We start from the raw sequence: 288,358 nt of genomic DNA on the forward strand, positions 1-288,358 counted from the left end.
GACTCTTATCTTGTTTAGACAAGGTCATAGTCAAAGTGGAGGTTCTCTCCTCCCTTCAGAGAAAGGTACCTCCTTCTTTGAAGACCTGTTCTTTCCACTGGGATCTCACTCGCAGAGATCTTTTTGCCAGAATGTCTTGGCTTTCCATGCCTGAAATACTCTCATGGGCTTTTCAGCCAGCTCCGAATGCCTTTAGGGCTGATTCTGAGGCCAGAGTGCTATTTAGGACATCTGCCATTCTATGAGTCTGCTGAGTATCTCACTTCCCATGTTGGATCACTCTCCCCTTTATTTATTATATTGGTTAGTGTTAGCAGGTACTAGACTTGTTTATGTGCTCCCTTTGACTCTTAGTCCTTTCATTATGATCAATTGTGAACTGAAATTGATCACTTGGAATAGTGAGATGGCATTGGTACATGCCATCTTGATGGGATTGAATTGGAATCCCCTGGTATGTTTCTAACTCTACCATTTGGGGCAAGTCAGCTTGAGCATGTCCCGAATTGCACATCTCTTCCCTCTCTTATTCCCACTCTTATGTTTAACAGGGATTACATTTCAGTTAATTTTTAACCCTTAAGAATAACTGTGTATTAATTACAGAATTAAACCAGTCATATTAAGTAGAACAGACAAAAAAACTACTAAGAGGGATAATGTATTAAGTTGTTCATTAACAGTCAGGGCTATGCTGATCAAGTCACCGTTTCCCATAGTGTCCATTTCACTTCAGGAGGTTTCCTTTTTGGTGTTCAGTCAGTTGTCACCGATCAGGGAGAACATATGGTATTTGTCCCTTTGGGACTGGCTTATTTCACTCAGCATGATGTGTTCCAGATTCCTCCATTTTGTTGCAAATGACTGGATTTCGTTGTTTCTTACTGCGGTATAGTATTCAAAAGAGTACATATCCCATAATGTCTTTATCCAGTCTACCGTTGATGGGCATTTAGGTTGGTTCCAGGTCTTAGCTATTGTGAATTGAGCTGCAATAAACATTAGGGTGCAGACCGCTTTTTTGTTTGCCAATTTAAATTCCTTTGGGTAAATTCCAAGGAGTGGGATGGCTGGGTCGAACGGTAGGGTTATCTTCAGGTTTCTGAGGAATCTCCAGACTGACTTCCATAGTGGCTTGACCAGTTTGCATTCCCACCAACAGTGGGTTAGTGTCCCTTTTTCCCCACATCCTCGCCAGCATCTGTTGTTGGTAGATTTCTGCATGTGAGCCATTCTAACTGGGGTGAGGTGAAACCTCATTGTAGTTTTGATTTGCATTTCCCTGATTGCTAATGACCTTGAACATTTTTTCATGTGCCTGTTGGCCATTTGGATTTCCTCTTTTGAAAAATGTCTATTGAGGTCCTTGGCCCATCTCTTAAGTGGGTTGTTGGTTTTGTGGAGTTTCTTGATCTCTTTGTAGATTCTGGTTATTAACCCTTTATCTGTTGCCTAGTTTGCAAATATTTTTCCCATTCTGTCGGTTGTCTCTTCACTCTCCTGACTGTTTCTTTTGCAGTACAGAAACTTCTCAATTTGATGCAATCCCAATAGTTGATTTTGGTTTGACTGCCTGTGCCTCCCAGGTCTTTTCCAGAAATTCTTTGCCTGTGCCAATATCTTGAAGGGTTTCTCCAATGTTCTCTAGTAACTTGATGGTGTCAGGTCATAGATTTAGGTCTTTAATCCATGTTGAGTGGATTTTTGTGTAAGGTGTAAGGTAGGGGTCTTGCTTCATGATTCTGAACGTGGAAATCCAGTTTTCCCAGCACCATTTATTGAATAGACTGTCCTTGCTCCAGGAATTAGTTTTAGATCCTTGATCAAATATAAGTTGGCTGTAGATGTTTGGGTTGATTTCTGGTGTTTCAATTCTGTTCCATTGGTCTATCCATCTGTTTCTGTACCAGTACCATGCTGTTTTGATTACAACTGCCCTGTAGTATGTCCTAAAATCTGGTATTGTGATGCCTCCGGCTTTGTTTTTGTTGTACAAGATTGCTTTAGCTATTCGAGGTCTCTTGTGCCTCCATATAAATATCAGGACCATTTTTTCCAGATCTGAGAAGAAGGTCTTCGGTATCTTGATTGGTATTGCATTGAATCTATAAATTGCTTTTGGGAGAATGGACATTTTGATGATATTGATTCTTCTAATCCATGAGCATGGAAGATTTTTCCATTTCTTGGTATCCTCTTCTATTTCTTTCTTTAAGGTTTTGTAATTTTCATCGTAGAGATCTTTAACGTCCTTGGTTAAGTTCTTCCTCAGCCATGGCATTGTCTGTGTATACAAAGGCTGTTGATTTTTGTGCATTGATTTTATACCCTGCTACTTTGCCAAACTCTTCTATGAGTTCCAATAGTCTCTTAGTAGAGTTCTTTGGGTCCCCTAAATACAGAATCATGTCATCTGCAAAGAGGGATAGTTTGAGTTCTTCCTTCCCAATTCGTATCCCTTTAATTTCTTCTTCTCAGACCATAAAGGAATGAAGTTGGAAATTAGCAACTCAGGAATCCCTACAGCATACGCAAACACATGGAGATTGAACAACATGCTCCTGAATGAACAATGAGTCATAGAAGAAATCTAAAGAGAAATCAAAAATTTTCTGGAAGTAAATGAGGATAACAGCACAACATACCAAAACTTATGGGACGCAGCAAAAGCAGTGTTAAGAGGAAAGTTTATATCAATAGGTGCCTACATCAAGAAATTGGAAAGGCACCAAATAGATGAGCTTTCAATTCACCTCAAGGATTTAGAAAACCTACAGCAAACCAGACCCAAATCTAGTAGGAGAAGAGAAATAATTAAAATCAGAGAAGAAATCAACAGGATTGAATCAAGAAAAACATTACAAAAAATCAGCCAAACGAGGAGCTGGTTTTTTGAAAAAATAAACAAAATTGACACCCCATTGGCCCAACTAACTAAAAAAAGAAGAGAAAAGACCCAAATCAATAAAATCAGAGATGAAAAAGGAAATGTAACAACAGACACCACAGAAATAAAAAGAATCATCAGAAATTACTACAAGGACTTGTATGCCAGCAAACAGGGAAACCTATCAGAAATGCGTAGATTCCTGGACACATGCAACCTCTTCTATTTCTTTCTTTAAGGTTTTGTAATTTTCATCGTAGAGATCTTTAACGTCCTTGGTTAAGTTTATTCCAAGGTATTTGATTGTTTTTGTAGCTATTGTGAATGGGATTGATCTTAGAAGTTCTTCCTCAGCCATGGCATTGTCTGTGTATACAAAGGCTGTTGATTTTTGTGCATTGATTTTATACCCTGCTACTTTGCCAAACTCTTCTATGAGTTCCAATAGTCTCTTAGTAGAGTTCTTTGGGTCCCCTAAATACAGAATCATGTCATCTGCAAAGAGGGATAGTTTGAGTTCTTCCTTCCCAATTTGTATCCCTTTAATTTCTTTTTCTTGCCTAATAGCTCTGGCTAGAACCTCCAGAACTATATTGAATAGCAGTGGTGAGAGTGGACATCCCTGTCTGGTCCCAGATCTCAGTGGAAATGCTTCCAACTTTTCCCCATTCAATAGGATGTTGGCTGTGGGTTTTTCATAGATTGCTTTGATTGTAATGAGGAATGTTCCTTCCAAACCCAGTTTGCTTAGAGTTTTCATCATGAACGGGTGTTGTATTTTATCAAATGCTTTCTCGGCATCTATTGAGAGAATCATATGGTTTTTCTTCTGCAGTCTGTTAATGTGGTGTATCACATTGATTGTCTTGCGCACATTAAACCATCCCTGCATACCAGGGATAAATCCCACTTGGTCTGGGTGGATGATCTTTCTGATGTGTTGTTGCATTCTATTGGCGAGAATTTTATTGAGGGTTTTTGCATCTATGTTCATCAGGGATATTGGTCTGTAATTCTCTTTCAGTGCTGCATCTTTTTCCGGCTTAGGAATTAAGGTGATGCTGGCTTCATAGAAAGAATTTGGGAGGATTCCCTCTTCTTCGATTGTTCTGAATAGTTTGAGAAGAATTGGAGTTAGTTCTTCTTTAAATGTCTGGTAGAATTCAGCAGTGAATCCATCTTAATATCAGACAACATAAACTTTACCACAAAAACTGTTAAGAGAGACAAAGAGGGGCACTATATAATGATTAAGGGTTCAATTCAACAGGAAGATATAACAATTATCAATGTATATGCAGCTAACTACAGGGCACCAGTTTATCTAAAAGATTTATTAATGGACTTAAAGGGAGACTTAGACCCCAATACAATAGTACTGGGGGACTTCAATACTCCACTCTCAGAAATAGACAGATCAATAGGACAGAAGATCAACAAGGATACAGTAGATTTAAACGACACTATAGCCCAAATGGATCTAACAGATATATACAGAACTTTCAATCCTACAGCTAAAGATTTTACATTCTTCTCAGCAGTACATGGAACCTTCTCTCGGATTGACCACATACTAGGCCATAAAGCAAGTCTCAGCAAATTCAAAAGAATTAGAATCATACCATGCAGCTTCTCAGACCATAAAGGAATGAAGTTGGAAATTAGCAACTCAGGAATCCCTACAGCATACGCAAACACATGGAGATTGAACAACATGCTCCTGAATGAACAATGGGTCATAGAAGAAATCTAAAGAGAAATCAAAAACTTTCGGGAAGTAAATGAGGATAACAGCACAACATACCAAAACTTATGGGACGCAGCAAAAGCAGTGTTAAGAGGAAAGTTTATATCAATAGGTGCCTATATCAAGAAATTGGAAAGGTACCAAATAGATGAGCTTTCAATTCACCTCAAGGATTTAGAAAACCTACAGCAAACCAGACCCAAATCTAGTAGGAGAAGAGAAATAATTAAAATCAGAGAAGAAATCAACAGGATTGAATCAAGAAAAACATTACAAAAAATCAGCCAAACGAGGAGCTGGTTTTTTGAAAAAATAAACAAAATTGACACCCCATTGGCCCAACTAACTAAAAAAAGAAGAGAAAAGACCCAAATCAATAAAATCAGAGATGAAAAAGGAAATGTAACAACAGACACCACAGAAATAAAAAGAATCATCAGAAATTACTACAAGGACTTGTATGCCAGCAAACAGGGAAACCTATCAGAAATGGATGGATTCCTGGACACATGCAACCTACCTAAATTGAACCAGGAAGACATCAAAAACCTAAACAGACCCATAACTGAGACAGAAATTGCAACAGTAATAAAGGCCCTCCCAACAAAGAAAAGCCCAGGACCAGATGGATTCACTGCTGAATTCTACCAGACATTTAAATTCTTAATAATTTTTTAATCTTCCCATTTCCCACATTTCTATCTGGGTTTAGGCTATCACATTATTCCTGACTTGTTTTACTATATTTGCCTACAAATTAGCCTTATTTTAAAGATTTTATTTATTTATTTGAGAGGTAGAGTTACAGACAGCGAGAGGGACAGACAGAGAGAAAGGTCTTCCTTCTGTTCACTCTCCAGATGACCACAATGTCTCCAGCTGCGCCGATCAGAAGCCATGAGACAGGTGCTTCTTCCTGGTCTACCTTACAGGTGCAGGGGCTCAAGCACTTGGGCCATCTTCTGGTTTCTGAGGCCATAGCAGAGAGCTGAATCAGAAGAGGAGCAGCTGGTACTAGAACCAGTGTCCATATGGGATGCTGGCACTGCAGGTGGAGGATTAACTTACTGCACCATGGAGCCAGTCCCCAAATGAATACCTTCTTAAAGAAGAAACGTTGAAGTCATTTCCTCATGATTCAGGCAAAGTAATTTTTTTTTCCATTTATGTGATCATGTTTTTACATCAATTCTAGCCATCAGTCTGTCTCCATCATATTCCAGATAGCTATAACTCTTTAAAATAATAATACTGTGTCAGTGCTTCTTCTCAACTGGGGTGAGTATCCTTCTTCTTGAATGTTTCTGGAAAATAGGGTTATTTTGGGTGTCATAATATCTAGGCTATATGTTGACATTTAGTGTTATCAGTAGAGGGTGTTTATAGGCTCGAAAACAGTGCTTAAATATTCTAATTTCTCCACCTCCTTGTTAAAACTTCGTATTTTATTTTATTCTATTTTACCTTATTTGTTAATAGCCATGCTAACAGGTGTAGGATGATATTTCAGTTTGGTTTTTATGTGTATTTCCAGAGTAATTAGTGATAATATCTTTTAACGTATTTTTTGGCTATTTGCATGTTTTTTGACAAATATGAGTTTAAGTCCTTTGTCCAATACTTACTCAGGTTTTTATATCTGTGTTTTTTTTTTCCATTTACTGGTAGGAGTTTCTTAAATATTTCATTACTTAGACACTTATAAGATACATTTGCAACAATTTTTCAAATTCTGTGTGCCGCCTCCATATTCAGTTGATTGTTTCTTTTGCTGTGCAGAAGGTTCTTAGTTTGATATAATCATGTGTTTTCTACTTTTGCTTTTGTTTTCTGTGCTTTTAGATACATCTTTTATGGAAGCAGTATGGAAGTTTCCACCAAATTAAAAACAGAATTACCGTATTATCCAACAGTGCCATTATTACAAATGAAGAGAAATCAGGATCTTGAAAATGATATTTGTAACACTCCAACAATTGTAGGATAAGAAAGAGAAAATCCTGTCATATGCTACAACATAGGTGAATTTTGAGTACATTATGTTTTGTGAAATAAGCCAGTCGTGAGAAATGTGTTGCAAGATTCCACTTACATGAGTTATCCAGTGGAAACTGAGAGGAGAATGGTGTTTGCCAAGGACTATAGGCAAAGAGAATGGTAAGTTGCTGTAAGACAAGCATAGAGTTTCAGTCATTCAAGATTAAAAATTTCTCATAGATCTGCTCGCTCTACAACATTGTGCACATGGTTAATTATATTTGGACTTTTAAAATTTTATGATAAATCTCATGCTATGTGTTTTTTCACACAAGAAAGAAATATATCAATTGTGTTAAATATGTGGGACAGGCAGATGTAATAAATAAGAGTCTGTCTGAAATGCCAATAGTGTCAAAACTGGGCAACGTTGTGCAGTGGCAGAAAAATAACAAACAGCATAGATGAGAATTTATGTATAATCTTTAGGGCAGATTAGTGGGATGTGGTGAAGTAAATCAAAGTTGAGTTCAAGGTTTTACATGCTAGGTTACTGACACTGGCACAATATTTATAAAATATAAATTTGTTCATTATTATTATCACTAATTTTATATTTAAGTGACTTATAGATCTTTAAAGGTGGGAAATTATTGATTAACAAAGGAGAGACTAGAGGAATTTAAAACTACTACATGTGTACATTTAGAATTGCTTCTGCTCCATGAATATTAAATGTCCATGAAAAAGATTAGTAATGGAGAAGAGATGAAGATATATTCCAGCATTGAAAGAACCACTGTAACGACTATAGGAAGATTAAAACATTGGACATCAAAGCAAAAATAGAAGAAACTGAGATAAGAACATTAACCCTAATGTTTTGGCAAGTCCAAGAATCTATGTGTTCAATTTACAGGGTCATTCATGATGTGAGCGTTTAGCCTAGTGCCTATCCCTTATCAGAGTACCTACATCTGATTCTCAGTCTGGCTCCTGCCTCCAGCTTCCTGGCAATGCAGACCCTGGTAGGCAGCCGCTAATAAGTCAACTAATTGGGTCCCTGTTACCCACATGGGAGACCTGGATTGAGTTCCTGTCTCCCAGCTTCAACCCTCAGCCATTTCTAGTTATTGCAATCATTTGAAGCGTGAACCAGAAGAAGGAAACTCGATTTTCTTGTGTGTTTCTGTCTCATAAATAAATAAATATATAAAATTTGAAGGATCATTGTAGCAAATGCAGTGTTCATAAATTTGCTTCAGAAAAATATTTAAGAAATGTCTATTTCAGTTATTTAAAAGTATCGTTTTTGATGTTGATTTGTATGGGTGCTTTATATATTTTGGATATCAGTCCCTTATCAAAAAACATGATTTACAAATATTTTCGTCCATTCTGTGTGTTTTCTAGTCATTTTTCCTTTGTTATCCAGATACCTTTTAGTTTGAAACATTCCCACTTGTTTAATTTTACATTTCTTGCCTATACTTTTAATGCTAAATCCAAAAAGTTTAATTTATTGATTATAAAATATTTCGAACATAGTAAATATTCAAAAAATGTCATCAACTTGAGTTTCATTGGTGAGGCTACGGAAGACAATTTTATGACAATAAAATGTTCAGTACGAAGTTAGAGAATTAAGCCAAAAACTCATTTCAGAAATTTGGGGATAGTAACAATTTGAGTTTTGATTCCCTTCTGTTCAGGATTATGTCATCAAATAGTAATAATTTGATCTCATTTCTTATTTGTATGACTTGTTTCATTTTCTTGCCCAAGACTTGCAGAACTGTGTTGAATAAGTGTGGCTAGAGTGCACATCCTTATCTGGTTCCAGATCTTAGGGGAACTGCCTCTAGCTTTTTCCCTTTCAATATAATGATGGCTGAGGGACTGTCATAATTAGCTGTGTTGTATTGAAGTGTGTTCCTCTCATACCTAATTTGTTCATGTTTTTAAATTAATACATATTGTACCTTATCAAGTAGTTTCTCTGCACCTATGAGATGATCTCATGATGCTTATCCTTCCTTTCATTGATATGAGGTGTCACATTACTAATTTGCATATACTATATATGCAAATCATATATTATATTATATATATTATATATATATTCCCTGAATCTTTAGGATAAATTATACTTGGTCAGAGTGAATGATATTTTTGATGTGTTGCTGGATTTTATTGGTAGCATTTTTGGAGAGTTTTTGCATCTATGTTCATTGGAATATTGATCTATATTTTTCTGGCTAATGAGTCATCAATTTTGTTTATATTTTCAAAAAAGCAGCTCTTCATTTAATTAATACTTTATTTTTTTAAAAAAGGTTTATTTCCTTATTTGAAAGTCAGATTTACACAGAGAGGGGAAGACACACACACACTTACACACTCTGGAAGAGAGAGTGATACCTTCCATCTACTGGTCTACTACCCAAATGGCCACAACAGCCAGGGCTGGGCCAGGCTGAAGCCAAGAGCCCGGAGCTGCTTCTGGATCTCACATGTAGGTGCAGGAATCCATACACTTGGACCATTTTCCCATGCTTTCCCAGGTGCATTAGCAGAAAACTGGATTGGAAGTGGTGCAGCCAGGCCTCTAACTGGCACCCAGCACTGCAGGTGGTGGCTTTACCCACTATGCCACAATGCTAGACCACTATTTTGTATTTTTTAAACTTTTTTTTTTAAAATTTTTTCAAAATTTTATTTATTCATGTGAAAGTCAGAGTTACACACAGAGAGAGGGAGAGGCAGAGAGAGAGAGGTCTTCCATACGCTGGTTTATTCCTCAATTGGCTGTAATGGCCGGAGCTGTGCCAATCTGAAGCCAAGAGCCTGGAGTGAGGAACTTCTTCTGGGTCTCCCACGTGGGTGCAAGGGCCCAAGCAGTTGGGCCATCTTCTATTGCTTTACAAGGCCATAGGAGAGAGCTGGATCGAAAGTGGAGCAGCCAGGTCTTGAACCAGCACCCATATGGGATGCTGGCACTGCAGGTGGCAGTTTTACTGGCTGCACCATAATGCCAGCCCCCTTCTATTAATTTTCAATTTTTGTTTTATGGCATTTGAAATGCTTTGTTAGGTCATTTATTCAACACTTTTCTATTTTTTTAATGTCAGCACTTAATTGCTATGGAATTTCCTGTAAGAGTGTTTTTGCTGTATCCCATAAGTTTTGATATGTTGTGGTCCCATTTTATGAGTTTCAGGGTATTTCAAGGTATTGAATTTCTAGTTTTTTTATTCAGTCATCATTTTTTTTTTCATTCAAGAGCATATTTTAGGTCTCCATGAATCTGTACAATTTCTTTTATGTTAATTTACATCTTTATTCCATTGTGGATAGAAAAGACATATGATATATTTTCAACTTTTATTAATTTATTGAGAGTTGTTTTGTGGCCTATTGTATGGTATATCCTAGAGAATGTTCCATATGCTGATTAAAAGAAGATACATTCAGCAGCTGTGGGATGGGATAGTTTGTAAATGTTTATTAGGTCCATTTGGCCTATAGTTCAGATTACCAATAGTTTCTTTGTTGATTTCTTGTCTAGTTGATCTGTCCATTGATGAAAATGGGATGTTAAAGAGGAAATTCAAATGATCTACAGACTCATGAAAAAATGCTCAGGTTCACTTGCCATCAGGGAAATGCAAATCAAAACTACATTGAAGTTTCACCTCACCCCCGTTAAAATTGCCCTCATACAGAAATCAGCAAACTACAAATGCTGGTGAGGATGTGTGGAGAGGGTACTTGAATCCACTGTTGATGGAATGTAAACTGGTATAGCCGCTGTGGAAGACAGTATGGAGATACCTCAGAAAGTTGAACATAGACCTGCTCTATGACCCAGTCATCCCACTCCTGAGAATTTACCCAAAGGAAATGATATTAGCATATGAAAGAGTGAGCTATACTCCCATGTTCATCTCAGCTCGATTTACAATAGCTAAGATATGGAATCAACCCAGATGTCCATCAACTGAAGACTGGATAAAGAAGTTATGGTACATACAAACTATGGAAAAATACACAGTAGTAAAAAAAATGAAATCCTTTCATTTGCAAGAAAATGGATGCAACTGGAAACCATTCTACTTAGTGAAATAAACCAGTCACAAGAAGACAATACCATATGGTCCCTCTGATCTGTAGTACCAAATAGAGTACATAAATATAATCATAGAGGCAAAACCCACACTTCGAGATACAATGATTTTGAACAGCCCTTGCCTTGACTGGAAAAACAACATTTTTTGTTTATTTGTTTTGTTTTGCTTTTTTCTTTATACTAATTGGTGAACTCTCTACTTAGTTTAGGGTTAATTTTATAAGTATGAAACTTAACTGAAAAATTGATCTCTGTGAAAGAGTGGGAAAGGAAGAGGGAGGAGCAAGAAAGGTGGGAGTATGGGTGGGAGTGAGGTAGGGTGAGAAGAATCATCATGTTCCCAAATCTGTACATATTAAATGCATGAAGTTGTATTCTTTAAGCCAAAAAAGTTCCATATATAATTGTTTTGGACTTTATGTCCTCCTTTACATTTACTAAAATTGTTTTTATTTAAAGAGATGCTCCAACATTAGATGAATTTGCCTTTATGATGGTTGTATCTTTTTATTGATTGATCCACTGATCAGTACAGAAACACATTGTTTCTTTGAACAGTTTTAGCTTTAAAATCTATTTTGTCAGACATCATTATTATATCCATGCTTGCTTTTGATTTATATTTGCAAGGAACATCTTTTTTTATTCTTGTATTTTCAGTCTCTCTGTATCTTTTCTAGTGAAGTGTGTTTCTTGTAGGTAGCTTATTGCTATATTTTGTTTTGTTATCCATTCAGCCAGTTTGTATCTTTTAATTGGGGATATTGGTTCATTTATATTCAAGATTATTATTGATTAGTCATGACTAAGTCTCGCCAGTTTTCTTCTTAAAATTTAACTCGTTTCTTTTTAATATCCTCTGTTCTTTTTATAGTAGGTTTCATACATTCATACTCTTTCATGATGAAGGTTTTTTTGTTTATTTCTGTGTATGGTTATTTTGTCTGTTATTGTTTTAGTGGATGTTTTTTATGTATTTAAGGAGGTTCCCTGAAAAGGCACCTTTGTGTATTAGTTTTGTAGACTGCTTTGGCAGTTATAAATCTCTAATCGATAAACATTAAGAAAGGATCTCCTGGAAACAGACCCTTTTAGGGCTCTTTGTCAAAGGTACACTTGCAATGGAGAGGAGCAAGCACATCATTAGGAACACATTCAAAGCCGTGCAAAATTGCAAAATTAATCTTTCAAATCCAGAAGGCATCATGGTCAAAACTAACTGCTGTAGCTCTATGAATGTTACAGCACTTTTGACTGTCTAATGTGCTCCCCAAAAAGTTCACCTGCCTTCCAGCAACAGTGTTGCCAGGACTGATAGAGAAGAAAAATATATTGCCTTTTTAATGTCCTGTGTTTTGTCAATTATTCCTCACTCCCCATTGTCTTATAATGCATGTCATGATTTTAGACTGAGTGATTTATCTCTTAGAGGATAAGCAGTTATTTTTCTATAAAAATAAATTTCTGGTTTCCATGTTCATACCTCTCATTGTATTCATTTATTGAGGTTTTTATATGTCATTGCTCTATGAGCTGCTCTGTGAAGCATACCTATTAAACAAGTGTAGATGATATAATGAAACACTAACCATCTGTTTAGTTAATAAATATTATTTAACAATACTTTATTAGCTGTTTCATACCCTATGCTAGGTATTATGGTTACAATGACAGAAAGAAAGAACCAGATTTGGCCCCAGTGTTATGTAGCTTGCAGATTAATCACTCAAAGCTCATGAAACATCAAAATTTTCTTCATGAAGATTTACTAAATCTTATTCATAGAGAAAATCTTATTATTTGTAGCCCTTCCTGTGTCTAAATTGAAATGTTCAATAATTTGACTTGCTGTTGATATAGCATAACACAGCAGTTATGCTACATAATTGGTGCATCATTGGTTGGCCTTCTCTGCACATACTATGCATATGATGACTGTAATTTGAAATTCAGTGAAATTCATGTTTTCGTTGTATGAAATAAATGTAATTTCTTTGTAAACCACTGAGATTAGTATGCTTTTCAAAAATATTATCAACACTAATAAAAGCAGGAGAATTGTAGTTCAAAGTTCTTTCCATATTATAACTTTAATTAAAAATAAGAAACAAAGTTCCTAAAAACACTCTTATATGACAGCGTGTTAATTTTAAACGAGCAGAATATTGGACTTAGGTAGCATTGGTTGTTAGCGCAAATTCCCTAAAACTTGAAGAGAGTTCTGTGTGAGTAATGCATATCGAAGAGTCTGACTCATTTATAATGGTAAGTTTCACACATTAGACAGTGACTATCAAACAACATATTTTTCCTGTTGGGCAATATGATAGAATGTCACCAGTTCCAATTCACAGCCCTTCCCAGGCAGGAAGGACATCTTCTTAATAATTCATCTCTGTTCTGCAAAGTTGTCTGGGAATAAGTTTATGTATTGGGTTCTAGGAAAATATACAGTGCCAAGAAGTTGAAATGATCATTTTATCAATTGTTCTTATGCAGCATTTTCATATACAACATGGTCACCAGGATTTAGGGTTATTCTGATTATTGAAATACAATAGATTGTTACATGTAGTTCTCCCTATTACCTCAGTGCTGCCAGAACCTTAAAAAATGGAGAATAGGGCAACAGGTTGCAATAACTCCACATTATAAAATGAAACAAGGGGAATCATCCCATCCATTTAGGACATGTTAAGAATGTGAAAAAAAAAAACTGGTTCCACTTGGATTTACTAATTATTACTTCCAGTTTACATAAAAGGTTGAAAACACCAGGAGAGTTTTCTTTGGAGAGGATTGTTAATGTGCTAGATTCTTCTCTCTTAAAAGGCAAGACAATGATGCTTCCAGTTCTCTTTTTTTCAGGAGGTCCTTCAGAGGAAACAATCATAAAGCTTGACAAGTATACCCTGGAGCTTGAGGAACAGAGAGCTTTATGTTTGACTCAAGTATTAAGGATTAAACAGTCATAAGCTGTGGTTAGACATATCTCCCCCTGCAGGGAGAGTCTATGGAAATGCCCACTAGAAGTCTTTCTTTTCACAAGGCAAGCTGCACATCTCCAGGTGCTGTCCCTGAAGATACAAGGCAAAGACAGCAGTGCCTCATCTTAAAAGGATGTCATCCATGGGGGTGAGCAGATGCTTCCCATGTAAAGGTAGGTGGCTGCAGGCCCAGAGGCTGAGGGAAGGGTCTCAAAGTGGCTAGATTGGCAGGTAAAGCAAATACACACAGGCATTTTCTATTGGGATAGCAGAAGGACCTCCAAAAGTGACCCATGAAGTGGGGTACACCAATCATATATGAACACACAGATCTGGTCGTCTGGCTGCAGATTCCTTCCCCAGTTCCATTGCAATCCAGGATTCAGCTAGAAGCAACCTTCAGGAACAGGCATTGTGTATAGTGGTTAAGATACCACTTGGCATGTTTGTGTCCCATTTTACAGTGCTTGGATGTCATTCTCTGCTCTTTTTGGGATTCTAGCTTCCTGCTAATGTGAACCCTAGGAGGGAGTAGCTGAGGCTCAAGTACTTGGATCCTTGTCACCCACAAAGGAGAGCTGGATTGGATACTCAGCTGTTGGGTTTAACTTGACACGGCCCTAGCTGTTGGCAGGCATTTGGGGAATGAACCATCTCCGTCTACCAGTCTGTTTTTCTCTGTTCCTCTGCCTATCAAATAAATGTAAATAAATAAATATTTTTTTAAAAAAGCATTAAGTGAGTGAGGGATTAAGTGCAATTTGAAGAAACAAGTGCCCAGCTAAACTCTCCTTATCATGCTTTCCCAGGCAGGTATTATAGCTGTGTCAAGAAGAAAACTTTAAATTGGAAAAGAGTTGGAAGTTGTGATAGCATTCAGAATTCTCTTGATTACTCCCATATGATTATTTATATGACTTGAAAAGGCTGGAAGGGCTATGGAGACAGTCTGACATTTAATCCAGTGGCAGGGAATAAGGACTCCAGAGAGAGGACCTAAATGGCCCATGTCAGGAAATGTGAAAAGGGAAGTTGTATTTTCACCCAACTGAGCACAACTGACTTAAAAAAGAAACTAGGAAGCCAAAAGTGATCACTTTTTCAGATTCCATTCCCAATCATTACTGGAATGTTAGTATTGCTAATTATATAGACATTATTTTACTTCCTCAATATTTTGCATGGAGCCTTAAGATCAAAACAAAATACAGTCATGCATTTGATATTTTTTTTTTTACTAATGTGCGTACTTTACAAAACTACTTATGCTGAAAAGGGCATGAGTTTAACTCAACTTAGGTTCATTTCTTTGATCTGTTTGAAAAATACAGAAATTTAACAAACAGTAAGATTTATTGAATCCATGTTAAGTTATAATCTACTGAAAATGTCTTTCAATATATTACAATGTGGAAAAATCACACATGTGTAATACATTGTTAAACAGAAAATCTGGAAACTAGTGGTATTAGTGAACATTCAGGGACATAAATACTCAGTAATCGAAATAAAAAAAAAAACACTTCAATATAGAGAGCTTTTAAGTAGCAAGAAGGGATTTATTGCAAGGAGCTGTTAAGAATAAAGAAAAAGAACAACAGCCACTATTTGCATGGCTGGGACAGGCCCCCAAAGGAAGGAATAAATCCAGAAGATCTCCTCACTGTGGTCAACCAGGACTCACTGCAAAGAGCACTACTCCAGCTCTGGGAGGCAGAAAATCTTCCTGAGCCGTCACAGGCCAAAGCACCTGCCTAACTATGAAACTGTTGGAACGTGCAGCAGTGCGTGCCACTGGCTGCCTCACATCATGCAGCTGCGACATCATGGAAAAAAAGAAAACGGAAGCTCTCCAGTCAGGAAGTCCCTTTCTCGGCCAATGTCCTGCCGGCGCCATCTACTGGCAAGGTTTCAACATCTTGTCAGCTGGCACAAGAGTTCACAAGCAATGAAAAATGTTTTTAGAACTGAGCTGCAATAAAGTGCTAACTGACATGTCCAAATTAGGGTAGAAATGTGTAATGTATGGCACTATTACAGATGGAAGGATGGGTAGACAGGCATATAAATATAAATATTTTGGCAATAGAAAGCAAAAATGTATTACCTCATGCTATAAATTATGTATTACATATTATGTGAAGTAAGGACAGTATAAAATACTGTTGTCTTTAACAATTGAAAAAGAAGTGGAAAACAAAGGGGACTAACATCATCAGTGATATTTTCTGTGAGATAAAATGAGTTTTCAATCTATTAAGATATACCTCATTGATACAAATGTGAATGGAATCCATGCACAGAATTTTTCATATTTTCCAATTTATACACAGATTCCAATTTTTTGGCATCAAAATACGCCTTTTAATCCTACTTTCCATGAGTGCTTTTAAGCACTATCATGCAATGGAATATTTAAGGACTTCTTTAAAGGTTTTTTTTTTTTTTTTTTATTTGAGAAGCAGTTACAGACAGAGAGAGGGAGAGACAGAGAGAGAGAGAGGTCTTCCATCTGTTGGTTCGCTCCCCAGATGGCCTCAATGGCAGATCTGAAGCCAGGAGTCTAGAGTTCCCAAGTGGCTGCAGGGGCCCAAGCACTTGGGTCACCTTCCATTATGTCCCTAGGCCATTAGCAGAGAGCTGGATTGGAAGATGAGCAACCAAGACACGAACCAGCTCTACTATGGGATACTGACATCATGAGTGGCGACTTAACCTGCTGTTTAATGCTGTCCCCACTAGAACATAATTTTGACATGTAAAATATGATTCTTTCAGTTTGTCTGACTATGTTAGTCTCACTAATTAATGAAGTTATCATAGGCACACTATTATTTTCTCTACTGCAATTATTTTCTTTGAAAGACTGTGCCTGAAAACTAAAATGTATAATTAATTTTGTAAAACTGTATCTCTTGCAAAGATGTTGTTAAATCCCATAGTTTCTTGGATTGTGAGTATTGGTGCTGGCATTGTGGCGCAGTGTGTAAAACTGCCGCCTGCAATGCCAGCATCCCATGTGGGTGTGGGTTCATGCCCCAGTTGCCTCATTTCTGATCCCAGTCCTTGCTATTGGCCTGGAAACAGTAGCAGAAGGTCGCCCAATTGTTTGGGCCCCTGCTACCCACATGGGAGACCCTGATGAAGCTCCTGGCTCCTGGCTTTGGCCTGGCCCAGTCCTGGCCATTGTGACCATCTGCAGAGTGACCCAGCAGATGGAAGGTCTCTCTGTGTCCTTCTTTCTATAACTCTGAGTTTCAAACAAATAAATATATCTAAAGGGGAAAAAAAAAAGAATGTTAGGGTCTAGTTTCTCGGCCTAGATGGACTCAATTGAAGCAAGTGTAACCCAAATGTGTTCCAGGGATGGCTACAGCACTGTCATTGACAATATTTTAGAAAACAAGTTCATCAGCATTACCTAAGACCTGTTAAATGAGAATGTTTGAGCTCTGGGCCTGTAATAATCTGTGTTTCAAGGAGTTTCAAGGTAATCGTGATCCATACTAATGTGTAAGGACCTCTGAGGAGTGTTCCTCTCCAAAGTTTTCCAAAAATTCCTTGAACTCTGTGGAATATTTAATAAATATCTTATTTTTAAAGTCTATGTTAATTTAACTTGTTCTGAAACGGTTCTGGTGTAGTTTCCTATTCATTTATGTCCTGTCCATTGAAAAAATAGATTGCAAATATTTTTATTTTCTGTAAGTTATAAAAAAGCAGCTAATTGACTTGAGTTTAAACATTAAGTAAATAGACTAAATTCTATTACTTAAAGCTTAACAATAAAATCATTAAAAACCTTATTCTGGTGCAAAAACACATATTTTAACTTTTTGATATTTTACGAATCAGTGTTTCAAGTAATATGCACGATATATGTGAAACATACATGTGATTTTGTGTTCACTCACTGCTATGGTTTGAATATTAGTTTGGGTGTCCCCCAAAGACCTATGTGTTAAAAAAGCCCCAAGTTTTTATATTGATGGTAAAATGATTAATGGTAGAAACTTAATCCAACTATCATGTCTGAATGTAGGGGCCATGAAAAGAGATTAGATTAGATAAATGTAAGCTGCTGAGTAGAGCTACTGTGATTGAATAGCGTATATTGTAATTGAATAATGGTATATATAGGCAGATTTGTATGCTCCATGTCTCTCTGATTGTTTGTTTGTCATGTTATCCATTCTCCATGGGTTCTAAGTCATTGCCAAACTCTGGCTGCATCAGATACTAAATCAGTGGGGTCCACTTAATGGTGGATTGTGGATCTCCAAAGCCACAAACCAAAATAAACCTCCTTATTTCTTAAGTAACTTGTCCTAGATATTACATTATGGTAAAAGTAAGCTGACAAATATACACAACATATGCACACACACACAGACACTGCTTTATCTTCAATAGAAATATTCCGCTTCATATGTCAGACAGTCTAAAGATTTTGCACATTTTCCAGTTAGAGCGTTGAAGCAAATACCAGGATGAAACAATCCAACTGTGATGTGTTAAAATTGAGCATTTTTATTTATTATCATTAACATATTGGAGCATTTATTTACATTTAAAGAACAGCTTAATGAGCATCCACAATCTAATTTTTAAGTTTGCCACATTTACGTGACCTTGTTTATGTTTTTTTCTGAAATATTTTAAGTAAAATTTTTGTGGCTACATGAATATTGTATTTTTTAAATGTTTTTATTGTAGTATTGATATAAGGACAACAGACTTAATGGAGTGAAACTTTAGTGTGTGAATTCAATTTTTTGTTTGTTCTGCTGGAAAAATCTTCCTTGTCACATTAAAAGATTTCTCTATGTCCTATAAATGTCTTCCTATTGAGTAGAATTGATTTTTAATTGATAATCAGATAGGTATAGAATTCTATGGGGTAATGGCTGCAAGATTCTTAAGGTGATATTCCTGGAACCAATTCAATGATCTGCATGGCTTTCCTTTTTTTTTTTTTTTTTTCATTCTTTTCTTCATCACCAATGATATATTCTATTTAGAACTTTCAGATGGTATTTCTAGGAGACAGCAACCTTCTATGTAACTTTGTTATTCATTCAGATTGAACTCACCCTGCTAAGTTATTCAAGAATCTTTGTATCTGTACAATATCTCATTACAAACAAACTTATTCTCTCTAGGCCTATTTTATCCTGATGTTTGCCATTGTGGGCAGGAGAGAAGACCAAGCTGACCCCCTCCTCTGAGCTGACATATCTATTTTGGTGCTACTTCACAAGGCTCAGATTCTGTGCTGGGCAGTTGCCATACCTCCCCAGGCATCCAGTTGCAATCTGTCTAGTGTCAGTTTTTCAGAGTCTAGATTCAAGTCTGGTGTGCATTGAGGTTTCACCTACAGCATTGAGGCTAAGTCTAGCTGCCATCTATTAACAGAGCTACAAACAGCATATTTCGTTTGTCATTCTTATTTTGTTTTTGATATTACTTAAAGCAAAAGGGAGTGTATTTATTCATGATATTTGCTTCACTGAGAATGCTAGAGAGCCCCATCCGTTTCTAATGAATTGAATCTTTAAAATTTCCACAGTGAAAAGACATTTTCCTTTTTGTCTACCAGATTTAAAGAACGAGATTGTCTTTAGATTTTCATTCCATTTTTACTGCTATTTTTATTCTATCCATTAAGGTTTTGTATTATGAAAAGAATTCAGGCACCAAGGCCACAAATACAGATTTCCATGGTGAACTTGCTGTTCTGCTATTTTTAAAGCATTTATAGCAATAGTGGTCTTTGTATAATACTGGTCCTAAAAGAATGTGTCAGGGACTTACAGGGTGACAGTGTTGAACCTATACATATAACTTATCTGCAGACATTAAAAGGCTACAAGAATTCACCAAGAATGTGCCTGCTAGCAAGGTACATTCTCTGTCTTCTTAGCACAGCACTGGATATTTTTTCCTTCAACTAGTTCTCATGTCAACATCTCAATTCCAAAATTCTATCATTTTAAAAGTTTCTTCATTTCTGCAGTCATTGCAGAATGCACTTTCCATTTGTGTTCATAGATGCCCAAACTACAAAGCCATCCTGTGTTTTGAGTACACAAAGCCAGAAAAGTCACATTTGTCCAGAAATTAAGATTGTCCTGACAGGTGGCAGAAATAGAATCACTGGTCAACTGTTGTCACAAAATTTCTCCCCTAAAATGTTTCCATATCAGAGCTGGAGTTGTATGTGATGTAAGCATACCCACTGTTAAAATTTATGATATTTTCTTTTGTGCCTTTGTTATCCCAGTCTTCAATTACCATTTTATCTTTTTTCTCACTTGTCATGGCTGACATGGCTGGCTGGCAGTTTCTTGGGTTTTGCAATATTTTCAATGTTTTGCTGATTTCTCCCAACCTTCATGTCTATTTCCCTCACACTTCATTTTGAGAAAACATATCCAAGTTACACTTCTATTTGAAACAGGCAAAAATGTACAAATTGACTTGTAGAATAATGCCATATGCACAAAGCAGATTCCATATAAAGGATATGACAATCTCTATTATTTTCAACACAATTTAACAGCAGTTGTTACCTGCTGGGATTACAGCAACACTGATAGGGAAGAGGTTTTGGAGAAAGATCTTTTTATTTATTTATTTATTTTTGGTTATTTGACACACAAAAAAAATTTAGACATGTAAAATAAAATTTAAAAAATATCTAATGAAAGAAAGTATTTCCAATAAAAGTTCATTCACTTTGGTAAGTCTGTACAAAGAAAATGACTAAAAGATTTTTTGCAGTTCTCTGTATGGCTACTCTTTCTGGGAGCATAGTCTGACCCCTCCTACAAAAGAGGGATTCTAAGAAGGACTGTGGTAAATAGGAAATTTTCTTTTTGCCTACATTATGTTAATTTTCTCCCCAGTAGGTGGGGAGAAATTCTCCCAGTCTGTCTTGTCTTTGTGTCTCTTTCCATATAAAAGTGAACTTACGTGAAATTAAGATGTTTGTTTTGGTGCAAATGTTTTGAAATCCATGCTTTTATTTCATAATGCAGATTTACTATGAACCTTTTGGAGATCCCTGTATGTATGTGTGTCTCAGAATTATGAATTGAATGTTTAATAGTATGAAAATATTCTGCTTTCTCTGTTTAATACTTCCTGACCTAAAATTCACTCTGTTTGATATTCAAATTTACAATCCTCACCCTTCTTTTGAACAATTTTACTTTTAAGTGTAACACATAAAAAGGAAAGTACTGAAAACTCGAAAGTGCACCTGGGTATATTTTCGCATAGTGAACATACCCATGTTACTCCCATGCTTACCAAGTTACAGAGCGCTGTTGGGACCTAAGAAAACTTCTCTGTGCATTCAATAGGCTGTATTAATATTTTACTTGATTAGAAGGTTTTCTCTAGTATTATATATAATTTAATGGTGAATCTGAAGGTTATGAACTAATGCTTCTTTTTTTTTTTTTTTTTGCTGTAATGTATGTCTGTTAATATAAAGTGATTTTGTTTGGCATCATGAGTCCATGTATTAAACTCCCTTTAGGCCCTTTGGTAGTGTCGTTGGCTTAGGTCTTAAGCATGAAAGGAAATACTATGTCTAGAACATGTGTATTTTCATGACAAAGTATTTGTTTCTCTTTTTAGTATACCAGAACTCCAGTGTAATCAATTTACTACCAATTATCCAAATTGATTCTCCATGGGTGGTGAGGTATTGGGTTTAGCATTGATTTTTGTTGTTGGCAAATAAGACATTTGGTTGCAACAATTCAGAAACACTGTAAGTGATCCTTTGAATCACCTCTATCCATGTCATCATGTTTATTACTTCATTCATGTATATATTATGTCACCTTGTGGTCACTGAAGTCTATTGGCCGAGCAGTGTTGCCTGAAGGTTGTATATCAGTTCTATGATGAAAATCACCACACATTGTTTTATTCCCACAGGTTCAATTCTTGCCTCAAATTCAGTCCTCTATTATCAAAATCTTTTATTCTTCTTCCTTCTGGATCATCACTTAAGTGAACAAAAATTCACTACACTGTCACTCAGAAGTTTATATCCTAAGCCTCAACCAGTCCTCTTCCCATTCAAAGTTGATATTCAGGTACACTGTACTAATCTCTGCTCTCGGTGAATAGAATGCTTCAGCAGTATCTCTACTGGGTACATCTCAGGGGGCTGTAGTGCAGTCATAACCCACATACTGAGCTGATTATTCGTGAGAAATTTAGAGATTCCTCCTCTGTTATCTGTCCATTAGTGATGTTCCCAAGAATCCACAAGAGGGCACTGAATGGGAACCTTCTATGCAATATTTTCCAGTGTCAATGATATCCAGGCTAGTTACTCACGTGGCTTGCTTGTGTTCTCCAGTCCTGTTACTGTTGGATTCTGGATGCACATTTCCACATCATGATGTAGCTCTTCTGGTCTTCCTCAATGTCATGGCCTAATGAGTTAGAAAACCAAGTTCAATAAGTAGTAATTCCCATATTACCCGTTGTATTCCATGTCAAGAGTGCTATTTCAATGAGTCTCCATTAACATGCTAAGAAGTGCTTTTTAAATACTTGTATAATTAAACATTGCAGATATCATGCCATTGTCAAGAAATCTAATCTCTGTATTTTAATTCTATTTACTATTTCTACCACTTGTCTAAAATGTACCAGCCAATACCTTTCTTTCCAAGAATGTAACATCCTAGTACATATTGGTGAACATTCTGAAAGTCATTCCAATGTCTTATGCCGGAAATTATCTGTAACTCTTCTAACACAGGTGATGGGATTCCCATTGCCAACTGGAGGGTGGACAATGCACATAAAATCCAATATTAACATCTGCTCTTTTTCATTACTACTTTCTAGCTACATTTGCCAAAATTGGAATCTGTCTTGGAGTAGATGATGAAAAAGAGGATTTCATTTTGATACATATAGGAGAGGAATGACAGAAGCAGGTTTGGGCAGGAAAAAAGAGTTAGTGGACAGTCCAAAGGAAGGGCATACGTTGCTGGATGAAGACTGCTGAAGCTTTGAGATGCTTTCACATCTTCCCTGAGTTGGGACATAAAGGTGGTGCCTCTATATTCGTAATTTGAATAGTAATGGAGTGTAGGCTCTTCTGCAACAGCTATGACTTTGAGCAATTTAGTTATTTTTTGACTGAGGCAATTTCCAAAGGGGTTCACAGATAAAGGATATTTCCTGACAATGACAGCACTTCCTGTAGAAATGACTCCTTCATTCATCAAGGAAGTCTTGGTAGGGTCATTACAGTGTATCTTTTACATGTATTTTGTGTTTCTTTTGTCTGTAATAATATATACAACTGCACACATGCACCCAGCATAGCAACTTCTCTGATAATTTTTTCTTCAGGAGGAAATTCATCTTCCTAACACTTTACATCCTTTTCCTTGTACTCTTAAGTTTTTGCAGGTACTGTGTTAGTTCTTTCCTTCTTTATTTCCAAAGGAAGAATTTGTTTTCTCTGATCCTGTGTTTACTAGATCCTCTTGCTGTTAAGGATTGATAAATTAACTGTTTTTGGATAGTCTGTTTTTACAATGGCAATTGTTTTTTCTTATTTTCAGTAACCACAAACACACACTGCTTTCTGAAAATCTGGCTTATTTGTATGGCTTTTAGAATAATCTTCCACTGGGTAGAAAGGGCTCCTGCCAACATTCTCTGCCAATGACCTGCTCACTTTATACTTTCTTATACCTTGCTTCTCTTTTTGCCCTTAGGTCATGTTTCCTCCTCAGATATTGTAATTTGTGATATATATGCTCCATCTGGAATCTGTTCTCAATTTCTCTCCAATTTCTTGTAAACATATTTTGAATGCATGCTATTGCTCTTGGCTCTCCATAATAAAGTATAGTTTTATCAAAAAATAAGTTGAATTTTTATGGTTCCTATCTTTATATATTTTGAGAATAATTTCTAGGAAGAAAGGGGGAAATGTTCAGTTTTCCAACCTATATAAATTCTGGAAGTTGAATAATATGATATATATTAAAATAAGCTGCCTAAACTCTTTCTCCAGGTGTAATTAGAGTTCTATTCTAAATTAGGCTGAGAAAAACTGGCAGTCTTACAATACTAAGTAGTTGAAGCCATTAGCCTGGCATTTATACTAGCATTTCTTTATAATCTTTAAAGAATCATATTATCTCAGTGTGTATTTTATTGTATATTCTGCTTTCTATTATATTTTCTAAGTGTTTATTGTAGATACATAGCTATACTATCGATTTTTGTTAGTTATATGTGTATCTGGCAATCGTGTTGAACTCTTATATGTTAATGATTACTGTTGATACTTTTGTTTTTTATAAGATGTTTGATTTCCTTCAGAATCTCACTTTCACTTCTTTATTTCCTCCAAGATTATATGGGACCATTATAGTTTTTCTTGGTCTTGCTACACAAGAGTAGGCATCCCAGTGCTATTCCTATATTTATGATGCTGGCAACTATATCAGGTCCTACTTACTACCAATTCTGAACATTATTAAAATTTCGGAGATGATGGAACCTATCAACCGTTTTTAACATTAATATAGAATGTATTCTTAATTCATTCATGATAAGTTGACAAAATTCCTTTTGTTAAAATTTTTTAATACATGCGGCAGAAACTCTGTCATTATGATGGATGCACTTTAAAAATAGAGAGAGAAGGGTGGGCATTGTGGCACTGTGAGTTTAGCTGCCTCACAGAACACCAGTATGCCATTTTTAAATGTCTGGAAATGAGTCCTGACTCTGCTTATGATTTAGCTTCCTGATAATATACCTAGGATGCAACCGATGATGGTGCAAGAATTTGTGTTCCTGCGGCCTGTGTGGGAGACCAAGATGGAGTTTCTGTCTACTGGTTTTGGCCTCTGCCAGACCTGGCTCTTGCTGCTGTTTGAGGAGTTAACCAGTGGATGGACAATCTCTCTGTCTTTCTCACTCTCTTTCTGCCTTTCAAATAAATAAATAAAATCTTAAAATTATTCAAAGACGGATTAAAATTGATAATATAATAATTTAGAATTATTGGATTAGTGATCACAAGAGAATAGATTTTCTTTATCATATAATTCTAATGTATTTTTTAAAATATTTATTTATTTGAAATTCAGAGTTACACGAAGAGAGGGGGAGGGGTGAGAGAGAAAGCACCTGCGCTTCTATTTACTAGTTTACTTACAAATGGCCTCAAATTAAATTAAGATTTTATTTTTAAAAACTTTTATTTATTTATTTGAAAGGCAGAGTATGACAGAGGGAGAGGCAGAGGCAGAGGCAGAGGTGAAGAAAGAGAGAGAAAGAGAGAGAGAGAGAGAGAGAGAGAGATATCTCATTTGCTGATTTATTCCCCAAATATCAACAATGGCCTGGGTTGGGCCAGACTGAAGCCAGGTGCCAGGAATTTCATCTGGGTCTCCTACATGGGTGCCAAGGCCCATGTACCTGTATAATCTTCCACTGCTTTCCGAGGTACATTAGCAGAAAGCTGGAAATGGAAGATATGGAAGTGGAGTATCCAGGACTCGAACTGGCACCATGTGGGATGTCAGCATTGCAGGCTTCAGATTTTCTGACTATGCTACTGTGCTGACCCTAGGGAAAGCTCTTTTGCAACAAGAACCAACTTCATATGAATATTTGGCTATTGGTTACTCCAAAGACACAAAACTGCGTTTTTCTTCAACAGTCTTAAAACTCTGTAAGTATCTGATTTGATGGAAATAAAGCAAACTTTAATGTTTCTAGATGAATTTAGACTTTTGAATCGTGTGTTTGTGCACCCGCGTATGTGTGTGTGTAAGTTCCAGTCCGAGATATTGCCTTGTCACCCATGAACACTGCTTTGGCACAAAGAGTAATCACAGTTGTTAAGTGTAATAGAAAATTAAAGCAAAAATCCATTCAGCTTCAGTTTTTAAAAATCATGAATAAACTTTAAAACATATGGAGAAGTTTAGATGGTGATTGTTCATCTGCAATCCTAGGGATTTTTATCTATTTGTCCCCTTTTCCATGAAACAGAGTAAAAATATTCATCTACCAAAAAAAGACCACCCTAATAAAACTGTGTTAATGAGTATAAATACCATAATTAAATGTACTTCATGGCTGTGGTGGGATGAGGTTATATTTTTTACTACTTTCCCCCTTCAAATTAAGCATATGAGGAAAGTATTTCCTTGAATTGAGAAGCAGAAAAAATATTGAGCAATTTTATGCACATTTTAAATGCCAGGGTCCATTAACAATCAATGAGCCATTTGGGAGCATTTAGAATGTTTAGCAGAGTGTTTGAGCGATAAGTTTTTTGAAGTTATATTTAGTTGACAGCTGTAACATTAGAGAAGTAAGATGGTCCAAGACTGAATTCTTAGAACAGAACTTCTGGGTATTCCAAAATGTCTTCTATTCTGGGGATAATGGGTTAATATTATATATATCTCAATATAGTGAACTATATTGATCTATATATCAGCATCAGTTTTGGAAGGGTCATTTTTAATAAAAGAGAGATGTTTCACGCCAGCAGTTGGGATACCAGGTGCTCAGACATTATGTCTTGAATATCCCAATGATCCCACCATATAAATTCATAACAAAAACCTGAGATAAGTGAATTTAACCTTTTTAAACAGATTTATTTGTTTATTTAAAAGGCAGAATTACAGAGAGGCAGAAGGAGAGGGGGAGAGTGAGAGAGAGAGAGAGAGAGAGAGAGAGACAGAGGTCTTCTATCCACTGGTTTACTCCCAAATGACTCCAACAGCCAGAGTTGAGCTGATCTGAAGCCAGAAGACAGGAGCTTCTTCCAGGTCTCCCATGTGGGTGCAGAAACCCAAGCATTTGGACCATCTACTAATTTCGCAGGCTGTAGCAGGGTGCTGGATCAGAAGTGAAGCAGCCGGAACTTGAACCGGCATCCATATGGCATGCTGGCACTGCAGTCGGTGGCTTTGCCTGCTATGCCACAGCACTGTCCCTAAAATTTAACCTTCAATATCCAATCATTTTAGGAGTTGTATCCCTTCACATGGGGAGAATAATATGACACATGGTCATTGCAATCGCTTGGCAAAGCAGTAAGCAATGTATAATTATTTCATATGACAAGTAGCTGTATTACTCCATTGAACTTTCCTGATCGATGATAGGATGTTATATTACTGGATTGTGCTTTTCCTTCATGCTGTCACACTCAAAAGCATCACCTCAATAAAACTGTTAATGAGAGCGTTGATATTAGTTTTTTTTACTAAACTAGTTTATTCTATGATGTCATTTTTCTAGGCTTGTCCCCATTTATAGGAGTTTGATTCAGTGAGGGAGGTCATTGCAAGCTGGGTATATTATTCCTGAGAATGTTGACTTTTTCTTTGATGAGGTTATATTTTTCCTTTAGATTCCATGAATAGGATGAGTCATTGTCCAAAAAGTAAGCATATATTAGCAACACTTTGAAATTTTCAAGTCAAAAGCCCAAGGATACCTGAAATCAGAAAAAAAAATCATCATTATTGAATACACTAATTCACTTTAATAATGGACACTAATAGATTTTAGTTTATTGCATAAGAAACATATATGTGGAGAAAATACAGAGCTTGTTTCTTCTTTATTGAATTATTCCTAAGATTTCCTGTTGCAGAGGATTGCACTCAAATTGGTCTGATTACTTGGAAAATCAAAGAATTATTCAAAGTCCAGGTGTTGATTATGTTGTTGCTAATATCCAAATATGACAATTGATTTTGGAGCCTCATTTGTTATGGCAATGGATGCACATGTAGCCAGTGATTTTTATTTAAGCATCAGTGAAATTCTCTATAGGCAAGATAATCACGTGTTTAATGAGAATAATTTGATCAGAGATTCTATCCTAGTTCACAGCCTGCCCATATTTTCTCCTCAATTGTGACTAAATAGCACTTCATATAGGATGAGTATTTTCTTTTATATAACACGCTCTCATATCACTAATATAAATAAATATTTGGAAATTTGAAGTTCTATTATAGTATAATTTATCATATAATATAATACATACCATATATAATAGATTACTGTCGCTCCCCCTCTTCGCGGAGGAACGACACAGGACCCTGCGCTGTCCTTTTGTCTGCTCGGCCCTTCCCGGGTTTGCTGCTGGTTCTTCCCGGGTTGGCTACTGACCCTTCCACCTCCGTGGAAGGGCGGTTCCCCCTGCCACTTTCCCCACTTCCGCGGGGGAGCGGCACACCGCCGGCCGGCTCTCTCGGGGGCTGCACAGGTGTTCCTTCAGATAGATGTTCCTGGTGCATGCTGTCTCTCTCCTCCTTTATAGTCCTCTTCCACCAATCCCAACTCTGCTTCCCACACACCGAATACGCTGCTCTCCTCCAATCAGGAGCAGGATCAGCTCCTGCAGGTCATCACTCAAGTTGGTGAGAGGCAGCTGGGTAGAAGCTGTTTACTCCTCTCCCAGCGCCATATTGTGGGAGAGCAGATGCATAGAATAAGTCTTAATTCCAGTAACAGTCTAGTTCGAGTTGCTCCCCACAGATTACCATGGAATAGAAATATCTACATATCAGTATAGTTCAGGTATATTGCATTCCATATTAAGCTAAAACAGCCTAGTATTTAACATCCTTATTGTGACACACAGAAAATAAATATATAGCACCGTCTACTTTTAATAGTGACTATGATATGACCATTTGTAGTAGACAGTGCTATATGCTTAGCCACAATTAAAATATCTGGCACTTTGAATGCAGTAAAGTTTAACTCTTGGTTTGTACCACAACAAGCAGAATGACTTTTTTCATTAGCAGGGCAGTTATGTTATATGGAAAATAAGCTAGCATAGTGCCTTGGTTTCACTAAGTTTAGATTGACAAAGTGATTTCTTAGTATATATATTTTAGTTGCACAATCCTGGAAGGCTTTGATGGTATAGTGATTTTAGAATAGTGTAAAATATACCATAATAGTAGTGAATAGTGGTGGTTACATCAACACACCTATCACGTACATTAGCATGGTAACAATTGGAGTTGAGTAAGCCTGATTATCGATAAAACTTTTGCTGGCCGGCACCGTGGCTCAATAGGCTAATCCTCTGCCTGCGGCCCCCGCACACAGGGTTCTAGTTCTGGTCAGGGCTCAGGATTCTGCCCCGGTTGCCCCTCTTCCAGTCCAGCTCTCTGCTGTGGCCCAGGAGTGCAGTGGAGGATGGCCCAAGTCCTTGGGCCCTGCACCCTCATGGGAGATCAGGAGGAAGCACCTGGCTCCTGGCTTTGGATCAGTGTGGTGCGCCAGTTGCAGCTGCCATTATGGGGTGAACCAACAGAAAAAGGAAGACCTTCCTCCCTGTCTCTCTCTCTCTCACTGTCGGCTCTTCCTGTCAAAAAAAAAAAAAAAACAAAAAACAAAACAAACAAACAAAAAAACACCTTGCAATTTAAGAACTAGTAATAATTTTCAAAAATATTTTAATGTATATTACCTAAGTGTATCATCAATGGATTATGCTGATCATTGTGTATCTCAATGTGGAAATTTGTTTATTTTTGTACCCCTAATATCCAAAGATAACTTGAGAATCAAATAATCCATTTCTTGTAACTGAGGAGTTTCCAAGGATATGGCACTTATGTGCCAAGCTAAAAAACTCACATAAAAATGTAGACAAGTTCCTTGCACCAGATTACACAACTGGCATAATCCATGGCTGACACACTTAGGTCATTTTGGATCTGGTGTCTATAATATATTCCCACAAATTTTCAAGCACATTTGGACTTTTGAGCAACTACAGGCTCCACTTATGATTTTTGTTGTACTTTTGAATCCAAGGCAATATAAATAAAGAGAACGTCAAGGGGGCAAATGGGTATATGTGTCTTAGAATATTGCAGGGATTTTCTGAGTAGCCTCTTTCTGAAGCTCTAAAATGTGACGAATGAAAACAGATTCTTTGGGAGGCTTGAGAGACTTGAGCAACAGTTAGTGGGTATGGAAATGAGCATCTTTTATGTCAAGAGCCACAGCTTTCCTAAAACACTCAAAAACACATAAAGCACAAATTAACTATACAGTCTGTTCTTACAGCTTCTTTCAACCTGATATTTTGGTAGTAACTCTTCCTTTTCACAGCTACTCCTACATTTATTCTTGCAGACTTCCACTAATAGCATCTGGTAGCCAAGAGTTTAAAGCAAGAAGTTAGACACCAGGAAAATATTTACCTGCTACTAGAGGAAAACAGGGAAAACACTGCAAGACATTGGCAGTCAAAGACTGCTTGGGTAAGACCCCAGAAGCACAAGAAATAAAGACAAAAATAGACTAATAGGATTACATCAAGCTAAGTAACTCCTGCGCAGCAAAGGAGACAAAGTGAATAGGTAACTGACAGAATGGCAGAAAATATTTGCAAGTTCACATCTGATAAAGGACTAATATCCAGAATATATAAAAGGCTGAACAAACTCAAAAGCAACAAAACTAACAATCCATTTAAGAAATGAACTAAGGGTGTGGACATGCATCTTTCAAGGAATGAAATACAAATGATAAATAGATCCATGAAAAGATATTCAGTATAACTAGCCCTCAGGGAAATGTGAATGAAAACACAGTGAGATTTCACCTCACCCCAGTTAGAATGAATATCATCCTTAAATCAAAAAATAACAACTGCTGGTGAGTATGTGTAGAAAAAGATATTCTAATACACTATTGGTGAATATGTAAACCAGTACAACCATTATGGAATACAGAATGGAGGTTCCTCAAAAATTTGAAATAGATCTACCATATGATCTAGTTCTCCCACTCCTGGGAATGTACCAAAAGAAAATGATATCGACATATGAAAGAGTTATCCGTACCCTCATGTTTATAGCAGCTCAATTCACAACAAATAAGATGTGGAATAAACACAAATGTCTATCAACTGATGACTAGATAAGGAAATTGTGGTATACTAATGGAATACTACTCAAGTGTAAAAAAGAATGAAATTCTGTCTTTCACAACAAAATGTATGCAATTGGAGACTGTTAAGCTTAGTGAAATAAGCCATTCTCCAAAAGACAAATACAATATGTTTACTCTGGTTTGCAGTAACTAATATACAGAATACAAAAATGTATTGTATATGAGTGAAATTAACATTTTGAGATTTTGATTATTGTTTATAGACCTTGTCTATACTCTTGAAAAACAATGGTCTTTCCACTTACTGATTGTTGAAATCTTTATTTAATGGAGGATTAGGCTTGTGATTATAAAGTAAATTAAAAATATGTCATTGCAAAAATTAAAAGAAAATGAATAAAGAAGTAGGAAGAGTGTGAACAAGGAAGGGAGGAAAGGTAGGGTGGGAAGTATTATTATAATCTTAAAAGTGTATATATTAAATACATGAAATATTTCCCTTTATATAAATATTTTAAAATTACCTGTTACAAATCAACCCCACAGTAATGGTCATATGAAGAGACATTAAACAGGAAAAAGATTTTTATCTTATTATATCATCTTCATTGATACAACTATTTGGGTTGCATCTCTACTTAATTAGACTTTGTGAATTATAAAATCTCATAAATTTGCTAACTAACAATGTCATTCAAATTAATAGTAGGATGAATATAAATGAATACAAAGTTAATATATTCTTACCAAATAAATCAAAATCATATTTTAAAACCTAAAACATATAAATAGTATAGAAAATGCAGATTATACAGATAAGAAACATAAATCATAATTTCCTCAGGAAAGTTCACCTGTGTTAGCATTTAGTTTTTTATTTATGAATCATCATATTTAACATATACTTTCAGAGTTTTACTTCAATATTAAATTTTAAACTTTTTTATGTTATTAACTATTCTTATACAAAAATATTTTAAATAACTATACAGGAATTGGTTTTCATTTTCTAGATGTATCCTAAATTTCAAAACATTTCACACTCCTGGGTTAGGGATACATTTAAAGTTTATTACTATGATAAAGAGTCCTGCAAATAAAACATTCAAAAATTTCATAGTAACTTTTGCCTTATATTTTACATATAAATTAGAAAAATTATGCAAAAATGTTTGTGATTTTGCTAGATTATTATTCAAACATATTGTACCAAATTATCATTCCAAAATATTGTGCAAGATTGTCACAATATAAATAATTATTAATTCGGTGTAATTCCTTCAAGCTTTACTTTTTATTCTTAAGTTAAAATTAAAAAAAATTAGGAATATCATATAGTTATCTTGTTAGTGTATTCAGACTATTTTAATGCAATCACAAACCATAATCATACTTTTGGTTTCTCTAAAGTTTGAATTTAGTTTTATTATTATTATTTAGTTTTATTCTTATAAATATTTGGAATTTAATGGATAAATGAACCATTAATGTTTCCAAAAGTACAGCCAGTTTTACATCATGACTCATCATATATAACTTAAGTGTTATAGAAATGATAATACTATCCTAAAATTGCATATGTGACAGGTTGATTTATCTTGATATTCTTTGTGGTTTGATGCACGGATTTTTTAAGAGCATTCATTCTTAATTTGACAGGACATACCTCCTACATATGAAACTGTAGTGGTGCTAGGATATATATATATATATATACATATATATATATAAATTAAAATACACACTCTGCCCTCAAGGAGGTCAAAAATGGTAGGGTGAGACATGAAAATAAATCGCTATGATGCAGGATGAAATCCAAAGTGCTCTAGAGAGATGAAAGCAGACCCCTGGTGAATACTGATAGATGCAATAGCTTCCATCATTGGAAATGTGCTAGTTATGCTGCTTGGGACATTAGATAATGAGTGGAGTTTTACTCTTCTTCAAAAATGTCATTCCTTTTGTAGTCCTAAAAATAATCAATGGTAATAAATAAAAAGGAATGTCATATTTCATTGAAGGTTAAGTAACACTGAAATAACAAAGATTTCTTAAAATATCAGTGATGTAAAATATGTCAAATATCATCTAATGCTATGTATTATAAATGTGAATAAATTACTTTGGAAATTAAGGCATGCTTATGATTAACCCTTGGGAAACCATCACCTTGCAATAATTTTATAAGAGCTCTCCCCTTGTGAATGCATTTATCTGCTTCCTCCATTGTCCTGGCAGAAGTTTGGCCCTACACAAGTCATTATGAGTGAAATTTTTAGTGAAAGTAGTTGAGGTTGTTTAAATGGCTTAAACAAGGGAAAATATGAATTGATATTTACATTAAATGGATCTGCCAGAGAATCCCAACATTCGTGATCACATTACCTTCTATAGGTATAATTAATACTTAAATCAAAAAAACTTTTTGAAATGGATGTTTTTATTGGGGAATATTTTCAAATGTGAATCAGGAAACTGTGGTTTAGTTTTTGTTATTTCAACGATTAGTTGTATGACTTTGCAAAACACCTTTGACTTTTCTTGACATGGATCTCATTGCTTGAAATTAGATCTAACCCTATGTGTTTTCTAAATCCCTTTCAACTGTGTCAAATTTTTTCTTTCTTTTATTTCATTGTCAAATTCAAAACAAGCTACATAGTTTAAATTTATTTTGCGAGATAGAAAGGGCATAGAATTGGCTGTTGGAAATTCTCCTGCTCAGTTGTCATAGCACCAACCATTAATTGCCCACTCAATGCACGGTTTTCTAAGAACCTTTCTTCCTCTCTGCCAGGGATAGCTACATTCTACAAGTTAAGTTTTTGTCTTCAACTTCTATTTAATGCATTGTTAAAATTCAAATCCAAATTCAAATGTTAGTGCAAATTATTTTTAAAGTAATAATTATATGCTCTATTTGTCTTTTAAATACAACTAAATAACTGCTGAAGAGACTTATGCAGGTGTTGAATGCAGGTGGGATGAAATATAAAATGTACCTTTTCTGAATAGAGAAAAAGAAATGTGCAAATTACTTCTATAATTACTAGGTGGAGGTATTTTTTTCCAGTCACTGTATGCATTCATCATATTTTGAGTAGTAAATCATAGTGTAATTTTTTTTTTTAAAAAGCTGTCACCTTAATTTTCTGATAGCTTGATTGGTTGAATAATTTTACACACTTCTGCTCTCACATGGATTGGCTACTTTGAAGGTTATTTTCTAGGAAATGTTGATGTTTCTTGTTGTGTTTTTTATCATTTTAATCCATGACATGTTATTCTCACATTGTTGACTCAAAGTTGAAATCTTGTTTGGAACATTAGAAATGGATCATTGTGTCTGCAGGACTAGTTTTTACGTAAGTCTTTCACTTTCTTAGCGATTAAATCTTCAGATGTCACTGAAGCAACTGCTCCTGGCAGTGTGTATTACACCAGAGGCCCACCACTGATGTAGCCACAGGGTTTATCAACAATACTCATACAGCACATGGTGCCAAGAGCATTTAAGATTGACCAGTCTGAGGCAGGTATTGTGGTACAGTGGGTAAAGCTACCACTTGGTAGGCACAAATCATATGTTTGCCAGGGATTAAGTACTGCTTCCACTTCCAATCCAGCTTTCTACTAATGCACCTGGAAGGCAGCACAGGATGGCCAAGTACTTGGGTTCCTGACACTCATGTAGAATACACAAATGGAGTTCCTGGATCCTAGCTACAGCCTGGCCCAATGCCTGCTACTTCACACATTTGGGGAGTGAACCAGTGGGTAGAAGATATCTCTCTCTCTCCCTGCCATGTCACTCTCCCTTTCAAAATTAATTAATTAAAAAGATTGACCAGGGCCGGCACCGCGGCTCAATAGACTAATCTTTCCCCTGCGGCGCCAGCACACCGGGTTCTAGTCCCGGTCGGGGTGCCGGATTCTGTCCTGGTTGACCCTCTTCCAGTCCAGCTCTCTGCTGTGGCCCAGGAGTGCAGTGGAGGATGGCCCAAGTCCTTGGGCCCTGCACCTGCATGGGAGACCAGGAGAAAGCATCTGGCTCCTGACTTCGGATCAGCACGGTGCACCATCCGCAGTGCGCTGCCAGAGCGGCCATTTGGGGGGTGAACCAACGGAAAAGGAAGACCTTTCTCTCTGTCTCTCTCTCTCACTATCCACTCTGCTTGTCAAAAAAAAAAAAAAAATTGACCAACTTATCCCCTCTAGAATTTATAGATTCTTGCCAATTCTTATGACACTAGGACCTTACTGAAAAGTGACCTCTCTGCATTTTCTTTACAGTCTATTCCAGTAGCTCTATTTAATTTTGAAATATTTTCAGCATTCCCCAACCCCATTTTGGTTCTGAGTCCATTTTTGGAGGTTTATTAGTTTCTTTTGGTTGTACCACATTTATTTTTCTTCATTCTGTGTCCTTCCATTGAAATTTGTGTATTTGATGGGAAAGCCATCTCTTCTGAACTTTGTAGATATCTGGCTGTGATAAATTCTTACAATGTAAACTAGCCTGGGCTTGTGAATGAGCCAGCTAATAGTGATCTTAGCCAGACATTGGAGCTGAATTCCTTAATTGAATGTATTCCTGCCTGTGATCTGCTGATTGTACTCTGTAGTCCAAAGAGAGTATTGGATGGTCTCTGTGATCAGCCCTGGTTTGCCAGGATTGCAAGTTGTCTTCGATGTGTGTTGGATATGGTTGAATGCTAGGCTATGAGAATTGGAGAAATCCATGCAGATGTTTTCTAGTGATGTGGAGTGGAAGGGGACAGATATGCATGGTATGTACTTGACCTTGTCTCCCAACCTAGGGTAGAATTAAGTGAACATCAATGCATGGTAAATCATCACTCAGCAGCCAGGGTTGCATGGGGCCAGCTATTATCTCCACAGTTAACCTCTGACCTGCAGTTGCCTTATGCCCTGTGTAAAGCTTAATGATAGAACTGGGGTTTAGTTGGTTCCCATCTTGGCCCCTGGAGTTGGTTAGAGACAGATATTTCCCTCACAAGTAATTGCTGACCTGAAGTTGCCTCCTGGCCATGGGGAGAAGTAACCAAGCCTTAGTGTTTTCTGAGGAAGTTGGATAGGAGTTCAAGACTAGTGGTCTTGTAGATGATGTTTCCTGAAAAATAATGCAATTGGCTATTCTTTCTGTTGTGACACTTCCATTGTCTAGAATACAGAGCAATAGCCAAGATCTGTGTGCTGGTAGTTGTGAACTCTGCTTCTTTGTCTCCAACTTACCCCATATAACTAGCCCTTCCAGTACTCCAAATGTTGCCCCTCCCCCCCATGCAGAGTTAGACAGTGAGAAAGAGAGAGATAGAGAGAAAGGTCTTCCTTCTGTTTGTTCAGCCCTCAAATCGCCGCTATGGCCGGCGCACTGCGCCGATCCGGATCCGAAGCCAGGAGCCAGGTGCTTCCTCCTGGTCTCCCATGCAGATGTAGGGCCCAAGCACTTGGGCCATCCTCCACTGCACTCCTGGGCCCCAGCAGAGAGCTGGACTGGAAGAGGAGCAACCAGGACAGAACCAGCGCCCCAACCTGGACTAGAACCCAGTGTGCCAGCGCCACAGGCAGAGGATTAGCCTAGTGAGCCTCAGTGCTGGCCTCCAAATGTTTTTTTTAACATAAGAATGAACCCCCTGAAAAGGATGTCAGAATAATGGGGAAGCTGATCATCTACTTTCCACTCATTTTAACATGGGGGAGGAAGAATGTATTGCTATTTACATAGCATGATTCAGTGAAGCAATATTTATTTCTAAATACCAAATTACATGATATGCACAATTTTTTTTTTTTTTTGGACAGGCAGAGTGGACAGTGAGAGAGACAGACAGAGAGAAAAGTCTTCCTTTGCCGTTGGTTCACCCTCCAATGGCCGCCGTGGCCAGCGCGCTGCGGCCAGCGCACCACGCTGATCCGATGGCAGGAGCCAGGTGCTTATCATGGTCTCCCATGGGGTGCAGGGCCCAAGGACTTGGGCCATCCTCCACTGCACTCCCTGGCCACAGCAGAGAGCTGGCCTGGTAGAGGAGCAACTGGGACAGAATCCGGCGCCCCAGACGGGACTAGAACCCCGTGTGCCGGCGCCGCAAGGCAGAGGATTAGCCTATTGAGCCGCGGCGCCGGCCAATATCCACAAAATTTTCATAATATGTATATTGACTTTCACATATAAGAGAAAACATGTGATTTTCTCTTTCTGGATCAGATTTATTTCATTTAACATAATGATTTCCAGTTCCATCCATTTTTGATGCAAATGTCAGGATTCCTTTATTTTTTTATGGCTAATTAATACCCCATCATAACATATATCACATTTTCTTTGATCATCTATTGATGTAAATATGAGTTGATTTAATATTTTTGCTATTTTGAATTAAGCTGATTATGAACATGGAAGTAGAGTTATTTCTTTTATATGGTTATTTCATTTTCTTTGGATATATTCTCAGAAGTGGGATAGCTGGCATATATTATAGATATATTTTTCATTTTCTGAGCAATCTCCATTCAGTCTTCTATGACTGTTGTAGCAATTTTCATTCATACCAACAGTTTATTAGGGTACCTTTTCTCTACAACATCACGAGCATTTGTTATTTTTTGGATAATAGCCATTCTAATTGGAGTGAGGTGATTTCTTATTTTGCTTTTGATTTGCATTTCCTTGATGGCTAGTGATCCTGATCATTTTTCTGTGTGTCTGTTGGCTGTCTGTATTTCATCGTTTGAAAAAATTTCTGTTCATTTCCTTACTACTCTGAATGTGTCTGGTTTTGTCTGAAAGCAGTCTTTCCTATGGATAACTCCTAGCTGGATTTCTGATAGTTGGGAGGAGAGCCACAGAATTCTGCCATCTTGATAATGTCATTCCTATTGTGTTTGAGATTCGTGTTTCTTTTTGCCTTAAGTTGCTATGCATACATTTGAAGAAATAAAGGCTGATCTGTTCATCCCAGAATGATTTTTCCTGGGAAAGCCCGTCTCCAGTCAACCCACCTAGAGATTCTGAATAGGCCACCTTGTGTGGTCTATTGGTAGCCTTGCTGTTGAAGCCCTCTGCCAGCTAGCTTGCTGTCTGCTGGGTGAGATGTAGGTGGACCAGGCAACTGTGTCTCTATAGGTGTGTCTCTAGCCTGTATTCACTTGAGTGGACTTGTTGATTGGGTGTGAAAGGACAGGCCTGGAACTTGAATCCATGAGTGTGGGCTAGAAGCTTAGGTACACAGGAATAGACCTGACACTGGAGTAAACCTTTAACTTTTGCTGCTGGAGTGAGCCAGTTCCAGGATGGGCCCAGAGTCCGAGTCCATGAGGTAATTGTAAATCTGATATTAACTGTGGAGATAATAATATCTGGCCCCATCCATTCCTGGCTGCTGAGTGATGACTCTACAATGTCTTAATGCTCTGTTTAAACCTATCATAGGATTGCCTGGTACTTGGTTGGGCCTGGAAACTGAATCTCTGGAGCCAGTTCTTGAAACTGTGACTGCATTGGTAGTCCTACATTATCCATGGAAGTCATCCTGACAAGATGAATGACTGGTACAAGCCAAAATGTTGAATATTCAATACAAACCTGGATCTTGATCCACTGGATCTTGGGGGCAATAGAGACTGTCCTAGAACGTGAGACAAGCCCGGTAGCCTGCAGTAAGGATGATGTATAGGTCTATGGGGGTAGGTCTGGATCCTGAGGCCACTGATGATGGTCTACTTTCTGAAGCAATGGGGCTGTCCTATAGTCTGGGACTTTGGGACCTAGTTTGGAACCTGGGCCTGTTGGACCATTGGAGTCTGTGTGTAAGGTCCTGCCCTTCATTCTGGGTCCAGGGGCTTGGCTCAGAGGTAGGATTTATATGGGTAACTCTGGACCTTGGGTCTGCTGGAGTGTGGGGCTTCACTTTATGGGTGGGAATTCTTGGGGTATCCGGGCACAGGACACTCCAGAAATTGTGTTCATGGTTCCTATCTTTGTGTCTTACTAAAGTTTCAGTCCAGGCACTGAGTTCAGCCTGAGCTTGGGTCAGTTTCCGAGGTTGTCTGAATATTCAACAAGGCCTGGAGATTAAGTCTACAGGGACAAGTTGGTGCTGAGCAGGCCTGGACTCTATGTCTACAGAGGTGAACCTGAAGGCTGGGTCATACTAAGGCTATGTGCCTGAGGACTAGGATTTCAAGTGTTGGCTCAGTGCTGGGACCCAAGGGTGATCCAATCCCCACTTTCCTTTGCTTGCGCTCAAAAAGAGGTTATCTCTCCATTTTTTACTGCCTGTGGTTGGGGAAGCAGTGATGTGTGTAACATAAAACAGTCTTCCTCCACATCAATTTATCTTTTCATACAGGTGCTATCATCCAGGTGCTGTAATCTCTCATTGGGTTTCCTTAGCTCTTGTGAAGGTATTTTTTAGTGTGGCTAGTTATGCAAATTGATATTTCTGCAGGAAGGATGTGTTCTGGGAGGCCTTATTCCACCATCTTTCTGCTGTTCATCTCACTTGATATTTCTTAAATAGTGTAAGATATGGGTAGTTCAAGTATTCTGTTTCTCTTGCTTTCTTCTACAAGGTTTTATTATAATTAGAGTTTTACTTAGAATTTTATTGCATGTTTTTCTCCCTGAGTGCTCTTTTTAAGCTCTGTCATGAATATAATTGGTGTATATTAAGTAATGGAAATATGTCCAATTTTTATATGTTTTATAGACAGACATGTAGCTTGCTTCTATCAGTAATCAGCAAAATAAGGAAACAACATATAATTTAAATTTAGATTTACAATTGAAAAATTTTCAGAAAGGGTCAATACCCTGAGGCAAAAAAGTACCTTTCAGTTAACTACATTTCTATTCAATATGGACGGGTATTTGGCCTAATGGTTGAGACTCCTGCATCCCATATTGGAATGCTTTGGTTTGATTCCCAGTTCAGGGTCCTGATTCCAGCTTCCTGACAATGCAGACCCTGGGGGACAGTAGTGATGGATCCAGTGGTTGAGTCCCTGCTACCCATGGGGGTGATCTTGATTGAGTTTTTATTTTCTGGCTTTGGCAAGCCCAGTCCTGGCTGTTGAGGGCTTTTAAGCAATGACATGGCAGATGGGAGCTTTCACTGCATCTCTCACTTGTGCGCTCTCTCTCTCTCTCTCTCTCTCCTTTCTTTTGCATCTTTGATTAAAAAACATTATACAAGGAGATGGATACTTCTTACATGTTAGGTGACCATAGACACACCATTTTTTATTACTAACCTGACAAGATGGATAAACAAAAATTTAAAAATTATTTTTCTATAATGTATTTTATTAGTTTTTCATTTTGATAGAAAGTACTTATAGTCCATGACTGAGACTCTAAAACCAGTGCTACCATTCTAACTTAAATGTTTGACTCATTGTTATTGATTCCATACAATTTTTTTTTTATTTTATTGGTTTTCTTTTGTTTGTTTTTGTAAGCTACTCTAGGAGGTCAAATCTGACAAGTCTTTTTGCAAGCTAGTGCTATATAAAGCTTTGGAAGAGTTTGGCTATGTGATTTGTGTAGAACGTCAGGAAGTAAACTTTTAGCTTTCACATAGTAGATCTTCTTACTTTTGTCTATAATTGGTACCACAGTTACTTTCAAATTACCAAGGAGGCATATGCTATCTGGTGTGTGTATATAAAATATGATTATGACTTATGTGATTTTTCCTATATTGCATATTAAGGAGAAAAATGTAAATATAAATGAAAATCACTGAAATAAAAACACTGAAATTTTGATTGTTTAATGGTAAGTAGTTAGTCATTGGTATATTATTTATTTAACTTCTTTAATAATATAATAAACAACTGCTTCCTATCAGATTTTAGTTTGTTTCTAAATCATGGAAACATATCATCTAATAAGTAAACAAATAAATAGCCTTCCTAACATCTTACCAAAAATGTTTGAATAATATTCACTAATTATCTTTCAGTTTGGTAATATTTACGTTCAGAAATAATTGTACAAAATTTTTAAACATTCAGATTAGTTATTAAATGGCCTAGAAAATCTTATCAACTAATAATTCTTAAAACTTACAATACTCTTGAATGATTATTAAAATATAGATACTATTCATTTTTGTATTTTGACATTTTAAAGATTATAACACCCAGAAGCATCAAAGGCTAATTCAATAAGATAATTATAGATACAATGTGCTTAATTGAGATTCAGGGATATTGGGAAAACTTGGCTAATTATAGTGATCTCACACTGAAGAATGAGTTTATTCAGTTGAAAATGTGGTCTTCGTAATGTAAAATACACACTGTTCTGTCGTTTTAATCTAGAATTAATTTGTGCGACTAGTTCCATTAGCTGTAATTTTCCATGTTATCAATTCTTCAGGAAATTAACAATGCTTCATTTTTGTGTGTAATTATTAGTGGTTAATGTTGACATTCATCATATTTAAAGTTGTTATTAATATAAACATCTCATTAGAAATGTCAGACTTAACATCTTGAATTAATTAAGGTTCATGCATGCATCTTTCCAACATATAATGATCAAGACATAGCTTTTAGAGGAGATATGTCTGAGCTACTATGCTACTTTGTGTAGTTAGTTTAGTTTAGTTGTAGACTGAATTCAAAATTTGACTCTTCATTTGACAGATTGTCCAGCAGTTTCACACATTGGTAACTAGGGACACAATTTATCTACAACATGCTGAAAAATTTCACTAATTAGTTGTCAGAGACGTTTATCACTTTTCAACATCATAAAGTAGTATTGAATTACTGTTACTGGCTGCACTTCCAGACATAATGGGGTAATTGTGCTAGGTTTATTTTTATGATATAGAACTGCACTGAGCAGACCACAACAGAGGACATTTCCAGGCTTTGTGAGGTTCTTGAGAAAAAGGGAAGGCAGAAGCCTGTCCTTTCATCTCAAAGCTGAGTGGAGAACAGTTCTCTTAGTGAGCTAAGCAGAGATCAAAATTTCAGGATTCTAAATTGGCTAGAATTTGTGGAGTTTTATACTGGAAATGTGAGCTGCAGAGGAACAAAACACTAACCTCTCTGTGTTGTTCTTAAAGATTTGCTGTGAGCAGTACTGTGCATGACCAAAGTGAGATACCATGAAACTTTGAAAAATAGCTGTTGCTACAGGGTTATGTGCTAAATAAACATCTATGGATTGTTCTACTGGAGATTCCAGACTTCCAAACTAAACAGAGTAGAGATAACTCTTTGAGATGCTATGCATTCAATTCAGAAAGTAAAGGTTTTCATTTTAGGGGTAAAGACTGTGCCCTAAATGACAGTTGATAGAATTTTTTTTATTTTATAAAGGGGCAAGTTTTTATAAAGGGACAAGTAATAAATATTACTACTCAACTTTGCAATCCTAGTGTAAAAGAAGTCGCACACATTACATAAACAAATAGGTATAGGTATTTGCAAAAGGCAAAACCCAGAAGACCTTGAAAACAAAATAAAATAAACTCAAAGCAGTCCATTTGGCTTGTAGTTTTATTTTGCTAGCTCCTGTCCAACAGTCTTTGCCAAATTTTGGGAGTAAAAAAAAAAAAAGCCAAAATATGTTTGTCCTAGCAAAGCAGAAAATGAACTTTGAAATTAACTGTAGGATCGCCAGTGCCGCGGCTCAATAAGCTAATTCTCCGCCTTGCGGCCCCGGCAAACCGGGTTCTAGTCCCGGTCGGGGTGCCAGATTCTGTCCCGGTTGCTCCTCTACCAGGCCAGCTCTCTGCTGTGGCCAGGGAGTGCAGTGGAGGATGGCCCAAGTGCTTGGGCCATGCACCCCATGGGAGACCAGGATAAGTACCTGGATGCTGCCATCGGATCAGCGTGGTGTGCCGGCTGCAGCGGTCATTGGAGGGTGAACCAATGGCAAAGGAAGACCTTTCTCTCTGTCTCTCTCTCTCACTGTCCACTCTGCCTGTCAAAAAAAAAAAAAAAAAAGAAAAAGAAAAAGAAAAAAAGAAATTAACTGTAGGATCATCGACTAGTGAAACTGTCTCCTAAATCAAATGCAATGCTCTTTAAAGTAAGAAAATGTAATTATAGTGTATACTGCAAAATAACAAGCATGGAATTAACAAAAAAATATTATATGTGCAAAGTATCAGGGACTATGACATTTAATAAAAGAACGCATTATAAATTGACCCTGCAGTGACCCAGGTATTGGCTTAGAAGACAAGAAATTAAAACTACAAAGAACTATGTATTTAGCGTTTTAAAAAGCAGAATGTATATTGTCAGTTAAGAGCTGTATGAGGGGTCTTTGAAAAGTCCATGAAATATGGATATTATGAAATCTGCATGGATTTCCTTTTTTTGTACCAAAATAAACTTATTTTAAAATATTTTTTAACTTTTATTTAATGAATATAAATTTCCAAAGTACAGCTTATGGATTACAATGGCTTCCCCCCATAACGTCCCTCCCACCCGCAACCCTCCCCTTTCCCACTCCCTCTCCCCTTCCATTCACATCAAGATTCATTTTCGTTTCTCTTTATATACAGAAGATCAGTTTAGCATACATTAAGTAAAGATTTCAACAGTTTGCTCCCACACAGACACATAAAGTGAAAAATACTGTTTGAGTACTAGTTATAGCATTAAATCTCAATGTACAGCACACTAAGGACAAAGATCCTACATGAGGAGTAAGTGCACAGTGACTCCTGTTGTTGACTTAACAAATTGACACTCTTGTTTATGGCCTCAGTAATCACCCTAGGCTCTTGTCATGAGCTGCCAAGGCTATGGAAGCCCCCTGAGTTCACTGACTCTGATCATATTTAGACAAGGCCATGGTCAAAATGGAAGTTCTCTCCTCCCTTCAGAGAAAGGTACCTCCTTCTTTGATGACCCATTCTTTCCACTGGGATCTCACTTGCAGAGATCTTTCATTTAGGGTTTTTTTTTTTTTTTTTTTTTCCCAGAGTGTCTTGGCTTTCCATGCCCGAATTAGTCTCATGGGCTTTTCAGCCGAATCCGCATGCCTTAAGGGCTGATTCTGAGGCCAGAGTGCTGTTTAGGACATCTGCCATTCTATGGGTCTGCTTTGTATCTCACATTCCCATGTTGGATCATTCTCTCCCTTTTTTATTCTATCAGCTAGTATTTGCAGACACTAGTCTTGTTTTTGTGATCCCTTTGGTTCTTAATCCTATCATTATGATCAGTTGTGAACTAAAATTGATCACTGGGACTAGTGAGATGGCATTGGTACCTGCCACCTTGATGAGATTGAATTGGAATCCCCTGGTATGTTTCTAACTCTACTGGTTGAGGTAAGTCAGCTTGAGCATGTCCCAAATTGCACATCTCTTCCCTCTCTTATTCCCACTCTTATATTTAACAGCGATCACTTTTCAGTTAAGATTCAGCACTTAAGAATAATTGTGTATTGATTACAGTATTCAACCAGAAGTATTAAATAGAACAAACCAAAAAAAAAAATACTAAGAAGGATAAAGTGTTTGGTGCTCAGTTAGTTGTCACCTATCAGGGAGAACAATTTATTTATTTATTTGAGAGACAGAGTTATAGACAGAGAGGGCCAGACAGAGAGAGAGGTTTTTCCATCTACTGATCACTCCCCAAAAGTCCGCAAGGGTCAGGGCCAGGGCAGGCCAGAGCCAGGAGCTTCTTCTGGGTCTCACACATGGGTGCAGGATCACAAACACTTGGGCTGTCCTTCTCTGCTAGCCCAGGCACATCATCAGGGAGCTGGATCAGAAGCAAAGCAGCTGGGGCTCGAACTGGCACCCACTTGGGATGCTGGCTTTGCAGGCGAAGGCTTAACTTACTACACCACAGCACTGACCCCAGTAAACCTGTCTTTATGCAATTTTCCCATGTCTTTTGAAATGCCCCTTGAAAATATTAACTAAAACAAGGAGAGGATGTATCAAAATAATACAGGGATTATTCCTGAAAACAAAACTGCTGGGGGCAGGCACTGTGGTGTAGTAGGCCTAGCCTCCCCACCTTAGCATCCACCAGCATCCCATCTGGGCACCTTTTTGTGTCCCGGCTGCTCCTCTTCATATCAAAGCTCTCTGCTAATGGCCTGGGGAAGCAATAGAAGATGGCCCAAGAACCTGGGCCCCTGCTCTTCCATGGGAGAACTGGAGGAAGCTCCTGGCTCCTGGCTTTGGATTGCCTGAGCTCTTGCTTTTGTGGTAATTTGAGAAGCGAACCAGTGGACAGAAGACCTTTCTCTCTGTCTCTTCCTCTCTCTGTTTATAATTCTATCTCTCAAATAAATAAAATTAAAAACAAAGCTATTGGTGAAATATTAAGCCATGTTACTGTAATATAATTTTAAATATCTTATCTCAAAGCCAAAAAAGGAATGGGAGAAAGAAAGAGTTTGGGAAGGGGAGAGGAGGCTGGAGGGATGCAGGGAGGAAGGGGATATCATTATGTTCTTAGAATTGTATCTACAAATCACACTGAATCTAAAAATATCAATTAAAATTTAAAAACAGAAAACTACAATATTTGAAGCAAAAGAATCAAAAAACCCTGAGTGTGCTAACAGCATATCAGACACTACGAAAGAAGATACAGTATCAAGGAACTGAAAGACACAAAAAGAATTTTCAAATTGATGAACAGAATGGATCTGTATATCCATGCAAGTATCTAGTAGCTTAACATATAGGTAAGTTTTGTCCCATAAGGAAAAAGAAAGCATGATCAGAAAAAATATATTTGAAGAAATAATTATCAAAGTTTCTCCATATATTAACGAAAGATCATTGCACAGCACTAAGAAATATTATGTAAAACCTGAAATGAGATGAAAACAGAGAAACAAAACCTAAACAAATTATAATCAAATTTCAGGAAACAAATTATTATGAGAAAATCTGAACAACAAACTGATCAATATGATCTAATTAACAATTTGAAGACCCAGCACTGTAGTAAAATGTGTATTTCCTTGAAGTGCTCATGGGATGTTCATTAATATGTTTCATGTCTTTGGCCATAAATTGTTTAAATCAATTCCTAAAGAATAATATATTTCAGAGAATGTTCTGTAGCCACATTAGACTTAATCAGAATTTTAATTTGGTAATTAAAATGAGAATTATGGGTAATTAAAGTACCAAGGAAATAATTTAGAATTTAAACAGCATAGTTCTAAATAAGTTTTTGAGTCAAGGAATAAATAGAAACTATAAATTTAAATATTACAAAGTATTTTGGAATGGGAATACACAACATATTAAAACTTAGGTTATAGGTAAAGCAATAATTAGTAATATCTAGAGTACAGTTAAATGCTCATGTTAGAGAGGTACAGAAGGCCAGGCCATCACTTAGGTCGCCCACATCCCATATCAGAGTGATTAGGATTGAGTCTTGCCTCTGTTTCCAATTTATTTTCTGTTGATGAACTCTAGGAGGTAGCAGAAAATGGCTTTAGCACTTGAGTTCCTGCCACTCATATGGGGAACCTGGCTGAAATTCCTGACTCCTAGGTCCACCATTGGGCAACCCAGGCTGTTTTGAGAGTTGGGGGAGTAACAGAAGATTTCTTTAATCTCTCCTCTCCTCTCCTCTCCTCTCCTCTCCTCTCCTCTCCTCTCCTCTCCTCTCCTCTCCTCTCCTCTCCTCTCCTCTCCTCTCCTCTCCCTCTTTCAAATAAATAAAAATAAATAAACTCTAAATGCTTGATAGGAAGGAAGAAAGGTTAAAATAAAAAATTCTGAGTTTCAGGGTAGTGCCGTAGCATGGCAGATTAAGCTTTCTCTTGCAATGCTGGCACCCCATATTGGAGTGCCGGTTCAAGTACTGCCTGCTCTACTTCTGATCCAGCTCCCTACTAATGTGCCTGGGAAAGCAGTAGAAGATGGCCAAAGTATTTGGACTTCCATCACCCCACAGGAAAACCAGGATAAAGTTTCTGGCTCCTGATTTTTGCCTAGGCAGCTCTGGTTGTTGCAATCCTTTAAGGGTGAACCAGCAAAATTAAGATTCTCCCTCTCGGCATGTACCAATGCCATCTCACTAGTCCCAGAGATCAATTTCTGTTCACAATTGATCATAATGATAGGACTAAGAACCAAAGGGATCACATAAACAAGACTAGTGTCTGCAAATACTAGCTGATAGAATGAAAAAGGGAGAGAACAATCCAACATGGGAAGTGAGATACACAGCAGACTCATAGAATGGCAGATGTCCTAAACAGCACTCTGGCCTCAGAATCAGCCCTTAAGGCATGCGGATTCGGCTGAAAAGCCCATGAGACTAATTCGGGCATGGAAAGCCAAGACACTCTGGGAAAAAAAAAAAAAAAAAAAAACCCTAAATGAAAGATCTCTGCAAGTGAGATCCCAGTGGAAAGAATGGGTCATCAAAGAAGGAGGTACCTTTCTCTGAAGGGAGGAGAGAACTTCCATTTTGACCATGGCCTTGTCTAAATATGATCAGAGTCAGTGAACTCAGGGGGCTTCCATAGCCTTGGCAGCTCATGACAAGAGCCTAGGGTGATTACTGAGGCCATAAACAAGAGTGTCAATTTGTTAAGTCAACAACAGGAGTCACTGTGCACTTACTCCTCATGTAGGATCTTTGTCCTTAGTGTGCTGTACATTGAGATTTAATGCTATTACTAGTACTCAAACAGTATTTTTCACTTTATGTGTCTGTGTGGGAGCAAACTGTTGAAATCTTTACTTAATGTATGCTAAACTGATCTTCTGTATATAAAGAGAAACGAAAATGAATCTTGATGTGAATGGAAGGGGAGAGGGAGTGGGAAAGGGGAGGGTTGCGGGTGGAAGGGACGTTATGGGGGGAAGCCATTGTAATCCATAAGCTGTACTTTGGAAATTTATATTCATTAAATAAAAGTTTGAAAGCAAAAAAAAAAAAAAAAGATTCTCCCTCTCTGTACCTTTTCCTCTCTCTCTGTCACTCAGCCTTTCAAATAAACAAAATAAATCTTAAAAAATTGAGTTTTCACATTAACAAATAAAAAAGGAAATCTAACAAATCCCAAAGTAGCTATAAGAAAGAAAATTATATCATTGAGAACAGAATTTATGCAGATAGAATAAAGAGAAAATTTAAAAGATTCCTAGTTTGTTCTCTAGAAATATTACTAGAACAATGTTCATATGAACACTAACTGACCTTGGTCATAACTGGTCTCAGAATTATGGTAATGCCACATGTGGCAATGATGATCATCAAAAAGTTGACCTCAACATTGTCTATATATAGTTGCAGAAGTGGTGACCCTATTATTAGAAAGGATTTTGTGAGCTAAGTGCTTTCTATTATTTATACATACACTTCTCAGGTAAGAAAATCAAGACTCAAAGGTGTGAAAAAGAAAAATTGTCATTAGCCTGGAAATAAGAACTCGCCCTATTCTGCTTGATGCTAGATCATTTATGTATCTTTGCCTCAAGATTGATCAATATCTATCTATCTATCTATCAATCCAAGGGCATGGTGAGGTTTCCTCATTATTTTATCTTCCAGTGAGTACACTGGGCTGAAGGCAGGATTGAGTATGGTCTTTAATGTGTCTAAGTTTAAATATTGCTCAATAATTTCTCAAGTGTTGACACAGGTAAACTCAAACAATGAGCTTCTTCAGTAAACCAAAATAATGACTATGATTGTTATGTCCTGTTTTTTTAGGACTGAATTTTGCTTGCCCTTGACACTACAGTGATTTTTAACATGTGTTAAATCTGGGGAGGGGGTGCAAACTGCAGCCCTAGGTTCAAATCTGTCTGACTACATGTGTTTGTAAATAAACATTCACTTACTAGTGCTTTTTTCCTACTGCTGCTTTCATGCTACAACTGCAAAATTGACTAGTGGTGACCAAGATCTTATGGCTCACAGAATTTCAAATATCCCTTATCCCATCCCATAGAAAAAAATATTACTCGTCATTTCTCAAGTTCAAAACATCACAGTATTTTGAATAGAGCACTTGAACAAACTTTCTCAAAAGTAGAAAGTTCTTCATCTTGAGACAGAGGAAGGTATAACTATGAAGGTTCTCAGATGCATTGGGTTGGTTGCAAGATTATTCAGGAAGTAGAATCTTTTGTTGACTCAAATGTGTGTGTCCCTGAAAAAAAAAGTCAAAGGGCCAGGAGAAAGACTATGGAGATATATATATATATATATATATATATATATAACTTCTATACACATCAAGATAATAGGACTCAGATGATGGTAACTAATTAGGATGCTCATTGACATACTGAAAGTTTTTTGTACTGAACTAGAGGAAGCTTAGTGTGGCTCTTTAATTGTGAAAAAGATACTAATGAGATGTTGAAAGGGAGAATGGAGTGAGGCATATATGGGAATGCTTTGTATTACTATCTTTTTTTTAACTTTTATTTAATGAATATAGATTTCCAAAGTACAGCTTATGGACTAGAATGGCTTCCCCCCACCCCCCGATGACTTCCCTCCCACCCACAACCCTCCCCTTTCCCGTTCTCTCTCCCCTTCCATTCATATCACGATTCATTTTCAATTTTCTATATATACAGAAGATCAGTTTAGTATACATTAAGTAAAGATTTCAACAGTTTGCACCCGCATAGAAACACAAAGTGAAAAATACTGTTTTGTATTACTATCTCATAATTTTTGTTTTATAAATTTAAATAAAATGTTAAAAATACATTTTACTACACAAAAGGCATATATTAATTTTCTGCAGTGATTTTCATGGGTAATGGAATGCTAGGAGGAGTCCCTTCTGCACAGAAACACTTTCCTTAGTGCATTCCGCGGCAACGTTAGGCGACATTAAGGAGTCACTTGGCTAAGTGTACAGACATCAACCTAGAGCAGGAGGCCACACAGTGCAAATCCCTGCGCAGTTACATATCAGCAGTTTCCTCAGAACCCACCTCAGAGCCCAGAAAAGGGGCTCACAGCTGTCCTTATAGGATGGAGCCAGCTGGGATCTGAGAAGCCAAACTGCATGCTGTGCTATAGTTCTTTCATCCTTAGGGCCTGAACAATTATTCAACAAAGACACAATTTATAGATCTAATTCTTCATTTAAGGGAATGTTTTCGTACACGATGGTTTCTAGATTCCACAAGGAATCTAATTCATTCTCTGGGAGGCAACACATTTATCAAAGAGAAACAGCAAATAAAGGCCAGACTTTCTGGTTGCTTTCTCCTCCCAACAATCTCAAACCACCTGGTGATTATGAGGCTTCCCGTGTCTTCATAAGCACCTTGGACAATAATTGTCTGGCTGGACATCGCCTGGCACTTACTCCATTATAGAGTCAAATATGTAAATATGTGAGAGAAAGTCCAAAAGTTAATGCAAAATGAAATTAAGAGATGTGTTTATTTTGGTGTATAAAAAATTCTTTTAATTCCATGCAGTTTTCACATACTGCCGATTTTCCTTTAACTGTGTGAAGAATTCTTGTGTGCATGGATTTCAAAATTGTTTGCACCAAAATAAACTTATTTCTGAATTCCATTTACATAAACTTTAAAATATACTTCTAAAGTTATTTGCAAGTCAGAGACAGAATGAGAGACAAAGAGAGGTAGCACTCCCAATGCTGATTCACTACTCAGATGACCTGGATGGCTGAGGCTGGGTCAAGGTTGAAGCCAGGAGTCAGGGACTCATTCCAGGCCTATATGTATCATCAGGAACATGATTATTCGAGGAAGGTAGAATCTGGAGCTGGATGCACTTGTCAGAGTACATGGGATGCAGGCTTTTTAATTGTAAAATATTAACTGCTAGACCAAATATCCATTACTCTATGAACTTTTTGAAGTCCCTTTAAAATTAAGGTACTTAGATATGCATTCAAGTATATATATATATATATATATATATTCACAAGTACATATATACACACATGGTCACATATATATGTGCATCTACATATGCATTTATGTAGCAGTATATCAGTTGTACAACTTTGTTGTCTTTTTTTATTATTTGATATAATTTTGATTATGAGTACTATTTGACCTCCCAACTGGAAACAAGACTTAAAAATCCAGTATTCTTGGGAAAGGGAACACAAAGTCATGTTCTAGCTGAAATAAAAACACTGACAATGGAGCATATCTTCAGGCCAGATTTTGATAGCTGTTCAAGCTCCAGGTAGAAGCTGTGGATTCAAATGAGGAGGTGACTAAAAGCTGTATTTCTTTTCTTTCATTGTATTGCTTAAGGCCAGCCTGAGAACACCATAGTTTGGCATGCAGTTTCTGTCTCTCAGCATCTTGGAGTTAGCTGGAGGACACTAGTAAATATTAAATAATAAAAATGTGTCCAACTTCATATTAACACAAGGAACACTGAAATATGGATGGGGGAAATTACAACGCTGGGCTTGGTGTCCTTGCCAACTCTACCAGCATTGCCAGGTTCCCAAGGCTTAATTTCCGTGTGTAGATTTTACACCTGCTAGCTAAATGTTACCTAGGTGGCTGTTACAAATTTAGATCAAGTTTCAGCAGAAGCAATTGTTAGCACTGGAAGAATAGCTGCAGAGAAATCCTTTGTGAGCTGAGTAGCTCCATGTGGAAATCATATTTTGTGAGATAATATTAAAATATGCAGTAAAATTCACAGTGAATCCTAAAGGGGGAAGGAAAACAAAACTGTTAAAGCAAGTCCTTGAAAAATGTGCATTCTCCCTCATTTCCCACATCCTTTCTGTGTTGTCTTGTCAACATGATTTTGCTCCTGTGACTGACCACATAGGAGGAATTCAGTAAAACACGAATATGAACTGAACCATACATGCATGCAGAATATTATGGCAATTAGAATTCCCGAACAGGAGCAGGGTCTTAGACTCCTATGTGCTTTAATGACGACAGTTAGGGAAATGGATAAACAGTGAAAATATAGTGGAACTCTAGGTAGCCATCTCCACCCACTCAGCTCACATCTTTGAGATTTGTTTTTGTCTAATGGAAAATACATAATGTTTCATCATATAACTGCAACTTGAACTGTTTTTTTTTTCACTCCTAAGAAAAGAGGAAAGAAATAATTCAGTACCTCCTCTGTTCAAACACTTCACTAATATTTTCCAATCCAGAAAACTCTAATACCTTTAAATTTTTCTCATACATCTTCTCATTTGAATCCTCTATTCAGTTGCCTATTCCTTCGCTAAAGGGTCTCTGAATGGCACATAAAATGACATGTATGCATGAACTGTGTTGACATATGTACATGTAGATGTACTTTCTGCTGATCAGCAGCTGGTGAGGCCATAGCCACACAGGAACTAGATCTGGGTCACTCAGGCTGTGCTGACATTGGGAGTACCTGTCACAAAGTGAGTGCATAGGAAGGGAGGGCTTGCTTTCCAAAGAGGGAAGATGGAACCCAAACAGACAAAAGGCAGCTAGGAGAGCCCTCCCAGCAATTAATTTTGCGAAAACTTTGTGTTAAATGCCACAACCACTTAGGCTTCGTTTAGTTATCTTGTTGGGCCCTTGTCATTAGGAAATATTCAGGTCCTAAAATCATGTATTTCCTGAGTCATAAACTGACCAAACAGGGTTATCAATGACAGTTTCTCTTCCTTTTTTGAAAAGATGATTACCAGTAATAAACTTATTCTTCTTATTTATGCCTTGGTTTTAACTGCTGTATAGCACTCTATAATAGTTCATATATATATGAAGCTTACTATGTATTATAAGCTAAAAACCCAGGACATCTCCAAACACTGTCAATTACTTGTTTAATTTCTTTTCATTGTGACTGCAAAACAATTTCTGATCTAGGAGACTAAAATTAGGAATTTTGGCTCCATTATATCAGGTTGCTCTCCAGAAAGTTTGCAAAAATAAAAATTTTTCTTAGTAGAAAATAAGGATTCCAATATCATCATACCTGGTCAATAGTTGATAGTATACAGCCATATATATATATATATATATAAAATTGTTTTATATGAATATATATATATGTATGAACACGATATATATATAAAACCATTCATTTTGTAGTTTTGATTGAAATTTATTTTTTTAAAAGCATTTATTTATTCATTGTGGAAGTCAAGGTTGTGGAGAGGGGAGAATCTTCTATCTGCTTGTTTATTTCCTAGATGGCTTCAATGGCCAGCACTGGGCCAGGCTGAGGCCAAGATCCAAGAGCCTCCTCCTAGTCTCTCCCACGGGTGGCAGGGGTGAAACATGTAGTCATCTTCTGCTGGGTTTCCCAGACCATTAGCAGGGAGCTGCATCGGAAGCTGAACAGCTGAGACACAAACTGGCACCTGTATGGATGTGGGCATCACAGTTGGTGTCTTTACCTGCTGCCCTACAACGTTGGCCTCTTGCTTTAAATTTGTGACTGCTAATGAGTTTGAATTTCTCTCCCCATGACTGTTAGTCTTTGAATTCCCAAGGCTTGTTCTTCTCTATGTCCTGTGCTCATGTGTAATTACTGTGCCTGTTACAGCTTTACAGAAGATTCTAATATGTTTGAGATATTTAATTTAGATGTTGCAATTATTGTCTTTCATTTTGTCATGTACATATGTCAACACAGTTCATGCATGCATGTCATTTTATGTGCCATTCAGAGACCCTTTAGCGAAGGAATAGGCAACTGAATAGAGGATTCAAATGAGAAGATGTATGAGAAAAATTTAAAGGTATTAGAGTTTTCTGGATTGGAAAATATTAGTGAAGTGTTTGAACAGAGGAGGTACCGAATTACTTCTTTCCTCTTTTCTTAGGAGTGAAGAAAAAAATTCCTTAATTTTGAAGTGATCAAATCCATCATTGTATTTACTTCTTTAGTTTGAAGTCTCGTGAGTTCCTTTCATATCTCTACATTATGAAGATATTCTCTTTGTATATATTGCAAATATTTGTGTTGTTTTCTGGTCAAGTATATTCTGTCTTGTAATAATACCACACTGTTTTTACATTCATTTTATAGAATTATAATACAACACTTAAAATTGCAAATAATATGCATATGTATGTGTTTAATAGCTACATGTCAAGCAAATATGGCAAAATATTAAAAATTGATGAAACTGTATGCTCATTAAAATCTTCTTTATACTCTCCTGTATTATTTGAAATATTTTAAAATAAAAAGACAAAAACATTGATTATATTCACCTTCCACTGCTTCCTCAATAATCATTATTTTTAATAAAATGATGTTCAACATTTTAGATTTTATTAACTTCATAAATATTTCATGAGATTTAAAAAATCTCTTCCTTGTGAGTTCAGCATTTTCTCTTAGAAAAATGAATTTTTCTAGAGACCTCTACAGACAGAGGTTAAAGTATCTCAGTTGAAGTTCCATTATTAATTCATGAACTGATAATAATTTAAAAAAGAGAAGTCGAGCTACATTCTCCCTTTAAATTCCCCATTAGTAATTTCATATCTTGCTTGTCTACATTTCTCAAAACTTAAATAAGTGGCGAATGCTTGGTGTTTAGGACACCCGCTTCTCCAGGAGGAATGGGCGCCTGATTCGTGTCCCAGCTCTGTTTCTGAGTTAACTTCCTGCTTCTATGCACTCTGGAAGGCAGCAGGTGATGGCTCGGATATTTAGGAGCCTACCCTCTGGAGGCCTGAATTGAGTTCTGGGCTCCTGGCTTTGGCCTGGTCTGGTCCTGGAAGTTGGGGGCAGTAAGCAAGTAGATGAAAGATTTCTCTCTGCTTCTTTTTCTCTTTGTCTTTCTGCTTTTCAAATAAAATAAAAGTTAATATATAAAAATTTTTAAAAACTGACTAAATTTGTGTTAAAACAACAGTAATGATATAGTTCTGTTAATAATATACTTTACCAACTTTTAAGGATCATTTTCTTGAAATACAGCTGTCTGAAACAAATTTAACTAATCTCTCTAAGTGACATTGGATGACTCAATAAATCCTTCACTTTTCAGATAGAGGAGGAACTGGAGACCTTCAGGAGCAATGGTAGCGCATCTGACTCCAGATCAAATAGAGGAACTGGACTCAGTGTTAGCAACAAGAGTAACAATAACAGTTCGCTCAAATCTTTGAATCTAGAACAATATTTTTTCTACTTCTCAATTATCATGTTAGAAATGGAATTAAATAATAACATTATTCTGCTAACTATGAAATAATAATAAATCTTTAAAAATGTATTTACTTTTTTATTTGAAAGGCAGAGATACAGAGAGAGAAGGAGAGAGAGAGTGATAAAAGATCTCCCATCCCCTGGTTTACTTTCCAAATGAACTCAGTGCCTGGGGCTAGGCCAGGCCAAAGCCAGGAGCCAGGAATTTCTTAGGTGAGTGCAAGGGCCCAAGGGCCCATCTTTCACTGCCTTCCCAGATGCATTAGCAGGGAGCTGGACTGCAAGTGGAACAGTCAGGATTTGAACTGGTACCCATGAAGCATGCTGGGACTGCATGAGGAGGTTTAAACTTCTACATCACAGTGCCAGCTCCAATAATAATAAATATTAACATCTTGTATAACTTAGGAAGTTACCATTCATATAACATTATCATAGATTAGGATCTGGCTTGAATATATTTTTTCCGAGTTACTCAATTCTCTTGAATAATAAATGTGATTGTGCCTTAGATTTTTATTTCTTTTCATTTCTGCTAGTTTATGAAGCTGGAGAAACTTTCATGAAATAACTACAAAAATGCACTGTTAAAGATATAGGGAGTGTGATATCCAAAAGTAAAAGAAATATATCATGACTGAAGAAAATTTTGAAATATGCTTATTGGCCTTAAACTATAATCCAGGATAATTCTCTTATTTAAAGACTCTTAACATAATCATACCTGCAAAGTCCTTTTTACCATGCAAGGTAAAAATATTCTCAGCTTCAAGTGCTTATGACCTGGATATCTCCAGGGTGCCATTATTTAGCTTCCCAGAGATTATATAATGTGGACAGCATTGGTGATCTAGAAAGAGACTACAATGGACTCCTGTGGAGGAAAAATTACTTTGTTTCAGATAGAAGGAGAAGGGGATAAGAAAGGTAACTACTGACTGTAAAAAATACCTTTGAATATTTTTGCTGAAAAGGAACAGCAAAAATATGAGCACTAATGGGTTAAAGCACATTGACTTTTTCTCCTTCTTTATTTTAAAATATGAAACCAATAGCAGATTTTTCTGATGTCCTTGAGGGCATATAGTGAAAATGCTGATGTATGTATTAAAAAAATAGGAAGGAGTTCCTGGAATGGTTCTTTTAATAAGTCAATTGGAATGGGACCATGGATAAAATCATGAGTCAATTTATGGAAATGGAAAGGAAGGTTGGAATGTGAAGATTAGATGGTGGTGGTGGGCATGTATTAGGTACACATTTAAGGAAGTCCTCTTGCTCAGTGAAACAGGATCTGAGTGTAGCTGAGGGTTGAGGTGGCAGGTGAAATGTTTAAGGAGAAGATATGAAATATTTTTCTAGACTGCTAGAATAGTTGACAACCTAGGATAGTGTATTCTCATTTCCCAGCCATACTCAATTTCCCTTGAATTTCATGGCCATACGTGTAAATGTTGTGCATTTGTGCTGGTAGGTTTCCCTCGCTTTAATTAAATTTGTTATTTTTCACCATGGTTGTGACCTGAGGAGCCAATAATTAAGACATTAGAAAAGACAGAATGAAGGTTGTGTTATGATGTATAGGTGTAAGGACTGAGTATGAAATTATGGTTGGGAGTGTGGAGAAAGAGCGACAAGATAGAAAGAGAATGAAAAGTTGATGGTGTCCATGGAATGTTGATACCATTTAGTTGGGAGATGGTTGGAAGAGGTAATCAAGAAGAATTGAACGTTAGCTTAAAGATTTACATGTCGATTAAGACACCCGTGTCCCACATCACAATAACTGTATTGAACTCCTAGCTCTGATTGTTGATTCAAGCTTCCTGTTAATACAGATACCGGGAAGTAGTTGGGTGTCTTAATTAATTCAGTTTGTGCCACCCATGTGGGAGCCCTAGATTTAGTTTCCTGTACCCAGTTTCAGCCTGAAGAACAAAGTTGATGGGGTGTACAGATTAATTTTGTTGTATTCATGATCTGGAACTCTGCTCCCTAATAATATTGGTCTTCATTTTCCAATGTGTGTAAAACACAAAAAAAATTTACAGAAAAATAGACTTAAATAGTAAAAGCAAAAACATACTATGCCTGGAAGAATGTTGGTTCTTAACATTTCTGACTTTGGAAAATCACGTAAAAATGACACACTATTACTTCATTTGTAAAATAGTAAGAGTGATACCTAATGTATAGAGTTTCTGTGACAATGTATTATGATAATATGTTAACACAATTATCACATACCTGTATTTAACTCAACCATAAACTGGGTACTATACTCAGTTAGTTGATCCCTGTTATCATTATGAGTTTTTGAAAGTGTACATCATAAAGTTATTACCAACAACCTTTTCAACAGCAAAGCTTGGTATGGAGATTGAATATAAAAATTCATAGCACTACTTAGTATAGGATTACTAGTAACTGTCATTAAAATGTATAAACTTATTAAAAATTTATCAAACCTTCAAATTATTTGATTATAGATATTTATATCCTTTTAAAACTATGTTAACTGATAAATTGCTTATAACTTGAAAAATGATTCAGCAAATGGTTCTCAAAAACACCCCTGTGACTTTTAATAATTTGAAGCAAACAGCAAAATGAAGTAACCACACAAAGTTAGGCAAAGGCCATGTGAACTTTAATAATGCATAGAAATACCTGTGAAAAATGTTCTCATAAGTGTGTTGGTAGATGTCATTCAAAATATTACAAGAAGGCTCAATTTTAAAATCTTATATCACATTTCAGAGAATGTCTATGGTCAACATACTATCACAATTTCCAGATTTTGCTAAAAAAAATTATGAACAAAAAATACCTAGATACCCAGAAACTTTTGAGTGTGTGTGTGTGTATTGGAAGATATTAATGATACGTTTTGCTGTGAAGGAATGCTTAGTAAATGTAATCCCATTTATTTCTTTTCTAGCTTTTTTCATTCACTCTGCAAGCAGCTGCAATAGTTGGGACTGGTTAGGAGCCAGGAACTCATTCCAGATTACCCACGTGGGTAGCAGGGGCCCAATTACCCGGGCCATCTTGTGCTACTTTTCCAGGTGCATTAGTAAAGAACTGGATGGGAATTAGAGCACATGATACTCAAACAGCTGCTCCAAAATTGGACCCAGCATTCCAAATGGCAGCTAAACCTGCTTGTCCCTGATTTTTGTCTTTCATTCTGTTGACATGGTATATCATGTAAACAGATTTGAGTATGTTGAGCTCTCCTAACACTAGGATACATTCCACTTGATCATGGTGAAAGATTTTGTAATGTGCTATTGGATTTGGCTTTGCTTTTCTTGTCAAGCATATTTGTGTGGGTTTAGTGATAGGGTGATGCTTGCTTGTATCTGAAAGTATTCTCTGTTGTACTTTAAATGCTGTAGCAGTTAGCAATGAACTCATCATGGCCTGGGCTTTTTTTGATGGGAGACTTTGAATTAATGATTCAAATTCTGCTCATTTCTAGAAAAAAATTCTAAGGTACTAATTCGCAGTAAGTGGAAAATGTAAATAGAATACAGCTAGTTGTGAAACTTTTATTAGTTGTGATGATGAAAACCATAAAACATAAATCGTACAACTCCTGCCCTCTTACCAATAAATAAGACATGAAGAAATCTATGTTGTGCTTGTTAGAAAAGAAAAATAATATGTATTTCTGTATATACAGAAGAATTGAACCATAGTGGATATTAATAAAATATTTATATAAACTCATTTATTTTTTCATTTTATAAGAAAGTAACAAATAAATATCCTAAATATTATTTTTACTTTAAATAAATATGCATATCTTTATGTGACAGATATGTGAAATATATTACACTATCATTGGAATAAGAAACTTCAATGGCTCTCAACAGTCATGAAGTAGGCTACATAATAGAATTTCGGGCAGAAACTCATGAAATACTGAAATACTCTCTATAAGGGTCTAAAACACAGCCTACTTTATGACTCTTTAAGCCATGTATTGAGACATTTTTGCTGTGATTTTAATCATTTTTTTATAAAAAGAGAGAGAAATGGTATGAGTCTACTGAATAATGCTTTTACTTGTCCCACATGAAATCTAAACATGCTATGTACAAAACAGTAAGCAATGCCTTCTGTTAAATGAAATAATGGCATAAAGCATCCAAAACACACCATGAGCCAAAAATATTTATTTTCATTGCTCTATGACAAAATATTTCAAGTGAAAATGAGACTTAAGGGAAGCCTGAGCACCTTGTCCATCTTCTGTCAGAAATATGCACTTCATGTAACAAAAATTAAAAATAGAAGCTACTGAACAGTAATATCAATAAAGTTCCATTGATTGATTTTCAATGGTGAACTAAATGCAATGATGTTTGAATGGAGTTAAATAATGACATTTTCAGATTTTAAATTTTAACCAAAGACCTTTAGAAACATTCCATTGATGAAGAATTGCTCAGATTTCTTTTCCTATTAAATAGTGAAATATGTGAGTGTTCATTAATATTTTGTCAACTCTAAAATGTTTTAAAATAAACACAATGGAAAAGAACCAGTGTGGGTATTAATAAAATACTAAAGCTCATGTATGTTTATCATTTTGCTTTATAAGGAAGCAGTGAATAAATATCCTATTAAAATAAAATTTTTATTTAAATAATTTTCAAGTTAATTGTGACACTGCCATTGTTGTTTTTAAGGGACATAGAGGAATTATCTTTTTTTGGGTAGTTTAGATTTATTTATCCAATCAGGAAACTACTAGAAACTGCATAGCTCTTTGTGACTTGGGAAAGTCTACTCATTCACAACCAACTTTTGTCTTGGACAGATTAACCTATGCCTCATTTTCTTAATTAACAAGTATGAAAACATACTTGTTATTTTGATGATTAATTAAGCAAATATTCAGATGGACACTTGGTACTGCAGTGTAAATGCAACTTGTGACCTCCCCCTACTAAACCAGAGGGCCAGGTTTCAATTCCCGCTCCACTGCTGATTCAAGCTCCCTGTTGATGCACACTATGGGAGACAGCAGGTGATGGCCCATGTATCTGGGATGCTGCCACCCACGTGGGAGGCCTAGACAGAGTTTCCAGTTTCTGGTTCTGCCTTGGCCTAGCACCAGCTGTTCAGGCATTTAAGGGGTGAACCTAGAGATGGGAGATCTCTGTCTCTCTGCTTTTCTAATAAAAAATTATAAAATACAATTAAAAACAAATAAGCAATTGTTTATTAAACACTTAAAACAGCACTTGACGTATTAAAATCCCTCAACAAATGATACCTTTTCAATGTACTGCTCTGCATCTTTTTCTTGACACATCTCCCACTGTCACCGAGTAGAAAGATAGATCACAAAGAGGGCAGGGGAGTGCACACTCCACAGGATGTGAAGTTCTAGGGATCTAGAGCTTCAATTACAGAAATCAGACAGAACAGCTGTTCCAAGGGTGTTAGATAATTAGCAGCTGGCAGCATTCGTGGAGCATACTGTCAGAGATTTATTAAAGAGTACTGCTGATAAAAACATGTTACTCAACACAAAGTTTAATTACTACAAATTGATTTTGAGAGTACCTAAGTATAGAAATCAGGACACTGATTTATAACAGTAACAGGAAAGGAGGAAAAATTTGAGAAGCATGGGTATATAGTAAAATATCAGAACTTTGCAAATTGTAAGGAAGAAAAAAAGTAGAACAGGCACTTTTATACACAAATATGCATGTGCGCATATACACATATATATTACATATTACAATATATGTTTATGTATAAATAACTCATGGCATGTTTCTATATTTTTTGCAAATCTCATTAATTCTTTAGTCAACAATTTATATGACTCTTAAGCAACATAAATGTTTTGATAGTTTTGATGGAATTTTCTGCTGTCTGCATGCAATACTTCTAATTAATTAGTATATTTTATAAAATATGGTCTTAAAGATAATATATTTTTCACATAGAGACTGATAAAGGTACTATTATAAACAAAAATCATGAATAAAATTATCAAAAATTTTGTGATCTCTTTAAATAAAATTTCACTCCAAAGATCAATTATTTAAAGGCAGCATAAAATGAACCTTTTACTAACCCACTATATTTTTTATCACACTGATTAGTTGAAAATGTTCATTAGTGTTCTTTAATGAGGCAGATATCTGTTAAATTTCAATTCTATGTTTTCATTCATAATGTAAGAAGGAATATCAGGATTTTGTGCAAAAATAGTAGAGTTTCTGATCTCAGGAATCTGAGATCATTATTTCTCAAATAATTAAGAACTAAAAATCATCAGGGACATTTCTCAAAAGGTCAGACTCCAATCTTATCTTTTCTGAATATATTAATGTAAAACATTACTAATGGACTCCCTGGCTGACAGAGCAACTGTTGGGTATATTATTGGACAGATGTCTTAGTCCCTGCAAGTTGTATCTGTATCCTGTAAACTTAACAATGAGCAATGCAATTTTCTGATCTCCAAGGCCCATAGGTAATTAGTTGTTCTCCCTGTTCACAACCTATTTACTACTTTGCAAGGTTAGAACTACCTGACCACAAATGGAATACTATCTGCACTTCCCTTCTGCTTTATCAATATTCAAATACTCTTCGTGACTAAGAGCATCAGCCAGTTCTTCTGGCTTCATTCCTTTACATCTGTTCACCGTTTGTTTCCTGTGGAATGTGTTTGTTGCATGTTTTTCACCTCAGGATTTATAAAATAGGGTTTTGTAAACAGCATGATGATAGTATAAAGACATTGGAATAAATCAGTAAAGGGAGAATGACAAGTTTAAGGGAGAAAGGTTTGTGCCTTTTGGTATCTGGAAGCCGAATTGTAGTTCCTCATTGTGAATCCAGAATTCTAGGATATCTTATGGATGAGAATGTGGAAAATAAGCTAGATAATTAGAGCAAGAAAGAGTACAGAATCATCTACATTATTTATCTTCTCCTAATTTTGTTATCATAGACCCTTTACAGTGTCTTCACAGCTTCAACTGCACTTAGCTATGTAACAAAAGCTTGTTCCTTTGTTTGTCATGCCTTTCCTCTTCATTAAGGAACTCTGTTTGAGAAGAAGAGACGCTTCTCTTTCAAGTCTGAACAGGCCTGCAGGCTTCCTCTGGACTAGCACCCCCATATTCTTCTTCTAAGATTTCTCTTCCTGCTTCCTAATAGGTACCACACTTCTCATGCCTGCCTGTTGCAGGATGCTTTAATGGCCTCAACTCTCCAGTTAAAAGACACAGACTAGCTGAATGGATTAAGGAACAAAACCCATCTATTTGCTGCCTACAAACTAAGAGTGTACCAAAGTTCCTCTTTAGTTACTCTCCAATCACTACTGCTCCAGAGGTAATCAGTATTCTAACCTATGGTTCCATCAGTTATCCCATTTTTGTATTTGATAAAGATAGTCATACTAATAATGCAGTATTTTGTGTTCAGACATATTTCAGCATTTCACCATCAGATTCATCCACAAAACTATGATTGCAGGTTATTCATTCTCAATGCTGTATGAGAGGGATCTTCAAAGAGTAAATACAAAAATGCATATTATGTAAAGTGCAAAGAACAGATTTTAATATTTTTGTACCAAATAAACTTACTACCTTGTAACCTGTCTGAATAGAATCTAGTTTGAGGCACTAAGAATGATAAAATATCACTTTAAAATTAGTCTTTATCATAGCAAAATGAATTTTGTAAAAGTGGAAATGTGACAAACATCAAATTTACTATGAAGTTTGGGTGAAAGAATAGTGAACTAACTGAAGCTTTACAAAAAGTTTACAGAGATCCTGTCCCAGAGAAATCATAGGTCACAATATTTGTTTGTTCAATACTTTGGCCTTATTCTTTCAAATAATGTTGACAAATTTTTCTTGATGACATTTTTTTTTAATTTTGTTTTTTGACAGGCAGAGTGGACAGTGAGAGAGAGAGACAGAGAGAAAGGTCTTCCTTTGCCGTTGGTTCACCCTCCAATGGCCGCCGCGGCCAGCGCGCTGCGGCTGGCGCACCGCGCTGATCCGATGGCAGGATCCAGGAGCCAGGTGCTTTTCCTGGTCTCCCATGGGGTGCAGGGCCCAAGCACCTGGGCCATCCTTCACTGCACTCCCTGGCCACAGCAGAGAGCTGGCCTGGAAGAGGGGCAACCGGGACAGAATCCGGCGCCCCGACCGGGACTAGAACCCGGTGTGCCGGCGCCGCTAGGCGGAGGATTAGCCTAGTGAGCCGCGGCGCCGGCCCTCTTGATGACATTTCAATTGTGATGATGTTAGATCTGATATCTTTATTAAGTTCAATTCTTCAAGCCTGAATCAGTTTGTAACCCACCTTTTGTTTATGTTTAGTCCTTTTTTAAAAATTGTAAGTGGTATGTATGTTGAAAGTCAGAATGACAAAGAGAAATAGGCAGAGAAAGACAGGAATGCCCATACTAGATAGTCCCCCTACACAGCCAGGACCCCTCAATACAGACGGACAGCCTCTCCTACCACTGGCTTTACAAGCCAAGATTTATTTGATTCCTAACTCCTAATTGCCTTCTGTCTAAGAATATATTTTGTTTCTATAAAACATCCTTTTGGAAATTCTTAAACTTGGTTGAAGTGTAATTAAATGCAAAATGCATATAAATGCATATATCCATGATACCATCACCATAATCAGGTGATGTGGGCCCTGGGAAAAACTAGTAAGGAGATCTCCATTTACACTTCCTAGCCCTTTCACCCTTAATAAAGCAATCATGATCCTCTGTATTCTTCTGAATTTCTAAATAAATTCTAAACCTTACCATTATCAATGTCTTGTTTGAGCCTGTACTTAGAATTCTTCTCTAAGTAAAGTCAAGAGCCAAAAATAATAATTTTGGTTTAACCTAGACTATAACAGTCCCACTTATTTATTTATTTTTTTGACAGGCAGAGTGGACAGTGAGAGAGAGACAGAGAGAAAGGTATTCCTTTGCCATTGGTTCACCCTCCAATGGCCGCCATGGCTGGTACACTGCAGCTGGCTCACTGCGCTGATCCGATGGCAGGGGCCAGGTACTTCTCCTGGTCTCCCATGGGGTGCAGGGCCCAAGCACTTGGGCCATCCTCCACTGCACTCCCTGGCCACAGCAGAGAGCTGGCCTGGAAGAGGGGCAACCGGGACAGAATCCAGCGCCCCAACTGGGACTAGAACCCAGTGTGCCGGCACGGCAAGGCGGAGGATTAGCCTAGTGAGCCGCAGTGCCGGCTTACAGTCCCACTTATTTTTGCTTTTATTGCTTGTGTGTTTATTGTCAAATCAGAGAAATCACTATCCAGATCAATGTCATTGAACTCTATGTTTTCTTTCTGGACATTTTAAAGATTCAGATCTTGTGTTTAAGTCTTTAATTCTGCTTGAGTTTATTTTTGTGTAAAGTTCAAGTTGTACCTAGTTTCATTTTTTTTTTTTTAGATTTCCTTATTTATTTGAAAGTCAGAGTTACATAGAGGCAGAAGCAGAGAGAGGGAAAGAGAGAGGTTGGGAGGGAGTGAGGGTTGCGAGAGAGAGAGAGAGAGAGAGAGAGAGAGAATATTTTATCTGTTGGTTGACTTCCCAGACGGCCTCAAAAGCCAAGACTGAGCCAAGCTGAAATTAGGAGCCAGGAGCTTCATCTGAATCTCCCATGTGGTTGCCAGGGGCCCAAATACTTGGACTATTTTCTACTTTTCCCAGGCCATTAACAGGGAGCTGGATTGGAAGAGAGCAGAAAGGACACAATATGAACCAGAAATGTTCCCCATATGGGAAGACGTAGTCCCAGGCAACCTCTTTACCTGATATACCACAACAATGGCCCAATTCTTGTTTTTTAATTAACTAATTAATTTGAAAGGAAGAATTACAAAGAGAGAAGGACACACACACACACACACACATACATAAATATGCACAGATCTTCCATCTGTCCGTTCATTGTCCAAATGGCCACAGTGGCTGGGGCTGGGCCAGGTGGAGGCCAGGAGCCTGGAACTCCACCTGATTCTCCCACATAGGTCTAGAGGACCAAGTACTCAAGCCATCTTCTACTGCTTTGCAAGACCCATTATCAGGGACGTGGATCAGAAGAGGCTCAAAGGTGGTGACATAACCCACTGCATCACAATGCAGGCTCTTTGTTTTATTATTTTGCATATCCAGTTTTAGCAATATCAGTTGTTTGAAAAGTAAAATCTTCCCCATTATATGTCTTTGACGTTCTTTTTGAAGATCAGGAAATGCAGGCATTTATGATTTGTGATATTATAAAGCAAATTTTGTTTTCTAAATGCAAATAAACATAATATATTCTCTAATTTTGCTGGCTATTACCTGTGACACCCATGTTAACTGTCTGCTGTAGGAATATTTTAACTGATGATGCAGACATTTTTTTAAAGATGTATTTATTTATTTGATAGAGCTACAGGGAGAAAGCTAGAGAAAGAGAGACCTTCCATCTGCTGGTTTACTGCTCAAATGGCCACATCCACCAGGGCTGGGTCAAGCTGAAACCAGGAGTCTGGAACAACATCCCGGTCTCCTAGATGGGTGGCAGTGGGCCACATTCTTTCCCAGGGGTCTAGATGGGAATCAAGCAGCCAGACCTGAACTGGTGCTCCTATGGGATGCTGGCATCACAGGCATTAGCTTACTCTGCTACATCACAATGCCAGTCCCAGATGTGGACACTTATTAGGCAAATTAATATTAATTATTCTATTACCTCCAATTTATTGAAAATATTTTCTCTGTGCTGGTTTCATTCAGCCACACTGAAAACAAAGCTTATTTTAAAACTTTCTAGCATAAACTCTTAAGCTCTCAATAGAATACTCATATTTTACATGGGAAAAAACAAAGGTGCATTAGATTTATTTGGAGTGAACATTTTGTTATAATAACTGTGCACTGTCCTTTTTCAGCTATTTTAAAAAATTTGTTTACTTGAAAAGCAGAAATATAGAGAGATGAGAAAGAGAGAGAATCTTTTATCTTCTGGTTCACTCCTCAAATGTCCGTAATGGCCAGGAGCTTCTTCTAGGTATCCCACATGGGTGTAGGGGCACAAGTACTTGGGCCCTTTTTCACTGCTTTCCCTGGATAATTAGCAGAGAGCTGATTCACGAGTGGAGCAGCTGGGACTAGAACAAGTGCCAATATGAATGCCAGCTCTTCAGACAGATACTTAACCTTCCAAGTCACAGTACCAGCCCCCTATTCCATCTTAATCAAATTATTATCTCTGTGTATGTTGTTTATAAGTCCGCTTGGAATTGTAAATTTCTTCTAAATTATTTGACAAAAAGGAGATAAAGGAGAATCTGACAGATTGTCTTGACCAAGGAAAAAATCAACCCATAATGGAGATGGAGTGAAAAAGAGGAAGCATGTTGGAGGGGGTACTTTAGAGTAACCATGGTGTTGCACCAAACATCATGTCAATGACACAGAGCACAATGATCCGCCCAGAAGTGACTCAAGGACTGGGCTTTGAAAGATGAGAAATTTTCAACAAATGGGTTATTTCTGACTGTTCTCTATTGCATCTGGATCCTTTTCTTTTCGAGATCCCCCTATCATGCTATCACGGGCTGTTTCTGCACTCACAGTGATTTAAATACTGCTCTAACAGCTTCGGCCGGCATTATTCTGCAGAAAAGAAAAATCACTAATCTGAAAGCCACTTTGTTTAGTTGGTTCACTTCAGAATGTGTTTAGCTTCTATCTAGTCTCAGAGTGGCAGAGGAAGAAGTCCATTATTTTTAGAGACGTTCAATGACTACTTCTGTCACTTATGTCCTTGATTTATTTAGATAAACTTCAGCTCACTGACTCTTTTCTTAGATTTGAGAGTTCATTCTAAAGTCTAATGAGTAAGGAAACTAATAAATTAAGAAGAATGTGGACATGGGAAAGCAAAATTGTTCTGGTATTAAATAAAGACCTTAAATTATGGAAATGACAGAAATTTTGCGCTACTTCTATAGGCCAGTATTATTATGGGCACAGAGAATTTTTTTCTTGACTGGGGTTTTCATATGACAAATTGGTAACTGATTTACACTTTTCATCCTCTGTGACCTGGCAACAAAAGCAGTTTGGAAGATTTGTAAAACGGAACATAGAAGGGTAAAAGGATGCCCATATTGCATAGCCACTCAAAAAGTTTTAAAAAGATAGACTAAATGGGGGAAATATGGATTTTAAATGCTGATGTAGGTGCCGGCGCCGTGGCTCACTTGGTTAATCTCCACCTGCGGCGCCAGCATCCCATATGGGCGCCAGGTTCTAGTCCCGGTTGCTCCTCTTCCACTCCAGCTCTCTGCTGTGGCCCAGGAGGGCAGGAGGGCCCATATGACCCAAGTGCTTGGGCCCTGCACCCGCATGGGAGACCAGGAAGCAGCACCTGGCTCCTGGTTTCAGGCTGGCAAAGCTCCTGCCGTAACAGCCATTTGAGGGGTGAACTAACGGAAGGAAGACCTTTCTCTCTGTCTCTCTCTCACTGTCTGTAACTCTACCTGTCTTAATGTGCTGTACATTGTGATTTAATGCTATAACTAGTACTCAAACAGTATTTTTCACTTTGTGATTCTGTGTCAGTGCAAACTGTTGAAAGCTTTACTTAATATATGCTAAATTGATCTTCCGTATATAAAGATAATTGGAAATGAATCTTGATGTGAATGGAAGGGGAGAGAGAGCCGGAGAGGGGAGGCTTGAGGGTGAGAGGGACGTTATGGGGGGGGAAGCCATTGTAATCCATAAGCTGTACTTTGAAATTTATATTCATTAAATAAAAGTTAAAAAAATAAAAATAAAAAAAATAAAAAAATGCTGATGTATTAAAAATAATACAGCTTTTGATGCAAAATAAAATTGTTGCAATCTTCTATCATAACACAGATTACCTGAATGATGTATTAGTATTTGTTCTTCTAACTTCGGGACTCTTACTCATTTTTCTTTCATGGTCATTCTGAGCATACATCTCGGATCCAGATTGATAATACATTTTTTCCCACTGGTTGATTACCCTAGTATAGTTCAATGTCATAATTGAATTCAATATGTAGTTATTAAAATACAGATGTTGATAGAGCCTACATCACACTTTCATTTTACTGTTCCCCCCTTATGAATTTATCATTGGAATTTAGTCATTTTTTTATGTTAGAGTGATTATTTAACTTCTGCCCAAATATATAGACCTATGTCATGAAGACTCAAAATACAGATTTAAGGAACTCTGCAAGGCTACTGGATATATATCACCTGTAATTTTCAAAGATAGACTTTTAGGCAATAATTTGAATTTATTATTACTTGAAATTTCAGTTCAGCCCTCTATTTCTGGTATATATTTATTATTAAGAAATACATGCATGTATTTATTATCAGGAAAATTTCATCACTTACAATCTTAATTTATTAAACTTAGCCATGCAGGAAGAAAGTTACAGGAATAGAATGAAAGAGGGGATGGATTCATTTCTATTATAATGTTGTCAAAGTGGAAGTTTGTTTTTGTTTTATAACAGTATTTATTTTTAGAGTGGTAATAGATATATATAAACACTAAGTTCCTATATACAAGAATCCCTAGTATATAAAGCATGGATTTCTCTATTATTTTTTAAAGATTTATTTTATTTATTTGAAAGAACAGTTACAGAGAGAGGTAAAGACAGAGAGAGAGGTCTTCCATTTGCTGGTTCACTCCCCAGATGGCCGCAACGGCTGGAGCTGTGCTTATCCGAAGCTAGGAGCCAGGTCTCTTCCGAGTCTCTCACGTGGGAGTGGGGGCCCAAGGACTTGGGCCATCTTCTACTGCTTTTCCAGGCCATAGCAGGGAGCTGGATCAGAAGAGGAGCAGCCCATATGGGATCCCATATGGGATGCCGGTGCTTCAGGCCAGGGCTTTAACCCACTGCACCACAACACCAGCCCCAGTTTCCTCTATTATTTACATCTTACAATGAATGGTATATTTGTCACAATTAATTAACCAACATTGATATATAGTAGTTAGTATTATTAGCATACATTCACGTTTTATTCTGATTACCTTAAGTTTTATTTGACATCTTCTAAGATATAAGTATCTATATATGTAAGTATTTGCTTATTTTTAGCATTTTGTGTCTTAGTATTACAAGATATTCCATTCCCATGCTGTGTATTTCCCACTGAAGTCCTGGATCATCCTTTCTCCAAAATGCCCTGGTTTGTTTAGTTCACAAATCGCTTTGTGAAAAATCAGAATCTGGCTGTAGGTGAGCTCATTGCTATTTGAGCCCTCCTAGCTCACAGGACAAAGATATATTCATATGTGTACATATGTTAAACTGTGTATTTACATATATACAAATATGTAGCCATCTGAAATTATTAAACTAACCATGAGTTTAATTTAATGTCTGCAAATCCAACTCATTAATATATTGTTATTCTAGCCCCTTCCATTGCTTCTCTGCATAGTTCCACTCCAACAGTGAGGCACCTGGCTCCCATTGTCCAATATCCATTTACCTAATTGTTCTTAATGGTATTTTAAGTAAGTATAACATTCTCTGGTGATTTTAATTCTTCTTCAATCACATAACTCTTTTTCCACTTATGTGTTCCATCACTTAATATTTTCAACTCTATATTCTGGTCTTCAACTCCTGTCTGTTAACTCCAGGACTCAGCCTCACTAGTGCATGCTGTTCGAGTCACTCTCTTTATGAGATGATTTTTCAGAATACTATGTGTAAATATTGAACAAGATCAGGTGATCTCTTAAAAAATGTATCAATTCACAGAATGTGGATCAAGATGCTCCACAGAAGTTGGAGCATTTAAAAATTATTAAAGTACCTCATTTTTGTTGTATGTACATATGTGTGGGAGTGTGCTGGTTTTTGTTGTGTTTGTATCTTGTTTTCATTTGGAAAACCCCTGATTATATTATAAACTTCATTAAATATGAGTCATGTGAAATTCAAAAGAAACTTTGTCAAATATCTAGTACAAGTTCCTTTAACATGCTTTTATACGAAATATATCAAGAGATAATTAGCATATTTTTCTTTGGGAAAATTTGATTTTATTGCAAATTTTATGACATATTGTGAAGAATAAATTATATTGAAAAATAGATTGTACATTTAGTGAGTAGGCAATACCATAACTATGTGATATATTTTGTACATGTTGGATAAATTTTTGAACTTTTTTTTATTTGAAAGTCAGACTGACAGAGAGGGAAGAAGAGTGAGAGAATCTTCTTACACTTGTTCACTCCCCAAATGCTTGTGAAAGTCAGGGCTGGCCCAGGCCAAAACCAGGAGCTAAGAACTCCACCTCTTTCTCCCACATGTGAGGCAAGCACTCAAACACTTGTGTGTCATCATCTACTGCCTTCCAAACACATTAGTAGAAAATTGAATTGGGGCTGGCACCGTGGCTCACTAGGCTAATCCTCCATCTTGTGGCGCTGGCACACCGTGTTCTAGTCCTGGTCGGGGCGCCGGATTCTGTCCTGGTTGCCCCTCTTCCAGGCCAGCTCTCTGCTGTGGCCAGGGAGTGCAGTGGAGGATGGCCCAAGTGCTTGGGCCCTGCACCCCATGGGAGACCAGGAGAAGTACCTGGCTCCTGCCATCGGATCAGCACGGTGCGCCGGCTGCAGCGCGCCGGCCACAGCGGCCATTGGAGGGTGAACCAACAGCAAAGGAAGACCTTTCTCTCTGTCTCTCTCTCTCTCACCGTCCACTCTGCCTGTCAAAAAAAAAAAAAAAAATGAATTGGAAGCATGGTAACCAGGACTCATACTAGCAGTCTAATGAGAGCCGCAGGCAGCCCAAGCAGCGGTTTAACCCACTGTGCTACAATGACTTCTTAAGTAAGGATGACACATGTGATCAATGTTTATAAAGTATAACACTATTCTTTGTTCCTAATAGTAGGAAGGGCTTCTTTTACTTTCACTCACACTTCATTGACCAAAAATGGGCAGTGCACGGGGGATATTGATAAAGATGCTTTGCATGACCAAACTTGAGTCAAGGTCCTGATTTTTTTTTTTATGAACACCAATGCACTACTCTGTAAAATGCCATTTAAACAAACCCCCCCGCCCCTTAGTTTAGCCAAAGTCCCAGGTTCCTCAACTTCTACCATTCCTGTTAATCCTGGCCTAGGCTCAACAAAACTTCCATTAGCTTGGATTAACTAGAATTCCCAAACTTCTAATCTTACCCCTTAGTCATTCCTATCCACCGGCAGTCACCACCCCCAGTTCCTTGGCTCTATCCACCAGCAGCCACCACCCCCACTAGTTCCTTGGCTACACATTTCCAACTGTCCATGCTGTATGTAGAGCTGAGCCCAACCTTTCCCTGACTGCCATGGTCCCTGCACCCATCACAGTAGTCCTGACTTAAGCCTGCTCTACTATGGTGTAACAGGTGTCATCTGAGTTTCCCACATGGAAGCAGGGGCCCAAGCACTTAGACTTGGGTCATCTTCTGTTGCTTTCCCAGGCACATTAGCAGGAAGCTGGATCAGAAGTGGAGCAGTAGAGACACAAACTGGTGCTCTTAAGGGATGCCAGCATCGCAGGTGGTGGCTTCACACATTATTTCACTAAATCAGCCCCAGCCCTGTCATCACAGACTTCCTAGATCTTTGGAATCATCAAATCCACTCCCCTAACTCCAATATTGAATTATATATTTCAATTGTGGATAGTTTTATGCTTTATCATTTCTGCACAGTTTGAATTTTAAGGCTTCTTTTTTTCTGAGATTACTTTAATACTATTTGATAAAAATGTTTCCTAGTATAGATGAGATTAATTTAATTCAAATGCCCCATACCTATTATATTTTTTCTCACTGGTATTCATTATAATTGCCATGTTTTCTACAGCCGTTCATCATGGAATCACCCTGTTATCATTTGCAGTCTAAATTGTTTGGTCAGTAGATGATAATAGAAACTGTTTCTTTGAGGGTAGAATCCTGTGTTGGGTTTCTACAAAATCTTTTTGAATAAGTTAATTACATCTAAAAGTTATGAGTGATGTTTTCTGCTACTGATTTAACTACTATGCACAGATTAACATAGTTGAGTTACGAAAAATTCTGAATTTGATTCTGTAATAATTTAGGTACAGATGCTGAACCATAGAAAGTGTTAATACTGCTTTACAATCACTGAGCTAGAAAGTTAAATGAAATTTGATCTTGTTGGGCTAGATAGGAATCCTTTATTTAATCACTGTGCTTGCTTTCTTATCTGAAATGTGACACCTATACTTTAATTTTCATTTTCTTCAAAGGATAATGAAAACTGATACTATGAAGTAGTAAGAACAGATAAAACTACAGTTCTAGCATTATTTTCTGCAGTGGATAAAGTTGTAATGTCAGGATCAATTTCACAGAAAAATTTAGTGATGGCATCTTTATAAAATAACCCAGTTTGCAGAACAATAATGCTCTTTATGTTCAGAAAATATGTACTGGTTAAATAGATCATGGAAGCAACAAAATGAATATAAGTTGGAGGATGTTTTGTGCCTAATACAACTTAGTTTTCATAAACTTCAGTGGTGGGAAAAAGAGGACATACTTTCACAGCTGTGAGTTCTCCTGTTGTAGGCCTCAGGGAATGCATTTTGTGTGGAAATAAGCAATAATCTAAATAGAAAACTGAGAAATATTTGGATAAGAGAACTTGACCTGACTGTATGTATTATGCTGTATCTTGTCCCCAACCAAGTGTTGCTTTCCTTTTGCTTTATTTTTAATAATTTTTTTGACAGGCAGAGTGGACAGTGAGAGAGAGAGACAGAGAGAAAGGTCTTCCTTTGACATTGGTTCACCCTCCAATGGCCGCTGCAGCCGGCGCACCGCACTGATCCGATGGCAGGAGCCAGGTGCTTCTCCTGGTCTCCGATGAGGTGCAGGGCCCAAGTACTTGGGCCATCCTCCACTGCACTCCCTGGCCACAGCAGAGAGCTGGCCTGGAAGAGGGGCAACAGGGACAGAATCCGGCACCCCGACCGGGACTAGAACCCGGTGTGCCAGCGCCGCAAGGCAGAGGATTAGCCTATTGTGGCGTGGCGCCGGCCTAAACTTTTTTTTTTTTTTAATTTTGGGATTATTTGATGCTTATAAAAGTTTCCAAGATAGTACAGAGAGCTCCTCTATGCAATCATAAGCTAATAAAAGTTTTGTTGAGCCCAGGCTGAGATTATCATTAATGGTGGAAGCTGAAGAACCTGGAGCTTTTGCTAAATTGACTAAGGAAGGTTGTGTTTAAATGATGTTTTAAAGAATAGTGGATAGGTGTTCACAGTAAAAATTCAGAGTTCTCTATGCTCTCTATGCTATTGTTTATCAAAATATCTTTTTTTTTTTTTTTGACAGGCAGAGTGGACAGTGAGAGAGAGAGACAGAGAGAAAGGTCTTCCTTTTCCGTTGGTTCACCCCCAAAATGGCCGCTATGGCCGGCGATGCGCCGATCCGAAGCCAGGAGCCAGGTGCTTCCTCCTGGTCTCCCATGTGGGTGCAGGGCCCAAGGACATGGGCCATCCTCCACTGCACTCCCAGGCCAGAGCAGAAAGCTGGATTGGAAGAGGGGCAACCAGGTCAGAATCCAGTGCCCCGACCAGGACTAGAACCTGGGGTGCTGGCGCCACAGGCAGAGGATTAGCCTATTGAGCCACGGTGCCGTCCCAAAATATCCTTTAAAAACTCAAGTCAATTAAGTTTAAGCCATCGTGTTAGAAGGATTTAATCATGTGTTGTATTGGTTTCTCAGTTCAGTTATCTGAATAGAAAATATCATTATGAGAATTAATGCTTTTTTAACTATGCTGTACTAGTTAAGATGTCAAACTGTTATGACACAATCGCCATTTAGCATTTTCCTTGTAATTTATGTTGAGTCATGGGTGGTAAAAAAAATTTGGTGATCAGATAATAATGGAACATATAAGATAGTTTACTTAAAATATGAATGAGTGGACAGACACTTGTGTACACATAACATTAGAATTAAAGTTTGTGGGGTCAGTGTTATGTTTAGAGGGTTGAATCATTTCTTGCCATGCTGGCATTCTTCTATGGAGCACTGGTTCAAGACCCAGCTGTTCTGCTTCCAGCCAGCACCCTGATACTATGCCTGAGAAAGCAGGAGGAGATGGCGCAAGAACTTGAGCCTCTGCCATCCGTGTAGGGAACAAGGTTGGGGTTCCAGCCTCCTGAGTTTGGCCTGGTACAGCCCTAGCCATTGCAACCATTTGGGGAGTGAATCAACAGATGGAAGATCTGTTTTTTTGTCTCTCTGCATTTCAAATAAATACATTGTTAAACACAAAATAAAGAAAACATCATAATACTCTGTTCTATATCACTCAATCTTCTTTAAACACTGCATAGAGTTTTCTTTTGGGGGAATATTTAAGCTCTATATTAGAAATAGGCCCGCCGGCGCCGCAGCTCACTAGGCTAATCCTTGCCTTGCGGCGCCGGTACACCGGGTTCTAGTCCCGGTCAGGGCGCCGGATTCTGTCCTGGTTGCCCCTCTTCCAGGCCAGCTCTCTGCTGTGGCCAGGGAGTGCAGTGGAGGATGGCCCAAGTACTTGGGCCCTGCACCCCATGGGAGACCAGGATAAGTACCTGGCTCCTGCCATCAGATCAGTGCGGTGCGCTGGCCGCAGCACACCAGCAGCGGCGGCCATTGGAGGGTGAACCAACGGCAAAGGAAGACCTTTCTCTCTGTCTCTCTCTCTCACTGTCCACTCTGCCTGTCAAAAAAAAAAAAAAAAAAAAAAGGCCCATAACTTAAAATAATAACAATGAAACAACTGTCTCCAAAATCACTAATACAAGCTCATTAATGTATTTCTGGTATAGAGTACCTTAGATGTAGGGCTTTTCATTTAATTAATTATTTATTTATTTTTGACAGGCAGAGCTAGACAGTGAGAGAGAAAGAGAGAGACAAAGTTCTTCCCTCCGTTGGCTCACTCCTCAAATGGCCACTACGGCTGGCGCGCTGCACCAATCTTAAGCAAGGAGCCAGGTGCCTCCTCCTGGTCTCCCATGCAGGTGCAGGGCCCAAGCACTTGGGCAGTCCTCCACTGCCCTCCCAGGCCACAGCAGAGAGCTGGATTGAAAGAGGAGCAACCGGGACAGAACCGGCGCCCCAACCGGGACTAGAACCCAGGGTGCCGGTGCCGTAGGCGGAGGACCAGCCAAGTAAGCCGTGGCGTTGGCCAGATGTAGGTTTTTTTTTTTTTTTTATCTTTTATTTAATGAATATAAATTTCCAAAGTACGACTCATGGGTTACAATGGCTTCCCCCCCCATACCGTCCCTCCCACCAACAACCCTCCCCTTTCCCACTCCCTCTCCCCTTCCATTCACATCAAGATTCATTTTCGATTATCTTAATATACAGAAGATCAGCTTAGTATACCTTAAGTAAGTATTTCAACAGTTTGCTCCCACACAGAAACATAAAGTGAAAAATAATAGATGATTTTTTTAAAATGATGATGAAATCAGATCAGACCTATTGTCATGTTTAATCCCAGTGAGAGTCAAGTTGGGAATTGAAAATTTCTTTCTTTTTTTTTTTTTTTTTTTTTTTTTTTTTTTTTTTTTTACAGAAGATCAGTTTAGTGTACATTAAGTAAAGATTTCAGTCGTTTGCACCCCCATAGAAACACAAAGTGAAATATACTGTTTGAGTACTCGTTATAGCATTAAGCCTCAGTGTACAGCACGTTAAGGACTGAGATCCTACATGAGGAGTAAGTGCACAGTGACTCCTGTTGTTGACTTTACCAATTGACACTCCTGTTTATGGCATCAGTAATCTCCCTATGCACCAGTTATGAGTTTCCAAGGCTATGGAAGCCCCCTGAGTTCTCCGACTCTTATCTTGTTTAGACACGGTCATAGTCAAAGTGGAGGTTCTCTCCTCCCTTCAGAGAAAGGCACCTCCTTCTTTGAAGACCTGTTCTTTCCACTGGGATCTCACCCACAGAGATCTTTTTGCCAGAGTGTCTTGGCTTTCCATGCCTGAAATACTCTCATGGGCTTCTCAGCCAGACCCGAGTGCCTTTAGGGCTGATTCTGAGGCCAGAGTGCTATCTAGGACATCCGCCATTCCATGAGTCTGCTGAGTATCTCACTTCCCATGTTGGATCACTCTCCCCTTTATTTATTCTATCGGTTGGTGTTAACAGGTACTAGACTTGTTTATGTGCTCCCTTTGACTCTTAGTCCTTTCATTATGATCAATTGTGAACTGAAATTGATCACTTGGAGTAGCGAGATGGCATTGGCACATGCCACCTTGATGGGATTGAATTGGAATCCCCTGGTATGTTTCCAACTCTACCAATTGGGGCAAGTCAGCCCGAGCATGTCCCAAATTATACATCTCTTCCCTCTCTTATTCCCACTCTCATGTTCAACAGGGATCACATTTCGGTCAATTTTCAACACCCAAGAATAACTGTGTGATAATTACAGAATTAAACCAGTCATATTAAGTAGAACAGACAAAAAAAAATACTATGAGGGATAATGTATTAAGTTGTCCATTAGCAGTCAGAGCTATGCTGATCAAGTCACCATTTCTCATAGTGTCCATTTCACTTCAGGAGGTTTCCTTTTTGGTGTTGAGTCAGTTGTCACCGATCAGGGAGAACATATGGTATTTGTCCCTTTGGGACTGGCTTACTTCACTCAGCATGATGTGTTCCAGATTCCTCCATTTTGTTGCAAATGACTGGATTTCGGTGTTTCTTACTGCGGTATAGTACTCTAAAGAATACATATCCCACAATTTCTTTATCCAGTCTACCGTTGATGGGCATTTAGGTTGGTTCCAGGTCTTGGCTATTGTGAATTGTGCTGCAATAAACATTAGGGTGCAGACCGCTTTTTTGTTTATCAATTTAAACTCCTTTGGGTAAATTCCAAGGAGTGGGATGGCTGGGTCGAATGGTAGGGTTATATTCAGGTTTCTGAGGAATCTCCAGACTGATTTCCATAGTGGCTTGACCAGTTTGCATTCCCACCAACAGTGGGTTAGTGTCCTTTTTTCCCCACATCCTCGCCAGCATCTGTTGTTGGTAGATTTCTGTATGTGAGCCATTCTAACCGGGGTGAGGTGAAACCTCATTGTGGTTTTGATTTGCATTTCCCTGATTGCTAGTGACCTTGAACATTTTTTCATGTGCCTGTTGGCCATTTGGATTTCCTCTTTTGAAAAATGTCTATTGAAGTCCTTGGCCCATCTCTTAAGTGGGTTGTTGGTTTTGTTTTTGTGGAGTTTCTTGATCTCTTTGTAGATTCTGGTTATTAACCCTTTATCTGTTGCATAGTGTGCAAATATTTTTTCCCATTCTGTCGGTTGTCTCTTCACTCTCCTGACTGTTTCTTTTGCAGTACAGAAACTTCTCAATTTGATGCAATCCCAATAGTTGATTTTGGCTTTGACTGTCTGTGCCTCCCGGGTCTTTTCCAGAAATTCTTTGCCTGTGCCAATATCTTGAAGGGTTTCTCCAATGTTCTCTAATAACTTAATGGTGTCAGGACGAAGATTTAGGTCTTTAATCCACGTTGAGTGGATTTTTGTGTAAGGTGTAAGGTAGGGGTCTTGCTTCATGATTCTGCAAGTGGAAATCCAGTTTTCCCAGCACCATTTATTGAATAGACTGTCCTTGCTCCAGGAATTAGTTTTAGATCCTTGATCAAATATAAGTTGGCTGTAGATGTTTGGGTTGATTTCTGGTGTTTCAATTCTGTTCCATTGGTCTATCCATCTGTTTCTGTACCAGTACCATGCTGTTTTGATTACAACTGCCCTGTAGTATGTCCTGAAGTCTGGTATTGTGATGCCTCCGGCTTTGTTTTTGTTGTACAAGATTGCTTTAGCTATTCGAGGTCTCTTGTGCCTCCATATGAATTTCAGCATCATTTTTTCTAGATAGCGAAGAATGTCTTTGGTATCTTGATTGGGATTGCATTGAATCTATAAATTGCTTTTGGGAGAATGGACATTTTGATGATGTTGATTCTTCCAATCCATGAGCATGGAAGATTTTTCCATTTCTTGGTATCCTCTTCTATTTCTTTCTTTAAGGTTTTGTAATTTTCATCGTAGAGATCTTTAACGTCCTTGGTTAAGTTTATTCCAAGGTATTTGATTGTTTTTGTAGCTATTGTGAATGGGATTGACCTTAGCAGCTCTTTCTCAGTCATGGCATTGCTTGTGTATACAAAGGCTGTTGATTTTTGTGCATTGATTTTATATCCTGCCACTTTGCCAAACTCCTCTATGAGTTCCAATAGTCTCTTAGTAGAGTTCTTTGGATCCTCTAAGTACAGAATCATATCGTCTGCAAAGAGGGATAGTTTGACTTCTTCCTTCTTGATTTGTATTCCTTTGATTTCTTTTTCTTGTCTGATGGCTCTGGCTAAAACTTCCAGAACTATGTTAAATAGCAGTGGTGAGAGTGGGCATCCCTGCCTGGTGCCAGATTTCAGTGGAAATGCTTCCAACTTTTCCCCATTCAATAGGATGCTGGCTGTGGGTTTTTTATAAATTGCTTTGATTATATTGAGGAATGTTCCTTCTATACCCAATTTGCTTAGAGTTTTCATCATGAAAGGGTGTTGAATTTTATCAAATGCTTTCTCTGCATCAATTGAGATAATCATATGGTTTTTCTTCTGCAGTCTGTTAATGTGGTGAATCACATTGATTGATTTGCGAATGTTGAACCATCCCTGCATACCAGGGATGAATCCCACTTGGTCTGGGTGGATGATTTTCCTGATGTGTTGTTGTATTCTATTGGCCAGAATTTTATTGAGGATTTTTGCGTCTATGTTCATCAGGGATATTGGTCTGTAATTTTCTTTCAGTGCTGCATCTTTCTCTGGCTTAGGGATTAAGGTGATGCTGGCTTCATAGAAAGAATTTGGGAGGATTCCCTCTTTTTCGATTGTTCTGAATAGTTTGAGAAGAAATGGGATTAGTTCTTCTTTAAATGTCTGGTAGAATTCAGCGGTGAATCCATCTGGTCCTGGGCTTTTCTTTGTTGGGAGGGCCTTTATTACTGTTGCAATTTCTGTTTCAGTTATGGGTCTATTTAGGTTTTCGATGTCTTCATGGTTCAATTTAGGTAGGTTGCATGTGTCCAGGAATCTATCCATTTCTGATAGGTTTTCCTGTTTGCTGGCGTACAGGTCCTTGTAGTAATTTCTGATGATTCTTTTTATTTCTGTGGTGTCTGTTGTTACGTTTCCTTTTTCATCTCTGATTTTATTGATTTGGGTCTTTTCTCTTCTTTTTTTAGTTAGTTGGGCCAATGGGGTGTCAATTTTGTTTATTTTTTCAAAAAACCAGCTTCTCGCTTGGCTGATTTTTTGTAATGTTTTTTTGGATTCAATCCTATTAATTTCTTCTCTGGTTTTAATTATTTCTCTTCTCCTACTAGATTTGGGTTTGGTTTGCTGCAGTTTTTCTAGGTCCTTGAGGTGCGCTGAAAGCTCATTTATTTGGTACCTTTCCAATTTCTTGGTATAGGCACCTATTGCTATAAATTTGCCTCTCAATACTGCTTTTGCTGTATCCCATAAGTTTTGATATGTTGTGTTGTTGTCTTCATTTACTTCCAGAAAGTTTTTGATTTCTCTTTTGATTTCTTGAATGACCCAGTGTTCATTCAGGAGCATGTTGTTCAGTCTCCATGTGTTTGCATACTTTCTGGGGTTTCCTGAGTTGCTAATTTCCAGCTTCATCCCGCTGTGGTCTGAGAAGCTGCATGGTATGATTCTAATTCTTTTAAATTTGCTGAGACTTGCTTTATGGCCTAGTATGTGGTGAATCCTAGAGAAGGTTCCATGCGCTGCTGAGAAGAATGTGAAGTCTGTAGATGTAGGGTTGAAAGTTCTGTATATATCTGTTAGATCCATTTGGGCTATAGTGTCATTTAAATCTGCTGTTTCCTTGTTGATCTTCTGTCCGGATGATCTGTCTATTTCTGAGAGTGGAGTATTGAAGTCCCCCAGTACTATTGTATTGGAATCTAAATCTCCCTTTAAGTCCCTTAACATATCTTTTAAATAGACCGGTGCCCTGTAATTAGGTGCATATACATTTATAATAGTTACATCTTCCTGTTGAATTGAACCCTTAATCATTATATAGTGTCCCTCTTTGTCTCTCTTAACAGTTTTTGTATTAAAGTTTATTTTGTCTGATATTAATATGGCTACACCTGCTTTTTTTTGGTTTCTGTTGGCATGGAATATCTTTTTCCAACCTTTCACTTTCAGTCTGCATGCCTCTTTGTTAGAGAGATGTGTTTCTTGTAGGCAACAAATAGTTGGGTTGTGTTCTGTGAGCCAGTCAGCTAAACGGTGTCTTTTAACTGAAGAATTCAGACCATTAATGTTCAATGTGACTATTGATACGTAGTGACTTTGCCCTGCCATTTTCCCGGAAATATTTTCTAGTATATGCTTTGAGCTTCCCATGCTCTTTTACTGGTAGGTGTTCTTCCCTTCCCTTCTTTCATATTGATGGCCGTGTTTCTGTGTTTCTGAGTGTAGCACATCTTTAAGTATCTTTTGCAGGGCCGGACGAGTGGCCACAAAGTCTTTCAATTTCTGTTTGCTATGAAAGGTCTTTATTTCACCTTCATTCACAAATGAGAGCTTGGCAGGATATAATATTCTGGGCTGGCAATTTTTCTCTCTTAGCACCTGTGCTATGTCTCACCATTCCCTCCTAGCTTGTAGGGTTTCTGATGAGAAGTCAGCTGTGAGTCTGATTGGAGATCCTCTGAGAGTAATCTGACGTTTCTCTCTTGCACATTTTAGGATCTTTTCTTTATGTTTCACTGTGGTAAGTTTAATTACCACGTGTCGTGGTGAGGATTTCTTTTGGTCATGTTTATTGGGGGTTCTATGAGCTTCCTGTACTAGGATATCTCTGTCCTTCTCCAAACCTGGAAAGTTCTCTGCTAGTATCTCACTAAAAAGGCCTTCCAATCCTTTCTCTCTCTCCATGCCTTCAGGAACTCCTAGAACTCGAATGTTGGTTTTTTTGATAGTATCCTGTAGATTCCCAACAATATTTTTTAGGTTTCTAATTTCCTCTTCTTTTCTTTGGTTTGACTGTATGTTTTCCTGTGCTCTATCTTCTAAGTCCGATATTCTCTCTTCTGCTTCACCCATTCTGTTTTTAAGGCTTTCTAATGTGTTTGTCATTTGATCTATTGAGCTCTTCATTTCATTTTGATTTCTCTTCACTATAACACTTTCCTGTTCTACTAGTTTCTGAGTTTCATTTTGACTCTTCCTTAAAATTTCGTTTTCACGAGAGAGATTTTCAATCTTGTCCATTAAGGATTTCTGTAGTTCAAGGATTTGCTTTTGAAAACTTCTAAATGTTCTTATCATAAATTTTTTGAAATCCGTATCTTGCATTTCTTCTATCTCATCATCTTCATACTCTTGGCTTGGGGTGTTTTGCTTATTTGGAGGCATCATAGTGTCATCGTTGATCTTGCTCCCTCTATTTCTGTGTTTGTTACTCGGCATAGTTAATTCTTCTTGTGTTTTTTTTTTTTTATTTATACTGTGTCTGTGTTAAGTGGACTGCCTGCTGTTGGAGGAGCCTTGGAGGCTTGAGATGGGTGCGGCCTGAGAGCTCTGCCTGGTTCTTCCAGGTTAAGGGTGTGCAAAGGTGACACCCTCAGGTTATGCGTGGTAAATCTCTCTCTTTTTATTTATTTATTTATTTTATTTATTCAGGGGGTAAGTAACACCGCAGGGCACGGCTGTGCAGAATTGATGGTATTTAGCTTCCAGTCTTTGGCTCCTCTGGACTCCCACTGGGTTGCCTAGGCTATTGAATTGTAGTGACTCAGTTCCTTAGCTCTCCCCCATTGATATGTAAATCCAGAGCGCAGGCCTGCTCTTTGTCTCTTGGGAATTCTAGCCTTCCAGCCTTGTAACCTTTGCAAGGTTAGGGGGAAGAGAAACCCCGAAGCTTTTTTTTTTCCTTCTTTCCGGTAGTGAGTTTGCTGCACTTTCCGGCCCCCCTCTAGATTCTGACCCCCGTTTCCCCACCAATGTCTCGGGTTATTGAGCTCACCTCCCCTTCCAGCGCCGATGTGTGGAGCGTCCCAAGTCTCCCCGCTGTTGTCTGTGTGGCATGCACTCCCCTTGGAGCACTGGGGCTTCTGCGGCTCCGTCCCGCGACTTGGCTTCCGCGTGGTGGGCGACCTTGTTCTCCCAGTAGGTCCTCCGATTCACGATTCCCGTGCAATTTTTTCCTGGTTCTTTTTTCTGCGGCTACCGTAACTCCCCTTTTATTAAACTAAATTTTCCTGGACTATCGGTGCGCGCCCTCACTATTCCGCCATCTTGGCTCCGCCCCCCAGATGTAGGGTTTTAAGAAATGATTACAAATAGCTATAATTAACTGTCATAAGTCATTCAAATTTCACCCCCCTAGTTCTGCTTTGCACTTTTAAAATATAACCATTTATGTTTTGTAGTTTTGTTACATAGTTGGAGCCGGTGCAACTTTTTTTTTTATATTTTATTTTATTTATTTGAAAAGCAGAGTTACAGAGAGAGGGAGGGACACACAGGAGCTTATCTTCCATCATCTGATTCACTCCCCAAATGGCTGCAAATGCTGGGGCTGAGCCAGGCCAAAACCAGGAGGCACAAGTATCTTCCAGGTCTCCTACATGGGTGCAGGGGGTCAAGTGCTTAGGCCATCCCCTACTGCTTTCCCAGGCCATTAGCAGAGAGCTGGATTGGAACTGGAGCAACTGGGACTCGAACTGGCACCCATGTGTGATGCCGGTGCTGCAGGCTGTGGCTTTAACCAGTTATGGTGCTACACTGGCCCCACAACTTTCTACCTTGTTCAGTACTTAGGAGAATATTTATGGAAGTGAAAATCAGTAATGTTCTTATGAAGAATCCCTTTTATCTTCTTTACTGGATGTATTTAGAATGAATAAAAATATGCCTCAAAGTTTCAGTATTAGTTGTACAGTAAGAGTTTTGAAACTTGATAAAGGTAAAGACAAAATACTTGTATCAATCTAATTCTCCTGCATGGATCATTTCTGATTATATTGTCTTCCAAAATATCAGCTGTTAAAATATTTATAAATAGAACTTGAAGTAATGAAGATTAGACTACAACATCTTAGAAAATTATTAATTTCAAATTTATTTTGGAATGTACAGTTTTCTCATTCTAGCATTTAAGTGAAAAGATTGATTCAAGCTATTTACTCAAAATGACCTTAACTAACATTTTACCTAATCCTCTCATTTTGAAAGTAAGGCATACACTCAGAAATGTGGAATTAATCGCCTTAGTTCACCTAAGCTCAGTTCACAAAATGAAGTTATATCAGTAGAATTTTAGCTTGGTTTGACTCCTAAATTTAACTCTGCAATGGTCTCCATTTGTCAGCCCTAACATGTGAAACATCTAGGTAAGGTGTAGACTGACTGTACAAGCAGTTTTACAGAGTATTTTATTTGATGAGTCATGGAGCTACTGAAACAGTCAAGAATTATAAGACTGCTGCTAAGTTGAGAGAATCAATAAGGAAAGAGAAAAAAAAAGGAAGCAAAGCAATGTGAAGTAAACAGAAGAGATATGTGTGGCATTCTTAAGAGCTTCTGCTTCTATATATTTTGCTGGTGAGGGAAATATTAAGTTAGGTTCAGATGTAGTATGACATATGTTAAAATAGAAACTGAGACTCTAACAGGCATCCGTTACTTACATTCACAGTCATCACATTTTTATTTTTCATTTTAAGGGTGATCTAGCAAAATGTCTTCAACTAACCCCCACTACCAACACAGAACTTTTTTTTTCTATCAAATTTTTATTTAATGAATATAAATTTCCAAAGTACAGCTTATGGATTACAATGGCTTCCCCCCCATAACGTCCCTCCCACCGGCAACCCTCCCCTTTCCCACTTGCTCTCCCCTTCCATTCACATCAAGATTCATTTTCGTTTCTCTTTATATACAGAAGATCAGTTTAGCATACATTAAGTAAAGATTTCAACAGTTTGCTCCCACACAGAAACATAAAGTGAAAAATACTGTTTGAGTACTAGTTATAGCATTAAATCTCAATGTACAGCACACTAAGGACAAAGATCCTACATGAGGAGTAAGTGCGCAGTGACTCCTGTTGTTGACTTAACCAATTGACACTCTTATTTATGGCCTCAGTAATCACCCTAGGCTCTTGTCATGAGCTGCCAAGGCTATAGAAGCCCCCTGAGTTCACTGACTCATAATTTTTAGACAAGCCATGGTCAAAGTGGAAGTTCTCTCCTCCCTTCAGAGAAAGGTACCTCCTTCTTTGATGACCCGTTCTTTTCTTTCCACTGGGATCTCACTCACAGAGATCTTTCATTTAGGTGTTTTTTTTTTTTTTTTTTTTTTTTTTCCCCTGAGTGTCTTGGCTTTCCATGCCTGAAATACTCTCATGGGCTTTTCAGCTGGATCCGCATGCCTTAAGGGCTGATTCTGAGGCCAGAGTGTTGTTTAGGACATCTGCCATTCTATGGGTCTGCAACACAGAACTTTTAAACACTGGAAACTACTAATCTGTATGTAGGTGTTTATTTTCTTGGACTGGGAAGTTTTTCTCCCAATGAAGAGTGTTGCTTCTTTTGTGCTCCTATCTTTTAGAAATGATAAATTTAAAATTACTTTTATAATCATCCTTATTTTCACTTTACTTGCTAATAATAATGATAATAACAATTAAGGTGGAGAGTGTAATTACTATAATTTTATCAAGACAGAGTGTATACAAGTCACTTTTTTTTAAAAAAATTTATTTTATTTATTTGAAAGGCAGAACTACAGAGAGAGGTAGAGACAGAAAAAGGTCTTCCATCTGCTGGTTCATTCCCCAAATAGCCAAAATGACCGGAGCTTAGTGGATCTGAAGCCAGGAACCAGGAGCTTCTTCCAGATCTCCCACACAGGTGTAGGGTCCCAAAGACTTGGGTCATTTTCCACTGCTTTCCCAGGCACATTAGGAGGGAACTAGGTCAGAACTAGAGCAGCCAGGACTAGAACCGATGCTCATATGGGATGCCAGCGTTGAAGGTCGGTGCTTTAACCCATTGCTCCACAGCACCAGCTCCAAGACATAGTGTATACATGTCTTCAAATATCACATTGTACATCATAAATATGTATAATCATTACATATTTATCATAAAAGTATGAAATATCTGTGAAATGTAAAAAAAAGTAAAATTGAAGATTTAAACTTAGTAATTTGGAAATAAGTACAATAGAAGACCAGGAAGCTAGAGTAAATTACCAATAGTGTGCACCTGATGTGCTACATCACATTTGAGAAGTAAAGGATTCTATCATATCAGATCATCTGAAAACTACTGGAAATATATTTTGAGATAAGTTTAACTTTGTTATTTTTGATTGAATGGTCATAGACCCTTCATTCCAACATCCCAAATAATCAAACATCTAATATTACCTCTTAACGCCTGACATATAACATCATTCAAGTGGACCTTAAATTACAATTTGCCTACTGGTGGGGCCGGTGCCGTGGCTCACTTGGCTAATACTCTACCTGTGGTGCCAGCATCCTATATGGGCGCCGGGTTCTAGTCCTGGTTGCTCCTCTTCCAGTCCAGCTCTCTGCTGTGGCCCAGGAGGGCAGTGGAGGATGGCCCAGGTGCTTGGGCCCCTGCACCCACACAGGAGACCAGGAAGAAGCACCTGGCTTCTGGCTTCCCATTAGTGCAGCGCTGGCGGTAGTGGCCATTTGGGAAGTGAACCAACAGAAGGAAGACCTTTCTCTCCGTCTCTCTCTCACTGTCTATAACTCTACCTGTCAAATAAATTAAAAAAAAAAAAAACCAATTTACCTACTGGTGGGCATTGTGGTACAGCCCGTTAAGCCACTGCTTGGGATGCCAGCATCCCATGTCAGAGTGCCTGTTCATGTCTTGGCTACTCTGTGCTTCCAATCCAATTTCCTGCTGATATACTGGGAAAGGCAGTGGCAGTAGATGATGGCCTAAGTTCTTGGGTTCCTGCAATCTATGTGGGAGACTCAGATGGAGTTTCTGGCTCCTGCCTTCAGCTTAGCACAGCCCCTACAATTGCAAGCATTTGTGGAGTGAACTAGTGGATGAAAGATAATCTCTCTCCCATTCTCTGTCACTCTGTCTTATGAATAAATTAATGCATCTTTATAAAAACATTTGTATTTTGCCTAATCCTTTCATTTTGTGTATCTGAAAGTATGTTATAGCTGGTTCACCTTTATATAAAATATTTAATAACTTACCTATTAAATATAAAATTTTATGTGACTAACCATAGTTCATTATGATTATTTTCAATATCTTGGTGAATTCTCACGTATATTGTAGGAGCACAGTAGAATTTAAGTGTTCACAAGGAAGTTGTGCCTGTTGGTAGCATTGCTGTGGCTAAAGAGCGTTACACTGCCATGGGAACTAAATGTCACAGCAGCACTGTTATCGTCAGAGCCTTTCACTTTGCATCTCCTAGTTTTAAGGTCTTTTCCCTCCATTAAGATTTGGAATATAATTTTAAAACTTCATTTTAATTTTGTAAAGAGTTTGGAAGGTTCATTTGTGTGTGTATATACGAGTGTGTGCAGTTCAAAGGTACCTGAAGAATTGCACAGGGCATCATTTCTGAAGTGTATGTTCATGTGAATGATTGGATAACTGTTTCATAATTTTGACTGTTTTTTTTTTAAATAAAAGACTTATATGAAATTAACATGATTATAAATTTAAAATCTATCAAAGCAAAACATATAAAGTACAATTCTTACTAAGATACAATGATTTTTTTAAAGTCTGTACGATAGTCAAAGACAGATTTTCTCATTTCCTTCATTCACATTAGGGAGGAATACGTGCTGTTCAGCAAAACCTTGGATTTGGCTGGACTCACAGACCATATGTCAAACTAATTAATGTAAATGATACTGCCTTTTAGAAATATATTCCACTTTACATCTTTTAAGCATCTGAATAAATGTGTGCACAGCACACACACACACAAGTGAACACGACACGCATAAAATAATCAGCAAGTATACAATGATTCCTAAGTAAGTAATCTCATCCTCAAACAGCTTTTACTCCCAATATGTGAGTAAGCAGATGGAGGTGGCAGAGTGCCTTAAAAGTCAAGACACTCAGACTTGGTGGAATTGATGGGGTGGAAGGGGAATACAAGAACTGTCCTGAGAAAACACTTTTTTTCATATTTCTTATCCAGTGATGACCTGCAACTGTCAACAGAAAATTTCCAACTAAATCTATCTTTTATCATGATATATGATGATAAAAAGCACCAAATCATAGATTACATATGGGATTGTATTGTTGATTCAACATCTGCAGCACTTATTTTCTTAAATTTGCAAACTTTATACACAGTCAACATAATGGTTTAAAAATAGTTTTGTCATGGTGAAAAATAAAGAAAAATAAGAAAAGAAGGAGGAATGGTTACAGGGAAGGAGAATAGGGTGGCAAATATTATTATGCTTTTTAAACTATATATATGAAATCCCCAAATGATAGAGTTAGAAACATACCAGGGGATTCCAATTCAATCCCATCAAGGTGGCATGTACCAATGCCATCTCACTAGTCCAAGTGATCAATTTCTGTTCACAATTGATCATAATGATAGGACTAAGAGTCAAAGGGATCACATAAACAAGACTAGTGTCTGCTAATACTAAATGATAGAATAAAAAGGGGAGAGAACGATCCAACATGGTAAGCAGGATACACAGCAGACTCATATAATGGCAGATGTCCCAAGCAGCACTCTGGCCTCAGAGTCAACCCTTAAGGCACTCGGATCCGGCTGAAAAGCCCATGAGGGTATTTCAGGCATAGAAAGCCAAGACACTCTGGAAAAAAAAAAAAAAACAAAAAAACAAAAACAAAAAAAAAAAAAAAAACACCTAAATGAAAGATCTCCGCGAGTGAGATCCCAGTGGAAAGAACAGGGCCATCAAAGAAGGAGGTACCTTTCTCTGAAGGGAGAAGAGAACTTCCACTCTGACTATCATCTTGTCTAAATAAGATCAGAGTTGGCAAACTCAAAAGGCTTCCATAGCCTTGGCAGCTCATGACAAGAGCCTAGGGTGATTACTGACGCCAAAAACAAGAGTATCAATTTGTTAAGCCAACAACAGGAGTCACTGTGCACTTACTCCTCATGTAGGATCTCTGTCCTTAATGTGCTGTACATTATGATTTAATGCTATAACTAGTACTCAAACAGTATTTTACACTTTGTGTTTCTGTGTGGGTGCAAACTGATGAAATCTTTACTTAATATATATTAAATCAATCTTCTGTATATAAAGATAATTGAAAATGAATCTTGATGTGAATGGAAGGGGCGAGGGAACGGGAGAGGGGAGGGTTGAGGGTGGGAGGAAAGTTATGGGGGGGAAGCCATTGCAATCCATAAGCTGTACTTTGGAAATTTATATTAATTAAATAAAAGTAAAAAAAATAAAACTGTATATATGAAATGCAAGAAATTTGTTCCTTTATCATAGTCAGAGGAATTATTAAAATAGGTTTGTGAAATAAGTTTTACTGGTGTTTAGCAGTATGAAGAATAAGGTATCATAAATAAAATACTAGAGATATTTATTTTATCTTTTAACATGAAGAAAGCATATATGTAAATATTAAAAATGATCCCTCCCTCTGAGGTTGACTTTTGTGTTAGGATTTCATGTTCTTGGATACTGAATTAAAGCACAAATGGTGAGGGGGCTGTTGTTTTGGGAACATAAATACATGTATGGCTTTTTAGAAAATCTGCTTTGATCTCTCTTTATGATTCTTTCTGCTGCACACTGACTAGGAGTGAAGCAGCTGGTGAGTAAAGCCCGATGATAGTTATAGAAAATACAGAGGAGGGGATTGTGGCGCAGCAGGTTAGACCTTTGCTTGGATGTCCACATCCCGGGTTTTGGCGATGACTTGGGCCTCAGATACCCTGTGCTTCTGACCCAGGCTCTGGCTAATGTGCCCAGAGAACAGCAGACGGTGGTTCAAGTGCTTGGGATAGCACTGCTTACGTGGATGACCTGGATGTTGGTCTTGGCTCCTTGCTTCAGGTTGGCCTTGCCCCAGCTGTTTAGGCCTTTGTAGAGTGAACCATAGGACGGAAGATCTGCCTCTCTCTTCTCCCTCTTTCTGTCACTCTGCCTTTAAAACAAATGAATATATATGTATATATACATATATATGTATGTATATATGTATACATATATATACATACATACAAATTAATATATGTGTGTGTATATATAAATCATATATATATATGATTTATTTATTCGAAAGGCAGAGATGGGGGAGAGAAAGAGAGAGAGAGAAACGAGAGAGAGAGAGAGAGAATCCTGTATCCATTTGTTCATTAACTGAATGGCAGCAGTACCAAGGCTGGGTCACCCTGAAGCCAGGATCCTGTAGCTTCCTCCATATCTCCCACAAGTTCTTGGGCCACCTTCCACTGGTTTTCCAGGCACATTACCAGGGAACTGGGTGGGAAGCGGAGTACCCAGGACTCGAATTTGCGCCAATATGAGATGCTGACACTGCAGGCAGAGGCTTCATCTTCTAAACCACAATGCTGGCCCCTACATACATATTTTTAAAAGAAAAATACATTTTAAGATAAAGCATGTAGACAATGGGATTTTTAAGAAAATCTGAACTATTTGGTTTAAAAAATGCTGTTGTCAAATCACCCATTTCACTCAAGTATCAGAAAAGGATTTTTATGAACACTAAGTAATCACCATTCCTTTTTGTCAATCTTCATACACAGGCCTAGGGCCTGACAATAGTATGAGAAAATAGAAATGAAAAAAGGATTACGGGCCTGAAAACTTTGGTTTGGCTAACCTTCTCTGAACTGATGATTTATAACTGACTGCATTCTGAGAGTCAGTCATGCACAAATCTAAGAATATAAGCTGTGTTAATTTGAAATTACTTTCTCTTTCAGCGTGTACGTCCTCAATCAATGAAGGGTTGCAAGTATGATGCCAGTGCGTGTTACTGTACTTGAGAAACACTTACCAGTAGTCTTCAGCCTGCCTTGCCTGGCAGAGGTGGGGGTAGGAGGAGAGTCTCAATACAGGTTTTATTTTGTTTCTGTAAGTCTTAGAAAGGTTTGATGCAATGTGCTGAGAGAGTCACAGTTCTCCAGACCTGAAGGATATATTATCTAGCAGAGCTGAATAGCTTTTTCTAATGATTTTTCACAGTAAAGGTCACTTAAAAATCTGTGACCAGGTTTAAATTTCCACAGCACTGTCTGCCCCATTTCCTGTCCCTTATCACCATAGTTTGGCTTTGGAAGTCCACTTTCTATCTGTCTATGCAATTCCAAGGGTGAAAGGTTTTCCCTCACTGCTCAAGAACCTTGAAAACCATCTCTACTTTTTTCTACTATTTTTAAATATCTATTTCTTTCATGTACTTAATTTCTATTTACTTTGCTCTCCTCGCTTCAAAACAAGACTCTGTGAATAAAAAAGACAGCACAATCAAAAAAGTGCTACATGGTAGGGACAACGGGCGGTTCCTGAATTGGCGACAGTAACACATGTTGATATCACCTGATCACCGTTTTACATGGCTTTGTTCCTGATTCTGTGCCATGAGTCACTTCATCGTACAGGAGGTAGATTGATGCGATGCTGACACTAAGAGCAAAGAAGCCAGAAATACCAAATGGAGAAATGAGCGTAGAGAAAGTCACGGTGGAGGAAGTGACTGTGTTAAAACAGAAATGTGAAAAATAATCTCAGGAAGAAGGTAGAGGGCAGCCACAGGTGAGAGCAGCAGAGTGAATGGCTTCCGTTGGTGAGTGGCTTCTGGAGACAGTCAGGATAGTAAGGAAACATTACAAGCTGACAGGATACTAGAGTTTCTGAAAATAAAATGGTAAAAAGGAATTGAGTGGGACCTGACACTGTGGCACAGAAGGCTAAGCATCCCATATGGGCACCAGCTCATGTACTGGTTGCTCCTTTTCCAATCCAACTCCCTGCTGATGGCCTGTGAAAGTAGTAGAAGATGGCAGAAATGCTTGGGCTCCTGCACCTGTGTGGGAGACCCAGAAGGAGCTCTGGACTTCTGGCTTTGGATCGGCTCAGCTCCAGCTATTGCAGCCATTTGGAAAGTGAACCACTAGGTGGAAGACCTTTCTCTCTCCATCTCTCTGTAAGTCTACCTTTCAGATTAAATAAATAAATAAATAAATATTGGGCATTTTGTATTGATTGTAAGATGGTTTGATTTTTTCACAAATACGAAAACTTGTAGGTTTTCACAAGGAAATACACAGAACACAACTCATTCTTTAAAGAAAACAGAGTGAAGCAATAGTCTGAAGACCTCAATTTAACCGGAATGATTTCATAAGAAATTGATAAGTGTTATCATCATCACCATCATCTATTGGTCTATATTTTGTGAAGTGCAAACAAAGTCACTGACACTTCTCCAGCCTTGTCTTCTTTCCTTCAACTTCCTTGATGTCAGCACAGAGGATTCTGATGAGCATGGTTCAGAAATCTCTGATCTATTTTAAAAATTTAGCTTCAAATACAATGGTATTTCAAAAAGTTTGTGGAAAAGGGAATTCAAAGATACCTTTAATTTGGAACAAACATTTTTGAAATCCATGAAGAGTTTTTCATGAGTGTTTGAAGCCCCTTTATATACACTAATGTACTTAAATTCCATTTCCATGAAACTTAATGAATTTATTACTCAGCTTGTTTTATTTTGTATTTTAGTAGCCTTATGGAGACTCCCTTGCCCTTTTCTAATTTTTTTTCAGTTTTTGACACAACATATTTTAAATTTACATTACACTAATAAAGCTTCATACTTCACCACATAAATTTAACAAGTAAAAAGCGAAAAGGTCCTAGTTTAGTGGGAATATACACAACAATATAAACAACAATTGAATGGAAAAATGCCCATTTCACACATATACAGTAAATTTTAAAATAATCACAGATCATTCAAACTATGTACTATAACATTCTTTTTTTTTTTTTAAAGATTTATTGATTTTTTGAAAGGTAGAGTTATACAGAGAGAAGGAGAGGCAGAGAAAGTGAGAGAGGGGTCTTCCGTCTGCTGGCTCACTCCCCAGTTGGCCCCAATGGCCAGAGCTGTGCTGATCTGAAGCCAGGAGCCAGGACCTTCTTCCAGGTCTCCCATGTGAATGAAGGGATCCAAGGACTTGGGCCATGCTGTTCTGCTTTCCCAGACCATAGCAGAGAGCTAGATCAGAAGTGGAGCAGCCAGGACTCATATGCTACAGGAGAGTGCCAGCCCCTGCAGTATAACATTCTTAACCATTGGTTCCAACAACGTATAAAACTAATTTTTACAAAACTCTAGTTGAGCAATACTGATACAGACATTTCTTCTTCATTTTATGTTTGTTTTTGAATTTTAGTTCCCATGGATAAGACAGAGCTTGTGGTATTTGTCATTTCTGTGAAATTTTGAAGTACTCTTATGAAGTATGAGATTTTCTGTGAATTTTGATTAAACATCTTTCTAATATAGACACTGTATATAGAAGTCAAATTCTTACAAAAATGATTAAAATGACTTTTTTTAAAAAAAAACAAAGTGTTTTTTTCTTGAGTGTCTTTAGCTTTTTCTAGACTATGGATATTAATCCTTTATCACTTGGATAGTTTGCAAATATTTTTTTTCCCATTCTGTCAGTTGCCTCTTCACTTTGCTTAACATTTCCTTTGCAGTGCAGAAGCTTCTCAGGTCATTGGTAGTCTCATTTGTCTATTTTGGCTTCGGTTGCCTGTGCTTCTGGAATCTTTCCAAGAACAACAAAGAAAACAATCCAGTTTGAAATTGGCAAAGGAATTGGGAAGACAGTTTTCAAAAAAAAAAAAAAAAAGAAAATTCAAATGGCCAACAGACACATAAATAACATTCAGGATCACTAGTTTTTGGGGAAATGCAAATCAAAATGAACATGAAGTTTCAACTCACCCCAGATAGAATGACTCTCACATAGAATGAATAAACAATAGATGCTGGTGAGGATGTGGGAAAAAAGGAATACAGTGGAGGATGGCCCAAGTGCTTGGGCCCTGCACCCACATGAGAAATCAGGAGGAAGCACCTGGCTCCTGATTTCAGATTGGTGTAACTCCGGCCATAGCTGCCATTTGGGGGTAAACCAATGGAAGGAATACCTTTCTCTCTGTCTCTCTCTCTCTCACTGTCTAACTCTGTCAAATAAATAAAAATAAAAAAGTACCCTAATCTACCAGTGGTGGTAATGTAAACTGTTGCAGCTACTGTGGAAGACATTATGGAGATACCTCAGAAAGCAGAAAATAGATATACCATAGGACCCAACAGTCCTGCTCCTGTGAATTTACCCCAAATAAGTGAAATCAGCAGATGAAAGTTATCTTTACTCCATATTTATTGCAAATAAATTCATAATAGTTCATTTATAGACTTATTCCAGATGTCTATTAAATGATGGCTGGATAAAGAAATTTGTGGCATATATATATATATATATATATATATAATGGAATGCTACTCAACCATAAAAGAATCCTGTCTTTTGTAACAAAATAGATGCAACTGGAAACCATTATACTTAGTGAAATAAGCCAGTCCCAAAAAGTCAAATACAATTTGTTTTCCCTCATCACGGCTAACTAAAAGAGTACCAAAAATGTAATGTATGGAAGTGAAACTGACATTTTGAAATGTGATGATTGTTTATAACCTTGTCTCTACTGTTGAAGAGCAGTGTTTTTTTCTTCTTACTATTTGTTGAACTCCTTATTTAGTGTAGAGGTAATCTTACAAGTATAAAGTAAATTGAAAATAAGTCATGGTAAAAATTAAGAAAGAGCTATAATGACTTAACAGAATTATTAATAGGGATAAATTCAAAAGAAAGGAATATTTTTGCATATATTGAGATATTAACTGTCATCAACATTCTTTTTACTTTTCTTTTATAATTTTACTACTCTCTGTAGAAGGTTTCCTGTATTGTTCCTGATAGTTCAAGCTGAATTAAAATTGATTGTTTTAGTTTTCTTCAATTTAAGTGCATTTTCTGTTGGGGTTAGCATTTATTAAATGTGCTTTACTATTCTGCATTGGGATACTTAACAACAGATTCTTTAAAATCTTTAATTCTTTAAAATCTTTAAACTTTAAAAAAATTCTTTAAAATCTGTGAATGTGGATACATTCTTTATAATTAGATCTAAGAAATTTTGAATAGTAGGTTGAGGAGATTCAGTATGGTTGCTTTCCTCAGTGGTACTTTTTGTTCTATCCCCTCTAGCTCTTTCCTTTGCTGTAGTCCTCCACTTGTTTTTATATTCCTGGTTTTCATCTTTTCTGTATCCAAGAAAGGAAAATTGTGAATATTTCATCTGTGCCTTCAGCACATTTTTTCTTGTTTCACACACTGTTAGCTACAGGCTAAAATTTTGTAAGGGCAGGGGCACACAGCTTCCTACATACTGTCTTTCAGGTAGTCATTCCTATATAACCCCAGCAGGGGTTTCTTTATTTTCCAGTACTTTTAGGTAGTCACTTCTGTATTTTACTACAGTTTTGTGGTTGTTTTTCTGCAGAGAGTACTCCAATATGATTATATTCCATATTCACCAGAGGTAGAAGTTACATGAATTCTTTTTTATTATATCTGAATTTTGTTAGCTAATAAAATGTAAAACATTATCTCAGCTACATCAATCACCAGGTATCGACAATCAGCTAGTGATTATTCTCTTAGGAAAAAAAATCTTCTAAGTGTCCAAAGTTAGAGAAACAACTTAGGCAAGCTAAATCAGGATAATAGCAAAAATGCAGGGATATTTTCAGATGGAACTTCAATGTTTATTGGAGACTGTGACAAAAGCCATGGTAGAAATTAGTGCTTCTAGATGATTTTGAATATAGACATATGGAGTTGTTTGTAGCCAGGTGGTTGGTTTGATTATGGAATAATCGTATAGCTTCGGAAAGAATGATGACTATAGAGGCAGTAACAGTATAGGTAGGGAAGCTGTGGTGCTAATGAATGTGTATTATTGGTATTGGGGCTTGTCATGCAGGTACAACAGTAATGATAAGGGCTGTAATGATAACGATGTAAAACCTGGAAGAAATTATTTGGAGAACAGATTAGATAAGATGGTCTAAAAGGGGCTGAAAATTTCAATTTTTCTACCATTGGGAAGGGCATGCTCTAGACATCAAATATAAAATACCTTGAACTCAAATTATTTATCCTTAACACGAAGTTGAGCCTCAGTTTACACATTTGTCATGTTCTCGAAAACACTGTTAGTTGAACCATGTTACTCATTATAATTATAGTATCGGCAATCTTTCCCTTTCTGTGCTCCAATAATGAATAGAGTATAACAGATTTATTATTTTTATGAATTACTTAAGATTAAGGACCATGCTTTTTCATCTTTTATATTATCTTTTGATGGTTCTGGTAGTTTGGTGATGTAGACAAGGTATATAATTTTAACCAGTATTTCGAGTGTGAATAAATATTAGATTTTTATCAAATAAAATTAATTTCACTTTGAGCTTCCCTAGTACTAAATTGGCTAGAAATATAATATGAATTTTGTTTAAAGATTTATTTTATTTATTTGAAAGGCAGAGTTACACAGAGAGAGAGACAGAAAGATACACACCCACACGCACACACACACACACACACAGAGAGAGAGAGAGAGAGAGAGAGAGATAGAGAGAAATCTTCCATCCACTGGTTCATTCCCTACATGGTCAGGGTTGGGCCAGATTGAAGCCGGGAGACAGGAGCTTCTTTTGGGTCTCCCACATAAGCACTTGGGAGATCCTCTGCTGCTTTTCCAGGCACATTACTGGGACGGCTGGATGGTAAGTGGAGTGTTTTCTCCCTATCTGCACCTACCCAACCTTATTTGATAATCTACATATCTTCCCCTCTGGAGTTTTTCAAATGAGGAGACAGGACAAGGAGCGTCCATTCTAAGAGTGTGGCTCTGGATAGCTATGGGCTCCCACTTTTATTTAGAAGGTACCAGCAAGTCTACAAGCCAGCTGGCATGTAGGCAAGGTTATACATCAACTTAAAAATTTGGGAAAAGGAATTCAGTCTGGTGGTTTAAGATAGGGATTGGAGCTGTGTTGTAAATCTTCATAGACAGGCCTATTTAGATACTCATGCAAATGTATAAATTCCTGAAAATACTCCAGGTACCAATTCATGTCTATTAGTGCCCTGCTGCTCCAGCTGCCACACTCCTTTGGGGTGGGTGTGCCCATCCCTGGTCTGTTTCCTCATGAGCAGAAACTGTGGCTTTCCCTGTAATTTCAGGGAGATGCCTCCCCCACCCCTGGAGAGGCACTTATGTAGCATCTCTACTTTCCCCCAATCTCCAAACAAAACTAAACAAAATAGAGACTGATGCTCCAACTTTGGTCTGTATCAGTTGTCTACGAATTTTGTGGCATTAGCATGCATGAACCACTGAAGCTTTTAGACCTTTGTTTCCTGTGATGTTGACATGGGAAACATGACATTCAAGGAGCATCTACTAAGAACATCACTGAGTCATTCCTCTCCCCTTGCCACCACATCTACTGTAGATAGGCATGAAAGGCTGATTACTGTAGGGCTTATGGGCGACTTTTCCTTTCTGAAATGATGATGCCTTCTCCTGTTTACTTTTTGTCTTCTCATTCACTCCTTCTGTTTTAGAAAATGCCACTCCAGAATCTCTAATTTTTTAATTTTTTAAATTTATTTTTTATTTTTTGACAGGCAGAGTTAGAGAGAGAGAGAGAGAAAGTTCTTCCTTTTTCCATTGGTTCATCCCCCAATGGCCGCTATGGCCAGCGCTTTGTGGCCAGCGCGCTGCGTGATCCAAGGCCAGAAGCCAGGTGCTTCCTCCTGGTCTCTCATGCAGGTGCAGGGCCCAGGGACCTGGGCCGTCCTGCACTGCACTCTCGGGCCACAGCAGAGTGCTGGACTGGAAGAGGAGTAACCGGGACAGAATCCGACGTCCTGACCGGGACTAGAACCAAGGGTGCTGGCACTGCAGGTGGAGGATTAGCCTAGTGAGCCGTGGTGCTGGCCTACTTCAGAATCTCAGAACTAATCGTAACAGATGTCCCAGAAGGAAATTGTTGTTATGCGTGTTCATTTGTTCTCTGTATCCTATCTTCTTTTCACTGGGTCTGTACAAAATTCAGATAGCTGCTTTAAATAGAATAATATTTAGGAAGTACAGTAACAAATTACTAATAACTCCTTAATCACTAGGATGAATGAATATTTGTTAAATCAATCGATGATAATAAAATTAGTTTATAGATAGAAAAATTCTAATTTCATTTTTTAGTTTGGTGAGATTGAAGAACAAATCGTAGCAGTTTCAATAGTTCACATAGTATACAAGTTGCAAACCATGTTTTACTTTTGTTAAATGTTACAGGATCACTTATTAGTCTTTAAAAACAAAACTGAATTTTTCACAGTTGGAAGATAGGAGATGGCATGATTGGGAGTCCAGTGGATCTCTTCATAGCTCATGGGCAAACACACATTTACAAGATTAAACCATCCTTGAGCTGGTGAGAAACAAGACACACAAGTACAAAAAAGCACACACACACACACACACACTAAGAAGGGTTCAGCCTAGGCTGAACTGAAACTCCCTGAGGCTCGAACAACTTTCCAGATCAAATGTTGATCTCATTCCATATTTCATAGTTCACCACCCACTCACTCCTTGCTTCAGTCAAATTTGTGTGTGTTCTTTGTTGCAACCCACAAGCCAATGTACTATTTTATGGAAATATTAGTTTATTAAACTAAGTTTTTAAGCAAAACAAAACAGTTTCTCTAGCTCTTATCTTATTCTGAAGAAAAGAACATTATTTCAACTCAGCCAGTTTTAAAGAAAATACTAAAAGTTTTCCCATTAGTTCTGTCCCCTTTTCTCCTGATAGCATCCAAAATAAATTAAATCCATGTGCTGATCTGAGCATACATCAAACTCCTTGCTTTGCAGGATTTAAATAACTTCAAATATGTCCCTAGGGTTCATCCAATTGAATTAATAGCAAGGTCCCCACAAAATAATCTCTTGAAAGGCAGCACAATCTCCCCTTGTGAAATGGTTTCTCTGAGAAATTTCTGCCTGAAGGACTGCTACTCAAATTTAGTGTGCATATAAGGCACATCGAGATCTGAATAAAACACACATTTTAGGCCCAGATCCAGAAACTTCTGATTCAGTGTGGTTGGAGCGGGACCTGCCTAGTACTCTGCGTTTTTAATTAGCCCTCAAGTAAGACTGAGACAAATTATTTTCCAACTCTACTATCTCAGTAATAAATGATCCAGAGACTGAGGAAGAATAGCGGCTTCAGTTACGGAAGCTTCCCTATGAAATACTTGCTAGGCACTCCTATTGGATGTTAGGATCATATTATCTAGTGTATTACATATAGAGTGCTTTCTGATTATCAATAGAATCAGGTTTATTTTACTTGTAAACATCAAATGAAAATTCTTTAGAATGATGTTTAGCTTAAGAAAATATGTTGAAGCTGTCATAAATTAATTTCATTAAGTGCCCCTGACAATGATGGATGGATAAAGATTTCAACATGTGGAATTGTTTTAATGAAGCACAATATATAAATGTCAAATTATTTAGTGAATAGTGTAGTGCCTCGTGAAAGATGGTTTAGAATAAGATTGCAGTATAGCATGGTAACCTGACATATCATTGTGTTTTCAGATTATCACTTTTGCTACTTCCTGATGGTTTCTCAACCAATAAGTGATCACAAGCGTGAATGGTAGCTGACTGTGTTTCAAGCTGGATTATTCTTTCACATTATTTCTGTGTAAAAATATTCCTGGTTTATCTACGTGGAATATAACATGTTTTGAATTTCCGTTTGTATTATATATATTTAAGGTAAAATTGGATAGAACTTAAACTAAAAGTGATTAAAATGCAGACATCAATGTACAATCTATATGGTAAGTACTGTGCAAATTTTTCAGTTAGGATCATCAAATTATTTGAAGTATTATATGGTTCAAAGCTTTCATTAATGAGATATAATCCAATGATACAGACACTAAGATGCAATATATTACTAGAATCAGCAGATCATTTCATTGGCACATTAATACATATTTGATATTCATAGCATGAGTGAATAAAGAGTCTTAAGATTTATGAAAGGAAATAATTAATGTACTGTGAGTTTTTATCAATTCTTTTTTGAATGAATGATATGTCAATATAGATATATTTGATTAATTATAAAATACTTTCATGTTCTTCTTTTTCTTCTTTACCTCCTCTTTTTCTAATGAAATTGAACTTGATGACAAAATAATCCATTAAGAAAGGAGCATTCATGTATTTTTTTGGGCATAATAGTCAATAGCACTAAAAAGTTTTAGAAGGAGTGAATGAAAATATGTCATTTGTTACACTCTGGAGAAAAGTCATGCTTACCTTACCTATATTATATAGAAATTTAAATTTTAGAATTGAAAATACTGCTTTGGCATATAAGATAGTGCTCTAATATATAGGTTAACCAATTAAATTTCTCAAGTCAGTTTGGCAACTATTTACCTCCCTCACTTCACTTTATCCAAACTGGACTCCTTTCTCTCACCTCAGAGTTTTTTTGGGAGTCTTGGTTTATTTAAACAGAAAAGGATTTCCACTGGTCTAAAAGCATCCCTGTCCCTCCTTTGAGAAATAAGCTATCAATTTACATATATATACATACACTATATATATATACATGTATATATGTATGTATATGTATATATGTGTATATGTGTATATATATACATATATATGTATATATATATACAGGATATTAAAAAAATACTCCTCTATTTCAGATCATCCTGAACCACTTTAAGTGTTTAAAGTACAAATCATTACTTTGGTAGATTTGTATTTGTTTAATATCTGTGTTACTCCTCTACTATGTGAGTTCTACAGGGTGAAAAGCTTTTCTTTGGCTTGTTGTCATTTCTACTGAACTTGGCTTCTGAATTTGTGTATGGCTTTAAGCCACAAAGTTCTAAATTCATGGTGCTAAGAAAGTAGAAACATAATTCATTGATGGTATTTAGGAGTCAGGCATACTGGTGGCACCTTAGCCATGGAAAATATTTTCTCATGTGCGGTTTGGTTAAAAATACTTGAGTTAGGTCAAGCCTCTCTCTGCTTCCTGGCTGGCCATTGATCCTTCCCATGCACACTTCCCCCTTTGCCAATTCGAATGCCAGCACCAGATGCCAGACTAATGGGTGCACCTAATCTTGCACTGTAAACTCCTAAACTAGGAGCCAAAATCAACCTCTGTCTTTTCTAAGTAACTTCCCTCTGGTATCTTGTTGTAGTAATAAAAAGCTAACTAATAAACTATTATTACCCAGTGCCTAAAATGATGTCAATCCCATAGTAAAAATAATTTTAAATTAGAACTCTGTAGAGCTCATAACTAAGCCTTTGACTTGATTCATGCTGTTAGGGTACTATCAGTACAATTTTACTGTGGAAATATTGAATGAATGTGTATGTGTTGACCTCAAGTTTCATTTGAGCAATATAGTAGTTCATTTAAATGCTTTGTTTTCTATCTTGTTTTAGGGTATTTTTATATTACTTTAAATAAGAAAAAACAGTTAATCTAATATGTAAATTATAGTGATTATTAGATCATTTTAAAACATTTTAATATTTTATGTCTCTAGTAACACAGAAAACACAAAAATTGTCATATTCCATTAAGGGTAAGGTATCATTTTTTCTGCTAAGGCGCATTTGGATTATTATAAAAACTTTCCTTGGTCACACAAAATCAGCATAAAATTAGCCTACTATAGATTCACTGAATTTTGTGCCCTGCCTGCGATTGCCTTGGCAGGCCCACGCCAAATGACTCTGTGGGCTGTATAAGGCCTGTAGGCTAGACATTCCCCAGCACTGTCTAAGCTTGTAACTTTAACATAGTTTTTAGAATACTTAAATTGCATCTATTTAGGGTTCTTCCTGCAATTATTACACTGGTTCTTAAGTGAAAGATTCCTGTCAACCTCTTTCTATTGTTAACAAATTCAGTTTGGGAAGTTGCTAAGTCTCATACGTGATGCAAAATAGATATGAAAACTCAATGAGGAAAATTTCAAGATGGCAGAATAGGGCTGGCACCGTGGCTCACTTGGCTAATCCTCCACCTGCAGCGCCGGCACACCAGGTTCTAGTCCCGGTTGGGGTGCCGGATTCTGTCCCAGTTGCTCCTCTTCCAGTCCAGCTCTCTACTGTGGCTCGGGAAGACAGAGGAGGATGGCCCAAGTGCTTGGGCCCTGCACCTGCAAGGGAGACCAAGAGGAGCTGCCTGGCTCCTGGCCTTTGATTAGCACAGTGCGCTGGCCGCAGCGGCCATTTGGAGGGTGAACCAATGGAAAGGAAGACCTTTGTCCTTTGTATCTCTCTTTCACTGTCTAACTCTACCTGTCAAAAAGAAAAAAAAAAAAAAAAAGATGGCAGAATAGGGTGGGAGCTTACTGTTCCAGTCTAGGGGAAGAAAGTTAAAAAAAAAAAAAAAAGGTGAAGAGAGTGCAATCTCAGGGAAGCATTAAGGAAAAAAGAAAAACTGCAGAGGAAACTCCATGCAAATTAGAGGGACACTGTAGATCTGTGGATCTATGTGGAGGGTGTGGACACATACATACAACTCAGGACCCCAGTAGCTGAGTGCCTTAGCACCAACTTTGAATAGTAAGGTAAGACCAGACTGCAGCATCCCAAGCCACGGCTGATAAAGCTGCAGGAAGAGCCTGACGTGAGCCCAGCTTGGATCCAGTGAAGGGCAGTATACTTGCCAACCTAGAGAAAAAAAAAAAAAAAGAGGGGCACATTTCTCTCTCCCCAACCACCCAGCACTGGAGTCCTGTAACTAGCTAAGAGAGGGCTGGTGCCATTTTGGACATAGGTAACAGCTGTGCCAGCTTGTGTCCATGAGCTCAGCAACCAGCTGAGATGAGATGCCTGTGTCTGGCTGGGAGCATTGACAGGGGGCTGGGCACTTGTGACTGTGTGAGCCTTGGACACTGGGATGGACTCTGAAAATACTGTGGTTGCATGGGAGAGTGCCTGGTGTGGCTGGGTCTCTGAGCAGTCACTATGGGCAGCTCCACATGCTAAGGGCTCCCGCATTGCCTAGTGAGACTCATCACTGTAGCGTTCATGCTCATACTGAGGCCTGCATGGATCCTCTGTGTGGTTCTTCTGGCAGCATGGATGAACGTTGTGCCCACTGGGGCTAGCACCTGGGCATTGGTCTCCTGGGAGGAGAGGGGGTGAGAATGAAACTATACCACCAGAGCTGATCAAACCATCCCTTCTGATAAAAAAGGAGATTTACCATGCCCAACTTGGGTGTTACTATGGACACTTCCCTCACACCAGAGCACTGAAAAGAGCTCCCAGGCCACTCTAAGCACACACCTCTGGATAGTCACTGAAAGACCAGATGCTCTGTTAAGCCACAGAGGCATAGTCCAAGATAAAAGCCATCAAAGATAAAAAACTAAGAAGAATACACCTTCTTCTTGCCAATGCATGGAACTTACTCTAGGATAGAACACATGCTTGGCCATAAAGCAAGTCTCAACATATTTTAAAAGATCAACATCATACCATGCATCTTCTATGACCACAATGAAATGACACTGAAAATAAACAACTCGAGTATTTAGAACATATGCAAACACATGGAGACTGAACAGTATGCTCCTGAATGAACAGTGGATCATAGAAGAAATCAAAAGAGAAATAAAAAAAATTCTGTAAATGAATGAAGATGACAATACAACATTTCAAAACTTATGGATAACAGTAAAAGCTATGTTAAGAGGAACATTTCTAGCAACTGGTGCCTACATCAAGAAATTAGAAGGTACCAAATAAATGAGCTAAAATACCCTCAAGGACCTAGAAAAACAACAACAAACTAAACCCAAAACTGGTAGAAGAAAATAAAAATTAAAATTAGAGAATAAACAAAATTGAAACCAAATAAACAATAAAAAAGATCAGTGAAATGAAGTGCTGTTTGTTTGAAAAAATAAACAAAATTGACACACCATTGGCCCAACTAATAAAAAAAGAGGATGAAGACCCAAAGCAATAAAATTGAGATGAAAAATGAAATGTAATGACAGATCTACAGGAATTAAAAGAAACATCAGAAATTAGTACAAAGAGCTGCATGCCAACAAATCAGGAAACCTAGAAGAAATGGATAGATTCCTGGACACATATGACCTACCTAAATTGAATCATATAAACATAGAAAATCTTACCAGACCAATAACTAAAACATAAAATAATAATTAATAAATAATGAAGACCATCGTGACAAAGAAAATTGCAGGACTGACTGGACAGCTTCACTGCTGAATTCTACCAGACATTTAAAGGAGAATTAACTCCAATTTTTCTCAAGCTATTCAAAACAATTGAAAGAGAGGAAATTCTTCCAAATTATTTCCATGAAGCCAGCATCACCTTAATTCCTAAATTAATTAATTCCTTAATTTCCAAAACTGAAAAAGATACAACAGAGAAAGAGTACTAGAGACCAATTTCCCTCATGAACTTAGACACAAAAATTTTCAACAAAATGCTAGCCTATTGAATCCAACAACACATCAGAGAGATCATTCACCTGGACCTAGTGGGATTTATCCCTGGTCTGCATGGATGTTTCAACATTCACAAATCAATCAATGTGATACATCACTTTAACAAACTTAAGAACAAAAACTATGTGATTATCTCAATACATGCAGAGAAAGCATTTGAGCAGATACAAAATCTTTCATGATGAAAACTTTAAGCAAATTGGGTAAAGAAGGAACATTCCTCAACACAATCAAGGAAATCTATAACAAGCCCATAGCCAGCATTATATTGAATGTGGAAAAGTAGGATGCATTCCCACAAAGGTCCAGAATCAGACAAGGATGTCCACTCTCACCATTGATATTCAATATAATCCTGAAAGTTTTATCCAGAGTTATTGGGCAAGAAAAATGAATCAAAGGGATATAAATCAGAAGGAGGAAATCAAAATATCCCTATTTTCGGATTATATAGTGAACCCAAAGTCTCCACTAAGAGGCCAATGAAACTCATAAAAGAGTTTAGTAAAGTGTCAGGATATAAAATCAACACACAAAAATACACAGACAATGCCATGGCTGAGAAAGAACTTCTAAGATCCATCTCATTCACAATAGCTACAAAAAATTCAATACCTTCGAATAAATTAAAAAGGACATCAAAGATCTATACAACGAGAACTACAAAACATTAAATAAAAAAATAGAAGGGGCCAGCGCCGCGGCTCACTAGGCTAATCTTCCACCTTGTGGCACCAGCACACCAGGTTCTAGTCCCGGTCGGGGTGCCAGATTCTGTCCCAGTTGCCCCTCTTCCAGGCAAGCTCTCTGCTGTGGCCAGGGAGTGCAGTGGAGGATGGCCCAAGTGCTTGGGCCCTGCACCCTATGGGAGACCAGGAGAAGCACCTGGCTACTGCCTTCGGATCAGCGCGGTGCGCCGGGCGCAGCGCACCAGCTGTGGTGGTCATTGGAGGGTGAACCAACGGCAAAGGAAAACCTTTCTCTCTGTCTCTCTCTCACTGTGCACTCTGCCTGTCAAAAAAAAAAAAAAAAAGATTACACAAAGAAATAGAAAAGTCTTCCATGTTCATGTATTTGAAGAATCAATATCATCAATATGTCTATATTATTGACAGCAATTTACAGATTCAGTGCAATCCCAATCAAAATGTCAAGAACATTCTTCTCAGACGCAGAAAAAAAAAAAAAAAAAAAAACAATGCTGACATTTATATGGAAACACAGGAGACCCCAAATAGCTAAAACAATTTTATAAAGCAAAAATAAAAACAGAGGCATCACAATATCAGATTTCAAGACATACTACATAGGCTGGCGCCGTGGCTCAATAGGCTAATCCTCCACCTTGCAGTGCCGGCACACCGGGTTCTAGTCCCGGTCGGGGCGCCGGATTCTGTCCCGGTTGCCCCTCTTCCAGTCCGGCTCTCTGCTGTGGCCAGGGAGTGCAGTGGAGGATGGCCCAGGTGCTTGGGCCCTGCACCCACATGGGAGACCAGGAGAAGCACCTGGCTCCCAGCTTCGGATCAGCAGGGTGCGCCGGCTGCAGCGGCCATTGGAGGGTGAACCAACGGCAAAGGAAGACCTTTCTCTTTGTCTCTCTCACTGTCCACTCTGCCTGACAAAAAAATAAATAAAAAAATTTAAAAAAAGACATACTACATGACAGTTATGAACAAAACAGCCTGGTACTGGCACAAAAACAGACATGTAGACCATTGGAACAGATTAGAAACTCCAGAAATCAGCCCACAAATCTACAACCAACTTTTCTTGGGCAGAGGAGCTAAAATCAATCCCTGGGACAAGGACAGTCTCTTCAACAAATGGTACTGGAAAGACTGGATCTCCATATGCAAAAGTATGAAGTAGACCTTATACCTTACACAAAAATCTGCTCAAAATAGATCAAAGACCTAATCTATGAACCAATACCATCAAATTATTAGAGAACATTGGGGAAGCCATGGAAGACATTGGCATAGGCAATAAGTTCTTGGAAAAGACCCTAGGGGACTGGTGCTGTGGCTCACTTGGCTAATCGTTTGTCTGAGGCACCGGAATCTCATATGGGCATAGGACTTAAACAGGATTTTTTTAAAGGAGAAAATCCAATTGTCCAACAGACACACAAAAAAATGCTCAGAATCACTTACAATTAGGGAAATGCAAATTGAGACCACAATGAGGTTTCACCTTACCCCTGTTAGAATGGTTTTCAAACAGAAATCAAACAAGAATTTATCCTGTTGATGGGAATGTCAGTGGTATAGCCACTGTGGAAGAGAGCATAGAGATACCTCAGAAATCTGAATATAGACCTACAATATGACCCAGCCATCCCATCCTGGGAAATCTGTACAAAAGAAATGAAATCAGCATATGAAAGAGTTATGTACCCACATGATTATAGTAGCACAATTCACAATGGCTGAGATATGAAATTAACCCCAACATCTGTCAGCTTAAGATTGGATAAATAGTGAGATGGCATTGGTACATGCCACCTTGATGGGATTGAATTGGAATCCTCTGGTATGTTTCTAACTCTACCATTTGGGGCAAGTCAGCTTGAGCATGTCCCAAATTATACATCTCTTCCCTCTCTTATTCCCACTCTTATGTTTAACAGGGATCACATTTCAGTTAATTTTTAACACTTAAGAATAACTGTGTATTAATTACAGAATTAAACCAGTCATATTAACAATGCCATCTCACTATTCCAAGTGATCAATTTCAGTTCACAATTGATCATAATGAAAGGACTAAGAGTCAAAGGGAGCACATAAACAAGTCTAGTACCTGCTAACACTAACCGATGGAATAAATAAAGGGCAGAGTGATCCAACATGGGAAGTGAGATACTCAGCAGACTCATAGAATGGCAGATGTCCTAAATAGCACTCTGGCCTCAGAATCAGCCCTAAAGGCATTCGGAGCTGGCTGAAAAGCCCATGAGAGTATTTCAGGCATGGAAAGCCAAGACACTCTGGCAAAAGATCTCTGCGAGTGAGATCCCAGTGGAAAGAACAGGTCTTCAAAGAAGGAGGTACCTTTCTCTGAAGGGAGGAGAGAACCTCCACTTTGACTATGACCTTGTCTAAACAAGATAAGAATCGGAGAACTCAGAGGGCTTCCATAGCCTTGGAAACTCATGACTGGAGCATAGGGAGACTACTGATGCCATAGACAGGAGTGTCAATTTGTAAAGTCAACAACAGGAGTCACTGTGCACTTACTCCTCATGTAGGATCTCTGTCCTTAATGTGCTGTGTATTGAGATTTAATGCTATAACGAGTACTCAAACAATATATTTCACTTTGTGTTTTCATGGGGGTGCAAACTGTTGAAATCTTTACTTAATGTATACTAAACTGATCCTCTGTAAAAAAAAAAAAAAAAAAAAGAAATTATCAACTCCCAACTTGACTCTCACTGGGATTAAACATGACAATAGGTCTGATCTGATTTCATCATCACTTAAAAAAATCATCTGTTATTTTTCACTTTATGTTTCTGTGTGAGAGCAAACTGTTGAAATCCTTACTTAATGTATACTAAGCTGATCTTCTGTATATTAAGATAATCGAAAATGAATCTTGATGTGAATGGAAGGGGAGAGGGAGTGGGAAAGGGGAGGGTAGTGGGTGGGAGGGACGGTATGTGGGGGAAGCCATTGTAATCCATAAATCGTACTTTGGAAATTTATATTCATTAAAAAAATATTCATTGACCAATAAAAAAAAAAGATTGGATAAATAAATTATGGAACAAAACGGAAAACTATATGGTGTTAAAAAAATGAAATCCTGTCATTTTCAGCAAATTGGATAAAAACTGGAAAACATTATACTTACTGAAATACCCAGTCCAAAAATGACAAATATCACATGTTCTCTCTGATCTGTGGTAACTCATAAAACACCTAAAAGATAATCTATAGAAGTGAAATTGAGAGTTTGAGATGTGATGACTTTGAACAGTCCTTATCTCAACTGTTGAGGAATTTTTTATATTATTTTTTGAACTCTTCAGTTAGTATAGAGTTAATCTTATGTGTATAAAGTTAATTGAAAATAGATGTTAGTAAAAAATAAAAATAGAAACAGGAGAGGTGGGAGGAAGAAAGGAAGGAGTGTGGGTAGGAGGACAGATAGGGTGGGAAGAATCACTCTGTTCCCAAAGTTGTAATTATTAGATGCACGAAGATTTTGTACCTTAAATAAAGGGTCTAATGGAAAAAAAAAGTTAAGTCGTTGTAAAATATATAAGATAATTTAATGGACAGTTGATGCCTCATGTTTCAATCCTGAAATAAAATGTAAGTAGGTCCTCAAAAAACCATCCAAGTTAGGTTTACCTATTATTCCTGAAAAATATGTAGTTTTTAAATATTTATTTATTTATTTACAGACACAGACACACACACACACACACACACAGAGAGAGAGAGAGAGAGAGAAAGAGAGAGAGAGAGATGGATTTTCTATCCACTGGTTCACTCCCCAATGGCTGCAATGGCTGGAGCTAGGAGCCAGGAGCTTTTTCTAGGTCTTCTAGGTTGTAGGAGCCCAAGAACTTGTGCCATCTTCTGATGGTTTCCCAAGCCTTAACAGAGAGCTGGATTGGAGAAGGAGTTGCCAGGACTCAAACCTGCACCCATATGGGATGCTGGCACTGCAGGTGGTGAACAGTGCAGGCCCCAAAATATGTAGTTTTAACATCTCTGTCTAGCATGCTTAATTTATACAGTAATAGAACATTTTTGTCAATTTCTTTAGGAATAAAATGTTTCTATCATAATTGAAGCCTAATTTTAAAATGAATGCTATTCTTTTAAAATTCACCACAGCAATGCTTTCCCGTTTTATTTAATTTTGTTCTTTACTCCAGGAGGCTTTATTCAGCTGTTTTTGACATTATAAACATAATGAATATTATCTACTTTTGACATTTATTTTTGTTTGTTTTGCTTAGTTCCCTCTCTACATATTAGGCTATAAGTTAAATTCACCCAAATATATGCATCTCAAATGTAGTCTCAATATCTATCTATATTTATATCTTAGGAAAATGTCATACAGATATACACATACTCAAATAATTTCCATAACTTCATCCAACTCCTTACTGTCTCTATACAGTTGATAACCTCCACTTAATGATAATCAGTTATGAAATTTATTATCAATATTTGAAATTGATATAAATGGAAATAATAAGTGTGTATGCTCTTTTTTTAAAGGGCTTATTTATTTATTTGAAAGGCAGAGTTACGGAGAGGCAGAGGCAGAGAGAGAGAAAGGTCCTCTATCTGCTGGTTCACTCCCCAAATGGCTATAATGGCTGGAGCTTCGAATCTGAACCAGTAGCCAGGAGCTTCCACTGGGTCTCCCACGTGGGTGCTGGGGCCCAAGGACTTGGGCCATCTTCCACTGCTTTCCCAGGCCATAGCAGAGAGCTGGGTCAGAAGAGGAGCAGCCAGGACTTGAACCGGCACCCATATGGGATGCCTGAACTGCAGGCAGCGGCTTTACCCACTACACAACAGCTCCAGCCCCTGCATGTATGCTCTTTAATTTGGAGTTTTTTTTTACTTAACATTTTGAAATTTATCTATACTGTTCTACATAGCAGTTAATCATTGGTTTTCTTTTCTTTTAGATTTTAAATTTTTTAACATTTGAAATATCTGTTTTATATGTAAAGAATATATATGTGTATTATTTTTGAAAGCAAGGATGCATGACTATCCTGTAAGTCTCATGACAAAGTATTCATCTATATTGAAAGGAAGTATATAAAAATCATTCAATTCTATTGATATATTTGCATTTTTTTCCATTTTGGGGCAAGTATTAATAATGCTCCTATGAACATTCATGTTTTGTGAATATAAAGCATTTATATCTGTTCATAAATTGATACTTTATGGGGGAACAAAAATGTTGAACTTTAGTTAATGTATATAAGTACATTTTGAAGTGGTTATATTAATTTTGTTTTCACCAGAGTTGTATGAGAATTCCAATCATTACATCTTTGCCTATCATTTGTATTGTCAGTAATTTTATTTTATCTACTCTGAAGGGGCTATGCATATATAGTAGTTTTAATTTAGATTTTTAGAATGAATAACAGAATGAATGAATAATTATGTTGAAAAATTTTACATATTTATGCCAATTAGTCATTTATTTATATATCCACTTTAGTGCACTGCCCATTTTGAAAAATCTTATTTTAAAATTTTGCTTCTTAGCTATTTTCTAGAATACTTTATACATGCTCTAAATAGCTTGACTATTGAATGTACATATTTCTCACTATTTGAGGCTTTCTTATACAATTTCTTAATGTCATATGTATATGAACAAGAGTTTTAGTTTTATATTAAAATATTTGTTCTGTTTATTTGAAAGGCAGAGTGACAAGGAACATGGCATTAACATTTCATGTATGTCTCACCATTAGTGAACCACAACCAGGTTGCCCTATTTTATTCATACAAGAACTTTGTGCCCTCCCCAACGCTCTCAGACTCCAGTAATCTACGTTCTGTGTTCAGAGTGAGTTTTAGTTTCTAGAGTCCTCATAGAAGGGAAAGCATGTTGATTGTGTCTTTCTATATCTGGCTAATTTCACTTAACTTAATTTTCTCCAGTTCTATCCATTTTGCTGAAGATCATAGGATTCCATTCTTTCATATGACTAAGTAGTATCTGTTGTGCATATGTACTACATTTTCTTCATCCATCCATCCATCCTATGATGGTCACCTTGGTTGAGTACATAGGTTTTCTGTTATTAACAGTATTGTAACATACATAGGGCAGTATGTATCTCTTTGATACAGTGGTTTTATGTTTTTGAAATACACTCATGGGGCCGGCACTGTGGTGAAGCGGGTTAACACCCTGGCCTGAAGCAATGTCTTCCCATATGGGTGCCAGTTCGAGACCTGGCTGCTCCACTTCCAATCCAGCTCTCTGAGGTGTTTGCAGTTCTTGTCACTTCTTAACTAAAATTTCCCTCAGTCTGCCTCCTGGAAACTTAGTTCAATTCTGTTGAATTTTTCTGTGACTGATGTCAATGAAGATATTCTCCTTAAAGCTACTTTATCTCATAGAATTTTGATTTTCATTGAAAATAAAAACTTCATATTTTGTTGAGGTTGACTTTTAATGAGTTATTCATCATACTTCTACTAAATAATCTTTTTTTGTTTTATTTGCTCTTTCATCAGTTTATTCAACAAATAACTAAGAAATGTTTATGTGTCCTGGACTCTGTGCTAATCCCTAGACATTCTGCAGTGAGCAACTCAGTCCTAGTCAGTCTAGTAGACCAGATCATCTCCAGTGGAGAAACATTTTCTTTTGGTTATTGATTTTCTAAGACTCTGTTAGTCTCATTGCAAGATTGGTAGGAGTGTGGAGCATGGAGGGAGTTTTTCTGCAACTTTGCTATTAGTATAGGAAGTTTATATTTTTGTTTGCGTTTTTTAAAAGGCACTCAGTTTACTTTCTCAGTTGTTTCTCCTTATTGTACTACACGGAAACTCTTAAACAATGGGATGTGGAAGCTGGAACACTATAATTTCAAAGAAATTCATAGGTGTTTTTCACTGTATTAGGACTCCCTTGGGAACAAGTCTCAGCCCATTCCTGATTACAGCTTAGCATTGAGCGTGCACTTCGTGAGGCACTGGATATTGACTCTGGTGGTGGACACTCTGCACCTTTGTTGGCACCAAGATTGAGTTCCTGGCTCCCAGATTAGATCTGTTCAAATTTCACTGCTGTGGGCATTTGGGGAGTGAGCCAAGAGATAAGAGATTTCTGTCGTTTTGTCTCTGATTTTCTATATTTCTAATAAAATAAATTAATAATTTTATAATATTCAAAAGTAATGATAGAATAAATATTTAACATTACATAAAAAAGAGAGAAACACAGAGGACAGAAAGTTACTCAGTTGCCTCGTGAGTGAGGCCTCCCATCGTCTCATAGTTTCCTTAGGGTATTGGAAAATTTCTAACATGTCTGATTAGCACATGCTCCATACTCTTATTATACATAGTTACGAGATCTGGGTGATTTACACCCTATGCATAACTTGACTCCTATATATAAAATAAAGGACATGCACATACCAAATTATTGTTATGAAATTGAATAAGCCAATGTAGATGAGATCTACAATATTGATACTTTCAAGTGACTCAAAAGTTACTGACTCCCTCATTTCTAAGACTGTACCTGGGAAGAATGCTCCCCTAACATAGGGTTAGATAACTCAGAGGCAGTTTGCTTTGAGAATGATTTGAGAAGTTGATAGGCAATCATTAATTCATTTCTTTGTCAATTCTTCCTCAATAAATGTGGTTGATAATATGAACAGTAGCACCCTTTAGAGGTTTTTCTTATGTTGGCAACACCATATTATGATATTTCATTTGTTTTCCTCTTTTCTTTAATCTTTCCCTCAGTGTTTTCCATATGTCTCTTATATTACAATATATTTCACTTTTTTTCTATTTCTTTAAACATTGAAATATATGAAATCATGAGAAAAAACTCCAATAACAGCAATATTCCTTTCTCTATAAAGGTAGTGATTGATATAAACTATCTCATCACATAGAAAATCATTATGTAAGCTCACTTATGTGCATAAAAATTGAGATACAGAAAGAGGCTTATCTTCAGTATAGATCTTTACATCGATTTATAAAAATGAATTTTAATAATTTTTATGTTAATGCATATCCTTGTGAAAAATTTTTTTCTTTTGGATAGGCACAGTGGACAGTGAGAGAGAAAGACAGAGAGAAAGGTCTTCCTTTGCTGTTGGTTCACTCTCCAATGGCCGCTGCGGCCAGCGCACTGCGCTGATCCGAAGCCAGGAGCCAGGTGCTTCTCCTGGTCTCCCATGTGGGTGCAGGACCCAAGCACTTGGGCCATCCTCCACTGCACTCCCGGGCCACAGTAGAGAGCTGGACTGGAAGAGGAGCAACCAGGACAGAATCCAGCGTCCCGACTGGGACTAAATCCCGGGGTGCCGGCGCCACAAGGCGGAAGATTAGCTTATTGAGCCACGGCGCTGGCCTCTTTTGTTTTTTAATATGATTTTTTTTGTTTTGGAATAATGGTGCATATTTAAACCATTATTTTTTATTTTGGGGTAATTATGTTACTTTAAGAGTAGAATTTTGTTCTTTCCCTAATTTTCAGAAAAAAAAATGGCATTTAAAAATATAATGACAGAGTGATGGTGCTGAAATACAATAGATAGAGATGATGGATGGACACAAAAAGGTTCTTCCATTGATTTCATTGAACATAAAATATTTAACTGCCTCTTCTTTGCCCATGATCTAAATCATCATTGATAAATTGGTATACTTTCTATGGGCACATATATTTTTGATACATTTTAAATATTTTATACAAAGAATGTCCTTATATATTATATTTGTGATGCACCCTACAAATGTGAGGAATCAGCATGCTGAGCTCAGAGAAACTCTGACCTGGAGTCACTTTACTTATTATTATGCATTGCCTTCAAATTTGGGCCCTTCGCCAGTATGGTTACAACACTAATAATCCTGTTTCTCATTTATATATAAACACACACACACACACACACACATATATAGCTGATACACAAATATGCACACATTTATTGTAATGCTCACTGCCTGAAATTTTTTGCAAAGAAGAGCCAAAAAAAAACTTGACTATCCATGAAAAATATATATACTTTACATATCACCCAATATACTTATATATTACTATCTAGTGTATACAATGTGTTTACTACATGTCATGAATTACTTATGATTTTATAAATATTAATACATTCACTGACTACAATAGTCATATGATATACTTATTATGCAGATTTTGTAAATGAGGAAGTGGAGAAATGGGAGATTTCCATGGCACATATCTTGTAAATGCAAAATGGGGTTTTTACTCAGAAACTGAACTTCTCAACCATTTTTTTCACTGCATCTCATATGATAAAATTTCTAGATTTTATACTCATATGTTTTCTCCTAGAATGTGTTTTTAAGGAATATTTTTTTTAACTTTTATTTAATGAATATAAATTTCCAAAGTACGACTTATGGATTACAATGGCTTCCCCCCCATACCGTCCCTCCCACCCACAACCCTCCCCTTTCCCACTCCCTCTCCCCTTCCATTCACGTCAAGATTCATTTTCGATTATCTTAATATACAGAAGATCAGCTTAGCATACATTAAGTAAGGATTTCAACAGTTTGCTCCCACACAGAAACATAAAGTGAAAAATAATAGATGATTTTTTTTAAATGATGATGAAATCAGATCAGACCTATAAAGAATTTCAAAGAAAAAATGTATAATGAGAAAAGTAAAAACATTTGTAATTGTATTTACCAAACTGACTGAACTAGCTACACAAAAACACATGCAGAAAAAATTAGTAAAATGTTGATTAATTATTTTATAATGATAGTATGGATTTGCATTAGAATGAATTGTCCTCAATACTACACTTTTTCTTTCTGTACTAAGTTATGACATTGTGAATCTTCTTCAATTCAGAAATCTAGAATTTTGTTGTGTGATGAAGAATGTGTTTTAATGTACCCCCTGAATCACTGTAATGAGTATCCTGAACATCATAGCTGTTGATTATGTTTCCTAAATGCATTCGTACTTCAACCTCTGTATCAGCTCAATATTTAATCTCCTTTTTTTGACTAAATTTGTACAATACTTCTTCTATGCAACTTATTTATTCATGATATACCGTTTTTTCTGATTTCAAACTCCTATGAGGATTAGAGGGAATGATCAAGAGTACAGTTCCGAGAAACATATTTATATAGAACAGTACATTTACTGATTGCTTTAAAGGATAATTTGAAAGTGTGGTAAATTAAATTATTTGATTTAATATAATTAAGAAAGGTCACAGGCTCATAATATATGTATTGTGCTTATACTTAAGGTTTCAGGAATAAAATGTAAATGGTGATTAATGAAGGGATTTTTAATTACTCACAAATTTAATTTTATATGCTGTACTACCCTAAGGCTTATTTAAATTAATGCTCAAAAATACTGAACAGTAGATGGTATTACTTCAATGTTATATATAGAAACTTGAGATCTCACAAGTAATTTGGTCCTGCTATAAAATGGTTTACCAGGTATTTAAATTCATCTACATTCATGCTATTTATGAGGAATACTTTATTCCTATCTTCTCTCTCCTCAGTTACTCTGGAGCCTTGCAACTTCTTCCTCTCCATTTCATCATCTGCTCACATTTGATTTATTTATCACCTAGTTGATTGTGGGAATGTCCTTTCTATTAAAAACAGAGTGCAATGCCTAGTAACATTTTTTAAAATACACCCATGAATTCTTAGAAGACAGAAAGAACAAGCAACTAAGCCAAAAAAAAAAATTCCAAGTTCTAGAAGTATACAAAGAATTCTCAATATGACTATGTGATTTGGGCTTATTTTTGCAATATCTACATCTGGGAACTCTCAGAACATGGCTGCTCACTCACTCTTGTTCACTGGGTTATAGATAACTGTCTCTTCATGTTCAAAAATCCTGTAGGTTCTTAGTGATTTTGTTTAGAGGTCACCTCTTTCATATCTTGTTTTTTTTCATTCTTCTTCCCTTCCCTCCAGGCTAGATTAACTGTTACTTTTTATAGTTATCATACATCTGGTATATTTTTAATCTTAGTGCTTACTTCTGAATGCATTATATTGTGCTTACTAGTCTCTCTCCTCTGCAAGGCTGTGAACTTTTCGTAAGAATAGACTCTGTATTTCATAACCCTCTTCCTTTCTTCTAATAAAACAGTGAGTACTTTAAAATGCTACGTGTGAAGCTTAAACAATGTATCAAACACAGAAAAGTTATTGAGGGCTTAGGAAATTGCAATAAATTTAATATCTTGATCACACTTTTTAGAATTTAATGTCATTTCTGGATAAGATTCAACACTATTAGGAACATGTTAAGCATGCATGTGTGACCTTTACACAGTTTGTAGTTCATGAAACATTAAGTATGTGTCAAGTGATTATGAAATAAAATCACTTTTCTGGCTCCATAACTGCAATGTAATTAGGCACCCCTCTAATAAGTTCCTTCAAAGCACACTATTTCATTTCATTTCATAATATATTTTAATTCATTTCAACATTTTTGCAGGCATTTATTTGCAGTTAATATTAATTAGAAAAATTGGAAAATATGTGGAATAGGTTTGGTTGTTGTTCATATATTTTTATCTATTTTTTTAAATATTTATTTTCCCTGCTATTTGAAATTCAAGGAGACAGAGAGAGACATAGAGACAGGCAGAAAGATGCCTTCTATTTGATGTTTCACTTCCAAATGCCTGTGAAACTCAGGACTGTGCCAGGCTAAAGGCAGGAGGCTGTGACATAATCTGAGTCTTCTATGTGGATGGCAGGGACTCAAGTACTTGAATCATCACTGTTGCATCTCGAGAAATCAATAGGAGGCTGGGACCTGAATCAGGAAATCCCCGATATGAATGAGGGCATCTTGAGCAGCATCTTTACGGCAGTACCAAATCTGACCCCTCTAATTTATTAATATTAAAACAAAGTATCTTTTATTCACATTTAATCCTGACAATATTTTTAAGAGAGCAAGTCATTTTTTACTTAATGATATTATTTTTAGAAATATAAATATAGATAAGTCCAACTCTTTTTTTTTAAGCTTTTATTTAATGAATATAAATTTCCAAAGTACAGCTTATGGATTACAATGGCTTCCCCCCCATAACGTCCCTCCCACCCGCAACCCTCCCCTTATCCACTCCCTCTCCCCTTCCATTCACATCAAGATTCATTTTCGTTTCTCTTTATATACAGAAGATCAGTTTAGCACACATTAAGTAAAGATTTCAACAGTTTGCTCCCACACAGAAACATAAAGTGAAAAATACTGTTTGAGTACTAGTTATAGCATTAAATCTCAATGTACAGCACACTAAGGACAAAGATCCTACATGAGGAGTAAGTGCACAGTGACTCCTGTTGTTGACTTTACAAATTGACACTCTTGTTTATGGCATCAGTAATCACCCTAGGCTCTTGTCATGAGCTGCCAAGGCTATGGAAGCCCCCTGAGTTCACTGACTCTGATCATATTTAGACAAGGCCATGGTCAAAGTGGAAGTTCTTCCCTCCCTTCAGAGAAAGGTACCTCCTTCTTTGATGACCCATTCTTTCCATTGGGATCTCAATCACGGAGATCTTTCATTTAGGTGTGTGTGTTTTTTTTTTTTTCTTTTTTTTTTCCCCAGAGTGTCTTGGCTTTCCATGCCTGAAATACTCTCATGGGCTTTTCAGCCGGATCCACATGCCTTAAGGGCTGATTCTGAGGCTAGAGTGCTGTTTAGGACATCTGCCATTCTATGGGTCTGCTGTGTATCTCACTTCCCATGTTGGATCATTCTCTCCATTTTTTATTCTATCAGCTAGTATTTGCAGACACTATTCTTGTTTATGTGATCCCTTTGGTTCTTAGTCCTATCATTATGATCAATTGTGAACAGAAATTGATCATTTGGACTAGTGAGATGGCATTGGTACCTGCCACCTTGATGGGATTGAATTGGAATCCCCTGGTATGTTTCTAACTCCACCGTTTGAGGTAAGTCAGCTTGAGCATGTCCTGAGTTGCACATCTCTTCCCTCTCTTATTCCCACTCTTACATTTAACAGTGATCACTTTTCAGTTAAGTTTCAGCATTAAGAATAATTGCGTATTGATTACAGTATTCAACCAAAAGTATTAAGTAGAACAAACAAAAAAAAAATACCAAGAGGGATAACATATCAAGTTGTTCATCAACAGTCAAGGTGAGGGCTGATCAAGTCACCGTTTCTCATAGTGTTCATTTCACTTTAACTGGTTTCCTTTTTGGTGCTCAGTTAGTTGTCACCTATCAAGGAGAACAAGTGGTATTTGTCCCTTTGGGATTGGCTTATTTCAGTCAGCATAATGTTTTCCAAATTCCTAACAGGGATCACTTTTCAGTTAAAATTTAAACACCTAAGAATAATTGTGTGCTAATTACAGAGTTCAACCAATAGTACTAGTACAAAAAAATACTAAAATGGATAAAGTATTACATTGTACATCAACCGTGAGGACAAGAGCTGATCAAGTCACTGTTTCTCATAGTGTCCATTTCATTTCAGCAAGTTTCCACTTTGGTGCTCAGTTAGTTGTTGCCGATCAGGGAGAAGTCCAACTCTTAAACAGTGCTTACTGCTTTTCCCATCTTTTCTTTCAATTTGTTATTTTGGATCTTTTTGTACATTTCTTTGATTTTCTTCATCATGAATAGTTGCAAAATATAATTTATCTAACAATTGCTATTGGTATGGTGTCAGGATTGTTTTAGTTGTCATAATCTGCCAAGAATTTCTCTTACTAGGGGATCACTTCAAAAAGTTCATGTAGTGATGGAATTAGAAGTACAGTTAATTTGGGTACAAAAATGTATGAAATATATGCATGGTTTCATACAACATATATTTTACACATATTATGAAAATAAAATTCTGAAAATATTTATTTTTGTCTGCTTGAAAGACAAGGTTACATAGGGACACGGGGAGAGACAGAAAGACAGAAAGCGATCTTCCATCTGCTTATTCACTTCCCAAATGCCCACAATAGCAAGAAGCCTGGAGCCCCATCCACATGGGATTCCACATAAATTAAGGAGACCCAACCGTTTGAACCATGATCCATTGAAATTCAGGATACATTACCAGGAATTTGGATTTGTACAGGCACTCTTATAAGGGTTGCAAGTCCCAAAAGCTGTGATTTCATTAGCTTTGCACAAGGCTTGACATGAAAAGAAACTTTGGCACTGAAAACTTGAGTCATTAAATAGAGACAGTAGTTGATTTAAGCAAGAAAGTAGAGATTGAGAATCTTAAGGTCAGAAACACAGTAAAGACTCATGTAAAAATCTGACAATGACCACAACATTTTGCAAAATAATTTTTGTTTAAGATTTATTTTATTGAGTCTGGCGCTGTGATGTGGTGGGTGAAGCAGCCGACTGCAGTGCCGGCATCCCATATGGGCGCCATTTCAAGTCTTGGCTGCTCCACTTCTGATCCAGCTCTCTGCTATGGCCTGGGAAAGCTGTGGAAGATGGCCCAAGTCCTTGGGGCCCTGTACCCATGTGGGAAACCCGGAAGAGCCTCCTGGCTCCTGGCTTTGGATCAGCTCAGCTCTGGCACTTGCAGCCACCTGTGGAGTGAATCAACGGATTAAAGACCTCTCTTTCTCCCCCTCACCACTCTGTAACTGTGCCTGAAGGAGAGGTCTTCCATCCACTGGTTAACTCCCCAGATGGTGGCAAGGGCCAGAGCTGAGCTGATCCAAAGCCAGGAGCCAGGAGCTTCTTCCGGGTCTCCCATGTGGGTGGAAAGCAATAGAAGATAGCCAAAGTGCTTGGTGTCTCTCTCTCTCTCCCTCTGTCTATCTGTAATTCTCTCAAATAAATAAATAAATCTTTGGGAAAAAAAGACCACTTTCATATTTAAAGAAAACTCACCAACCATTGAACATTAAAAAAATTAAAACAAAAATTTTGTAATGTATTTTACTGCTAATAATTACCAGTAATTTATAATTATGATTGATTAAAAATAAAGTAAAATAAAGACATACTTGGGATATCTAATATTTCTACCACAAATTAATGTCTCAAAAATAATGCTGTTATTAAAACATTGTATAAAGTCTTTCATTCTGCACACTGAGTTGCATTAGGTAACCATTGGAATAAATGGACTATGCATGAGTGGCAAAATTTTGCTGCTCACTACAATTTAAATATCATTTAATTTAACATTTGTCTAATCCAATATATTTGGGATTATATATTTTATCATAGTGTAAATATCCTCAAAAGAAAAATGTTTCTGTAAAAATACTAAAGATAAGTAATCAGACTATAAATTCCTAGTCTCTGATAAATTGTATTTGATGAACATGCTTCAAAGAAGAAAAATAATCTCCTCCTTCGCTTATTCCCACTCTTATATTTAACAGGGATCACTTTTCCGTTAAAATTTAAACACCTAAGAATAATTGTGTGTTAATTACAGAGTTCAAGCAATAGTACTAGCACAAAAAATACTAAAATGGATAAAGTATTACATTGTACATCAACAGTCAGGACAAGAGCTGATCAAGTCACTGTTTCTCATAGTGTCCATTTCACTTCAAGAGGTTTCCACTTTGGTGCCCAGTTAGTTGTCGCTGATCAGGGAGAACATATGATATTTGTCCCTTTGGGACTGGCTTAATTTACTCAGCATGTTGTTTTTCAGATTCCTCCATCTTGATGCAAATGACCGGGTTTCATTGTTTTGAGTGCTGTATAGTATTCTATAGAGTACATGTCCCATAATTTCTTTATCCAGTCTACTGTTGATGGGCATTTGGGTTGGTTCCAGATCTTAGCTATTGTGAATTGAGCTGCAATAAACATTAAGGTGCATACAGCTTGTTTGTTTGCCAATTTAATTTCCTTTGGGTAAATTCCAAGTAGTGGGATAGCTGGGTTGAATGGTAGGGATATATTCAGGTTTCTGAGGAATCTCCAAACTGACTTCCACAGTGGATTAACCAGTTTGCATTCCCACCAACAGTGGGTTAGTGTCCCTTTTTCCCCACATCCTCTCCAGCATCTATTGTTGGTAGATTTCTGAATGTGAGCCATTCTAACCGGGGTGAGGTGAAACCTCATTGTGGTTTTGACTTGCATTTCCCTGATTGCTAGTGATCTTGAACATTTTTTCATGTGCCTGTTGGCCATTTGGATTTCCTCTTTTGAAAAATGTCTATTGAGGTCCTTGGCCCATCTCTTAAGTGGGTTGTTGGTTTTGTTTTTGTGGAGTTTCTTGATTTCTTTGTAGATTCTGGTTATCAGCCCTTTATCTGTTGCATAGTTTGCAAATATTTTTTTCCCATTCTGTCGGTTGCCTCTTCACTTTCCTGACTGTTTCTTTCACAGTACAGAAACTTCACAATTTGATGCAATCCCAAATGTTAATTTTGGCTTTGACTGCCTGTGCTTCTGGGGTCTTATCCAAGAAGTCTTTGCCAGTACATATATCTTGCAGGGTTTCTCCAATGCTCTCTAATAATTTGATGGTGTCGGGTCATAGATTTAAGTCTTTAATCCATGTTGAGTGAATTTTTGTGTAAGGTGAAAGGTAGGGGTCTTGCTTCATGATTCTCCATGTGGCCATGCTCAATCGGACTTGCCCCAAATGGTGGAGTTAGAAACGTGCCAGGGGATTCCAATACAATCCCATCAAGGTGGCATTTACCAATGCCATCTCACTAGTCCAAGTGATCAATTTCTGTTCACAATTGATCGTAATGATAGGACTAAGAACCAAAGGGATCACATAAACAAGAATAGTGTCTGCAAATACTAGCTGATAGAATCAAAAAGGGAGAGAACGATCCATCATGGGAAGCAGGATACACAGCAGACTCATAGAATGGCAGATGTCCTAAATAGCACTCTAGCCTCAGAATCAGCCCTTAAGGCATTCAGATCTGGCTGAAGAGCCCATGAGAGTATTTCAGGCATGGAAAGCCAGGACACTCTGGGAAAAAAAAAAAAAAAAAAACAAAAAACACCTAAATGAAAGATCTCTGTGATTGAGATCCCAGTGGATCGCCAGGGCCATCAAAGAAGGAGGTACCTTTCTCTGAAGGGAGGAGAGAACTTCCACTCTGACTATGACCTTGTCTAAATAAGATCGAAGTCTGCGAACTCAAAAGGCTTCCGTAGCCTTGAAAACTCATGACTAGAGCCTAGGGAGATTTGTGACGCCATAAACAAGAGTGTCAAATTGTTAAGTCAACAACAGGAGTCACTGTGTACTTACTCCTCATGTGGGATCTGTCCTTAATTTGTTGTCCAATGTGAAGTAATGCTATAACTACTACTGAAACAGTATTTTACACTTTGTGTTTGTGTGTGGGTACAAACTGATGAAATCTTTACTTAATATATACTAAATCGGTCTTCTCTATATAAAGATAATTTAAAAAGAATCTTGATGTGAATGGAATGGGAGAGGGAGTGGCAGATGGGAGGGGTGCAAGTGGGAGGGAAATTATGGGAGGGGAGAAAGCCATTGTAATCCATAAACTGTACTTTGGATATTTATATTTACTAATTAAAAAAAGATAAAAAATAAATCTGAAGCATTCATTACGTTTTGTTTTCATTAACAAAACAAATTTGGTGAGATCAAATTTTTGCAACCTAATAAAAGTTGTGATGATTAAATGAGATGATGTGCAAAAATATTTTATTGATAGGTGATCAAAGCCACTGAGAAGTGTGAATGTAAAATAAAAATTGTATAGCTTTATTTGAATAATTTTCTTAGCATACACAATTTAAAGCAATCTTGGCTTTAAAAATAATGCTTGGAATCTTTCATATAAGCCTTACATTGCTAACTTAACTTTTATATTAACTCTAGGATTTTTTAATATGTATAGGACATGTTTAATCACAGATTTGAAAGGGAAGGTAAGATTAGATTACTGGGCCCCTACATGTTTCCTAAACTTGTACATTTAAATGAACTGAGATGACTATGTTTAAGATATTTTATTAAAATAATAAACTTTATGTGCAATACATTCACCTATTTTTCATCTATATTCTGCATTTAGGATTATATTGAAATATTAGTCTGAAATTTTTCTATAATATGGGCATTTGTAGTTCACTTTAGGAAAGTTCATTCAAAAATTTCAAGGAAAATGTGTATTATGAAAAGCTATGCATGGCTTATAGAATTTCTGGATATTAACTAACTTTTTCTTTGATTTCATTATTACACAAACTTTTTGAATACCTTTGTATTGCTTTACCTGTGTGGGTACTCAGATTGCAACTAAATATTCATACATTTAAATGCCAGTTATTTCTATGCATTGTTTTATTTGATATTTCTTCTTAATGAAAGCTCTATAAATAAATGTCCTTACTTCTGTTTTGTATATTTACAACTTACTAACACAACGTGATTCCTTCCTAAAATAATCAGTACCGACCTTTGGCAGTACAAGTGTTTATGTATGTACAATGTAATGATCCACCTGGGCAATGCCAAGTAAATCCTGTTGTGGTCAGATTTACAGGGGACGAGTGAACCAGGAAATAAGTCAGGGAGTAGACTACTGCTTAAGATGGAGAAGAATGTCTTCATGTTTTCTTGTCTTTTGCTGTCAATAGGAAAACTGTTGGTAAACTGCATGTAACTTTGACTGCATTAAAACCCATCATTAACTATATCTCTAAGCAGTGAAACTGATTATCTTAAGCTTGGGAATCAATATGTTCCAAGAATAAAAATATAATGGAAAATGAACAATTATCAGTTTTTTTGAAAACTATTTCAGTGATAAGATTACAGTAGCACAGATATTAGGATACTTCAAAAATTCATGGAAAAGTATAATGAAAAGATAAGCATATATTGATAAGTTTTTAATCTACATTTTTAAAAAGATTTATTTATTTATTTGGAAGTCAGAGTTACGCAGAAAGAGGAGATGCAAAGAGAGAGAGAGAGAGGCCTTCCATCCACTGGTTCATTCCCCAGTTGGCCACAACGGCCTGCTGATCCAAAGACAGGAGCCAGGAGCTTCTTCCAGGTCTCCCACGTGGGTACGGGGGGCCAAAAGGTTGGGCCATCTTCCACTGCTTTCTCAGACCATAGCAGAGAGATGGACCAGAAGTGGAGCAGCTGGGACTCAAACTGGCGCCTATGTGGATGCCAGTGCTTCAGGTTAGGGTGTTAACCCATTGCTCTACAGCACGGACCACTAATCTACATTTTTATAGCACATATTTTCTATGAACTTTCTGAAGATCTGTCATATATCTGGAATTCAAACCAAAATAAATTTATCTTTTAATTCCATTCTTCCACAACATTGTTGATGTTTCCTCCTACATACCTACTTGGTGCCTTTACTTTGTAACTTTCTTTTTAAGGTCCTATTACTGTTTACTATTCTAACCCTTGTCAAATGTCTATAGAGACAAACAGATAGGTGATAAACTAATAATCAATATGCAAGTTTCAAATCAATAAAATCAGACTAAATGGTAACACAAACAGCCCAGATCTTTAACCTAAACTTTTCTAAAGGTTATTATCTCATTTATCATATCTACATATCAAATATTCTCAATAACTATATTTATATGACTGTGCATCAGGAACTCGCATTTTGTTCCCTTTATGATTTCATCAACATAATCACAACATTAAGAAAAGTATTTTAAATAGAAATCACAATTCCAAAAGTACTACTATATTAACAAAACAAATTTGCACCTTCACTATTTCCTACAAATACATCTAATTATCACAATTAACATTTTCGGCATTATGACATTGAGAAAACCATAAGGGATTAAGAATAGTACATGGTGAATATTTAATACATAATCATAAATATAAAATATTTCATATATAAAGTAGTTATGTCTTTAGTGATAAGAGTCTAATTTAATTCAAATTTATACAGCACATCTAATACAGTATAGGTAAGGTATCTGTGTACAAAATCCTCATCTAAATTAGTAAATTAAAAGATAATTAATCTTGCAAGTACCATTTTCTGTTATAACTCTACATTGCTTTTGGATTAACTTAATTCAACAAAAATATTTTTGATAAATAGCATAATGCTTCATTTAAAATGTTTTACACTATTAATTTTATGATTTTTTACATTCTACAAAATTTTTATAAGTTTTTAAATAAGTAATAAATTTACATTCATGTTGGATGTAGTGTACTCTTTCAAGGTAATTATACAACATGTATAAATCAAATCATGGTAATTAGCATTTTTAAATTTGAAACATTTCCTTTGTTGTACATATGTGAATTTTTTTTATTGTACTAAGAACATTTCACATGGAAAATGCTCTCTTAATAACATTTATATATACTATACAGTATTGGAACTATGGAAAAGCATTGTGCAGCAGATCTCCAAGGCTTCTTAATCTTGCACTGTGGGGATTTTTATGAGTTTTGATTGATGTGCCAATGTTGTTTTCCAATGGAATATATCCATTTATATATCAAATTGTCTCTACATTTTCCTTAAACTCTTACAATCTGTTACTCTAAATTATGTGCTTAAATATTGAGTGCAATTTCTTTGCTCTAATTATTATTTCTTTTCTTTTTTTTCAAAGATTTATTTATTTATTTGAAAGGTATAGTTACAGAGAGAGAGGGAAAGACAGAGAGAGAGGAAAAGAGAGAGAGATCTTTCATCTTCTAGTTCACTCTCCAAATAGCCACAGTGGCTGGAGCTAGGCTAGTCCAAAGTCAATAGCCAGGAGCTTCAACTGGGTGTCCATGTGGGTGCATGGGCTCAAGAACTTGGACCACCTTCCACTGCATTCCAAGGTGCACTAACAGAGTGCTGGATCACAAGTGGAGCTTCTGGGACTCGAACAGGCTCCCATATTGGATGTCGGTGTTGCAGGTGGTAGCTTTACTCATAATTCTGCAACACCTAACCCTCTAATTTATATTTTTTATTAGTGTCAAGAATATTTTTTATATATTTGTTCACTATTTTTGTTATGAGGTGAAATTTTCATACTTTTACCATTTGAGTTCTTAGTATTTTCTTATAAATTTAAATGAAATTGTTCTAGATATCATAAAATAACTAAAAAGATGTTGCAAAATTTCACGTAGTTTTATCTTGTATATGGATATTCCATGATTAATTAAAGTTTTATGACTCATACAGTAGAATCTTACAAACATTTTGTGATAATGCATTGCATTGCTACCAATTTGCATTTTGAGGACAGTTCTAATATTTATTCAATTTTCTGATACCTTATTAAATTTTAGTTTTATTATACATTTTAAGTTTTTTGTGCTTTCTCTCTGCCTATGAAGACATTGAATTATTTCTTTCTGAAAGACAACTAGATTTGGATACTTTTACAATAATATCACCTATAATTAGTTGGCAATATGTATCAAAAATTTTTTAATATTTATTTATTATTTGAAAGGTAAAGTTAGAGAGAGAGAGAGAGAGAGAGAGAGATCTATCTGCCATCCACTGATTCATTTCCTAAATTGCCGCCAATCCCAAACTGGGGCCTATCCCAAGTCAAGAGCCTCTTCCAGGTCTCACACGTGGGTGCAGGGGCCCAAGCACTTGAGCCATCTTCCCTGACTTTGCCAGGTACATTAGTAGGGAGCTGGATCAGAAGTGGGGCAACTGTAGAAGACATGAGCAAAGAACAGTTATCATCTGCTGTGGAATTACCTTGTGGATTGACACGTGTTGGTAACACTTGTTTCATGAATGCTACGGTTCAGTGTATTTGTACTATACCTGAACTCAAAGATGCCTTTAAAGGTATGCAGATGCCTTGAGAGCTTCAGGGAAAATGAATTCAGCACGGTATATTACTGCAACCCTTAGAGATTGTTTGATTACATGGATAAAACTTCCTCTAATACTGAACCTATTATTCTACTGCAATTTTCGGCTTTCTCCCTGCTTGCTGAGAAGGGTGAACAAAGACAGTGTCTTCAACAGGATGACAGGGAATGTTGGATCCCAATGATGTGAGTATTACAACAAAAATTGGAAGCCATAGAGGATGATTCTGTTAAAGAGACACATTCATCTACAGCAGCAGTGATGCCTTCTTAAAAGGAAGTTTAACTGATCAGTTCTTTGTTGCTGAGTTTGAAAATACAAATGTACAAAATCTGAAGAAAAAGAACTCACCAAAGGAAAGGAAAATTAGCTTCAGCTTAGCTGTTTCATCAATCAGAAAGGAGGTGAAGTGGTTTCAGAAGACTTAAATGGCAACTTCAGGAAGAAATCACTAAACATTCTCCAATACTGTAAAGAAACACTTTGTATATCAACTCTCCCAAGATCAACTGGCCATCTGCTTACTTGACTATTCAGAGGGCTCAATTTTCTTTTTTATAAAGAGAAGGAATCTGTGAATGCCAAAGTTCTTAAAGATGTCAAATTTCCTCTGATGTTGGATGTGCATGAAATATCTCGCCAAACATCAAGGAAAAATGGTCTTTTTATTCACAATCCAAGGATCTGGAAGATAAGAAAGTGATTCAGTAGCCAAATACAAGTGACAAGAAGAGTAACCCCCTGAAAGAAGTTAGGTTGAACCCTTTTCACTTGCTGATGATATTGGATCCAATAATTGTGGACGCTCTGACTTAAAGCAATGCTGACACACCAGGAAGGTGCAGTTCTTCAGGTCATTATGTATCATGGGTCACAGGAAACACGAAGAGCAGATTAAGTTTGATGATGATCAGGTCAGCATCGTCACACCAGAAGATATCTTGAGGCATTCTAATGGTAGAGATTGTCCTATGGCTATTGTTTACTCTCCAGCCATAGCAGAGTTGAAAGAATGGAAGAGAGGCCGGCCCTGTGGCTCACTAGGGTAATCCTCCGCCTGCAGCGCCGGTACCTGGGGTTCTAGTCCTGGTTGGCGCACTGGATTCTGTCCCAGTCGCTTCTCTTCCAGTCCAGCTCTCTGCTGTGGCCCGGGAAGGCAGTGGAGGATGGCCCAAGTGCTTGGGCCCTGCACCTATATGGGAGACCAGGAGGAAGCACCTGGCTTCTGGCTTCAGATCAGTGCAGCGCCGGCCGTGGCAGCCATTTGGGGAGTGAACCTATGGAAGGAAGACCTTTCTCTCTGTTTCTCTCTGTCTAAGTCTGCCTGTCCAAAAAAAAAAAAAAAAAAAAAAAGAAAGAAATAATGGAAGAGGAAAATGATCAGTAATCTTCATGTAGCTATTTATGCTTAGGTGTGAAGTATTATTCTTGGGTCATTTTTATAACCCAGGGCTTTAGAGAAGTAGATTTAAATGGTTCTATCTGTTTCCTCTCGTGTGGAACAAGAAGAAGACTCACTCCAAATTTCAAACTAAAAAATGACAAAAAGAGAAAATTCCTTTGGATTGTGCTGCCGTGTATAAAGGTGAGTAGAAGACATTTTTATAAAGCTGCCCATCCATCGCCTTATCTAGCAAAGTTTTTTTCAGGAAGGAGGAAAGTGCCTTGTTGCTCTCCTTGTGTAGTGCTGCTTTCTGTATCCCATGCAAACATGGATACAATCAAGTTTGTGTCCAGCCTGAATCTTGCTGTATTTACATGACTTTGAAATAAATTGTTATCAATAATAGTAAAAAATAAACATGTCTTACAATGCAAATAAAGTATTTGTCACTGAAAAAGAACAAAAAGCTAACTGCTATTGCCAAGGAAAATAGAGGTTTGTACATTGTGAATTATAATACAGGAAAGTCACTTCTCAGATGCATAGCTGAACACTAGGTACCAGAGTCTACAGCTTTTCCGGGAAGAGTATTAGAAATGGAGCAGGCATATCAAAAAATATCACCACCTGGGGGTGGTTTGTGGTGCAACAGGTTAAGCTGTAACATGGGACACAATATCCTGTTTGCTTTGGGTTGTACCTTTTCTGATTTCAACTCCCTTTTAAGGTAACTTAAAGGCAGGTGTTTTTATTTTTTGTTTGTTTGTTTGTTTTTTGCTTTTTTTTCTGGGAAAAGAAAAAAAGCCATAAGACATCTTAGAGAAGAGTAAATGTATAGTACTTTTGTTATAAAAAGATCACTGAGGCCATAATTTTGAGATCAAAGGTTAGGAGACTGATGTCTATGACTAAAGCAGAGAAGCCCCTTAAGAAAGTCTTGTTATAGTTCTTGCAAAAGAGGATGGTCATTTGACTTGGGTTTTATTTTAAGTGGTAGTCAGATTTTGTGTACCGACTTATGTGAAGAGGCATCTGCATTTTGTTGACTGATCTTATGTTACCTTTGAGAGAAAGAAGCAAATGAAGATTACTCCAAGGATTTGGACTAAGCATTTGAAAAAAAAATGGAATTTTCATTTGAGGAAGATGAAGGTAGAGGATATTTTGTTCTATTTCAGAGTTATGCAAATGCATTTTTGCACAAGCTAATTTTGATGTTTATCGTAATGAGATATTAAATTTAGAATTAGATTTATAAATAAAGATTTGAGGTTTTTTAGGTTTGTTGTTTTTGTTTTTCTTTGTCTTGAATTTTACCATGATATGTACATGTAATTATTATGAACTGGTTTATAACCAGAATATTGGATATAATTCAGTGGTGTTGAGTGCGGATCATTGGTATGACAACTTAGTTTATAAAACTTTAGAAATAAAATATACAAATATGCATACACAAAAATATTTCTATTGTACTTCCAACTCTTTCAATTTAAATCAATTTAAAGTTTAGAAGTCAAAATTCAAATATAAATAAATCATACAGAATTTAATTCCTTTTTTAGAATTTATTTATTTATTTTAAAGTCAGATTTATACACAGAAAGAGGGGAGGCAGAGAGAGAGAGAGGTCTTCCATCTGATGGTTCACTCCCCAATTGGCTGCAACAGCCGGAGCTTCGTTGATCTGAAGCCAGGAGCCAGGTTCCAGTCTCCCATGTGGGTGCAGGGGCCCAAGGACTTGGTACATTCTCTACTCCTATCCCAGGCCACCGCAGAGAGCTGGATCAGAAGAGGGGCAGCCAGGACTAGAACCGGTGCCCACATGGGATGCCAGCGCTTCAGGCGAGGGCATTACCTGCTGCGCCACAGCACAGGCCCCTAGAATTCAATTTCTTAACAAGTGAAGTGTTTAATCAGTAAAGCCTTGTAAAGATATTTTTCATGTATGTCTATGTGTGTGTGTGTGTGTGTTTATATTTGTCAGCAAGTTTGTTTCAGTTGAAGCAGCAAATGACAACAGATGAGGCTCACCCAGAAGAGACCATAAGAGATCTTTTGTGATAAAGAAGACTGCCAGGAGGAAGCATTTAGTGTTGATGGATGTGTTTATTACCTTGATTATGGTGAGGCTGTCATGGGTATATTCATCTGTCAAAACTCATCAAATGGTACATATTAAATATGTACAGTTTTCTTTATATATACATATATGATATTTATAAAATTCAATAAAGTTGTTGAAAATAAATGATATTTGATTTAAAAAACACCAAAACAATAGCAAAGTAAATTGATTAGAAATTTACCCGAAAACAGGATATTCCCATGACAAAATGCATTCAGCAAATTAATTTGCTGTTAATTAATTTGTATAGCTTTTGCTGAAGACATGCTAGTTATAGCTAAATTTTTCTGTAGTTAGTAACTTACTCTTGACAGTGATTGATCAAAACTTGTAAACTGGGGAATCTTTGATTAGTTTGGTGTATGTGGGTGGTTGGTCGTTGAGGCAATCTGTGCTTAAACAGTTTGTACTCATATCTTCTGGAAACATGGAAATACCCCCAAGTCCTAACAAGCTGTTGCTGAAACACATTGGGTTTAAGTAGCTTGTATCCTTAAGCTGATTAATTTTTTCTTTTATTTCCTTGTTCTCATTTGATCATTGATAAACCATGGCCATTGTATGCATAGATTGTAGCACTGTTGTTCAGATCTGTACTACTGGCCAAAGTGTTCGTGACCACATTTTTTTTTTTTTTTTAGAAGCGATTCATGATTTTTTTTTTCATTTTCGATTCTCTTTATATACAGAAGATCAGTTTAGCATACATTAAGTAAAGATTTCAACAGTTTGCTCCCACACAGAAACATAAAGTGAAAAATAATAGATGATTTTTTTAAATGATGATGAAATCAGAACAGATCAGACCTATTGTCATGTTTAATCCCAGGGAGAGTCTAGTTGGGAATTGCTAATTTCTTCTTTTTTTTTTTTTCAGAAGATTAGTTTAGTATACATTAAGTAAAGATTTCAGCAGTTTGCACCCCCATAGAAACACAAAGTGAAATATACTGTTTGAGTACTCGTTATAGCATTAAGCCTCAATGTACAGCACATTAAGGACAGAGATCCTACATGAGGAGTAAGTGCACAGTGACTCCTGTTGTTGACTTTACAAATTGACACTCCTGTTTATGGCATCAGTAATCTCCCTATGCACCAGTCATGAGTTTCCAAGGCTATGGAAGCCCCTTGAGTTCTCCGACTCTTATCTTGTTTAGACATGGTCATAGTCAAAGTGGAGGTTCTCTCCTCCCTTCAGAGACAGGTACCTCCTTCTTTGAAGACCTGTTCTTTCCACTGGGATCTCACCACTCACAGAGATCTTTCATTTAGGTTGGGTTTTTTTTTTTTTTTTTTTTTTTTTTTTTTTTTTTTTGCCAGAGTGTCTTGGCTTTCCATGCCTGAAATACTCTCATGGGCTTTTCAGCTTTTCAGCCAGATTGGACCACATATTTTAATAAGCCTTGTGTTGAATCATCACTTATTGAATACTCTTGTGAAATTGAGGTTGCCTAGCATCATTGAAAACTGTGAACCCACAATGCAGAAAAACACTTTTGATATTTAGAAACTGTCCAAGGTAAAAGTTAAGTATGGAAAAATAAAACTGAGAGAATACACCCAATCCTTAATCTTTAGAGTTTGCAGTCTCAGATATGGGTGTGTCAGCCAAATTGCTAACCCCCTAATATCTCTAAGTGCCAATGTATTCAGTAACTGTATATAGTGGTTTGAATGTTGGCTCATGAAAAGATGTGTCCACATCTTAATGTCTGGACCTTGTAAATCTCACCTTAATTGAATAAAATCTGTATTGGAGATGCAGTTAAATTAGGGATTTTGAGACAGGTGATTGTCCTGTATTATCTATAAGGCACCTAGATATAATAATAAATGACTTTATAAAAGATAAAAAGAAAAGACAGAGAAAAAAAGTGATGAGAGGACAGAGGCAAAAGTTGAATGTTTGACAACAGCTCTAGGAGTCACGAAACAGATTTTCCCCAGACCCTTTGTCAAAAGTGTGACCTCTCCCACCTCACCCCCTTGGTTTCAGACTTCTGGAATCCAAAATTGTGGAAATTACTCTTCTTCTTTTCAAAGTCACTAAATGTGTAGTGATGTACTACAACACCCCAGGAAAGCAGTGCGTATGAAAAATAAGGCAAATCCCTTGGTGGTAAAGGGCAATGCTCTTTCTCTGAATCAGCAATCAGACTTGAAAGGCAAATGCTGTGTGCACACAGCTGTTTTGAATGCTTCCTTGGGCAACGCTGTGTTAAACCCTGGAGGTATCATCCCTTCAACAATTCGCTAAATCATCGCAGCAATTATGCTTTCCACCATGCGACTTCCTCTAAATCTTAAAATGGGCATACAAAAGTGGCCTAAGATAACCCTGAAGAAGTGAATATATTGTGTCACAATGAGGCCCAGTGATTTTATTTCTTGATCCCATTTGAAATATCATATATTTTGGATTTGTAGTTGCCAGCTTTGGTGCAACTCTACTAGTACTTGTTGGTTTCCTAAAGTTCTGCCCCCACACTTATAAATAATCTCTTTATTATACCATCCCTAAATTCCCCAGATTGAGTAAGCATCTGTTTTCTCTGTATCCTTATAAAACCCTCTTGCTAAATACACATCTTTCATGGTTAACAAAAAAAGAGGAAAATATTCAAAATATTCACTAATGAGAATTCTTTTCTTACTCTTCTATGTGCAACTATAAAAGGAGCATATATTGTTTTCCCTAAACTTATTTTTATATACATATATAATATACTACTGTAGTCTGATGTTATATACACTGCATATATATTATATGTGTATATATACATATAGTACTTATTTATACATTTTCTATTTAATATTCTGGTGTTGCTTTATGTCATACATTTATTAATTATACATGATTCTATATAAAATGTATATAAACACTAAATCATTAAAATATCTATATAGATCAAGGAAGAGACATAAATGAATATTTATGTGTATATGTATGTATATGGGTTTGCATTTTGTATTTGTTCATTTTTAATGCACGTGAAAAGTGGGTGAAACACCAGTTTGCATACCAGGTACTCTGTTTCCAAACTAGCTCACTGCTAGTGTGCCTGAGGAGGCAGTAGAAAAGAGACCGAGTGCTTGGGCCCCTGCTACTCACGCAGGAAACTTGAATGGAGCTCCTGGTTCCTGGCTTCAGCCTGGTTCAGCTCTGGCCATTGATGTCATTTTGGGGCATGAACCAGTGATTGAACGCTCTCTCTCTCTCTCTCTGCCTTTCAAACAAAATGAATAACTTATAAAAAAGAACTCAGTTTGTATCTCATATATGACTGCAAACAATACAAGTAGCTGGATAACCTGTGGCATCCCAGCATTTGCAATAGCAGGAAGCTGAAATCAGGAACATAACTGGAACTCTAACTCAGGCACTGTGATGTGGCATGCAGGCACCTGAAGCAGCTTGCTTTTCACAAGGCGAAAGCCAGTCTCCTGCCTCTTTTGTTTCCTCAGTAGGCAGTTACAATGATACTATGATTACTGCATTGCTAACTTTACATACTTTATTTATTCACTTTTTCATCTTCTGCACTGTTCTTCCTATTGCTCTGCATTTGGTTTGGGCCATATAGATAATGCTGTTTCAGGTATTTCTTTCCTCACTTATCATGAATATTAGAGTTCATAAAATCCTATTTTTCCAGTGAGAAATTAATAGGTGCACAATTGGTTATTTGATATGTTTTCCTGTAATTCAAGGTAATCAAGTACTGAAATTTATTTTATTCATATGCTTTATATTTCTTTTTTAGTTTTGATTTTCAAAACATTTATTTTGCCTACATATGATTTCTGGCATCAGCTTATAAAATGGATACTTGATTGCACATGAATATATATTAACTACAGGTTGTTAAAAATTCTTTAATACAGAGAATTTTCCTTCAAGTACATTGAGTATGCCATGGTTAAGTGGTTTCAAGGTCTTCTATTCATTGTAATTCACTGTATTTTTTCCATCAATTACATATAAAGTTTCAATATATTTTATGCAAGATGACACAACCTTGACAGTTTTTAATAATTAGAAAAGAATTTATGTATGTTATAAGATAGTACAAGAGTTATTCCAGCAAACTGAAGATGTGCACCATGGAGGCAGCAGGTTATAGCTGAGGTAGGTGAGTTCCTGCCATCCATGAGATCAGGGTAGTTCTTGGCTCTGGGCTTTAGCCTGGCACAGGACCAGCTGTTGCAGACATCTGGGAGTGAGTAAGCATGTGGGAGCTTTCTGTCTGTCTGTCATGCTCTGTCTCTTTATGTTTATGTCTATGTCACCCTGCATCTGGAATAAAGAAAAATAAACAAATATTTAAAAACAAATTATCCATTCAAAATTCAGCTCACTATGGTTATCAATAAATTCCATGCACTTATTTTGTAAAGCTACATTAAATTTTCTTTTCTTTTGTTATTTGACAGGCAGAGTTAGACAGTGAGAGAGAGAGACAGAGAGAAAGGTCTTCCTTCCACTGGTTCACTCCCCGAATGGCTGCTATGGCTGGCACTGCGCAAGTCTGAAGGCAGGAGCCAGGTGCTTCCTCCTGGTCTCCCATGCGTGTGCAGGGGCCCAAGCACCTGGGGCATCCTCCACTGCCTTTCCGGCCACAGCAGAGAGCTGGACTGGAAGAGGAGCAACTGGGATTAGAACCTGGCACCCACGTGGGATGCCAGCGTCACAGAAGGAGGATTAACCAAGTGAGCCACAGCACCGGCCTAAATTTTCTTCAGTAAAGTGTCTTTATTTTCTTTGGACTTATGTGGTAGAAAATTTTTCATTAAGTCAAAGTAATAAAATAATATAAGTCGTCATTAAATATCTAATTTTTCCCTTTCCATTCTATTCTTTAGATGGAAAAGTGTAATTTTCGAGATGTCACTATAACGTAATTACTTCTTCCAGAGAATTAAGATACTTTTAGCAATTTTAACATAATTTGGCAAATGGATTGGCTGAATGTTTTCTATAATAAATTTATAAAAGTTATAAATTATACAGTAAACTTAGAAATTACTAAAACGTTGTGAGAATAGTTAAGTTGTTCACATAGCATTTTTGGCGGATTATAGATTGCACGATCTATTGAATAGTTTTATCTCAAGTTCTGCACCATGTTTGGAAAGGGTGAATATTTGAAAAAGGATGCCTTGTGGCTCAGACAGGGAGAGTTTCAGAGTAATCCTTAGGAAAATCACATTGGTTCTTTTCCCTAACAGAGTCATATTCTCTAATCCTTGTCCTAGGACTTGGAAGAAAGGACATTTCCTCAATTTTGGGTCCCCCTGTACTCTACTGCATCATTTCAGTAGGAGGAATCTTTGCAAGAAATAACACTTGGGAAGATTGAAGGTCAGAAACACAGGTTCACCAAAGGACTGGAGTTTTAATTAGAAAACTGTGGAACACCTCTGGTCCTCACACCTGACCATCACATTGGTCATGTCCCATTGTAGTACAGCTGGGTCACAGCTGCCAGAGATGAAGACACATTCTCTCTGGGAAGGAACACTTAGAAAAACTCGAAGGAAGACCTTTCTCTCTGTCTCTCTCTCTCACTGTCCACTCTGCCTGTCAAAAAAAAAAAAAATGAATCACTGGAGCAATATCGGATTTCTGGAGTTCATAGCTGCAATTAAATATGCATACACACAAAGATTAACATAAATCCTCACATTAGAGACACATTTATCTCAGTTTCCAAATAAGAAAATATGGTCATAAGAAACCTTTCTTCAAAATGAGAGTTTTAAATGTCAAAGATGTTGCAATTCTCAGATAGGGAATATAAAATAAATACTATTACTATTTTTAAAGCTCTAATGATAAAAGTGGACAACATGAAAGAAGTGATGGTTAATTTAGACAAAGACATAGAACTTCCCAGATACAATCAGAATAAAAGGCTTGAAATAAAAATCTCTGCAAAATATCTGAAAAATACAACTCTCATTTTGAAGATAGATTTCTTACGACCATATTTTCTTATTTGGAAGCTAGATAAATGTGTCTCTAAAGTGAGGATTTAAGTTAATCTTTGTGTGTATGCTTATTTAATAATAGCTATGAGCTTCAGAAATGCGATATTGCTCCAGTGACTCATTTTATCTCACCAATCACTTTGAGCTTTTCTAAGTGTTCCTTCTTGGAGAGAATGTGTCTTCATCTCTGGCAGCTGTGACCAAACTGTACTACAATGGGACATTACCAATGTGATCATCAGGTATAGCCATAATGTTGGGAAAAGTCTGATGAGGCAAAAGTGGACATTTGGTCAGAAATCATTGGGAGAAGGGAAGAGTTGAGTCAAATATTTAGATGAATGAGAAATAACAACTGATATAGAATTTTATATCCAGCACAATTAACTTCAAAAAGAAAGAGAAATGAAAACTTTCTAAGACAAATAAAAATTGAGGAGATTCATTGCCAGGAGCCCATTCTTGAAAAAAAAAATGTTAAAATATTTTTTTCAGGCAGAAGGAAAATGATAAGATGAAAGACATATGCCTAGTATAAAAGGAAGATTATATAAACAGAACAAATAAAGATGAAATAAAATTGTTTATATTCATTTATTGACTATCTTATAATGACAGTGTTTAAAGTAATAATAGTATCAATATATGGGATGATATGGCATATGAGTAACAGAATCAAATGACAGAATTATCAGAAAAATATGAGAGTGTGGATATTAAAATATCAAGTAAACTATAGCACACCTGAAATGAAACAATGCTACTTACAAGTAAAGCTAGCTTAGTTCATAATGATAATTGTAAACTTTAAGACAATTACTTTTTTTAATTTTTTTTTTTGACTGGCAGAGTGGACAGTGAGAGAGAGAGAGACAGAGAGAAAGGTCTTCCTTTTTTCCATTGGTTCACTCTCCAATGGCAGCTGCGGCCAACACGCTGTGGCTGGTGCACCACGCTGATCTGGAACCAGGAGCCAGGTGCTTCTTCTGGTCTCCCATGGGGGTGCAGGGCCCAAGCACTTGGGCCATCCTCCACTGCACTCCCGGGCCACAGCAGAGAACTGGACTGGACAGAGGGGCAGCCAGGACAGAATCCGGTTCCCCGACCAGGACTAGAACCAGGTATGCCAGTGCCTCAGGTGGAGGATTAGCCTATTGAGCCGTGGCGCCGGCCGACAATTACTTTTTTTTAAAATGTTTATTTATTTATTTATTTATTTGAGAGAGAGAATTATAGATAGTGAGAGGGAAAGACAGAGAGAAAGGTCTTCCATCTGCTGGTTCACTCTCCAGGTTGCCGCAATGGCCAGAGCTGTGCTGATCTGAAGCCAGGAGCCAGGAGCTCCTTCGAGTCTCCTACATGGGTGCAGGGGCCCAAGAACCTGGGCCACCTTCTAATGCTTTCTCAGGCCACAACAGAGAGTTGGTTTGGAAGAGGAACAGCTGGGACTAGAACTGGTGTCGATATGGGATGCCAGTGATGCAGGTGGAGGGCAAATCTACTGCGCCATGGCGCCAGCCCCAACAATTACTTTATTTTAAAAAAAGATTTATTTATTTACTTAAGAGACTGAGTTACAGACAGAGAGGTCGAGACAGAGAGAGGTTTTTCATCTTCTTGTTCACTCCTCAAATGGCTGCAAGGGCTGGAGATGGGTCCATCTGAAGACAGGATCCAGAAGATTCTCTCAGGTCTCTCACATGGGTGCAGGGGCCAAGCAGTTGGGCAGTATTCTGTTGCTTTCCCAGGCTATCAACAGGGAGCTGGATCAGAAGTGGATCAGCTGGGACTCGAACCTGGGCGCACATGGGATGCCAGCACTGCAGGTGGACGCTTATCCTAATGCAACACAGCACCATCACCTTAATTACATTTTTGAAAGTGTAATCGACCTCAAAAATAACCAATGAGAGGATATAAGAGGAGTCATATCAGTTCCTCATTTAAAACCAGAAAATAATTAAAAAGAGGAAGTTATAGGGAAACAAAGGCCCACGATTTGAATGAAAAACATTGACGGACCAGTTGATGGTGATACATATATGTCAATGATGAGTTTATTAATGAATTATCACAATTGTTTCTGTAAGAAGATCTCTTATATATAAAAAATCCGGTAGTTTAGAAATAAAGAGATGGACAGATATACAGCTTGTTAACTATTTTAACTATTTTAAAAAGTTGATACACAGGGGCTGGCACCATGGCTCACTTGGTTAATCCTCCGCCTGCAGCACTGGTATACGATGTGGGTGCTGATTCTATTCCTGGTTGCTCCTCTTCCAGTCCAGCTCTCTGCTGTGGCCTGAGAGGGCAGTGCAGGATGGCCCAGGTTCTTGGGCCCCTGCACCCACGTGGGAGACCAGGAGGAAGCACCTGGCACCTGGCTCCTGGCTTTGGATGGGCTCAGCGCTGGCTGTGGTGGCCATTTGGGGAGTGAACCAACGGAAGGAAGACTTTTCTCTCTCTATCTCTCTCTTCCTCCTTCCCTCCCTCCCTCTCTCTCTCTCTCTCTCTCTCTCTCTCTGTAGCTCTACCTGTCAAATAAATTTACAAAGTAAATAAAAATAAAGTTGATACACAAATGATTCCAGAAGCCAAATCTGCAGGGTTGCAGGGGATGAATATGCTGGAGGGAAAATTCTAATTTACTTCTTTATATTACATATTTACTTAGAATTGTAAAGGGCTGAAATATAGATAAATTAACTTCAGAGAAAAACAGACTGACTTCAGAGACAGGCACATTATCAGGGATAAGTAACAGCACTACAAATCAAAAAAAAGGGGATCACTTCTTCATGACCACAGTGTAATATTGTGTGTGAGTATGTGTGTGTGCACTGAACAATAGGTCATTAAAAATAAGTTATATAAAAGTGGTAAAAATGAAAGGTTGAAATAGAAAATGACTATTGTAATATAAAAAGTCAGTATCTTTTTTTTTTTTTTATTTGACAGAGTTAGACAGTGAGAGAGAGAGAGAGAGACAGAGAGAAAGGTCTTCTTTCCGTTGGTTCACCCCCCCAAATGGCCGCTACTGCCAGAACTACGCCGATCCGAAGCCAGGAGCCAGGTGTTTCCTCCTGGTCTCCCACATGGGTGCAGGGGCCCAAGCACTTGGGCCATCCTCTACTGCCTTCCTGGGCAAATTATCACAACAGAAGAAGCACCTAATTTGGAATGTCCTCTATCTATTAATGTAAATAAATTAATAATTAATATCTTAATTATATTAGTATGTTTTCTAGGTCCAGTCGAGTAATTCAGTGATTCTCTGAAATATTTATAGAGAAATACTAAAATTTTTCCCCAGAAACTGGAAACCGGGGGAACATATTTACTGCATTACTTCAATAGCAAAACCAAATAGCAATATTAAAAATAAGAAAACTATACAATGTAGGTCATAAACATAGACTCAGGAGTCCTTAACAAAATAATAATAAATCAAATCTAACCATATATAATGCTTGTGGATCAAGACTGTGTAAGATTCAAAACTCAACTACACTTCAAATTAAAAATGCAATATCAGTTATACAGATGTAACTTTAAAATATCAGGATGACAACCTATATGGGCAAGTTATGAAACAATTATAATGATTCAAATAATTTTTAAATATATGGATGTACTCTCCCTGATCATAGACTGGGGAACTCAATATTTTTCTCCTAATAATCTTTCCCAACTTGATGCACAGATTCTAAGAAATATTCATAAAATTCAGAAAATAATTTTGTGAATGAAAATCAACTGATTCTAAAAATTATGTGGGAGGTAAAGGGTCTAAAATAGCCAACATATACTAAAGAAGAGGACTGGATTTCATGGCTTTTTAAAAATCTGTCTCTGTCTCTCTCACTAACTCTGCCTGTCAAAAAAATTAATTAAAAAAATTTCCATGAATGGGATAAGAATGAGCACAGACTATTGAAACAGATTGGAAAGCACAGATAATGACTTATCCAAGGATTGTCAATTATTCTTCAATAAAAGGACAAACAATTCAAATAGAAAAGTAAACATTATAATAAGTTGCTTCAGAGCAATTGGACATACATTTAGACCAAAAATTATGAATCTAGACATAGATCTTACCCCTTACAGAAAAAAATAATTCAAGATCCATCACTGGGGAGGTAATTTAACTTAGCTGTTAGATGCCAGTTGGGGTTTATGCATCCACATTGGAGTGCCTGGATTTGAGTCCTGGATGAGCTTCCAATTCCAGCTTCCTGTTAATGTATGTGATAAAATGTACCAGGCAAATGGCTCAAGTAGTTGTAGCCCTGCAACTAATGTGGGAGATTTGGATTGAGTTCCCAGCTCATAATTTCAACCTGGCCCAACCACAATCATTGCGGGCATAGGGGGAGTTCACTAGCAGAAGGGCTCTCTCTCTCTCTCTCCTTTTCTTCCTTCTTTAAAATGATAAAATAAAAATAATAATAATTGGATTACAAATATATGTGGATAATTATTAGCAATATAACATTTTTAATAAGACAGTGAATAAATGGCATGTCTTTGGATTTGTCATACATACAGTGTTAGATACAAAATGATGTCATGTATCATAAAGAAAAATAGTCAGGATAGCCTATATTAAAATTACAAACTTCTGCATTTTAAATGCCTCAATAATGAGAATGTACAACAAACTACACAATATAAGAAAATACTTTCAAAATAAATATCTGATAAAAGACTTTCTATACAAAATACACAATTAAATCTTGACAACTCAATAATAAAAATATATATTTGGGTAAAATATCTGAACAGACCCCTTAACATATAATATATAGAGATGATAAATAAGCACATGAAACAAAGTGTAAAATTAATCAATAAAAAGCATCGTGCTATCAAGCAATAAAAACAATAAGAGTTAATCTTAAATATAGAAGCTCATTTTCTACACCTATGATTATAATACAAAGTTATGGAAGAAGAAAAATAGAGTGCAGTTATCAATGATTGCCAGTGAGGCTATTGAGAAGTGAAGCATAAGACATTTTATGGAGCGATTAACTATTTTTATTAGATTGTAAAGGTGAATAAAATACTTATCATTTATCAATTCTCATATGAATTTACAGCACCAAAAGTAAAAATATAGTTATCTGGGGATCCCAGGGTAGAATTCAGATAGTGAAACAATACTCTGCATGAGCCAGCAAAAAAAAAAAAAAAAAAAAAAAAAAAAAAAAAAAAAAAAGATGGAAAAATAGAATTAAAAGAAAAGCTTATTTCGGCACAAAAGTTTTTAAAATTCATGTATAGATTTTTTTTTCATAATTCACATTTACAGGAACTTTTTAAGTGTTCTTGTATTTACATGTATGAATTATATGGGGGAGTAGGTGCTGCCCTGAGAAACCCTGGAAATGAATAGAGATTGTAAGACAAAAGGCAAGCAAAATCGTACCTAGCCCTTTACTCTAGTTGGTAGAGTTGCTTCCCATGGAGGCGTAGGTTCATAATTCTCAACCATTATACATGGATACTACAATTTTTAAAAATTATGTAAGTAGGTGGTAGAAAATTAGGTTTCTCATTTTTGGAAGAGGAATCGATAAACAGATAGAAGCAGTTAGAATGATCAAAAAAGTAATAGATTGGAGTTGGAGATAACAGTATGGACTAACATCTAAAATATAATTATAAATGTTTCAATATAAGAATATTTGTAGATACGCTTATACACTGATTATCAGGCATGTAATCTGTCTTTCTCTGTTCTCTTTTAATGGGCTTATAACAAATGGCACCCTTCTCTTCCATACACAATTTAATGTTTTTTAAGAACTTATTATCTGAATGTTTCTTATATTTGGCAAAGCTTTTTATTTAGCTTGTCCTCTTCTTCCATGGACTTACTATACATGATACAAACATATACCTGTATGCTCAAATATATCTGTATGGCATTGAAGCCAATAGGCTAGTCACACACTCCTGATAAAAAATCCAATATATTATCTAAACATAAATTTAAAAAATAAATAAAAAGAAGGTGTTTTTAAAATGAAATGATATATGAGTGGGTAGTTTTGGAAATTCCAATATTTTAGAGCATTAACTTACCATTCAGAGTTGTATAATAATCACTTAGCAAGGAGAGAATGCATATTTCATAATAAAATTCAATGATAATATATCATAATTGAACACTGGAGTGGTACCTAATTACATGCTGTCTTATGACCCATTCTGCCTTATCCTAAAATGGGATTACCTCATGTAGTGGAGTGACAGAGTTGTTCTGCTTAATGATAGATCTTTCAGAGATAAACAATATTACTACTATTATTATCATTATTACCTTCTTATAAATAAAATGCACACCTATTAGCAATAATAAACTAGCATTCATAATTAGAATCTATATATCTCAATGAGTTAATTTCCTCAAGAATCTTGTTCAATCTCTTGAATTAATCATGAGCATTTTTTTCCTTTTTCTAAAGCATTTATTCTATTGTTTTGAAAGGCAGAATGAAAAGGAGAGAGAGAGAGAGAGAGAGAGAAATCTTTCATTCTTTGTTCACTCCCCCTAATGGCCAGAACAGTCAGTGCTAGGGAGAGATAAAGCCAGAAGCCTGAACTCCATTCAGGTCTATCACATGGGTGTCAGTGCCACAAGTGCGTGCCCAACTTCTGCTGCTTTTCCAGGCACAGCAGCTGGACACTGGATTGGAAGCAGAGCAGTTGTGTCTGAAGCCAGTGCTCCTATACAGCATGCTAGCATTGCAAACAGCTACTTCTCCTGCTATGCTACAATGCCAGCACCATGGGGATATCAATTAACCCAAGTAATAGAGATAAACATAGTATGTTTTCCAAAAAGAAAAAGCAATCCCAAAGAAACAACATCTCCCAGAACTACAGAGTGAGATCTCAAATTCTCTTTTTATATTAAAATACAGAAGAGATAGTATACAATAATTCAGCAAATTATCTACATTTTTTATTCATTCAGTAAGAATTGAAAAGCAGATCAGTTATGCTTGTGTAACATAGGCTATTTCTTGGAGATAATATTTTCATTCAATTATGCCTGCAAGCACTATAACTTCTATTGATGAACATGGATTGACATAGTTGTTTAAGCCTATAATGAACTAAATGTTACACAGAACACAATTTTCCTCTTCATTTACCTTAATTTATTCTAGTTGTAAATGCCATTGACTTCCATGATTACAGAATAAATCTCACTGTAAGATCAATTACTACTGTTTAGAATAAAACTTGAGTTGCTTTGTAATTATATCCACTGAGTATTTCATTTTAATTTAGTATAGCTTTCACAAAAATTCTGGATAACCTATGAATGACATACAGGTTTATATTTGAGTCACTTTGTATCTAATGATTAAAATTATGATGTTATTCTTTTTTCATCACATGGGGTTAATTTCACCATTTTCTAAAAATGTTTACCTATGCATATTTCTTGGATTTAATAAATATTTTTCTTACTTGATGCTAGAAAATGTACTTCTTAAAACAAAAAATGAATGCATATTTTTGCATTTCTGAAATATTCTAATCAACTTTGTTTTGCTTTATTAAAAAAACAAGTTTAACTTTTGCCATCATTAATTGTAAATGAAATATTTTATTGTTTCAAAGTAAAGGAATTGAAAATCAAATCATTTTAAAGAAAAAAACTTACATATCTCTTTTTTTAAACTTTTATTTAATGAATATAGATTTCCAAAGTACAGCTTATGGATTACATTGGCTTCCCCCCCCCCCCACCAATGATTTCCCTCCCACCCGCAACCCTCCGCTTTCCCGCTCTCTCTCCCCTAACATTTATATCAAGATTCATTTTCAATTTTCTTTATATACAAAAGATCAGTTTAGTATACATTAAGTAAAGATTTCAACAGTTTGCACCCCCATAGAAACACAAAGTGAAATATACTGTTTGAGTACTAGTTATAGCATTAAATCTCAATGTACAGCACATTAAGGACAGAGATCCTACATGAGGAGTAAGTGCACAGTGACTCCTGTTGTTGACTTTACAAATTGGCATTCCTGTCTATGGCATCAGTAATCTCCCTATGCACCAGTCATGAGTTTCCAAGGCTATGGAAGCCTTCTGAGTTCTCCGACTCTTATCTTATTTAGACAAGGTCGTAGTCAAAGTGGAAGTTCTCTCCTCCCTTCAGAGAAAAGTATCTCCTTCTTTGAAGACCTGTTCTTTCCACTGGGATCTCACTCACGGAGATCTTTCATTTAGGTTTTTTTTTTGTTTGTTTGTTTGTTTGTTTTTTGCCAGAGTGTCTTGGCTTTCCATGCCTGAAATACTCTCATGGGCTTTTCAGCCAGATCTGAATGCCTTTAGGGCTGATTCTGAGGCCAGAGTGCTGTTTAGGACATCTGCCATTCTATGAGTCTGCTGTGTATCTTACTTCCCATGTTGGATCGCTCTCCCCTTTATTTATTCTATCGGTTAGTATTAGCAGGCACTAGACTTGTTTAAGTGATCCCTTTGACTCTTAGTCCTATCATTATGATCAATTGTGAACAGAAATTGATCACTTAGACTAGTGAGATGGCATTGGTACATGCCATCTTGATGGGATTGAATTGGAATACCCTGGTACGTTTCTAACTCTACCATTTGGGGCAAGTCAGCTTGAGCATGTCCCAAATTGTACATCTCTTCACACTCTTATTCCCACTCTATATTTAACAGGGATCACATTTCAGTTAAATTTCAACACCTAAGAATAACTGTGTATTAATTACAGAATTAAACCAGTAGTATTAAGTACAACAGACAAAAAAAAAATACTAAGATGGATAACGTATTAAGTTGTTCATTAACAGTCAGGGCTATACATATCTCTTTTACAAATTAAATATGGACTCAAAATATATATTTTCTTAAGTCAGTAGTTCTAAAACCTTTTCTTTTCCAAAAACTTTTGAATCTCTAACAAAACATTATAGTAGACCATAAAGAGCGTTGGTTCATGGGTCTTATATCTACTAATACATACCATATTAGAAATTAAAGCATGTAGTAACAATATAAGGGTATGCATGTATGCATTTCAGCCTGTTATAGCAGTTGTTTCATCACATTGTCATTATCATTGTCTATACACAGATTCTGGAAAACTTTACTGGTCACTCATAAGAAAATGAAATTCCAAAATATTGAAATGTTCTTGAGATTCCTACACTAACATGTGAGAAGTTCTGCTTTACTTTAGGGTGAATGAGAATTTCATTAGATTCTTTTTTTTTCTTTTTTTTTGACAGGCAGAGTGGACAGTGAGAGGGAGAGAGAGACAGAGAGAAAGGTCTTCCTTTGCCGTTGGTTCACCCTCCAATGGCTGCCGCAGCCGGCACGCTGCAGCTGGCACACCACACTGATCTGATGGCAGGAGCCAGGTACTTATCCTGGTCTCCTATAGGGTGCAGGGCCCAAGTACTTGGGCCATCCTCCACTGCACTCCCTGGCCACAGCAGAGAGCTGGCCTGGAAGAGGGGCAACCAGGTCAGAATCTGGCGCCCCGACCGGGACCTGGAACTAGAACCCAGTGTGCTGGCGCCGCAAGGTGGAGGATTAGCCTATTGAGCTGCGGCGCCAGCCTTTCATTAGATTCTAATCGAACTTTGAGTATGGAAATATATTTCAACTCATTGTTATAGACTAGCATATATTGAATATCTTAAAATTTTTAAACAATGTTTTCCTTTTCAGAACACTTTAAAGAGCATAATTCACAGCTTCTGAATTACTTGTTTTCTTTACTTGTATGAGTATTAATATTACTAAAAAGAAAGAACAACATTTTTATGAAATTATATGGTTTTAATTTCACACCCAAACTCTAGTTGTTAAAAATTACTGTAAATGTTATTATAATTGTTTCTCTGTTTAGTTACAGAATACCAGATGGATACCAACACTTGTTGACAAGTGTTGCTTAGTGAACAAAGACTTACCATTTTAAAATGTGATTATTGATTACATAATAAAAGTAAATATGAAATATTTTAAACATTAATTGACAAGTAAACATACACAATTTTAGAGAAGAAAAGCAGAAGATAAAAGTTACATACACATTTGTGTGAATGTATGTAATGTTCATATAGAAATATAAAACCTATGGGCCAATGTTGTGGCACAATAAGTTGGGTTGCTGCTTGCAACCCTGGCATTCCATATAGTTGCTGGTTTGAGTTCCACCTAATCCACTTTTGATCCAGATACCTGCTAATGTGCCTAGAAAAGCAGTAGAGGGTCACCTAAACACTTTGGACCCTGACATCCACATGTTAGACCTGGATGAAGATCCTTGCTCCTGGCTTCAGCCTGGCCTACCCTCTGCTGTTGCTACCATTTGGGGAGTGCACCAGCAGATGAATATCTATCCCTCCTTTTCTATCTATCCCTCTCTTAACTCTACCATTCAGATAAAACTAATGAGTCAAAAATATAACACATAATATATATATCCAGATATAGATACTAGACAGATAGATGAGAATTAGGAAATCTATACTACTCAGAAAAAGGGAAAATACACACTCAATTACATTGAAGAAACTGTTTCTGTTTTACTGCTGATACTTTAATTCATTGCCACTGCCCCAACAATGAAATGAACTAAAGGCTTGATTGCTGTAAGAAAGTAAGAATTGTTAAATTTATTGACATTAGAGACAAAAAAGAAAATGTGCTACTGAAAACAAAGACCAGGAATTATGAAAACTAAGTAAAGAATGTAGTGAAATTAGCCTTGTTTACAATTGGGCTGTTAGAAGGAAATTGTTTTTCAGATACAGTCTGGAAGATAAGGAGCACTTTTACTGTGGATTCTATTCTGTTCCCTTAGTCTACAAGTCTCTTTATTTTTGTGTGTTAATTTTATATCCTGCAAATTTACCAAAGTCTTTTCTGAGTTCCAGTAGTCTCTGAGTGGAGTCTTTTGGTTCCCCTATATATAGAATCATGTCATCTGCAAACAAGGAAAATTAGAATTCCTCCTTTCCCATTTGTATCCCTTTGATTTCTTTTTCTTGCCTCCTGGCTCTGCCTAGAACTTCCAAAACTATATTGAATCGCAATGGTGAAAATGAGGATCCTTGTCTGGTTCCAGATCTTAGTGGAAATGCTTCCAAAATTTCTTCATTTAATGTTGTGCTGGCTATGCATTTGTTGAATATTGCCTTGATGGTGTTGAAAAATATTCCTACTATACCCGATTTAATTAAGTTATTTTTTAATCAAGAAAGGATGTCATATTTTATAAAATGTTTTCTCTTCATTTATTGATATCATTAGATGGTTTTTATTCTTCAAATTATTACTGTAATATATCATATTTATATATGTTGAAACATCCCTGCACACCAGATATAAATCCCACATGGCCTGGGTAAATGATCTATCAGATCTGTTGTCAGATTCAATTGGCTATCATTTTGTTGAGGATTTTTACATTCATGTTCACCAGGGATATTGGTCTATAGTTCTTTTCATTATATCTATTTGTGGTTTTGGAATTGACATGTTGCTGGCCTCATAGAAGGAGTTTCATTTATTTTGAATAGTTTGAGGAAAATTGGAATTAGTTCTTTAGAAGTCTGATAGAATTCACCAGTGAAGCTATCCACTCCTGGGCATTTTTATTGGGAGGGTCTTTATTACTGATTAAACCTTTATCTTGGTTATTAGTCTGCTTAGATTTTCAATGCTTTCATGCTTCAATTTCTGCAGATTGAATGTGTCCAGGAATCTATCCATTTTTTCTAGATTTTACAATTTGTTGGCATATTACTGCTTATAATTTCTGATGATTATTTTTATTTCTGTTGTTCCCATTGCTACATCTCCTTTTTCATCTTCGATTTTATTAATTAGGGTCTTCTCTCTCTTTTTTGCTTTGTTGAGCTAATGGTGTATCAATTTTGTTTTGTTTTGATTTGTTTTCCAAAAACAAGCTCTTCATTTCACTGATCTTTTGTAGTTTTTTTTTTTTTATTTCAGTTTTGTTGATTTCTTATCTAATATAATTGTCTTTCCTTCTACTAGTTTTGGGTTTGATTTGTTGTTGTTTTTCTAGGTCTTTGAGATGCTTTCCAATGTCTTGATGTAGGCATTGATTGCTATAAACTTCCCTCTTAATACTGTTTTTCTGCTCTACCCTATAATTTTTGATATATTGTATTGTCATCTTCATTTATTTCCAGATTTTTTTGATTTCTCTTTTTTATTTCTTCTGTGGCCCATTGTTCATTCAGGAGCATGTTGTTTACTCTCCGTACCTTTGCATAAATACTTGAGATTTTTGAGTTGTTAATTTCCAGTTTAATTTCACTGTGGTCAGGAAAGATGTGTGATATGGTGTTTTTTTTTTTTTTTTTTTTTTTTTTTTTTTTTTTTTTTTTTTTTTTTTTTTTACAGGCAGAGTGGATAGTGAGAGAGAGAGACAGAGAGAAAGGTCTTCCTTTGCCGTTGGTTCACCCTCCAATGGCCGCCACGGCTGGCGCACTGCGGCCGGCACACCATGCTGATCCGATGGCAGGAGCCAGGTACTTCTCCTGGTCTCCCATGGGGTGTAGGGCCCAAGCACTTGGGCCATCCTCCACTGCACTCCCTGGCCACAGCAGAGAGCTGGTCTGGAAGAGGGGCAACCGGGACAGAATCCAGTGCCCTGACCGGGACTAGAACCCGTTGTGCCGGCGCCGCTAGGTGGAGGATTAGCCTAGTGAGCCGCGGCGCCGGCCGTGTGATGTTTTGATTTTTGAATTTGCTGGCACTTGCTTTTTGGCCTAGAATGTGGTCTATCCTAGACAAATTTCATGCACTGAGAAAAAAAAAATTGTATTCTACAACTGTGCAATGAAAAGTTTGTTAGGTATCAGTTACGTGCATTTGATCCATAGTGTTAATTAGCTTTGTTGTTTTTTTGTTTATTTATGTCTAGTGGATCTGTTCTCTGATCTCTGATGTAAGTGGAGTTTTGAAGGTTCCATTATTATTGTATTGGGGTCCATATCTTCCTTTAGATCCATTAACATCTGTTTTAAATATCCAGGTGCCCTGGCATTGGGTGTAGAGATATTTATTATAGTCATATATTTCAATTTAATTGATTCCTTAATCATTACATAATTCCATTCTTTGTCTCTTCTAACAGTTTTTGTGTTAAAGTCTGTTTTGTGTGATATTAGGATGGTTATACCTGCTTGTTTTTGATTTCTGTTAGCATGGAATATATTTTTTCCATTCTTTCACTTTCAGTTTGCATGTATCTTTGTTGATGAGGAGTGCAACTATTTTGGTCTTTTTTTAATTCATTTAGCCAGTCTGTACATTTTAATTAGAGAATTTAGGCTGTTGTTGTTTAAGTTTACTATAGGTAAGTAATGACTTGGTCCTGCCATTTTCCAATAAATATTCTTATTGCTTGTTTTGTATTTTACTTGTGTTTCTACTAGGAGATTTCCTGCTTTTCCATTCTTATAGTGATGAGTATCTTTTTTTGTTTATGTGCATAGCACATCCATAAACCTCATTTGTAAAGCTGGACAACTGGTGACAGATTCTTTCCATTTCTTTTTGTTATGCATGGTCTGTATTTCATCTTCAATCATAAATGAAAACTTTGCAGGGTAAAGAATTCTGCATTGACAGTTTTTTTCCCCCCTTTGGACTATTTCTTTCCATTTTCTCCCAGCCTGTAGGGTTTCTGATAAGAAATCACCTGTCAATCTAACTGGTGAGCCTCCAAATATAATCTGGCATTTCTCTCATGCACATTTCAGAATCTTTCTTTATCCTTTCTGGTCATGTCTATGAATAGTTCTATGCACATCCTCTACTTGGATATTCTATTCTTTCTACAAATTAGGGAAGTTTTCTGTTATTATTTCACTGAATGGACCTAATCCATTTTTTTCTTTCCACACTGTCAGAAACTCCTAAGACATGTGTATTTAGTCATTTGATATTATCCCATAAATCTCTTTTTTTATTTTTTCTAATTATTTCTTCCTCTCCTTCTCTTCTTCCTCCTCCTCCTTCTACTTCTCCTTCAACTTTTCCTTCTTCTTCATCTTCTTTTTCTTCTCATCCTCCACCTTCTTTTTTTTGTTCTGAGATAGTTCCAAAATTTTGTCCTCCAGCTCACATATTCTTTCTTCTGCATCATCAATTCTGTTGTTAATGTTTTTCAGTGTATTTTTATTTGACATATTGAATTCTTCATTTCTAATATTTTAGTTTGATTTCTTCTCTATCTCATGGGAAAATTTTTCATCCATATCACATATGTATTTCTTTAACTCATGAATTTTCTTCTCATTGCTTCAGAGTAATCAATCCTATGATCATTCTTTTGAATTCATTTTCAGGCATTTCATCAATTTCTTTGTCCACACAATCTAATATTGAAGTGTTGTTGTGTTCCCTTGGGGGAGTTATGTTGCCTTCCTTATTCTTGCTTCTTGTATTTCTGCATTTATTATTAGGCATTTGTAGAAACACGTATTGGTTTTCTCCACTGATAGATTTTATCTGTGAACTGTGTCTCTGTAGCTTAGTGGAGTGTCTATTCTTTCAGTGAATACCCAGAGGCCTGTGCTGGGTGGGATTAGGGAGCAATCTGGTCAGTGCTGAAGAATGGGATAAGAATCCAGGGTGTCACTCAAGTTGGGCATGGTAAATTTCCTCTATTGTCAGCCGGGGTTGAGTATGATCATACCTATTGGTATAATTGTAATCTCACCTCCTCTCTTTCAAGATGATTAGTGTCCATGGTTAGCCCAGATTGTATACAACTCTCACCCACACTAGTGCATAAACCACACAAAGAATTTGTACAGTCCTCAATATGAATACAGAACCCTCTGTAATGACCCACCCTAGGCAGTTAGGTAGCTCTGAGCCTCCGACACCAGACAAAGTAGTTGCTTAGATACTCAGATGCATCCCAAACCCTATCATGCAACCACATGTGTCAGACTCCCATAATTGTGTTGTTCAGAGGATCTTCTCTCAGCCCTGTGACACGCTCCATCCACGGGGAGAGCAGACATTCCCAGAGCCATCTGCCTGCTGGTGTTCTGACATGCCAGTTTGAGCCCTGGGGCCTGTGATATATTAAGAGGACGTGAGCCCCTCAGAATCCTAAGTGGGTGTGCATACCTGTCAACCCTGTCAGCCATACTCAAAGTCAGTGGGAAATGTGGATTTTTCCCTTTGGTAAAATCAACTGGTTAAGCACAGGAGACCTGCCACAGCCTCGACTTGTGCTTAGATGGTGCCTTCTCCCTTCCATTTTCTGGGTGACTTTGTTGAGGGATGAAGAGAAAGAAATGTGTTCTTCCTTTGCTATTGGGGGTTACCCTGCCCCCCACTTTGGCTGGACTGAAGGTCATTGTGGTCTGCAAGGTTCTCGCTTATGTTGTAGTTTGCCCTCACTTTGTTCTCTCTCTCTCTCTCTCTCTCTCTCTCTTTGCTTTTCAAATAAATAATAAATCCTAGGAAACAATGAAGTTCATGTGCTGCAAGTTTGGCTTCAAGTGTATTGGTGGGCCTAATGGGATTGATTAGGTTATCTTATCGGAGACATCATTTTTGGAAACAAAATAGTTTTCACAGGACCCTGACTAGTTTCTCTGAGAGCGAGATGTAATAAAAAAGCAAGCCAGAACTTTGAATCCCTCTGTGCCCTGTCTTCCCACATGAACTTTCCTGCAAATGCATCCCTCAATGTATTGCAGATCACCTTGAGGCTCTCTTCAGAGGCAAAGCAGAGGGAGCTGCCTGATCTTGGACTTTCAGCCACCAAAACTATAGGCTAACTACACCTCCTTTCTTTATTAAATACTTTACCTTAGATATTTTCATATGGCTAAGAAAATAGACTAGACAACTACTTACAGACACTGACACATAAGCAGTACAGAAATGTGATCACTGAGAGAAAGAATATAGATGAGGTGTGCTTTGTGATCACACTGGGTTTCTGCTCAGCAGTACTACATAGACAAAAGTTGAAGGAGAGACATCATTAGCAGAACACAATGGTCTTGTTGAAACTGAGTCTACAGAAACTAGAACTCAGGAAATTAAGGTGTCTGGAATCTTAGAAGCAATGAACTAAGAGATGGAAAAGAGCTGAAGAAGTATACACAGGGGCCTTACTTATTTTGTTACTTGGAAAAGCTTCAAGTAAAATATTGAAACTACCTAAATATGTACTAGGCATTATTTCTTAAGTGTCTACAAAACTACTGAAAACAACAAATATATTTAACCAATTTGCAGGATACAAGATTAATACTTAAAAATAATTGTATTTATGCAGAATGATATTTAAAATCTTTTGAAATATTACTAAAATCAAAGAAAATATGTACAAGACTGGCATTTTTGTGCCCTGCATATTTCATTTTCCAAATATAGGTAACATAAAATCAGATACTTCTGGGTCTGGCATTGTGGAATAGTGGGTAAAGCTGATGTCTGCAATGCTGACATCCCATATGTGCCTCAGTTTGAGTCCCAGCTTCTCCTCTTATTGGGATTCCTGCTAATGTGCCATGGACAGCAGAGAAAGGACTTGGGCCCCTATACTTAAGTGGGGGACCTGGAAGAAGTTCCTGGCTCCTGGCTCCTGGCTTTAGAAAAGCCTAACTCTGGCCTTTGTAGCCATTTTGGGAATGAACCAGCTGATGGAATCTCTCTCTGTCACTCTTTGTCTCTCTCTCTCTGTCTCTCTCTCTCTCTTTCCCTTTCCCCTCCCCTCCTCCTCCCCCTTCTCCTCCACCTTCCCCTCGCCCTTCTCCTTTTTCTCCTCTTCCTCCTTCTTCTTCTCTCTCTCTTTAAACTGTATTTCAAATAAATGCGTAAAGCTTTAAAAATTTAGATACATTTGAAAGATTAGAAACAGTTATAAAAAGTTGTTACAGGATTAATATTTTTTGTTCACATTGAAGTTAAGGATCTACTATATGTTAAGTGCCATTTTCAGAACTTGGGGATATATCAGTAAATAAAAAAAGTTACCTGTTGTAGAACTTTCAAAAGTATGATAAGATGCAAACAAACAAATAAATAAAGTTCTGAAATTTTATGACAGCTTAAACCTATGGAAGAAATAAAAGAACAGGAACTGGGCATTGTGGCACAGCAGGTTAAAGCAGCATCCCATATGAGCGCTGGTTTGAGTCCGAATTGATCCACTACCTTTCCAGCTCCCTGCTGATTCACCTGGGAAAGAAGCAGAAGATTTCTGGGGTGCATGGACCCCTTCGACCCATGTGGGAGATGTCGATTTAGTTCCAGACTCCTGGCCTTGGTCTGGCCCAGCCCTGGCTGCTGTTGTCATTTGGGGACAGAACCAGCTGATGAATGATCTCTCTCCCTCTCTCCCTCCCTCCATCCCTCCCTCACTCCCTCTCTTTTCTTCCTGATTCCAGTTTTACATGTAACTCTGCCTTTCAAATAAATAAATAAATCTTCAAAAAAGTACAGAAAAAGTAGAGTACAACAAGGGAAACATCTGCACCTGGTCATGAGAGCCAGTGGTATTAAATTGTGACAAGTAAGCCAAATTGAGCAAAGCTTGAGTAAAAAGAGTTAAGTGAGAGCTTCTTAAGCCACTGATATAGCAGGTGTATTAGCCCTGAACAAATGGTTGGCACTTGTTAGCAACAGCAAGTTTCAGGAATGCAATGGGTGATAATCAGGGAGTCAGGGGTCAGGGTCAGGGTCAGGGATTACATTAACTGTTTAACACTTGGGCTTATGTAAGATATCATGCAAAAATTACTCAAAACCACATAAATGCAGTTGTTTCTGATTTACAGGGCTTGAAATCCAACTATAATTGAGACAAGTTTATGACCAATTTCATATTTTTTGGCCTTAGCAAGCACATTATCTGGTCATGCTTCTTTGTTGGGGTGATCTGGGGTGATCCAAGCAGTCATTCCTAAAGTATATTATTGGCAGTCCTGTCTAAATGGGGGTATGCTAATTTTCTATTGACACAAGTCATCAGATGTCAGAGGACCTGGAGGTATCCTATGTAGTCTGTGTCATAGACATACACTACCTTCCCTCCGCTGAATCGGGCACAATTTTCCCTTCATGAGAATCGTCAGTTACCCCAGCCAGAACCGTAACTCCTTCCTGTCCCTGCTGATTTCTGAACATGGGAGGACAGACTGGCAGGACAGCATCTAACAAAAGGGAGGATTTCATCTGCAATTGGCCATGTTATAATTTCCATTACTACCTTACTTTTTTTTTTAATTTTTTTTTTTTATTATTTTTTTTTTAGGTCTTCCTTTTGCCATTGGTTCACCCTCCAATGGCTGCCGCGGCCGGCGCGTTGCGGCTGGCACACTGCACTGATCCGAAGGCAGGAGCCAGGTGCTTCTCCTGGTCTCCCATGGGGTGTAGGGCCCAAGTACTTGGGCCATCCTCCACTGCACTCCCTGGCCACAGCAGAGAGCTGGCCTGGAAGAGGGGCAACCGGGAAAGAATCCAGCGCCCCGACCGGGACTAGAACCCAGTGTGCCAGCGCCTTAAGGTGGAGGATTAGCCTATTGAGCCGCGGCGCCGGCTGCTAGCTTACTTTCAACATGATATAGATTGGTGTAGATAGGATACTATTATAACACATTCAATGTATTTATTATGTATGTTTATATATATTATTTATAGCAATCATGTAACATAAAATTACAATTTCTATTCTGCAATATCTAAGTCTTATGAAAAAAAAAATCTGTAAAATGAAAGTCAGCAATGGGTAAAGATAAACCCATGGCTGTACTTCATTGGAAGTTCTCAAAGTTCTGGTCCCAGTGGGTGATTTCCCTTTGTCACAGTGCTTTAAGGCTGTCTCAGGAACTAGCTTCAATTGTTCATTTTGATGCTGTACCTGTGGAGCTCACAGAACCATCTCCAAAGCAGGACTGAGTCCTCAAATCCATTGTGTTTTCCATTAATTTTTCATTAGTTTCTGTCAGATTTCTTGAAGAAAATGCAGAGATCTTGCACAGAATTCACTACACTTCCATTCTTACATAATTTGCTAAAATTGCTATTTTCAAATCTTACCTCTCAGTTAATTTTAAAAAAGCTTTTTTCTTTTTTTGGTTTCCTCTACATTTTGTTACCTTAAAAAGTTCACTTAATAGTACTGCTTTTGGTTTTTAATAGTACTTTTTTGAAAAGATTTATTCATATATAGAAAAAATGACACATGTGAATAAAGATTTCATATTTATTTACTTTCTAATTTTCATGCTTTTTTACTCTTATTTCCTGTCCTATTTCCCTGGAAAATATCCTGGGTTCAATTTTGAGTGAAAGTACTGAGATCTGATATACACTTTCTGATTTTTACTTTTTTTCTGAATTTCATGTGAAACTATTCAATATTTTATCAGTGTGCATTACATTAGCTCTAGACTTTTAGAAAATTCCATTTGAAATTCTGAGGAAGTTCTATTCCTAGCTGAATGAGAGTTTTTTTTTTTTTCAGTGACCTGAATGTTGTCAGACTATTTCTATATCTATAAGATGATCATAGATTTATGCTTTGTGAATTTCTTAATGTTGGTGAATTTGAAAACTCTTTTGAAAGTTAAAATAACATCAGATATCTTCCATTATCATTTTTGATTATATATTGATTTGGCTTTCCAATTATTTTTTGAAGATTATTTTCCTATATGAAGGGACTTCAAAAAGTTCTTGGAAAACATAATAGAAAATTCAGTTTAAAAATGTTTAAAACCTATGTATAGATATTTTTTAAATTTAACTATTTATTTGAAAGAAAGAGTGATAGAAGGAGACAGAGAGAGAGAGAGAGAGAGAGAGAGAGATCTTCCAGCTGCTTATTAATTCCCCAATGGACACAACAGCCAGGCAGTACCCAGATCAAAGATAGGAACCAGGAACTCCATGCTGTTCTCCCTGATGGCAGAGAGGGGCCCAAGTGTGTGGTCCATCTATTGGTGCTTTTCCAGGCACATTGGCAGGAAGATGGATCAGAAGAGGTGTTCTTCAGGACTTGAAACGACACTCTGATATGAAATTCTCATCACACAGTTTGACCAGTGGTGCCACAATGTCAGCCTCAATGCATAAATTTTTATAATACTTATTACAGCAACACTTTGAAGGTCCTTTATATTTATGAGGGATTTTATTTTACAATTTTCTTTTCTTGCAACATTCTTCACCTTATGTAAACTTACTAACTACATAGACTGAGTTCATGTAACAAATTGAAACACGTGCTCACCATCTCCACTTTCTGCAAAATTTTATATAGTTCTATTAAAAATTTTCAAAATACTTTATTGAAATTCTTCATGAAATAATCTATGCGTGGATGTCTCTTTTTGAGCTAATTTCTAAAAATAAATACAATAGTTTTAAAAATATGAAACTTTTCATATTTTTCTATTTATGTCCTTTATAATGCATTGTATGTTTAAACACATTATCCATTACATTGATTAGATGTATTTAGAGTTGTTCTTGATATTCTCTTACATCTATGTTCCCTATGTAAATATAATTAATTATTCAATTAATATCTGTGAGTTATGTGATCTAAGAAATATTTATTTTTAAATTCCCATTACTGAGAATTTGATTATTTATTTCTTGAACAACATTTCCAGAAATTTATATATTTTATAATTCTTGTACATAACTGATTTTTTTGACTCTGAAGAAATTTTAAATTTTTTAAATTTTCTGTTTTTCCTCCACTTCTATTTTTCAGCATAAGTAAAATATGCAATCTTTTGTATCTTGTGGTGTGGCCTAGTCAGTTACTGAATTTTTTAATCATTTAAAGCTATACATTTTATTGTGCACATCTTTAGATTTTTTCAAACATATTGGGTAATATTGTGGTTTAACTATCACTTAATTTAAAACATCTTTTAATGTTACTTGAAATTGATTAATTTTTGATTTTGATAGTATGGTTATTAATTTCAAAGTATTTACAGATTCTTTAGATGTCTCAATGCTATTGATCTGCGGCTTCATCCCACTTTTGTTATAAAATACATTCTGTAACTTTTAACCTCTTAGAAGTTTATTGAGGTTTTTTCTCAGGGTCTAGTAAATTGTTTATCCAATGGAAATTACGTAAATACAGACTAGAGATGTGGTGCTGTTTGCTGTAATTTTCTATAGAATTCATTTAAATGAATTTGGTGATACTGCTTTTCAAATTTGACATAGCTTAGTCATTTGGGTTTTCATTCTCTATCAATTTCTGAAATAAGCTATTTACATTCTACAGCTCTAATAGTTGGGTATTTTATTTCTCCCTTTAGGTTTGTCAGTTTTGCTTTCTGTTTCTTTTAATTAATTGATTAATTTTCATTGTATTTGAACTTTATTGGGGGAGAAGAGAGAGAGAAATCGGCCTTCTATATGGGAGTTCACTCACAGAATGCTTGCTACAGCTCTGTCTGGTTCAGGCTGAAGGCATGAACCAAGAACTCGATGCTGGTCTCCCCAAAGGATGGTGGGAACTGAAGTACTTGAGCCAGAATCTGCCACCTCCCAGGGTATGCATTAGCAGGAAATTGGAATCATTGGAAGCAGAGCTGAAACTCAAACCTAAGCATTTGGATATGTTATATGGATGCCTTAGGTGATATATTAACCACTGTGCCAAATGCCCACTCCAGCTTTCCTGTAAATTTAACTAACTGCATGCACTTTTAGATCAAAGTGAATTTTCACATTTATATCATTATAACATCTTCCTCTTCCCTGATAATATTAATTTCTTTGAAGTCTATTTAGCTTGATATTTAAAAAGTCAAATTACTATACTTAGTGTTGCATGATATCTGCCTTACATATTTAAATTTGAACTGGGTATATGGCAAATAGATTTTATTCATTTCTTAATTTTATCTATTGAGAAAATATTTCCCCTTAGTATAAATGCTGAGTATATTTATGCATGTTGTAATCATTTATATACTTGTGTTGGCCCCCTTTCTTGTTAATTCCTTGTAGCCTATTGCATTTGCAATCTGTTCTAGTATTCCTTCTTTCCTGGAGTTCTGCACTTCCACCTTGTGCCATTTTGTTTTGCCCTGATGCATTTCCGGTGACATTTCTCAGAGCACGAGGCTGCTGTCAATAAGGACTTACCTTTCTTTTATATAAAGATTATTTTACTCACCATAATTTGGGAATAATTTTGGTCAGATATATGATTCTGCATTAATATATTTATTAAACATTTTAAAGGTGCTCTTTCACTGTCTTCTTTCCTATATCGTTATTGATAAGCAATTATCAATTGTTGCTATCTTATTTCCTGCTATTTAATGATATCTACTTTCTCTGGCTGTTTTCAGATTACATCTTTACTTTCAATTTTAAGCAATTTAACTGTGATAGTCTTAGTTGCATTTTCTTTACTATTTTTCTCTCTGTGGCTCAATTTAGATGATGAGTTTTGTTCTGTCAGGCTTTCAGTTACAAGCTAATTGCCTTTGTGTAGGGGAGGATTCATTTCAGTTTTTACTATGTTGAGTTTATTTTAGTTTGACTTGAGTCCTGAACTACATTCCATACTCTCATCATGGAATCTTTATCCTTAAGGCTTGACTTCTGGACTTCATTGACAGCCTGAGGTCTTTGTCTACATCCTATAACTTAGCAGATTTTATACTCCTAATTCTGTCTCAACAGCTCTGGGAACTGTACTCTGTGAAGTATCTTTTGCCTTCTAGTCATCGTTTCTTGCTGTGTTCTGCAGGATGCAATGACAGCATCCTTGTGCCAAGTAAAGTGTCAGTCACAGCTTGGAGATGAAGTCCTGTATTTGACAGTTTACTCCTCTGTTTCTCGCTTCTGTCTGGAACTCCTCTACTCAGTGTGCAGTAGCTCTGGCATCCCCAAATTTCATGTTTTGTTTCCTTAATTCAGAAAATGGTTTGTGTAAATTTGAAATTATTTATCATGGAAAACTCTGGAAAATAAAATATGCTGATATACCCCTCTGTAAAATTTTGTTTACTTCTAGTTTCTGACTTCTTAAGGATTGTCATCAATTATATATGCACTACCCATGGCCTGTGCAGTTTACTGTTATTTGTACAAGGAAGGTTATTCAGATGTAACTTGCTGTAAAATCAATGGAAATGGAATTCCTGAAAACAAATTTTTATTTTAGATGTACTCCTTAAATAACCAAAGATTTGAATTCATTTAAGAATTAAAAATTAAAAAAAATCCTTAGTGAATTTTTTTCTTCTTATTTGACAAGTAGAGTCATAGACAGTGAGAAACAGAGACAGAGAAAAAGGTCTTTCTTCCATAGGTTCACTCCCCATATGACCGCCACGGCCGACGCTGCACTGATCTGAAGCCAAGAGCCAGGTGCTTCTTCCTGATCTCCCATGCGGGTGTAGGGTCCAAGCACTTGGGCCATCCTCCACTGCTCTCCTGGGCCACAGCAGAGAGCTGGACTGGAATAGGAGTGACCAGGGCTAAACCCGGCGCCTATATGGGATGCTGGCGCTGCAGGCGGAGGATGAACCAAGTGAGCCACGGCACCAGGCCCCTTAGTGAACTTTTAAGACACATAATTAGAAAACTATAACATGAGTAAACATTGGAAAAGAAGATAAATTAATGTTTTCTAGTAATGGGATAAATGTCTGCCCAGGACTTTAAGATTATAAATGTACCTATTATTTATTTGGTCCTAATTATAATCTCACAAACCCAGTATTATTATACCCCATATATACAGATGATAAAATGAAGATTCGAAAAAATGAAGTTCCTTATACAATTTCTATTATTAGAAGGCAGAACATTGACCTATATCTTTTTTATGAGAACAAATCCAATGCTCAAGCTCAGATATCAAAGACTTTATGTACAAAGGTCTTTTGAAGTTTCTTAAAGGCAAAAGGGTTGTTAAAGTTGTAAGTCAAGATCAAGGGCAAATGGAAAACTTTAGTATCGGAAATAAGAAAATAGACAGCTTTGACATTTATGAAGTCATTTTCTTCTACATTCGAAACCTTTGTCATGTAGTTTGCATAATACTGATGAACAAATGGGAATTTTGTTCTCAGCCTCATTTCTTTTTCACTGCTTGAAAACAGCAGTTTCAAGTGAAAATCAAGTTACTCTTTTTAAGATCTCCAAATTTTCTATTCCTCTGCTCTTAGAACTCTTGGAAAAGCTCTAAATTTTGACTACAGATGATGTTTCTTTCTCAGTGCTGAAATTGCTCCACATCTTCCCATTATGAGACCTTTTCCACCTCGTCTACTTTGCAATCTGATTATGTAGTGTAGTCTAGATTTTAGATCTCAGGATCGACATTTATTCTTTAAGATGTATTTATTTATTTAATGTATTCATTTATTTATATGAAAGGCAGAGTTACACAGAGGGGGACACACACACACACACACGCAGGGGGAGAGAGAGAGAGAAGGAGAGAGAGGGAGAGAGAGGGAGAGAGATCTTTCATCTGCTGCTTCACAATTAGGGCTGGGCCTGGCTTAAGCCAGGAGTCTGGAATTCCATCCGGGTCTGCCATGTGGATGGCAGGAGCCCACAAACTTGTGACATGTTTTGCTACTTTCCCAGGAGCATTAGCAGGGAGCTGGATTAAAAGTGGAGCAACCAGGACCAGACTGTTCCTTATATGGGATGCCAGCATCACAGGCAGCTACTTAATCCTTTGCACCACAACACTGACCCCATAATTCATTCTCACATTTTATGAACAAACACTCCCACCTGCAAATACCCTACATCTTCAGGCAATGTCCTAACAATTTAAAATTAATGAGAATCTCATCAAAATTTTTGTTTTTTTGCTCCTCAGGGAGCAAGGATTAAAGATGCAAAAAAGGGAAAATCTATGATGGAATGCAATGGAAGTATCACCTCTCTGAGTCAGTCTTCTCTCTTTCTCTTCTTCTCTCTCTCTCTCTCTCTCACACACACACACTTACTTCTAGTTCCAAGTGTATTTGTCTTCAAAATAAAACATATTTATTAGTGTTTAAATCTCCTGTAGATAAGACTTCACATGAATAACTTTCATTAATAATTCAGATAATGTCACTGTAGCAGAGATCTGATGAGGTGTATTTTTGTTACAGAGAGCTTTGTTCTTCCAAAGCTTTTGAAGCTATTCACTCTACTTTAAATGCAAAATGCTTTCTTGTTTCATTTTTAACATAACTTCACAGAAAGTTACAATAATTTCTTTAGACTTCTCATTAATTTTCCTTTTAATTTCTTCAATAGCTCATTGTTCATTTAGGAAGATGTTGTTCAGTCTCTATGTATTTGTATCATTTTCAGAGTTTCCTTCATTAATCATTTACTGTTTTATTACATTATTTTTTTTACTTATTTATTTATTTATTTTGATAGGCAGAGTGGACAGTGAGAGAGAGAGAGACAGAGAGAAAGGTCTTCCTTTGCCGTTGGTTCACCCTCCAATGGCCGCCGCGGCCGGCGGACTGCGGCCGGCGCACCGCGCTGATCCAAAGGCAGGAGCCAGGTGCTTCTCCTGGTCTCCCATGAGGTGCAGGGCCCAAGCACTTGGGCCATCCTCCACTGCACTCCCTGGCCACAGCAGAGAGCTGGCCTGGAAGAGGGGCAACCGGGACAGAATCCGGCGCCCCGACTGGGACTAGAACCCAGTGTGCCAGCGCTGCAGTGTGCCAGCGCTGCTAGGCGGAGGATTAGCCTAGTGAGCCGCGGTGCCGGCCTGTTTTATTACATTGTTAAGTGAAACAATACCTGATCAGATTTGATTTTTTTTAATTTGTTGAGTCTTATGATTCAATATGGGATTGATCTGATCCTTGTGAATATTACATGTGCTATAAAATAATTTGTGGATTCTATCTGTGTCAAATGGAATGTTTTGTTAATGTCTGTTATATTCATTTTATTCATAATATTCTTCAGCTCTGTTTTTCCCTTGTTGATTTTTTGTTTGGATAATCTGTCCATGGTCATTGACCCAGAGGCATTTACCATTAGGATCAGCCCAATGATGGTTATGCCAGTTCCTGTATACAGCTCTAAGTATTCTCTTTTATCTTGCACTGCAGTGGCTAGAATCTTGTTTCTTGTTCGCTGATGTTTGAGGAAGTGGTGTTGAAATCCATCCCTTTGCTACCCAGATTGACACTAAGCTCTTTCACACACCTGAGTCTTGCAGACACTGAGCCCTGTATAGGCTTGGGGTATACATCTGGCCTGCAAAAGGTTTCAGGTGATGCAAGCTGAAACACTCATCTGTCCCATAAAACACAGGTATCTATTTTATGCTAGGGCAAATATAGATTCTTCTGGTATGAGTACTGGCCAGTGGACCAAGGTCTTTGAACTTTGTACTGGATCTCACTATGACAAGCTCACTTATAGCTTCATGACAAAATCATAGATGAAAAGCAAATATTATAACTAATGGCAAAAATAGGCTTATTAGGGCATATTATGAACAATTATATGTCAACAAATGGGAGTCCAGAAGAAAATGCAAATGCCTTGATCCATATAGCTTATGAAATTGATCCAGGAAGACACAGAACACATGAAACACCAAAATTTGTACTGAAATTGACCCAATAATCAAAAATTTCCTAACAAGGGAAATTCTGGACCAGATGGTTTCACTGCTGAACTCTACCAAACTTTTAAAGAACAACTAGCTCCAATTATTCTTAAAATATTCCAAAATATTAGACCAACATTGCCTTGATTTCAAAATCAAAGTTATAACAAACCAGAAAACTAAAACCCATATCCATGATTAAGATAAATACCAAAATTTTCAATAAAAAAAAGAAATGCTAATATAGCAAAACCAACCACACATCAAAAATTGTATTTGTCTTGATCAAATGTAATTTATTCTAAGGACATAGCGATTCTTCAACATATGCAAATCAATAAATGTAATGCATCACATCAATAGAATGAAGAATAAAAATTGTATGATGATTCCAATAAACACAGAAAAAACATTCAAGAAAATTCAATGTCTGTTGTTATGAAAACCATGAATAATTAGATATAGAAAGAACATTTTTCAACCTAATAAACTTTGTACATGATAAAACCACAGTCAATATAATATTGAATAGGAATCGCAAATGCATTTCCTCTAAGACCCGAAACCAGACAAAGATGCTCACTCCCACTTTTCATATTCAATGTGTATCAGAAGTTTTATCCAGGCCATTATGCAAAATGAAATAAAACACATACAAATAAAAAAGAAAGTCAAATTATCCCTATTTGCAGATGATGCAATATCATGTATAGATAAACATAAGAACCTACCAAGAACACATCAGACTAGATAAATGTGTTCAACAAACTCACAGGATACAAAATTCACACACAAAACTCAGTAACATATTTCTACAACAATAATAAACTAAATAACAAAAATTTTAAGATGAATCCCATTCACAATAGCTATAGAAGTAAAATAACTTGGAATGCAATTAGCCAAGTTTGTGAAAGATCTCCACAGTGAAAAGCATAAAACACTGATATACATAATACTAATTACACTTACCACAGACTTAGACTAAATTGCTACAGAAGCACTAAAGACTGCAAACACACGAAGCAATCTTGAAGAAAAAGAACAAAGCTGGAGGCATAGCAGTATCAGTTGTTTAGATATGCTACAGAGAGATTGTAACCAAACCAGCATGATTCTGGCATGAAAGCCAACACACAGAACAATGAAACAGAATGGGGATTCCATAAGCTGATCCACACACCAACTTATCATTGGCAAAGTTGCCAAAAGCATAAACTGACAAACGAGAAGTTCTTCAGTAGATGGTTCAGGGAACACTGAATATCTAGGTATCCAAGGCTGAAACCCCCTTATCTCCCACTCTCTATGTAAATCAACTCAAAATGGATCAGCATATGAATTTAAGATCTGCAACTATGAAACTACTAATATGAAACATATAGAAGACACTACAATGTTGGCACAGGCACCTTATTCTGGATAAGATTTCTCAGTTTCAAAAAGACAGAACAATAACAAATGCTTGTAAGAACATGGAGGAAAGAGAACTCTCATATACTGTTGGTGAAAATGAAAATTAGTACAGGCACTATCGAGAACAGTAGGTAGATTCATCAAAAAACTAAAAATGGATCTATCATAAGACCCAGCTCTCTTTTTTCTAGGTATATATGCAAAAATTAAATCATCATGTGAAAGAAATATCTGCAGTATTTCATTGCAGCACTATTCACAATTTTATGATACGCAATGTGTAGATGTCCATTAATGAATAAACAAATACAGAAAATTTTGAATATTATTCAGCCATAAAATAAAATGAAATCCTTTCATTTCAGCAAAATGGATGGAACTAGAGATCATGTGAAATAAGCCAGACAAAGAAAAACACTATATGTCCTTACCCATTTGTAGAAGCAAAAACAAAAACTTAAAAACTTGATCTAAACTTGGAATATGATTACTAGAGATCAGGATGGAGGAAAGGAGATGTGGGGAAGATGGATGACTGGCCAGATGGAAGTAAAGGTTCTAGTGTTCCACAGCACAATGGGGCTACTACAGTGCACAACAGTGCATTATATAGTCTATAAAGAGCTGGACGAGAGAGGCTGGTAGACTAAGAACATAATGAGAAGGTAATAAAATGGAAAGTTTTTTTGCAATGCTTGAATGGTTTATGCTTTGTTTTGTGTCGAAAGATTTTACTGTGCCCCATAAAATGTACAGATAATTTATATTAATCAAAAATTAGCATATTTGTAAAATATTTTTCGTGAGACTGTCCTTGCAGCCATACATACTAAGAAACGAATCTCATCATAGGTGCTTTCTGCTTGCATCTCTTCAGCAATATCTCATTATACCCACTAGAAATGTTCAGGAGACCGTTCCAGATCTGACACAATCTTCAATGTCTCTCCTTAAGTTTCAGCTAAGAAGTAATCCATAGTGTATATATATGATAATTTCATTATCCATTCAACAATTGATAGATATCTGGGTTGGTTCCATGTCTTACCTATTGTGAATTGAGCTGCAATGAACATGAAGGTTCAAAACACTCTTTCATATGCTGATTTCTTTTGATTCGGTTAAGTTCCCAGGAGTGGGGTAGTTTGATCATATGTTAGGACTATATTCAGATTTTTCATGTATCTCCATACTGTCTTCCACAATGGATGCACCAGTTTACATTCCCACCAACAGTGGATCAGGATACCTTCCCCCCATAACCTCACAAGCATTCTTGTTTGTTGATTTCTGTATGAGAGCTGTTCTAATGGGAGTGAAGGGAAGTGAAACCTCTTTGTGGTTTGGATTTATATTTTCCTGATAGCTAGTGATCCTGAGCATTTTTTCTTCTTTCTTTTTTTCTTTCTTTCTTTCTTTCTTTCTTTCTTTCTTTCTTTCTTTCTTTCTTTCTTTCTTTCTTTCTTTTTTGACAGGCAGAGTGGACAGTGAGAGAGAGAGAGAGAGAGAAAGAGAGAGAGAAAGGTCTTCCTTTTGCCGTTGGTTCACCCTCCAATGGCCGAAGCCAGGAGCCAGGTGCTTCTCCTGGTCTCCCATGGGGTGCAGTGCCCAAGCACTTGGGCCATCCTCCACTGCACTCCCTGGCCACAGCAGAGAGCTGGCCTGGAAGAGGGGCAACCGGGACAGAATCCGGTGCCCCGACTGGGACTAGAACCCAGTGTGCCAGCGCCACAAGGCAGAGGATTAGCCTATTGAGCCGTCGCGCCGGCCACTGAGCATTTTTTCAAGTGTTCTTTGGCCATTTGATTTTCCTCTCTTGAAAAATGCCTGGTCTAGTTCTTTTCCCATTTATTAGCTGTGTTGTTTGTTGTTTAATTTCTTGAGCTCTTTATAGATTCTAGATGTTAACCCTTTATCAGCTACATAATTTACTAATATTTCATCCCTTTCTGTCATTGTCTCTTCATTTTGCTGAGTGTTTCTTTTCCAGTGCATGTGTTTCTCAGCTTGATGTAATCCCATTTTTCAATTTTGGCTTTGATTGCTTGTAATTCTAGGGGCTTTTACAAAAAGTCTTTGCCTATGCCAATGTCTTTCAGAGTTTCCCCAATGTTCTCTAGTAATTTTATGGTATTGGGTCAGAGTTTTTGGTCCTTGATCAATGTTGATTGAATTTTGGTGTAAGGAGTATAACATTAGCATTTATCATTATACTTTTGTATGCAGAGATCCAGTTTTACCAGCACCATTTATTGAAGAGACTGTCATTGCTCCAGGATTAATTTAGCTCCATTGTCAAAGATAAGCTGGTTATAGACTCATGAATTGATTTGTGAAGTTTCTATTCTGTTTCGTGGGTCTACCATCAGTTTTTTGCCATTACCAGTCTGTTTTGATTATTATTTCCCTGTAGTATGTCTTGAAATCAGATACTGTGATGCCTCCAACTTTGTTTTTGTATATAAGACTGCTGTAGCTATTTGGGGTCTCTTGAATTTCCACGTGAATTTTAACATCTTTTTTTTTTTCTAGATCTGTAAATAATGTCATAGATATTTTGATTGGGATACATTGAATCTGTAAATTTCTTTTGGTAGTATGGACAATTTGATGACACTCATTCTTCCAATCCATGAAAATGAAAGTTTTTATACATTTTTAATGTCTTCTTCTGTTTCTTGGTTTACTATTTTGTAATTTTTATTATAGAGGTCTTGAACTTCCTTGGTTAAATTTATTCAAAGGTATTTCTTTGTGGAGATATTTTTCAGGACGGGTCTTAAGAGATCTTCCTCAGCCATGGAATTGTCTGCTTATACAAAAGCTATTGATTTTTCTGTGTTCATTTTATATTCTTCTTCTTTAACAAAGTCTTATAAGTTCTAATATTCTCTAAGTGGAGTCCTTTGGATTGTATAGAATCATGTCATCTGCAAATAGGGATAGTTTGATTTCCTCCTTTCCAATTTGTATTCATTTGATTCTTTTCTTGACTAATGGATCTAATATCAATGGAAATAATGGGAATCTTGGTCTATTTCCAGACCTTAGCATGAATCCTTCCAGGTTTTTCCCCATTCTATAGGTTTCTGTCCATGGGTTTGTCGTACATTGCCTGATTCTGTTGAGGAATGTTCCTTCTCTACACAATTTGCTTAAGGCATAATGGAAGGATGTTTTGCCTTATCAAATACATTCTCTGCATCTATTGAGATAAACTAATGGTTTATTTCTTCAGTTTTATTAGTGTCATATATCATGTTTATTGATTTGCAAATGTTGAACCATCTCTGCATACCAGTAACAAATCCCACTTGGTCTGAGTGAATGATCTTTGTGATGTGTTGTCGGATTCAATTAGCTAATATTTTGTTGAGGATTTTTGCATCTATGTTCATCAGAGCTATTGGTGTATAGTTTACTTTGTCTATTGTATTTTTTTTTTATTTAGGAATTAAGTTGATACATACTTCTTAAAAAGAGTTTGTGAGGATTTCTTCCTTATTAATTGTTTTGAATAGCTTGAGGAGAATTGGAATCAGTTCTGTAGCTATCAGTTCCATTTGGTCCATAGCATTGATTAGCTGTGTTTGTTGTTCTTTGGTGATTTTCTGTCTAGTTGATTTGTCCATTGCTGAAGGTGGGATGTTGAAGTTCCCCTAAATATTGTATTGGAGTCCATATCTCCTTTTAGATCTATTAACTGGGTGCATATATATCTATTATAGTCACATCTTGGTGAATTGATCCCTTAATCATTGTATATTGTCTTTCTTCATCTCTTTTAACAGTGTTTATATTAAAGTTTATTTATTCTTTTTATATTATGATGACAACACCTAACCTTTTTTGGTTTCTGTTAGCATGTGGTATCTCCATTCTCTCACTTTCAGTCTGCAGGTATCTTTGATGGTGAGATGTGTTTCTTATAGGCTGAAAATAGATGGGTCTTATTTTTTAATCGATGTGGTCAGTCTGTAACTTTTAACTGGAGAATTGAGGCCATTTACATTCAAGGTGACTATTGATAAATAATGACTTGGCTGTGTCATTTTCCCAAATATTCCTATTGTTTACTTTGGATTTCCTTTGTACCTTTACTGGGAGATTTTCTGCCATCACATTGTTTCATAATGATGGTAAAGTTTCTGTGTTTCTGTGTGTAGCACATCCGTAAGCATCTTTTGTAAGGCTGGACAAGTGGTGGCAGATTCTATCAATTTCTGTTTGATATACAAGGATTTTATTTCACCTCATTCATAAATGTGAGCTTTTCAGGATACAGTGTTCTGGTTTGACAGTTTTTCTCTTTTTTTCACACGTCATTTTTAAATTTTAATTGACACATAATAATTAATTATACATACTCTGGGGTAGAAGTTGTAATTCTGATACATGTATACAGTGTGTAATGAACAGATCATTGTACCGTAATTAGAATGTTCATCATCTCAAACATTTATCAGTTCTTTGTGTTAAAAACATTCAAAATCCTTTCTACTAGCTGTTTTAAAAGCTACAATAAAGTATTCCTAACTCTAGTCACCTGCTGCTACAGAACACTACAACTTTTTTCCCATTTAACTGAATTTTTGATCCAATAACCAACATCTCTCTATATTTCTTCTACACTTCCCAGTGTCCAGTGACCACTATCCTACTCTCTACTTCTGTAGTATTAACTTATTTAGCTTACACATAGGAGGGAGAACTTGTCTTTCTGAGCCCCAACTTATTTCATTTAGCACCATGTCCTCCAGAACTCCCACACTGCCACAAACTGTGTGTGACAAAATAATAGCCCAATACTTTATTCATCCACCTGTCAGTGGGCACCTACGTAGACTCCCTATCTTGGCTGTTTGAGAATAATACTTCTTTTTTTTAAAACTTTTATTTAGTAAATATAATTTTCCAAAGTACAGTTTATGGATTACAATGGCTTTCCCCCCCATAACTTCCCTCCCACCCGCACCCCTCCCATCTCCCGCTCCCTCTCCCATTCCATTCACATCAAGATTCATTTTCAATTATTTTTATATACATAAGATCGATTTAGTATATATTAAGTAAAGATTTCATCAGTTTGCACCCACATATGAACTCATTGAAAGAGAAATAGAGAAAGAAATTCCATATATGATAGACACAAAAATCACAAGATACTTTGGAGTAAACTTAACCCAAGAAGTGAAAGACCTCTAGAATAAAAATTGTTAAGCGCTGATGAAAGAAATCAGCAAGAATGGGACTGGCATTGTGGGGTAGTGGATAAAGCCACCACCTGCAGTGCTGGCATCCCAAATGGGCACTGGTTCAAGTCCTGGCTGCTCCGCTTCCAGTCCAGCTCTCTGCTATGACCTGGGTAAGCAAGATTAAAGATGGCCCAATTCCATGGGTCCTTGCACTCATTTGCAAGACCCAGAAGAAACTCCAGCCTCCTGGCTTCAGATCAGAATAACCCCAGCCATTGATGCCATTTGGGGAGTGAACCAGCAAATGGAAAAGCGCTCTCTCTCTTTCTCTCTCTCTGCCTCTGTGTCTGTAGTCCTGCCTTTCAAATAAAATAAATAGGTCTTTAAAAAATCAGCAAGGACACCAACATAGAAATATATTAATTGTTCATGGATTAAAAGAATCAATATCATTATAATGTCTATACTACTTAAAGGAATCTACAGATTCAATGAAATCCCTAACAAAATAGCAATGACATTCTTTACATAATTATAAAAAGTCCTAAAATTCATATATAATCACAAAAGACCCAGAGAAGACAAAATGATCCAAAGCAAAGCAAAACAAAACAAAACAAAATCAAATTGAAGAACTGGAGGCATAACAATACCAAACCAGAAGCCAGACTTCAAAGCATACTAAAAAGTCACAGTAATTAAAATAGCACAGTACTGACATAAAAACTGACACTTGAATCAAAGGAATAGAGTAGAGAAGCCAGAATTTAATCCATGTACATATTGCAAACTGACTTTCAACTTAAGTGCTCAGACCGTACATTGGAATAGGGATAATCTCTTGAACAAATGGTGGTGGCAAAACTGGATGTATATATGTTGAAGAATGAAGTTAGATCCATACAAAAATCAGCTCAAGATGAGTCAAAGACTCAAGGTTAAGTCCTGAGATAATGAAGTTGCAGGAAGAAAATGTGGGGGAACACTCTAAGACATTGGTGTAGGGGACAACTTCTTAGATAAGACCCCCAAAACACAGCAATGAAAGCAGACGAAATAGGATTTTATCACACTCAAAATCTTTTGCACAACAAAGGAAATTATCAATAGAATGAAGAGTCACCTAACAAAATGGGAAACAATATTTTGAGCTACCTGTCCAACAAGGAATTAATATCCAGACAATATCCCAATTTTTAAAAGTCAACAACAAGAAAAAAACAATGAATCCATTTATAAAATTGGCAAAGAATCTAAATATACATTTCTCAAAAAAAGAAATGAAAATGGACAGCAAATATATGAACAAAACATGTTCAACATATCTAGCCACCAGGGAAATGAAAATCAAAACCACAATGAGATATCACCCACGTCAAAATGACTAAATTCCAAGAGACACAGAGTAGCAAATGCTGGCCGGGATGTGGATAAAGGTGAACACTTATATACTTTCGGTGGGAATGTAAATTAGTACATTTAAATTAGTACATGTAAATTAGTAAATTAGTACATGTAAATTAGTACATGTAAATTAGTACACTGTGGAAAATAATGTGGAGATTTCTTAAGAAACTAGAGATTGACTTGCCATGTGATCCAGAAATCCCACTTCTGCTTATATTTCCAAAAGGCATGAACACATTGTATCAAGGAGATACCTGCACCACCATGTTGATAGCAAGAGAGTTTACAATAGCCAAAAATGGAATCGACCATTCATCAGATGAATGAATACAGAAAATGTGAAGCATATACACAATAGAGTATTATTCAACTATAAATAAAAATAATGAAATTCAACCATTTGCAACAAAATAGATGCAATGGGAGGACATCGTTTTCAGTGAAATAAACTGGACACAGAAAGACAAATTCTACATGTTCTCCCTTATATATGGGAGCTAAAATTAAAAATAAAAAAAATTAAACAACAAAAATGAAAGAAATGTCTATGTGTATCAGTATTGCTACAAAAATAATCATCAAACCAATGGCTAAGAATGCTATGCTACTTTATTTTAATGATCTGTGGTTACTTTAAAATTTACTGTGTATTGGTGGAAAAAGACTGAAACTTGGAACTCCATTATGTTTGTCCCATGTGGTTGGCAGAAACCTACTCACTTGAGCCATCTCACTGCCTCCCAGGATCTGGATTAGCAAGGTGCTAGAGTCAGGGTCCAGAACAGGAAAGTGAGATGGCAGTTGCATGGGTTGCTACTTTTCCACCCATGGTGTAAATTTACCATTCTATCTTACTAAGATACCTCACATTTTGAAAGAAGTTTAGAACAACATGTGGGGAGCAATGTCTGATAAATGGATCTTTAGGAGCATCACTTTGTTGAAAATAAGCAAAGCTAGAGTTAAGTAAGCTCCAAACAGTAGTTTCAATGATCAACCTGGCAAACTCTAGCTTCTTTGAACTTTTTCTGACTTTCCCTTCCCCAGGGATATGTTTGCAAACTTAACTGAATATTCCCACCCTTACCCCAGTATAACTCTGGGTATATGACTACCTTAAACTCTTCAAATTAATATTATACCTATTTTTCTTACAATGCATTTTTCTTATAAGGTATTGCTTGTTCTTTTTATTTTTTTTAAATTTTTTTTGACAAGCAGAGTTAGACAGTGAGAGATAAAGAGACAGAAAGGTCTTACTTCTGTTGGTTCACCCCCCAAATGGCCAGGAGCCAGGTGTTTCCTCCTGGTCTCCCATGCGGGTGCAGGGCCCAAGGACTTGGGCCATCCTCCACTGCCTTCCCGGGCCGCAGCGGAGAGCTGGACTGGAAGAGGAGCAACCACAACAGAACCAGTGCTCCACCCAGGTCTAGAACCTGGGGTGCCGGCAATGCAGGTGGAGGATTAGCCAAGTGAGCCACAGCGCCGGCCAAGCTTGTTCATTTTAAATGGCACCTACTGTTCATACTCTAGCAGTCTACTATTTTATTAACAACTTAGGCAGCTTCTGTCATATCATATTTACACACATAGCTATGTGTCTTTATGCTTAATTATTGAGTCATAACTCAAAGGAGGATATTTGATTCATCTACATTTTAATCACTGAACTCTTAAATACATGCAATCAATATATTTTGTGTATGCCTTTGTGCTTGTGGTTTGCAATTTGTAAATACAGATTTGCAGAAGTTAAGTTTGGAATAAAAATGCATAAATTTTCGACATTAGAGCTGACAATAGATCAACTATAAAATCTGAAACAAGTCCTTTCAAGTGTTTAACAGAATTATTCTTCACTCATGTGCAACAAAACTATTCTTGATGAGCTTTTCTAAAAGGTTCATTTCTCTTATTAGAAAAAATAATTAATATTTAATTTCATTTCCCAGGATTGTGTTTGATCTAAGCATATTTTCATTTGTTTCTCCATCTTACGAATTTATTCCATGAATTTTTTGTTGATGTGAATTGCTCACTGCTCTTTGTTGTTGTTATGTTAGCAACAATTTATTCTTTTTCTGTTCTGAAGTCATTTATGCTTTTGGACTTCCAAAAAGCCTTTAAATAGGGCTTTATATATATTCAATTTTTAAAAAGCAAAACAAGAATAAATAGAGGAAAATACTCTTTACTCTCCTAACAGCCACAACATTCTGCTATGTTTGTGAAAACCAACAAATTAGTTTACACTGGCATTTGTTAAAAGATCCGCAGGAGCCCTTGATATTGATGAAGGCAGGTTTCCTTTATATCGAACTGTGTCACATAAGCAAACAGTTACATGGGAAGTTCTTAGTTCCCTATATAAATGATCAAATTCCAAATGAAGTGACACATTTAGAAAATTATTGCTATTTAATAGATTATTAGAAATGTGAAAAAGCCTTATATCATTCCATATATACCATGTTTTAAGCCAGACATTATTTGGTTAATGTTTATAATATTACTTTTTTTTAAAGATTTTATTTATTTATTTGAGAGGTCGAGTTACAGACAGAGAGAGGGAGAGACAGAGAGAAAGTTCTTTCATTCACTGGTTCACTCCCCAAATAGCCGCAATGGCTGGAGCTGTGCCGATCCGAAGCCAGGAGCCAGGAGCTTCTTCTGGGTATCCCATGCGGGCGCAGGGCCCTCTTCTACTACTTTTCTAGGCCATAACAGAGAGCTGGATGGGAAGAGGAGCAACTGGTAAGTAGAACTGGTGCCCATATGGGATGCCAGCACCGCAGGCAGAGGATTAACCTACTGCACCACAGTGCCGGCCCATATAATATTACTTTTTTAAAATAGGTAGTAATTTCTTAGAAAGTACAGAACTATAACAATATAGAAATGTATAAAACTATAATAATGTGGAGATAAATAACTTCATTTAAGAAACAAACTACTGAGTGATTCACAAGAGCATGCAGTTGAAGGTATCGTAAAATCTAATAATAAAATCATTTCATTTTCTGAGTGAAGAATAGTTGTGGAGGAAAGCACTGTGGTGCAGAGTTTAAGTTGTCTCTTAGGATGATCACATCCCATATCAGAGTGGTTCCAAGCCAGCTCCTGTTAATGAATCCTGGGAAGCAACAGTTGACAGCTTGAGCTCTTAGCACCCTGCCACCCATGGGAGTTCCCTGCTCCTGGTTTCAACTTGACACAACCCTGGTAGGAATTTGGGAAGTGAACCAGCAGATGGAAGATCTCTCTCACCTTCTCTTTCTGTCATTGTTTCTCTGACTCTGTTGCTCAAGCATTTTAATGATCACAATAACTATGAAGAGGTATGGAAATTTAATCCTTTTCATGCACATATTGGAAAAGGCCTGAAGTAATTGCCAGCATGTAATATCTTCTACAACCACTCCAGATTCTTTTGGTCTTTTCTGTTACCTTACTAACTACTCAAACAGCAATAAAAGGAAATGAAATACAAATTTTGAAATATCAATATGAAAGCTATATTGAACAATGACACTTCAAAATTCTGACACTGGAAATTTTAATTTTATTTTCTTTATTTACAATTGAATTTCAACTATCAACTGAACTAATAAAACTTCAGAATACTTAAACTTATTATGTGAGGTGAAGTACTGTGTTACCTTGTTAAACTGTCATAAAAATCATCATCCATGTGTAGAACTTAACAAAAATATGTAAATTTCCCCATTACGTCATTGAAGAGTCTGAGTGTCACTCCTTTCCTGACAATTAATTGGGGAAGCTTGGGCATACTTTCAAATTTTGATTAATTAACCTTGACCATTATATAAAGTATTTTTCAAGAAAGTAGAAATGATGGATAGTATACCAAAATCTTATAATATTACTAGATCTCATTTCAGATTTCTAGTAGCTAAAGACTGATGAGCCCATAGTAAAGAGAAGGTTATGTGGTAACGATTAGGTTTTACTAGAATCACTTTTATTGTTTTCTGAAGAACATAGAGTTATAATGCGATAATGGAAATGCATTAAAAGCCTATTGAAATAAAATAAGAGAGAAATGGCAGTAACTTGAATAAGGACAATGTTAGTGTTGGAAATTGATCAAATTCTAGACAAACGTGAAATTTGGTTCAAGATTTGTATACGAATTTGTATATGTAAATGTCAGAATCCAAGAATTTTCTTATTTTTGTCCTATTTATAAGAAGAATGGATTTCAATTTATTGTACTGAGTTAAAATGAAAAGAATCAGTAGATGACTAATGTAGGTAATTAGATAGATAGACATAGATTTAGGGGACGTTGGAGACAAGACACATACATTAGAAAGACATCAGCATAATGATATTTTACCTATGGGACAAATAGAGGAGAAATTTATTTCTATGGTAATGTTCTAAGGATAACATACATTTTCAGGTCAAACAGATGATAAGAATCAGAACAGTAAAAAGAGTCTCAAAGTATTTTGTGTAAAATCTGAATTTGAATACTTGAATAATGCATACATGTGGAATAGCTCAGAACCCCTATTTAGTTTTGATTTCTAATTGCATCAATTGTTTGTCAAGAAAGGGAGAAATACATACATGTTTTAGGAAGATATGGCAACTTTCTATCTCCCATTTCTGAGAAATTATACATTTCTCAGGACGTAGCTTGATTTTTCTCAATACTTGAGAAATTTTGGAGTGCTTGCTTACAATTCTCTAACACTGTTCAAAGAGAACTAGGCAATGTTGTTATAATTATTATTACTGAGGATCACCCATTATAGAAGTCCATCTTTATCTTGACCTAAAGTCATTTGTTTCTTTGGTTATAGGAAAAATATAAAACACAACTGAATTTAATGAACTAAATTCACCATTTTTCTATTTTTAACTTAAATATGGAAGCTCTACAGAAGACCATTATCTCCTTTGCAAATTCCTTTTTTAAAACAATTATTTATTTGATAGGCAAAGTGACAGAGAGAGAGAGAGAGAGAGAGAGAGAAATTTTCCATCTCCTGGTTCATTCTCCAAATGGCTGAAACAGCCATAGCTGGGTCAGACCAAAGCCAAGAGCTTGGAGGTTCATCTGGGTTTCCCACATATTTATCAAGTACCCAAGTTCTCTGCTGCTTTCCCACTCACATTATCAGGGAGCTGCATAAGAAGAGGAACAGCTGGGGCTCTAACCTGAATGGAATGTTGGTGTCTCAGGCTGTAACCCAACTCATTGTACAGCAATGCAGGGCCCTCAAACTTCTTTTTATAAAGTTTGCAGGTTGGATATATGATCTGCATATTTACTTTTAGAAGTTCTTCTGAATTAAATCTTCAATCCTAATTTACACTACAAGTTTACTTTTCTTCTAATCCTTTCATATTCCAAGTGCTTGATTTATATAGTCTCTATCTCAATTGTAACTATTAAAAGCTTACTTATTTATAATACATCTTATAAAATATTATTTATATATGTCACACATATTTATTGATAGACACACTTATAAACATGCATATGGAAATGCATTCATACATACATACACACATTTTATTTCCAGCTGCAGAAATATTCTCAATTATTTATTATCTCTTATGATGATGCCTAAACACAGAAAGTGTATATTCATGTTAATTAAATTTCATTGCAACATATCACAAACAGGTTAAATGAAACAAAATAGCAAAAAAATTTTTAATTAGGCGCACCTAGAAACTCAATGAATTGGGAGTAATTTGACTTTTGGGACCAGGCAGAGGCATAAGCCTCCACCTCCAGCGTTAGCATCCATTATGGGTGCCAGTTTGAGTCCCAGCTGCTCGACTTCTGAATTAGTTCCCTACTAGTGACCCTGAAAAAGCAGCAGAAGATGGCCCAGGTGGGAGACCTAAAAGAAGCTCCTGGCTCCTGGGTTCTGCCTGGCCAGCCCAGGCCATTGCAGCCATCTGGGTACTGAACCAGCAGACGGACGACTTCTCCCTCTCTCCTTCTCCTTCCCCCTCCCTGTAACTTCACATTTCAAATAAATAAAATGGTAATTTTTTTAAAAAATAAAGTAGTTTAGCTTTTAAAAACTTTTAATTCAAAAGTTACTTAGGAAAATAATCTTTATAAAACAATTTCATAAAAATTATGGGTAAGATGCTTAGAAATCTTTCAACATTCCAATTACTCAAAGCCATGTGTTGCTCTCTGCCTCTGTAATACTTTTGTTTTAAAAGAGGACAGGATGGGCTTTAGTCTAGCTATACATTATCTGTTGAGATACCCATGTATGTTTTCTTCACTTCAATTCCTGGCTCTGCTTCTGCTAATGAAGACTGGGAGATAGCAGTGATGGATCAAGTAACTAAGTTCCTGCCCCCTTGAGAGAGATTGGGTTTTAGGCTTCTGTTTCCAGCCCTGACCCCAATCTCAGCCATCAAGGACATTTGGAAGTGAACCAACAGATGTGCTCTCTCTATCTTTCTTCTGCATATCAAATCAGTAAATAAACAACTGAAAAAATGTTTACATCAACTAAATATTTGCAAAGAAGTTTACTTTAAGCTCTTCACATAGGGTGCCAGAATAACAATATTAATCCTTTAAAATTCATTTGTTTGCACTCCAGAGTAACAGCAAGAAAGAGAGAGAGAGACTTTCCATCTAATATTCACTCTCTAATTGCCCACATCAGACAACAACTTTCTAACAACTTTGATTAGAACATCCAAGGTATCTATCAATAGAATATATTGGATTAATATTATAAATATGTATTTATTGATTTTATTTATTTGAAAGAGAGAGAGAGAATCGGTGAAAGAGAGGGGTAGAGAGAGATCAGTGTGAGAGAGAGAGAATTATCTATCCACTGTCCACTGCCCAAATATTTACAAGTCAGGGCCTAGGAATCCATCTGGCTCTCCCACCTGAGAAGCAGGAACCAAATCACTTGAGCTATTGCTTGCTGCCTTCCATTGTCTGCACTGGAAGATGGAATCATGGGATGTGGGTGTCTTAAGTGGTATTTTAACTACTGTACAAAATGAACATCCCCAAAATAGCAACTTTAGTTAAACAATATAAGAGATCCATATACTATACAAAGATGCTTTATTTTTAATGTTTATCAATATTTATATTATTTAGTTAGTTATTTTAGTGTTTATTCATTTTTTTTGTTTGAGAGCTAGAGATAGATAGATCATCCATCTGATGGTTTACTGTCCATATGCATTCAGCAGTGAAAGTTGGGCCAGGCAGAAACTGAGACCCCAGAAATCTGTGCGGGTCCCCCATGTGGGTAGCGGGAGCCCAAGCACTTGAGCCATCACCTGCTGCCTACCCGGGTGTGCTTTAGCAGGACAGTGGATCTGAAGGTAGAGGAAGGGCAGGTTCTCAAGCACTCTCATAAGTGATATGGGCGTTCTAAGAAATAGCTTAACCTGTAGCATAATACCACCTATGTCTGTATGACTTTCTAAATGTGCTGTTGTTAATTTAGTGTTGCAAATAAAAAGTAAAAATGCTTGTTTTTCTCAGTGAACTGATTATTTGCAAAGCTATTCTATTCAATTAAAATTTAACTTACTGGTATTCTTCTAAGGAGAATCTGGTACAAGAAAAGGAAATAAAAAACACATCACCAAGGACAAAACATCACTGAAACAGTTCCCATTTACATTTTCTTCAAAATCAATGAAGTTAACCTAACTTTCCTTTTCCCATAATAATTCTTCCTACTGTGGGAGAGAACATTAGTTGTGAAACAAAGAAAATTAAAACTATTTTATTCTTAGAGTAAGTATTAACTAACCATTCACTATCTGATGACAACTGAATTAATGGCTCATTCTGCTTTCTGAGAGGGCCTCAGGAAAGACATTAATACTTTACAGTATCAATTTCTAATGGTCTCCCTAATATAAGCATTAGTGTGAAGCAAGGGTATAAATCTAATCTTTGTATAGTAAATAATTTTACAAAAACAAAGAGTGAACATTTTAAATTGAGAGAATAATGGATATGCTATTCATCATCATGCTTTTGGTTAGCATTAGAGGAACTACATTTCAAATAAAGAGCAAAGGATTTAATAAAGTGAATGTTCTTCCTTTGTATAATACGTTTTTTTTTAAATCCAACATCATGACTTGTATAAAGTTCTTCTCTGAGTTTTAATCCAAAACATTTAAAGAGCAATTTGAATTTAGGTATTCAGTTTTCCCTACTTGTAGTAACGTTACCAGAATTTCAGGATACCTACTCCTAAAAGAGAGGATGAGAATGAGAGGGAGAGAGAGAGAAAGAGAGAGAGAGAGAGAGAGAGAGAGAGAGAGAGATTAAACTAGAATAGATTGACACTTAATGTAATTATTAGTACTCTTGTGGTTAATGTTTCTTTATTTGTCATCAAGATGCTGATTATGGAATTCTTAAACAAGGGAAAATTCATTATTATATTATAAATGATTAAGTTTAATGTCAGCTTGATTGTATTAATGCATTCCTAGAGAAGTTAGGGTGTGTTGGTGGGTTTATTTCCCCTGAAGACTGGTCTCTGGACCAATGAAGTGTGTGAGTAAGGCTTGTGCTCTATGTGGTGGGCATTATTCAGTTGGCAGTGGACGCAGATGGAACACCAAAGCAGAATAAAGGGGAAACTCGAACACTTTCTCTCCTTCCCAATTAGGTGAGCTTTCTACTGCTGCTGCCTTTCAGCTTCAAATGTCAGGGTCTTTGGTTTTTGATTATGGGACTTAAAATCTCTGGGGGTTACTGAGTCTTTGGCTTTGGACAGTGTTCTTGTTCTGCCTGTTCCTGAAGCCCCTAGATTCTTAGAGTAAACCACACTACGAGCTTTCTTGGCTTCTCCAGTTTGCAGATGAACATAATGAAGACTTCCAGCCTCTATGATCATGCGAATAAATTTAATCTATCGTTCTCTTGACCCCTCAGTTTCTCTCTGTATCTCACTCTCCTCCTCTCTCTCATCCCCTCTCTCTCTTCCTCTCTATCTATCTCTCCTTTTCCCTCTCTTCCCCTCTACATCACATACATAAACACACACACACACACACACACACACACTTCAATTAAGGCTTTTAAAATTGCTGTAGGATTAAATTTCAAACCTTAAACAAAAACACTAGAAATTATTTAATAAAGGGTAATAATAAGATGGAGCTTCATAGTGAATTACATTTAAACATCTTTATGTTACAGAAATGATAAGGGAAAGCAAGGTACCATTGCTGGTGATTGTATAAACTGCAGCTGTCTTCCTCACAAACATTTATTGAAATAACGGACTGCCTTATCAAATAGCAAGCTTTTGTCACATCATATCGAGTATGGGAGATTTTTAAAATGCAGTTTTGTTATTTTTAAAAGGAATATGAAATTTATAGCAAAGTTGAACTGGAAATACTGAGTTTTATCGTACACCCTGTCCCCATGCATGTGTACCATCCTCCTATGCCAATATCCCCCACCACAGCAGTACAACTGTTAGAACTGACCCAAAATCTGTTTCTGGTAGTTCATATTAAAGATTACTTTAAAGTTATTGTGTGTCCTATCATTTGGACAAGACTATAATGACAGATACCTACCATTATATTATTGTATATAACACTTTCACTCCCTAAAACAAGCACTTTTCTCTGCATGCTCATCCCTCTGTCACTCAAAGCCCTGGCAGTCTCTTCTCTATCCACGTTTTTGCCTTTTCCAGAATGTCATTTAATTGGAAGGATAATTATTCTTTTCAGATTGTCTTCTTTTACTTGGCAATATTCATTTAAGTTTCCTCTATAATTTTTCAAGGCTTCTTTGTAGTGCTGAGTAGTATTGTTATCTGGATGTTCTATGATTTTGTCCAATCACCTATAAAAGGACATCTTGGTTGCTTCTATGTTATCCTAGCAATAAATTAACTTGCTGAAAATACTTGTGTGAAAAGTTTGTGTGGAAATAGGGTTTCAATTCTTTGGTAGTGATTGTCCCAAGATGTGTGATTGCTGGAACATAGGGGAAGAATTTGTTTACTTTGCAAGAATCTACAAAAATATCTGACATAATGGCTGTAGCAATCTGATTTCCCATCACATCATCAATGAAATAGAGTTACTTTCTGCTCCATGTCCTCCCCAGGATTTGTTGGTACCAGTGTCCTGGTACTTGTAGTAGAAAAGAGGTGTGTGGTGTCATCTCATTTTTGTTGTATTTTTCATTTCCCAATGACATATGATAAATAGTATCTTTTCATGTGCTTACTTAACTTGTTGTCTATATTTTTCTTGGTGAGGTGTCTGTTAATGTCTTTGGCTCATTTACTGGTCAGATTTTCTATTTTCTTGCTGTTGAAATACTGGATTATCAGATTATTTTCTTGCAAATGTAGTTTCAAAAACAATGGCTAATCTTTTCATTTTCTTGGACGTGTATTTCACAAGGAAGAAATTCTAAGATTTAATGAAATCCAGCTTATTAGTTGTTAGCTTGATATTTTGTATGTTTTTATTGCATTTATTTATTTTAGCTTTAACAATTTTTAGCATTTTGCTATATTTGTGCTATATATAAAAAGTCACCACCAAAAATCTCTATATTTCCTGTACGGTGTTCAAGAAGGCTTACAGTTTTCTGTTTTAACATTTAGCACCATGACCCATTTTGATCTAATTTTCTGTGGAGTATAAAGAGATAATAATTTATGTGTTTTGCCTAAAGGAACATTAATTTCAACACTAAACCTAATATCCTGTATTTATGTATAATCTATATATATATTAAATGATTATATAATACATACATTATACATATGATATACATTTCGATATGACACACAATAGGAACTCATTAAACTTGTTTTTTTAATCTTCCTCATCACCATTAGCTTTATTTTTATTATTATTCCATTTGACCTTTAGGTGGATTTTATTTGTCTTAAGATGGAAAATCTAAACTAAAAGATATAGCTTCCATACATGAGCAAGGTGCTTTTCTGTAGCACAATAAATTCCCTGTCATTTAGGCCAAATAGCATCAGAAATTATGCTAATTACACACAAAATCTCCCTGATACTGTGTCAAAGTTTATGTACTAGGTTTTACTCTAATAGATTTCATGATTTTATGAAAGAAATCAGAAAGAGACAGAGACAGAGAGATCTCTGTTTGCTGGCTCATTCCAGAAATGACTGCATCAGCCAGGGCTGGGCAAGGCTGAAACCAGGAGTCAGGACCCCCATCCAGGGACCCCACTTGGGCCATCTTCACTGCTTTCTCAGGCACATTTGAGGCTTGGTTTACTCGACTGTAAAGGTACTTGGTTGACCCATTCCAACATAAATTCATAATGTTTCTTGCAGATACAATGATCAAATTCATAAAAAATCTGAGTGTGCTGAACAGAGGATTTTTGTGAACTGCTTTATAATTTTGTAATGTAAAATATAAATATTTTCCTTTTTTCTTGAGAACTGTAAACGTTCTTAGTTCTTATACTCCCTCTTATTTCTGAAGGTGGAGATTCCCCCTGAAATGATATTACAATTCTAGTTACATTAGACATTTATCTCTGGTGGAAGTAATTGTTAATTAAGAAGCCATCAAACTCAAACACATGTTTCCCACAAAATCCTACTTCAGTCTTCAAAGCAGTTGATGAGCCTGTAGGATAAAAAAGCTAAAGGAATCATTTTTTTCCTTGATATCCAGGAGCAGATGTGCCTGATGTCTGTCTAGGGTGAAATGTAAATCAGGATAACTATATATTACACCTATTTTTCCCCTGAAGTATTCTCAATTACATTTTAGAGAGAGCTGTCCACATCATGAAGTTACCATCTGCTCTTTTAACCAACTGTACCAATTTTGCTAAGCTAAATGGAGCTTATATAATGAGTTTTGCATTGTAGCTGATTGAATTTTACAGTTTAAATCAAAAGGAGTAAGGCTAGTACACTTGCCTACTTTTATCTTTTTTTTTTCCCTCTTGCGAGGATGCACCTGCTTTCCTACTTTTACCAGATTACCTTATTGGCCTTGCTGAAGAATTAGGATATGACCTGTCTCAGTATTTGCTCTACTCTCAACATGGCTCATGTCTGTCGACTTTTGAAGAGTCCATATTCTATGAAAAAAAATAATTAATTTAAAAATATACAATAAAGTTAAATGTAGACATGTTGAAACTAAAACTAGGAGTTCCACATAATGTTAACTGCCTGTAAGAGTAACACTTGGGACGAGCATTGTGGCTTAGTGTGTTAACTCAATACCAGCAGTGCCTTCATCCCATATGGGCGCCATTTCAAGTCTCAGCTACTTCACTTCCTATCCAGCTACATGCTAATGTGCCTGAGAAAGCAGTGGAGATGGCCTAAGTGGGGTCCCTGGATGGGGGTCCTGACTCCTGGTTTCAGCCTTGCCCAGCCCTGGCTGATGCAGTCATTTCTGGAATGAGCCAGCAAACAGAGATCTCTCTGTCTCTACATTGCTCCTCCTCTCTCTGTAGGTCTGTCTTCTAAATAAGTAAATCTTTTTTAAAGGGTAACACTCATTTTAAGTTTGCTTGTTTTGACCCTCAGAGGTGCAAGAACAGAAAAAAAATTACATACCTACATAAGAAACATATATGTCTAAAAGAGAAACTCCCTTTGTCATATTAGTAGTGTAATAACATTAATAATAATAATAATAATAATAATAGTTAAGTGTCCCAGCTTGGCCAGGGAGAAAAATAATAGCAAATATTTTAAATTAGCACTTCTCTTGAAGATGGTAAAATAGGGACGGGCATCTTTGCTAGGCTAGGGGTAAGTAGTAAAAAAAAAAAAACCAAAGTACATTCTCATGGGAGAGTTAGAGAGAAACCTGCAGCATGGAAATCCTACAGAAGGAAGAGGAACACCATGGATCTGTGTACAAGGTTGGGGTGTGCAGTGTGAACATGGACACAACACAGGACTCCTGCAGCCAAGTGGCCAAGAAAGCAGCAGCTTTGAAGCCTGAGGTAAGATCAGACAGCCGCAACCCCACTGCTAATGAAGCTGGAAGGAGAGCATGGTGTGAGTCAAGCCTAGAGCCTAAAGGAGGGCAGGATTACTGAGGACCCAGTAAAAGTAAAAGGCATCTTTCTCTCACCCCAACTCTCCCACAACAGCGCCCAGCAACAAGTTGAGAGGGTGGGGGCCATTTGGGGCATTATAGGCAGCAGCACAAGCCCTTGTTTGCATGAACAGCAACTGAAGGAGACAAGACACACTCTTCTAAGCAGCATTGGCTCCTGTGTGAACCGCAGAGAGGCAGCAACTTTCAGCAGAGGTTCTAGTGCATACGCGTGACCCAGAAACACTAGAGGAAGGAAAAATTTACATCACCCACTTAGAGTCTGGCTGGGAGGCTTTACAAGGGGCTGTGCACCCATGTAGGACTGTGAGGCACCCCAATACATCACAGGCTCCAGGGCTCAAACTGTCTAAGTGGAGCACCCAGAGGAAGCAGGCTCAGGGAATGTCTGCCTCTCTGTGGACCATACAGGCTGGTGGGGCACAGCAGATTCTCTGCACCACGTGACTGTCGGAGCCTTGTGTGCTAAGATTGTGGAGATAGTGTGACTGCATTAAAGGGTGCAGGGTGCAGCTGGCCTTTGGGAAATCACTTTATGGGGCTCCACATGCTCAGAGCTCTCTGATTGCCTGGGGTAGGTAACTGCAGTTGGATCCACACTCACAGTGAGGACTGCACAGTTCCTTTTGGCAGTTCTTATGGCAATGCAGATGAGGGCTGACACCAGGACATTGATCACCTTGAAGGAGAAGAGGTGAGGGTGTGATCACAGCATCAGAGGTGATCATTCCCTCCCCACCATACACACCTTTCTGTTAACAAGAGATCTACCCTGTCCAACTTGGGTGTCACTTGGATCTGGGGCATTGTTCAGAACTCACTGGCCACACCAAGCACAGACCTCTGGTTATTTACTGAAAGTGCAGATAGTCCACTAAGCCACAGAGGTATAGTCCATAGATATAATCCAACAGAGGAAAATCCCAATACAATAGTGACAAGGCACTTCAACACAAGACTTTCATCAGTGGACAAATCAGCTACACAGAAGATCAACAAAGAAACAACATAGCTAATAAATACTATGGACCAAATGGACCTAACTGATAACCACAGACCTTTTCATCCCATGGTTGGAGAATACACGTTCTTCTTATCAATGCATGGGACTTTCTCTAGGATAAACAATATGCTAGGCCATCTTGCAAGTCTCAACAAATTAAAAAAAATAAAAATCATATTGTGCATCTTCTCTGATCACAGTGGATTGAAGCTGGAAATCAACAACTCAAGAATCTTGAGAAATTATCCATAAACATGGAGACTGAACAACATGCTCCTGCTTGAACAGTGGGTCAAAGAAGAAATTAAAATGCAAATCAAAATATATCTAGAAATGAATGAAGACAGTAGTACATCATTCAAGACTCATGGCCACTGGTTTAGGAGGCAGTAGAAGTAATAATTTGAAGCAAACAGACTGATTTAGAACACTTCTTGTTAACCAGCTTGGTTTGTGAAGAGCAAAGCACTGATATGTGATATTTGATGATTTCTGTGGAGTAAATGTTCATACTCTTTGTAATACCAAAATACATCCATGAGCAAGGAGTTGGAAGACATGTGCATGATACTTTTGAGAGTCATTATGAGAACATTTTTGTGGGAAGTTTAAAATGTTTGTGGAAAATGAAATAAAAAAAGAATATTCTTATAAGAGATCTTCAAAGAGCCCCTGGAAAATGGGAAAAATCACATGGATTTTAAAAAATGCTTTTTTCTAAAACAAGCCTGTTTTTTAACTCTATTTCCATGAAATTTTGGCAATATCTCATGTGAATTAAATTACCTAAAAGTTGAACTATTTGCTCTCCTAATCCAAATTGTACTATACAGATATTGAATCTTGTTTCTGACTCTTCCTCTATTTAATTCCACCATTTTCATTTTGCCTGATCAAAATATCCATACACTTCAAGGCCTGGTTTATCACTTACGGTTTACATGAAGTATTAAAAGGACTAGCAATACTTTTTTTAAAAGATTTATTTATTTGAAGGCAAGAGTTACAGAGAGAAGGAGAGAGGGATAGAGAATCTTCCATCTGCTGCTTCACTCCCCCAAAGCCACAACAGGATCCCAAGCACTTGGGTCATGTTCTGCTACTTCCTAGACACATTAGCAGGGTGCTGGATTGAAAGTAGAGCAACCAAAACAGGAACTGGTGTCCATATGGGATGCTGGTATAGTAGGTGGTAGTTTAACAAGCTATACCATAGTGCTGGCCCCAAAGATGTTTTCCTTTTTGCATCACCAAGTTTTTTAAAAAGATATTTCATTATTTATGTGAAAGACAGAGTTATAGAGAGAGGAAAGGGGAGATAAAGTGAGATCTTCTATCTGCTGGTTCACTCCCCAAATGGCCACAATGGACAGGGCTGTGCCATGCTGAAGCCAGGTATCAGGATCTTCTTCTGTGTCAACCATGTGGGTGCAGGGGCCAAATACTTGGGCTGTCTTCCACTGCTTTCCCAGGTGCAGTAGCAGGTAACTGGATTAGAAGTGGAGCAGCCAGGAGTCCAACCAGCACCCATATTGGATGCTGGCATCACAGGTGGAGGCTTAACCTGCTACACCAAAATGCTGGCCCCAAATCACCAGACATTTTATGTGGCTCAGTTTTTCAAAATGCATATGCATAGGGCCAGTATTGTGTCATAGCAGATTATGCTGCTGCCTGCAATGCTGGCATCCCATATAGGTGCCAATTTGTATCCCAACTGTTCCATTTCTGATCCAACTACCTGCTAATATGCCTGAGAAACAATAGAGCATGTCCCAAGAGGGTAAGCCCCTATACCTACATGGTAGACCTGGATGAAGCTCCTGGTTCTTGTCTTTGGCCAGGCCTGGTCCTGGCCTTTGTGGCCATTTGTGGAGTGGATCAGCAGAATGAGAATGTCTCCCTCTCTCTTTGTAATGCTACCTTCAAAAAAAGAAAATAAATCCTTTTAATATTTTTTTGCTTTTAATAAAAAAATATGTGATTGGTTAGGACTTCTGTTGTGCTATCTCCTAAAGGATAGATAGATATTTAATCTTTTTAATCTTTATGTTCCGCTGGATAGTGCCTCAGATGAGAGGGTTACTCACAAACACTCCCACAAACCTGTAAGTAAATAAATAGATTAACGAATGTGATAAAAATGTATGAATCAGTACATGAATTAATAAACTAGTTAAAGTATAACTGAAAAAGGACAAATGTTGCTGATGATTCTGGACATTTCTGGGATTTCTTTGTCAGTGCTACTCTATTACCTCCAACACTGCAAGATAGAAAGCCTGCAGTAGATTCAACACAGTTAAATTGATATAGTCCAGTTGCCTTTGGCTGAGTGTTTGAAGGCTTCTCATACATGTGTATACACAAATATGAATGTATGCAATATTGAAACTTCAGTGTTAAAATCAAACTAATATTAGAAAAATGTGAACATATATCAGGTCTAGAGAGTGAAAATCTGAAGCCAGGCTTTCAATACATTACATCTGGATATTATAAACTTAGCAACTCCAGGTTTATGGTGTAAATTCTTGTCCAGAGAATGGTCCTCAGTTCTGGTTGTCTGTCTCTGAAGATATTTCACTTATATTTGATTCTAAAGGTGTCATAGAGTCAGGAGAGACAGTGATGTGAGCGAGAGAGATGGAGTGGGGGAGGTTTAAATAGATAAATGTAAAATCCTGTCACAACGTTTAGCTGTTCACAAAGAAGTGTTTCACAGGTTGCTCAAATACTCAAAATTATGATTAAGTATAGAACATAATGGACAACAGATTGCAATATAGCATGTGTTATAACGTAAAACCCTATTTATGCTAGTACTAGTACTATTTATAATTTAATTGTTTCCATGAAGGAAAAAAAAAACAAACTTGTATTGCTACTTTGAGCTTTTAAGAGAATGATCCAACATGGGAAGTGAGATACACAGCAGACCCATAGAATGGCAGATGTCCTAAACAGCACTCTGGCCTCAGAATCAGCCCTTAAGGCATGCGGATCCGGCTGAAATGCCCATGAGAATATTTCAGGCATGGAAAGCCAAGACACTCTGGGGGGAAAAAAAAAAAACACCTAAATGAAAGATCTCTGCGAGTGGAAAGAATGGGTTATCAAAGAAGGAGGTACCTTTCTCTGAAGGGAGGAGAGAACTTCCACTTTGACCATGGCCTTGTCTAAATATGATCAGAGTCAGTGAACTCACGGGGCTTCCATAGCCTTGGCAGCTCATGACAAGAGCCTAGGGTGATTACTGAGGCCATAAACAAGAGTGGCAATTTGTGAAGTCAACAACAGGAGTCACTGTGCACTTACTCCTCATGTAGGATCTTTGTCCTTAGTGTGCTGTACATTGAGATTTAATGCTATTACTAGTACTCAAACAGTATTTTTCACTTTATGTTTCTGTGTGGGAGCAAACTGTTGAAATCTTTACTTAATGTATGCTAAACTGATCTTCTGTATATAAAGAGAATTGAAAATGAATCTTGATGTGAATGGAAGGGGAGAGGGAGTGGGAAAGGGGAGGGTTGTGGGTTGGAGGGACGTTATGGGGGGGAAGCCATTGTAATCCATAAGCTGTACTTTGGAAATTTATATTCATTAAATAAAAGTTTGAAAGCAAAAAAAATCCTTATAATGAATTAAATAATTTTAATTGCTATTGCTTAATACTTACTTTCTGGAAACATTTCTTGTTGCTAATTATTTTGAATCTATCTTGCCTATATATAAAGTTTTACTGTAAAATATGTTATTCTTTAATGTTTAAAATAACTATGAGACATCACATTTCTTTGTATGCATAAATGAACCAAAACATATGTTTTGAAGGTCATTTTTGTATTCATATATCATATATATGTTAATGAGTAATAGACTTCACTGTAAAGAATAGTAGCTACATCAAACTATTGAAATTTAGACTCATCATTTTCAAAGGTAAGCAAAGGAGGTCATTTAGGTGGAATTCTATTTTAATTGCTGTGGGAATATAATTAATTGTCTTGACTCTATCCTCTAGAAGATAAATAGCTTCTATCACAAATATTGTTTTTCCAATTAAAATTACTTTTTTAATGCACATATATAGATTATATGAGTGTCTCAATGTCATTTGTGGGTGCATTAATCATGTTCTTTATGTGCTATAGAGCTCTGGAAGGTAATAGTCTATTATATCTCCTGTCAAGGCAAATATTTGCTTATGTACATTTGAATGATAAGTTTGCTCATTGCTTAGGTTTCTTCTGTTAACATAAGGCTTGTTGGAATAAATTTTAGGCTATACTTTAAAAAATTCAAACTTCCTATGAAGATTATAACACATTAGTAATTAAAATTTGTTACAGATAAGCATAGCTCTCTATTCCAAAGCACAGAATGTATTTGGATTCTTAACAGTCATCCAGACACATGGGTTGGCCTGGTAGTTAAGGTGCCAGTTGGAATGCCTGCTAAGGCAAACTTTGGGAACCAGCTGGTGATAGCTAAAGTAATTGGGTTCTTGTCACATATGTGTACGATTTGGATCATGTTCCTATCTCCTGGCTTCAACATGGTCCAACACTAGCTATGGTGGGCATTTGGGGAATGAACCAACAGATGGAAATGCGCTCTCTCACTCTCTCTCTCCTCCCTCTCTTTCTCTGTTTAGCTCTAACTTTCAAATAAATAAAATGGATAAATAAAAATTTTAAAAAATTGTAAGTCATTATATTGCACATATGGTATCTTGGATTGTTCCTCTCTCTAGTTATTGAATAACAATTAAAAAAAAAACAAATAAAAAATCCATGATAGACTGTCATACTTTAGTACATGTTACAAAATCAAACAAAGTAATCCAAAAATTCAAACAACCTGGAATGCAAGCATCATGCCTATGTTGGTGGTTATTATTAATCAATGGTGTTCTGAAATACTCTGTATCTGGAAGATAGCAATAGATTTTATAAACAAGGAAATTATGCTTAAAAGGTCAAACTGGGGGCCAACATTGTGGCTTAACAGGTTAAATCAATGCCTGCCCCACTGGAATCCCTTACGGTGCTGGTTTGAGTCCAGGCTCCTCCACTTCTAATCTGGCTCACCAATAATGTGCCTGGGAAACCAGTGGATTATGGCCCAAGTACTTGGGCCCTTGAACCCACGTGAGAGATTTGGAAGAAGCTCCTGGATCCAGGCTCCTGGCTCTGGCTTGGCTCAGCCCTGGCCATTGTGAGCATTTGGAGAATGAACCAGCAAATAGAAGACTTCTCTCTGGCTGTCTCTCCCTCTCTCTCTGTAACTCTGCCTTTCAAATAAATAAAATAAATCTTTAAAGTAAAGGTCAAATGGATTTACTGACAATTATAAAGCTAAGGCAGACAGATACATGGTTAAACATTAAACACTTTGATTCTCGGTTGTAATTCAAAACAAGAAACGCACACATACACATACACACATGCATACACACACACACAATTCCTGCTTCAAACCAAAGAGCCTATATTTATGGATAAGTAAAGCACACCTATGAAAGGATTGTTGTTTTCAGTTATACTTACTTTGCTTTATTCCAGAATATAGGTTTCAATTACTTTGGCTTTGAAAAAAGGAAAATTTAAGTCCTCAGACTTTGCTCTTGTTCAAGACAGTTTGGGCTGTTTGGAACCCTTTGAAATTTCATATGAATTTAATAATCAAATTTGCCTTTTTCTGGGCTGGCATTGTGGTGAAGCAGGTTAAACTGGCATCCCATATTGGAGTATGAGTGCATGTCTTGGCTACTCTGCTTCTAATCCAGCTGCCTGCTAATGTTCCTGGAAAATCAGCGAAGATGAACCAACTCCTTGGACCCCTGTCACATGCCTGGGAGAGTCAGATAGCAATACAAGCTTTTGGCTTCCGCATGAACCAGCCCTGACTCCTGTTGCCACTCAGGGATTGAACCAGCAAATGGAAGAACTCTCTCTCTCTCTCTCTCTTTCTGTCCCCCTCTGTTGCTATGCCTTTTAAATAAAAAAAATATTTTTTCTTTTATGTAAAAAGACTCTTAGAAATCATATTTTCATGTTAATTTTTGAATTCATATAACATTCTAGGAAGTATTGACATCTTAACAGTAGATCTGCCTACTCATACACATGGACTGTGTTTGCATATCCTTAACTTCTTTTAACTTTTGTTGTTGAGGTGCTTTTCAGTGTACAGGATGTTCACTCAGTTGGTTAACTTTACTCCTAAGCATTTATTTCTTTTAGGAGTTACTTAATGGAATTGTTTTTGTATTTTCCTTTCTGAATTGTTCATTGCAGTTTTGCAGAAACACAACTTAATTTTTTAATTTTTAATTTATTTAATTTTTATTTATATGAAAGGCAGAGTTACAGAGAGGTAGAGACAAAGAGAGAGAGACAGAGGTGTCTTCCATCCTCTGGTTCATTCCCCCAAATACCTGCAACAGTTGGGCTGTGCCAGGCCCAAGACATGAGCCAGAAGCTTCATCTGATTCTCCCATATGGATGCAGGGGTCTAATTATTTGGGCCATCTTCACTGCTTTCCCAGAAGTACTATCAGGGAGCTGGATCAGAAGTGGAGTGTCTGAGACTCTAACTGGAGCCCATCTAGGATGCTGGCACTACAAACAGTGACTTTATCTGCTAAGCCACAGCACGGACCCCCACCACTGATGTTTGAGTGTTGTTATTGTAATCTTCAACATTGCTGAATTTATAACCTCTAATACTTGTGGATTTTATGACCACACACACACACACACACACACACATCTATACATGTATTGTCAATAAAAATGTATGATCATGGGCCAGTGCTGTGGTGTAGTAGGCTAAGCCTCCCCATGCAGCGCGCTGGTATCCCATATGGGCACTGGTTTGTGTCCCAACTGCTCCTCTTCCTATCCAGCTCTCCACTTATGGCCTGGAAAAGCAGTGGAAGATGGCTCAAGTGCTTGAGCCCCTGCACTCTCATGGGTGACCCAGAAGAACCTCCTGGCTGAAGATCAGCTCAGCTCTGGTCAATACAGCCATTCAGGGAGTGAACCAGCAGATGGAAGAATTTCACTCTGTCTCTCCCTCTCCCTGTCCGTAATTCTACCTCTCAAATAAATAATAAAATCTTAAAAATATGTATTATCATGTCATCTGTGAATAGTTTTCCTTCTTCCTTGGATGGCTTTTATTTTTGTTTGTCTTTTATCCACTACCTTTGCTGCAATTACCAATACATTGTGAGTGGCACTGGGCAAGAAGACATCCTTTCTCTCTCTGTCTGCCTCTGGCTCCCTGGCTCTCTGCCTTCCAAGTGAATAAAAATGGATAATTTAAAAAATTAGGATCAGATATATGCAGAAGGTAAGTTACAAACATATAGATACTTGGCTTCAAGAAGGAATTTTATAAATCATGTTTAACCCCAGCTTTGCCTTCTGCCCTTTGGTGGTATACTGTACTTTTATCTGTATTATTTTATCTCATGTATTTGAGATTGGTGGTTTCCACTTGTCATACTTTAAATAATAACCACTTTTTATCTTACCTGAGTTTATAGTTAGCAAGAACTCAGGTGATCATTTAGATTAAGTCATATTAGAAGAGATAGGCAGAGGTAGAGATGTATAGCAGTAGAATTATATATAGTTTTATTTATTTATTTATTTTAACTTTTATTTAATGAATATAAATTTCCAAAGTACAGAATATGGATTACAATGGCTTCCCCCCATAACGTCCCTCCCACCCGCAAACCTCCCCTTATCCACTCCCTCTCCCCTTCCATTCACATCAAGATTCATTTTCAATTCTCTTTATATACAGAAGATCAGTTTAGCATACATTAAGTAAAGATTTCAACAGTTTGCTCCCACACAGAAACATAAAGTGAAAAATACTGTTTGAGTACTAGTTATAGCATTAAATCTCAATGTACAGCACACTAAGGACAAAGATCCTACATGAGGAGTAAGTGCACAGTGACTCCTGTTGTTGACTTCACAAATTGACACTCTTGTTTATGGCCTCAGTAATCACCCTAGGCTCTTGTCATGAGCTGCCAAGGCTATGGAAGCCCCGTGAGTTCACTGACTCTGATCATATTTAGACAAGGCCATGGTCAAAGTGGAAGTTCTCTCCTCCTTTCAGAGAAAGGTACCTCCTTCTTTGATGACCCATTCTTTCCACTGGGATCTCACTCGTGGAGATCTTTCATTTAGGTTTTTTTTTTTTTCCCCCCAGAGTGTCTTGGCTTTCCATGCCTGAAATACTCTCATGGGCATTTCAGCCGGATCCGCATGCCTTAAGGGCTGATTATGAGGCCAGAGTGCTGTTAGGACATTTGCCATTCTATGGGTCTGCTTTGTATCTCACTTCCTGTGGGGAGCAACCCGGACTAGACTAAGTTACTGGAATTAAGACTTATTCTATGCATCTGCTCTCCCACAATATGGCGCTGAGAAGGCAAACAGCTTCTACGCAGCTGCCTCCAGTTCAACCAATAAACTGTAGGACCTGCTCCTGATTGGAGGAGAGCAGCGTACTTGGCGTGTGGGTAGCAGAGCACGGATTGGTGGAGAGGACTATAAAGGAGGAGAGAGACAACATGCACCAGGAACATCTAAGGGGAACATCTGAATGAACACCTGTGCAGCCCCCGAGAGAGCCGGCCGGCGGTGTGCCGCTCCCCCGCGGAAGTGGGGAAGGTGTTAGGGGGAACCGCCCTTCCACGGAGGTGGAAGGGACGGTAGCCAACCCGGGAAGAACCAGCAGCAAACCCAGAGAGGGCCGAGCAGACAAAAGAACAGCGCAGGGTCTTGTGTCGTTCCTCCATGAAGAGGGGGAGCGACACTTCCCATGTTGGATCATTCTCTCCCTTTTTGATTCTATCAGCTAGTATTTGCAGACACTATTCTTGTTTTTGTGATCCCTTTGGTTCTTAGTCCTATCATTACGATCAATTGGACACTGTGAGAAACAGTGACTTGATCAGCTCTTGTCCTGACGTTGATGTACAATGTAATACTTTATCCATTTTAGTATTTTTTTTTTGTTCTAGTACCATTGGTTGAACTCTGTAATTAACACACAATTATTCTTAGGTGTTTAAATTTTAACTGAAAAGTGATCCCTGTTAGGAATTTGAAAAAAATTATGCTGAGTGAAATAAGCCAATCCCAAAGGGACAAATACCACTTGTTCTCCTTGATAGGTGACAACTAACTGAGCACCAAAAAGGAAACCTGTTAAAGTGAAATGAACACTATGAGAAACGGTGACTTGATCAGCCCTCACCCTGACTGTTGATGAGCAGCTTAATATGTTATCCCTCTTAGTATTTTTTTGTTTGTTCTACTTAATACTTTTGGTTGAATACTGTAATCAATACACAATTCTTCTTAAGTGCTGAAACTTAACTGAAAAGTGATCACTGTTAAATATAAGAGTGGGAATAAGAGAGGGAAGAGATGTACAATTTGGGACATGCTCAAGCTGACTTGCCTCAAACGGTGGAATTAGAAACATACCAGGGGATTCGAATTCAATCCCATCGAGGTGGCATGTACCAATGTCATCTCACTAGTCCCAGTGATCAATTTCTGTTCACAATTGATCATAATGATAGGACTAAGAACCAAAGGGATCACATATACAAGAATAGTGTCTGCAAATTATTTATTTATTTTATTTTTGACAGGCAGAGTTAGACAGACAGAGAGAGAGAGAGAGAGAGAGAGAGAAAGGTCTTCCTCTTCCATTGGTTCACCCCCAAATGGCTGCTATGCCTGCGCACAGCGCTGATCCTAAGCCAGAAGCCAGGTGCTTTCTCCTGGTCTCCCATGTGGGTGCAGGGCCCAAGGACTTGGGCCATCCTCCACTGCCTTCCTGGGCCACAGCAGAGAGCTGGACTGGAAGAGGAGCAACCGGGACTAGAACCCCAGGTGCTGGCGCCGCAGCCGGAGGATTAGCCGAGTAAACTGAGGCGCCTGCCCTATATATAGCTTTTGAAAGAGAGAAAGAAGGGGGGAGAGAGAGGGAGGGAGACCGCAAGCGGGGGGAAAGGAAGGAAGGGAGGGGTAGAGAAAGAGAGAGAGAAACTCCCCTCTACCAGTCCACTCCCAGAATGACTGCAATGTCTCGGAATTAGCTGGACCAAAGACAGGAGCTGAATACTCAATCCAAGTCTTCCATGTAGTCGGAGGAAATCAATAACTCAAGAGTTGATGCTACCTTCCAGGGCTTGCATCAGGAGGATTATGAAAATATTTTACATTTAGGTGAAGAATATAGCATCATTTTTTCTGTTGAAATTTATTGTTCCAGTTTAAAAAGTGACTTTTTAAAATCTTTCACTTAGATATCCAAACTTCATTTGTCATTAAATTTGGCATTTTTGAGTGTTGCCATAGAAGGAAGGATAGTATTTTTCAGAGTAAAATTGTTCCTAGTAACATAAAGGGAACAGATTTTTGTACTTCATACATACAATTCCAGGCATATAGTGATATTTCCCTCCCTCCCTCCTCCTTCCTTCTTTTATTTATTTATTTATTTATTTATTTATTTATTTTGGAAAGTGTCTAGAAATGACATTTGACGTCATGGATCACATACTTTCAGGTTCCCTGGTTTGTATTTAAATTTGTTCTGGCATGGACAATGAAATTATTTGAAGGTTAGGCTGAAGTAAGATACTATTTTTTTCTCTTAAAAGGACAGAAAGCAGAGTATATTATTTTTCTTTGCTTTTCTCAGATCTTTAACAGAAGAATTTCCCATTTCAGGGTTCAAGGATCTTAAAAGGGCTCCTTACTTTAGATAATTACTTCTTCAAATAAATTTTGCCCATTAATTTCCATTGGGATTGAACATGTTCACTTGTCATTCAGTGCATACCTGGAGAATAACTTTGCTATGTATCTGCTGACATTCATTTCACTTGTTAATTCTGATGGGAAATAAAGATAACCTTTTCCCTAAGCTACTAACTTGCTGAAATTTCTCCCACTAGAAATTTCATTTTTTAATACAATGAGCAAAATTCTCAATATTTACTTATCTCATAAATTATTATATTAACCTTAGACATGCCTTGAAGCTTCTGATAAATTCTTTTCCAATAGCAGTGTACTTATATGTTTTTCCCTGCAGGTAGAAAAAAATATTTCTATAATTCTCTGCTCTCATTTTTTCTTTGAAATAATTTCTAGAATATCTCAGCGAATTTGGGCTATTTCTCTCTATATATGAGAAAATAATACATTTATGTTTATATATAAAAAAGTAATATTAATCTCTAAACTAACAAATACATACCAGTGCTTGCCCAAGAAATATTTTCTTATTTTTATGCTTTTTTTCTACTTTCAACCTTATGAATAAATGCAACTTTTAGGTTTGGAGATATATATATATATACACATACCAGTTTCATTTTCTACCCTTTTTCACATCAAGTTGGTGAGGGTGAGAAAGACAAAATTTTGAAGCCCCCTCTCTCAAAACTACAGGGAGCCACCTTGTGGCACAGTGGGTTAAGTTGCCATGCGCAACACTGGCATCTCATATAGGGGTACCAGTTGAAGTCCCAGCTGCTTTGTTTCCAATCAGGTTCCCTGCTAGTGCACTTCAGAATGCAGTGGATGGTGGCCCAAATTCTTGGGCTCCTGCCACCAATGTGGGAGACCCACATGGAGTTCTTGGCTCCAGGCTTTGACCTGGCACAGTCCCAGTTGTTGCAGCCATTTCAAGTGTGAATCAGTAGATGGAAGTTTCTCCCTCTCTCTCTCTCCCCCACCCCATTCATTCTGTAACTCTGCTTATATAAAGCAAATATTAAAAAAATAAAAAGTACTTCACAATGATGAATAATCAAAAATTTTATTTTTGGTAAACAGGTCATCATAAAACTGTTTAGCTCTTTTATTTTCCTTTTTGATTTTCTACAGTTGTGTGAATTTGAGTTACTTCTGATTGGAGTTCCATCTTTTTGTTAGTTCTAGAACACTGAGTTTTACTTTCTTGAATAAAATTAAGTTAAAGCATTGTTTTCCAGGAGAAATTTAAGGCGTAGCATTAATTTTTCTGACTAAATTCACTTTCAAACATCAACTCATTGGATACTTCATTTACTACAGTAACTTTAAGGCATTTTTTTAATTTGAGAGACAGGGAGACTGACGGACAGACACGCCGACAGAGCTCCTATCTCCCTGTTTACTCCCTTAATATCTGCAATGGCAAGGCTGGACCAGGGCCAGGGACAGGAAACATGGATGAGAGCCAGGGATGTAATACAGTTCTCCTATATCAATGGCAGGCACCTATGCCTGTGACCTCCCAGGGTGTGTGTTAGCAGGAAGCGGGGAGCAGGAGCCAGAGCAGGACTGGAATGCAGGCATCCCAGTGTGGGAGGTTGGCATCTGAACTGCCAAGCTAAATATTTGTCACAACATAGCAATTTTTTTTCAAAAAAAAATTCTATCAACAGAATCATGGCAATCAAGCATAATATTATTTAGTATTTTAACAGAATGAGCAGCATCTTCTGGTTGAGAAGTTAGTATGGGTTCAAATTTGTAGCAGTTTTGAATATCTCATGACAGGTTGATGTATCCTGCAGTACCTACCTATTCCATGGAGCAAATGTACTGGAGTCAGAGGGGTCATTTACAAGGAGATATCTTCCATAACACCTTTTATGGTTTGAAGTAGAAGTACAGGTTTTAAAAGACAAGTGATACAAACATCTGCAATTTGCAACTCCCTGGTAACAGGACTAGTACAACAGTTTGGAGGTTGAACCATTTCTTGGGATGCTACCTTCCATATTAGAATGAGAATTTGAGTCCTGATAGCTTTGCTTCTGATCCTGCTTCCGGTAATGCATCCTGGAAGGTAGTAGATGATGTCTCAAACTCTTGAGCCTCTGCCACTCACCTGGAAGGCTCAGAGGCAGCTCTGGGCTCCTGATTTCATCCTGGCTCAGCACTGGTGGTTGCAGACATTTGGGGAGTGAACCAGTGGATGAAAGATCTCTCATTGACTCGCTCTCTCGCTCTCGCTCTTGCTCTCGCTCTCTCATCCTTTAAGCAGATGAAAATTAATCAATACACATTTATAAACAAAAAAATGTCAATGAAACAGCATTGGCTGGAAATTGACTTTCATTAACTTTAGTTCTATAGCAGGTATTTCTAAATGAAATGTAAGATTACATGTAATATATTGGAGTGAGATGGACATGTTCAGATTTGATGATTGTTTACAGACTTTGTCTCTTCTGCTGAGGAACTTTTTTTTCCTCATACTATTTGTTAAACTCTTTTACTTATTCTAGGGTTAACTTTACTATCATTAAGTAAACTGAAAGTACATCCTTCTAAAAATTTAGAATGTTAATGGGAGAGGGAGGACAAAGAAGGGTTGGAGCATGGGGGAGATTGAGGATAGGGTGGGAAGTATCAATATGTTCTTAAATCTGTATGTATGTTATACATGAAATGTGTATAACTTCAATAAAATTTAAAAAAAGATTATTCAAACAGGAAAAGTATTTTAAAGCAATTGAAAAATGCCCTGATCATTTTCAGGAAATCACACACACACACATACACACAACCATTTTTCCTTGAATGTCTTCTCCCTTGGCCACTTCTCTGACTAGAGTTTAACATTTCCAGTATTCTCTTTCACTTCTGTCCACAATTGCAAGGATACCTTTTGATGTAAAGCTTTGTAAATGGAAAAGCAAAAATAAAAGCATGAATATATGTGGATGCTACTAAAATTGTAAATTCTTACAATAGTGGTCTCTGATTTATGATTCCTCAATGTTACCGATATAAAAATTAAAAATTCTGACAATTGTTTGGCATTTGATTTAATTTTGAAAGTGAAGTACCCCCAAAACTCTTTCATATTTCTTGAGATGTAAACATACTCACACACACACATACACATACACAACTGTAATAAACTTTTGGAATTTTTTTCATGCTAAATGTAATGATTACTTTTTATTTCTTAAAAAAATCTGTTTTAAAAGTTTATTTATTTATTTGAAAGGTAGAGCAACAAAGAAAGAGAGAGAGACAGAGAGAGAAAGACTTGCTGTCTGCTGATTCATTTCCTCAGTGACTGTAAGAACCACATTGGCCCAGGCCAAAGCCAGAAGACTGTAACTCCATCTTGGACACTCACATTTGGGACAGGGGCTTAGGCACTTGGACCATCTTCTGCTTATTTCTCAGGAATATTAGCAGGGATCTGGTTTAAAAATCTAGTTGAGACTGGAATAATACTCTTTTTTATCTTTTATTTAATGAATATAAATTTCCAAAGTACGACTTATGGATTACAATGGCTTCCCCCTCATACTGTCCATCCCACCCACAACCCTCCCCTTTCCTACTCCCTCTCCCCTTCCATTCACATCAAGATTCATTTTTGATTATCTTAATATGCAGAAGATCAGCTTAGTATACATTAAGTAAGGATTTCAACAGTTTGCTCCCACACAGAAACATAAAGTGAAAAATAATAGATGATTTTTTAAATGATGATGAAATCAGATCAGACCTATTGTCATGTTTAATCCCAGTGAGAGTCAAGTTGGGTATTGATAATTTCTTTTTTTTTTTTTTTTTACAGAAGATCAGTTTAGTATACATTAAGTAAAGATTTCAACAGTTTGCACCCCCATAGAAACACAAAGTGAAATATACTGTTTGAGTACTAGTTATAGCATTAAATGCCAATGCACAGCACATTAAGGACAGAGATCCTACATGAGGAGTAAGTGCACAGTGACTCCTGTTGTTGACTTTACAAATTGACACTCCTGTTTATGGCATTAGTAATCTCCCTATGCACCAGTCATGAGTTTCCAAGGCTATGGAAGCCCCTTGAGTTCTCCGACTCTTATCTTGTTTAGACAAGGTCATATTCAAAGTGGAGGTTCTCTCCTCCCTTCAGAGAAAGGTACCTCCTTCTTTGAAGACCTGTTCTTTCCACTGGGATCTCACTCACAGAGATCTTTTTGCCAGAGTGTCTTGGCTTTCTATGCCTGAAATACTCTTATGGGCTTTTCAGCCAGCTCCGAGTGCCTTTAGGGCTGATTCTGAGACCAGAGTGCTATTTAGGACATCCGCCATTCTATGAGTCTGCTGAGTATCTCACTTCCCATGTTGGATCACTCTCCCCTTTATTTATTCTATCGGTTAGTGTTAGCAGGTACTAGACTTGTTTATGTGCTCCCTTTGACTCTTAGTCCTTTCATTATGATCAATTGTGAACTGAAATTGATCACTTGGAATAGTGAGATGGCATTGGTACATGCCACCTTGATGGGATTGGATTGGAGTCCCCTGGTATGTTTCAAACTCTACCAATTGGGGCAAGTCAGCTTGAGCATGTCCCAAATTGTACATCTCTTCCCTCTCTTATTCCCACTCTTATGTTTAACAGGGATCACATTTCAGTTAATTTTCAACACTTAAGAATAACTCTGTGATAATTACAGAATTAAACCAGTCATATTTAGAACAGACAAAAAAAACTACTAAGAGGGATAATGTATTAAGTTGTTCATTAACAGTCAGTGCTATGCTGATCAAGTCACCGTTTCCCATAGTGTCCATTTCACTTCAGGAGGTTTCCTTTTTGGTGTTCAGTCAGTTGTCACCGATCAGGGAGAACATATGGTATTTGTGCCTTTGGGTCTGGCTTACTTCACTCAGCATGATTTGTTCCAGATTCCTCCATTTTGTTGCAAATGACTGGATTTCGTTGTTTCTTACTGCGGTATAGTATTCTAAAGAGTACATATCCCATAATTTCTTTATCCAGTCTACCGTTGATGGGCATTTAGGTTGTTTCCAGGTCTTGGCTATTGTGAATTGTGCCGCAATAAACATTAGGGTGAAGACCGCTTTTTTGTTTGCCAGTTTAAACTCCTTTGGGTAAATTCCAAGGAGTGGGATGGCTGGGTTGAATGATAGGGTTATCTTCAGGTTTCTGAGGAATCTCCAGACTGACTTCCATAGTGGCTTGACCAGTTTGCATTCCCACCAACAGTGGGTTAGTGTCCCTTTTTCCCCACATCCTCGCCAGCATCTGTTGTTGGTAGATTTCTGTATGTGAGCCATTCTAACCGGGGTGAGGTGAAACCTCATTGTGGTTTTGATTTGCATTTCCCTGATTGCTAGTGACCTTGAACATTTTTTCATATGCCTGTTGGCCATTTGGATTTCCTCTTTTGAAAAATGTCTATTGAGGTCCTTGGCCCATCTCTTAAGTGGGTTGTTGGTTTTGTTTTTGTGGAGTTTCTTGATCTCTTTGTAGATTCTGGTTATTAACCCTTTATCTGTTGCATAGTTTGCAAATATTTTTTCCCATTCTGTCGGTTGTCTCTTCACTCTCCTGTTTCTTTTGCAGTACAGAAACTTCTCAATTTGATGCAATCCCAATAGTTGATTTTGGCTTTAACTGCCTGTGCCTCCCGGGTCTTTTCCAGAAATTCTTTGCCTGTGCCAATATCTTGAAGGGTTTCTCCAATGTTCTCTAATAACTTGATGGTGTCAGGTCGTAGATTTAGGTCTTTAATCCATGTTGAGTGAATTTTTGTGTAAGGTGTAAGGTAGGGGTCTTGCTTCATGATTCTGCAAGTGGAAATCCAGTTTTCCCAGCACCATTTATTGAATAGACTGTCCTTACTCCAGGAATTGGTTTTAGATCCTTGATCAAATATAAGTTGGCTGTAGATGTTTGGGTTGATTTCTGGTGTTTCAATTCTGTTCCATTGGTCTATCCATCTGTTTCTGTACCAGTACCATGCTGTTTTGATTACAACTGCCCTGTAGTATGTCCTGAAATCTGGAATTGTGATGCCTCCAGCTTTGTTTTTGTTGTACAAGATTGCTTTAGCTATTCGAGGTCTCTTGTGCCTCCATATGAATTTCAGCATCATTTTTTCTACATCTGAGAAGAATGTCTTTGGTATCTTGATTGGTATTGCATTGAATCTATAAATTGCTTTTGGGAGAATGGACATTTTGATGATGTTGATTCTTCCAATCCATGAGCATGGAAGATTTTTCCATTTTTGGTACCCTCTTCTATTTCTTTCTTTAAGGTTTTGTAATTTTCATCGTAGAGATCTTTAACGTCCTTGGTTAAGTTTATTCCAAGGTATTTGATTGTTTTTGTAGCTATTGTGAAAGGGATTGATCTTAGCAGTTCTTTCTCAGCCATGGCTTTGCTTGTGTATACAAAGGCTGTTGATTTTTGTGCATTGATTTTATATCCTGCCACTTTGCCAAACTCCTCTATGAGTTCCAATAGTCTCTTAGTAGAGTTCTTTGGATCCTCTAAGTACAGAATCATATCGTCTGCAAAGAGGGATAGTTTGATTCTTCCTTCTCGATTTGTATTCCTTTGATTTCTTTTTCTTGTCTGATGGCTCTGGCTAAAACTTCCAGAACTATGTTAAATAGCAGTGGTGAGTGGGCATCCCTGCCTGGTGCCAGATTTCAGTGGAAATGCTTCCAACTTTTCCCATTTAATAGGATGCTGGCTGTGGGTTTTTTATAAATTGCTTTGATTATATTGAGGAATGTTCCTTCTATACCCAATTTGCTTAGAGTTTTCATCATGAAAGGGTGTTGAATTTTATCAAATGCTTTCTCTGCATCAATCGAGATAATCATATGGTTTTTCTTTTGCAGTCTGTTAATGTGGTGAATCACATTGATTGATTTGCGAATGTTGAACCATCCCTGCATACCAGGGATGAATCCCACTTGGTCTGGGTGGATGATTTTCCTGATGTGATGTTGTACTCTATTGGCCAGAATTTTATTGAGGATTTTTGCGTCTATGTTCATCAGGGATATTGGTCTGTAATTTTCTTTCAGTGATGCATCTTTCTCTGGCTTAGGGATTAAGGTGATGCTGGCTTCATAGAAAGAATTTGGGAGGATTCCCTCTTTTTCGATTGTTCTGAATAGTTTGAGAAGAAATGGGATTAGTTCTTCTTTAAATGTCTGGTAGAATTCAGCAGTGAATCCATCTGGTCCTGGGCTTTTCTTTGTTGGGAGGGCCTTAATTACTGTTTCAATTTCTGTTTCAGTTATGGGTCTATTTAGGTTTTCTATGTCTTCATGGTTCAATTTTGGTAGATTGCATGTGTCCAGGAATCTATCCATTTCTGATAGGTTTTCCTGTTTGCTGGCATACAGGTCCTTGTAGTAATTTCTGATGATTCTTTTTATTTCTGTGGTGTCTGTTGTTACGTTTCCTTTTTCATCTCTGATTTTATTGATTTGGGTCTTTTCTCTTCTTTTTTTAGTTAGTTGGGCCAATGGGGTGTCAATTTTCTTTATTTTTTCAAAAAACCAGCTTCTCGCTTGCCTGATTTTTTATAGTTTTTTTTTTTTTTTTTTGGATTCAATCCTGTTAATTTCTTCTCTGGTTTTAATTATTTCTCTTCTCCTACTAGATTTGGGTTTGCTTTGCTGCAGTTTTTCTAGGTCCTTGAGATGCGCTGAAAGCTCCTTTATTTGGTACCTTTCCAATTTCTTGATATAGGCACCTATTGCTATAAATTTGCCTCTCAATACTGCTTTTGCTGTATCCCATAAGTTTTGATATGTTGTGTTGTTGTCTTCATTTACTTCCAGAAAGTTTTTGATTTCTCTTTTGATTTCTTGAATGACCCAGTGTTCATTCAGGAGCATGTTGTTCAGTCTCCATGTGTTTGCATACTTTCTGGGGTTTCCTGAGTTGCTAATTTCCAGCTTCATTCTGCTGTGGTCTGAGAAGCTGCATGGTATGATTCTAATTCTTTTAAATTTGCTAAGACCTGCTTTATGGCCTAGTATGTGATCAATCCTAGAGAAGGTTCCATGCACTGCTGAGAAGAATGTGAAGTCTGTAGATGTAGGGTTGAAAGTTCTGTAGATATCTGTTAGATCCATTTGGGCAATAGTGTCGATTAAATCTGCTGTTTCCTTGTTGATCTTCTGTCTGGATGATCTGTCTATTTCTGAGAGTGGAGTATTGAAGTCCCCCAGTACTATTGTATTGGAATCTAAATCTCCCTTTAAGTCCCTTAACATATCTTTTAAATAGACCGGTGCCCTGTAATTAGGTGCATATACATTTATAATAGTTACATCTTCCTGTTGAATTGAACCCTTAATCATTATATAGTGTCCCTCTTTGTCTCTCTTAACAGTTTTTGTATTAAAGTTTATTTTGTCTGATATTAATATGGCATATGGCTACACCTGCTTTTTTTTGGTTTCTGTTGGCATGGAATATCTTTTTCCAACCTTTCACTTTCAGTCTGCATGCCTCTTTGTTAGAGAGATGTGTTTCTTGTAGGCAACAAATAGTTGGGTTGTGTTCTTTGAACCAGTCAGCCAAACGGTGTCTTTTAACTGAAGAATTCAGACCATTAATGTTTAATGTGACTATTGATAAGTAGTGACTTTGCCCTGCCATTTTCCCGGAAATATTTTCTAGTATATGCTTTGAGCTTCCCATGCTCTTTTACTGGTAGGTGTTCTTCCTTTCCCTTCTTTCATATTGATGGTCGTGTTTCTGTGTTTCTGAGTATAGCACATCTTTAAGTATCTTTTGCAGGGCCGGACGAGTGGCCACAAAGTCTTTCAATTTCTGTTTGCTATGAAAAGTCTTTATTTCACCTTCATTCACAAATGAGAGCTTTGCAGGATATAATATTCTGGGCTGGCAATTTTTCTCTCTTAGCACCTGTGCTATGTCTCACCATTCCCTCCTAGCCTGTAGTGTTTCTGATGAGAAGTCTGCTGTGAGTCTGATTGGAGATGCTCTGAGAGTAATCTGACGTTTCTCTCTTGCACATTTTAGGATCTTTTCTTTATGTTTCACTGTGGTAAGTTTAATTACCGCATGTTGTGGTGAGGATCTCTTTTGGTCATGTTTATTGGGGGTTCTATTAGCTTCCTGTACTAGGATGTCTCTGTCCTTCTCCAAACCTGGAAAGTTCTCTGCTAGTATCTCACTAAAAAGGCCTTCCAATCCTTTCTCTCTCTCCATGCCTTCAGGAACTCCTAGAACTCGAATGTTGTTTTTTTTTTTTTTTTTTTAATAGTATCCTGTAGATTCCCGACAATATGTTTTAGATTTCTAATTTCCTCTTCTTTTCTTTGGTTTGACTGTATGTTTTCCTGTGCTCTATCTTCTAAGTCTGATATTCTCTCTTCTGCTTCACCCATTCTGTTTTTAAGGCTTTCTAATGTGTTTGTCATTTGATCTATTGAGCTCTTCATTTCATTTTGATTTCCCTTCACTATCACACTTTCCTGTTCTACTAGTTTCTGAGTTTCATTTTGATTCTTCCTTAAAATTTCATTTTCACGAGAGAGATTTTCAATCTTGTCCAATAAGGATTTCTGTAGTTCAAGGATTTGCTTTTGAAAACTTCTAAATGTTCTTATCATAAATTTTTTGGAATCCGTATCTTGCATTTCTTCTATCTCATCATCTTCATAATCTTGGTTTGGGGTGTTTTGTTTATTTAGAGGCATCATAGTGTCATCGTTGATCTTGTTCCCTTGATTTCTGTGTTTGTTACTTGGCATAGTTAATTCTTCTTGCGTCACTGTGCGTTTTTTTTTTTTTTTATACTATGTCCGTATTAAGTGGACTGCCTGCTGTTGGAGGAGCTTTGGAGGCCTGAGATGGGTGCGGGCTGAGAGCTCTGCTTGGTTCTTCCTGGTTAAGGGTGTGCAAAGGTGACACCCTCAGGTTATGTGTGGTAAATCTCTCTCTTTTTATTTATTTATTTATTTTATTTATTCAGGGGGTAAGTAACACCGCAGGGCATGGCTGTGCAGAATTGATGGTATTTAGCTTCCAGTCTCTGGCTTCTACCCCCAGAGTCCCTTTAAGCTCCTCTGGACTCCCACTGGGTTGCCTAGGCTACTGAATTGTAGTGACTCAGTTCCTTAGCTCTCCCCCGTTGATATGTAAATCCAGAGAGGGGGCCTGCTCTTTGTGTCTTGGGAATTCTTCAAGCCTTGCAGCCTTGCGACCTTTGCAAGGTTAGGGGGAAGAGAAACCCCGAAGCTTTTTTTTTCCTTCTTTCCGGTAGTGAGTTTGCTGCACTTTCCAGCCCCCCTCTAGATTCTGACCCCTGTTTCCCCACCAATGTCTCGGGCTATTGAGCTCACCTCCCCTTCCAGCGTCGATGTGTGGACTCGGAGCCCTGGACGTCCCAAGTCTCCCCGCTGTTGTCTGTGTGGCATGCACTCCCCTTCGAGCACTGGTGTGCAGACCCTGCGGCTTCCGCGGCTCGGTCCCGCGGCTCGGCTTCCGCGCGGTGGGCGACCTTGTTCTCCCAGTAGGTCCTCCAATTCACAGCCACTCGATCCAGAAGAGTCTCCTCTGCAATATTTTCCTGGTTCTTTTTTCTGAGGCTACCGTAACTCCCCTTTTATTAAACTAAATTTTCCCGGACTATCGGTGCGCGCCCTCACTATTCCGCCATCTTCTGGAATAATACTCTGATATAGGTCGCAGGCATACCAAATAGCAGTTTAATGCATTGTACCATGTCATTCAATTCAAGAGTACACATTTTAATATAAAACTCAAGTATTCTTTAAAAAGGAAACTAATTAGTTATTGTTGCAAAATATTCTTTTGGTATCCTGCAGCACTGTGTTTAGCCACCACTGACAAAGCAGAAATCCCACATTGGGATGTCAATTCAAGTCTGGCTGTGCACATCTAATCCAGATTCCTGCTAATGCACCAGGGAAGGCAGTGTAGGGCTCAAGTACTAGGGCCCTTGCCATCCATGTGAGACAATGGTTGGAGTTCCTTTCAGCTGGCTTTGGCCTGGACCTGGCTAGTATGGCCATTTGGGGAGTGGGCCAGATTATAGAAAATCCCTCTCTCATTCTGTATGTTTCTCCTTCTCTCTCTCTCTCTCTCTCTCTCTCCCCCTCTCTCTATTCACTCTGGCTTTCAAGTAAGTAAATAAATGAATCTTTAAATTACTACTACTTAAAAAAACTGTTGTATATTGAAACTACTATCGCTTATAAAATTATTTTATCAAGCAGAAAGGGACATGAATATCTTAATGGTTGAGAATGAAATTAAAAAACATATATTAATCATCTGCTTATTTATCAAATCATTACTGAGTTACATATGAAAATACTGATTCATAAGGTAAATCCACATCTCTGGTTCTGACCTGGCTTATAGTGATAAAAAATTAAAGAAAAGACTTCAGAAAAGACAACCACTCTCCAACATATTGTACATGGTCAGCAAATACTGGTGCTGGTACTGTTAACAGTGAAGGTGAGGATGCTTACAATTTCCAGGCCATCTTTTTAAAAAAAGATTTCACGTGCTTCCAGGGAAGAACAAATAAAACAAAGCAAACAAAAATAAAAATTAAAAAGAAAAGGATAAAGGGTCTCCCACGTGGGTACAGGGGTCATCCTCCACTGCTTTCCCAGGCCCTAGCAGAGAACTGGATCAGAAGTGGAGCAGCTGGGACTCAAAGCAGCGCCCATATGGGATACTTGCACTGCAGGTAGTGGCTTTACCTGCTACGCCACAACACTGGCCCCTAGTACAAATTTACATTATGTGCCACTTTTAAACATATTAAATGTTAAATGAAATATTTTTGTCTATTTTTGCTAAGTCTTATATTTATGACAATTTTTGTAAGTTTTTCTTCTATTACTATGAAGAGAAAAAATTTATCTAAATGCTTATCCTTTTAATTACTTCTGAGTGTGTCATCATGCGTTAAATATTTTCTGAACCATAGAAATATTTCCAGGGTTTTACAAGCTAAGTTGCTTGTATGATTCATAATGAGATCCATGTTGTGTTTTACTTCAACCTTCCAATTAGTACCTTACTGTTGACAATAATAATAATAATAATAATAATTCCTTACTATACTTTCAAGGGGAAAACAGAAAGATGGCTTCATATATAAATTTTATGTATAAATAAAACTGACAAAAATTTCAAGCATCATCACAGTGATAAATGTTTAACAATGAAGAGCAATGCTTAATCTTTTTTTATGTGCTAAACATCTAAAAACTAAAAAGATGCCTGTACAGAAACCAGAGACCTCTTTCAGTTTCTTAAGTGTAGTCCCATTGACAACAGGTGGCAGTTATGTCAGGTATAATTGCAGTCATGTCAGAAAAAATACATCTCAATCTATTTAAATATGTGACTATTGAACAAACTCTTAATTTACTTTTCAAAATCAATTCACAAGAGCTATTTTTCATTGAATTATGTACTTGGTAGATGGTGAGGTTAAAAGAATCAACTGTCTCAATTTCAACGATATATGTGTCCACAAGAGGAGAAATTATAAAGCCAGTCAAAAATAGCACTCCAAATACTATTAACCTATTTTTATTGAAGGTGTACTTTAAGGGAAATATCAATATAAAGAAAAGCAAAAAATAATCAACAATCTGCATTCAAAAAGATATATATATATATATATAGGTATATAAACATATACGTGTCATAGTAATGATTATTGCATCAATTATTTGTTGACTATTAGAAACAATCATATTATTTGATTATTCATTATGACAAGCATACTTCCTTTGATAGTGCTTTGCTTAAAAGTACTTCACAGATACTGCAATTTTTACAAATTAAAGGTTAATTTCAACTCTGCATTGAACAAGTCTATTGGAACCGTATTTCCAAGAGGGTGTGCTCACTCCCTGAATCTGCATCACATTTTGGTATTTCTCTCAGTATTTCAAAATTTTCCTTTTTTCACATGCTATGGTGATTTGGAATCAGTGATCTTTCATATGATTGTTTTAATTGTTTGGGAGAACTTAGTTGATTAATATGTGTGCTCTGACTGCCTCATCAATCAGATGTTTCCTTTTCTTTCCCTCTTCCCATCACAGTTGCCTATTCTATGAGATCCAATAACATTGAAAGTAGGCAATAACCCAACCTTTATCTCTGAATATTCAAATGAAAGGTAATAATTTAAAAAACATAGAAAAGATCAAGCTTGCTGAGGAAAAAACTCTGAAAACTGAGATATGCTACATTGTAGGTTTCTTGCATAAGTTATACAAGTTGTGAATGCAATGGAAAAGTTCTTGAAGAAGCTAAAATTGCTACCCCAGTGATAGTAACATATTATTGCTGATGTGGGGAAAGTTTTAGTGGTCTAGATAAAGCAAATCAATTACAATATTTCCTTAAGCCAAATACTAATCTACAGCAAGAACTTAACTCTCTTCATTTTTATGAAGGGTGAGAAAAGCTAGGGAAGCAAAAGAAACCCATAATGTTCTTTTCTTTTCTTTTCTTTTCTTTTCTTTTTTTTTTTTTTTTTGACAGGCAGAGTGGACAGTGAGAGAGAGAGAGAGAGAGAGAGAAAGGTCTTCCTTTTGCCGTTGGTTCACCCTCCAATGGCAGCCGTGGCCTGCGCACCACGCTGATCCGATGGCAGGAGCCAGGTGCTTCTCCTGGTCTCCCATGGGGTGCAGGGCCCAAGCACTTGGACCATCCTCCACTGCACTCCCAGGACACAGCAGAGAGCTGGCCTGGAAGAGGAGCAACCGGGACAGAATCCGGCGCCCCGACCAGGACTAGAACCCAGTGTGCCGGCGCCGCAAGGCGGAGGATTAGCCTAGTGAGCCATGGCGCCAGCCCCCATAATGTTCTAAGATTTGATTTCTGAGACTTCAGGAAAGAAGGCATCTCCATAACATAAAAGTGCAAGGTGAGGGGCCGCTGCTGTGGCAAAGCAGGTAAAGCCACTGTCGGTAGTGCCTGCATCGTATATGGATGCCTTTTAGAGACCCGGATGCTCCACTTCATAGCAGCTCTCTGCTATGGTTTGGGAAAACAGCAGAAGACACTACTTGTGCTTGAGCAACTGCACCCTTGTGGAATACCCAGAAGAAGCTTCTGGCTCTTGGCTTCAGATTGGCCCAGCTCCGGCTGTTGAAGCCATCTGGGAGTGCACTAGTGAATAGAAGATGGAGCTCGCTCTGTCTCTCTCTCTCTTTCTCTCTCTCCCTCTCCCTCTCCCTCACACACACACACTCTCACTCTCACTGTCTCAACCTCACCTTCTTCCTCTCTGTAACTCTGCCTTTTAATCAATAAATAAATCTTTAAAAAAAAGTGCAAGGTGAAAGAGCAAATGCTGATGTAGAAGTTGTAGCAAGTTACCCACAAGATCTAACTTTTAAAGGAAGGTGGCCACACTAATCTACAGATTTTTAGTGTAGATAAAATAGCCTTATATTGGAAGAAGATATAATCTAGGGATTTTCATAGCTATAAAGAAATTAGCATCTTGCTTCAAAGCTTCAAAGATTAGCCTGATTCTATTGATAGAGAGGAATTTAGCTGGTGATTTTAAGTTGAAGCCAATGCTCATTTAGAAAATCATAAGACATTTAACAAATACATGAAATATACTCATCTGTGCTCTATAAGTAAAATGACAAATCTTAGATGACAGCATATTCTATTTACAACATGACATTCTAAATATTTTAAGCTGACTTTTGAGGCCCATTGCTCAGAAATGAAAAAGTTCTTTTTGAAAACATTATCATTCATTTACAATGCACCTGGTCCCCCATGAACTGTGATGTAGATTACCAACAATATTAATGAAATTGATGTCATTTCTTGTCTGCTGGCACAACATCCATCATGTAGCCCATGAATCAAAGAGCAAATTAGACTTTTAAGTCTTATTTAAGAAATACATTTTGTGAAGATATAGCTTCCATAGAATGTGATTCCTCTAAATGATTTGAGCAAAGTAAACTGAAAATTTGGGGGGAAGTATTCACCATTCTAGAGTGCAAAATAACAACAGAGTTAGAAAGCAATTGATTCCTGACCTTATGCACAATGTTGAGTGGTTTGAGTCTTCAAGGAGAAACGTGGTAGAACTATCCAGAGAACTAGAACTAGTAATAAATCCTGGGGATGTGGCTGAATTGGTACAATCTCATGATAAAACTTCAATGTCACTTCTAATGAATCATAATCATAATGAATCATAAAAAGAGAGTTGTGTACTGGGATAGGTGTACTCATGTTGAAGATTAGGGAACAATGTTGAACTGGCAAGAGAAGGTTTGGAATATTCTACAAACTTAGTTGATAAAGAGTGGCAGAGTTCAAGAGTTTGGGCTCCAATTTAGAAAGAAATCATACTGTGGGTAGAATTGTTATCTAGGCACAATACATGCTATAGACACATCGCTCATGAAATGGAGAGTCAAACATGTGACAAATTCACTGTTGTCTTACATTAAGAAAATTGCCACCAGTACTTTGACTTTCGGCAACCATAATTCTGGCCATCTGCCGTCAATTTGGAGGCAATATAGTCCACCAGAAAAAAAGTGTATTTTCTGTTGAAGGCTCAGAGGATGTGAACATTTTAATCAATACATAATGTCTATAATAGATAAAGGTCATTGCACATTAATCGACTGTAATACAGTATAAATAAAAATTTTGTTGCAAAAGGAAACCAAGAAATTGTGTGGCTCACTCTGTTGTGATAATTATTTTGTTATTGTTGATCTAGAAACAAACCCACATTGTTTTTGGATCTTACCTGTATTGTCTTCCCAAAGACAGTGGCTTCACAACAACTACTGCATAGAGATCATAAACTGCTCATCTTGGCATACACTGACTTCAAATGCAAGAACTAGAACATAAATTTAATGTAAATTTAGTTGTAGTGAAAGAACTATGCCCCACACTGATTTGTTCTTGAACAAGCTAGTTATATTAATTATATTAATACAATATTATATTAATTACCATACTACACTGAGGACAGCTTAAAATGTTCTTTATTTGTTCTTTGAACAGAAATCCTATCAATTACTTATCTGTGTCTAAGAAGCTTCTTTTTGGGGCTGGGATTGTGGTGCAGTAGGTTAGGCTGACATTTGCAATGGTAGCTTTTCACGTAAGAGTGCTGATTTGAGTGCTGCCTGTTCCACTTCATATCCAGATCCCTATTAATGAGCTTGGGTTTGCAGCAAAGAATTTTTGTCATCCAGGTCGGAGACCTGGATTGAATTGCTGGCTCCTGGCATTGGCCTGGCCCAACCCAGACTTTTGTGACCTTTTGGGGAGTCTACCAGTGAATGGGAGTTCTCTCTCTGTGTCTATCTCTCTGACACTTTAGCTTTCAAATAAAATAAACAAATTTTCAAAAAATCTCCTCTAGACATAGGCAAAAATAATTTCAGTGCCTTTTAGATTTAAAAAGGGTGAATCTAAGATCTTGATATTTGGGGTTCAAATCATATTTTTATTCAGCTTTTGCTGCCTTTGAAGAAGCAAGTTTTGTACAGACCTATAGAGAAGGAAGTGTCAAGGCAATGAGAGCAGAAAACAGTTCATAGCTGAAAGGAAAGGGATAGATTCAAGCTGGACACTTGCAAGAATTGAACGCTGACTGCCAATTTGAGCTCGGAAGAGATTCTCCTCCAGCAGTACTTGTCAGAGGAGCCACGCTGCGATGTCATTGTGATTACAGTCTTGCAGAGAACCTAGTTATGCCATGCTTGGATTACAGACCCACAAAGATTGTGGCCTGTTAAACTCTGGAACGGCTTTATGCAGCTAGGTTTGTAGTCCTATTACTACACATGAAGAGTTAACTAATGCATATATTTTACTACTCTAATAGGTTCTGTGTAGGTATATTCTAATTACTCCGCAATTGGAAAAAATAAACAGAAAGTGCTTTAAAAGACTCACTGGGTCCAGTCAAGTGGACTTGGGCTATAAGTTCTGAAAGTCGTCTGGACTATCTCATCTCCACAAGTTTCTACTTTGAAAGTAGGGCCAGGGTGATGTTGTAAGCTTACATGGCTATGTGCAATTAGGAGACAGACTGTAGACACTACCAAATACCTGGTGAACCCTCATTTTGGTAAACGAGCAAAGATGTTTCTAGACAACTTGATGAGAAAGATTAAAAATATGATTTGGGAAGCACTGAGATTCTTCTAGAGACCAGGCTTACATTTATTTTTTCCAACCATTTCTGGGCATGTAAGCTGACTTAAGTCTGAAGCTTTGTTGAGGTATTGTAACTTGTCTGTTAACTGAAATAAGACTTGTGTGAACTGGACCTAAGATTTTTCTTATACAGACCAAGTAATCATTTATCAGTGTGCTCATTTGTTGCCTTAGGTCTCTGGATATCAAAATCATCTTATTACTCTGACATTTCTGCTGTTCATTATAGTAACCATGACCACCCTGCTTTGTTTTTGGCCATTCACTTCCTTCACTTAACACTTACACTCATGGTCCTGTTATTCCTCTTATTTTTAAATGCCTTGATTTGATGATATATATTTACTCTGTAACTCAGGATCTACAAGCAAAGTCATTGTAGATTCCTTCATGAATGCTGGGGCTCCCATCACAGATGTATTATTCTCAGTTGTGGTGGAAAGTGTGCTGTCTGGCTCCTACTTGGGTATTTGAGGATATCTTACATGATAAATTATCTGTAACACTCCATCCTCCTTAATCCTCAGAATCCATATTTTATGCTATACTAAATTTGAATAAATTATCTATTGTGTAATAATTTTACCACAAAAATGATGAAATTAAAACAAGAAACGTTTATTATCTCATGGTTTCTGAAGATCAGAAATCTTAGCATGTCTTAGCTTGGTCCTCTGTAAGGCTGTAATCAAGATGTTGAGTGGGATTTTCATCTCAACTTAAGCTCAAATGAAGAAAAGTCTAATTCTTTGATCAAAAGGCTTTTCACATAGGGACTGAACTCTCATCTCCAGCCACCTAATTGCCAGCGATTGTTTGACTTAATATCTTAGAGTCGATCTTCGTTATGCTTGAGATTTTTCACCTCCTAATTTAGACTTTACTCTGTTTTTCATGCCCATTTCTTTTTTCTAGCAACACTTTCTAAATATCATCCTTAGTTTCTGAAATCTTGATGTTGGCATGAAAAATTGTAGTGAAAGTAAAATCCTTCCATTCGAAATGATAGAAGCACAATTCAAAGTAGCACACACCAAAATAGAGATTAATTGGCTAGCTAACTTGGAAATACTGGGAAGGAATTGCTCTTATACAAGGAAGAAATTGGAGACATAATTATCGTTAACATTGTGGGAGCATGGATGCACATGCATATTTCTAAGTTTTCTTTTAATTAGATGGCTTTATTCTCTGTTACCATAGATCAGAAAGCTTGGGTGTTTTGGCCACATCGTTTTTATCATAATTTCAAAAGCATATTTTATTGTCCTTCAAGTTTCATGTCTACCTTGCCAGGTGTTATCATTGGCACCATTTAGATTATTTTGATTCTTTTGAAAGAAATGCCTTGTGATTTTGTGATTTACAGCCTCATAACAAATGTATAAGAATGAGGGGTTATCTCTGAAGAAGTTAGCAGTGGTTTCTGTGGCAAAGGTGAACACAACCTCTACATAGGTGTCTCTTTACTGTAAAAAGTTTGTCTATTGATACCTTTCTGATGCTCTTACACAGGATTTGGTAACCTTATCACCATATCTAACCCATTATATCCGTAATGCTCAGATCTGCCTTGACCTATTTGTGAACTGTGGTAGGCAGAAACAGAATGCCTGTATTGTAATTAACCCGTATTTACCTTTCCAAGACAATCCCAATCTCTGATAAATTTCATGCAGTGTCCGTTGAATTTTTAGAGCATACCTTGTATGTTTTTAATATTTTCATCACCTTTAATTTTAAATTTTCAATATTAATAATATTATAAAAGTAGTCAAAGCAGGTAGTTTTTTTTAATTACAAAAATCACTAAAACAGTGATATATTTTTGTTTACTAATCAATAGCACAGTTTTAAATCTTTGTGGATTGACTATGAAATTCTTAGAGGGTAAGACTCATGTCTTTCTTTTTTAAAATTTTAATTTATTAATTTATTTGAAAGGCTGAGTTACAAATAGGCAGAGACAGAGAGAGGTAAAGAGAGAGAGGTCTTCTATTCACTGGTTCACTCCCAAAATGGCCACAACGGCCAGAGCTGATCTGATGCAAAGCTAGGAGCCAAGATCTTCCTCCAGTCTTCACACATTTGTACAGGGGCTTAACTTAGGCCATCCTCTACTACTTTCCCAAGCCACAGCAGAGAGCAGGAATGGAAGTGGAGCAGCCGAGACTTGAACTGGCACCCACATGGGATACTGTCACTGCAGGTGGCAGCCTTACCCGCTGTGCCACAGCGCTGACCCCAAGACTCATGTTCTCTAACTTAGGTTCTCCCTGCTAACAAACGAAGTTACATTAATATGTTAAATCCAATATATATTTATATATAGATATTAGATATAAATCCTTATATATAAATATAAATCTGAAAGATGAGAGAGATAGGGATACCATATAGAAATGGGCATAAAGATGAGCAGATGTTCTTACTCATCTTTCACTTGAGATCATTTCAGTGCCTGATTATTCAAACTAATCTTCTACCTCCATCAGGATTTTATTCCTGGTTGTCAGAAGAAAAAGGAAAAGGATTCAGGACACAGGAAATTTCTGATGACTTTTTGGTGAGTCCTTAAGGTTATAATATGTAGTTGAAATAACTGCAAAGAGTCCCATTAGCACATTTATAATAAATTTAAATTAAATTGTGCTAATTCATCATTAAATAATTCCTTTTGAGGACTATTTTTTACTTTTATAGGGACTTTAAGAGCTGAGCCATTATCTTTGTTTCATTGGACCTTGCATGTACCATTCTGCAGTGATTTAAAAAATACTTCATAACCTTGGAGGGGTGGGTATACTACTTCACAGAGTAGTAAACAGGGCTCTCATGCCTTTTTTTTTTTATCTATTTTGGATCTGGTCCAATAGGGCACAACACTATCATATATGCTTCTCAAGCACATGTATGGTTTGTTGAAATCAAATCTATGTTGAAATGTAATTAGTATCTGTGCAGTTCTTTTACTGCACAGTTTTTGAATACTGGGGACTATAAGATCAAGATTTCAATTAACTTCTTGTTTTTTTCTGTTCAGTGTGATGGGAATGAAAAAACTATGGCTTACTGAAAATTTCCAATGTGTCAATTTGCTAAACTCCATTTCCCCTAATTTTCCATATTCTCTTCAACTGTCTCTTTTAAAAACCTTGTATTAGCTTTTATCACCACTCTTTCCCAAGAAATGCCATGTTTCTTATTCTCTCAGTTATCTTACTTGGTTTACAGTCTCTAAATCCACATAATTTGTAGTGGATTTCCTTTTATTTTTCTAACTTTATGTGGTAATAAAAAGGACCCTGGATTCATAATTGGGATGAAGATAACTATTGTTTCATGTTTAATTACTCATTGTTTTTTATAGTATCCCATTTTATAACTATGCATTCATTTGCTTATGGATCTTTCTTGATAGGCATTTAAGATTTTTGTCTAGTTTTGAGCTATTATAGACAGTGTTACATGGAGATTCTTCTGCATGTTCTTGAATGTATATAGTTGCACATTAATCTTGAATAGAACAAATATTCAAGTTCCCTATGTAGATACATATTCAATTTAGTAAGCATTGATAAAGGTGTTATAAATCTAAGTAATCAAAACTATAGTTTATGAAAGCTCAACTAGCTCAATGCCTAACTTGGTTATTTTGCTTATTAATTTCTTCCTTTTTCTGCCTTAACTAAGATTTTTGTGTGGAATGACAATATATTTTTTAGATGTTAATTTTTTCTTTTTTAATATAAGATAGGTTGTGTATATTTGCAGTGTACAATCAGATGACTGCATAGTTTGTGGAATGATTAACACACAGCTTCATATATCTTTTTATGAGAATACTTACAATCCACTTTCTTGGGCCAAGGACTTGGACAATGTTTTTCTGCCTTCCTAGGAGTATTAGCAGGGATCTGAATTAAAAAAAAATAGCATCTTGTACTCAAACCAGTGCATTAATATGGGATGCCAGCATTACAATCAGTGGTTAACCAATCATACTACAATTGTAAGAATGACCAAGGGGTGATGAACTTTTAATTTTTGCTTATCTCAGAAAGTCTTTATTTGTTTCATTTACGAAGAATGATTTTTACTGAGTAAAGTATTTTTTTTGTGAATTTCAGAACACTTTCTTCACCTCTATGTATTTAAACATTAATAATGGATATTCTGTTTTATTTGTCTAATAATTCATTGTCCAGATCAATACCAACGTATTTTACTTGTGTTTTTTTCTTGATTTTGTACAATAATGTTAATTTTTTTTTTTTTTGACAGGCAGAGCGGACAGAGAGAGAGAGACAGAGAGAAAGGTCTTCCTTTTGCCATTGGTTCACCCTCCAATGGCCGCCACGGCTGGCACATCGCGTTGATCCAAAGCCAGGAGCCAGGTGCTTCTCCTGGTCTCCCATGTGGGTGCAGGGCCCAAGCACTTGGGCTATCCTCCACTGCACTCCCTGGCCACAGCAGAGAGCTGGCCTGGAAGAGGGGCAACCGGGACAGAATACGGCGCCCCGACCGGGACTAGAACCTGTTGTGCCGGTGCCGCAAGGCAGAAGATCAGCCTAGTGAGCCACGGCACTGGCCCAATAATGTTATTTTTAAAAATTTTTCCCATAGTTATATATTTTTCATTTAATCATTTTCTATTATTGATAAATAGTATCAGTATTTTCCTATTGAGGCTCCAGAATATATATTTTTTCTGTGGAACAGTGTTTCTTCATGTTATTGAATTTGCTCTTATATGACATTAGGGAAAGAAAAAAAAAAATCAGAGTGATTTTTAAAATTTCATGCAAACAACACAATTCTTTTATCACATACTCTTGCAAGACATCAACTGGGTGTCCTGTATGCCAATCAATGCTGAAATGATTTGCTGGAAGTTAGAGTATGAGCCCAGAGTTTGAGCACTCAATCGAACAAGATTGTCCATGCTTTAGGTTCCAATCACAAAAAAAAGTGCCACCTATAATTCTTACTTACTATAAATAAGGATTCCCATGATGTCCTTCTTGGATTCTATTAGTTTGCTATAATGTCTTTCAAAACTCAGAGTAATCTTATGATTATTGTTTTATGTTGAAGATTATGATAAGTGACACAAATGAATAGCCCGTTTGAGAGTTGCTTGGGCAAGGCCTGTTTGAAGAGCTGTGTTACTTAGGTCCCTGCCAACCCACCTCAGGCACTTGCACCTATTTTCAACCTGAAAATTCTTTAAACAATATAGTTCAGGAATTCTCTGGAAGTTTTATCACATGGACATGATTAATTATTAAGTTCATTTCCATCTCCTTTCCCTTCTTTTGAAAATGAAGACAGGAGATATGAAAGCTCAAAGATCATACCATGATTTGGTCTTTCTGATAACTGGCTTCCATTCATGAGCTTTCATCCAAGGGTTGCCTCACTGAAGCAATGAGTGTTCCTATAAGTGTTCCTGAGTGTGCCTATTACTCAGGAAATTACAAAGATCTTAGAGGATCTAGGTTAGGAGCCAGGGCAGAGACCAAATATTACAAGGCAAGCTTCTCCTAGCCCCTTTACCACTCAGGAAGTTATGAGAGTTTTAGAATCTCTGTGCTAAGGACTGGGGCACAAAGATCAAGATGCAAATTCCCTATTATTTTACAGGGGATAATTAGGAATGTCTGGGCACAATTTAAAACAAAAATAGCAATCTCTTACATAAAGTCCAAGACTACTGGTTGGCCTCCTACAATGTACAAGACCATTCTGCCCATGGGGGAAAAAAGGTATGCTGAGGTTCGAAATTATATACTTGGGATAATTCTTTACTTTGTTAAAAAAAAAAAGAATTGATTGTAAGCACATCAGTCTGATCAAGGCCATGGTATGTTCTACAGTATTTCCCTAAGTGTGAATGGTATGTGTGTGTGGAGGGGAGAGGTGAATGAGTATGATATTCTTATCCTGCACCAGTGAAATTGTAGTCATTCACCCCTGGTGACAGGGAAAGAGATGGAAAATGCAGTGTGAAGATAGCCTATCATCTCATCATTTTAAACATAAGCCTATTCCAATCTCAACCTCTGTGTTATATGATTTTTATATATTTCTTATAATGTGTCAAAAAAATACTGAAGCATCAAATAAATAATTCCCAACACTGATCAATAAAAATTTAAAGCCTAATTTTATATGAAAAGTGTAATCATTCTCATTCACCATTGTTTACAGGGTTTTATTTCTATTGACCTTGATTCATAATAGTCCATGGGAGTCTTGAGCATGCTGACCTTGGGCAGAACAACAAGTTGGTTCATTATACTGGCTGCATCAAGGAAATCAGATAGAGTTAACAGGAAGGGTTACATATACTAAAATGCCTTAGCGAGACACTATCAAACTAGAATGTGGAATATTAAGTCACATGAAGGTCTAGGGGCTTGCTATATTGATAATATCCTAAACAGTTTGTTGTAATGGCACAAATTTTTACAGCACCTCTAAGATAAACTATATCTTGTAGCAGTATAGATTTCCTAAGAGTAAAGGAGTATACATAATGCTCAGTGATTTGGAGATATTATTAATGTATAAAAGATTGCTATTGGGACATTAGACAATTTATTAGGTGACAGAGGTGACCATGAATTTTCTGTGAGACTCAGAGCAAGAAAGGAATCTGCAGAGCCAGCAGTAGTATAAGTAAACCTGCTAATTGGGCCACATGACTCCAAAAGATTTATTGATTTTGGAATAAACTATGGTGAATAATAGTCCCACATGGAGGCTTTTTCAGTCCCTACATGAGATCTGTAACACAAATTTTGGAATTCCCTAATAAGTCCATAGTTTTGCAGCTGAGAGGTGTATGTCATTAGAGCAATAGACTCATCAAGTGCCCAAACACACATGTATTCATACCTACAAACAAACCTTTTCACGTTTGAAAAAATCAGACCTTTATTTTATTTATTTATTTGTTTGCATGCATTTCATAAATAGAAACATACTAATTCTTCCCACCAAACTTGCCCTCCCACCCATACTCCCACCCCTTTTCCCCTTCCCTCTCCTGTTCCCAGTCTTGTTTTTTACTAAGATCTATTTTATTTAACTTTATACACAGAAAATTAACTCTTTTCTAGGTAAAGTGTCGCTCCCCCTCTTCATGGAGGAACGACACTAAGCCCTGCCTAGGCTTCCTATCCGAGTCATGGCACCATTATGTCCCTCCCCCTCTTCGTGGAGGAAGGACACAGGACCCTGCGCTGTTCTTTTGTCTGCTCGGCCCTCCCCGGGTTGCTGCTGGTTCTTCCCGGGTTGGCTACTATCCCTTCCACCTCCGTGGAAGGGCGGTTCCCCCTAGCCACTTTCCCCACTTCCGCGGGGGAGCAGCACACCGCCGGCCGGCTCTCTCGGGGGCTGCACAGGTGTTCCTCTTAGATGTTCCCCTTAGATGTTCCTGGTGCATGTTGTCTCTCTCCTCCTTTATAGTCCTCTTCCACCAATCCCAACTCTGCTACCCACACGCTGAGTACGCTGCTCTCCTCCAATCAGGAGCAGGTCCTACAGTTTATTGGTTGAACTGGAGGCAGCTGTGTAGAAGCTGTTTCCTCCTCTCCCAGCGCCATATTGTGGGAGAGCAGATGCATAGAATAAGTCTTAATTCCAGTAACTTAGTCTAGTCCGAGTTGCTCCCAGTTGCTTCCCACAAAAGAACAAGAAAAAAAAATAAAAACAAAAGTTGTTCCTCAACAGTCCAGACAGGGGCTGTTCAAAGTGATTGCATTTCAAATGTAATTTCACTTTAAAAATTATCTTTAAAGAAGACCCCAAGAATTATACATATTTTGAGAGCATTTAGACATATTTTTCACTTATATGACATAAGAATATCCTCTACTTAATACACTAAACAAAGTAGTTCTTTGAGAGCAAGTTTTACTATTAAGTTTCGTAATACAACTCTTCAAGGACCAACGTCCTGCGTGGGAAATTAGTGCACAGTGACTCCTGTTGTTTATTTAACAATTTACATGATCTCAGTGATCACCCAAGTTTCTTGAAATGAGCTGCCTAGGCTGTGGAAGACTTTTGTATCCATAAACTCCTTCAGAATGTCAACAAGGCCATAAGCAAAGTGGAAGTTCTCTCTTCCCTTCAGAGAAAAGTGCATCCTTCTTTGGTGGCCACTTCTTTCCACTGGGATCTCACCCACAGAGTTCCTTCATGTAGAACATTTTGTCCCACTTTGTCTTTGCTTTCCATGGTTGAAATTCTCCCCTGGGCTTTTCAGCCAGACTTTTTGTACTTCCATCCATGTTTATCACAGCTTAATTCACAATAGCAAAGACATGGAATCCACCCAAATGTCTGTCAACTGAAGACTGGATAAAGAAATTATGGGATATGTACACCATGGGATACTACACAGCAGTAAAAAAAATATGGTCATTTGCAACAAAATGGATGAAACTGGAAAACATCATACTTAGTGAAATAAGCCAGTCCCAAAAGGACAAATGCCATATGTTCTTCCTGATCTGTGATAACTAATAGAGCACCTAAAAGGAAGACAACCTGTAGAAGTGAAAAACGTCACTTTGAGGAGCAATGACTTTGAACAGTTCTTGTCTTGACTGTTGAGGAACAATTTTTTTATTATTATTATTTTCTTTTCCTTTATCATATTATCCTTATCTTTTTTATTTCATACTAATCATTGGATTCTTAACAGAGTTAACCATATGTGTATAAAGGTAACAGAAAATAGATCTTAGTAGAAAATAAGAGTGAGAAAAAGAGGGGGAAGAGGCAGAGGGTGGGATTGTGGGTGGGAGGGTAGTCACATTGGGAAGAATTACCAAGATCCCAATGTGGTAATTGTGAAATGTATGACTTTTGTAACTGTAAAGTAGTATAGATCTGCATGCATTCCTATGTGTGGGGAGCAACTCGGACTATACTGTTACTAGAATTAAGACTTATTCTATGCATCTGCTCTCCCACTGTGGGGAGCAACTCGGACTATATTGTTACTGGAATTAAGACTTATTCTATGCATCTGCTCTCCCACAATATGGCGCTGGGAGAGGAGAAAACAGCTTCTACGCAGCTGCCTCCAGTTCAACCAATAAACTGTAGGACCTACTCCTGATTGGAGGAGAGCAGCGTACTCGGCGTGTGGGCAGCCGAGTTAGGATTGGCGGAGGAGGACTATAAAGGAGGAGAGAGACGGCATTCACCAGGAACATCTAAGGGGAACATCTAGCTGAAGGAACACCTGTGCAGCCCCTGAGAAAGCCGGCCGGCGGTGTGCCGCTCCCCTGCGGAAGTGGGGAATGTGGCCAGGGGGAACTGCCCTTCCACGGAGGTGGAAGGGATAGTAGCCAACCCGGGAAGAACCAGCAGCAAACCCGGGGAGGGCCGAGCAAACGAAAGAACAACGCAGGGTTTAGTGTCGCTCCTCCACGAAGAGGGGGAGCGACACTATGGACTTACTTCTAAGGTTACAGTTTAAAAACTTGCCATGGGTCTCCAAATTCCCTTATGTTGTGTGGTAAAAATAGCATTTCAAGTATTATATAGAGATCATATGGGTAGGATTAAGTGTTAAAGTGATCATATAGATAGGATCCAGTGTTAAAGTGATCATATAAATACGACCAAATGTTCGGTAATAATAATAGACAGAATTAAGAAGGAGTGAATGCTCCAACGTGGGAAGCAGTCCATACTTCAGACTCAGAGAATGGCAATCACCTTAAGTAGCACTCTGACCTCAAAATCAGCTACTTATATACACACAGCATCTTACTGGAGGGATTTTATGTTTCTCAAGGATATTATCACACTGATTACAAAAATTGTTATTTGTAACACTGTTAATTATAAATATATGGATGTTTTAATTTCTTTCATTTATGTTATTTTTTATAAACATTACCCTAAAGATGGTGTAACAGTACAAGTACAATAGGAAAAGAAAACCAGGGCTAGCGTTATGCTACAGTGGGTTAATCCACTTACTGCTTGCAATGCTACCATCCATATCAGAGTGCCAGTTCAACTACCAATTCTTCCACTTCCAATCCATCTTCCCACCAATGCACCAAGGAAAGCCTCAGAACATTGCCCAAGCATATGAGTCCTTCCGTATGTGTGGGAAATCAGGATTGAGTTCCTGACGCATGGCTTCACTCTGGACCATAACTGATTATTGAGGACATTTAGAGAGTGAACCAGAAGATGTAAAATCAATCTCTCATTCACTCCCTGCCTTTCAAATAAATATGTACTCTTGGAGTGGTGCATTTTAAAATTTTTAAAATTTTTTTCATTTTTTATTAATTTAAAGAGACCTGATTTCATGTATTTCATAGGTAGAATTGCAAGAAGATGATCATAATAAGTACTTTATAAAAGAAAAAGAAAAAGAAAATCGTACCTGACCTACCAAGTTTACCGGCCTTGGGTTACCTTCAAGACTTGACAACAGCTGAAGGGAATGTCCATGTAAATTACACATTGAGTGACATCTTATATTTACAAATTACTTGCTAGGGGTCAGCACTCTGTTGTGGTAGGTGAAGCTCTGTCTGCAGTGTTGTCATCCCTTGTGGGTGCCAGTTCAAGTCCAGGCTGCTCCACTTCTGATCCAGTTCTATGCTAATGTACCTGGGAAAGCAACAGAATATGGCTCAAGTTCTTAGGTCCCTGCACCCATGTGGGAGATCCTGGCTGCTGACTTTGGCTTGGCCTAGCCATTTGGGGAGTGAACCAACAGATGGAAGATCTCTCTCTGTTTCTCTCTCTGTCTCTTTCTCTGTAATTCTGACTTTCAAATAAATAAATAAATATTTAAAAATTACTTGCTAGATGTAGGGGAATTTTCAAACCTATGTTTATTTGGCCTTTTTTTTTAAAGATGTATGTATGCATGTATGTATGTATTTAAGAAGTAGCGTTACAGACAGAGGGAGAGACAGAGTAAAAGGTCTTCCATCTGGTGGTTCACTCCCCAAATGACAGCAATAGCTGGAGCAGAGCTGATCTGCAGCCAAAAGCCAGGAGCTTCTTCCAGGTTTTCCATGTGGATGCAGGGGCCCAAACACCTGGACCACCTTCCACAGCTTTTCCAGGCCTTAAGCAGAGCTGGGTCAGAAGAGGAGTAGCCGGGACATGAACTGGCACCCATATGTGAAGCTGGCTCCACAGGTGGAGGCTTAACCTACTACCCCAAAGTGCCAGCCCTGGCATTTTCTTTCTACCTTTAATTCCAACCTTTATATCAGTCAGAATTTGATATGCCTTTCATAATATTTGATTCACTGTGGATTCCCATGGAAGACCATGAACAGCCAAATCTCCACAAAGACTTAAAACAGAGGTTTAGTGGAATCCTAATTAGAGTTGTTATACATGATATAAATCAATAACTGATATAAAAATCCTTCCCCAGCCCCCATTGCAGACTTTTCTTTAGACTAATCACACGTCACCTGGTATGAATTACTTGCCATGTCTGATAAACAGAAACCTATGACCATTTTTTTTTTAATCTTAGCGGTTTTCCCCATACACCTTAACTGATTTAATCATGCATTAGGAACATTCTGTATATCCTACTTTTTATATCAAAAATATACTTTAGCCACGAAAGCACTTGCTTCTATAGGAATTTCTCAAAATCCTTAGATTAACAATGACAGTCACAGTGGGATGCACTTCACCAATGCAATAGATAACAATATAAAGCATGATGAATTACTATTTTATTTGCAACAAGTTTGAAACAGCTTTTCTTTCAAGACAAGATCACTTGTGCTAAGACATTAAAGAAAACAATGGGTGCTTTGATCCATTTATGAATATAACATTTTTCAATCATGTCAGAGACAAGGAGACTTAAAGAAAGGAAACTTCAAGACTAATATAAATGAAAATTGTCAGCTAATGATTCTAAAGCTTAATCCATTGTTATTTTTAAAGTGATCAAAACATTTGTGCTTTGTATTTCAACTTGAAAGCTCTACCATGGATTTGATTTCAGGTTAAAACATTGTTGTAATACAAACAAATATAATAATAATTGAATTGTTTTCCTGTTTGAATTGGTAGTTATTTATATGATAAATAAAATGAGTTCTATTATGATAATGTATAATGGCTGTATCCTCACTTAACACATGTGGATTTTGTTTGTAAAATAGGTTGAAAATATGTTGTCCCCATTATATTTACATAAAAAGAAGTGAGAATCCATTCCTGAGGATATGATGTGTTCTAACCTAAAGAAAAGTCGTTGAAACAGAGTCTTATCTGACATACTGGTAAGGTAAGCTTGGGTTCTAAAGGGATCTGGTTGCATAAAGTGATTCAGCTTCAGAAAATCATTCTCTTGAAGAGCAGCATATTGTCTATCAATACAGACACTGAAACAGTTTTGCCTCCATTTCTGAACGGCATGTAGCTCATTTGCTGAGCACCAGAAAGCCAGTTGGCTGAAGTTTAGAACCCATACCCTAAGAAAAACCTACTTAAATATTTATGTAAATAAACCACTGTCCATGTTCTGAAAAGCCCCTACTTTGGAGAGGTTTGCAGAAACTACAACCTGCTAAAGGAACAGTACATTCACTTCTCCTATCTTATTCACTCCAGGGCCATATGCTCAGTTATTGAAATGATAGGAAGATGAGCATTTGGTATTCAAAAATGTTCTGCATCTCTTGTCTCTTTCTTCTCCCTCTTGCATATTAATAAATTGTATGTATGACATTTTTCCAAAGTGATATCAATGTTCGCCTTGGGTTTTATATAGTTTTTGTTTTGAGGATATTTTAGTGCCTGGAAGCTACATAAAGACCAATAGTTCTCAAATCTGATGAATAAATGAGAATTTATCAGGGGAGCTGAAAGACATCTGTGATGTTTAAATTCCATCTTAAATATTCCTATTCTATGGTAAGCCTATTCCATATGCCCAGGAGTGCTTCTTCTTACTCTCAATCATCTTTCTTTTTAATATTTTGTTCATTTTAATCAGCCGGCAGGATTGAAACCCATTGGTATATGAACTCTACATTTGCAATGTGAGAGGGGAACATATTTTCAATTGCCAACATGAAAATGTGAGACAGATACCACATTTCAGAGATGCACATGCAAACTGGCCCATGGGCCATATAGACTGAACATCACATTCTACAGAAAGTGTTATTTTGATTCTGTTCTGAGCTTTAAATTACTTAAATAATTCAATTAGTTCAATTCTAATTAGCTTTTATCTACATAGCTACATACAAGGACAAATAATCGACAATAAATTATTCTCAGAAGAAAATTATTTATTTTAGCTATAAATGTTAACCCAAATGGAAAGACCAAAACATGCAGCAGGAAAGGACTTACAGCTATTATACTTTTGTGTAAACATTTCATCATTATGAGTCCAAACTATTTAAATTTCTCTTGTGTAAATTACTAAATGATTAATTATCAATGTCACTTGATCCCCATTTGAATAACTTTGTGAACCTGAATATAGTTTCTAGCCATAATTTTCTTTTTCTACGTTGACAGTTTCATTTAATTAAAACTCTCTGGAGTTCTGGCACAATCTGTAGGAAATACATGGTGCACTTAATATATTGTAAAATTGTCATTGCCTTTTAATAAGACAAATATTTAACTGATTTTAAAAGTCCTCAGTGATTAAACAAATGTGGAAGAAAATCTTAGCCCTTTATGTCAAAACTTTGAGATTAATTCCCAGTTTTTCTCAATTGGAAGAGGGCTTTTGTGTCAATTATAGACATTTTGACTTATAATGTTCATTTCTTCCTTGCTCCTTTGCTCTCAGTGATTACATCAGAGAGGAATGCAGATAGACTGCATTGTGAGGATTTCTTCCTGCTTGGCCCTAAACTGCCCAATTGTTTTGTTGCTGGTTATCTAATTTCCATCAACTCCAGTATCTGGCTTTACTCCTGCCTTTTGCTAAACCTATATTTTTCCATACAAAATTTCTTATGTTATGTACATGACTGTTGCAATTGATTTCTTCTGAGAGGACTTGTTCTGAGAGGAGGGGCATGGTGGGGGCAAGAGGCTCGGAGTCACCACGCAGACCCCGGGAGTCGGGTGAAAGCAGGCCAGCTGCTACAGCTGCTTATATAGCCAAGGCAGCCATTCCAGTCAAGGGGCAGTCTATGCCCTAACCAATCACAGCCTGTTGCCAGGCAGTTTCCAAAGCCATCCAATCACAGCCTGTTGCCAGTCAGGCTCTGTTGTAATGTGGTTTCTAAATCCATCCAATCACGGCCTGTTGCCAGGCTGTTTCTGTTGTCAGTGGCCATCTTGGCATGACCTTTTCACCTCAGTGGCCATCTTGGCATGACCTTTTCACCTCCTCATTCCACCACACATGACTTCCTCCAACTTAACTCCTTATGATTGTACCTCCATGTACTCTTTTTAGATCCAACTTGACAGACCTCTCCTCCCTCAAACCCCGTTTTATGTCATTGTTGTGGGGTAAGTGTAACTCAGAGAGTTCTAGATTGGACAAACTAATAGAATTCATACTTGTATACAAAGAAAATAATTGTCTTCTACTCTTAATATAACCCCATGGAATACTTTGCAGTACCCAGGACTGAGCTGGGATAGTGATTTAAGACTGTATGTCTTCCAGAAATAATTTACCTACTTATGGGAAATATATACCTGCTTGAATATGTAATATTTACCCAAAGTCAAAAAGTGTTGACAAAGGGGTCAAGAGGGTTGCCCACTTTACAAACTGTGAATTCCAGTTTTTAAGGGCTTTATCTTTTTCTTTATTATAAGACAGAGAAGATGGGGGAAGAGGGATAGAGAGAGAGAGAATGAGAGTGAGAGTGTGTGTGTGAGAGAGAGAGAGAGAGAGAACTTTCGCATGCCAGTTCACTCTCCAAATGTCCACAAAGTGTAAAGTAGGGCTGGGGTCAGACTTGGGAACTGAGAATGCAATACTGGCCTCCTATGTGAGTGAAAGAAACATAGTTACGTGAATAATCACCACTGCCTCTCATGGTCTGCATGAGCAGGAAGCTAGAGTCAGAAGTCAGAGCCAGTGATGGAACCCAGATACTGTGATGTGGAATATAGATGCTTTTTTGCTAGGCTAAATGTTCAATCCAAGAAATGTATTCTTCAATGTATGTTGGAAAGATTTTTTTTGAGCAAAAATATAAAGCATTTATCATTTGGCATGTGCCCTTCCATAAATTATTATTATTATTGATTATTCCTAGAAGAATGTTCCTTCAACTAGAACAAAAGATATTATGCAAAATCATGTGATTATTAGCCACTTATATGTCTAAGGATCACTTTGTTAAAATACTATATGAAATTCCTATGTGACTATATGTTTAAATGGACAAACAAAAGATAATACATTAGAACAACAAACAATCACATTCCTGATATGTGACTAAAACAAACTGAGTTTTATCAGATGCACATGATTTGTATCCATTCACTCTTTCATCTTTTCATTCATAATTTACTACATTAATTCAATAAAACCTTATTGAAAATTCACCTTTATTTTAGGAATGTTTAACTCATTTTTCTTGATTTTTATACATAAAAAAGAAAACAATTATTTCCAGTTTAATAAAAATTCAGGGAATTTTTTTCTTTAAATAATGAAAAAATTCCTCTTAAATATGATTTACAAATTATGAAATTAATTTGAAGCATGAGTAAACATTGACAAGCATGTAGGGTAGATGATATATAAAAAGTATTATAGGAAGAAAAAAGTATGTATCTAAAACTCTCAGCTGAAAAAGAGAGTGATATTTTTGAATACTAAGAAACTATCAGGTATGCAGAGAACAGGTGTAGCACACATGAGCTGATGCTGGTTAAAGAGAAAGTTGCCAGATCTTTTATGTTTTGATGGGCCATGGTAAATACTGGAAGGTAAATTATTTATTGTAAGAAAATCACATATGGAACTAGTTCAAATGTAATCAAAATATTTAGCAACACCCTCCTCCTCAACCATCATCTCCTTAAGGTTTTATCCCTTAAATACATCATTAACATGATCATTTTCACCACCCTAACCCAAAATACTTTTATGTGTCACCTAAAAAATTAAAGTAGCCCTTAGCATATTTCCTAACACCAAGTCATGATACTAATGCATCATCTGTACTTGTAGCCAAATAAATCCTCTTGAAACAAATACAGTTAGATCAATGACTCACTGTTATCCATAAATAATTTACCTTCCAGGGTGTGACCTGAGGAACTCTCCATTTCTCAGGACTACAAAATCCAAAATTGTAAAGCAATAATATGAATTTTACATGTCCAGAGATCTTCAACATTCATTTTGAAACTTCCATACATCTTTTTTTGTAATTTCTTTCTTTATTATTTGAATAGCACACACACACAGAGAGAGAGAGAGAGAGAGAGAGAGAGAGAGAGAGAGATAAAGAGAAACAGAGAGAGAGAGAAAAAGAGAGAGAGAATTTCCAAATTCTCTCTTTTATTCTTCAAATGATCAGAATTGTCAGGGATGGATCAGGCCAAAGCCAGGAATCAGCAACTACATCCAGGTCTCCCACTTGTATGACAGGGGCACAAATATTTGGGTTATCATCCACTTCCTTCCCACACACATTAGCAGGATGCTGGATTGGAAGCAGAGCAGATTGGACTTGAACCAGTGCTCTAATAAGGGATGTTGTCATCCTAGTTGGTGGCTGACCTCCTGTGCAGCAATGTTGGCAAGTCCCAATCTTGAAAACGTCATTGCATTAAATCCTTTCCAAATTATTCAAAGACAAATTGAAAGTTATTACCATGAAATGGAACCAAGATGGCAGTCTCATAATACCAGACTTTAAGACAAGCTACCAGGTAGTTGTAATAAAAAAAGAATGGTGCTAGCAGAAAAATAGACATTTCTTGAAAAGACCCAAGAAGCATTAGCAATAAAAACAAAAATAAACAATGGATTACATGAAGCTAAGATTCCCTCTACACTGCAAAGGAAACACTCCACAAAGTTAGGAAGCCATCTCTCTGCTGTGGCCCATGAGGGTAGTGGAGGATGGCCCAATTGCTTGGGCCTCTGCACCTACATGGGAGATCAGGAAGAAGCACCTGGCTCCTGGCTTTGTATTGGCACAGCACCAGCTGCAGAAGGAAGACCCTTCTCTCTGTTTCTCTCTCCCTGTCTGTAACTCTACCTGTAAAATAAATTTTAAAAAAAATCAAAGTTAGAAGGCAACCAATACCATGGGAAAATATAGTTTCAAAATATGAAACTGATAAATGAATAATATCCAGGATCTATAAAGAGGTCAAGATACTCAGCAATAATAAAACAAACCATCTAGTTATAAAATGGACAAATGACATGAAGAGACAATTTTCAAAGGATGGAATACAAAGGCCAAACAGTCACATGAAAAAATGCTTAGGATCACTAGCCATCAGGGAATCATAAATAAAAACCACAACATTTCACCTCACCCCACTCACAATTGCTATCATCCAAATGTCATAAAACAATAATGCTGGTGAGGATATGGGGAAAATGTACCCTAAACAATTGTTCTTGGGAATGTAAACTAGTAGGACAGCTATGAAGGACTGTTAGGAGATTCCTCAGGGATCTAAAAATAGATGTAACATATTACTGAGCCATCCAATTCCTGGGGATTTATCCAAACAAAATGAAATCAGTATGAGAGTTACTGGTAACCCCTGTTTATTTCAGCTCACTTTGCAATATCTAAGATATGGAATCAACCCAGATGCGTATCCACTACAACTTGATAAAGTCAATAAAAGCCATAAAAACGAAATCATGCCTTTTGCAGCAAAATGGATAAAAGTGGAAACCATTATACTTATCGAAATAAGACAGTCTCACAAAGACAAATAGCATTTGTTTCCTCTGATATGTGTCATTTAATATAGAATGCAAAGAAATCTATTGGAATGAAATCAACATTTTGTGATATGATTTTCGTTTTTAGCCTTTTTATACTCCTGTGAAAATTTGGTCTTCCTACTCTTTAAATTCTTGAATATTATGATTAGTGGTAAATTAAGCCTGTGAGTATAGAATGGATTAAAATTATGTCTTTACAAAAATTGTTTAAGAGAGGGGAGAGAGAGGGGGTATTGTAGGTAGTGACAGAATTAAATTGTCTTCTTGGGACTGTAAAAAGGGAAGGAATTAAATATATTCTCTTTTTTTTAAATTTTATTTATTTATTTGAGAGGTAGAGTTACAGACAGTGAGAGGGAGAGACAGAGAGAAAGATCTTCCTTCCGTTGTTTCACTCCCAAAATGGCCGCAACGACCAGAGCTGCGCTGATCAGAAGCCAGGAGCCAGGAGCTTCTGGGTCTCCCATGTGGGTGCAGGGTCCCAAGCACCTGGGCCGTCCTCCACTGTCCTCCCGGGCCACAGCAGAGAGCTGGACTGGAAGAGGAGTAACCGGGTCTTGAACCGGCGCTCAAATTGGATGCCAGCACTGCAGGCAATGGCCTCACCCGCTATACCACAACACTGACACCTTCTTCATTTCTTAAAAAATGAACATTTGTGAAATGATTTACTTAAAATTAACACATTTTAATTGTACATGGCAATGACTTTGACAAATGTACACATCTCTAGAACTACCAACCTAATCAATGTAAGACATTTTCTCTCTTCTCAGAATGTTCCTGGGAAGCCAATAGCCCTTTTTCACCGACAACAAACTCCAGGCAAAAAATGACCTTATTTCAGTTGTTAGAGAATAGTTTTACCATTTCTAGAATTTCAATTAAATAAAGAAATATAGAGTACATCATTATTTCTCTCAGCAAAAGTTTGTGACTTTCACTTGTGCTATTACCTGTATCAGTAGTTTGATACCATTTACTTTGGAATAGTGTTCTTTTTCTGAACATAAAACAATTTCATTTATTTAACTTTCTTATTAGTAGAAAAATCCATTCTTCTTCTTTCAGGAGCATTATGAATAAGGAAGCGTAAAACATTTTTAATGTATACCTTTCCTTTACAATAACATTTCTTTGGGATAAATCCTGGGGAGTAGATTTGCTGGTTCACATGGTAAGTGATTTTTTTTTTTTTATTTTATTTTATAAGATGACCAAGGGTAGGCATTGTAGTACAGCTGGATAAGATATCATCTGGGATGTGTACTTCCCATAATGTAAGTACTGGTTCCAGTGCTGGCTACTCCACTACATATCCAGCTCCCTGTTAATGGGCCTGGGAAGTAGCATATGATGGCTCCAATACTTGAACCCCTACTATCCATGTTGGAGACTGGATGAAGTCTGGCTCCTGGCTTTACTGTCACCCAGCCTTGGTTGTTGCAGACATTTGGAGAGTGGGCCAGTATATAGAAGATCTCTCTCTCTCTCTCTCTCTCTCTCTGTCTCTGTCTCTGTCATCTGTGTCTCTATCTGTGTCTCCCTCACTGTCTAGCACTCTGCCTTGCAAATCAATAAATCTTTGAAAAAAATCACCAGACTGTTTTTCAAAGAGATTACAAGTTTGGCCCTTCAACCAGCAATATATGAGGGATCCATTTGCTCTACAGGTTTGCTGTCTCTTCATGCTATATAGCTTTTAAATTTTAGTCATGCTAATGGTTTTAATTATCATTTCCCAAAATTTCAATGATAGTGAACATATATTGAAATCAGTATTTCATTTTTTATGTTTTGTTTATAGAAAACTTATAAAGATACTTAGAGGAATTCTCCTATATCCTATGCCAAATTTCTCCCATTATCTAACATTAATGTGCTATGTTGCTACAAGTAACAAATGAGCAATGATACATTAATATTAAAGTTCATATATTATTAAGGCATATTTCCATACATTGTACCTAGGTCCTTTTACTGTTCTAAGAGCCCAACTTGTGAATTCTAGTAAATCTATTTCTATCTTTTTTTTTAGAAATATGTGTACTTTATTTCCTCAATGGTTGCATTGATTTATGTTCCCACCAACAGTGTAAGAGTTCTTGTTTCTATACATCTTCATCAACGTTTTTTGCTTTCTGTATTTTGCATAAAAGCCATTCTGAAATGGGTGAGTTGATATCTCACTATAGTTTTGGTTTGCATTTTACTGGTGGCTAGTGGTATTGAGCATTTTTTATAGATTTGTTGACCATTTGCATTTATTCCTATGAGAACTATTTGTTCAAGTCTGTTGCTTATTTCTTCAATAGACTGTTGGTTTTTTAGCTTTTGTTAATTGATGATATATTCTGGATATTAATTCTTTGTTGGATAAATAGTTTGCAAATATTTTCTCCCACTCTGTTGGATATCTCTTTACTCTATTGGTTGTTTCCTTGGTTGTGCAGAAGCCTTTGAGTTTGATATAATCCCAATTATTTAGTTTTGTGTTTGCAGTCTATGCATTGTCTATCCCACCCAAGAAGTCATCACCTACAAAAATGTTTAGAAGTACTTCCCTCATCATTTTGCATAATTTAGGTCTTTGACTCTTCTTGAGTTGATTTTCATATATGGTGAGAGATAGGGATCTAATTTCCTTTTTCTGAATACATACATACATCCAGATTTGCCAGCATGATTTATTGAAATGACTATTCTGCAATATATGCTTTTATCATATCATTTATTTGGTTGTATCTACATGGATTAATTTCAGGGCTTGTTATTTTGTTCCATTTACCTATGTGCCACTTTTTGTGTTAGTACTAAACTATTTTAATTACTATAGCTTTGTAGTATGCTTTTAAATCTGTTGTGTGATGTCTTCTGCAGGATATTTTTCCTGTCATGACCATTTTGACTACACTGGGTATTTTGCAATTCTATATGATTTTGATTATTACATTTTCTAATTCTGTAAAATTGTCAGTGGTGTTTTGATAGGAATTGCATGTGCTGTTTAAATTGCTTCAGGCAGTATAGACAGGTCACATATTGGATCACAAAACAAGTTTCAACACATTCACAAAATTTAAATAAAATCATGTGTGTTCTTTTCTTATGATAATGTAATTAAACTAGATATATCAAAAAGTAAAATAAAGTGTATAAGTTATGCAAATACATGGAAACTTAATTACATGTTCCAGAATTAACAAGTAGCCATTGCATGAATCAAAAGAAACATTTTTTCTTTCTCCTTCTCTTTTCCTTTTTTTTCTCTCCTGCCTCCTGCCAAATGATTTAGTTATTTGAAAGAGTTACAGACACACACACACACACACACACACACAGGTCTTTTATCTACTGGTTCACTCCCCAGTTGGCCGGCCACAGTGGTCATGGCTGTGTCAGGTTGAAGCCAGGAGCTGGATTGGAATTGGAGCAGCTGGGTCATAATTCAGTGTGCACATCAGATGCTGGCATAGCAAATCGTGGCTTTACCTGCTATGCCACGATGCCAGCCTGACAAAGAACCTTTCAATGTATTTATTTTTTCACTGTTTTTAGAGCTCTCAGCTATTATTTTGCAGTTATTTATGCAGTACATAACACATTATTTTGAACTATGAAAGTCCCATTCTTCTATGGAAGACTAAAAGGTATTAATTCTATTTGATTGTGTTTTGGTACCAAATTCTACCCAATTATCTCCACCTCTCCCATCCTTTACAACTTGTAATCATTCTTCTAAGTTCAGGCCAACTATTTTTAATGTCCACCTTTGAGAGAGAATTGCACAATTTATCTTCCTATGTCTGCCTTAATTTCATTTAATGTGAAAATCTCCACAGCCATCCATTTTCCTGCAAATGCCAAGATTTCATTCTATTTTATGGGTGAATAAGATCCATGTGTGTATGTGTGTGTGTGTGTGTATCCACTTTTTCCATTCACTCATCCACTGTGGACATCTAGGTTGATTCCATATTGTGACTGTAATGCACAGTGCTGCATTAATTTCATCTATTATTATTTGTTAGTATTATTTAATAGCTTTATGTGCATTCATTATTGCAAACAGGTGGCTCCATTGTTGCTGGAAGCCAAAGTTTTTAAATTTTTCATGTATTATTGGAAAATCCTTATTGCAAACATTGATTATGTAAACTTCATATGAAACAAAAATATGTGAATCACAAGAATGCTATAAAAACCTTATGCTCTCCTTCTGCGACCATTGGGACGATAATGTTATGAGCTTCCCTACATCCATAGCCCAAATTCAAAAATTATCATCAGTCTTTCCCATTTTCTTACCAGCAAACATGCTCTTTTTTCTGTATCCATGTTCTCAACATATCAGCTCAGATTTTATTGCCTGTAAAAAACCTTGTAAATCACAAATGCATCCCAGTTTTCACTAATGTCAATGTCTTTTATTCATTAGGTCCCCAATTCTCTTCCTAGGACTATTACTTCATTGTCATCTATATTTTTAGCATGTCACTCTATTCATTTTTTTAATTCATTTTTTCTGTAATCTATAGAGGATTCTTCCAAAGTTAACACAGTTTTTTTTTTAATTTTTTTATTTATGTAATTTTTATTTATGTGAAAGGCAGTGACAGAAGGGAGAGACAGAGTGAGAAAAAGAGAGAGAGAAAATTTTTATTCCTCAAATGGTCACAGCAGCCAGATCTGGGTAATGCTGAAGCCAGAAATTTGAAACCCCATCAAATTGTCTCACGTGAGTAGCTGTCTGCCTTCTTCGGTATGGTAACAGGAAACTAGATTGGAATAAGTGTAACTGGGACTCCAGTGGCATTCTGATTTGTAATTCTGGCTTTATAGTCAACAGCTTAACTACTGCACAACAAATCAGGATGCTGTTTTTTTTTTTTTTTCATTAAATTATGTTGATCTTGGCTGTAATCTTGCTTTCTATCTCAAATGGAAACTTTTCATTTTTCCATTTGTCATTGATATCAATATCTGAAGTAGTGTACTATTTTGTTAAATTTTAAATTCATAGCGTTTCAATAAATGAATGATATAATTAGAGTTCAATATCTCTCTAGGTATACATATGATAAAATCCATGATGCTTAAATATATAGTTTTGTAAAATACAATGAATTCATAGCTACATGTAACTTATACTCATCAAATTAACATTCACATCACCCCACAACATAAATTGGAACTACTCTATATAATCAATACCAGATGAAAACAACTATTATATTTTTTCTTTAATAATAGTTTGAATTTTTATAATTTTTATAAATGCAATCATAAATTATTAATGACAAATTTCTTTATCTCATCATATGCTTGATATTCATACCTATTGTTACGTACATGAATATTTCATTTTAGTGGTGAAGAGATGAGGTGTATTAAAAGTTTTAAGACAGAATTTATTCATTCTCTTGTTGGTGGACATTTAGATTCTTTTCATATTCCAGGAACTATGAAATAGAGCTATTAAATACTTTTCTGATATTATTTATTCATTTGTCTTGAATAGATGACTAGAAGTAAAATATGTGGATGATAGACTATGCGTTTAAATTCAGGTGAAAGTACCTAATTTATCAGAAATTCAATCAAAGGGGGCCTATTTGTAATTTGTGACAGTTTTTTTTTTTTTTTTTGACAGGCAGAGTGGACAGTGAGAGAGAGAGAGACATAGAGAAAGGTCTTCCTTTGCCGTTGGTTCACCCTCCAATGGCCGCCGCGGCCAGTGCACCGCGCTGATCCAATGGCAGGAGCCAGGTACTTATCCTGGTCTCCCATGGGGTGCAGGGCCCAAGCACTTGGGCCATCCTCCACTGCACTCCCTGGCCACAGCAGAGAGCTGGCCTGGAAGAGGGGCAACCGGGACAGAATCCGGTGCCCCGACCAGGAGTAGAACCCAATGTGCCGGTGCCGCAAGGCGGAGGATTAGCCTAGCGAACCGCGGCGCCGGCCAATTTGTGACAGTTTCTATTCCACATTCATGCCAATATTTGCTATGGGCAGAATTTAAATTTTATCCATTCTAGTAGTTCTCTTGCAGTATTTATTTACATTTATCTATTGGGAATTTAGTTATTTTAATTTTTGAATTATTTGTTAAAACTGATTACCAATTTTTATTAGGTGTTAATTATACAGCTTTAATTTTCATGAGATTTTGTATATTCTGGAAATATACTTTCTAAAGATTTATTTTACTTATTTGAAAGGCAGAGTGACAGAGAGGCAGAGAGATATGGAGAAAGAGACAATCTACCCACTGGTTCATTCCCCAAATAGCTGCAAGGGCTTGGACTGGGCCAGGCTGAAGCCAGAATCCCAAAGTTCCCCCTGGATCTCCCACATGGGTGACAAGGAGCTCAATCACTTGGACCATCTTCCACTGCCCAGCTTATTATGAGGGAGCTTGATTAGAAGTGGAGAAGCTGGGACTTTATCAGATGCACCACAACACTGGCCATGAAATGTACTTTTGATGTATGTTTTACAAATGTTTATCTAGACCATGGTTTGTCTATTCAGATTTTATGCAATGTCTTATTATGGGAAGATATTTTGATGTGGTGAAGTGGAATTTATCATTTTACTTTATGACTTTATGATTTATGTGCCAAAAGTAAGAATTACTAATCTAATACAGATTCAAAATAATTTCTTGACTTTCCACATTTAAATCAATAATCCATTTTTACTGTGTTTTGTATATGTATGTGGGCTTATTAGGGAGAATTATGTTTTTTACTTTGAATATATGCTTATTCTTGCCCTATTTGCTAAAAATGCATTTGTAGTTTCCAACTGTGGTGATTTCCAAAGCAATTCATTTATCATATAAATGTGAATAATTTTTCTACACTCTATTATGTTCTATTTATTTAATGCTCAAAATTTATAACTGTAAATGCAAATGTTAGAAAGAATGATCTCAAATTAATAAATTTCTCTCTCAATAAAATAGAAAAAATCTAAACCTCAAAGCAAACAGAAGAAAGGGAAAAAAGATTACAGCTGACTTAATGGAACATCACATAGGAAAACAAAAGAGAAAATCAACAACGAGCAATTACTTTTTTGAAAAAAGTAATGAGTGGCAAATATTGATATAGAAATGTCATACTAAAAGAAAAAAGATTCAAATTATTAAAATTAGAAATGAAACGCATAAAATAATTACAGATTTTAAAGAGTTCAAAAGTGCTGTAAAAAAAGCTTTGAACAACTGTATGCCAATAAATTAGCTCACCTAGATAAATATGATATATCCCAGAAAGAAGCAAAATTATCTCAAGTGACTTAAAATGTAGTGGCAAATCTAAATACACTTTTAAAAGTAAAAAATGAAATTAGCAATTTTAAAACTTCTCACAAAGAAAATTACAAACATTGTCCCCTTCACAGGTTAATTCTACAAACAACTGAGGAATTAATCTAATCCTATATGAACTGTTCAGAAAAGAAGGTGAGGGAACAGTTCCAACTTACTCTGTAAAACCAGCATTAATTTGATACAACACCACATGCATAACCAAAACAAAACAAAGCTACCAACCAATATCCCATAAAATGCAAATAAAAAGTAGAAATTTTTAAGAAATACATAAAAAATTGGAATAAATTGGGGGCCAGCAATGTGGCAATGCAGGTTAACCTACCTGCTGCAACACCAGCAATTCAAATAAGTGCCAGTTCATGCACAAGTGCTCCAGTTCTGATCAGCTCTCTGTTAATGGCCTGCGAAGCAGCTGGAGATGGCTGAAATGCTTGGACTTTTGCCATTCATGGTGGCTACACTAATTTGCATTCCCACCAGCAGCGTATAAGTGTTGCCTTATCTCTACACCCTCGCCAGTATTTGTTACTCGCTGTGTTTTGGATTTTAGCCATTCTGATGGGGTGGGGTGAGTTATATCTTATTATGGCTTTGATTTGAATTTCCCTGTTGACTAGTGATGTTGCACATTTTTTTCATGTTTGTTGGCCATTTGTATTTCTTCTTTTGAGAACTGTCTACTGAGGTTCTTTGCCCATTTCTCAACTGTATTTGTTGTTTTACTGTTTCTGAATTTTTAAGGTGATGATATGTTTGGAATATTAAAGCTTTGTTAGATAGGTGGTCTGCAAATATTTCTTCCAAATCTGTTGGATGTCTCCTCACTCTTTTGATCACTTCCTTTGCTGTGCAAAAGCTATTAACTTATCTTGATAAATGAAAGCAGTTGCATACTCACACTTCTAGATTTCAAAATTTATTACAAAGATTTATCAGAACAAGTAGCACTGATATTAGAATAGACCTAAATATCAATACATTACAAATCTAGAAATCTATCCGTGCATTTATGGTCAGCCGATTTTTGACAAGAATGAAATGACCACTCATTGGTTTCTTTTCAATGAATGGCACTAAGAAATTTAAAAAGCTATGAGAACCATGTACAAAAGAATGAAGTTGGATTGCTCCATTATGACATAAAAAACTCATGATTAATATATGTAATAGTTAACAATGTAAAATATTTAGGAAAAAAACACTGATATGATCTTCAAGTCCCTAGATTACACAATGGATCTTTGACAACAGAAGAACAGGCAAGAACAAAAACACATTAGGCTCATCAAAAACAACCCACAGAATGAATGGTGGAAAATAATTCAGAACCATATATCAGAGATTTATATCCAGAACATACTAAATCCTTTATAAGTCATCAATAAAAAGATTAAAAACTGTTTTGGAATTGGTAAAATGTTTTAATAATTTTCAAATGAGACCATGAAATCATTTCTAGAACCTATCCTTTTATACCAAGTATATTTTCCCTAGGTCATACCTATCTATCCATCTATCTATCATCAACTTCTTATTTTTTGATGGTTTTAGCACTAACTCAGAATCTTCTCCTCTTCAAAATTCCTCACTATAATATTCCTGCATACATTCAGAGTTCAAATCCAATAACCTATGCCTTTAGGTCATTGAAATCTTCAGTTCCCAAGACCCCAAGTCATGCATTATTCATTACAGTTTTATCTCTGTAAAGCATATTAATGCTGGATTTACTACCTCATTGAAACAAGAAATTCGAACATTTCATATATGACCTTATCTAATCATCTTTACACCTCTCCCTCTGAATAATTCACAACAGAATTATTTTTATTATTGTGTGAAAACTGTAGCTTTTCATAACTCATCTCTTCCTCTTTGTTAGTCCTATTTGGTGTTTCCTCTCTCTGATACCTGGTTGAATGTCTATAGTATCTCAGTTTAACTAGTAATGCCTTAATAGTTTAAACGCCATACTATCAGCTCTAATTAAATCCAAATATATCTGTCTCCTTTTCTAACATTTAGATTGCTAAACTTTATGACAGCACTAAACAACTTGTTAATTTCCACCAACAATTCATGACCTCCTAACGTACCTAGTTCCCTGTGGCAGATGAGTCTACTGCATTATCCTCATTGACAAAACTTGTCTAATGTCTTCAACTTCTATTTTGTCAGTTATCCTCAGTCTCTGACTTGGATCCTTCTTTTGATATGGTGTAAATGAAGGCCCACAAACAGGAAATTCCCTTCCTTACACTAATAGTTTTAAAATATCTGTACTCTTCTGCGGTAGAGATCAGTATTTTGTTACATATTCTCATTTATTTAAAGAATTTATTGATTTATTTGACAGGTAGAGTTACAGACAGTGAGAGGGAGAGACAGAGAGAAAGATCTTCTATCTGATGGTACATTCCTAATTGGCTGCAACGACCAGAGCTAGGCCAATTCAAAGCTCGGAGCCAAGAGCTTCTTCCAGGACTCCCACACAGCTCCAGAGGCCCAAGCACTTGGGCCATCTTCCACTGTTTTCCTATACAGTAGCAGAGAGCTGGATTGGAAGAAGAGCAGCTGAGACTAGAACAGAAGCCCATGTGGAATGTCAGTGCTGCAGGCGGAGGACCAACCCTCTGTGCCACAATTATGGCCCCTACATACTCTCTTTTCTTATGATTTTTGGAAATGAGGAGGAAGATAAGTAATGTGCCCAGCTTACAGTTATCAGTTTACCTTATAATTAGGAATAGTATAGTATATTATCGTTTTTGCCAATGAAATACGAAATAAAGTTGTTGAATTGATATCCAAGTGTTAAGTTCCACTCATGTATCCTGTTGGTCTTCTTTCTCCAGCATGATATGTAGACTATAACACTGAAGACCCAGGCATCTTTTCCCCTCAGGGCAAAATGATCAGGCTAAAAGTTAGCTAAACAGAAAACTACAAAGTTTGTTATTTTAATCCCATCAGTCTTTCTAGCAGGTCCATTCTGTCTTCTTCCCTCATCAATGCTGGTGTTTCCATTGGCCAAACCTTAGTAAGACTTAACTCCTAAATTTTATACTATATTTATGCTTTTCTGTATTTCTCATTTTGTGTACATTTAACTTAATTATATTGATTTAATTTTATTTTTTAAATTTATTTTGAAATAATACAACTTTCAAAAGTACAACTTTAGGAATAGTTATTCTTCCCACCATACCCGGCTTCCCACCCACACTCATTCCCCTCTTCCTCCTTCCTCTCCCCTTGCCAGTCTAATTCTCAATTAAGATTCATTTTCAATTAACTTTGTACACAGAAATCCAACTCTATACTAAGGAAGGATTTCAACAATTTGCACACACACACACACACAAACAAACTTTTTGAGAAATAGTTTTACAATTACTCTCATAATGCAACTCATTGAGGACAGAGCTCTTGCATGGGAAATTAGTGCACAGTGACTGCTGTTGTTAATTTAACAATTAACACTCTTATGTATGACATCAATGACCATCTGAGGCTCTTGAAATGAGCTGCATAGGCAATGGAAGCCTTTTGATTCCACAAATTCTGTCAGTATTTGGACAAAGCCATAAGCAAAGTGGAAGTTCTCTCCTTCTGTTAGAGAAAAATATATCCTTCTTTGATGGCCTCTTCTTTATACTGGGGTCTCACTCATAGAGATCCTTCATGTAGAACAATTTTTTCTGCAGTATCTTGGCTTCCAAGCCTGAAATACTCTCATGGGATTTTCAGCCAGACCAGGAAGCCTTAAGGGCTGATTCTGAGGTCAGAGTGTTACTTAAAGTGATTGTCATTCTATGAGTCTGCTGTGTGCACTGCTTCCTATGTTGGAACATTCTCTCCTTTTTAATTTTATCTATTGTTATTACCAGGCACTTGATCCTATTTATGTGATCACTTTAACACTTAATCCTATGTATGTACTCACCATAACACTTAATATGATCACTTTAACATTTAAGATGACATTTTTTACTGCCAAGCTTGATGGGATTTGGAATCCCATGACAAATTTTTAAACTGTTCCCTTAGAACTAAGTCCATAGGAATATATGCAGAACTATAGAGCTTTACAGTTAAAAACAAAAACTTCCTCCTCCCTCTCATTACCACTCTTATTTTTTACTGAGATCTATTTTCAATTGACTTTAAACACATATGATTAACTCTATGTTAAGTAAAGAGTTCAAGAAATAGTATGAAAAAAATAACAACAAAAAAAAATAAAACTGTTCCTTGACACTCAAGACAAGGGCAGCACAAGTCATCCCTTCTCAAAGTATCAATTTCACTTTTACAGATTTAGTTTTAGGTGCTCTATTAGTTCTCACTGATCAGAGAGAACATATAGTTTAGGACTGACTTATTTGACTGACTATGATTTTTTCCAGATTCAATCATTTTGCTGCAAATGACCGGATTTCATTTTTTTACTACTGTGTGGTAATCCATAGTGTACATATCCCATAATTTCCTTATCCAGGCTTTAGTTGATGGGCATTTAGGTCGATTCCATGTTTTAGCTATCATGAATTGAGCTGCAATAGACCTGGAGGTGCAGACAACTCTTTTCCATTTCCCTTGAGTAAATTCCCAGGAGTGGGATGGCTGGGTCATATGATAAATCTATATTCAGATTCTTGAGGTATCTCGATACTGTCCTCAATAATGGTTTTAACAGTTTGCATTCCCATCAACAATGGACTAAGGTATCTTTTTCCCCACATCCTTGCCAGCATTTGTTGTTTGTTGTTTTCTGTATGACAGCCATTCCAATGGGGGTGAGATGAAACTTCATTGTGGTTTTGATTTGCATTTCCCTGACAGCAAGTGATCCTGAACATTTTTCATTTGTCTGTTGGCCATTTGAATTTTCTCTTTTGAAAAATGTCTGTTTAAGTCCTTGGCCAATCTCTTAACTGAGTTGTTTGTGGAGTTTATTGATCTCTTGTAGATTCTGATTATCAATCCTTTATTTGTTGTATAGTTTGCAAATAATTTATCCCATTCTGTGGGTTTTCTCTTCACTTCCCTGAGTGTTTCTTTTGCCATACAGAAACTTCTCAATTTGATGTAATCCCAATTGTTAATTTTGGCTTTGACTGCCTGTGCCCCTGGGGTCTTTTCCAAGAACTCTTTGCTTGTGCCAATGTCATACAAGGTTTCCAATATTCTCTAATAATTTGATGGTGTCAGGTCATAGATTTAGATCAATTTTATTTATTTTTAAAAAGTTTAGCAATATTAACATGATTACTAAGAGTATTTCTAATTAGCACTTTAAAATTAATGTTTATGAGTTAGAGGAATTAATTTAGCTATTTGACTTGGCATCCAGTAGTAGAGAAAGCATATAATTGTTATTTAAGAACCCTGAAGTCCAACTCCTTTTGTATCCATTGATAAAATTTGTAACATTGAAAAAGTTATTTTAAGCACCTTTTTATTGGTTGATAAACCATTTCTCTGGGAATTAGAGTGATTGTTACTCAAAATATTATCTGATTATGAATGGATATTGAATTAAAATCTCCTTCATATGCAGTAAATTTACATTAAAAAGAAACCATAATTGGGCCACACCATGGCTTACTTGGCTAAAAGGAAACCATCATAAAAATAAGAATGTATCCTTTGCAGTCTATATATTGTTATAAGAAGAATATTTTAAAAAGTCACAGACACTTGGGGCTGGTGCTGTGGTACAGTGGGTTAACGCCCTGGCCTGAAGTGCCAGCATCCCATATGGGCGCCGGTTTGAGATCCACTTCCAATCCAGCTCTGTGCCATTGACTGGGAAAGCAGTAGAAGATGGCCCACATCCTTGGGCCCCTGCACCCATGTGGGAGACCCGAAAGAAGCTCCTGGCTCCTGGCTCCTGGCTTCGGATCGGCATAGCTCTGGCCATTGTGGCCAATTGGAGAGTGAAGTATCAGATGGAAAACCTCTGTGTGTATGTGTGTGTGTGTGTGTGTGTATAACTCTTTCAAATAAATAAATAAATCTTTTAAAAAAGTCACAGACACTCAAATTTGTTAAATATCTTGATGCACATCATCTTTGCAAGTACGTATATCAGAGTTACTTTCTAAAATAATTAGACATATTGGGGATAGGCAGAATTCTGAGATGGCCTTCCAGTTCTTGAATATGCTTGGAATATGCTAAATTATTCTATATCCATAGTCTGGATAATTATTGAGAATGTCACCTGTGAAATGATACTCTAAAATTAGATTTATTGTATGGCATTTATGAAAAGGAGGGAGATTATACTGGAATAACCTGACTTGACCATGTGAGCCCTTAAAAATGGTGGGGCTGCTCCCAATAAAACCAATTCCAAGTGCAAAAGACATTTGGCATGAAGAATATTCTCTACCGCTGGCTTTAAAGGACAAAACATCCATGTAGCAAGGAATGCAGTTTACATGTCACAGTTAAGGGAAGTCCTGGCTGACAGTCAACAAGGAAATAGGGGATTTAGCTTCTAAACTCCAGGAAAATGAATTTAGTCAACAGTGATAAATTTGGAAGATGACCCAGAGCTCTATATTAGTGTGCAGGCTCCTGAAACCTATTTGATATCAGCCTCATGAAACGCTGAGAAGTGAAGCAAGTGCTGAGATTGTTTTCTTGATAAGATCATGGTAATTTAATACAGAATAGTAAAAATCAAATACACATGTGTACTGTTACCATTAAATGGAATGGTCATTTAAAGTATAGATGAGTAATCAGGGGTAACAAAATTGTGTAAAATATCAAAGGATAGCTGTACCCATATACCCAAAACTGCAAAAAGAACTTTTTGTGATGTAAAAAGTGTATCATCCAAAAAAGTAATATAATCTTCATGAAATCACTATTATTTTATGGAACAATGCCACATTGAAGATTCAATTTCAACTACAAAAAATGTATGGTGAATAATACTAAATAATTTATTTATATGTTCTTTTAAATGGATTTCTGATACATATGAAAGCCTTGTTAAGTTAAATCTTATAATGAAAGCTGATGATCCCTGTAGGGAGGACTCACAAATGAGAAAGTGAATGTAATCTCTGTGGGAAAAAGGTAATCTTCATGTGAAAAATTATGGGGCCAGCATTGAGACATAGCAGGTAAAGCCCATCTGAGATGCCTGCATCCCGTATGGATGCCAGTTTGTGCTGTGCTGCTCCACTTACAATTCAGCTTCCTATTTGTGCCCTGAGAAAGGCAGCCAGAGTGCTTGGGCCTCTGCCACCCACAGGGAGACCCATAGGAAACTCCTGGTTCCTGGCCTTTGCCAGGCCCAGCCCCCACCACTGCAGGTATCTAAAGAGTTGGCCAGCAGATGAAAGATCTCTGCCTCTCCCTCTCTCTAACTCTGACTTTCAAATAAATGCACATTTTTAAAAAGATAAAGATAAAATCATATATTTTCTAGATGTTTCACTGAAAACAATTCATATATATTTCTCTTACATTATCTTTATGATTATTAACACACTCTCCCAGCATTGGAAGAGTTTGAAAAGAGTATAAAATACAATCATAAGGGAAACCATCCAGGAAATCCAAGGGTTTTATCTAATAAGTTTACAGATGCTTTTACAATTTCTAGAATAGTGTCATACATGTAAGGGGATTGAATGCATACTTAGTGAATGATTTAACTAGTCATTTCAAAGAAAAATGGAACTTCAAAGTAAAGTCTTCAAAACACAGATGTGTTATTTTATCATATCTAATTATTTTCTAGTACCATACTTTCTGTCCTATTCTATTTGTTGTCAGGTCATCTTCAGCCAGTTTCCCAGGGTGCTAGTATAGCCATGCGGATACATTTCATATGCACATTCTTCCTAAATCTTCGCTTTTCTCCTGGTGTAAATTGCCATCCTAACACCTTCCTTGCATTGCATATTTTCTAGACAGCTTTGAAGCTTTCAAACAAGAAGGAAAGATAGAGATTTTCTGTGAATACCACCCATAGGGTCTTCTTCTCTGTGACAGTTTCTGGTCTCAACAACATGACTTTTTTTCACAAGTAATTTGCAAATAAAAGAATTATGTTTTGTTTTTTTTTTTTTGGCTACCTTTTGAATAATCAATGATAAAACTATATCATAATGCATTATAAAACTTATGGTATTCATGTAGAATAATATACATATAACAGAAATAAGTAATGGAGAAAGTCAGTAAAATTCAATGAAAATCCACAGAAAAGAAAACAAACTTTTCTTACCGAGATAGAAAAATAAGTTTTACAAGGAAATATTGAGTCTTTTCCTGTGGTCACTCAGTTAAGCAAACCTTCAAAACATTTTCTGCGTGAAAAAGATATTTAAAAAATACACTGACTGCTTTCAACTATCAAATGAGTTTTATCTATTTTTAATCTAATTTTTACTAACAACAACAAAAAAGGGATGGGGCAGTATTTTTATCAATGGTTAAGATGCCCCATGGGTTGCCCACATTCCTTATTAGAGTTCCTTGTTCAGTTTCAAGTTCCTCCGCTTATGATACAGCTTCCTGCTAACATGGACCCGGGAAGGCAGCAGATGATGATTAAAGTAATCAAGTGATTCCCAAGTAGAAGACCCAGATTGAGCTCTAGACTTCTGGTTTCAGTCTGTTCCAGCTTTGAATGTTGCAGGCTTTTATGGAGTCGACCAGCAGAAAAGATCTCTGTCTCTGCCTCTCTCTGTCTCTGTGTCTCTCTGACATGCAAATAAATTGAAAATAAATATGTACTTTTTTTTATAAATAGGGATGTTTTCAGAATATGAAAAGAATAATTACAAAGATAACACTGAACAAAAATAAAAAACAGTAACCTCCTTCCCCTGCCTCTTCATGGATGCTTTGAGAATCCCAGTGAATGAAGGAAACCATAGATAGTATCAGTTCCTATGTAGTGTTCCTGTTAATGTACCTATGATGCATTTTAATTTATAAATCAGTCACAGCAAGAGATTAAAAGCAATAAATGGGCCGGCGCCACAGTTCAATAGGCTAATCGTCTGCCTTGCGGTGCCGGCACACCGGGTTCTAGCCCCGGTCGGGGTGCCGGATTCTGTCCCGGTTGCCCCTCTTCCAGGCCAGCTCTCTGCTGTGGCCAGGGAGTGCAGTGGAGGATGGCCCAAGTACTTGGGCCCTGCACCCCATGGGAGACCAGGATAAGTACCGCGGCGGCCATTGGAGGGTAAACCAACGGCAAAAGGAAGACCTTTCTCACCTGTCTCTCTCTCTCTCACTGTCCACTCTGCCTGTCAAAAAAATGAAAAAAAAAAAAATAAAAAAAGCAATAACTAACAAACTAGAGCAACTATAACAATATCAAAGTTTAATGAATGTTGTCTTTTTTTTTTTTTTTTTTTTTTTTTTTTGACAGGCAGAGTGGACAGTGAGAGAGAGAGACAGAGAGAGAAAGGTCTTCCTTTGCCGTTGGTTCACCCTCCAATGGCCGCCGCTGCAGCCGGCGCACCGCGCTGATCCGATGGCAGGAGCCAGGAGCCAGGTGCTTTTCCTGGTCTCCCATGGGGTGCAGGGCCCAAGCACCTGGGCCATCCTCCACTGCACTCCCTGGCCATAGCAGAGAGCTGGCCTGGAAGAGGGGCAACCGGGACAGAATCCGGCGCCCCAACCGGGACTAGAACCCGGTGTGCCGGCGCCGCAAGGTGGAGGATTAGGAATGTTGTCTTTTCTATGAAAATATCTTACTAAACTTCACTCATCTTTCATTTGATGATGTAAGATGATACTTTACAAAAGTAAAGTATTTTCTAGCTTCTCTTTGGCATTTCCAAATGGCTCTCATCATGACTCTTGACCTTTGCAGTCGTTATTAAAGAAAATAAGGGTTGCTTGAACACAAATAACTGTAATACAATGAATATGAATCTGATAATGGAGGAGGCTTTTAAGTGACTAATGGACAGGTAGCAGACACAGGATTGATGCGCTGGATGAAAAATAAAAATGTTTCCCATCATAGCCAGGGCAGGGTAAGAAAGCATAAGAGAGCATGACATCTACTCAGCACAGTGTGAATTGTATCTGTCTGGCATTTTCTATGTAATATTTTCACACGCAGTCTACTACGTATAACTAAAATCATGGAAAGTGAAGTCACTGATGAAGTGCCGCTGTGCTGAAAGCATTAAAAAAGTGAATTATATTTAATTTCAATTCCATTGCAATCATGAACTCACAAGTTCTGACAATAACAGCAAACAAGCCAGACTGGGAATTTTTGCAGCAGTAATTTCAACACTAAGCCAACTTGTGCATGACTCATAAATCATTTCCAGGATCCACTCATTGCAAAAACATAGAAAACACTACAAGAAATGCTAAACTTAAAGTAACCATACTGTCAATATCTCTCCCACATGCTGTTCTGATGCATATGGATGTGAGTACACGCCTCAGGAAGTACAACAAGAGCATTAAGTACTTTAATGAAAACAGCAAGACACCAATGCTACTCAATATTAACTGAAGTTAAATTTTGGGAATGAATTCAGTGACTTCATAACAGCTTGGAAAATGAAAATAATACTCATGCCATTAAGTAGATACAAATCTGAAACCTTTTTCCAAAAAGGGAATTATATTTTAGTAAAATTAACATTATGTTGAAATTAAGAATATGAAAGGTAGGTGTTTGACTTAGGAGATGGACCACTGCTTTAGGCCCCCACATCTCTGATTGGACTGCCTGGTTTAAATTGCCGATACTCCACAGTGATTTGATCCAGTTTCCTGCTAATGAATCAGGAGGCATATAATGGTTCAATTATATGGGTTCCTGGCCCCTGGTATGGCATATCCCTGGGCATTGGGAGAAAGAAAAAGGGTATGCAGGATCTTTCTCGCTCTCTCTCTGCCATCTGCTTTTCAAATAAATAAATAAATATTTAAAAAGAAGTATTATTTTTATTTTAAATAAAATAACTTTATGTACAATATGGAATTTCTTCCTGAAGGACAACATTATTTATTTTTTCTTTATCATTTATTTACATTTGTCTATATTTATATGAATGATAAGTTAGTAAAACAGTAATACTATTTGCTATAGACCTGTATATTAAATTATGTGAATCCTCTTTGTCTATTTTCCTCCCATAACTATTTGCAATGAAAATAATGTGATGATAATTTATTTTCCAGCAGAAACCACATTTATTGATTAACATGGAGGATAAAACAAAAAATGTAATAGGAAATCTTACTTTAGTAGTCAAAATAACATTTAATTTTTGGCCACTTGAATGAGATGCTTTTACATACTCTCATGGGTACAAATATCCCATTCTAGAATCTGATTGATAAAATTTTGCCTGATAATTCAATATTTATCTCATGTGAATTGTGAAGAGCCATATGCATAGTCAGAAAAGGTGTATCTAAAGAAACAGTTACTATATTTTAAATCAGTGACACAAACACATTCTTTAAGAGAAATCTACGATATTTAACACTGTATTATTCAGGCTTATGTTATTATAATGAAACACAGAGACATATAATTTTCTTAGGAGAAAAGGATTATTAATCTCACAGTTTTGGAGGTCCAAGTCTAATATTATCTGGCTGCACTGGTTGAGTTTCTGGTGAGTGGGGCAGTGGCAGAACATTCACAAAGGAAGGACCACGTGGTAATTCAGAAAACAGAGAACACAATTGGTCTCAATTGAAGTTTTTATAACCAAACGTTTTTTGGAGAATTTCTTTCCACGTAAATCCTCCATGATCATAAACCCTCACTATGAACCACCTCTTGATTATCATAATTGAATCTAATTTCTCTGCTCTTAGTACAATTAACTTATGACTTTGGAGTTGAAAGTCCTGCATGAATTCCAGAGAAAATCATGTTCAAATTATGTGTTTATGTTTTGATTTCTACTGGTTTTAATAGTGTGTATATACTATAAACATTATTTGACTTCAGTAATGAAGGAGCTTACTTTGCTTAAATTCTTACTATGTGCTAGTTATGTTAGAAGTGCTTAGCTCTTCTAGTAATAAAATGTCAAATCGGGGTGGATGTTGTGGCACAGAGGGTTAAACCACCTTGTTGGATGCTCACATCCCATATCTGAGTGCCTGGTATAGAGTCCTAGCTGCTTCCCTTCCAATCCAGCTTCTGCTAATACATCTGAGAGGGAGAAGCCGGCGCCACGGCTCAATAGGCTAATCCTCCGCCTAGCGGCGCCGGCACACCAGGTTCTAGTCCCGGTCGGGGCGCCGGATTCTGTCCCGGTTGCCCCTCTTCCAGGCCAGCTCTCTGCTGTGGCCAGGGAGTGCAGTGGAGGATGGCCCAAGTGCTTGGGCCCTGCACCCCATGGGAGACCAGGAAAAGCACCTGGCTCCTGGCTCCCGCCATCGGATCAGCGCAGCACGCCGGCCGCGGCGGCCATTGGAGGGTGAACCAACGGCAAAGGAAGGCCTTTCTCTCTGTCTCTCTCTCTCACTGTCCACTCTGCCTGCCAAAAAAAAAAAAAAAAATCTGAGAGGGAGAGGTGATTATGTAAATACTTGTTTTCCTACCACCCGTGTACTACATGCAGTTGGAGTTGCTGGTTCCTGGCTGTGTAATGGCCCAGCTCCAACTGTTGCAGCCAACTGAGGAGTAAACCAGAAGATAAAAGACCCTCTTCTACCTGTCTCTACCTCTCTGTCACCCTTTTTTTTAATAAATAGATTCATGTTTTTTAAAATGTCCGAGGACACTCTTCATAGAGTTCTAATTCAGTCAAGTGAAGACATAGAGAATTATCATTAGTAATTTATATCTAGAATGTAGGTGACTAAAACTCAGATATAAAAATCTACACCATTACAATGAGCACACAGCATAAAACAGCTTACATTGTGATATTTGGCACAAATTAGAGAGAATACCAATTAAGGGGCTTAAACTGAGAAGCTTTAAATAACTAGAGGAGCAGATTCATGACCTTGTATGAGGAAAAATAAAGGTACATGAGTGTAATGGGGGGAGGAGGAGCAAGGAATATGTTTTTTTCTATACCCAGAAACACATAACAATTTATGTAGGGGGTCAGTAGATGGTCAGAAAAGATGTCATAGTGGAAAATTAGATTTCATGAAATCAGAAGTTGCATTTAATGAAAGTAGTTTCTTTTGAATAAAATTATCAGTTAAATGTGTTTTGATAGTTATGCTACCAATTACTGAAAACAATGCCTTAGAACAATACATTAACTTTTGCTATCCAATTTGCTTTGTGAGCTGTGATATAATTAATAAAAATTATTTAATGTTTAGCTATTATGAGAAGCCTCGACCAGAGCCCACTGATTTCCTTCTATATGAAATAAGCTATATATCTTTGCATTTTTCTACCCTCTGCCAAACCTGATAGAGGGAGAATGGTAGCATACCTGGTAAAAATTCTGGTGCAGCTTTAATTAAAGCCAACTGCAAAGAAACACAATAATATTCATTCTAAATGCATGTACAAATATATCTATCAAATATAAATTATATATAAATTTATATAAAATATATAGAAAATTTATGGAATATCTGCACTAAAATTATCTAGGAAAAAATTTGCAAATTAACACAGTTGGATTCAATTTGAATCTTGGAGTATATGTTGCTTCTGAGTGACTTTGTTCATAAATATTTGCCAATGGAAGTGTCGTTTTTTCCATATGGAACCCTCTTTACCCACATTTATATTTTTTACTGTAAACATTGAACTGAATCTTAAAGGGGAAACATTTAGCCATTTATCGTTCATTTTTAGTGCCTTTTGGTGATTGACACAGCTGGATATATCAAAACTTACATTTTAAACCACTTTTTCACTCATACACAGTATATTTTAAAATGATCACAGATCATTACTGCTATAGCAGTAAATCATTTTTAACCATTGGTCTGGTAAATATATAAAACAAAATTTGACAAACCATATTTACAGAAGCACTGACATATTCGGGCATTTCTTTCTTTTTTTTTCTTTATTTAATTTTAGCTCCCACATATAACAGAGAACATGTGGTATTTGTCTTTCTGTGTCTGGTTTATTTCACTCAACATTATGCCCCCAGTAGCTTCCACTTTGATTCAAATGGTAGAACTTCATTATTTTCTTGCTAGATAATATTATAGTGTGTGTGTGTGTGTGTGTGTGTGTATCACATTTTCTTTATCCATTCAACTGATGAAGGATGCCTTGGTTGATTTCATGTTTTGGTTTGTGAATAATGGTGCTATAAACAAAGTGGTGAGGATACCTTGTTAACAGATACAATGTGTTCATGTCTTTTGGGTTCATACCCAGTAGCTGGCTTGCTGGATCATAAGGGAAGTCTATTTCTAGTTTGAAAATAAATTTCTATACTGTTTTTCACAGTAGCTGCATTAATTTACACTCCCACCAAAAAATGTGAAAGAGTTCCCCTTTCCCTATATCCTCACCACTATTTGTTACTTTATCTTTTTTGATAATAGCTATTCTCTCTCTCTCTCTCTCTCTCTCTCTCTCTCTCTCTCAGATTTATTTATTCATTGGAATGTCACAGTAACGGAGAGGGAGAGACAGAGAGAAATATCTTCCATCTGCTGGTTCACTCTCAAAGTGGCTATAATGGCCAGAGCTGATTCAAGCTGAAGCCAAAAGCCTAGAACTTCATCCTGGTCTCCCAAAATGCATGGGCCCAAACACCTGGGCCATCTCCTGCTGATTGTCCTGGGCCATTAGCAAGAAGCTGGATAGTAAATGGAGCCACCAGGACACGAACCAGCACCCATAAAGGATGCAGCTGTCACAGGAGATTGCTTTTTCCACTACTCAATAATGTAGGATGATAGCCATTCTGACAGAGTTGAGGTGGTACCTCATTGTGGTTTTAATTGGCATTTCCCTGATGGGTGGTGATATTGAACATTTTTTCATACTTTTGTTGGCTTTTTTTTTTTTTTTGAGAAATGTTTAGTGAGGTTCTTTGCCCATTTCTTCACTGGATTGGTTGTTTTTTTGGTTGTTGATTTTTTTTTTTGAGTTACTAATATATTTTGGATATTATTTGCTTGTATGGTAGGTAGCTTGCAAACATATTTTCCCATTCTGTTGGACATCTCTATTCTGTTGCTTGTTTATTTTGCTTTGTAGAAGCTTCTGAGTTTGATATAATCCTTTTGTCTACTTTTGCTTTTGTTGCCTGTGCTTTGTGGGTGTTATCCAAAAGCTAATCACCTACACTGATGTCTTAAAATGTTTCCCATATATTTTCTTTCATCAGTTTCATATTCTCACATTTTACATGTAAGTCTTCGATCCATCTTGAGTTTATTTTTATATATGGTGAGGGGTCGTTATCTAATTTCATTCTTTGGTATATATACCTACAATTTTACTAGCACCATTTATTAGATTACTCTTTCTCCAATGTATGGTCTGGACTCAGGGTCCAAAACTCAGGGTGCTGCAGGAATGTGGGTTGATTCACAAGTTTTCTAAGCTGTTCCATTGATCTATGTATTTTTCAGTGCCTGTACCATGCTGTATTAAACCATCTTTAAATGGTTCTTTTAACACTTAATAAGTCATTCATATTATTACAAAGTTTGACAAATTTGGGCATAAATATATGCACAGAATGCCGTCATAACTTTGGAGAACATAAAATGAAATTTAAATGGCTTCCAAGAAATAACAACAAGCTGTAGTTATAAGAAATAAAGGAAAAGAATAATGGACAGAGACCTATCCACACTAAAATTTTCCACTCAAGAACCTGGACAATTACTTATTTTTCTGTATAATAACTGTAATTCAAAAGAAACAAAATTTCCTAAACTTTTAAAGAGGAAAATATGCAAAATTATACCTGTTAATATTTTATTGATATATCTTCACATAACAAAATTTACCATGTTATCTGTTTTGAATTCAGTTGAATGTCAAAAATTACATTCACAATGTTTTACAACACTACCACTCTCAATTTCTAGAAAATGTCTATCAACCAACAAAATACTTCATATCCAGCTTCTCTTTTTCTCTCACTAAAGAATTAAATATTCTCTTATCCTATGTCATTATGGATTTGCTTACTCTTTTTTTTGGCTCATATATATGTGATCAATGTGTGGTTTCTTATACTTAATTAATGTTGTCAAGATTTATCCATGTTGTGGCATGTATCAATACTTCAGCCCATTTGCAATGGAGGATAATAATCAATTGTTTGATATTGTATAATTATAGAATATGTCACATTTGCTTAAAACATTAATACAAATGGACATTTAAATTATTTCTACCTTTTAATTGTTATGACAGGAATGAGATTTGCGAGGGCCGGCACCATGGCTCATTAGGCTAATCCTCGGCCTGCAGCGCCAGCACCCTGGGTTCTAGTCCTGGTTGGGGCGCCGAATTCTGTCCTGGTTGCTCCTCTTCCAGTCCAGCTCTCTGCTGTGGCCCGGGAAGGCAGTGGAGGATGGCCCAAGTGCTTGGGCCCTGCACCTGCATTGGAGACCAGGAGGAGGCACCTGGCTCTTGGCTTCGGGTTGGCGCAACGTGCCAGCCTTAGCAGCCATTTGGGAGTGAACCAACTGAAAGACCTCTCTCTCTCTCTCTCTCTTTCTCACTAACTCTGCCTCTCAAATAAAAAAAAAAGGAACGAGATTTGCTTAGAAAACTTGGTACACATAAATAGTGTTGATTGTCTTCTATATTTGACCAAGAATAGAAATATTGTGTCACATTGTAACCCTAAGTTTGACTGAGCAACTTACTGTTTTCTCAAGTGATTGCACAAGTTTTACATTTTCATAAGAAATATATGAGACATCCCAATTTATTTATATTATATTTATATTATATATAACAACATTTTCCATTTTGGTTTTCATTGTACCTATCCTGATGTGTGTGAAATGGTTTCTTATTGTCATTTTTTATTTGAATACTCCTAGTAACATAATGTTGTCCATCTTCTATATGCTTATTGGTAATTGTATATCTATTTTGAAGAAAAGCCCCTTTTACTTTTTAGGGATTTATTTCATTTATTTGAAATGATGTGTGAGAAAGATAGAGATAGAGATAGAAATTGAGAGAGAGAGAGAAAGAGAGAGAGAGAAAGAGAGAGAGAGAGATTATCTATTTGCTGATTCACTCCCCAATTGGTCTCAAGCATAGAGATACCACCAGGCTAAAGCCAGGAGCTGGGAAATCCATCTAGGTCTCCCACATGGATGTCAGGGGCCCAAGTAAGTGCCTAGGCCATCTTCTGATGATTTCTGAGGTGCATCAGAAGTAAACTGGATGGAAATTGGAGCAACCAGGACTCCAAACTGTGATCCCATGTGGGATGTCAAAATTGCAAGTGGTCATTTAACCTCCTGTGTCCCAATACCAGTCACTTTTATCATTTTATCATTTTTAAATTGAGTTGTTTGCCTTTTATTGCTAAGTTAAATTTTAAAATAATAAATAGCTTGTGATAAATCTATATACTAATTTATAAAGTGATAGAGTGTGAAAGATAGGAATAAGCTTCAAAATTGATATTCTTTCATTCTTACTCATAGTTTATGATTGATCATAAGACCTGATGTGAGAAAATGTCTTGGAGTGTTCATGTTACTCTTGTGTTTAATCAACCTTTTGGATCATCATGACGGTCATGTCCCTAGGAGCAAAACAGCATAGTAAAATGAACGGCTGTTACCGAGCAAAATTCTCTTAAAATAATGGGTGGCTTATCAACAGTCTCCCTCATGCATCAGTTCTCTCTCTCTTATGCTAGGTTTCATGGACCAAGAACAATGTAGTTTATTCCTAACTTTAATTCTAGATAAACTAATAATTACAAAACCACTCAGAACAATTTGGTTCCCAATGGCCTTTCTTTTCTTCTATCATCACTGTTCCCTTAAAGTAGAGAATGCTAATTCTTTACAATAATATTCATAGGATTTTCTCTCTTACATTTTCAAACAGAACTCAGAACTTGGCCCTGGTAATAGGACTCTGATTCATGCTTCATAACCTGCAATACAACAATCTCATTCTTGTATTTAATCCTTTACTTCTTTATCACAGTTTCCTTCTCGTCCAATAAGCACTTTCATAAGATTCTAAAGAGCAAGAATATTGTCTTCCTTAAAATAACCAACTCTTGATTCAATGCTTTTCTCACAAAATGTTTTATTTCTCCACTCGATATAACAAGAAAGGGTGAGCTATAAGTGTTATCTCTAATTTTCAGCTCACTATCTTCCTTTTATCCACTTTTTTCAGGTTTTTATTGCATTCAAATGACATCCTTCAAAGTCACCAGCAATCTACCCCATTTCAAGTCCTACAGACAATTACCTAACTTTGCATTCTATAAAACATGTGGCACTGTTAACCATTTTCTTTTGTTAGCCCTACTGTTATTTTTCTGTTTTATCCAATTTACATAGGTTTTATCTTTTCTAACTGGCTAGGCCTTTAAAATATTTTCTGTTGATTCCTTCAGTAAAACTAATGTTTTCTTTTCATATCACTAGTTTTATCTGAAACTATTTTTCTACATAAATAATTTATTTTGCTTACATGATAGCTTTCACTAGTGATTTGGGAGAATATATATATATATATATATATATAATTTGTTTATATAATTGGGTGACAATTTTGTGGAGCTCACCATTAAATATACCTTCCCCTAATCATCTATAAGAGCACTAGATCTAGATAATCTCAAAATAACAATCTAAATTTCTAAGAGGTAACTCAGACACTCTGAAAGGACAGCATTTACTCTACTTAACAAATTAATGAACTAGCCTGCCACTTCCTTTCTTGTATATTCCAAGAATAGACACCAAATCCCTGGGTCAGGACATAGGCCCTTTACTATCACAGCACAAATAATAGAAGAGTATTTTAGCCTTGCTGATCCACATCTGATTCCCTCCAATGCAGCTCCAATTAAAAGCGTTATTTTGCCTAAGCATATGATTCTGAATTTTAGGAGACTCTGAGCTTTTATAGACTGCCTACAAACCTCTCATCCTCTGTCAGAGAGAAAGATTTTCTGCACTAAAGCAATTTTCTCTAGGGCTGACGAGAAAGGCAGCTATCTCTTACGATTTACTGTCTTAGAATGTGTAAGCACAGGTCTCCAGGAAGGAGAAGAAAATGGTTTTTATGTTTACAAATCTTTTCAGAATTGTGTTTCTTTAGGGAGACACATTCTCAAGCTTCTAATGTATATTTTCTGTTCAAACATGTGCCTTCCTTCAAAGATCTCACCTATGCAGAAAGTGAAAATGTTCAAGGTGAATTGTCTCCCAAAAGAGTCACTCCTTGTTTCTGAAAAATCCAAGCCCTTGGTATAATTCCCCAGTGGAACATCATGCCATTAACCTCCCTGATTAATCTAATACCAACTATGAAATCCATTTGGTTTGTTTTATGTAGCACTTAAAATAAGCTGCTGTCAGCAGGACTCTGGTCATCAAATCAGAGCAACTGGCAGTATTACCTGTACTCACAGCCTCTAGGGTCTTATGTCTAGGCACTCAAAGGAATCTTGTAACTACTGAAAATTCAAGTGAATCTGGTAAGCTTCTTTATTGACTCCCATTTGATTTTAGGCATTATTTCAGATACACCATGTATGAGCACAGGTGCTGTTTTGATCTGCAAGAAACATTTTAAGAGAATTCTGACATCCATGGAAATTCTGGCCAGGGCACTGGAGCTACCTGAATGCCTTTTTATTTTGAGATAGTGTCATGATCCCTTTGCATAAAATAAAGTGAAGGACACAATTTATACCAAATTTTGTAATTGAATATCTACCACAGGGTTGTCTAATTAAGAAGCTTGCTGTCACCTGGGGAAAGTTCATCTGCGTAATAAAAGAAACTTCACTTTGCAAACTCTTCAGTCATCTGAACAATGAATGAGATAACAGTGGTGGTGTTTTCTTAAATACTCTTATGACTTACCCAAAGGTAAGAATCAAAATCATGCTTTTTTAGTAGAAATCCAGACAACAGCTGGCTTCTAGACAAGTCCTGTAATCCAGAATGTATATATGTCTCTGGAAACAAGTACTGTTTATAATTCTGAGATCCTTTGCTGGACTTTCATCAGCAAGTAGTGTTAAGTGACACTGCCTCCCATGTGGCATGCTGGGAGCCTCCCCTGAAGCCTCTAGGCAGACCTTAGGATTCACAGTTCAGTATAAGGAGTGAGTCTAATTCTTGCTGTGGGAAGCACTGTCTGAGGGAAGTCAGCCCAATCAGTCCTCTTTGTTCAAACCATCAGTGGTATGGGACTCCCTTTCCTCCTACTCATAGATTCAATATGAGGAAGCATCCAGAGGGGTCATGCTTTGGGCTGGTAGGACCTGGGTTAGCGCTTGAGTCTCATCTTCCAAGTTGATTTAAAAAGGTAGCGACTCAGCAATCAATTGAGCTCAAAGGCAGCTATGGCCATTTCAGAACGTTGCATCTTAACATTTTACTATAGGATAAAGCTTTTGAGGCTTAATTTGAATTATAAAGATAAGGTGTGATGTTTGGCATGGAGGATAAGATGGTGTTTGAGATGCTTGCAATCCATATCAGAGTGACTAAATTCAAGTCTTAGCTCCCTTCCCAGTTCCAGTTCCCTGCTAATGTGCACCCTTGGAGGCAACAGGTAATGTCTCAAGCGGTTGGGTTCCTGCAGCCCACATAGGAAAGCCAGATGGCATTCCTGGCTACTGGCCTTGTCCTTGTTAAGGACTGCCTGTTATAGGACCTGAGGAGTGAACCTGCAGATGAGAGTTCTTTCTATCTATCTCCGTGTGTGTGTGTGTGTGTGTGCACTCACATATTAAGTAAAATACATAAATAAATAAAATAAATAATAAATTCAAAATGACAAAATATAAAGATCATTAATCTCTCTCTCTCTCTCTCTCTCTCCCTTCCTCCCTCCCTCCAAAAGCTAACCTATTCCTTTCCCAGGTATTTTGGTTTATCTTCTGTTTCTAACTGCAAAAAATCTACCAGTCATCACCTACTTTCTTCAAGACATTTTATCTGGCACTTAGAAAAGAAACATTTCCATGAAACTTAATCATAATTAAATCAGAATCTCTGAAGATGTCTCTTTTTTCTCTTCTATCCACTTTGCCAACCATTGGATGTCCTTGTAGTTAGGAAAAACGGTGATGCTTAAGAATGCTCAAGATGGAGTCCTTAAATTTTAGTGCTGGTCTCCAAAGCTCTGGTAATTCCCAGTTTTTTGTATTCATCATTATTCTTTAAGAAGCTTACTCGAAATAATCCCTTTTCTGGGAAGAGAGTCAGAATATCAGTTCATTGTTGAGAAAGTTTCCCATGCATTAGTATTCTGGAAAGCTGAACACATAGCAAGGACCGTATCAGTTTATAAAGGAATGATCAGAGTCAACTGTTTAGATTCTTGTACTCTTACAGTCTCTCACCCAGCAATTAGAAAGCTTTCCAAATTTTGTATCAGTGGAATTGAGTTGAATTTGTTTCCTCCATTGAAATTGTCTTGGATAACATCTTCTTTCTGTGTAAGCTCTGTTCCCTATAATTTTTCTTTGATAACAATCTAAACCAACCTCCAATCACTTCTCCAAATCATTCTCATTTAGCAAGCCTTCTTGTGGGTGATCATGCATTTCATTATAAAAATTTATTTATTTTAATGTCAGAGAGAGAGAGAGAGAGAGAATCTTCCATCTGTGGATCACTCAAATGGTTGCAACTGCCAGGCCTGGGCCAAGCTGAAGCCAGGTTCCAGGAATTCCTTCTGGCTCTCCCAAATGGTGGCAGGGGCCCAACCAATTGTACTCTTCTATGCCTTCCCAGGAGAACTGGCAGGGAACTGTATCAGAAATAAAGCAGCCAGGACTAAATCCAGAACTCCCATATGGGTTACCAATGTTAGATCAATCCCCTGTGCCACAATGTCAGTCCTGAGGACTATATGTTTTATGACTTCCTTATGTCCATAAATCAGGAAATTTTCTGTTCCTCTCTTTCAGAAGGTTCCATGTCTTTAATGCCCAACCCTTTCCACTAGATCAAATAATCAAAAACTGTGATTAATCTGAGATTACACTACTCAAGATAAGAAGTTAACCTTACAACCATTGTGAATATATAATAAGGGTATACTTTTTCTTATTACTCAGTAAAATGAGTTGCTGGTACCAACATTCTCACAAAACTACACAAATATAGGCTGGATTTTGCCCGCACATGCAATACTATTAGATTGCAAGAGAGAAAATCCAAAATTAGGGAACAGATTTTCATATTTTTATAGATTACCAGTGTCTCTTGATCTTCACATGAAAGAAGGGGGTGGCTATGGATTAAGGAAGGAAAGGAGGTAGGTTGCATGCAAGAGAGATGGTGGAAGGAGGGGGAAAGAAAGAATCTCTTCTGGTGGAAAGAAGGGAGACATCTTTTGCCTTATTTACCTGGAATATAATTAGATGTCCCCAAAAGGGAAGGCGAGGGGAGGAAAGGTATTAAACACAAATCTTTCTGGAAAGGTGATCCATCTCTACATTCCAGTGCAAATTTTCTGATCAAACATGCTCATTACTCTGAAGAACAACTCATCATAGTAATTTTGCACCAAACTCCAGTAATGTTAAATTTACTTTAGTTATTCAAGATATACACTGGTCTTCATTACTCATCAAAAGTCATAGATTTAGATGAAGTCTGTAGGATATTGTTTGCATATTTACATGTCCAAATAATGGGTATATTCGTTTATGTTTTCATTCAGCATAGAAAAAAGGAATGAGACTAAATTCTGGGGAAAACAATAAAACATTAATTTTACATCTTATTTAAAATGTTATTCAGAGTTACATTATAAAATGCAAAAAAAATTAAAGTGAATTTAAAAAGGCAAAGAAAAGACAACATTAACCACTCCCTTCATATGACCATGTTTCAAATTGTTCTTTAGTGATCTTAGCATTCACAGAAGATTTAGTGTATATGTGTGCATGTATAATTTATTTTCAATTTTTGAAGGGAGAGACAGAAACATATTTTCCTATCCAATGACTGCAGTAGTCGGAGATAGATCAAAGCAAAGCCAGGAGACTGAAACTCAGTCCAGGTCTCCCATACAGGTGAAAGGGACGTAGGTACTTAAGTCCTCATCTGCCTCTTCCTAGCAGGGAAGGTAGATCAGATGTAGAACTGAAAATACAACCCAGGCACTCAGGTACAGGATGCAAGTATCTTTTTTAAAAAGATTTATTTTATTTATTTGAAAGACAGAGTTACAGAGATAGGTAGAGACAGAGAGAGAGGTGTCTTCCATCTGCTGGTTCACTCCCCAGATGGCCTCAATGGCCAGAGCTGCACAGAGGATGCAAGTGTCTTAAGCAGAAGCTTAATTGTTATGTAAAATACTCAACTTTAAAAAAATTTTAGCATATAATATGCTTTGGCAAGGTTGTTCTAGATCTTCCATTATAGAGAGATTAAGTTAAAATACCTTTCCACATTTTAGTCCTTACTTTTCCTCAAAACATACCATTTTAATGATAATATATTCTTATTTCTATCACAAGTATGAGAGAAAGAGAGAGAAAGAGAGAGGAGAAAAGCTCCCATCTACTGGTTCATGCACTAAGAACTCAATCCAGGTCTCCCACAAGGGTGGAAGGAACTCATTCCTTTGAGTCATTATTACTGTGTCCTCCCGGGGACATCAATGGGAAGAAGCTGGGATGGAGAGCTTGAGCCTGTAATAGAACCCGGTGTTCTAGTGTGGAACACATGCATTTTTTTTTTTTTTTTTTTTTGACAGGCAGAGTAGACAGAGAGAGAGACAGAGAGAAAGGTCTTCCTTTTGCCGTTGGTTCACCCTCCAATGGCCGCCGCGGCCGGCGCTGCGGCCGGCGCTGCGACCGGCGCACCACGCTGATCCGACGGCAGGAGCCAGGTACTTATCCTGGTCTCCCATGGGGTGCAGGGCCCAAGCACTTGGGCCATCCTCCACTGCACTCCCTGGCCACAGCAGAGAGCTGGCCTGGAAGAGGGGCAACCAGGACAGATTCCGGCGCCCCGACCAGGACTAGAACCCAGTGTGCTGGCGCCGCAAAGCGGAGGATTAGCCTAGTGAGTTGCGGCGCCAGCCGACACATGCATCTTAACTGCCAGGTTGAATGCCTGCTGCCTGAATGGAGAGCTTAGTGACTGACACGCAGAAGGAACTCAGTTTGCCTATGTTGGATTTCGGAGTTTAAATAAGTTGAAAAATTGGATAAATTTCATTAAATAATAAATTTTTGAAATTATTACAGTACTTGAAATTTCATACTACTTAAAAAATAAAATAAGGTCCAACTAAAACTTCAGAACCCATCAAATTCTATGCAGTTAACAACAACAGCAATAACAAATAACATTAACAAATGCTATCTTAACCATGACCGAATCACGTTGGAATTAAGACCAACAGTGTAGATGTAAATTATAATTTACAAATAATTAAACTCAGGATATCTTAATTGATAACCTTCTAAATAAAATAATATTTCTCTAAATATTATCTGTGTGTGTGAAATTGAATACTATAGTCCTTTCCAGTACATCTATTTCACACATACACACATAATCCAAGTAAGCTGCCAAAATATATTTAAATATGTGAAATAAATATTTTTCAATACCCAATATTTGGATGAATTTTAATAAGAATCCTACCATAGAGGAGAGATATATTGTTTAAGAATCCATGGGTCAGATTATATCACAATTCTGTGAATGATGTCTCAGTGTTAAGAGACTACTTTTGTTTCATATCAATTTATGGGAACTTGTGGCATATACCATATTGTCTGATAGCGTTAGCTAAAATGACTGCGTTTGCTGAGAAATAATGCACTTTCACCCTGGTGTGAAAGATTTCTGTCATTAGAAACAGGCATCCATCTTTTTCTTCATTACATTTGCCACCTACGGGTAGTCTCCTTCATATGCAAATAAGGTAGGTCTTTAATTCTTAATTCTGTGAAATGAAAACTTTGAGATAATTGGAGAGCTTCAAAATGAGCTAACCAAGAGTCCACAGACTAGATACCTACTGTCATCTCTCTAAGATAATTTTTCCAGCAACTGACTGTTTAAAAAATCACATTAACCCAAATATCATTTTTGATATTATTATAAATATGACTGCATAGTGAAGCCAAAGACTTTGTTTTGCTAAAAGAACAAAGGATAAAACAGGAAGGCAAAAAACTCACACTATTCCTAGGTAAATTTTAAAGTGATGAAAGTAAACATGTATGAAGTAACAAATGTGTTTTGAAAGAATATATATGAATATGAATATACACTATGAGATTATATTTCTACAAAAAAGAAACTTAATAAAGAATTGGGAAAAATAATCAAAACATATTTAATTTTCCTTCACATTCAGATTTTTGTTTTTCATTGAACATAGTGGAGAGTATTACTAGTATTTTCAGAATGCAATCAATATAAGTAATACTTTGACTAAAGTACACTCCCTTTTTTAGTTTTTGAGATACCACATTTTTAGTTTACATTATAGTCACTTAATTAGAATATCACTAAATAAAGCAAAGAAAGATATAGAGAAGGGGAAAAAAAGGAGAGGGAGAGAGGGAAGAAGGTATCATTACATTCTTAGAATTATATTTATGAACTACATTAAATAAATGAATTAAAATCATATTAGAATGAGATTTGATGACAACTGTCCTGTAGGAATTATCATGCATTTTCTGTGACCTCACAAACGAATTTATTAATAAATTTCTTATAAAATTAATAAATTAAATAGGCTCTATGGAAGATGACCTGTTATTAATACAACCATGCTGTTTTTATTATGAACTTACCAAATTATTTCCAAATGTTTGAAATTTAAAAACATTCACATTGTTTTACTTTGTCATTTTTTTTACAAAATCACCTTCCTGAATTAAATTGAAAGCATTATAAAATTGAACTCGTGCAATACAACATACCATGCAATTAGCATGAAAAAGATAGTATGTTGATACAAATTCATCATGAATTTGGAAAATAATGTTAATATTACATATGTTCCTTTGTTGATAATGCATTTCAACTTTATTCATAAAAATATACTATAAAACTAAAATGTTGCAAATATCTTTACTGGAGATAATGTGCTTTTAATGAAAACCTAGTATCTAAACTTCCAAAATTTTAAAGCTTTGAGATTTTGTTTTTCATTATAAGTATATATAGAGATTCTATTTCAAAAAGTGACATGACATTTCTAATAAACATATTCACAATATAAAATTCCAACATACAAATTTTAATGGCTACATATATTTTTTAAATCTGACATGATTTAATATGATTACTTGATACATTATATGAGAAGCGTTTATGAAAAAAGTGAAGGTTTTTTTTCTATTTATATCTAAATTAGTAATAATTTATATGGTGGTTACAGGTGTGTTAAATCCCAAAAATACTGATAAATGCAATTTTTAAATTTTAATTTTTTATTTATATAAGGTGAAGAAATTTTATGTAATTTATATATACAGATAGAATACTATAATGATACTTCCCACCTTATCCTCTATCCTGCACACATTACCACCTTCCTTCCTTGTTCCTTTTTTATTTCTTCTTTTAATTTCCACAATGGCCTCTTTTTAGTTTATTTTATAATCACAAGATTAACCCTCCACCAAGTTAAGAATTCAACAAATATTACATAGCAAAACCTTTGTTCTTCAAGAGTATAAACATGGGGTTTAAAAATAATCAAATCACAAAATTTCAATTTCACTCTATACATTGCATGTTTGTGCTCTTTATGTTAATTACCACAGATCAGGAAAATTATATTTGTCTTCAGGGCACTGGCTTATTTCACTAATGGCTTCCAGTCTCATCAAAAGAATTTCATTCTTTTACAGCTGAGTAGTATTCCATGGTGTGTATATATACCACATTTTCTTTATTCAGTCGTCAGTTGTTGGGCATTTGTGTTGATCTCATATGTTAACTATTGCGAATTGAGCAGCAATAAAGATAGGTATACAGATAACTCTTTCATATGTGGATTTCATTTTATTCGGGTAAATTCCCAGGAGTAGGATTGCTAGGTCATATGGTAGAAATATTTTCAGATTTCTGAGGAATCCCCATACTGATTCCATAATGGTTGTACTACTTTCCATTCTTACCAACAATAGATTAGGGTACCCTTTTCCACACATAAAGGCCAGCATTTAATGATTTTTGATTTGGGATGATAACCATTCTAACTGAAATGAGGTGAAACCTCATTGTAGTTTCTATTTGCATTTCCCAATGCCTAGAGAGCCTTAGGATTTTTTCATATGTCTGTTGACTATTTTAATTTCTTCCTTTGAAAATTGCTTTCATGTGCTTTGCCTATTTCTTTATTGTTTGCTTTGTTGTTGTTGAGTATTTGAGCTCCTAATATATTTTGGATATTTATCAGTGGCATAGTTTGAAAATATTTTTTCCCATTCTGTCAGTTGCCTGTTTACTTTGTTGAGTTTATCCTTGGCAATGCAGAATCTTCTTAGCTTGATGCAATCCCATTTGTCTAGTTTTGCCTCTATTTTTCTGTGCTTCTGGGATCTTTTCCAAGAAGATTTTGCCTATGACAGTGTCTTGCAGAGATTCAAATATGTCCTCCTCTAGTAATTTGATGGTATCTGAACATAGATTATGATCAGGTATCAAATAGATGACTCCTGTTTTTGATCCATTCAGCCTGTTTATCTTTTAATTGGAGAATTTATGCCACTTACATTCACAGTTACTATTGATAAGTAATGACTTGTTAATTCAATGTTTCCATAAATATTCCTATTGTTTTTCTTAGGATTTCCTTTGTACTTTTGCTAGAAGATATTTGACTTCGCATTCTTTCACAGTCATTACTGTTTTTTTTTTTTTTTTTTTTTTTTTCCTGTTTCCAAGTTTAGAACATCCATAACTATCACTTGTAAGGCTGGACAAGAGGTGACAAATTCTTTGAATTTATGGAATTTTTTATTTCACATCCATTTGTAAATTTATAAATGAGAGTTTTGCAGCTTACAATATTTTTGGTTGACAGGTATTTCTTTCTTTTGGAAATTGGATTGTGTCTCTCCGTTCTATCCTAGCCTGTAGAATATCCGATTATAAATGAGCTGTCAGTCTAATTGGAGATGCTTTGAAGTTATTCTGGCGTTTCTCTCATGCATATTTTCAAATATTATCTTTGTGTTTTCCTGTTGAAAGCTGGACTATACTGTGATTTGGTGAAGACCTTTTTCTGGCCATGTCTACTATGAGATCTCTGGGCTTCCTGTTCTTGGATGTTCCTTTCTCCAAGTTAGAGGTTTTCTACTATTAGTTCACTAAATAGTCATTCTAATCCATTCTCTCCCTCTGTATGTTCAGAAACTCCTAAGAGCAGTGTGTTAGGTCATTTGATAGTATCACAATCATCTCAAACACTGTTTTCATTTTTTCTAAAATTTTCTTCTGTTTTTCTCCTCCTCCTGTTCCTTCTTCTTCTCCTTCCTCTCCTCCTTCTCCTTCTTCTTTTTGATCTGACTGAGATATTTCCAAGATTTGTCTTCTAACTCATATATATTCTTTCTTCAGCTGCATCAACTCTGTTATTAAGGCTTTCCACTGTGTTTTTTTTTTTTAATTTGGAATATTTAATTCTTCCTTTCTTATAGTTCAAATGGATTTCTCCTCAGTGTCTCTATATCTTGGCAAAATTTTTCACTCATGTTATGTATGTATTTTTTTAACTCATGAATTTATCTTTGTGTTTTAGTAATCTTATGATCCTTCTTTTGAATTCCTTTTCATTCATCATCAATCTCCTTATCTTCACATTCTAATATTGAACTGTTGTGTTCCTTTAGGGGAGTCATATTGTGCTCCTTGTTCACTATTCTCATATTTCTACATTTACTTTCATGCATTTGTGGGACTACATGTTTGTTTTCTGCTCAGATAGTTTTATTTTTCTAATGTGCCTCTAGGGCTTTGTTGTGTGAAGGTGGTGAATATCCACCTGCAGTGGATGTTCAAAGCGTGTACTGGGTGGGACCAAGGAGCTCCGGCACATGCTCAGGAGTGGCACAAGAGTCCAGGGTGACACTCAAGTTGGGCATGATAGGTTTCTTCTATTGTCAATTGGTGGGGACAACTATGATCACAACAGCTGGTGTAATCACTATGTTACTTCCTCTCTGCCAAAGTGATCAATGCCGGAGTGAGCCCAGAGTGGCTGCACACTTTACCAACAGAGGCGCAGGAACTGCACAAAGTAACTGTGTAGTCCTCAATGTGAGCAGAGAATCCTCTACAGTGACCTACTCCAACCAGTCAGGGAACAGTGAGCCTCTGAAATTAAGCACAGTGATTGCCCAGAGACCCACGTATACCTCACACCTTGTCATGTAGACACAGAATTCCCACAGGCATAGACAGGCATAGCATATAGCACTCCTGCAGTCACATGGAAGAGGGGCTTCATTCTCAACCCCGTGAGTCTGCTCCATTCCTGGAGAGAGCTGAGGTATGTCCAGAGCATGCTGCCAGTCAATGTTCCAGTTTGGCAGCTTGAGTAAATTACCTGTGATGGATTTTGGGAAGGGGAGTACTCACAGGCATAAGTGGGCACCATGGCCTCTGCCAACCCTCCAGGCCAGACTCAAAATCAGTAGGGACTGAGGATTTATCCCTCAGATAAAATCCCCTCCCTGCAAGTGCATATGCCATAGCTGCCGCATTTACCTTATGAAGAAAATGGCTCTTCCCTGCTTGTGTCGTGGAGCCCTTGCAGGGGTTGAGGAGTGGGATAGCAAATAGACAATGTGTTCTCTTTTCAGTGGGTTAGGTGGGCACCCTGCTAGTGCTTCAGGCCTGACTCAAAGTCGATGTGTTCTGCAGGGTCTCCTTGAGGCAATATCAGCAATGACACAGGTAGCCCCAGAATCCTTCACTGCTCTCTATGAAGCTGGCATGTCCTCTGGGCTGCCTGACTTTTCCTTGCCGAGTATGATGCTCTGCAGGAGTAGGGGAGGAGAAGGAAACAAAGTGACCCCCCTGCTTCAAACCCAGCAATTGTGCAGACCCCAGTCAGCTCTCCAGGCTGAAGTCAGTAGGTGACTGTAGAATTCCCTCTCGGTTAACATACTGAACGACCAGGTGCACAGCATTTTCTTCCGACTTTGATGTGGTAAGACAGCAGCTTGCAGCCGGCAGCTGGCTACTCTACATGGCTGGCTGCAGCAGTGTCTCTGTCTTCTCTCTTGTCCCATAGTTCTTCATTGTATGTGAGTCCATGCCCTCCAGGTAGAATTTTTTGGATTGAATTCCTGGGTCTTGACATTGGCCTGGCCTAGCCTTGTCTGTTGCAGTACACTAGCATATGACCACTCTCTCATTCTCTTACTCTCTTTTCCCCCACTCCTGGTCCCTCTGCCTACAAAGACATAGAAGCAAAAAAGACCACTGGGAGAGCATTAGCTACTTCTTATATTATGGATCTAGACAACTTTGATATGACTTTCTGAGCATCATTTAGAGTTAATTCAATTGCCCATACTTCAGTGTTGTTTCTGAAATGCTTGATTTGGATCTAAAGATTTTCTTAATGGATTTGTTTTACCTGGTTATCACTTATATACCATGATCATTTAGCTATTTAATATTGTCATCTTGGATTAAGATAAAATTGTTGTATGAATATAGCATTTTATTCTAATATTTAAATTATAACAAAGAATTTGGTACATTGCAAAATAATTTTAATTGACTTCAGAAAATACTTTAAAATATCTAGAAGACAAAGAACATTCATTAGAAAAAATAAATCAGCCAAAGATCAAATTAATTGGGAATCAAGGAGAAAATCTTGATTCCTTTTTAAAGTTATTATAAACTTGTTATCAGAAAATAAGATAATTAAATACATTTGTAAAGACAATCTAAAAAATGAATTCCAAAAATATAAAAATGGGCAAAAAATAAACAAACATAGTAAGGGACTGGTGGAGTGGCAAAGGGAGGTTAAACAGTTACTGAGGGCACTGAAATCCTATTTCAGAGTGCGTGGTTCAAATAATAGCTGGACTGCACTTCTGATTAAGTTTTCTGATAATGTTTGTGGGCTGCGACAGATGATGGCCCAAGTATTTAATTATTTGCCAACCATGTGGCAGACCCACGTTGAATTCTTTGCTCCTGGCTTTGATGGTTATTTCAGCCATTGGGGGAGAGAAGCAGCAAATAGAAGACCTTTCTTTCTGTGCCTTACTCTCTGTCTCCAAATGGATCAAAGACATAAATCTATTACCTGACACTTTCAAACTACTAGAGTACATTGGAGAAACTCTGCAAGGCATTGGCATTGGCAAAGACTTCTTGTAGAAGACTTCAGAAACGCAAAAGATCAAAGCCAAAATTGGAAATTGGGATTTAATCAGCTGCACTGCCAAAAACATTCAGTAAACTGAAGAGGGAACCAACAGAATGGTAGAAAATATTTGCAAACCCTGATAAAGGGTAAACATCCAGAATCTAAAAAGGGCTCAAAAAATTCAAGCTAAGAAATGGATAAAAGACTCGAACAGGTATTTTTCAAGAGAGAAAATACAAATGGGCAATAGAAACCTGAAAAAATGTACAACATAACTAGTCAACAGTGAAATGCAATTCAAAACCATAATGAGATTTCACTTTTTCCCAGTTAAAATGGCTCTAATATAGAAATCAAGAATCAACAAATGCTGGCGAAGATGTGGGGGAAAAGGTACATTGGTCCACTGTTGGTGAGAATGTTAACTGGTACAAACACTGTGGAACACAGTATGCAGATACCTCAGAAATCTGAACATGGGGCTGGCACCGTGGCTCACTTGGTTAATCCTCCGCCTGTGGCACCAGCATCCTATGTGGATGCCGGATTCTGGTCCCGGTTGTTCCTCTTCCAGTCTAGCTCTCTGCTGTGGCCTGGGAAGGCAATGGAGGATGCCCCAAATCCTTGGGCCCCTGCACCCGCGTGGGAGACCAGGAGGAGGCATCTGGCCCCTGACTTTGGATCGGTGTAGCTCCAGTCATGGTGGCCATTTGGGAGGTAAACCAACAGAAGGAAGACCTTTCTCTATGTCTCTCTAACTATCTGTAACTCTATTTGTCAAAAAAAGAAAAAGAAATCTGAATATGGACCTACCAAATGGCCCAGCCATACCACTACTGGAAAGTAAATGAAATCAGCACATGAAAGAGTTATCTGTACCCTATGTGCATTGCATCTCAATTCCCAATACTGATGGAATGAGCCCAGATGTCCATGAACTGAAGACCAGATAAAAAATTATGGTATAAATACACCATAGAATACAACATAGCAATAAAAAATGAAATTGTGTCATTTACAGCAAGATAGATATAACAGGAAACCATTATACTTAGTGAATTAAGCCAGTCCCAAAAAGACAAATACCATGTGTTCTCCCTGATCTCTGTTAACTAACAGAGTACCTAAAAGGAAATCTATTGGATTGAAATTGACACTTTGATATCTATGACTTTTAACAGCCCTTGTCTGGATTGTTGAGGAAAAATGTTTTCTATTCCTTCATAATATTTGTTGCATTGATTAACTTGTGTATGCATTTCTTATGAGTATAACGTTAACTGAAAATAGATCTTTGTAAAAAAGAGTGGGAAGAGGAGAGAAAGAAGGGCCAGAGTGTGGGCAAGAAGGAGAGTAGGGTGGATAGTATAACTATGTTCCTGAACCTGTATATATGAAATATATGGGATTTGTATACCTTAAATAAAATTTAAATATATAATACAAAGGAATGTTAATGTTCTAAGAATATTGTTATTCAAAGTGATTCATAGCAAAGCCTTTTAAGTAATTTTGAGAAAGTTTCTGTTAAATTTCTAAGGCACATTTACAACAAAATTAGTGCAGAAAATATTTGGATCTTAAAGAACAAGCATATACAAAAATGCTTTTGTATACTTTTAACAGAAAAATATAGTCAATGAATTTTCCCAGATGCATAATGGGAAATAATATTTTAGTGAAATTTGAGCTTTGCAAACATTTTTGCACAATACATAATTATTTAAAATATTTCCTCAAGTTCACCACAAAGTCTCCACTAAATACAGAAAGGGTTTGAAGTTGGTTGGTTGAACTGGAATGTAGAAACTCAGAATGAGCAGCTGAACTGGAATCGAAAATATCAGGCTTTCTAAGAGAGAGAAAGGAAAGACAACACAGTGATAGGCTCAGAGAGAAAGTATAATCTGAAGAAATACATAATTTTATATTATGTGACAGAGTTATTATTGAAAATGAATGCCTCACAACACAGAATAAGCCTCATCGCTCAAGACTCCTTTAAATTTCAGCACCATTTTTTCCAGATCTGAGAAGAAGGTCTTCGGTATCTTGATTGGTATTGCATTGAATCTATAAATTGCTTTTGGGAGAATGGACATTTTGATGATATTGATTCTTCCAATCCATGAGCATGGAAGATTTTTCCATTTCTTGGTATCCTCTTCTATTTCTTTCTTTAAGGTTTTGTAATTTTCATCGTAGAGATCTTTAACGTCTTTGGTTAAGTTTATTCCAAGGTATTTGATTGTTTTTGTAGCTATTGTGAATGGGATTGATCTTAGCAGTTCTTCCTCAGCCATGGCATTGTCTGTGTATACAAAGGCTGTTGATTTTTGTGCATTGATTTTATACCCTGCTACTTTGCCAAACTCTTCTATGAGTTCCAATAGTCTCTTAGTAGAGTTCTTTGGGTCCCCTAAATACAGAATCATGTCATCTGCAAAGAGGGATAGTTTGAGTTCTTCCTTCCCAATTTGTATCCCTTTAATTTCTTTTTCTTGCCTAATAGCTCTGGCTAGAACCTCCAGAACTATATTAAATAGCAGTGGTGAGAGTGGGCATCCCTGTCTGGTTCCAGATCTCAGTGGAAATGCTTCCAACTTTTCCCCATTCAATAGGATGTTGGCTGAGGGTTTTTCATAGATTGCTTTGATTGTATTGAGGAATGTTCCTTCCAAACCCAGTTTGCTTAGAGTTTTCATCATGAACGGGTGTTGTATTTTATCAAATGCTTTCTCGGCATCTATTGAGATAATCATATGGTTTTTCTTCTGCAGTCTGTTAATGTGGTGTATCACATTGATTGTCTTGCGCACATTAAACCATCCCTGCATACCAGGGATAAATCCCACTTGGTCTGGGTGGATGATCTTTCTGATGTGTTGTTGCATTCTATTGGCGAGAATTTTATTGAGGATTTTTGCATCTATGTTCATCAGGGATATTGGTCTGTAATTCTCTTTCAGTGCTGCATCTTTTTCCGGCTTAGGAATTAAGGTGATGCTGGCTTCATAGAAAGAATTTGGGAGGACTCCCTCTTCTTCGATTGTTCTGAATAGTTTGAGAAGAATTGGAGTTAGTTCTTCTTTAAACGTCTGGTAGAATTCAGCAGTGAATCCATCTGGTCCTGGGCTTTTCTTTGTTGGGAGGGCCTTTATTACTGTTTCAATTTCTGTCTCAGTTATGGGTCTGTTTAGGTTTTCTATGTCTTCCTGGTTCAATTTAGGCAGGTTGCATGTGTCCAGGAATCTATCCATTTCTGATAGGTTTCCCTGTTTGCTGGCATACAAGTCCTTGTAGTAATTTCTGATGATTCTTTTTATTTCTGTGGTGTCTGTTGTTACATTTCCTTTTTCATCTCTGATTTTATTGATTTTGGTCTTTTCTCTTCTTTTTTTAGTTAGTTGGGCCAATGGGGTGTCAATTTTGTTTATTTTTTCAAAAAACCAGCTCTTCGTTTGGCTGATTTTTTGTAATGTTTTTCTTGATTCAATCCTGTTGATTTCTTCTCTGATTTTAATTATTTCTCTTCTCCTACTAGATTTGGGTCTGATTTGCTGTAGGTTTTCTAGATCCTTGAGGTGAATAGAAAGCTCATCTATTTGGTGTCTTTCCAATTTCTTGATGTAGGCACCTATTGATATAAACTTTCCTCTTAACACAGCTTTTGCTGTGTCCCATAAGTTTTGGTATGTTGTGCTGTTATCCTCATTTACTTCCAGAAAGTTTTTGATTTCTCTTTTGATTTCTTCTATGACCCATTGTTCATTCAGGAGCATGTTGTTCAATCTCCATGTGTTTGCGTATGCTCTAGGGATTCCTGAGTTGCTAATTTCCAACTTCATTCCTTTATGGTCTGAGAAGCTGCATGGTATGATTCTAATTCTTTTGAATTTGCTGAGACTTGCTTTATGGCCTAGTATGTGGTCAATCCTAGAGAAGCTTCCATGTACTGCTGAGAAGAATGTAAAATCTTTAGCTGTAGGATTGAAACTTCTGTATATATCTGTTAGATCCATTTGGGCTATAGTGTCATTTAAATCTACTGTATCCTTGTTGATCTTCTGACCGGATGATCTGTCTATTTCTGAGAGTGGAGTATTGAAGTCCCCCAGTACTACTGTATTGGGGTCTAAGTCTCCCTTTAAGTCCGTTAATAAATCTTTTAGATAAACTGGTGCCCTGTAGTTAGGTGCATATACATTGATAATTGTTATATCTTCCTGTTGAATTAATCCCTTAATCATGATATAATGTCCCTCTTTGTCTCTCTTAACAGTTGTACAACAAAAACAAAGCCGGAGGCATCACAATACCAGATTTCAGGACATACTACAGGGCAGTTGTAATCAAAACAGCATGGTACTGGTACAGAAACAGATGGATAGACCAATGGAACAGAATTGAAACACCAGAAATCAACCCAAACATCTACAGCCAACTTATATTTGATCAAGGATCTAAAACTAATTCCTGGAGCAAGGACAGTCTATTCAATAAATGGTGCTGGGAAAACTGGATTTCCACGTGCAGAATCATGAAGCAAGACCCTTACCTTACACCTTACACAAAAATCCACTCAACATGGATTAAAGACCTAAATCTACAACCTGACACCATCAGGTTACTAGAGAACATTGGAGAAACCCTTCAAGATATTGGCACAGGCAAAGAATTTCTGGAAAAGACCCGGGAGGCACAGGCAGTCAAAGCCAAAATCAACTATTGGGATTGCATCAAATTGAGAAGTTTCTGTACTGCAAAAGAAACAGTCAGGAGAGTGAAAAGACAACCGACAGAATGGGAAAAAATATTTGTAAACTATGCAACAGATAAAGGGTTAATAACCAGAATCTACAAAGAGATCAAGAAACTCCACAAAAACAAAACCAACAACCCACTTAAGAGATGGGCCAAGGACCTCAATAGACATTTTTCAAAAGAGGAAATCCAAATGGCCAACAGGCACATGAAAAAATGTTCAAGGTCATTAGCAATCAGGGAAATGCAAATCAAAACCACAATGAGGTTTCACCTCACCCCGGTTAGAATGGCTCACATGCAGAAATCTACCAACAACAGATGCTGGCGAGGATGTGGGGAAAAAGGGACACTAACCCACTGTTGGTGGGAATGCAAACTGGTGAAGCCACTATGGAAGTCAGTCTGGAGATTCCTCAGAAACCTGAAGATAACCCTACCGTTCGACCCAGCCATCCCACTCCTTGGAATTTACCCAAAGGAGTTTAAATTGGCAAACAAAAAAGCGGTCTGCACCCTAATGTTTATTGCAGCTCAATTCACAATAGCTAAGACCTGGAACCAACCTAAATGCCCATCAACGATAGACTGGATAAAGAAATTATGGGATATGTACTCTTTAGAATACTATACCGCAGTAAGAAACACCGAAATCCAGTCATTTGCAACAAAATGGAGGAATCTGGAACACATCATGCTGAGTGAAATAAGCCAGTCCCAAAGGGACAAATACCATATGTTCTCCCTGATCGGTGACGACTGACTGAACACCAAGAGGGAAACCTGTTGGAGTGAGGTGGACACTATGGGAAATGGTGGCTTGATCAGCATAGCCCTGACTGTTAATGAACAACTAAATACATTATCCCTCTTAGTTTTTTTATCTGTTCTACTTAATATGACTGGTTTAGATCTGTAATTGATGCACAGTTATTCTTAACTGTTGAAAATTAACTGAAATGTGATCCCTGTTGAACATGGTGGTGGGAATGGGAGAGGGAAGAGATGTATAATTTGGGACATGCTCAGGCTGACTTGCCCAAAGTGGTGGAGTTGGAAGCATACCAGGGGATTCCAATTCAATCCCATCGAGGTGGCATGTACCAATGCCATCTCACTGTTCCAGGTGATCAGTTTCAGTTCACAGTTGGTCATGGTGAAGGGACTGGGAGTCAAAGGGAGCACATAGACAAGTCTAGTACCTGCTAACGCTAACTGATGGAGTAAATAAAGGGGAGAGTGATCCAACATGGGAAGTGAGATACTCAGCAGACTCATAGAATGGCAGATGTCCTAAATAGCACTCTGGCCTCAGAATCAGCCCTAAAGGCATTCGGAGCTGGCTGAAAAGCTCATGAGAGTATTTCAGGCATGGAAAGCCAAGACACTCTGGCAAAAGATCTCTGCGAGTGAGATCCCAGTGGAAAGAACAGGTCATCAAAGAAGGAGGTACCTTTCTCTGAAGGGAGGAGAGAACCTCCACTTTGACTATGACCTTATCTAAACAAGATAAGAGTCGGAGAACTCAGAGGGCTTCCATAGCCTTGGAAACTCATGACTGGAGCATAGGGAGATTACTGATGCCATAGACAGGAGTGTCAATTGGTAAAGTCAACAACAGGAGTCACTGTGCACTTACTCCTCATGTAGGATCTCTGTCCTTAATGTGCTGTACATTGAGATTTAATGCTATAACGAGTACTCAAACAATATATTTCACTTTGTGTTTCTATGGGGGTGCAAACTGTTGAAATCCTTACTTAATGCATACTAAACTGATCCTCTGTAAAAAAAAAAAAAAAAAAAAAAAAGAAATTATCAATTCCCAACTTGACTCTCACTGGGATTAAACATGACAATAGGTCTGCTCTGATTTCATCATCATTTAAAAAAATCATCTATTATTTTTCACTTTATGTTTCTGTTTGGGAGCAAACTGTTGAAATCCATACTTAATGTATACTAAGCTGATCTTCTGTATATTAAGATAATTGAAAATGAATCTTGATGTGAATGGAAGGGGAGAGGGAGTGGGAAAGGGGAGGGTTGTGGGTGGGAGGGACGGTATGTGGGGGAAGCCATTGTAATCCATAAGTCGTACTCTGGAAATTTATATTCATTAAATAAAAGTTTAAAAAAAAAAGACTCCTTTAAAACACCTCTAGATGAAACAGTGACCTTCTAAAATAAAATTCAAAAATATAGCTGAATGCAAAGAAAAACTTAGTGGATTGGATATGTGCAAAAGACCGTTTGTAATTTCTGCTGATTACTTCTTTAGACTATGAGAGAAGTTATGTGAAATTATATGTGTGTATATATATATATATAATTCATTACTGCATTTCATCTTTACCTTTTACTGAATAAAAACATTTAATATTTGTTGACAGTTGGGTTACACTGCTGAAAATTTATTTCAGTATATTTGAAGCTTTTCTCTGACTTGCTTAATTTAATTAAACATGAAAGTAGGTCTTTGGAAATTTGATGCCAAATACTTACATGTTAGTAATAAAGAATACAAATGTAAATCTATTATTATTGACACCCGCAGTGCCAGCATCCCATCTGGGCTTGGGTTCAAGTCCCTGCTGCTCCACCTCTGATCCAGCTCTCTGCTATGGCCTGGGAAATCAGTAGAAGATAGCCCAAGTCCTCAGGCCCCTGCACCAGCGTGGGAGACCCACAAGAAGGTTCTGGCTCCTGGCTTCTGATTGGCACAGCTCTGGCCATTGTGGCCATCTGGGAAGTGAACCAGTGTATATAAGACTTCTCTCTCTGTGTTCCTCTCCCTCTGAATCTCTGTAACTCTGCCTCTCAAATAAATAAATAAATCTTTAAAAAAAAAGAATTTATGCATCCTGGAAACTGTAGTCCTCTTATTTAACTATAGTAGGATGGTAAACTCCAGCATAAAACAACTAAAATTTATAATTTGTACTTTCAAAAGATGTCAAAAGTGAATCAAACAATAAAAACAATATAGTTAATAATCTCAAAAAATAAAAGCAGGTTTATAAGGCATACTTTCAAATATACAGGAAAATATAATATTCTAGATGGCCATTTTTATTCATGTTTACTCATATTGAATATTTTAATCCCTATTTTCAACAGTTCAGTTCTCATCATTTGTTTAATATGGAAAATAAAATCTCATTAATATTTCCAGTATCATAATTCTGGATAAATTAATCAGAGATGTCATGAGAAAGTATCACTATCACAATTACACCACTATTTATCAAATGGCACTGTATTCCAAATTCCCTTTATTTCCTAAAGATCGAAATCAGAGAAACAGTTCCTTGTGTACTCCAGTCACTAATACAATGTCCAGTTTTAGCTATTCTATCTAAATGCTTATGATTAGGATAACTTTTCCCAATATCTTTGCCATGACTTATTGTGTTTTGATTTTTGGATTACAGCCATTCTGAATGATACCAGGTGAAATCTAATTGTGATTTTCATTTATACTTCCCTGATCTTTTATTGGGTGTTTTGGCCATCCATATTTCATTCTTTAAAAATTTTGTTCATATAGATAGCTGATTTCTTAACTGGATTGTTTTGAGCTCCTTATCCATCCTGGATGTTAATGCTATATCAGATATAAGATTAGGAAATATTTTCTACCATTCTGTTGGTTGCCTGCTTACTTTGTTGAGCATTTCCTTTGCTGTGCAGTAGCTTCTTAGCTTGATGCAATCCCATTTGTCTATTTTTGTCTTTATTGTCTATGCTTCTGAGGTCTTATACAAGAAGTCTGTAGCTATTCTAATGTCTTGTACTGTTTCCCCTATTTTTTCCCTACTAATTTGATTGCTTCAGGTCTTAAACATAGATCACTGATCTTTTGTGAGCTGAGTTTTGTATACAACATAAGTTAGGAGTCCAGTTTCATACTTCTGCATACAGAGATCCAGTATTCCCAACACAAGTCTTGAAGACACTCCTCTTTCGCCAGGGAGTAATTTTAGCTTATCTATCAAAGAGTAGTCAGCTATGGTTGTATGAATTAATTTCTGGAGCTTCTAATCTGTTCCATTGGTCCACATAACTATTGTGGTTATCCTAGACTGTTTTGAATATAATTCCCCTGTAATGTGTCTTGAAATCTAATATTGCAATGCATCCAGCTTTATTTTTATTTTTAAAGAGTGCTAACACACTGCTATGGGAATGTAGACTAATACAATAATTATTGAAGAAAGTAGGAATTCCTCAGAAATCTGTAAATAGATCTGCCATATGACTCAACCGTTCCACGCCTGGGAATTTACTCAAAGGGGATGAAACCAGCATATTAAAGAGTTATTTGTATTCCCAGGTTTATTGCATCTCAACACAATAGCTAGGATATGGAATCAACCCAGATTTTCATCCACTGATGACAAGATAAAGCAATCGTGGTATATGCACGTTATGGAATACTATTCAGTCATAAAAATAATGAAATCCTGTCTTTTGTTTTTTTTATTTATTTATTTTTTTTTTTTTTATTTTTTTGACAGGCAGAGTGGACAGTGAGAGAGAGAGACAGAGAGAAAGGTCTTCCTTTGCCGTTGGTTCACCCTCCAATGGCCGCCGCGGCCGGCGCGCTGCAGCCGGCGCACCGCGCTGATCCGATGGCAGGAGCCAGGAGTCAGGTGCTTTTCCTGGTCTCCCATGGGGTGCAGGGCCCAAGCACCTGGGCCATCCTCCACTGCACTCCCTGGCCACAGCAGAGGGCTGGCCTGGAAGAGGGGCAACCGGGACAGAATCCGGCGCCCCGACCGGGACTAGAACCCGGTGTGCCGGCGCCGCTAGGCGGAGGATTAGCCTAGTGAGCCGCGGCGCCGGCGAAATCCTGTCTTTTGAATCAAAATGAATGTAACTGGGGGGGGACATTTATGCTTAGTGAAATAAGCCCCATAAAGACAAGTATCATATATTTTCCTGGATTTGTGATAACTCACATAAAGAGTACAAAAGAATGTAATGTACATCATGGAAATTGACATTTGATGTTTTTGATAATTGTTTATAACCCTTGTCTATATGCTTGAGGAACAGTGGTTTTTCTACTTGCTACTTGTTGAATTGTTTATTTACTGGAGGGTTAAGCTTGTGAATATAAATTGAAAACTTTTCATTTAAAAAATTAAAAGACTAATAAGAAAGTGATGGAACAGAGTAAGAGCGATGTAGGATAGAAGGTTGTAGTGGGAGGTATAATTATGAAATACATGAAATTTGTTCCATTTATATACATTTTAAAAAACAAAACATAAAAAATAGAACTTGCACAAATACTTATGATTAGAAATCCGTTGAGTATTTTGTGCTGATTCTATAACTGATGATATTTGCATTCTAAGGACTAGAAGTGATTCACTTTCTTTGCACTGATTAGATAGAACTTGATTTTATCATCATTAATCCACTTTTAAGGCATTTAAAATAATCCTTTTTCAACATTCAATTCTCAAAACATCATATCATACATTTGTCATTTTAAAAACAGTGGTAGCTACTGTTTTGTTATAAAGACATCTCAAAAGACATTCTATACTGCTATTATCCAGACAGGAACATCTACAAAAATGGAAAATCTATATTTAATACACAAAGGAAAAGTGGTGATGAAATCAATATTATCCACCTGTAGTCACATTTTCTGATCATTTTATGTTCAAAAATTATCTTCTGCACAAAATTCAGTTATTCAATGTATGTTTTTAGTAATACTAAGTTTTCAAACAAAAAAAAGAAACAGAAAAAAAAACTTAATACTTTACCCTTTTAGTATTTTTTATGTTCTACTTAAAACTATTGGTTGAACTCTGTAATTAACACACAATTACTCTTAGGTGTTTAATTAATGCTATAACTAGTACTCAAATAGTATTTTACACTTTGTGTTTCTGTGTGGGTGAAAACTGTTGAAATCTTTACTTAATATATGCTAAATTGATCTTCTGTATATAAAGATAATTGAAAATTAATCTTGATGTGAATGGAAGGGGAGAGGGAGTGGGAAAGGGGAGGGTTGTGGGTGGGAGGGAAGTTATGGGGGGGAAAGCCATTGTAATCCATAAACTGTACTTTGGAAATTTATATTTATTAAATAAAAGTTAAAAAAATAAAAAAATAATACTACGTTTTCAATCACTGATATAAGACAAAATGCATTTACCTTTTTTATTCCAAGAGCTTAAGTAAGGACTTGAATTTTGCAGAATCGTTAAGACAATATTGGGATGCCAATATCCCGTATTAGAATTCCTTGGTATATTTCCCAGCTCTGTGAACAATTCCAGCTTCCTGTTTATGTGTATCCATCCAGGGGTCCACCAGGTGATTGCTCAAGTAGTTGGTTTCTATCACACATGTGGAAGTCCTGGATTTGGTTCCTAGTTTCTGAATTTAACCTGGTCTGGTTCTGGCTATTTGGGGAGTAAACCAGTGAATAACAGCTCTCTGTTTCTGACTTTATGTCCCTCAAACAAATAATATAAATAAAATATTTAAGAGGAATTTATGCAATAAAATAAATTCAAGCTAATTTAATAGCTCAATTTTATTTCTTATATAAATATGAACATATAATAGCTAGACATGGATAAGAAAATGTATACAATCAGCATATTTGAATGAGTGTTGTATTTATAAGACTTCAGAGAAAAATAGAATTTTGAGTTGAATCTTCATGGATAAGGAATTTTTTTCCCAAGCAATTATTACTTGTGAAAGAATATATTAAACATTTTCAGGAATTGGTACAGAAATGAACCTGGATGCACGAGTAAGGTTCAGACCATGAAGGAGGATACATCATACTAAGGTGTTGAAAATGGCACATATAATGAAGTATGTGATTGGAGTATTTAAATAGAAATGATCATAATCAAGTTTTAATTTTAGTAGACTTTCCTAATGGCAGTGTAAAAGATGGTTATATGGCTTAAACTTCTACACTAATAACTGGTATAGGAGGTAAGAGACAAGAAAGCATGTCTTGACTCCAGGACATAATGCTTATAGTGGCCTATGTCTAATGCATCTGAGCTGATGCTCATTCTCAATGAGGTAATAAATTTTGATGATGAATAAGAATACACTAGATGACAATGAACTCAATGGGACAGGCATTTAGTATAGCAAATAAGATATTGATTAGAATGCCCATATACCTGTGCTCAATTCCTGGCTTCAACTCCTGACTCCAGGTTCCTGCCATTGTAGACCCCAGAAGGCAGTGGTGTTGATTCACATATTTGGGTTCTTGTCATCCCATGGGAGATCTGAATTAAATTCCTGGATCTCAACTTCAGCCCAACCCAACCCTTGCCATTGAAGGCATTTGGAAAATGAAGCAGCAGATGGGATCAAGATTATACTTAACAATTTTAGTTTGGTATCATGCAATTAAAATATATGCTTTTTCAGTGACTAAATCCATTTTATAGACACAAAAATGCCTACACATTGTTTATACATCAATAATAAAAATTTGCAAAATCAATATTATATTTGCGTTCTAATTCATGTCTGTTTTCTGAATTCGGAGCTGCTTAATTTTTTCAGGGAAGAAGGTTTAAACGCTCATTGTAGTAAATTGCATGTAGGTCAATAAACCACCCCCCACACCTCGCCCCATGGCCCTTTGCTATATGGAGGTGTTTTAATCATCTAGAAGTGAGTCTCATCCTTCAGCCCTTTATTTGTAAAGGACATATAAATTGATTTTAACAATGGAAATATTGAATGTGGTAGAAAAAGAGGTTTGAACAGAGCTTGTTCATCTGGTTCAACTTCTGTTTCTTTGTTGGGACCACCTTGTAGATTGCTTAAACATGGGTTTTGGAAGATTAAAAATCAAATACAGTAGAATCATAGAACTCCTGCTAGATACTAGTTGACCACTACACAGTAAGGCTATCCTGTATCATTTAGTCACTTGTCCAACTTCCAGTTAACAACAGACACAAAACAGGGTACTGCATTTCATGACCAAGCCCAGACCATAAATCACTAAATGGGTGTGTAAGACAAATAAAGTGAATTAATTGTTTAAAATTAAGCTGTATTGAATAGAAAATGCTAAGTGACAACCTCACAATTATGAAGAAGACTGGAGAATAGTTTACAAACACAAAACAGCATTTACAAGGTGGAACTTCTGCCCAAATTTTAATAAAATTGTAGTGATTTGATGTCAAGCAATAACATCCACTTTGTGCTATAGAAAATATTACACAAAATGTTCAAATAGTAGAGATATGCTTGATTAAATCCTAATTTTGTTTGGGATGTGATGGCTACAGTATTTTGTCTGCAGTTAGCTGGCGTGACTCAATATAAATGAAACCTAAACAGTAAATTTAGTTTATTTTAGCCAAAGAAGTTCATTATGTTGTGTGACCAGAAAGTGTAACATTAAACCAAGTTGGCCATATGGCAAATTCATATTTTGGTCCCAAGATGAATCACAAAGATTAATTCATAGTAATTTTCATAATAAAACATTCAAATTTTAAATATATCTAATTATACTTTGTTTAATGAATCACATATATTATAATGCATGCCTTCTTTTCTCCTTAAGTTTTTCCATTGCTTTTAAAAATCACTTTATTTTTATGATTCAACTAATAATTAAAATTAAAGAACGAAAATTAAATACAAAATGTGTTAGCTTGTAATTGACTTGTTAAACTAAATTTATTTAATATTTTGCTTTCTCCACAATGTTGCCTAAATGTTTCTTTAATTATCTTTGGCTTTTTGTCTCAACCAAAATATAGGAAAATATCCTATATTTGATCTTATATTTGATTTGATAAACATGTTCCATTTTTTCTTTCTCTTTTTATATAACTTCTGTCCTAATACAAAATAACTTAGTTGAAAAATAGATTTGTCGAGAATCACATGCAGCTAATGATTATTTTATCCCATGCTTTAATTAAATTTTCCTTAGTCTAGTCTGAGGCAAGAAAATCATGCTGGGATTTTTATATTTTCTTTAAATTTATATCTCATATAGAAAACTGAATGTAACACCATCCCCCATGGAAATGAATGAAACAATGCTGCTACTTGCAAGTTTATGGGAATGCATAGACTAATTTGCACATAAATATTTTATATAGATAGAAATTTTGGTTATTTGCAAAGACACAAATATATTAACCCCATCCTTTTTTTTTTTTTTCTTAGTGGGGTGTATAAAGTGCACATTGTGACACTAACTGAAAAGCTCAAGCAATTTTTTTGAAAATTAAGTTCCATTATATTTTATTTTTACTTTCTGAGAAAATATTGCTATATAGAAGTATACTTGCTTTTTCATCATTTACTCTTGATTTCAGAGACCTCGAATAGATGAGAGAAGTTTCCTTTTTTTTTCCATTTAATGTCTATTTTATTTGGTTTAATCAGGGATAGGGAAGAAATAGAGCCTGGTGGAAAAGAAAAAGCCTTATACGTCAAATGAAAGTATAATCTGATCTTTAGTAACTTTGATGACGCTAATGCTCCTGTATTAACAAATACTCTCTTTGTTGTTGTATCACTGTCTTCTGAGTTTATCCAGCAACTATGCCTCTACCCTAGCCCAACTACTCCATCAAGGGAGATGTTTCTGTATACACTATTCACTGATACATATATATCACATGGGATTTGCAAGAGTTGCTGGATTCATGCAACCTTCACTCAACTCTTTAACAAGTTCTTGATGTCATTACCCTACTGATTTTCCATTAGAGAGGCAAGTGCCAGTCTCCAAGCTCCCAAAATTCCCATTCCCAGAATATATCCCAATTCATATAATTAATCCTCTGGACATTCACTTAAGATAGAACTTGCAGTCAATATAGAAGTTCTGATGCTCAACAACATGGACTCACAGGTTTTGTAGATTTTTCCTTTGAAGATTTCACACCAAGTCTTTAATGAGTTCATTTGATGTCATATCACTTGGATTGAGGGTTGTGATGAGTGCAGAAGGAGCAGGAAAATGAATATTATTTAGTGTACTTTACATGTAGGTTTGTTGGCCATACAGAGCCTTGTTTGGTACAAACAAAACAATAATTTACTTAATTTGACTACATACTAGAACATGTGAATTTTAATATAGATCTGAATGTTATGTTGGAGAGAAGAAATGACATATGAGGAACAGAGATAGAATAATAGTAAAAAGAACAACAATAATAAGCCACATTTATTTATATTTTCCACATTTAAGATAAAAGTACTTCCCATATCCACTTCCAACATTTCCTAAGCATTAAACTTTGACAATGATTGGAGTTGTACACTCTTTGAAGTCAGATGTAAAGCTTAAAGCAAATTCATTAGCATGAAGAGCAGCAAAGTCTGTGTTCATCTAGGATGGCCAATTAGAAAGAACCAATTGTTAAACCAATTAAACACACTATCTTGAACAGCATTCAGCCACACATTCACTCTACAGACAGTTTATGTTCACAAAGTTTTGCTGTCCATACAACCTACAGTAAAAAGCCCACATTTCTTTCAAGTGAATCAACAAGTCTCAAAAGTCTGTTAGAAGATCACCCAAAAAAAGTGTCTTCTTATTGCATGTATAAACTTAAGGCATTGCCAGAAAACATGTTCAGATTTCCTTTCATGCAAAATGAAATGCTGTCCAAAAGTAGGATGACAATTCAAATAAAGCCCCAAGAAAAAATGCATCTATGTCTTGATCTTCAAGAGATGTATAACCCTGCATACCTCTGATCCATTTAAATGATCTGTTCAAAGATAAACATACCCACTAAAATCTACAAGAGAATAATGAAATTCAGTCTTTCTCTACTGCTTGGCAAAACTTCTTTCAAAACAAAACTTAAAATACTGTGAGATATACCTCTTAAAATTCCATCTAAAATGGCAGACAAGCTATTTATTCTTATTTTTATTCAGTGTCATAATGTCATCATAAGAATTGAATTTGACTCACAGCTTGAACATTAAAAAGTCTCTGCTTTCAAAAGTCCTAGCAGAAAAGGAGGCCCAATGGATGACCTCATTATGCAGTTTTAAATTTAGCAAAGGAGGAGCTGACAAGGTAAGATAGACTATGAGCAGAAGCAACAGCGGTGGACGGCAGAGCACAGTGGAAAGAACAGACCCTGTCACCACTGTGAAGCGCTCTGAATCAGAGGCCACAGCTGAAACTTGGAGTACTATAGGAGTTTTGTGTATTTGGTCCTGAACTGACAGTTCTCCTCCAGCCTTCCCCAGAAAACCTGGCTTTTAAAAATCTATCCAAGTTGGACATACTGATATTTGCAAAATGAGATTGATTTGTAAAAATGAAAAACAGACATTTTCAAAACATAAATTGAATCTAATTTATGACATTGCTGTGCATTTTAACTTATAATAGTGTATCATTTTTTAAAAAAGCATGTAATTCAGAAAACACCTAGAAAATAAGATAAAATTAATATTGACTTTGTCTTTTATGACAATCCAAAGTGATGTACTCTCTTCTTTAAATACTTTAATATCTTTGTTTCAAAAAGTGAAGAATAAAATGTGCATCATATCTAGTTAAGCAATAAAATTAATAGTCAAATAATTTAAATAATTTTATTAAAAATTACTGAACAAATATTTCACCTGGGTCTTCGTACAAATATTTTCCAAAATCATAGGCATAATCACCTTCTTTTCATGCGGATTTATCCATTATAGAATCAAAGTTAAATATTTATAGTTCCACTCATGTATTTGCTCATAAACAGCTTCTTGGATTACATGAGAATTTAGGATTTCTCTTTTTAGTTTGCATTAAAATTGAAGCTAATATCCACCTACAACTCAGATTCTCAGGGAAATAATGGTTATACATTAGATTTTCATGACACACAACAAAGAATGCTTATCTAATGCAAAATGCTGAAGATTTGTAGAGAGAAGTTGTTCAGGCAGCACATTGTGGCTTTTTTCTTGTCTTTTCATTGTAGTTTTTTTGTTAATGTAGTCATATCTGTATGTACAGGGGTACTTTTCCATATGTCTTCTGTATACTACAACATGCTGGATAAACATCTTAAATTAAATAATATTTGTGGTTGAGATAAATATGAATACATAATTGTAAAGAATTTCCAATAAATGTATTCTAACATTTTGTATGTTTCCTCCTCACCTTATTATGGGTGACAAAGAGAAATGTTTTTTTTTTTTTTAAGGTGTAGCCAAAAACTGAGTGGTAAATAACATCTTTCAGTGAATTTACATGACTGTTTTCAGGAAGTGATTTCCAGTGTAGTATCCAATAGAGATGTTCCAGGATGTAAAAAAAATGATATAAAAATGAATTTTAGAGGAGAAGACCTTTTTTGATCACAGCGAATGTGAAAACTTCTTTTTTTTTAAAAAAAAATTGCTGATATTAACATCATTGGACCACCTCCAAAACAAATCAGACAATCCTGAAAAATGAGATAAATTTTAAAATTAGAGAACAGATACAAATGGTAGTATTCAGTTTTGTTAAGTTGATGCAGCTCTTGGCATTTTGCAAATGAAAGAAACTTCTTTAAATTTAGCACTTCCTAGAGCTGTGCAATTTGGAACAGCAAAATGTAGATATAAAAATGGTTAAAATTACAGAAGACACTGCAGACATGGAAACTTGAGAATTCCTTGAAAGCAGTATCAGAAATCCAAATATGATGAATTGATAGTCAGAACACAGGTTTCTTAAAGTATCCTAAAACCTAAAGTAATGAGGTGTCACCCAAAACAACACATAGAGCATTTCAGTTTCTAAGAAAGTTCTAAGTATAAAAATTCTAAGTATAAAACTTATGAGACTCTCTGTTTTTCAGTAAGTCAAGGTAGACACAGTGAGATGCTGAATTTCATATCAGAAAATTATATTTTCTATTGATCCACAAAAAGGGGTGGCTTTTCAGAAAAAGAATTCAGTCCATAAAGTGGAGGAATTACCTCCTCTCCTTGCTTCGCTCTAAGAAGAGTGCATATCCTAGCGTATAGTCAATGTGCTGATTACAATCTTCCACTTTACAAGTGGGTGGCAAAAAGTGTTATCTATTACCTTGGTGGTCTCTTGCAATTTTGCTGGTGACTGCAGTTGCTCCATTAGAGCTGTGTAATTTGGGTTTTAAGCACTACTATTTGCACTGGGTTGTTTACAAATCGTATTTGACACATTTAGTGCATGAGAGGTCAAATGGAGTTCTAACATCACATTTGCTAATTCTTCACATTTGCTAATTCTTAGCTTTCTTCTCTGGAAAAATGGGTTTAGTGAGACCCACATGCTCTTTATTGCAGGTGGAGAAAAGAAAGAGACAGCTAAGAGGGAGGCAGAGTGGACCATGGGATTGATGAGATAGGCCACAGGAGACCACAGCTCTAGCAAGACTGAGGCTGCATTGTTTAGGCCCACCAGGAGCCCAGGATGGTTAAATCACCTTCCTGGAGGAGAAAAACTAAAACAGAAGACAAAATTCATACCCTGTGCTCCATGTCACACCGTCTTCTCTGGCTCCTCTGTGTATACAATCCCCATGCTCTGTGAGAAACAGTTACCGTATTCTAATGAGTAGTTCCCATTTCTTTTGTCAGGCATGCTACATCCTCATCTACAAACTTATGTCTACTACTTCATGTCAGTTCACCCTTTGCAGCCCTGAAGCAGCTGGCTTGGTACTGGTTAACCCTCCAGACATTTCCTAGTGGTGTCACCAAGGAAAGGAACCCATCATGACATGTATAAATACTTGGCATCATAGAATGCAAAAACAGGGCTAAGCCCACAAGGGAATCAATCAGTCTGGTTGTTGCCTTCAGATGGAAACAGATTATTTGCTTGAAATAGTCTTTGTTCTTTGAAAAGTCCTCTGTGACTTGCTTATAGAAAAGGGATTAAGTATATTTG

The 288,358-nt window shown here is 36.9% G+C and overlaps 1 pseudogene; it reads left to right on the plus strand.

The window, feature by feature from the left end:
* Positions 1 to 25,304: 25,304 nt before the first annotated feature.
* Positions 25,305 to 214,418, plus strand: LOC127486681 (ubiquitin carboxyl-terminal hydrolase 14 pseudogene; annotated as a pseudogene).
* Positions 214,419 to 288,358: the final 73,940 nt, after the last annotated feature.

This window comes from Oryctolagus cuniculus, chromosome 3 (genome assembly GCF_051225735.1).
Source record: "Oryctolagus cuniculus isolate XC-2025 breed Fujian yellow rabbit chromosome 3, ASM5122573v1, whole genome shotgun sequence".
Taxonomy (NCBI): Eukaryota; Metazoa; Chordata; class Mammalia; order Lagomorpha; family Leporidae; genus Oryctolagus; species Oryctolagus cuniculus.